Raw genomic sequence first — 223,846 nt, forward strand, 5'->3', positions numbered from 1 at the left:
AGAGTGTGAAAAGGAAAGATACAACATGGTATGTGCAAAAAGATCCCATTTTTGTTTAGAAAAAAATATATTTTATTGATTGTTTGTCACCTCCAATTCCCACCACCACTAGAATATCAGTTTTTGAGGGCAAGGATACCAGATCATACAGACCATTCTAAATTTGCTTAAAATTTTAGGATATGTATATATGGATAGACTATTGTGTTTGTTGATTATACTGTCATGTGATGCTTTACATTTTATTTTAAAATCTGTTTCTATTACACATTTTTGTTTTATTTACAGAATAGTTTAATAATAAAATTACATTATATATGAAAACATAGAGATATATATGGGAAAATAGAGAAAAATGTTTAAAAAGACATATCAAAATGACATCTGGCTGGTTTTCCTTTGAATGGTGGGATTATGTTATTCTTAAAAACATTTGTCCGTCTTTATTAGGTAATAACCTGAGAAGAATGTTTTCACAATGAGTATGTGTTAGTTTTATAATCAAGGGGAGAAACAGTTATTTTGGGGGGGACAAAAGGAGGTAATAAGGGGAAATCATATTTGAGCATCTACTGTGCCCCAGGCACTTCAACTATCTGATCATTTACTTCTCCCTATTATTATTCCCATTCCACAGATAAGGAAACTGAGGCACAAGGCACTTAACTGACTTGCCCAAAATCATAACATATGTGGTGGAGCAGAGTGTTTTAACTGTGGTAAAATATACATAACATAGAAGTTTACCAATTAACCATTTCTAAGCATACAACTCAGTGGCCTTAAGCGCATTCACAGTGTTGTACAATCATCACCCCTACCTGTTCCCAGAAATTTTTATCATCTCAAATTGCAACTCTGTTCCCATTAAACACTAATTTCCCATTCCTCCCTCCCCACCGCCTCTGGGAACCTCTGGGTTTGCCTACTGTAGGCCTCTCAGATGAGTGGAATCATACAATATTTGTCCTTTTGTGTCTGACTTATTTCACGTAGCATAATGCCTTCAAGATGTATTTGTGCTGTACCACTCCTTTTTATAGCCAAATAATATTCCATTGTATACACAGATCACATTCTGTTGATCCAGTCATCTGTTGGACATTTGGCATGTTTCCACCTAACGTGGGTGATGTTGCTATGAGCGTTATACAAGTATCTGTTTGAATCCTTGCTTTCAATTATTTGGGGGATACAGAACTAGTGTGGATTGCTGGATCATTAGGTAATTCTATATTTAACTTTTTGAGAAATTGCCAAGCTGTTTTCCACAGTATCTGCACCATTTTCCATTCCCTACCAGCAATGCACAAGGTTTCCAAATTTTCCACATCCCCATCAACATTTATTTTCTGTTTTGTTTTGTTTTATAATAGCCATTCTCACGGCTTTGATTTGCATTTCCCTAATGATAAGTGCTGTTGAGCGTCTTGCCATGTGCTTATTGGCCATTTGTAGATCTCTTTGGGAGGAATGTATTTTCCAATCCTTTGCCTCCTTTTGAATTGGATTGTTCTGTTGTCATTATTGTTGAATTTTAGGTGTCCTTTGTATGTCCTGGATATTAACCCCTTATCAGATACTATCTATGATTTACAAATATTTTTCCCCATTCTGTGGATTTTCTTTTCACTCCCTTGATCGTATCCTTGGATGACTAAAACTCTCGTTTTGATTGAATTAAATCCAATTTATCTATTCCCCCCCCCTTTTTTGGCCTATGTTCTGGTGTCATAGCCAAGAAATCAGTGTCAAAGTTGGGGATGTCCGTATAAGGCTAGCGGGTCCTATTTTTTAGGGTATGGTAAGCTAGCTAAAGCTGAGTTGGAGAATTGGGATCGATACTCGTTAGGTTTATCATTGTGACGTGGGCCAGGCCTCTGGGGCAGCCTCCTTAGATGTTGTGGGTCCCTATATAGGAACCCCTTAGTCAGAGTTCTATAGTTTTCGTTTAGGCCTTCGGTCCATTTTGAGTTAATTTTCATTGATGTGGAACACACGGGCCCGGCTTCATCCTGTAGCTGGCCCAGCACCGCCTACTGCAGACGCTGCCCCGTCCCGCTTGGGTTTGCTGGAGCGCAGTCGGGAACCAGCTGTCAGGCGCCGAGCAGGGTGCTTTCTCCGTGGCAGACTGTGTGCCCCAGTTTTCCCTAAAGCAGCCCTGCTCTCTCTCCCAACCCAGCAGGGCTGTCAGAGGCCAGGCCTGGAGCGCTCCCGACAGAGGAGGGGGGGAAGGGAGGGGGGCCTCCAGCATTGCCCCAGGGCAGCCCCTGCAGCCAGTGCCGCTCCTCCCGGGGAGCTGCGCCACACCTGACCGGCCTGGCTCCCACACTGCCCAGACCGGTTTGCAGGGTTTCTGTTCCCTGGGAGCTGGTTTCCGTCCACACTGGTCGCTCTCACTCTCTCTCTCTGGCTGTATTTCTTCTCGAATTCCCTCTCTTTCTCTCTTTCTCTCTTTTTCTCTGTTCTCTTCTCTCTCCCAGTCCCTGCCAACCCCCAGGCCAAAGGCTCTGGGCCACCAGCTTCACCTCCACTCCCAGGCCCAAAGCTTGGGGCCCCTTTCCTCCCTGGGCCCCCTGCCAGGCCAGCCAGGGTCTGATCCAGAAGGTTTTTATTTTTTTAATGGATACGAAATTATCAATAATTACACGAACAGAAATGCAAACAATTACAACTCACATTTATTAGGCACTTATCAGACATGGTTGACATACCTCCTGTTTCTTTCTCACAACAGATCTATGAGGTCACTACTGTTACTATGCCCTGGTGACAGATGAGAAATAAGGTGAGAGGGCTCAGATTCTGGGCCTGAGGTCACTCAGCAAGTAAGGGGCACAGCCAGGATTCCCAGGCCACTTCCCAGCAATGCCTCTGGACTGGACTGTCTGATGGCCACTCTCGCTTGGTGACCATGGATATTTGATGAACATCTGTGTGTGCAAGCCATTGTGTGTGTGTGTGTGTGAATGTGTGTGTGTGTGTATTAAAGAGAGCAGTTGTGAGGCAAGAGGGAGACAGAGATAGCAGCAGCAGGACATGAAGGCCCAGGGAAAAGTGACTTAACTAAGGCGGGGGGGGGGGTAGGCAGGGGTAGAGAATTAGGTATCACCGTTAATTTTCAAATTGCAGATTTTCTAGCATCCAGTGGGCACTGGCCCATCTATACTGATGGGGGAGCAGATAGCCAACAATTGAGATAACTTGCAATGAAAGTTCTGGAACACACACCCAGGACCACTCAGCAGGCACCCTTCCCTTCCTCGGGCCTGGCTCTGTTCTCTGCCTCTGTCCTCCCAGCCCCTCCTGGCTGGATTCACTGGCACTGCTCTCCCAGCAGGCTCAGGCCTGTCTGGTTCTGAACTCATCCCCCCACCAGTCTTGCAGGGGTGAAGAGCTAAACAAGATATGATTCCACCTTCAAGGAGCACTCAGTCTGGGAGGGAAGGGAGCTTATTGGCCAGAAACCCCCAACACCTGCCTCCCTTGCCCCTGCAGCCCATCCATCACCATATGTCCTTGGGTTTACCTCTTTATTACCTCTCTATTCTGCCCAATTTTTGCCCCCACTCTGGTCCAAGCTATCATCATCTACAAACTGCTAAGCACTGACAGCTCTTAGCATAGAGAGGCTGCCCAATTTATGTGGCAGAGAGGGATGCGTGTGCATATGGCATGGTAAGGGGACAGAGAAGGGAGACAACCACGTCTATCTAGAGGGGGCCAATCTGGGGTTCTGAAGTGTGAATAAGAGTTTGCAGGTGGGGCCAGGTAAAAAGACCTTTCTCTGTAGATAATAGGGAGCCAGTGAAAGATAAGGCCTCCAAGAGTGAGGGTGAGCTCTGGTTTGAAATGTCTTGTCTCCCCAGCACATGTAGACTGGCTAAAAATCTTTATGTGGGATTTGTCCAGATGTGAAACATAGCTGGCCCCAGGCCCCCTCCCAGACTCCTAGAACCTTGTCATTTTTACCAGTGTCCCTTGTCATCAGCCCTGCCGAAAGGGATTATAAATGGGGGAATGGCTCTGTTTCCTTTTGCTCTGGGGTCTGGGTAAGGGGTGGATTGGAGAGGGAGAGACTGCAGGGGAGGCCGAGGCAGTGGTCCAGGGGAATAAAGAAGTGGCTCTGGACAAGTTGGGGCTGGAGGGTTACAGACAGTGAAGGATGAGGGAGGAGGAGTTTCTGGAAATCTCTAGCTTAGACTGCTGTAATTGTCAGAGAAAGCCCTGCCCACACCAGGAAAGCCTCCTTGCTACTCCTTTCTGCTCTCCACTTTAGGACGAAATACTAATCTGATTGGTCAGATTCCAGGGCGACGGTTAGGTCGAGTTTACTTGTGCGTGGGGTCACGGAGCATTAAAAAAAATGACACGCAAGAATGTGATTCTTGCTTTCACCCACACCTAAGGACGCTTGCCCTCGCTTCTCTAGTCAGCTACTGAGCAGGAGGAAACATCCCCCAGACAAAGGAGAGCTCAGGGAGAGGGGAAGGCCCTCAGGCCTCAGGCAGGCCCTGGGCTCCTTCCCAGCTTTAGCAGGGAGCACTGGCTGCCGGGCAGGCCCTGCAAAAACAAAACAAAGCCAAGCTTGTATCTCGGACCACTTGCCCTTGATGCCCGGTTCCCTTGGGAATCTCTGGGCCGAGGGGGGAGTGTCAGGGCAGGGCAGGTCTCCAGTGACTCCCATCTTAATATCATTAAAACCCGTGCCTTTATTTCTAAGAGCTTAATCAAAAGGGAGAAGGGGCCAGGGGAGAGGGAGCTGAAGGGATGAAAGAGAGGGTGGAGCCTGGAGGGTCCGAAACTGGCTGTGGGGGAACAGAACAGGGCCCCTCCCAGTGAGTCAGGGCTGCGGGAGCTGGTGTGGCTGCAGGGAAGGGCCGGGTTTCAGTTTGGAGAGGGCACCGAGGGAGGGAAGGAGGCCCAGCCAAGCAGCTGTGGGATCCGCGGTTCCCATCCTGGCGAGCGCTGCTGCTTACCGGCCATGCCACCTGGGGCCAGCCCTACCACTCCTCCGAGCCCGGTTTCCTCAGCTGTGACCTGGGATAAGCCACTGCACAGCCGGGGTTGTCAGGCAGGGTAATTACATGTGGTCATGTCTGTGGCAGCACCTCATAAACCAGAGACCTCGGCATGGCATAAAGAAGCGTTATCCTCTCTCTTGTTCCCTTGGGAATGGAAAGCAGGTGCCTCTGAGAAGCACTTGTCAGTTCTCGGCTCCACCCGGCTTCTCTGCCCAGCCTTCCCTCCAGCTGCAGAAAATGCCATTTACTACCCCACCCCCACCCCTACCCCCACACAAATAACTCTGTGTATTTTCCCTGATACCCCTTCATCCCTTTGGTCTCTCCCTCTCCACAGGCTTCGTTTTTTCCCTCTGCATTTGGATTGGCCTCCCCAATATTAAAATAAGAACCGTGTCCCTAAACCTTTGCTTGGCTCTCTTTCCGCTTCTAACCAATGCCCTATCCCATCCTTCTTCCAGCCTTATGCTTTTACAGGATTTTGCAGTTTATAAAGCTTTGTTCCTTTTTTTGCATCAGTTACTTGTTATGTCATATCATTAATGTCATAACAAAACTTTGAGGTTAGCAGTACTCACCCATTTTACAGACGAGAAGAGTGAGTCTCAGACTAGAGTTCAGCAGAAGTTCCATGTTCTTTCTTTGGTAACTCATTGCCTCCCTTTGATGCTAAGCTTTTAAAATGAGTGGTCTGGGTCTACCATCTCCATTGTCCTGCCTGTATTTTCTTTTATCCCCATGTAATCAATGTACTCTCCTCAAGATCACCACAGCCCCTAGCTCTTCCCTAGCTAGCCCACTCCTGAGGCTCCCCCACAGGCCCCATTCCTCTCAAAACCTTCCTGGCATGATTCTGCCTCTACCCACTACCTTCCCTTTCTTCAAATTCTCACTTTCCTTGGCTAGAACTAGGACTTGAAGTCTACAACAGAGAAGGAGGTGACAGGGAGCGTTTCTTTTGTATCTGTGGCCTTGGTTTTGCCACATTAACCCAGGTGAGTCATGGGTTTCAAAAGCACCTTCCACCACCAGCAGCAGCCCAGCTGCTAAGGGCTTTACCCAAAAGAACAACTTACCTTGGTTTTGACCAACGTGGCAGAAGATGGAATTTTGCCTTGGTGGCAAATAGGATCAGAGCTGTCATACCTTGTGGCTTGACCGGGCATGGGAAAGTTAATGTCGGCAGCTTGGGACAGAATAAAAGGGGCCACTACTTGGAACTAGACCTGTCTAATAAGTGTGGAGCAGGTACCAGGGAGCTAAAGCCAGCTGTGGGTAATGAGGGTGATGTCTAGTCCTGCGTTGTCCAAGATGGTGACTGCTAAGCATAGGTAGCTATTTAAATAATTAAAATTAAATATTTAGTCTTTTAATTGCACTAGTCAATAGTCACATGTGGCTAGTGGCTGCCTTATTAGGCAGCACAGATATAGAATGCTTCCAGTCATTCCAGAAAGTTCCATTGGACAGCACTCATTTTAGACTAGTGGGTAGAAAAGACTAAAAGGTAAGCAGTTGGCTAAGGGAGAGTAAGAGACAGAAAAGCTCATCAGGAATGTCTGGTAAGAGGGGGTGACATCAGAGAGGAGGCAGGGAGGCAGCAGGGGGAGCAGTCATAAAAATGTCCCCTTCCACTCTGTGCACATCCCTGGTATAAATGTTAGGGCCTTTGCATCAGAGCCACGTGTGTTTCTCCAAAGTGGGGTGCACGTCCTTCAGGGAAGAAATGTGTCCTCAGATAGGAACCCCATGCTAGGGCTGGCATCAGGAAAGTGGGGGACACTCCTATTTCCAGATACTGATCTCTCGAGTCTAGGCAGAGGGCTGGAGAGTAGATATTTGGATCGGAGATCTAGGGATTAGACGTAGAGGAGGGGGTCAGAAACATGACCGAGAGCAGGGGAAAAGGTTAACTGAAAATATAAATTTGGGACTCAGTTGTAGTCACCACGAAGTCCTTCTGCTATTTCCACTTCTAAATCTAAAAGTTTAGGTGACTTATTAACTCTCCATTTGCTTCTGTACAATTCAGTGATGAGCATTGCTTTGCTAATTATTTGCTTGGAGAGAGTCCTTTAACCATGAATAAATGAGTGCCTATTCAAAAGGATGCTTGTGCCCTGTGCTCAGGAAATAGACCTGGAAAATCTCCATTCTAAACGGATTCACTCCTTAAACTGTAGATTCCAGAGTGTAGCTTCAGGCACGGCTGGATCCAGGTAGTCAACATGAAACTGTCGTCAGGAAAGTGATGTCTCTTTAACTCCTGGCTCCGCTTCTCTTTGTGTTGCTGTCATCCTCAGGCTTTCTCCAGGTCGTGTCAAGGTGGGCCCGCAGCAAGCAGCTCCAGGATTAACACTGCTGGTTCCCAGTATTTCCACGAGAGCTCCAGGGCTGACCTGCATTGGCCTGACGTGAGTTACTGCCCATTCTTGAGCCAGTAACAGTTCTCTGGGAAATGCGATGCTCTGAGTAGTCAGGCCTGATCACGTGCCATACCTGAAACAGCGGTGGACAGCTTCCCCTAGACCACTAGGCTTCTTTTTTATTCTTTCTTTTAAAGAATAGTTTGTTGATTTTTAGAGAGAGGAAGGGAGAGGGAGAGAAACAGAGAAACATCAATGAGAGAGAAACATCCATCGGCTCCCTCCTACATGCCCCCTATCGGGGACTGAGCCCACAACCCGAGCATGTGCCCTTGACCGGGATGGAACCAGCAACCTCCTGGTGCACAAGACAACACCCAAAAAAACTGAGCCGCATGGGCCAGGGTGACCACTAGACTTCTGAATGGGGGTGAAGCAGTTCTGCATAGTAACCCAAAGAAGGAAAACGGATGCTGGGCCGGCGGACACCACTACACGGTCTTTAACCAGTGACAGTTATTCTGAAACGAGAGCAGAAAGGTTAAGTCAACATTTTTTTTCTATTGTGGTAAAATTGGTATACAACATTATATATAGTTCAGGTGTGCATTATAATTCAATATTTGTTTACACTGCACAAGGACCATCCCTGTGCGTCTAGTTACCATCCAACACCGTACAACTGACCCTCTTCACCCAGTTTGCCTGCCTGCCCCCAGGGCCTATATTTATGGGAAGGATAGGAAGGGCTTTGTGGTACACAGTAAGGTCTCAGAAAATGTTTATGGAAGGAACAATTCACAAGAGAATAAATAGGACCGTACATTAAAGTGTAACCTTGTTCTGTGGGAAAAGAAGTCAGAATGAGGGCACACTGTTACTGAGTCCAGGAAGTGAGCCAGGAAACAAAGGATAGGGGTGAATGGCACATTTCTGAAAGGAATTCCTTAGTGACAGCAAGGGCTGTTTAATTAACATGTAAAACTACATTACTCTGGAGGAAGGGAGCATATCAGAAACTCTCTCCAAGGCTTGCTGATGCCATCAAGCTCTGGAGTAGTGATGGGAGGGACTATGGGAAAGTGCTCATGAACCTGAGGTAGTAGAGGAGCGCTGGTCGGTGTGGCTCAGCTGGTTGAGTGTCGTCCAGGCACCGAAGCATCACTGGTTCTATTCTGGTCAGGCCACAGTCAGGGCACATATCCAGGTTGCAGGTTTCATCCCTGGTTGGGGGTGTGCAAGAGGCAGCTGATCGATGTTTCTCATTGATGTCTCTCTCTCTCTCCCTTCCTCTCTCTCTAAAATCAATAAAAATATTTTTATTTTTATTAAAAAGGAAGTCCTGAGCCTCCGTTTCTCTTCAGTGTGGTGGAGAAAATAGTGCTTAAATCACTATTGTGATGACTGAAGGAGATCAGTTAGGTGACTATCTGACACAGAGGAGGTACAGGTAAGACAAAAGCAATCTGGAGTCCCCAGGTGATTCTTGAGGACTGTCAGGAGCACACGGGATATGGTGTCAGGAGACATGAGTGTGAGTCCAGGCTCCACTCCAATTTCCATCTTCCCCATCTCTAAAAGGCAACAACAATCCCTACCCCACAGGGCCATTAGGACATTGAAATGAGACCCTACCTTCACTCAACAAGCACTTATTGAATGTTTATTTCCCAGACAGCATGCTAGGTGGGGATACAATAACAACTAAGAAGTTGTCCTTAGGCTGTGCTCCTTCTGGAATATCTAGGGGATAATCTATTCCTTACCTTTTCTGGCTTCCAGGAGCGGCCCATTCCTTGGTTCTTGGATGCATCACTCTGACTCCTATTGCCATTGCCACATCACCTCTGACCCTGACCCTCCTGCCTCCCTTTTATAAGGACCCTTATGATTATATTGGGCCCACCCAGATAATCCAGGACAATCTCCCTACCTCCAACTCCTTAATTTAATCACATCTGCCAAGTTCCTTTTGCTACATAAAGTTCTGGGGATTGGGATGTGGACATCTTTGGGGGGCCATTATTTACTTGACCACAGCACTCCTGGGCTATATAGTAGGAAATGGGCTATCCTTAGACTCAGGAAGCATATTGGGCTACCCCTAAACATCAGCTTTATTCAATGATGGTATTGTGTTGTGTCAATTCTTGTGGGGAGGGGAGCAGAGAGGGATCTGAAGGCTGATTGCAGATGCCTCCTCAGAGTTAACTGTCAGACATTAGACTCCTATAGAGTCATAAAGGGAGCACTAAGCAACAAGTGAGGATATTATACTGGCTGCTGCCATTCAGGAGCTCTGAGACCTCAGGCAAGGATATTACTTCTCTAAGCTCCAAACCACACCTAAATCAATAGGGATAAATAGAACAACCTGGAAGGGTTGTAGTGAGGATTAATGAAAATATCATCCATGAACTCACCTAAAACAGTACCTGATTCTCAACAAATATCTGGTTTTGGGTGGAGGGGGGAATGTCTCCGGAATTCATCCCTCCCTCTTTCTCTGTCCCTTTTGCTGTGGCCACTGCCCCTGTCCAGGCCTCTCAGAAACCTTCACTGCTTGCCAGTCATGCCACATGCCTTAGCCTGGCACTACTCAGGAGCCACAGCTTTGAAGCCCTGCACATGAGTCCCTATTAACCATGAAATCTGGAGCAAGGCTTTTAAGCTCTTTAAGCTTCAATTTCCTCCTTTGTCCAATGGGGATAAAATCGTCTATTGAACCAGGTTGTCCTGAGGATTAAGTGAGATGATGAATGGAAAGGGCTTAGCACAGTGTCAGGCACAAAAAAGTAGTGTTTTTCATCTCAAGAGACCTGACCTCCTTTCAGGTTCCTCGTCTTCTACATTTCTTCCAGCAACACTGGACAACCCTCTTCTCCCTGAAGCAGGCCTTGAACTTGTACACCTGAAGGGCACTGCTTATCAGCACTTCCCTCCACCTCCCATATTCCCAGCGTGTCCTATACTATTCTTTCCGGAGCCTCAGTTCTACTCTGCTCCCCAGTAAGTTGTCCGGCCTTTACTAGCCTCCCCGGTTACTGCTACTTATGCAGGCCTCTGCGACAATACTGGACACGAGTTCCTTGAGGAAAGGAGTTTTTCGGTGTAGCAGGTTGCAACAGTACTCCCCCTCCTTGCCCAGCCTCAGTTTCCTTATTAGGAATGAGCACATTGAACTGGAATGGCTGGAAGGGCCCTAACAGCTCTGAGATCTTAAACTGACAGAACTTCCTTAGGCAGCAGGGATCTTGTGGATTACCTGGTCCACCTCTCTCCTTTTCCAGAAGGGGAAACTGAGGGTCCAGGAGGGCCTTCGCTTAATGCTATTCTCTCTCAGGCCTCCAGGGCCAGGCTTGCCGGAGGGCATGCAGCCCAGTTTTCCTAAGCATGCAAGGGGAGACTCTCGGGCGTCTCGAGGGCTTGGGGCGCCGGAAACACGTGTGTGCTCACCTACGTGTACACACGTGAGCACACCTACAGCAGCAGGGGGCGCTCTGGCCGGCAGGGGGCAGCAGAGACCCGATTTGCAATTGCCGGGCGCAGCCCAGAGGGAGGACGGCGTGCTGCAGAGTCGGCGGCGGCGGCGGTAGCTGGAGGTGCAGCCTCCCAGGTGGGAGGCGGGGGCTGCGGGCGCCGGAAAAGGCGCCTGGGGAGCGGGCGCTCGGCGGGGCCTCCTCCGGCCCCGGGCGCGGCACGGCGTGGGGGAGTGAGCGCGCCGGGAGCACGCAGGCGCCCTGCTCCGGCTGGCCCTCGGCCGACGCGCCGCGCCGCGCGGGAGCAGCCCGCAGCCCGCCCGCACGCCCCCCGCAGCCCCGGGCCCCCGGCTGCCGGCCGTCGGGAGCTGCCCGTCAGCAGTAAGCGCAGGCCCTCGGCGCGGGAGAGCGCGCGGCGGCGGCGGCGGCGGGACGGCTCCGGGGCCGCCTGGAGCGCGCCCTCCCTCCTGCGGCCACTCGCAGTCGGCGCTGGCCCGGCCCGCGCGCCCCGCAGGCAGCCGGAGCGCGGCCTCGGCCTCAGCGGGAGCGAGCCCGGGGCCGCAGCCCGCGGGAGGCGGCGCGGGCGGCCGCGGGCACTGACGGCGGCGCGGGGAGCTCCCGGGCGGCGGCGCGGCGGCGGCGGCGGCGGCGCAAGGGGCGGAGGCAGGGGGCGCCCCCAGCCAGGATGCTGCGGTTCTTACGCCGGACCTTTGGCCGCCGCTCCATGCAGCTCTACGCGCGGGGCGCGGCAGGGCGCGGGGCCGCCGGGCTGGGGGACGAGCGCGACGGGGGGCCGCGGGGGGGCCCGGCCGCCGCCGCCTCCTCGCCGCTGCCCGCCGCCCCCGGGGGCAGCGTGTTCCCGGCCGGCGGAGGGCCCCTGCTCACGGGCGGCGCGGCCGTGCACATCTCCGCCGCGGGCGCTGCCAAGGCCACCCTCTACTGCCGCGTCTTCCTGCTGGACGGGACCGAAGTGAGCGTGGACCTGCCGGTGAGTGACGGGACGGGGCTGGTCCGGGCGCTGGCACCCCGCGCCCCTGGAGGCAGCCCCCCTTCTCCTATGCTCTCCTCTGGGGCGCTCCCCTTGCGCCTTTCCGGGGATCCCCTCCCCCTTCTGAGAGTACTCCTTAACCCTGCTTCCCTCTCGAGCCATCCCGTCCCAGTCTTATGGGGCCCCGTGCCTGGCGCGCGCCCCCCCCCCCCCCCCGGCGCACTGTGCTGCTGGGTTACACCTTTTCTGGCTCCCACCTCGTCCTTTGGGTCTCACCCCCTCCCCAGCGCACCCACTCCCGGAGTCCCGAGTCCCCGCCCCCTGGCGCGGGTGACAGGTGTTTCCCTTCGCCCCCCAGATTCCAGCCGGGGCCTTCTTGGTGCTGGATTATTGGTTAGAAAATACCAAAGCAATGCGGGGCTGCCCTAGCGTGGGCCGCTTGCCCGGCCACCCCCCAAAGTCGCCACCAGGCCTTGGTGAGCCGACTGGGAGGAGAAGCCCTCGCTCTTGCTGCCGGGCAGGTGCCAAGTTTGGGAGGGAGTCAGCGGACCATTTCTGCTCTCTCCGGATCCCCTCTCGGTGTCCCACCCCACCCCACCCACCCACCCATCCCTCCCTCCCTCCCTCTCTCCCAAAGAGCCCCCTCAAGGCTCGCACACTCGCAGGGGGTTGGGCGATTTGGGAGCTAACTCTAGGACCGACTCGCTTGGACGTGGCCAACTTTGAGCTCGCAGAGCCCTTGCTGGGGCGCTGGGACTCGGCCCCGGGGCGCCCACGAGGCCTGGACGCGCCGGACTTTACCCGGGTCTACGTGCGCGGGGCCGCCGAGGCATCCCGGGGTGGTGGCGGCGCCCGGGCCGAGTCCCCGGCCACCCGCCCACAGGTGGTTGCACCCCGCCTCCCTCCAGAAGAGAGCCAGGCCCGCGCTGCCGTCCTCCCCCGGCGCCCGGCGCCCGACGCGTCTTTCTAGCCGAGGGGCCAGATCTGATCAAATCAAATCTGCACATTAATGGGGCGCCTACTGTGCACCGGGCGCTGCGGCAGACCGTGCCTTTGGGAATCTTTGGGTGTGACTGGGGACACAGCAGCTTTAAGATGAATGTTACAGATGACCTCAAAGGCTTCAAGGGGGGAAAGTAACATTCCCGGACTTCCAAACAAGCATTTAGGCCTTCCCGGGTGGGAGAAATTCGTTGGACTTCATGGGAACTAGGAACACGTAAGGGTTTTAGATGGGAAAATCAGAGCCTGCCTGGCCTGGGGTTTAACGCTTCCCTCTGCAGGTTTAATTTCGAGACAGTTTCAATTTATGACAATTTTATTTTTTATGGCGCCTAGTGCTCTCCATAGGATATCATTTTGTTATGATAATACCCTTTTGGGGTTTTTTTTTATTCATGGAAAAGAGCCAACATTCCAGTGCTTTAGAGCTGTTGTCTAAAATAGCATTAAAATGTTGCTGCCGCCCAAGATTGAGGCTCTCTAGTTTTTATTTAGCTGGGAGAGGAGGCCTGAAGAGCGAGAGGAGTGCAGAGGGGAGCAGGCTGCCTCTGGAGTGGGCAGCTTGTGTGTGGAGAGGATGTGGCGTATTTTGCATCTCTGATCTGGGAGAGGAATACTCTCCTTGGGAACTTCCCTGGGGATGGTTCGTTTGGAAAATGTATTGCTTCTGTCAGGTTTGTGCGACAGGCTTAAGTGGTGTTTCTGGGGTGAAAAATGCCAACTGAGTAAAGTGCATTCATGGTGAATAGACCTTTACAGGTCGGGGCAGGAATGCTGACTTATTATAGCTGGTGGAGCCCTTGGGGTGGGGGGTAATTTCCATCCTAAAAGGTTTCTTCACTTTATAAAAGGCTACTTGACAGAATAATTCGCCAGGTTTTCTTATAATGGTGGATATTTTTATGTTTTAAGATGTGATTTAGTGAACCCCAGATTTTATTTATACACACACACACACACACACACCGTCCAAAGGCGAATGAAAAGCAAATGCTGGCTTTTGTCATGTGAGCCCTCAGGGAGGAAGGAAGAAAAATCACCAGTGAGCATGGCTCACCGATTTAAAGATTTATTACATATTAGAACTGCATCGCAGTCTCCTGCACTAGTCTTCCCAGATCAGAGTTTTAGTTCTTGTCATTAGTTCTCGGAGCTGCGTGGTTAGTGCCAGGCAGCCAGCTCCCCGTGAGCTGGTAGCATGGGTGCTCCCTCCTCAGACCCTTTGCACCACGCTCCCTTATCTTTTTGGCATTTGGCCCCACTTTGTCATTTGTATTCTCTTCTGCATCCCTGGATTTCTCCCGCTTCCTGGGCTCCGGTGTTGCTTGGCTGCCTGGCTCACAGATAGGATTTACCTTTGACCGCCATACCCCTAAGCTGGATTTTCTGTCTCCAGTCACTTCCACAGGCGCTTGCCCAGCTAACTGTGGCTCCTTTGTAATTAAAACCCTCTGGTGGTGTTAGCTTCAAGAATGTCTTTGTTAAGCATGCTAAAAGTGGTTATGCATCTGCATAAGCCCATTATTTTTTTTTAGCCCTGGTCCGGACACTTGTGTTCTGAAATTGCCTGTAATACAGCACCCACCTCAGTGTGACTGTGCCAGGGCACCTATTTTCAGTTCAGTCAACATTTATGGGGCGTCTTCAATGTGCCGAGCGCTGTGCTGTGGACAGAAAGATGAATGAGAGGTGGCCTTGGGGCTCTTGGGAAACGTCTTCTTATTCTAAGTGATGCTAGGTGATACCACAGGCGCACCTAGACAGGGTGCTGGGGATGGACAGACAGCCTGGGGGAATGGGGAGGACTTCCTGGAGACTTTGCCACTTGGGATGATAGGATCTCAAATCCAGTGTCCCCTGTGCATTTTTAGAATACCTAGTGTGTCAAGTCAACTTCTGGGCCAAGCCACAGCCCAGTTGTTATGTCTGATAAGGGAAGAGGCAACTGTAATTGTCTTCTCAGGCAATCCTGTTCTGACAGGGCCTGGAGGCCCCTGGTCTGGTGGTGGGCTCCGTCCCCTAGCACACCTGTGTGCCCTTAACCTTTGCTGTGGATAGTCGGTGGTTTCTCAGTCCTTGATAAAATGTGAATTAAAGGATCTTTTTTTTTAAAATTCCATCTATGACATGCAGTCTAACGTGGGTTGGCTTTACAAACCAGCTTCCAAAAGAGTCCTTGGCTGACCCTACCAACCAGAGTGCCACTCAGAGCCATTCCTCTTTAGAAAACCTGGTCTTGCCTTGGAAGCTGCCTCCCTTTCGTTAGCCCAGCCCTCAGGTGTGGTCTGGTCAGCGGGGCAGCACTCCCTCGGCCTGCCCTAGACACTTTCCTTCTATTAATGCAGCTGAAGATCCCATTCGTGTGCTTGGCAGCGGCACCCACTGTTGACTCATATTAGCTCTCTGTTGACTAAATCCCTGGCATCGCTTTTGCTCGTGCGGCTGTTGCTCAGCCTCGTCTCTCCCCTCCCCTGCGTGCACAGTCTTCCAGCAGCTCTGTGTGGAAAGCTGTTAGGATGTGTGGCTGGCTGGTTAGCACTCCCACTATGCCTTGGGGGGCATGGCTTTGTTGGCCAGTATTGCATTTGACAAAATTGCTTTCCTTGTCTCTGGAACTCCACATTGATTCATTGTAGTTCAGTACAAACATGGAGAGTTTCAGGGTTAGCAGAGCCATGGTTGAGTCTTGCAGGCTGCCTGGGCAGCCTCCGTCAACTTAAGCTCTCTGAGCCTTGATTTTATGGTCTTTAAAATGGGGATGTTGGGAGGATTATATGACAAGAAGGATACAAACAGCCTCAGTAAACAGCAGGGTGCTGAAGGGTGACCCATAGGTTGTAATATGTCTCACGCCTTCTCTTTGGCCTAGGGAAAGGGTTAGGAAACATTTCTAGTAGTGAACATTAAAGAAAAAAAAGAAGCTGTGCCAGAAAGGTTAAACATTGCTTGGTTCTCCTTTAGTGGATATTGGAAGTTTGATGTAGTATGAGAGATGAGAAAACAGTGCCCCACCCCCCAACAGAAAAATGCAGGTTCTTAGGATTTTAGGACTGGAATTTCTAATCCAACAAAACATACATGATACAATGTAAAGATCATGTGTCTGTTTTGGAGTTGAAAGGGATCCTAGACAGCATGTACCCCACCCATTGAGTAGATGGGAAACTGAGGCCTGCGAATATAAAGTGACTTACCTTTAGTTACTCAGTGAAGCGTTGGGATGGGCTACTTTGGGAACCTGATTGTATAGCCTCTGGAGGTGAGTGTAGGGTCAGTGGTGGGAAGGCAGTCTAATCCCTAGTCCTAACACAGGATCACTGGGGGGGGCAGGTATGGTCCCAGCAATTGCAAATAGGGCACATTTGCCCCAACAATGGGAAACTCCAGCAAAATGATTCTCTAATATCAGTGACCTCAAAGTACATCTGGGATTTATTTCTCTGGTTAAAATTCCCAGAATTTCTGATTCAGTAGTTCAGAAAGCTGGACTTTCAACAAGTACTTCAGGTGATTCAGATGAAGGTGGTCCCTTCACAGCCTTTGAAAAACACCAGCTCTAGAACTGTGAGAACAGAGAGCAGCCCCACTATTCCTGTAGGCAATGGGGCAGGGCCTGCCATCTTTGAGCTGGGGGTTGAGAGTATCACACCTGAGCTTTAGGGAGCCCGTTTTGGGCACGCAGAGTGGAGGCTGGGCTGGAGGAGGGACTCAGTTATGCTGTTGCAACAGTCCAGGTGCCTGGTGATGAAGGCCTGGCCAGGACAAGGGGCAGAGTGCCAGAGCAGTTTGCAGGTGGAGTCAATTGAGTGTATGGGGGAGGGAGAGGGCGGAGGTGCATCGGAGTGTAGCTTAGAGGGCAAGGGTAGCTTCACCTCAGTTGTGGGAAGAAACGGGGGACCATATAAGATACCCCAGGAAATAGGAGAAGGCTGCTCCTCATTTCTGCCCTCTCCCAAGGTTCTGGCTGCCATCGACACCTTGCCTTATCCCAGGTTTCTGGGTAGGTGGCTTTTTCCTGTCCTTGTGGGCAAAGGTGTTGGTTCATGGTGGCCCTCCAGTGCTTACCCCACCTCTACCCTGTCCCAGATCATGAATGAGACCGTGGGGAGGGAGCTTTGGATACCTACATGGGTCATGAGTTTGTGTACTTTTAAAAATACCTTGTTTTGAAAGGAGGGTGGGGGGGTAGAGGCTGAACATCCTTCCCAGGTGGGATATAGGTGCAATCTCCAACTCCGGTTCCACGCTTGCTGAATAGTCACTATTAATATGGGGCGGGGGGTTAGGGGGGGTCTGTCCAGCCTCCCCAGTGCCAGTAACATGCCCCTACACTGGTCCAGGACTAAGCAAATACTAACTTGCTAAGCACTTTCACGTGCATAATATCAAAATCTCAGTTAATTCTGTCTCTAGCACACTGCAGTGGATGAAGGCACAGGTCTGTTTAATTTTGAAATAGCAAAAGGCGGAGGCAAGTAGAACTTCCCCTTAAATTCTTGTACCAGGACTTGGAAAAAATTCACAGCATAACCACAGAAATCCTCCACCCACAGCTGGTCGTCTCCAGGGCCTGGCTCCCCGCCTGCCTCCTCCATGCCGCCTCCTTGGAGTGTTCTCTCCCGCAGCCACCTGGTCTGTCTGCGCTCCGGCCCCCTTCTCTGGCCTCTGGCAGCTGCCTGCGGGCAGGGTCAGCAGCTGGTCCCGCTTTGTTTTATTTATTCAGTTTGGTGTGTGCTTTCCTCCCTCACTTTCATTTCACACTAAAACATGTTTCAAAGCAGAATGATTGGAAAAAGTAGAGAAGCAAGAGACATTAAAACATCATCTAAAATCTCATCAGAGATAACCACTGTTAAAACTGCGGTGTGTATCCATCTGTACCTTTTCTTTCTGCTTGTAGATGTAAAGATGCACTTAAAATGGTGAATTTATATGGGTCAGTGCACATCCCTTTCCCCCTTTCAGCACAATTGAATAGGAACCGTGCATAGACCCCAAGTTTGTGTCTCTTTAGGGTGGGGCAGGAGATTTGTGGTCTGGGAAGATCCTCAAGAGGGGGCTGTGGCTGAGCCTCCCCCCCCCCACATCCCCGAGGTGGATGGGCACCCAAGGTTCCGAGCCTCAGAATGTAGGTTTGATGGCCATAATTCTTCAACAGTGAGGTCAGAAGTTTTTAAAAAAGTGCTTAATAGAACCAGGTTAAAATTATCACAATGAAAAGCATTTTACATATTCCCTTTCTGCTGCATAGTAACTGGTTGGTTTCACTTTGTTCCCTTAAATCTTCGGGCTTTTGTATACATTTGTAAGCATGGTGTGTATCCTTTTACTCTTCCTCCGATGCAGGCCTTCCTGACACACTTCTCACCAATTTGTTGCCCTCTTTTGTGCTTTTTGTGCTTCTTCCGATCTACTTATTTTCACCCCTCATTCTGTGTGTGTGTGTGTGTGTGAGTGAGGCGTGAGTAATATTTATCTCTACTTGTCTTTTGGAGCTGGAGGCTGATACAAAGCACCTGGTATCTTACCTGTTGGCAGTTGTACCTCCAAGGCTGGCAGAATCTGGGTTACTTCTCTTAATTGCCACCATCTGGGCAGGTATTATTATCTTCTTTATTCATGGTCTCACAGGTGGCCTTGGGCCACTCAGCTAGTTAGGTTCCCTGACTCATCTTCCAGTGCTCCCCCCACCCCCCGTGCTATGCACAACCACCTTTCCTGTTTGACGTGGGTGCTCCTTGGAACTTCCCAGGAAGGTCAGAATCCTTTGTGATTCTGCAGGTCAGAATTTCATACAATAACCTTCGCCCACCTCCAATCTCTCCTGAACCTCTTTGTCTTTAAGCCTCTCGGCATTTGGGTTCTGCCTACCACTTTCTCAGCATTTTTTTTGCAGGTTCTTTTCCCCAAAGTCATAGCTGGCTGAGTGCCCAGCCTTTCCTTTTTGAAGCTAAGACCTGGAAAACGATATCTCAAGGGTCCTGGGCTACCCATGGGATCATCCAGAGCTTCCTTGTGTCCCAGCACTGAGCTCGGTCCCCAGGCTGGGATTGTGCATGCTGCAGGCAGGGAGGATGAGGGCCACCTTGTTCCACAGGTGCCTGTGGAGCCGGCATCTCTCAGCTCTGTGGGTCTCCTCAGTGCCTGGTTCGTGATTTGAATGTTGTCCCTATGTCCCTATCTACCTTACAGGTGCTCAGGCAGGTGAAGTAGGCCTGACAGTGCCTCTCCTTGATCGTACCCGCTCTCATGTTCAGCTGCACCTGTTCTGAATTATGGATTTTCTTAAAAATTGTGATAAAATATAACATAAAATTTACCGTTTTAAATGTATACAGTACAGTGACATTAAGAACATTCGTATTGTTGGGCAGCTATTACCACCATCCATCTCCAGAACATTTTCATCTCTCAGACTGAAACTCTTCTCATTAAACACTCACTCCCCATTCTTCCCTCCCCCAGCCCCTGGCAGCCACCCTTCTACTTTCTGTTTCCATGAACCTCATTATTCTTGGTACCTCATATAAGTAGAATCATACAGTACTTCTGCATTTATGTCTGGCTTCTTTCACTTAGCGTAATGTCTTCAAGTTTCATCCATGGTGTAGCATGTGTCAGAACGGCATTCCTTTTTATGGCTGAATAGTATTCCAGTGTGTGTATATACCACACTTACCCATTCATTGGAGTTATGGGTTTCTGTGCTGGTCCAGGCCTTCCTTCTGAACTCAGTTCTACCCGTTCATTAGTGGCACTGCCATTAGAGGCTTGGATATCTCTAGCCCTTCCCTTCTGTTGTTTTTTTTAAATCCTCACCTAAGAATAGTTTTTCCATTGATTTTTATAGTAGAAGGGGGGAGAGAGAGAGAGAAAGAGAGAGAGAGATCGATTGGTTGTCTCCTACATGAGCCTTGACTAGAGCCAGGGATCGAACCTGCAACCGAGGTACATGCCCTGGATCGGGAATCTAATCTGGCACCCTTGGGTCAGCAGGGCAGCTCTCTAACCATTGAGCAAAACCGGGCAGGGCTCCCTTCTGGTTTTGTTCTTGCCATTCTGGCATCTCTCCTCTGGGACTGTTCTGCTTCATGCTCATCTCCCTCCCAGGTTGTCTGGTCTTAGTTTTCCCCCTTACATTTTTGTCTGAATTGCTCAGTTTTGGCAAACCTCTGTATAGCACATTCTCTGCATTTTTAAATGATGAAATATAAATATAAAAGAGTGTCTATAACATGAATAGTTTAAAGAAAAATAATAAACATTAATGTTCCCACCATCCAGCTTAAGAACAAAGACCATCACCATGCTGTTAACCTCCCCCACACCAAGCGCCTCCCAGTTCCATTCCCCCCTCCCGATTCCTGAGTTTGTCTTTCATCTCTTCCTTTTCATGTTGGTTTGCTGCTTGTGTATGTTTCCCTAAACACTATGCGGTTAGTTTTGCATGTTTGTGAACTTTATATAAATGGAGTTTTCGCTCAGTACTGTGTCTGTGAGATTCATACACATTGAGGAGGTAGCTGTAGTTCTTACTGCTTTATAGTTACTCCATTGCAGGAATCTATTTAAATGTATCCTTTGTTGGTGGATATTTGGGATGTTTTCAGTTTGGGACTATTAGGAAAAAAATGCTGCTTTGAACCTTCTGGAAATGGTCTGCTGGTACACATATGCAAGCAAGTGCAAGCACTTCTCCTGGATGTGCTCCCTGGAGTGCAATGGTGGGAGGGTGGTGGGCAGGGCCTTTGAAGAGTGTTTGAAAGTTTTCCTGGAGTTCCAGCAGCATGTTAAAACATCTGCTGACCCATTCTTCTCCATCACTTGTTATTGTGCAGCTTTTCTGCTTTATTTTTCCAAACTGATGGGGGTTCGTGGGAATTCCTTCCGTTCTTCACTTCTCCCCAGCTATTGGTGGGGTTGTGCATCCCTCCACATGCTTACAAACCATCTGTATTTCCTCCTGGAATGCCCCAGGCTGTGATTTTTGCCTGTTTTTTTTTTTCAGTCAAGTTGTATTTTTCTCTTGTGTTTTGCTCGTTCCCTGCTGGTCTTTATAAGCTTGTCTCCCATCCCACCTTTCTCTTCCAGCATTATAACCTCAATGGAAGCAGAGAGATCACTTCTCTTTAAGTCTCCAAATCCATATGCTTGCAGGCCTTTCCTTGCTAGGTAGGAATTAATGTTTTGACTTCAGTTTTGCTATGAATGACCTGAAGTCAGTTGCTGCTGGTGGCTCTGTGGTGTTCATTTCTACAGTTGGTGCAGGAAACTGGCCTCATTTAAAGCATCTGAGAGCACACAGAACAATAAGACAGGTTCCTGTCTTCAAGAAATTTGAGTGGAGATAAGTCACTATACCTGGTATGAAAAGTTCTATAAAGAGTTTTAAATAAGCTCAAAGGACGGCCTAAGGTGAGGAGAGGGGAGGGAAAAGTGGATGACCTGGAAAATTTCAGAGAGAACAGCGGGAGAGCAGCTGTCCTGGTGGCCAGATTGTCATATGCAGGAGCACTGAGGCTTGAAATAACACCCCAAGATTCTTGCTCCTTGCTCAGCCGCTGCCAGTGGGCCATTTCCCATTGGATGTTGCTTCTTTGAAAAGGTTGAAACTCTGTGTTTAAAAGTTTTCAGTAGGTTTATTGAAAGAGTGTCTTTTCTTCTTCCGTGTCCACCTTCTGTTTCTTCATCAGCTTCTTGACAATGGTTTGGAATGTCTCCATTGACCTTGGATTCTTGACCTTGGCTTCTTCCTCTACCTTCCTCTGCACTCTCCAGGAGGTCCCCAATGAGCCCTTTGCATGTCTCGGGGCTGGAGGTGCCAGAGACACTTTAGGGAACTCAGATTCAGTGAGCACTTAAGAGAGAAGGGAGCCGGGGCAGACAGTGGGGCAGCTGGAACCACTGGGTCTTACCTCTGAAGGAGCGCTTGGAGGCCGCGTGGGCCAGAGCCTCACTCTGGGCCAGCAGCTCCTTCTGCCTGCCTCGAAACACTCGCTTCTGCGCCCCCCGTGGAGCCAGCTGCTGCTCACCTGTGGCAAATGAGCAGTAATTAGTGTGTAACAAGAGCCGTTTTCCTGCACGCAGCCCTCCAGGCTCCTACTCTCCATGGCCAAGTGGCATTCAGCAAGCCTCTTTGCCTCTCTGAGACTCCCCTACCTCTTCTGAAAGTGAATCGTGGTTTACGCCCTCACCCAGAGGAAACATTGCCTGCCCTGTCACCTGCCCGTGAGGTGGACGTGGGCTTCACCCAGGAAAGCCCAGGTAAACTGTAAAGGCTCAGGAGGGTTAGTTATTAACCCGCAGCGCACCCTGGCAGCATTTCACTGACTGCAGTCCTTTTATTGCTCCTGTTTGATGAGGCCCGAGACCCAGGGCCCACGCCACCTGCTCAGTCATTGCAGTCTGTATTGGGTGGCATCAGTGCTGAGTGGATGGTAGTGACGGTAGCGGGTCAGAGTTCAGACTGGCTTGGAACTGGCCCCAGCTTATGCCCACAAGCCGAGAGGGCAGATCCCAGGGGATCCTTGAGGGAGAAAGCTGGCAGAGGAGGCCTGGGTGGGGGATATTTTAATGGGACAGCAGGGAGCTCAAGGTTGGAGGTATCTTGTTCAGGACACCTCAGTCATCTACATAGCACTTCTTTTGCTTTGAAATCCAGAAGTCTTCAGCTTTGTTCTAAAAGTTATGGTGGATAATTCCTCTTCATTAAAGAGACTCCTGAAGAAAAATTCAAAATTTATGTGCTGCAACATGTCATGCATCTTATTAACTCATTTCAGTGAATGAGCTCTCCCACACATAGGAATTTTCTGGATGGCCACGGTCTATTCTGCTCACTGATGAGACCAGTTTTATTTCAGCTGTTCCATTTATTTATTAAAAACGACAACAACAAACATTAGGGATCATCTAGTATGTGTCAGGCCTTGTGAGGAATATGACATGGTCGAAAAATGCTTGAAAGGAGCTCATTTGGGGTGGGGTGTTCTTATTAAGTTGCATTGCACACCGCCTGGCCCTCTTAAAAAGGAGAATGAGCTGCTTTAACCATACCAGGCAGAATGACTTGGGACCGTCAGTGCTGCCTTGTGGGGGTTCCTCGGAAGTAGCGGTGGGTTTCCATGGGGGATGGCAGAGGATTGCCAGTCCAGGTGGAAGCAGAGCGTGAGCAGCCTCACTGAGGGCAATGGAATGCAGCTCATGGGGTGCCGGAGCAGGGGAGACGGGAAGGGAGGCTGAGACCACTTGGAGTTTGGCTCTGCAGGGAGGCTGAAGGTGGGCGGTCAGGCTAAGAGGCTGTTAGCTGCATTGTGGGTCTAAACTAGGATAACGTTGGCGTGGACGGGAAGGGCAGATACAGTGGAGTTTGAGGACTTGGAAACCAATGGATTTGGTGGCTGGATTTAGGAGTGGGGTGGAGAAGCTGAGATGTGACCCCCCATGTTTTGTGCATGGCAGGGTGGCAAGATCGAGAACCTAGGGGCGGCGGTAGGGAGGCGCCCAACCTAGTACCATGTTCTATTGGTCCTTGATTTTGTAAAGTTTGTAAATGTAAGATGTTTTTGGCATTTTTCTTTAAGAGGTCCTCCAAATGGTGTAAGCTTTAAGGTGCTGCACATCCTGAATTCACTCCTGGTTGTGTTTGAGACAAGGCCAGCGTGAGGCTCCCGCAGGTCAGACACCTGGAGAGCAGGCTGGAAAGGGTTTGAATGCAAGTCATGTCTGACAGGGCCAGCTGGGAGGCTGACACAGTGGCAGGAGCTAACTCCTGTATGTAGATCTGTCTAGAAGCCAGGCTCTCCGGGTTCAATAAAAAAATTGCAAGAGTAAATGATGAAAAGCCACAGGCATTTACTGAGGGCCTGCTGTATATACAGAAGCAAGCCAGGGGCCAGGTGGATACCAGACTGAGTCAAAGATGCACCCCTTTCCTTAAGCAACTGGCAGCTTAGCGAGAAGTGTCTATTGTGTTTTACAGAGAACTCTGTGGCTTTTCAGTGCATTTTCCTAGTGTTCTTGCTTAAGGAGGAAGAGCCAGGGGGCACTGCAAGTCAGCTCTTGTCAGTCAGAGCTGGGGGATGGCTGTAGCTCCATATTTTAGGTGCAGAAACCGGTATCTGGAACGTGGGACCCAGGGAAGAAAGCAGGACTTGAGTAATTCGTTGAAAATCCTGCCTCTGGATCCCAGTGTGGCTCATTTTTATCTCAGATGTTGATCTCGAAACTATAGCTGTCCACGTAAGATGGCATGAGAAGGGTGATGACGCATCTATACAGTTCGGCCCAAACCGAATTTTAAAACTTATGTTTTTGTATTCACATGCACTGTGCTGAGTGACATAAACCTTACACAGGAGTGCCTTCTGATTGATTCCGTTTACATGCAGTTCCAGGACGGGCAAAACTAACCCGTGGAGAAAACAAATGAGAAAAGCTGTTGCATCCGGAAAGTAGGGAGGGCCGGGGATTGACTGGCATTGGCACCGGGAACTTTATGGGGAGATAGGAATGTGCTGAATGGCATGGGGTGTGGGTTGCACAGACGGTTTCTCCCCCCCCATCGAAATACTTATTTCATTTTGATTATTGTTTTTTATTTTAATATTTTTAGAAATTATTTATAATTAGTGTATTTTAGAATTAAAGGCAGTGGTTTAATCATGATGTTATACAACCATTATAGCCATAAGTCATTCTAATTGGTCTCCATTAGTTCATTAGTCTCCATCCCTCAATCCTTAATAGCGATATTTCTGATACTAAAATATGATTATGTAATTCCCATGCTTAAATTACTTGAGACATTTTGAAATTTGGCAGACTCCAAATTCCTTTGCACAGAAGACAAAAATCAAATGCCTTAACATGGAAGACAAGCTCCTTTCCGATCCAGTCCTGCTTAGCCTTTTCTTCTCGCATAGCTCAATTTTCCCTGCTGACTGCTCACATATTCACCACACCTGAATTTATCTGCGCAGACGTTTTCACCTTTCAGAATGGAACAGCTCAGATTTTGTGCATTTCGATGGGAGTCAGTTTGCCACCATCCCTGAAAAAGACGTGAAAAACTGAATGGAAGGCCAGGGAGGAACGAATGGAGGAAAAGAGAGTACAGAGTGTCGGTAGTTGTTAAGGCTGTGGCAGGTGTTTACTATTCTGTCTGCTTTGGATTTGTTTGAAATGGTCCATAATAAAGAGATTTTTAAAGAAAGAGCATACCAGAAAAATATTTGTTAATTCTTCTGGAATCTTCTCCTGTCCTGGGAAAAAACAGACTCTCTGGACAGTGGGGATGGTCCCAGCACCCTGGCCGTGGTCTGGGTTTGCTTACTTTCTGCTGCTGGGTGGCCATGAATTTTGCACTTTGACTTCTTCATATTGGAACCTGCCACCACCCCTGTCCTTTTGTCCCCTGTCATTTTGCTGTCCCTATGATCCGGGAATAGCCCTCCCCTTCTGTGGGACTTTGACCATCCCACTCCACCCATGACTTGTGCCTTCTTATCTCTGACTCCTCCAGGCCTCTGTGATTCCAAGTCGTTCTTGGCTGGGAGTGAATCCACAAAAGGTGAATTCACTTCCTTTCCACCAGCTGTGTGCCTTTGCTCAGAGATACAAAGTCTGTGAACTGGAGGGGCACTGTCCCCGTGTCCCCACACCGCTGCAAAAGAGTATGTGCTGTGCGAATCCATTTATATGAGCTTCCAAACAGGCAAAACAAACCTGCGGTACCAGTGGGAAGGAAGGAAAGGGTAGAGATTGGAAAGAGGCACACAGGGCCATCCGGGAGGCAGGTGATGTTCTGTTTTTTCACCTGGTTGGAGATTGCACAGATATGTTCACTTCTGATAATTTCTTGAGGTGTACACGTGTGACCTGTGCACTTTTATTATGTATGTCACATTTTAATTAAAAAGTAAACTAGAGGCCTGTAAAAGGCTTTTAAAAAAGTCACATTTCACATTAAAAAATTCAAATTTGTAGGCTTTCTTAAAAAATTGGAAGATCTGATTGCACAGTCTGAATTCCCATGGAGTGGCAGTTGGTGGGTCAGTGTGGGGACTGTCCCCTATTCCTGATGATCCCCTTCACTCATGTGATGTCCCATCTGTGCACCTTTCAGCATGAGTTCCTCAAAGTGCCTGGCATGTGGCTGATACCTGTAATCCCGTACAGATTTTCCTCCCACTGACATACTGTAGATCTTTTAGACGATATTGGGGCTGGGGGATTCAATGTCTGGCTCATTAGCAGCCTTGCGGGACTCATGGATTTGAATTCCTGGGGCACCTGGGTCTTACGTAAGAAACCATTCCAGTTGAGTCAGTTCTGCTTGAACTGGGGGAAATGGGTGCTAACTTCTGATCCATCCATAGCAGTTCAGGTTATACCTAGGCATTTAGTTCTATACGTAATTTGCTACTTGTGTGTTCTGTTTTGAAGAACTGTACCTTAACAATACTACTTACTACTTAATGCTTGGTACTCAGTTGTTGCTTTTATAAATGCACATATGATTGGAAACATTTTTTCGTAGTTAATGAGTGAGGAAAGGCTAACTTTTTGTGTGGTGAACAGTCAGCATTCTTCTCTCACAGCTCACACTAACACAAACCACATGCCCCGGGGGAATTATCCTGGGAAGGCCATCTTGACAAGGCCAAGCCCACAGAGGGACTGTGAGCCTCACACCCTCCTTCCTCCATCTGAATGTGTCATTCTCTGCCTCCTGGAAGGAGACTTTTTAAAAAAGACTATTGACTCTCTCACACATACACCAAAAAAGAAAGAAAGGAAAGAAAACAAAAAATAAAAAGAGAGAAGAAAACCCAAAGGGCAGCCATAAAAAGACAGCTTTGTTTGTATATCCCTCATCAGATGAATGGATGGGGTGCCTTAGTTACAGCTTTATGACCTTAACTGCCAAGCTCACCATAGACAAGGTTAAAAGGTTTATGTGCTTTTCCACTCATTAACCTTTTTGAAAATCGTATGTGCACACAGAGCCAAGTAAATAGCCCTAAACTTCTGTGCCTTAGCAGTTGGTGTGATCACTGAAAGTACTAAAATTCAGGCACATTTGCTCACTGGGTTCATTGTCCATACTTAAGGAATACCAGCTATGGGTGGGACTCCAGGAACTTGGGCTCCAAGACTACTGTGGCCCAGGCAGCGTCCAGGCTGTTGGGGACAGGTCTCACCATCAGTTCAGTCCCAGGAGGAGCACTGTGCAAAGTGTCCCCGGGCTGCCTGCCACCCAGCGAAGGCTCTGGATCTCCAGGGGAATGTGGTGGAAAGTTCCTGGAGCTTAGAGTTAGAGGCGTTGGCACAGCCCTGGCCCTGCTGGTAGCTAGTTGTGACCATGCCGGATGAGGCCCCCCTGCAGATGTTTTCATCGCACTCTCACCATCGCTTGCTGGAATGGGTGCTGTGTTATCTCCACTTTACAGGCAGGAAACAGGCTCCGAAAGGTCCTGGGGCTTAGTTGGGATCATGTTTGTGAGTGATGGAGCCCAGATTCACACCTGGTCCTAACTCGAAGCTGTGTTCTTCACTGTGTTAGTCTGCTCGGGCTTCCATAACAAAATACCTCAGACCGGGAACAGAAATTTATTTTCTCACAGTTCTGGAGGCTGGAAATCCAAGATCAAGGTGCTGGCAAGGTTGGTTTCCTCTGAGGCCTCTCTCATTGGCTCATAGATGGCTCCCCTCTCCCTGTGTTTTCACACCGTCTCTTCCCTGTGCATGGGCTTCCCTAATGTCTCTGCCTGTCACCGTTCTCTTTCTCTCCTATTGATTAGACAGAGGAAGGGAGAGGGAGGGAGAGAGAAAGAGAGAAACATCAGTCGCCTGCCTCCTGCATGCCTGGGCATGTGCCTCTACCGGAAATCAAATCCGCAACCTTTCAGAGCATGGGAGGACACTCAGCCAGTTGAGCCACACTGGCCAGGATGACCTTTCTCTCTTTATCAGGACATAGATAGGGTTGGGGCCCACCCTAATTAACTCATTTAACTTAATTACCTCTTCAAAGGCTCTATCTCCAAACACAGCTCCATTCTAAGGCCCTGGAGCTTAGGGTTCCAACTTACGAATTTTGGGGGCACACAGTTCAGCCCATAACACTCCCCTGTCACTTAACCCCCATAAAGCTCGTCTTCCTCTGTGAAGGAGCTTGCTACCAAAACGAGGCCACCTCAGTCACCCCGCGTGTTTTGTGGGTGAGTCTTGGGGCTGAGCCCTGTGAAATCTGTCATTTCCCTTCATCCTCAAACATTCTTACCAGGTGAGAAACTTCCTGACATGGAGCTTGACCTGAGCTGAGTCACGGAGGTGGGACTCAGACCCCCTGGAGCCCACGCCTTCAGCCACTGCCTCTCGGGGTGTGTCGCGACTTCCAGATTGTCCTTTCTGAGCTGGAAAGGGCTCCACAGAGAAAAAAGCCCAGTCCTTACAGAACTGGTTGTTAGGGAAGCTTCAGGTGTGCCAGGTAGCCTTGACCTGCCTGACTTTGCAAATTTAGTCACATACCTAAGTTGCAGGATGGGTGGGGGCAGTTGTCCACTCCAAGTTGGTTCTTTCTCTTCAGGTCTCTTGGCCGGGTTTGCTGGGCATGTGTTGCATGTTTACTCATGTGGAGTTACTTCCCTTCAGAATTGCATGGAGGGGGAATCAGAAATCTGGCTGCAAAAAGTAATTTGGCAATTTATTTTCAGGACTGCCCTTCTCCCAGCAGCTTGTTTCAAACTCAACCCCTGGCACCAAGACATCCATCATTTTAATTGCATGCGACTGTTTAGTCAGGCACAAATTTGTTTCTTTTTCTTTTTGCTTTCTCCCATGGTTTGGGGTGTTTTTTGTTTTTTGTTTTCCCCCTGGTCCACCATTTAAAAAAGCCAGAAATACTTCCCCAAACCAAGCACTTTTTGTAGTCAGAGTTTTTAACACTGAGGTTTCTGTGGGTTGTGGCTTTTTTTTGTTTGGTTTTTTTGATGCTGCATATTTGGTTCTTTGCCTTTCCAAAGCAGAAACAGTAGGCAAGGCTTACCTTTCCCTCCATCATGACCATCAGATAACAGTCATCTGGAGATAATCCTAAGAAAGAAAATGGTGTTGATCTCAGGGTCAGAAGGCTCATGTTCTAGTCTTGGCTTTGCCATGGCTTCCAGGCAATGTGACCTGCTTCTGGCTTGTTTTACCCATCTGTAAAATGAGGCACTTGAATGTGCTGATTTCTAGAACTTTCTTGTGTTCTCGCTGGTAACTTGGTGGCTGAGTAGGGCTCCGGACCAAGCTGTGGTCACTGTGGCTGCCTGAGGATGTCCATTGAGGAGCTTGTCCTGTTCTCCATCAAATGTTTCTATTCTGCTGGGTCACAGATTATGGTACTTTAGTTCAAGGCTAAAAATCAATCCTGCCCTGGCCGGTGTGACTCAGTTGGTTGGAGCATCGTCCTGTGCACCGGAAGGTTGCAGGTTCGATCCCCAGTTGGGGCACAATGGGAGGCAACCGATCTGTTTCTCTCTCAAATCAATGTTTCCCTCTCTCAAATCAATAAAAACATATCTTCAGGTGAGGATTTTTAAAAAAAATCAATCCTGTGTTCCTCAAAAACATACTCAGAGATAAAAATCATTGTATTCAAAAATCAGATAGGGTAGAATATTAACTTTGGTAACCAAAGCTTAAAATTCTTTAGCTTTCATTGCTACATATCCTTTCTTGCTTGCTGTGAAAGTATGTTATTTGTGTCTGTGAAGTTGGGTGCAAAGTACGGTGCAGCCCCTTTGTAAGCTGCACCAAGGACGGGGGGAAGGGACGAAATGTGACTGAAGGTGCATAGGTAAGTCCTGAGTAGACAGATGGTAGTCATTTCCCCCTTCTGCACTGTCGCCTTCACTGTGGATGTAGATGCCTCTTCCCAGCCAGTGGCTTGGATTCTCCAGATTCAAGGGAGAAGTGCAGAGACCCTATAGCCATGTTTGTGAGCACCACAGTTTAAAAGCATAACACTAAAACTAACACTTTAAGTACTTGCTACCTGGGACCATTTCTTAAAAATTTAGTATTATTTTGTATTAATTTTGGCATGTAGCCTAGTGGTCAGACATTTATATAATTTACGAAGTGATCCCCCTGATAAGTCTAGTACCGGGGTCCCTGGCACCACACATAATTATTCCAGTATTATTGACTGTATTCCCTATGCTGTACTTTACATCCCCGTGACTGTTTTATAACTACCAGTTCGTATAACACCTGGGACCTTTTAAGTCCCCATGCACTTGCCTGTCTTTTGATGTAGGGTGGAGGCCATGGGGGGAGCACAGCGACACACCTACCTTCAGAGGTCATTCAGGGCAGTCCCCTGCCCCCTGTTCCCATTCTCTAGGGGTTGGAATGGACTCAGTGGGTAGAGAGCAGAATGACAGGTTACATGACTCACACTGCCTAATAAGGTAACAGGGAGGGGCTCCCAGTCAAACTCTGAGAGGAATTTGTCCAGCGGACCTTTGTGTTGGGGCATTGTTGGATACTCTGTTAATGTCCCTGTCAGTAGGGGTCGCATATTAAAATGTGCCTGATAGTAGTATCTCCAAAAACACTGAGTATTCAACATGTGCTGTTTGGAGTTTCATGTTGAGAGCAGGAGGCATAACATTTGAAGTGTTGGGTGAAACCAGTTTTCAGGGCAGCCAGGATCAAGAGGAGCTAGGTATCTGGCCTTCACTCAGCATCTTGGGGAATAAATGGGAAACCCTCCTGTTGAATCCCTTGTGTTAGGCATGTTTGGAAGGAGCTAGATGGAGACAGAAATTGAGATCCTAGGAGATGTTAGGTATTCCATGTTGACTGAAAGAAGTTTCATAGGATCATTGCCAGTGGGGTCAATTAATTCTCACAGCAGCCCTGTGAGGGAGGTGTTTTTAAAGGAACAGATGAGAGCTTTGAATCTCTGCTGAGACGTAACTACAGCTTCACCCAAATACGGTGTATCAGGCTGGAACCAAGGCTGATCAATAGTCAATCGATAATGCAACAGAAAGTACTGGTGTTGTAAAGTGCTCTCTCTTCTAGTTGAAGGCAGTGTGGCTGTGTTCTGTGGTGCTGTGGTTAAACCTAAAACGTGCCTGCCTGGACCTCTTGCAGGACATCGAAAGCCCCCTGCCCATGGTGGACAGAGAACTCTGATTGTCGGTGGACCTGACCACCAAGTGCCTCCTTTCACTGCCCCACACACCACGAGGACAGTCACTTTCTTTTAAGATTGTTCTTATTTCCTTGTTGATCAGAATTAAGGATGGTTGTTTTTGTTGCTTCCTCTGATTGCCAAGAGATTGTTAGCTAGGCAAGTCAGGAAATTAATAACATGTGCTCTGTTTTACTAGAATTGAATTTCCAGGAGCCGCTCAGACTGTTGATGTCCCCCTCGCTACAGTGTCTTGGCTTCTGTGTTAGTTTGTGAGCAAATAATTTACTTTCCATTCTGCCGAAACTCTCCTGCCCTCCAAACAAAACGGAAATTGCCTCCCCACCGTGAGCTCTGTTTCGGTTGGGCCACGTGGCCTTGTATCCCAGCTGTAGCTTAGACCATGCATGAAGCCAGGACCTGTGTGTTGGATTGAGCTTAAGAAACTTTTCTCTTGTCCGCAGGACACTCTGCATGTGCTTGGAGCCAAAGAAGGCAGATGAGTTGACTAGAGAAGCGGTGGGATGAGAGGTAGAAAGAACCCTGTTCTAAAGAATCAGAAAACCTGGGCCCTGGTTCTAGTTCTGCCACATATAAGTAATCGGAACTTGGTCACGTGCGTTTTCTGAAGCTAAGTCCCCTTCTCTGCAAATTGGGGTCATGGAACCTAGATAAACATTGGAATGCTCTTCAATTGGAAGGTGGGATGTAAAAGCTGGACAGCCTGGCCTTACATGCAGCAGATTATGGGTAATTCTGCAGGGTCTTGGCATCGTTCCATTCCTGTTTTGAGTCACCAAATCTTGCTGATGGCTGAGATGGTACAACAGTCCCCCCTTCTCCACGGGAAATATATTCCAAGACCCCCAGTGGGTGCTGAAACTGCAGATAGTACCAAACCCTAAAATAGAACAATTATAACAATACAGTGTAATACAAGTTACGCGAATGTGGTCACTTAGTCCTGGGGGTCCCTTGCTGAAGTCTGTGTTGGTTGTAGGTTCAGTGCTGTCTGGTACAACACATTGCTGACAATCAGAGCACCTTTTGTTTATCTTCCATCCACAAATTTAATACCTTTTCCACCTTAACACTTATCACGTACTGAGGCTGTAACTTTTGCAGTTTAAGGTGCGACAGCAAAACCAACACAAATTTATTATTATTTTTTTTATCATTCATGGATAGAAGGTTCATTCTCACTGTAGATCTTAGCAACCTCAGCATATGATTTTTTTTTCTTAAGTCAAGAACTTTCACCTTTTCACGTAAAGGAAGCACTTTATGGCTTCTCTTTGGTGTATCTGAATTGCCAGCATCACTACTATTGCGCTTTGGGTCCATTATGAAGTATAATAAGGGTGACTTGAACACAAGCCCCGCGACACTGACAGACCATCTGATTATTGAAATGGCTACCACGGAACTAACAAGCGGGGAGCATGTACATTGTGGAGTTGCTGGACAAAGAGATGAGTCATGTCCCAGGAGGGATGGAGCAGGACAACTCGAGATTTCAATACGGTACTCAGAACAGCATGCAATTTAAAACTTACAGATTACTTCTGGGATTTTCCATGTAATATATTCATGTAGTCAGGCTGCAGTGGACGGTGGGTAACTGAAACCATAGGACATGAAACCGCAGATAAGGGAGGCTTACTGTATTTCTCACAATGAAATTTTAAGGTAACTTTATTCTGTCATTTCTGATATTTGTGTTCATGACATCGTGGAGTAAACAGTTTACATTTGTTTATGATGACTTAGTAGCGGTGGCAGTGGGGACAGGGACCCCTGGGTCACTTTGTGTGTGTAATAGAGAGCTGGTTTCCTACTAAGGCTCATAGGAAACTAGCCAGTTACCACATTATGAGGGTGGGGGTGGGGAGCTGGTAACTAACCATGAAAATCAGCAGCACTTCCTAGAAGCAGATGAAACCAGCCTGAGGCAGGGGAAGCCCGCCGATGATCCCTGGAATGGAGCTCTGAGGTTATTAAACTAGGGGTGTTGAGAACTTACAAAGGAAGGAATTGATCTCTAGGGACTAAAATGTGTTATAAAAAAAACCCAACTACATTAGCTTCAGTTTTCTGTTAGATGGGATTATTAGACTGCTATGGACCATGGACTTTGTGCACTTTGATTTTTGTTGAGCATTTGGCAAAGAGCACATTTTGTCATTCCTGTGGACAAGTGAGAGTAGTAAATGAAATGAATGTGAATTCCTTTGTGTATATAGGACACCACAGTTTACAGCACATGCTCATTTGCTTTCTAGCTTTTTTAAATTTTATTTTAATCCTCACCTGAGGATATGCTTAGAGAGACGGAGGGAGAGAGAAAGAGAGAGAGAGGCATTGATGTGAGAGAGACATCGATTGGTTGACTTCCGTACGTGCCCTGACAGGTGATTGAACTGGCAACCTTTCGGTGCATGGGATGATGCTCACCCCTCTGGCGGGACTTTGCTTTTTTATTAATACAGTGACCTAGCAAGGTTGACAGGACAAATGAGAGCATCCCATTTTTCAGATGAAGAATCTGAGTCAGGGGGAGTTACCACAGATCCTGGTGATTTTGCTAGAGAGGAGGCAGAGCTGGGTTTCCAACCCAACATTTGTCTCTAAGAGCCCCATGGCATGGCACCATGGTGGTACAATTGTGAGTTTTCATAGCCAGGTTGAGGCCACCACCAGATGGGCGGCTTTGGGACTGTAGAACCAAAGAAAGATGCCACCCCCATCCCCATCCCTCTGCCTGCCCCTGCATATTGAAGTTCCCACATGTTGTATTATTGATCCCATAGACGATAAATGACTGATATATGGGTAACAGTCTGGGACTCATAATGTACCTAATAGGATAAATCATGGGTCAGTTTAAATGAAATGAAATGTCATTGAAACAAATGCAAAAGCCTACACTTCGGTTTAGAAACCATCACACAAACATTTTGGTTATTTTGTACCCTACAAATAAACACCCAGAATTTGATAGTATTTTGTGTGTATAAGGCGTGGCATTTTCATTAGTCATAAGGGTAGGCCACAGTGTAGTATGGTTTCCACAACACCAGCGCTCTAGTCTGCATTAGCTCAGACGGGATCCAAGAGGGGAGATGGTGGTAGCAGGGTTCTGCACCCAGGTCCCAGCTTTCTCTGTAGAGAATTCCTGGTGGAGATCAACCAGATCAGATTCCTGAAAAGTGGGTTGTTTGAAGACTGTTGTGGGAACTGAGGATTCTCCTTAATCCATATCAGGGTTATGTTTATTGAGATTCAGAGTATCAGACAGCACAGAAGTAAAAATGAACGTGAAGAGGTGCCGCCAATGAGAAGTTTAATAATGACGTTGTTACTTGACATTGACCATAGGGATTGGCTTGCTGCAGGTGGGGATAGGAATTGGGGGTGTAGACACAGGAACAACCCAGGCAGAGCCATAGGGGTGTGGCGTGACATTGGAGAGTGCGGTCCAGCATTTGCCTGAAGCCAGGGCGCGTGTGGGAAGTGAGACGAGTGTTGCTGGGTTGGCCACTGCTGGTTGTGCAGAGTCCCTGACGCCAGGCTGCGGAGCCTGCACTGCCTCTTTCAGTGGATGTTCTTGTGCAGAAAGGGACCGGGATGAGGGCTGTATTGTGTGAATACCGTCTGGCAAACGGGGAAGATGGTTTTAGGGGGAGACACTAGGGGAAGGGAGACATGGGGCCGCTCAGGGCTGTTGCTATGGTCCATGTGGGGTGATGTGGGCTGAGCCATGATAGAGACAGAAGGGAGAGCCTTTCCCAAGACGGGTGCAGAGGGACACGCTGTCGGATGGATGTGGAGCGGGTGGCCACGGGAGAGCCTCGTGTGCCTGCAGAGAGATGGCTCCTAAAACCCTTCCACTGCCCAGATGTCACGCTTTCCATTCCAGTTCCCAACGAGGATGTCTTCTCTCGACTGGCACACTCACGCGCAGCCTGTTTCCTCCTGTCAAACCTGCCTGTGTTGCCTGGCATCTTAGCTGTTGAGACTAATGAGGCTTGGATGGATTGGCTTCTGTCTTCTTTGTTCTTCCAGGACCTGTGACATTGCAGTAAGACATTGCCAGTTGCCTCTTATCTAAGAGGGTCAGGACAGTTAATTTATTTGGGGGGACAGTTAAGACATCAGCTGTCCAGCAGTCTTCCTTATCAGAAGCGTGGCTGGGAACCTGTCACTGACCGCTCAGCAGAGGTATCACAGTGTCCATACCTTTCCCTGCTGGCTGCCTGCCTGACCCAGTCTTTAGCTGGCAACTCAGTACTTATATTTTACACATGATTTTAATGGGTTTGGTTATTTATAGCTGCTCTCAGATCAGAAGGAGCTGCTGCAGACAGACATGTTGACTCAAAACCACTGGTTGTTGGTCCTCGTGAAAAGTGATGTGTTGCGATGGGAGGAAGAAAAAGTAGGTGTTGTGTTACTGCTGTCTGCCCTGCTGTCCCCGGGGCCACTCGCGCCGTGGGTCTTAAAGGAGATGGAGCGTCATGGGATTCCAGAGGGGTGGTCTGGACCTAGTAAGGTTTTACATTTTCAATGTTCTGCTTAGGAAGGCAGGGAGATAGTGGTATTGCTGCCTCTGATTTGGATGACTTTGCTTTCTGGGAAGGACTTATTTGGTGAGGGCTTCCTGTAGCTACTCCCTTCCACACTTCGTGACCCCAGTATACGCCAACACCTAGAATAATGGCTGGCATTTGATGAGCAATCGGTAAATATTTGTTGAATGAATGGATTTGTCACAGAGGGGGAGACCTAGTTGACAATGAGCTGACAAGGAGTGGCTTCCAGTCTTGTCACATTGACAGATCTCCTATTGTAACCACAAGACAGCACTTCACAGAACAGCCACACAAATGTGTTGAGGCAAATAGCCTTGGAAGTGCAGCCTGGTTCCCTAGGTGCTTGTTCCTGGAATACTTAATTTGAAAAGGTTTTAATGAGGGTATTCTCATTTTTCAGGCCTGCCACTTGTGAAATAACAGTCTGTTGTCTGCACGGACCATCCGGAAGGCTTGTTTCTTGGCACCAGACACCCCCCCCTTCACTCCCTCCCTCCCATTCATCCTTCCATTCTTCCATCCATGCAGCATATAGACATTTATCGAGCGCCTGCTGTGTGCCAACCTGACACTGTCCTTTGGGATGGAGGAGGTGGTGCTCAGATTAACACATAGTTGGTTCTGCTCTCAGGGAGTATTCAGTCTGAAGTCAGTGTCAGGAGCACAGGCAACTGCAGTGCAGTGTGGTAAGTGTGTATATACCTGCTTGTGGGAACACAGAGGAGGGGCACCTATTTCCTGGGGCAGGGGGAGCTGCTGAAGGAGGGAATGTTTGGGCTAAGCCTGAGATGATAGTTTGTGGACTTCTAGGGGCTGCCCCAGGTGGGCTGTCCTAGCTGGCAGCGCAGGCGAGTTATCTGGAGCCTTCTCTGTGTTGAGAGCGGCCACTCTGCAGGCTGGGAGGAATGAGAGAGAGATGGTGGGTTCAAGGGCTGTGGCCTTGACCCTCCCATCTTCGTCCCACCCCTGACCCACTGAGACCTCTGTTCTGAGGACCCCTCTATTCCAGCCCTCATAATTTTACCAGCTTCTTTTGAGAGCTGGAAAGGGACATTAGGAATTCTCTTTTCCAGCAGGAGACCAAAGAGCATACTTGGTGAACAGAGCTAAGTGGGGGGAAATGTTTCTGAGTGAGTAAAAGTGGTATTTCCTATCCAGCAGACCCACTGTCTGCCACCTCTAAGTCCAGCTGGGGGTCTGCCAGGAGAGGAGCCGATCTGGCTTGGCAGAAGCACTCACCACCCCTAGAAGGGTTCTTGTTCCAACCTTCACCATGCGCGCTTTCTAAATTAAGAGCCATTTTAGAAACACATGAGAAAAGTAAGATTTGGAATGCCCTAGACACAAACTTGGGCTAGCCTCCCTCATTTGCCATGTGCGGAACCGTGTTTTTTCAGTTCATACTCTGTGTATATTAAAATTACATTTCTCAGTGGTGGGCCCTGAGCCAAAATAGAGAGACCCAGGTGAGGCGAGGAGGTGGCTTTGGGGCCAGTTGCGTTTGGGTGGCCCTGTATATTCAGGGTGCCATGTCCAATTTGCAGCTGCAAGAGAAGCCCCAGATGGCCACATGGATTTGGGGGAATTATGAGTGGTTTCAGGTCGCTGTTAGTGGTGCATCTGGGACTAGAGCACAGGTCTCTTGCTCCCTCCCAGCCCAATTCTTTAATCATTGGCACCGTGATACTAAATGCTGCATAGGGCCGATAGCACCGGATCCTAATAGGAAAAAATAGAAGGTGGATTGTTACGGGCAAGGAGGAAGAGTGCCAGAATGGTGATTTTAAAAACAAAACAAAATACTTGCATTTGCTGTCCGACAACTGCCAAAGGATCAGTGTGAAAACTTGGGAAGGAAACCAGCCATAGTTTCCCCATCCGAGCGCAGCTATTTTAGTTTTTGCAGATTTCCCGTCTTTATCGAGCAATGCACGAACAACGCATGCATATTTTTATATGTTGGAATCACAGCTTCTTCTTCCTGTCTAGCCTGTGTATCGAATGTTGTCAAAGAAGTTTCCTAATTTCTATCTCATCTTTATAATTTTCTATAATTTTATAATGGCTGAACAGTATCCTGGCTGGGGTTTTGGTGGCCCCAGTTCTGTGTGCTTGTGATTGGAGTTCGGTTGTTTCCCCTTTTTTGCCCCCCACTCCCTTATTTCTCCGAGAACCCTGTAGGTTAGAATGTCTTTGTGCATCGAGCCATCCGCCTCTGTTATGTTGTTGCCTGCAGAGGAGTGTTTCCAGGAAGGAAAGAGGCTGAAATCTAGTGACTTTGTTTGGATTTTTGTTCTTTTTGTTGTTGTTTTGTATACCACAGTTACAGATGTACAAATAAAACAGAAGTATAGTTTAATGAATTACTAGAAGGCAGATGGCCTGGTACCCCCACCCACGTCAAGAGCTGGAACCCTGCCGGACAGCTGGAAGTCCACCCTGTGCCCATCTCAGTCACATCCCCTCCCAGTCACATCCCCTCCTGTCCCCAAGAGTAACAACTACCCTGACTGTATTGTAATCACTTCTTTACTCTTTTTCCAAGTTTCGTCACCCAAGTGTTCATCCCTGAACATTGCAGTTCAGTTTTGCCTTTAAAAAAATGTCTTTTGCCCTGGCCTGTGTGGCTTAGATGGTTGAGTGTGGCCCCTTGTACCAAAAGGTCACTGGTTCAATTTCCGGTCAGGGCACATGCCCAGGTTTCAGGTTTGGTCCCCAAGGTGCATACAGGAGGCAACCGATCGATGTGTTTCACTCACATTGATGTTTCTCTCCCTCCCTCTCCCTTCCTCTCTCTCAAATCAATAAAAACTTATGCTTTAAAAAATATATCTTTTAGGTCTTTTAATCTGTAGGTGTCCCCGTCGTCTCTTTTTTCTATATTTGTTGAAGAAACTGGGCTGTGTGTCCTGAGAGTTCTAGAATTTCCCACAGTCCGGGTGTTGCTGATCGCAACCCCAGGTCATTTAGAACATTGCTCTGTGTTTCCTGCCATTGGCAGTTGCATCTGGTGCTGTGGAAAGAGAGGCGAGGGGAGCGAGGTCATGTTGGGTGGTGGGGTGTTTGTCACCAGGAGGTACTCAATGGCTGGTTGTCTGCCTTTGGGACGCTAGCGGCCACTGGTGCCCAATGCGTAGCACCTACCATTCGGCAGAAGTTGCAGAGTTGTGATTTTGCAATTGTTTTTTCCTTCTTCATTTATTTGTTGGAAATCAATGAAAAACTCTGCCCATCTACCATTTTCCATAGTTTCATTGAGAATCACATGCGATACAGTTCACCTGTCTGGAGTGTACAATCCAGTGACTTTTTAGTATATTCTTAGAGTTGTGCATCTGTTAACACCATCAATCTTAGAACATGCCATTAACCCATGCCCTCCCCCCCAAAAAAAAAACACCACTCTATGCACCTTAGCAGTCACCTTACAAACCCTGCAGCGCTAAGCAACCACTACTCTAATTTCTCTCTCTAGATTGACCTATTCTGGACATTTCATGGACTGTGTGGTCCTTTGTAACTGGCTTCTTTCACTTAGTTTTCCATTTTCAAGGTCCATTCATGTTGCACGTGTGAGAACTTCACTCCTTTCCATGGTGAAATACTATTCCTGTTTTATGGAGAAGACTGCAGTTTATCCACTCGTCAATTAATAGACATTTGGGTTGCTTCCACTTTGGGGCTGTTATGCATAGTGCTGCTATGAAGGGCTTTGTACAGGTTTCTGTGTAAACATCATGTTCTCATGTTTTTTGAATATATACCTAAGGAGCGGAATTGCTGAGTCAGATGGAAACTATGTTTTACCGTTTGAGGACCTGTTAGGCTGTTTCCCAAAGTGGCTGCACAGTTTTTCATTCCCATCAGCAGTACGTGAGGGTTCCAATGTCTCCAACACTGTTATCTGTCCTTTTTGTTACAGCTTTCCTAGTGGGTGTGAAGTGGTGTCTGATTTGCATTTCCCTAATGACTAGTGATGCTGAGCACCTTTTCATGTGCTTATTGGGCTTATGGAGAACTATCTATCTCTGTCCTCTGCTCATTCTTTAATTGAATGTTTGCTTTTTCATGATTGAGTTGTAATAGTTCTTTATTCTAGAAAGAAGTCCCTTATCAGACATGTGATTTGCAAAACTCTCTCATTCTGGGTTGTCTTGGTACTTTCTTGATGGCTTCGTGTCCTTTGAAGCACAACATTTTTTACATTTTGATGATGTCCAGTTTATTTTTTCTTTTGTTGCTTGTGCTTTTAGTTTCACATCTAAGAAACCATTGCCTAATCCAAGGTCATGAAGATTCGTGCCTCTGTTTTATTCTGAGAGTTTCATACTTTCAGCTCTTACAGTCAGGTCTTTGATCCACTTTGAGTTAATTCTTGGATATGCTGTCTCTTTGATTACCCAGGGCTACAGTAAAGGCAGGATCAGTGCTTGATCCCCACTCCCCTACTTACCAGTTTTCACGATAAGGTGTTGGTTCCCTGTCATCCTATGAAGTAGTTGTTTGGTGGTGGTTGTTTTTTGGTCATTGGGAATGCTTAGATTTAATCATGACTTTGTATTATATTAAAGCCAATTAAAATTTTTAAATTTTTGCATACTGTGACACGTACCTGTATGCAATATACAGAGAAAAGTGATTTTTAAAAATCTTTTCGTTTCTTACCTAGCTGTCACGTCCTAAATTTTCATTTACCCATTTGCCTTCCAGAAACACGCCAAAGGCCAGGACCTGTTTGATCAGATCGTGTACCACTTGGACCTCGTGGAGACAGACTACTTCGGCCTCCAGTTCCTCGACTCTGCCCAGGTCGCGGTATGTATCCCTCTGATTTCCTTTCAGGACAGGTTAGCTTTCCATCACTAATCGCAGATCCACAGTTGCTAGAAATTGGTAGAGAAGCATAGGAGTGAAACTGTGATATTGTTGCCATGACGAACACCGGGATGGTGGTAACAATGCCTAAGTGAAATGCTTCCACGATGCCCCACCCTGTGGCCAACAACTGGGAGAGGAAGAGAGAAAGGGGATGCGCGTGGGGATGCATTAGGGAGGCATTTCCAAGCATAGGGATACAGTGAGGCACACTTCTGGAGTAGGTAGAAATCATCATAGGAATTCTCTCAGTGGGGCTGCTTTTATTTTTAACCAGCAGAAGAAACTGCACCACCATCCTCTGGTGAAGTCTGGCTGGGTGTGGAGAGCAGGTGCTGTGAACACTCTGAGTCCCAGCCAGACTCAGGGCCGGGCAGCCGGAGCAGGTCTTGGCATTGCCTGGAACCATCTTGCAGGCTCCAGGAGGTTGTGTTAGCTCAGCAAAGACTTCCCTTGCTTTGCCTGAGACAGAAGTGTTCACAGAGGAGATGCTGGAGTGAGTCAACTCGACGCAGCTCAGAGTCCCTCATTTAGAAAGCAAGAATGACATCAGGGTCTCCCTCCCCAACAAAATCTAGCTTTGGGTTTCGAAGGTAATTTATTCAGCAACCTTAAAAATATTTAGTGAGTTCCTCTTATGCAAGGCGCCATTCTAAGCACTATGGATAAAGCAGTGAACACAAATATTATATGACAGGGAGTAGCAAGTGTTAAGAAATATAAAGCAGAGTAAGGGGACAGGCGGAGTAAGGGGGGCGGTGTTATCTTACTTAGACAGTGTGGGAAAAGGTGGGTTCCCTGACAGGAGATGTTTAAGCTAGAGACCAGGAGCTCCTCATACTTGGTGAAACCTTTCTATCTGAAAGATGCTTTTTAGATACTTCCTGGGCGCCCCACGCGACAGTTGTAAAGTGGAGATGCCCAAAATCGATGCCTGGGAGTTGAGTCCGCTTGTGACTGTTAGTGAGATGCTGAGGCCGCAGATAATACGTCCTGTTCCAGTGCCTCCTGGTCAGACCCTCCCCCCTGCTCCCACTGGATGGCCCCTCTGCACCTTCAGGACATCCAGCCCTTCGCCTCACCCCCGACTGTTGCTGTGAACACTCCAGCCACCTCTTTGAGTTAATGGTCCCGATTCTTCTCCGTTTCCCAGCTGCAGACACTCACTCCGGCCCACCCGGCCCTGGGGAGGGGCAGACTAGCCCTTCTCTTTCCATCTCCCTGTCCAATTCTGTTTTTTTTGAGGTTGGGCTACCCAGTGCCTTGCCCTCTGACCTCAGCACTGTCTTCCCCACCCCTCAAGGCCTTTGGCAACCTCAGAATTCAAATTGTTGATCCTTCTAAATATTCTGGGCACTGTTTCCTCTCATGGAACCTTCATCTGATCAAAACTCCCCCGGATGTACTCCGGGTTTCGTCACCACTCCAAGATTCGGAATTCTGTTATTCCCCATTCCATGATAACGTCCCTTGATTCCACCTATCCAGTCCCTCTGCATTTGCCCTTGGCTCTTGACGATCCCCTCCTGCCTCCTCCTGCCCTTGCCTTCTTCCCGGCTTGGCAAAGTCTCAGCCATCTCACCTGTGTCATCACTTCCTTTTGATTCTCCTGCCCCCATGACTGTCCCTGGGCTTCCCCTTGACATTCAGGCCCATCTGTTTCCTCGGCTGCTTCTCCTGGGCTGCCAAGCATTGCTGGAGAGTCACGGGCTGTGCCTGTTGGCACCTGTTGGCACCAGCACAGATCACAGGTTCGGAGAAGTCCAACCCCCCAAGCTGCTTCTGGAGCCTCGTTAGCCCCTAATGGACTCTTCTTTTTCCCTCTAAATATGTTTTTATTGATTTGGGGTTTTTTTTTTGTTTTTTTAAGGAAGAGCGAGGAAGGGGTGGAGGGAAGAGAAAGGGAGAGCGAGAGAGATGTGAGAGAGAAACATCCACTGGTTGCCTCCTGCACGCGCCCCAACCAGGGACCGAACCCACAACTAGGGCGTGTGCCTTGCCCGGGAATTGAACCGGCAACCTTTTGGTGCAGGGCCGATGCGCCAACCAACTGAGCCACACCGGCCAGGGCCCTAATGGACTCTTACGTGCCCCACAGTTCCCTTCTGCATCTTGACCACAGACATGTAATCTGGCCCCACAAAGACTGTCCTCGAAGTTGGCCTTACCTCCTGCTGAGAAGACTAAGCTCATTTAGCAAAAACTCCTTGTTTTTTCTTTCCCTTAAGACACACCAGTTCTTCTTGCCATTTTGTCTTAGGGGAGTATACCTTTCTCCAGCATTTACTCCCCACACCTGCGTGGACAGTTTCATCTCCAGTTGCTCCCCTGAGCGCCAGATTTAGAGTTCTCCTTTCTGTCCCCAGCATCTGACACTCGTCAGCCCCCCTCTTCCCTGAAGCTCATCTCCATTCTGCCTTCTCTTTGTGGTCTTCACCTGTGTAATATCTATGTGCTCATTTTGACTTCAGCATATCTGTGGCCCTGGACTAGCAGTCACATCTGGACCTTGTTTCTGGCTCTGCCCCCCACTCATTTGGTGGGTTTTAGACAAGTCACCTTTTCTTCCTTGGTCTCAGTTTCCTCATCTGTAAAATGGGTTCTTAAACCTATTCTCCCAGAAGCTCTTCTAGTTTAATGTTCAGTGATTCTGAATCTAAAGAGGAGGCAGGCATGTCTGCCCTACACATCTTTTCTAGTTAGAAGGGAAACGATCTCTGCCATTTCTGCCACTAGAGCCAAGTGCCTGTTGCCATGTCCACATCCCCAGATGACCCCTCTCCAGCCACTTGGATTCCCAGAAATCCAAGGATATGACTCCATTACTGTGGACATCTGCTCACTTGGCTGCCTGCTGTCCGGTCCACCGGTGCCCTGTCACTGTGCGGCAGGAGGTGTGTTCACAGCAGGATACAGGCTTCCTTCCCAGGCCAGACACCTGCAGATGCTAATACTCCGCAGGCCCTAAGGCCTTTCCAGGACCCGGCTCTGTGAACAGGATGTGCTTTTCTTCCCCACAGTGGCAGGTGCAGGGTCTTCATCTGCCCAACTCCAGGACCGAGGAGAGTTACAGCCCCTCCCACCCGCTGGCCCCCATCAGTATTATTTCTAAGCTGGGCTCCTTACAGTCCTGGTGGCTGTCATGTCTGCGTGCACCTCTGTGCCTTCGTTGGTACTGGTTCCCCTCCTGGATTGCCCTTTCTCACCTTGTTTCACCTTCTGGTCATCCTTCAAGACCGTCGTAGGTGACACCTGTCACAGAGCACGTCCCAAGCTCTCAGAGCATTTTCCTCCTCTGTGTACACACCACTGAGCTTATTTTGCCTTCTACGGCAGCTTGCTCTTTGGCCTTGGGTTCATTATTTGTGTATATAAACAAAACTTTTCTGATTAGACCCTAAGACTTAGGACTTCCTCTTAACTTGGTGGCTCTTGGTACCAAGACAGACACCCGAGAACCTTAGTCACTGCCCCAGAAGAGACCTTAGGAGCCTTCGGTCAAGTATTGCCATCTTCTGGATGGTGAACCCAAAGCCGTAGACCTGGGCAGGTCAAGAAGCACAGCTCGGCTCAAGCCCAGTTTTTACGATTTCAGTTTCAAGTGCTCTTCCCGGTACACTGTGCTCTTTGAGCCTCTTGTCTTCGTCACTGTGCAGTGGAGGTGGTGACATCTGTTTCACAGGGAAGTTGAGGGGCTTAGTGAGTTAAGGGAGCAGAAGGGGTTTTGCAGTTTGACGTGGGTGTGGGTCTCCTCTTCTTAGCTGGTTATCCTGAAGGGGACCAGAAGTCAGTACAGCCCCAGAGGGCACATGCTGAGGTTAGCTGGAACCTGCAAGGCTGTCTCGCCGGTGGAAGAAACCATAGCAATTTAGATAAGGACCCTTTGGCTTCTAGAGTATCACTGATTTTTCTGAGGACCTGGGACAGTGTGGTTGGTGGCAGGTGACTGGATGTTGTGGCAGGTGTGTTTCTGGGGACAGTGGGGTAATAGATGGGGGCCTGGAGGGAACGAATGGTCCAATTGGCCATTGGCTTATTTATTATTCCATAATTGAGGCTCCTGCAAAGACTGACACCCCTGTCCAGCCCTAACATGCAAATCAGAGGGCTGGCTGAGGCAGGGCTCTTGGCACAGCTCTCTGAGTAAGTAACCAGCTTCTAGCCCAGCTCCCTGCAGAGCCAAGCCTGGTTTCCATAGTACCCTGCCCATCCCTGAAGCAAGGTCAGAGTCTATTGACATCTCCAGTTTTTAGCTATTGGGCTGGGACCTCCTGTTTCCTTTTCCATATCAAGGTGGGAAGTCTACCTGGGAACCCTCACTGTAGATTTCACTTTTAAACAGGTCCAAGCGGGGGCAAGGGTTCTAATTTTGCATATCAAAGCTTTCTTGCAAGAGCCTAGGCTCTGGCCTGCACCTCACAGCCTGGTGAGATAACTGCTGGTTCCTGAGTTCCCCTGGCTCTGAGTGAGGCATCTTAACTAAAGGCTTTCATCACTCATCTGTAAAGCCGACCAAGGGACAGACCCATTTTACAAACGGTGAAGCTGAGGCTCAGAGACACTAGGAACCTTGTAAAAGTTAAAGTAAGGGACAGAGGTACCATTTAGAACCTGGCCTCATTCCAAAGCCCAGCACTTTCCACTGGGCTCCATGCACCTGGTAACATCACGCACACGCACACGCTCACGCACGCACATGTGCTGAAAGAGAACATTCAGTTAGGAGCTGTTTGGCAAACTTTAACTTGGAGCTTACTCAGTGCCCGGCTCTGTGGTGCAGAAGCAGGCTGGGCACTGTCCCCCTGCCACATCCTGGTGAGGGAGCCAGACAAGTAGTCCTTGGAATAGAGTGGCTTCAGTCCTCCAGTTTGGGAGCCTGGAGGACGGCTGCCTAAGTATCATGGATGAGAGGAACGAGGTGTCACGGGGAGGGGCGCATAGGGTAGGCCGCAGAGGATGAGAGGACCGCCAGGCTGAGAGGAGCAGCGGGGTGTGGGGCAGGGGTAATAACCTCATCAAACTGGAGTGGCCCTCTCCATCACTGGGGCAGGTGTGCCAGGGGTAGGTGTGGCCATCGTAAGTCCATTCCTCAGCCCCTCCCAGCATGAAAAGGGAACATTGTATGGTAATATGTTTTACAGCAGGAAATGTAGAAAAGGTGATTTGGGCCTTTCAAGCCTCCCGAGATGTTTTTCTTCTGGCCTTTGTGATGTGGAATTGGGGAGATGGGTGATAAGAGGCCCAGGGCTGCGAGATAATGGTGACACACACGTGGTGTCTGCTGGAACAGCTGAGGGGATGCCTTGGGGACTATTACCACTTCCTGCTGATGAGATTGCCTGGAGTGTCCCTGGAGTGCCATCGAATTTGGAATTGGCCACTTTTGTGGACACTACTGAGCATTCCTACCACTTGCGATGTACCTGGGGGGGAAGAGGGAGGGTATAAACATTAATAGCGGGATAAGTCACTGTCCCTCCATTTGAATGGTTCATTATAGTTTCCACGGACACTCCACTGATTCTTCAGACAGTGTGCCAGGGGTGAGCTCAGTGCACAGATGAGGAAACTGAGTCTTGGGGGTTCTTGCTCCTAGCCACACACTAGGTGAGTGGCAGAGCTAGGACCTGAAACCTGATCTGCCTCCTTCCATTTTAGTACAAATAAGTGTGAAACAGTTCAAGAAATGTTGCGGGCCTCCCAGCAGCCTGTTCCTGAATGCCAGCAGGGCGAGCTTTTTCCTGCCTGTGTGCAATTACTGGTACTGAATGGGAAGCTGTTGATAAAGGGGTCTCTGCAGTTGATGTAGGCGAATCCCCAAGGAAACCTCAGGTAGCTGGTGTGAATGGTGTGGAGGAGGAGAGATCCCTCCCATGGGCGGAGAAGGCACTTCAGCCAGTGTGTGATGTGGAGACCCAGGGCACTGGCTGCCAACATAGCCAGAGTTAGACTCCTGCCTCCTCCTCATTAGCACCGTGATCCTGGGCACCTCAGGCGCCCTCTCCACGGCCTCCTTCATCTGCTCTGAGGCCTAAGGAATAATTAATTCTGACACTGTCTGCCTGAAGATAGCTTCAGATCCCACAGGTTAAGGGTTCAGTCTCACAAGACATCTTCCCGCCCCAAGCCCACACACGTTTCAAGGTGCCAGTCACACGATCTTAGGCAGTGACATTCTACAGCCAGCCTCATGGGTGTCATAGTCCAGAACAGTTGTACTCTTAGAAGAGATGGGCTCTGCCAGGTCATCTCACATCATGATTCATGGGAAGGGTTTTGCCCAGTGGACTTGGATGAGAAATTCAGATCAGAAACCCCCTTTCTAACACAAGTTAGAGTATTTGAGTTAATATCTTGCCCTTTGAACTCAGAAGCACACCTGTCTGTTTCCAGTGATTGCTTTAATGGTCTGTTAGGAGGGCTGGAGCCGTTTGCCGGGGCCTTTGCTGACAGGCCGCCTGGCTATATTTAGCCAGGATGCAGGTGAACATCTGAGACAGGTCCTGCTGCTACAGGCCTCCCACCCAAACCCAGGATACCATTTACTAAAGGCCACGTAGGGCCTTAGTGCCTGGCTGTTCATCACGAGGGATAAAATACGAGTGATCAGAGTCTGGTCAGCTCCCACAGCTAAGAAGAAAGTTAGGTCATTTTGAACTGGTTGGATACAAGATATGTTTTATCATCTCTCATTTTAGGATGGTGGCTGGGTTTCTAATCGCCTCTGATGCAGGCAGGCAAACCTGATCTGAACGCCACAGGGTCAAGGAGCTTTAAAAATGGAGCTGTTTCTGATTCCTTTCCCAGCTTAGCAAGCCCCAGACTTTTCACAGGCCTCCATCCTGACAGGTCCTGCTCTGGGCAGGGCTCCAGGCAGTTGCTGGGCAGGAAGGATGGAGCCAGCCTGCATGGGTAAGGGAGGGAGCTCCTTAAGCAGTATGTCCAGAGGGAAAAGCAGCCTGCTGTCCAGTTGAAGCATCTAGCCATGATCTGTCTGAGTTAACACTGGCCATAGACATTTGGCCGGTAAACTGTGAAATTGAGATTTTACAGAGCTCAGAGCAGTTTTCAGAAGGGGTCGTGGATATTTCAAGATTCCCAAGATCATTAGGACTCATTCATTCCTGGGTGGGAGAGGATGTGGGAGAACTTTAGCACTAAATATTTAATGGGCACACTGGACATCTTTAAAAAAACACTCATGCTCTGAGGTTCTGTTTAATGGACCTTGGGTGGGACCTGAGTGTAATGCTCAGCCAGGGTTGAAAACCACACCTAAGGAAACAGCACAGGTTGGACTTGCATCAAGATTAGAGTTTGATAATAGAGGAAGAGGAATAGTGGGCTTAAACTTGTTCTGTCCAAAATGTGACAAGACTTGAGATAAGAAAGAAATAGGACAAGCTCCTTTAAGCTCTGAGCCTCTGGGCTAATAAGCTTAGAAAGCCATTTGCAGGGAGAACTTTCTTTGTCTGGTAATGTGAATTCATTTGAAAGTGAGAAGAACAGGTTTAGTCATAGCCATTAGCTTGATACTTACTTTGGCAGGAAAGTAAATATGATAATACTTTCATCAAGTCTGTATCTGTTCTCCTCCCAGGGGGCTGAGGTCCAGGGTTTTCAGGCTGGTTGAGGGCTGCAGCGAGACCTAATTCTAATGAGGCAAACTAATCATCAAAAACTGCTTGATAGGCAAATAAATGAATGAGCACTGGAAGTGCCAACCCAGCCTACCCCTATGAAAATAATATTCTCAGTAAAAGTGAAAACAGAAAAGAGTAAACAGTATTCACAGCCCTGTATCCAAAAAGAACCCCTTGAAACCTTTCTGGACATATCTGGATAGAAAATACTAATTTTTGTATAAATGGGATCCTACCCAAGTGTTGTCATCTGGCATTTTGCTCTGGGTCTCTCGCCTCATCAATAACTGTAGGCCCACATCAGTTTCAGAGGCAGAATAGTATTTCATTGTATGGATGAGCCATTTTTCAGTCCGCCTTTGTTGGTGGGCATTTAGGACATTTCCAATTCAAAGCCGGTCACAGTGAGAGAAAGCACCCTGCACGTGTGCCTGTGAGATAGGCATCCGGCCACGGTGACCTGCTGCTGCTGTGCCTCGGTCGCTCAGCGGGGGAGTGGCGAGGGGAGTGGAGCCGGCCGAGCCCACGTCCTCCCACGGCACTGCTCACAGCGTATTGTGTTGTAAGTCATCTGCTCCTTGCTTCTGTGTGTCCTTTCCCGCTCCTCCCGCACAGCCCTGATGGGCTCTTTGGCGAGGGGCAGGGCACGTACCAACTGAGCCCCGTCCGTGCTCATCCGACAGGCAGCAGGATGACCTCTGCAGCTGGCGAGAGACCCACTGTGGCCGGGTCGTTCCAGCTGTGGCTCTAACAGTGATGTTCCAGCGAGTATCCAGTTTACGGAAAGTGATGGGAAACGTTTGCCTCATTTAAAATAAGTGATGTTGGACATTTATTGATGTCTCAAGAATCTGATAAGGGCCTGCTGGGCGCCACGCTCTACGCCCGGCACAGGAACCATGGAAATAAAGGGTGACATGAACCGAGGACCCCGCCTGCCGCGGCTTAGTTCACATCTGCTCTTAGTGTTAGGTTCCCAGTGTCTTCTCCCTGGAAGTTAAGCTCTTGAGGCTCATCGGGACCATGGTCTCAACAACCTTGACATTAGAGAAAACTCCTATGAGGGGAATGGCTTTGTGATCGCCTTTGATGAATAGGCTGAAGTTGTTGTCCTGGTGAAAACCAGAGGAAGTCGAATTGCCTTCAGTCACCAGAGCAAAGAGCAAAAGTTTCTCAGGCACGTCCCTGCCTGTCTTTCCAGCTCCAGTGTGGGTCATTTTCATGGCAAAAGAATAAAGGGGCCGTGAATTCTGGCTTTATCATTTTAGAGTTTAGGGTGTCAGCGACAAGACCAGCGTGTGATCAGGGACTCTCGGCGGTGCTGTTTGTAGTCTTCACTAGATTCATCGCGACTCGGAATAATTGGGGAAGATTGATCGTAACTTGAGGAACTCGGAAGGAAGAGGCAGTAGCTCCACTGACGAGAAGGGACTTTACAGATCAGTTAGTTAAAGGGTTTTACGTTCTTTCAGGCTCCTGTTTGAAAAGCTTCTGGAAGCTATGGTTCTTTCCCCAGAAAAAAATGCACTGTGTGCATAAGCACAGATTTTTGTATACCTTCCCAAGCAGTTTGCAGATCCCCAGCTTAAGAACCTGTGATCCGGTCCAGCCTCTGGTTTTTACGGGTGGAATTACTACGGTTTGTGGAGGGAGGGTAACTTGGGTCTGTGTACTCCTGCTGATGCACTATTCCTAAAGAAATCTTTCCTTTCTTTCAGCACTGGCTGGATCATTCCAAACCCATAAAAAAGCAGATGAAAAGTAAGTAAGCGGCATTTAGCCTGCTCGTCTCTTTCTTTTATCGGAAAGTAAACTCCTTGGCCAGTGTTTTGAGGTGTCCTGTTTCCTTTAGAACTTGGGAGCATTATTTAAATAGATTCCATTTTAAGCAGATGATTTTTAATTTCTTAAAAGCTGGTCATGTGTTTGAGTTTAAAATTTGAACAAGAGTTTTTATTAGATATTAAAAAACAGACTATGCTCTCGATTTGAAATCAGACACCCCTGCCAATGAGAACGGATTAATCTGCGGTTCAGAAACGGGACTTTACGCATCTCACAGTCCTTTCTGATGAGTCGTAGAGCAGACTCAGGGAATGGGGGCACAGGAGAGCTCTGTGAGTCAGGTCCAGCTCTGATGTTCCAAGTATGGTACCGCGTTTCTTCAGTGTTGTGCATGCCTGGGTCATTCTTTAAGAATTTAATAGGGTATTTTTACTGTGTATTTAGGTTACAGAACACTTGGCTGTTTATGTGTCACTTTCCTTTAGCACAGTAGTATTTTGTAAAAAGTTAGTATTGGTTCAGAGCATCGTGGCAATCGGGTGAGAGTAAAATGTCAGCTGTTTGTAATTCACCGAGATGATCACGGTTTCCCTCCAGAATGAGGTGCCCAGCTAAGCCATCTTTGCTGACACAATTCCTTTTAGTTTTCCAAACTAGGGTTGAAAAGAATTTACTGGCTTTGTGTGCCCTCCTGGTGTAGGGGTGAATGTGTTAATAGACTTAATGTGTCTTTCCTTTTGTCTATTCCGTGATCTTCAAAATTGGGGGAAAACCTCTTCAACCTGCCATCTCCAAATGTTTAGTTGGACCTGCTTATGCTTTGCACTTTCGAGTTAAATATTATTCTTCAGAACCGAACAACCTTCGTGAAGAGTTTACAAGGTAGGACAAAATGCAGAATGAGATGCCCCCTGCCCCATAGCACTTGCCTCACGTATAATTTATGGGTCTTCTAAACTGTGGGTTTGCCTCCCCCTCACTCTGCTGTCTTGATATTCCGAGCAAGAGTTATTAGCACCTTGCCAGGGCTTATCTCTGTATTCTGTCGAAAATCCACACTTTGCTTAATTTGACCTTTTTCTTAGTGAATCAAAGTGAAAAGATTTATTTTCTTGTCACATTTCTGTTTGGTTGGACCTTGGGTAATTTGGTTAGTTGTTCTATGGCACTTTATTTTTGTGTCCGGTAAGAAAAGGGAAGACAGGGATTGGAAGAGCGTTTTTTTTCAGTCCAAAATTGCCATCTTATTTTTTTAAGGGACTGCAAAATATTCCCTTGATTGTCACAGTATCAGAGTTGTTAGAATCTCTTTATGTTATCTTTCAGCCCCACTGAATTTCTTTTATAGTGAGCCTTCCTATGTCTACCAGACTTCAGAAACAGTGTAGAAGCAAAAGAGACCTAAAAACATTTTAAGTGTGGGGTTTCCCTTCAGCTACCCTTTTATCAGTGAGATTCTCTACCTAGTCATACCTGAGGTCCCCAGAACCTCCCTGTCATTGTCTGTAATGGACAGGAGTGGTGACATGTAAGCTATTGAGTAGCCCACAGTTGACCACTAGCTTGGAGGTGACCACCTGAGCAACACATTAAAGACTGCTTATCACCCTTCACCCCCCCTCCTCATTGGAGAAACCATGGAGCTCCTGTAGTTAGGTTTTCCTGTAGGAGTTGGGAGTTTGCGCATGTCACTTTGTGTCCTTTTTGATGGGGAGTACTTAGTTCACTGGTGGTTAAGCACCGGTCTCGGGTAGGAACATTCTGGAATAGAACCTTCAGGCTCCCCGTTGATTTTTGGGTCACCCACATTGTCCTAGATCCATTCCACGGAGGGTGACTTATCTGCATTGTTTTCAAAGTTCAAACTAAATTAATCTAGTATTTTCCTTCAATCCTTTATGAAACACACTGCTTCTAGCTGTCATCAAAGCCAGTGATTCTTAACCAGAGTGTGTGAATCAGAAACACCTGGCAAGTTTTTGAGCAAATCAGATTCCTGGGGACCAGTCCTTGTGTGTGAGACTGACTCCCTCCGTGTGGAGTGGGGAGCGTGGGCAGCCTTTTTGTTTTTACAAAGCACTGTAAAGTGGTTTCGATGCCCACGTGCATCTGGCAAGAAACTGCTTGTTTAGACCAAGACACTTCATTTTTTTACTTAAGTGAACCTCACTTGTGTTATGTGCCCCATTTTTTGTTACCCGTGTAACCAGCAGCTGCAGTCTAGCTCCAGGATTTGTGTGTGTGTCTGTGTGCGTGTGCTCACATGTGCAGTTTTTTTAAAAGACGGAGTCTGCAGTTAAACTGCATCAGGAAAAAAGGCGTAAGCAGTTGCTAACTGCAATCAGCTGTAAACTCTTTGATACAGGCAGGAGCAGCCTTTCTGGACTCCCCTGCGGGGCGGGCCGAGGGCCACGTGCGGTGGCTGCACCTGCCCATTTGGTTGGCCGAGTCGCATGCCTGCTGCGTGAGCGCTCGTGCAGTGTTTGGCTCTCTCCCGGTCCCAGAGGGGGTGCGGAGGCCTCACTGGACCGTGCCGCGTTCCATGTCCATCCTCCAAGTATCTTGCAAGTTCGCACATGCACTCGCCTTCCCAGCTAGGTCCCGGGCTGCCTTCCTGGAGACTCAGGAGGAGCTGCTTCCACCGCAGTTCTCATTTGAGTTGGACTCCCTTCTTACAATGCAGAAATCGGGGCGTGCGGGGCGGGGTTCATGCTGGGCAGTCGGGATCGGAAGCGGCTGGGGAAGAGTGACCCTCTGTTGACTTTTATATATGTTTGTCAGGTACCTGTTTGTTTTACAACTCAGGCATGACATTCTTTCAGGAAAGTAAGTACGTTTTTGTTCTAATTCTTAAACCCAGGATAGAACATAGTATATTTCTAAATAATTCACTGTTTTGTTTTTTTTAACTCTCTTACCCTTGTTCCTTTTCAAAATTCAAAAAAAGTACACCAGGCATTGTAAAGTGAGTCTAATACTTGTATCACTGTCATCATCTTATTTTAAATGATTACTCTATGGCTTGAAGCATTTCCAAGAGCATTTAATATCTTAAGTGATGTGTATTTGGGAATAATTCTCTCCCTGATCACATCACTGCCCCATTCATAATGGCTTTTGTCGTATTTGCAAGCAAGATACGTTATTAGTATGTATACACTTACAAGTATTTGGACAGTCCAAAAGTCTCATTCATCACCATCTGCATTAAATAATGTAAAGAAGTTATGTTCTGATTCTGATAGAGGTTTAAACATCTCATCTCATTTCCTTTGCCCCTCTTAAAAGTGGTTTTTAAATACTAGGCCTCTGGCTACATAGTGATTGTTGAGGAAAAGGAGCATCGGCACTCATGTGGTTGATTTTACATGCGATATTAATCTATTTTAAAGATACAAGATTTACAGTCATAGCTTTTACAGTTGCATCATTTTTCAGCATACATATTGACTATTTTTTTTGTACATGAAAAAGTTAAGACTACTGAATCTAAAATGCAGGACCCGATATTGACAAGAATACATTTTGATTTTTAATACAGTCTGAAGGAAATTGAAAATGCGATTTCCGAATTCGCAAACTCTCCATAGAATATGTGCTGTGAAAATCTTAGTGGAACGTACGCTATAGAACAAGTAGATTGTACAGTGTATACATTTGCCTTACTCAGCCATGCAATACAGATCTTTGATTGATGTGTGTATTATGAGTGTGTGTGTACTTTTATCCCCCCCTCCCTTTCTCCATACTGTGCTCCTCATACTGAAGGCCTCTTGACTCTAATATATGTCCTCAGTTTGGAAAAATATTAATGGTGACATCCTGCATTTGTATAGTACTTTGCAGTTTACATGTACTTCAGCCTCATGTACTGTACTTGAAAGCTGAATGGCATCCTGGTCCCAGCGCTGCCCCCTACCTGCTGGATGACCTTGGGCAAGGCGCTCCAACAGTCCGTTCCTCATCTCCCAATGGGGGATAGGAGCCCTGGCAACACCCGATCTAGGGGTTTACAAACTCCATGCGTTCACCAAATTGGATAATGTAGATGAAAAGGCTTTGAAAACTATGAAGTGCTATACCAATGTACGTCATTATTATTTTTCTAACTAAATTTGTAATATGAAATACGAATGAGATCCTGGTTTGTAATAATACACGTCTGTGGCTCAGCCTCAGTTACACTTATTAGAATGCTTGAGTCTGTCCAGCCGTCCTGGCACTGTCAGATAACTGTGTCTGTCTGCTTATTTTTAATATTATGACCTCGTTTCCAGAAATGTTTAAGGCAGTTTGGAAAGGCGCATGTACTATGTGAAAATAAAATAAGTTTAAAAATAATAGGGCACAGGGAGGGCTTTCCATTCTACTTCCCAAACTTCCCCATTTTTTGAAATTCGCTAAAATTGCCGACAGGGTTGATAGAACCTATACCTCGATTGGGTGGTTTCACCATATGGTGGGAACTGACTTTGGGAAGTATGTAATGTAAGTCTGGTTGTCTGCATTGTTTAATGTGGACAGCAGAATAGAAACCACAGAGAACAAAAATCATCACCCAAAGATTACCACCTTTTGACTAATGACTTTAATGACATTTTATATGCTTGTGAGTATTAAAGTTCATTTGTAGAATTAATTTCTTTTCTTTTTTTCAAGATTGAAATGCCCATATGAGACGGCTGTGGAATTAGCTGCTCTCTGTCTACAAGGTACATTGTTCTTTTCGTGGTCATTAGGATTTTAATGTTACTGCTTTCATTTCAGCAAATGAGGGTAGACTGTACCAGGCACAGTGCTCTACTTTGGGGGTGCGGTGGGGAGGAGTTGCTGTGATAAAAAGAAACTGATTAGGGCGCGCACCCCCCTCCCCCCCCAAACAAACAGCAGCATTGGCCATACAAGGAGAAGGACTTGGTCATTAGACTTAGGAGTGGGGAAAGGAGTCAGGGATGATTCAGAGGCTGCTACTGAGGATAGGTGATGGAATGGTTAGAAGAAGAGGAGACATTAGCGTAGGGTCTCTTGGCTGCGAGGTGCCAGTGGGGCCTCCGGTAGCTTCTTGAGTATGCAAATCTGACTCGGTGAGAAGCTCTGACGGGAGTCATCAGCATGTGGGTGGGAACTGGATGGTAAGAGGTTTGCCTGCATCCACTGTTCCGTCCGTATGATGCACTGGTGGATCTTCCAAGTGCACAAGAAACACTCGCCAGCATCTCCTGCACTAATTAAGTGGATACTAATGTGTAACTAACTGCACATAAGGAATTTCATCCGTGCGTCAGGTAGACATATGCTGTGGACTCGCTTACCGGTGTGTTCATTGGCTCCCACGGAGGAATGAATTATTCATTCATAATCACTAATTATTTTTGAACACCATAATAAGATTTGGCTTCTCACTTTTATATTTACCAGTTTCTAAAAGTTGATCTAAGTCTTTTCAAATTACAAAATCAGTACATGCTAATTATAGAAAATCAGGACAACAGGACAACAGACAAGCGGAAGGAAGGAAGGAACCCTTCGTCCTGCCAGCCACAGGCAACCAGAGATTCTGTCTATGGGTTTTGAGTGGAGTTTTTAAAATGTAATTCTGTTCAGAGACATGTATAAATTTTTTATATGATTTTCGACTTGGCAGTTTTAGTACATGTATTTTGTCATGTTTGTGCTGATAAAGATGGTTTTTAATGACTTCAGCTTATTCCCATTCTCTGATACTCCCATTCCTTAGTCAACTTTCTTATTCTCTAATGGGGACGGGGCCTGTAGTAGGTGCTCAGTAAGTGCAGAGTGAATTGAATGAAATTGAAGAGGCCCCCAGGGACTTTGGTGGAAGGGGGAGCCTTCCCCTGAGATCTGAAGGCCTTGGTGATAGAGGTGACCATGTTGGCATCTGTAACTGTCTTTGCCAAGTACAAAGCTGAGTGCTTTACATCCATATATTCCTGATACAACAGTCCTTATGGGAAGTGCATGGGATGTGTAATGGCTTGGGGAACTTGGAAATGGACTGTCCACTGTGACCAGGTATAGATTTCCCTAGCTTGCCAAGTAGCCTCCACCCTAGAGTTTCTGAGCTGCCAGGTGTCACACCGTCAGGCTTGATGGCCCAGCAGTAGATGTCAGGGTGTAGTTAATGGGATGAAAGCATCCCTGTCAGACCTGGGGGTCCCCAATCCACTGGGGAGGTTTCTTCCTAAGGCCAGAGGTGCAATGTGTAAACCTATCTATTGTCTTGAATGATTAGAAGATGAGGCACACGTGTTACCCTCCACCACCCAATGTGATGAAGCCGTCATCATCTTCACAAAGTCCAGGCCTAGAAGAACTACATACCTTGCCCCAGAACCCATGCAGACAAGAATATCAGCTGTCTGTGAGCCCTTCTTGAAGAAATTACCCATTCGAGTTGGAACCACATTAGTGTGATTTAAGATGCAGTCATTATGTGAAGTACAAATAAAGACTGAAGACCGAGACACACAAATGTCTACAAGAAGTTCATGGTGCATTGTCCCTCCGTGCCCCCTTCTCCCCATCCCATCAGTTAACGCTGCAGCCTGCTTTTCAGCTCAGTCACAGCTGAGCCAGCTTGCCTCGGACTGTAAAGATCACTAGAGCGTCTGTGTGGGTTTGAATAACATAAAAGACTGTGTTTCTTCCCGTGCTCGAGCCTTGCAGATATGTCTCACTGTGGTTGTCCTTGAATTAATGGTGCTTTCGGAGTTAGGATGCAGTGGCCTTGCATGGCAGCTGTGCTCTTTGGGGAACTAAATTCCTGGTAGATTTGAAATTCAATTCCAGCTAAAAGAAAAACAAGGGAGGAAGAAGGAGATAATTGGTTGTGTGCCCATGATCTCATTTCATCCTGTAACAGGTCCCATTTTACAAGTAAAGCATCGAAGACCCAGAGAGGTTAAGTGACTTGCCCAGGTCACACAGATAGTATACAGTGGAGGTGGGATTCATGCCCTCCTGTGTCTGAGCTGTTCCCGCCACCCTGCACAGCTAGGGCCCTGGCTGCAGTCAGCAGACTGAGTGAAGTGTCATTTTTGCCAGCAGATTCTTGGAAGGCAGGCATGCTCTCTCAAACGGGTCTCCCTCAGGCCTGTTTTAATCCAGCCATGGTGAGGAGGGACACCAGTCCCCTCGCAGGGTCCCAGGGAAGCGTTGTCATTGCCTGGCTTCCCCCTTCTGTGCTTGATGGTGTCAGTGGACTTGTCCAGACACACCACTAAGTGCAGGGCCCCATTGCCTCACTTTGGCCCATGTGTGCAAGGGAAGAGTGGTTCATATCAGGGTGATCTCTTCCTAGACTGCCCCTCTGTGCTTGCCAGGTCACTAGTTTCAGGGTGTTATCCCTTGGTCAAGGGTCAAAGGTGGCCTCCCACCTCGGAAGCCTGGACCTCACCTTCTCTGGGCAAATATTTCCAGGGCAGTCTTCATGAGTGACTTTGCTCACCTGACCCCATCCACCTGGTGGTTGTAGGGGGTGCTGTCCACTTCAGAGTTGCAGATGAGGGGCTGCAGTCAGGTGAGGAAACATTCACCCAGCCCCTGCCTGTGTCAGGCATGGTCTCGTACAATCTTCCCATCACCCCTTCAAGTCTGTGTTAATGCTTCCTCTGTGTGATCAGGGACGTTCTGTTGAATCCTGTAAGCCAGCTGGAGTCCTTAGCAGCCCATGCCAGGCCTGGTGCAGCTCACCTGGGGTTGAGAGAAAGGGCTTCTGGGTACATAGCGAGTTGCTGTCGCTGGAAGGACTCAGGCATATGCTGGCTGGTCAGTTGATGAGACATGTTGTGTTAAGCAGTGGTTCTCAAAGTATGTTCCCTGGGTCAGCCACATCTGCATCACCTAGGAACTTGCTGGAAATGCAGATTCTCAGGCCTTTTCCAGACCCACAAAATCAGAATCCCTGGGGGTGGGGTCCATCGATGTGTATTGTAATGAGCTCTCCAGGTGACCCTAATGCATGCTCGCATTTGAAACCCTTTATTGTAGATCAGTGCTTTTCACAGTAATGTGTGCATCACTCCCTCGGCATCTTAAGAAAAGGCAGGTTTTGCTTCGATAGGTGTGAGGTGGGGTCTGAGATTCGGCATTGTGAGAAGGCTCCCAGGTGATGCTGATGCTGCCGGTGTGAGGTCGACCCTTTATGTAGCAGGGTATTAGAGGAGCCTCTGGAGGATGCCCTTTCATTCTGGGGTCTGCTTCCTGAGCTGCAGAGGTGCACTGGGTGGGGCTGGGGGGGAGTGGATTTTCCCATTCGTGTCCTGGAGGAATTGGGCCCCTGTGTCCTCAGGCCCTCAGTTCTGTGGGGTACTTAGTGAGAGCAGGGACCCTCAGCAGGGATTACCCACATGGCAGCTCCTCCTCTCTGCCTGACTGGCTCCCTCCCTGGTTCTGCCTGAGTTGCGGCAGTTGCTCCTGCAGCCCTCACACCCCCTCCTCCATCACTCCTTCCCTCTCCCTCCCAACATATTTTCCCCTGGATTCTGCATGTGCTGAATTCTTGATTGGTCCTCTCCAGCACTGCAGCCCCTGGAGTGCTGCTCAGACCCACCTGCTTCACAAAAGCTTTTGTTAAGTGGATGTTTCTGGGCAGGTCTTTATTCCCCGCAGTTGCCTTTTATTGCACATTCAGGCTCTACCACTTCTCCAGGGAAATATAATCGGGGCCTCCCCTGGTAGGAGAAATAGTCAGGAGAAAGACAGTAATCACTAAGACAATGGTGTTGTACCTGAGGGGTGGGTGCTCGAGTGACTCTTGGGGATTCTGAATGTGCGTGTGGGTACTGAGTGGGAGTCAGGTCCTCCTGAAAGGAGACTTACACATTTGGGGTACCTGTGCTTTCTCACCGTGTGCCAAATGCCTTTGGACCTTGTTGCAGCAGTAGTGAAAAGCATTCAATGTCTCCTGTTTTTCTCCCTCTTGACGATTGCAGCAGAGCTTGGGGAATGCGAGCTTCCAGAGCACACACCAGAGCTTGTGTCTGAGTTTCGGTTCATTCCAAATCAGACAGAAGCGATGGAATTTGATATCTTCCAGAGATGGAAAGAGTGCAGGTACCTTGACGCATTTATCTTGTAATATGTAAGCATTTGTAAGATTGTTTTATCTACTGTAAAACTGCAGCCCCAACTCTTCACCTCTCTCCTGTGCCCCGTTCAGTGCTATTTTTCCAAAGGCCCACACAACGTCTCTCTTTGCAGAGATGTACTGTAAGAACCAAAGCATATTCCTGTTTCTCTCCGAGTTATAGAGCCTGGGCCTGGTTTGTTCATTGCTACAGGCCATGCCCCTGCTCGCCTGGCCTCAAGAAATCAAGAGGAGGTGCTGCCTTGAAACATTCCACACACCTGGGTCTCTGTCCCTGGTCTGAACTTCTAGAGTGAACTCTTCAGAAATAGGCCATGTTCTCCCTTACAGGGACAGTCATATTTGAGTCCATGTGCTGTGCAACATTATATTTCAGGACATGTGGTCACTGCAGCTAAAACCAGCCCTGCCTTTTATCTTTGGGCTTTTTCTCCTTTCCCCCATAGGCACTTTTATGCCTGGGCTACCAGTAGTGCACTCACAAGTTTCTCAGACTTTAGCATCTCTTCCTTCCCAGCCCATCTTCCCCAAACTCTGCCCATTCCAAGTCACTCTTGGACTCAGAAACTTAGCCTGATTTCCTGTTGTCCGTCAGTCATTGTGAAGGACGTACGGCTTTTTTGAAAATGAAGAGTGAGAGTGAACGTTAGCACATTCTTGTTTCACGTAGAAATGTGTGGTTGCTGCGTTATCTGCACCCCTACCTACCCCTCACCCCCCTGCAGGCAGCTGTTGTGTTCTCGGCCTTTTATTTGCGTATACATACCCGTATTTACACACCAAAAAATTGTTGCCTTCTGTGTTCACATTATAAACACTGCTCTGTCATCTTCCTGTTCAACTGACGGTCTGTCTGGGAGGTGTGTTAGTATAAATGGGTGTCCCTCACTCCTTTAATTGCTACATAAAATCCCTTAGTGTATGGCTGTGCCCTTCAGAATTTTGTGGGTGTACAAATTGCAGTTTACATGTATTTCCATTGGTTTCTCTAAGGGGAAAGAGCCCTGCCCAGGCGGAACTGTCCTATCTGAATAAAGCGAAGTGGCTGGAAATGTATGGGGTAGACATGCACGTTGTCAGGGTAAGAACTGGGTGCGTTTAAGTCCTTGGGTCTCGCTGTGCCCGAGCAGCGTGTAAACGGTGGGCAAATAAAGTAACGTGGTGAGCGAACTGTTTTGCATTCTGCTCTGTGACCACCTGTTAGAACCTTCTACCGATTGTCACTTCATTTATTTGTAGGGAAGAGATGGCTGTGAATATTCTCTTGGACTGACCCCGACAGGCATATTAATCTTTGAAGGAGCTAACAAAATAGGCTTATTCTTTTGGTAATTTAGTTTTGTCTAATATTAAAAATGTCTTTTCCTATTTTGTGGTGGAATTATATGTGATGGATGATTATTGAGGGGTATTTGCAACCCCTCCTGATTCATTTTAAAGACACACCATTCTCTTGTATCTGTGGGTGTGTGGCAATGGCAATGAAACCGGGATAATCACGCTTAAATGAACGAATGATTTCGTAGCAATATCCAAGCTTTAAAAGTAGAGCGGAAACTGCTGTTCGATGCGTAGTTTTCCTGCAGATTGTATTTTTACAATGTCTTCTCTCTGACCAGGCCTAAAATTACCAAAATGGATTTTAAAAAGAGCAAACTGACGCTGGTCGTGGTGGAGGACGACGACCAGGTACGCCTCGCCCCTTGTCCCGCCTCGCGTGAGCGCCCCGCGCTCCCCCGCGCCCACTCACGCGAGGACCCTGTGCTCCCCCGAAGGGCCGCGAGCAGGAGCACACGTTCGTGTTCCGCCTGGACAGCGCCAGGACCTGCAAGCACCTCTGGAAGTGCGCCGTCGAGCACCACGCCTTCTTCCGACTGCGGGCGCCGGGGCACAGCAAGTCCAACGGGTCAGACTTCATCAGGCTGGGGTCCCGCTTCCGATTCAGGTAGGCGCCATCTGTGCAGCACGATCGCGGGCTCGGAAGGAGGGCAGGGGCGGCGTTTTCTGTGCCTGGAGCCACGGATCTTCATCCGGAGGCTCCCGTTGGGCGCTCTGTCCCTGCTTCTTTAAGATCTGCCCTTCCCGTCAAGTCCCTGACGCTTTCAGCCGCCGTTCTCATTGGTGAAATGGGGATAACAACAAAGTTATTAATAGCTGACATTTAGCTTGAATGAGATGGTCTGATACAGGAAACACTAGCCACATGTGGCTATTCAGAGTCATTAATATAGAAGGAATTTTAAAATGTAGTTTCTCAAGTCTCACTAAGCATGTTTCAGGCGCCCAGGGCATGAGGCAGGTGGCTACCACACTGGGCAGTACAGCCACAGGATGGACGGAGACATCCCTGTGGAAAGCTCTGTGCCCTGCACTGCACCAGGCTCTTCATGGTACAGCTCACAGTCCTCCCAGCAGCCTTAAGAAGATAGGTCCTCTGGTTGTCCCCATTTTACAGATAAGGAAACTAGGGCCGGGCATTATGTAATCTGCCCAAAGTCACAGACAGTGAATGGTAGAGCCACGATTCAACCCCACACAGTCTGGATCTTACATTTTATCCATCCATCACTCTATTGCTTTTCACATGCCAGTGTCAGGAAATTCGGTGACATTTAAGAATGAGAGCCGATGTCAGCATATGTGTGAGTGACCAGAGTAGGCTCAGTAAATAGTTGAATCTGAAAAGACCCTGAAAAAATAGACAGTTTATTCTGATATATTTTTTACTTATGATTCTGAGACTGTCTCTCTCAAAGTGCATGGAAACTCCCTGGGTATTTATTAAAAATGAGAATTTATGACCTCATCTAAGACCTTTGTAATCAGAATCTGGGGGTGGCCACATGTGCATGTATGAATAAGGCCTGGGCATGTACATTTTAAACCCGCTCTCAAGGTTGATTGCTGAGGCACGTTTACAGATCTGAGAATAGCTCCTACAAGATCTAAGACTTCACATGTTTCATAACCTCTACCCACACATGGCATGTCCTTGAACTCTGCTTAAAGTGCAAAAAGATCTTCTCAGTTCAAATTTATCTCCTGTGCACGGGAATGGCTGTGCACTTGAGTTTAAAGAATTACTTTGAATGTATTTTTAAATGCTGCGCGCAGGGCGGGGGGGAAAAACAACTGGTCCTTTCTGAGAATCGACTCCCAGGGTTCTGTGGGGGATGGAGAATGTCGGAACTACAAAGGTCAATGGGAACATTGCACGGGATGCTGATGTCTGCTCCAGGGGGAGTGAGGAGGGAAGGCCTATGGGGGTGCTTGCCAAGGCAGGATTTTCCACACTGGGAGGCAGCTCCCCTAGGATTTGGCCCAGACCAGGCTCCCTTCCGCTCGTTGAGAAGTTTAGAAGGAAAGGGGAGTTTAGAGATGAGGTTGCCCGTTGGAGGCTCTCATAGCAGGTGGCAAGTGGCTCCTTCCCTGTGATGAATCCCAGCCCGAGAGTGACTGGAATGAAGCCACGACAGATGAGACAAAAACAGCACGCCCCCTGGAGGCTGGGCCACTCCTCGGCTGAACCCAGAAAGCCTGGGTGAGAGAGCCAATGTTTCCCTTGGCGCGTAGCAGGCGAAGCCAAGGTTTAGATAAGTGGTCGTCGATAGCAGCCTTTTAAAAGATTTAAATGTCTGTGTAATTTGTTTTATGAAAGGTTATTTATATGTGCAAATCAGTGTTCTCTTAGTCAAATGTTCCAGGTACTCGAGCCTGCTTGGTTTGTGCAGCCAAGTAGCTGGTACCTAAATTGTGGGTTTTGTTCTTTGTTGGAAATACCAGCCTCAATCACACAGCCCGGATTTGGCAAAGCTGATTTTATTTCCAAACAGAAGGTGAAATTGAGTGTGTTCTTTACCACACGCGTCACGATAAGTTGAAATTGACATTGGAACTCATGGAAATAAAAATTTGCTTTCAAATATGTGTAATGTACTGATATCCTGATATTGGTAACATGCAGTAAAATATTTACCTTCCAGTGGGCGGACGGAATATCAGGCTACACACGGGGCCCGGTTACGAAGAACCAGCACCTTTGAGAGGAAGCCTAGTAAACGCTACCCATCCCGGAGACATTCAACATTCAAAGGTTGTGCGCTTTTCCTTCTGTGTGGGAATTTCACAGTGTGGGTTAGCTGGTTAGTGCCCGAGGAGCATGGTGAAGCAGATTTTGAAGGAACTTCCCACTGGTCTGCTCTGTCATTCTGAAGCTTTTTGGTTTTTATTTTTAAATTTATTTTTAATTGTAGTGACATACAATGCTATATTAGTTTCAGGTGCACAGCCTAGCACTTCAACATTTAGGTATCTTACGAAGTGATCCCCACTGTAGGTCCAGGAGCCATCTCCCCCTGGACATAGTTTTGACAAGACCATTGACTGTCTTCCCTGTGATGTGTAACTGGAAGTCTGTACTTCTTAATCCTGTTCCCCATGTCTGCCCATCCACCCACTTCCTCCCCTCTGGCAGCCTTCATCAGTTTGTTCTCTGTATCTGTGAGTTTGCCAAAGCTTTGGAAGAAAACAGCCCAGGGGGATTCTCTTGACGGTAATCAGGCCCCTCCTGCCATCTTGTCTTTAGTCTTTCCCATTGGATGTGTATTCCCCCTTTCTCACACTTGTTTCCTTGCGCCCACTCCTAAACGTGTTCTTGCCTAGGGAAGATGATCTTGTGTTTTAGAGGGAAAAACAGCCCCTTCTCTCCTCCAACTTGAATTTCAAGTGAGGACATTAGCCTCATGTCCCAAGGGCTGTGTTACCTCCCTGACAAGCATCTTGCTTGTGCATGTAGTCCACTGGGTCAGAGTTGTGCAGAAATACCTCAGTATAAGAAAGAACTTTCTAACGGGGCTGTCCAAAGGTCCTGCTATCTCAAGATGCTAGTGAGCTCCCAGGCCTGGGGATGCGCACAGGCACAAAGGGGAAGACCCCTTGGCGTGGCTGCCGCAGAGGGGAGGGGACATCCCAGTGCCTGAGCCGTGCGATGGCCTTAGAGCACTGCCAGGCTCCAGGTTCTGTGTTTCGCTGCCACGTTTCATCCTGGTCTCCATTCTCTTTCCCTCCTTTGTTTTACTGACATCTTCTCCAGCCAGGGTTCTGGCATCTTTGTGAAGCTTCTAATGGTTCTCTGTGGTGCATCCTTTTAAAAATGAAACGGAGTCCAGGTAAATAAGCTCTACCTCTTCATGTGGCCCCTTCCACAGACTCACACCCTGCCCCAGTCAGCAGTGGCTGCCATGAGCTCCCCAGCAGGTTCCTACTTGTATGTTAGCCTCTCTGTCTGTGTCAGTGCTGGGAGCTCCCTGAGAGCAAGGACTGTGTGTGTCCTCTCTGCCTCCCAGAGAGCCTGGCCCTGGGAACGCGCTTCATGAGCTCGCACCGAGTGAATCGCAGGGCAGGGCACAGAGGAAAAGCCGTTTACATTCCCTCCAGAAAGGAGAAGCAGCCACGGTGGAGACTCTGCCTCCTGGCCTCGAGGCTGCTCCTAGATTGCAGCAACCTCTTTCCCCAACATTGTCACCATGCGTGGTAAAAGTGATAAAGCTCTCTAAAATGTCTTGCTCTCTGTTTTTTTTTAAAGCAAGCAACCCGGTGATAGCAGCTCAGCTCTGGTAAGTGCCCCCTGGCTCTGGGATGCAGCTCTTTTCTCTATTATATTTACTTTCAATATTGACTTTTTCCTTGATACAATTAAATCACCGAGTGAGTCTGCTCTTTTTTTCCCCCTGTTTCTGCTGCCTGGCTATATACCATCCCCCTGGCTTTCAATGAGTACACAGAAGAATGTTTCAAGACAGTTTGTTGTTTTAGAAAACACAGCTGCCTTGTTTGAGTAGCTCTGTGCTTTGTTTGTTATAACCGTGGGTGACAAAGGTGAAAGGAATGTGTGTGGCACACGGTGCTCGTGGCATTGCAGGCAGCTATGTTGGAAAGGCAGGCCGTGCTCATGAGCAAAAGCAACGCCAGAGCAGATGCAGGATTCGCTCTGTGACGGGCAGGTTTCCTAGCCATACAATGTAGAAAGCCTTTATTAAGCACCTTTATTGAAATTCCTGCGGGAAAAGGAACTTGTCGTAAGACCGAAACTCTAGCCCGGGAGTCAGCCAACTTTTTCTGTAAAGGGCCAGATAGTAAACATTTTAGACTTTGCAGGCTGGGCTGTTTCTTTCACAAGTACTCAGCTCTGTCGCTGGAGCACAAAAGCCACCATAGACAGTATGTAAATGAAGGGATATGTCCGTATGCCCATCACACTTCACTCGCAATCACAGGTAGGCCAGGGAGTGGTTTGCTGGCCACTTCCCTAGCACAGGTGTTCTGGATCTTTCCTGTAAGTCAGAATTGCTTGGTCAGCTTTGACAGGTCCCCATCAGCCAGGCCACACACCCCAGGCTGAGGGACGATCTCTGAGGGTGGGGCCCAGGCATCTGTGGTTTTGAAAGCCTCCAGGTGATTCTAGTGTACAGCCCAGGTGAGAACCACTGTCCTACCTTGCATGTGCCTTTTTTTCTCCCTCTGAAACAACTGTTTTCTTAGGGGAGTTTTGACTTATTAGGTGGACAAGCTGGTAGAGAATCACAGAATGAGGTTGTTTCTTGCATCTAAGCTGTACAGCTGACCAATAGCCCAGTTCATTTAGCCTCTCAGTTGTCAGAGGCACAGGCCTCTGGCTACTAGGGAGGATGGTGTTTGAGATCAGCACAGTTCGGCTGTGCCATACTCTCTGGACATTTGGCAGAGCACATGGTGGAGCAGGTAGCTGATGCCCTGATTGGTGGTGAGATCCCTGGCCGAGGGATCAAGAGGCTCCTGCCTGGCCCTGGCTTGGCTCTACCCCAGCTCTGGGGCGCTGGCCTTCCCTTTTCTGGGCCTCTTCTTTCTCATTTGAAAACGAGGAGGTTGGGCTGGCTCAGTGTTGTTGTTGTTGTTTTTAATCCCCACCTGAGGATATTTTTTCCCTTTGCTTTTCAGAGAGAGTGGAAAGGGGGGAGAGAGAGAGAAACATCAGTGTGAGAGAGACACATCGATTGGTTGCCTCTTGCACACACCCCAACCAGGGCTGGGGATTGAGCCTGCAACCGAGGTACATGCCCTTGACTGGGAATCAAACTGAGACCCTTCAGTCCTTGGGCTGACCTCTAACCACTGAGCCAAACTGGCTAGGGCTGGACCAGTGTTTCATTCAAACTTTTTTAGCCTCTGATTTTCACCCCCTGCCCCCAGAAGAAACCTGACAGAGAACAGAGGAAAGTGGAGCCCCTGGGGATGAAGCTGAGTGGGGAGGAAGCGGCCAGTGCCTGCTGCTTATACGCCCCTCCCTCCCAAGGCAGCCCCAAGGCCCTTGATTCCCAAGGTTCTAGAGAACGTAACTGGCCCTTTATATCACACGACCGGAAGCTCGCTCAACCTCAAGTCTCTGATTTCAAACTACCTGCAGTGCCATTCTGCTGGGGTCCAGCCTCCAGACGCTGTGTCTAGGCTCAGATCTCCGCAAGCGAGGAAGGGGCTCAAGAGTCCTTTAAACCGCAGCGCATCACGCCCTGCCCCACCCCAACCCCAGGGTGGGAGGAGGTTGCCCAGTCCCTGCCTGGGCTGGCATTAGGCCTTCGGGCTGGCCCTGTTTCCAGCAGCCCCGGCAGGTAGTATGCTGATAGGATTGGCTCCTTTCCCGCCTGTCAGCTGCCTTGCTGTTACTCCTCGGGTTTGTGAGTTACAACTTTTCTTTCCTTCGCTGTCTAAGGAAGTGATTGTTTTGTGTGTTTGCTACTCCCTAATAAAATTACACTTTCCACTTAGCGTCTAGTGGAGATTATATATATTGGGAACCAAAACAAACTAAAAAAATAAATAAATTTAAAAACACCCCAAGTAAATATACCCTTTAGGAACAAATGAGCTAATAACCACTGTTCGCAGCTGTTGGATTGTTCCGCGCAGCCTGTGGGATCCAGGGTGAGGAGGATTGCCGTGGGAGCCAGGGATGAAATTGTGCTCCGGGCTGCAGAACCTTGCAGAACACTTACCCTTCCTGGTGCAGTCCAGCCAGAGGTGAACCTGGCCTGGAGCCTGGCTCTGAGCACTGGCCCCCTCTGAAAACTGGAACGCGGCCCCGTTTAGACCCCAAGCAGGGCTCGTAGCAACGACACATTTCCCTCTCATTGTTGGAGAAGCGGTAAACCTTGATGTCAGGCACACCGTAGCAACACAGCCTGATGCTACTGCCGTTTGTTTGAGTTTTCTCTGGCAGATTCCACACTTGCATATTAAATAACATGTTATATTTTACACCAGCCTTCACCATCCATCTTTTTTACGAGGGTAGTGCGTGAGGAACCCCAGAACCTTCTTGGCTTAGTGGAAACAATGTAGGCTTTGGGATCAAGCAGATGTCCACTCCAGTCCTGGCTCTGCCAGTGATCATTAGCCGGCTGACCCTGAGCAGGTTTCCTAACTTCTCTGTTAGGCGATCATTCCTTTATCTATAAAATATGGTAGTAACATTTATTGACCTCATAGCCTTGCTGCATGGATTAAATAACAGCAGATGTAAAGTTCCCAGTACAAAGCCTTATATGGAATGAACATTCCAGAGTGGTGGCCAGCTCATGGCTTCATTGTTGTTGGCAGTGGGGCCCATAGTAGCAGGTGCTCAGAAATGGCTGGTGGCTTTCCCTCCAACTGTGGGCATCACTGGAGCTGCCTGGTGCTATGCATCACCCAGCAGTGCCAGGGCAGATCTGAAGGGGGAGCTTAAATTACTTGGTTTACCTAATTGGAAAGACCTCCTTTTTGCCACCAAAACACCCCATCACAACCAGGATTCTGGAATGTTACCCGCTTGCTTCTGTTTGTGAGCTCTAATGTGACAAATGAAAGTTGATGTTTGGTTTCTCCGGTTACATGTTCATTTAAGCAACTAATAATAAAAAAAGAGTATTCATGAAAGTTCCTAACAAAGTAATAGGGCTTAGGATTAGTTTATGGTGTTTAAATACAGGCATACCTCATTTTATGTGCGCTTCACAGATGTTGCGGTCTTTTTTTTTTTTTTTTAAAACAAATTGAAGGCAAGACCCTCTACCAGCAAGAAGGCTAGGACTCACTTTATTGTGAGACTCGCTGTATTGCCGTGGTCTGGAACCGAACCCGCAATATCTCCGAGGTATGCCTGTAAGTTAGTAATGATGCCACTTTACAACCTATTACATATATTTTTCTTTTCTTTCCTTTAGCTCTAAAACAAACCCTGAAGTCCATAATTACCAGGTAAGATATTGCTTTTAAAGGTTTTCATGTAATAATTCTTAAAGTTTCTCAACTTTCCACATTGAGCAATCATTATGTTTATAGTCAGGTTTTAAAGAAATAATGTTTTTTGAGAAAACAGTAAGAGGAGCGCCTTCCCCCCTAACTCTGGCTTCCTCTTGGTCCTCAGGCCTGCCTATTTTTCTTCACCTTGTCAACTAGCAGCAGCAGGGACATTGTTTAGTTTCTGGGTGGTCAAACAGCCTCTTAGGGGCATTCAAGTGAGGCCCCTTCTTGTCCAGGTGTGTTGTAGGCCCAGGGAATATGAGCCCTTGAGGAGTGCCTCCAGGAAAGAATGTCTTGGTCACAGGTTTGGGAGATGTTGTGTCCTTCATGTCCCTTTTTGGATCTTACAGTGCCCGTTGGGGTATCCAACATACTGAGAAAACCCTGCAAGAAAGACAAATTTTATTTTTTTAAAATCCAATGTTTCCCAAGATCATTTGATTATTGGACACCTCCCCCCAACAAAAAGCTAGCCTCTCTCCTTACCCGTCAACCCCCCCTTTTTTTGGTGGTACACCCATTAACATCAGTGCAGTAGTGGTTCCTAGAACCACCTTTGTAAAGCATTGTGCTAGAGCTGTCACCTGCAGCAGGGGCACAGAACCGGTCCCAGGGCTGGTGTTCTGCTCTTTCATGGGATGGACTGTCAGCAGGGCCCAAATCCCATGCCTTCCCCACCCACCACTCCCAGTGGGTAGCTCTCACTGGCCGTTCAGTCTTCTACAGCCTGGCTGAGACTTCCTTTTCTACATTTATTTCAAATTGCTACTCATCACAAAACATATGTTCAGCTCTCGGAGAATTGCATCATCGTTGTCCCATAATTTATTCCCACCGTTCCTTTGCCTGTAGTCATCTGCCTGGAATTCCTTTGCCTCCTGTCTGTTTAGAGCAGGGATGGGGAGCCTTTTTTCTGCCAAGGGCCATTTGGATATTTATAACATTATTTGAGGGCCATACAAAATTATCAACTTAAAAATTAGCTATGAAAAAAGCTCCCAGATTTATTGAATTTCAAATCCCTTCTGCAGTTGCAGTGGCAGGACCAAACCAAATGATTGTGCGGGCCGTATACAGTCCGGGGGCCGGACATTCCCCACCCCTGGTATAGAGCCTGCCTCGGAAGCCATCTCCTCCCCAGAGCCTCTCTGACCCCCTTCACTGGAGGTCACCAGCACCAGTGGTTCTCAGCCCTGCTGTACCATCTGGCAAGTTTTAAACAAATAACCAGAGCTTGGGCCTCACCCTGGACTGATTGAATCAGGAACTCTGAGGGTGCAATCTGACTGTTAGAGAGCTTCACAGCCCCAAAGGGGTTTCTCATGAGCAGCCAAATGGGGGAACTCTGGTGAATGAGGCGCCCCTCGCTTCCTGGGCTGTCATTTGTTTGCGCTTGGGGCCAGCATCCACATCTGGTGACCTCCCAACTGGGATCAGCTTTCTTGTCCTGGGTGGTGTGAATGTCTAAGGGACATGACCCTCCCAGGTTTCTGTGCCCTGTCACCAGTCTCATTTTGAGTGTCACAAGGAACGAAGCTCCTTCATTATGAGTCCGCCCTGGACCCTTGGTTACTGTAGGTATTATTTCCTTAGGTTGGGGGGGATCCCATGCACATTATCTTTACGCGGTCTCCAAAGTATGTTTCAAGAGAAATTTGTAGTTTCGCCTTCCGTACGTGAAATCGTTCCCGAAGTGCAGAACCTGGACGAGACTTCCAGGTCTAGGGAAGAACAGCTGAAAGTGCTTTGCACCTGCTGGGGGAGGCGGGGCCCGGTTTCCCCACCTCCTTGCCGCCTTTATGTTCTCGGATCTTCTTACTCAGATTGGTTTTTTGTTGGTGTTTGAGGGATTTTCAGGGGTGAGTAGCCTGGATGTTGTGGAGGAAGGGACAACTTGTCAATGGGTGATTATTGTTTGAAGAACATCAAAAGATAAATGAAGCAAAGCAGTCCCAGCTCAGCGCTGCCCCGGTCCTCTCCCCACCAGCCCCGTGGGTGAGCGCACTCTGCTCGCTCTGCTCATGGTGAACAGCGAGGCGATTGTTGAACTCAGATCTGCAAAATCTGTTTCCTACATGTTGCTCTCAACATCTCTGGGAACCACAGGTCCTCTGTGCCTTGCCCGTCTTAGAGGTCCTGTGTGGCTCTCTCAGGGTTTGGGAGTCAGTCACCCGGGAAGAGAACATGCTGAGAAGTGGCCCGATAAGCATCTGAGTGCGGGGGGGAAAAGGCTTCAGGGGGATGGGGTGGGATTGCAGCGCTATCTCAGTCTGAGCTCAGCAAGGTTAGCCACCTGCGAAGGATGGATTGCTGTGTTCCCGACCAGGACACTGTTGGCATTTGGGGAGGGACAGTTCTTCCTTGTTTGGTACTTTCCTAGAGTTACAGGATATTTAGCTTCCCGCTTCTCTGCCCAGTAATTAAAGGTAACCCTCCAGTTGTTGTGACAAGCAAAAATGCACATATATTTGCAGTTGTCCCAAGGGAAACAACAGCTGCCCAGATTGAGAACCTTCGGGGTTAATATTAAAAAATATGCTTGGATGGCTTTCAGGGGCCCATAAATTAAAGACAGGGAAAAGAAGATCCATTTCTAATCTGTTACTCCCTTTTGTTGAAGACCCAATTGGTGGAGCCTCACTTGGGGCCAAAACAGTTGGGCTTTGGGCAAATGCTGTAAACTCTCTGGGCTTCTGTATCCCTAAGAGAGCGAAGAGACTGTATGGGGAGATTCTAAAGCCCCAGTCAGCTCTCAAATATGCTACTGAGGGATTTTCTCCAGATCCCCTGTCCTGCAGCATGTCCTTTTGGGGGCTGCAGACTTAGCTTGCTGACAGGCATCTCCGAAAGAGAGGCCTCTGGAATACTGAGTAGGCGGGGAGGGCATCTCGGGTCCCTGAAAACTGAATGAACAGAATTGCTGGGAATTTTCCATAACAGAGAGCAGCCTTGTGCTTATTAACCAAAGCAGCAGGGAAGGGAGACGAAGGGAGGGAAATAATTAAAAGAGTGATGGTGGCAAGACTGTAGTGGCTTAAATGTCAGGAGGGCCTAATTTGCCAGGTAGAAAGTTTAGCCTTGAGAAGTGCAGTGGCTTCTGGCTACGTCTGGGGCTGCTGCCCTCTGCAGGCCAGAAGTGGATAGGCACCCACCACCCAGCCCGCCCCATCCTGTCTCCTCCCTGGGTCATTTTGTGGGTCACTAGTCTGGATCTATTTTCTCATCTTAAAATGGACAAGTTTCTTCCTTCCGTTTTACCAAGATAATAAGTGCTCCGGATGGTTTGGGGGGGGTATTTTGGATCATGCTTTAGAAAATTATTTGTACTGCTCCAAAGAGAAAGGATGAGCGCTCCCGCAGCCCTTGGTGTCCAGGCCTTGTCTTTGTGTGCGCAGACGTAACTGTTACCCATGCTATTCGTCATTTTCAACAATGACAAAAATTGTTTCCGAACATTGCCGGAACATCCTCCCTGTCTTTCTGGCACCTTCCGTCTGTTCCCTTGTTCCCTTGGGGGAGATGATTGTTGCCTGTCCTGGACTCTCCAGGGGACCCTTTCAAGGCAGATGCCTCCTCCTTTCTTCCTGGGCAGCTTCCCAGCCCCCAGCTTTTGTCTGGGGGAAACATGATCATCCTGGGAAACATTCACAGCCCCTCATGTGGATGCCAGTAAAAGAGAAAGTGAATGAAGAACATTGAAATCAAGAAGGTCATCGAATAATCACGCTTGGTATTTTCTTTCTAGCCTCAGTACCATCCCAGTATCCACCCCAGCCAGCCCCGGTGGCACCCTCACTCTCCAAACGTAAGGTAAGTGCCTGAGCTCACAGAGCCCTCCGTTCACAAGTTCTTTTCTCCGGAAAAGTTCAGATTCCACTGAGTCATGAATTAAAGCTCTGCATCAGCAGCAACTGTTAAGAGTGGCCTTGTCACGGCAGAGATTAATTCTGTGCAAAGCAGAAGCAGCCAGCGGAGACTCTGGATTTGCTAAACTTACGCTTTATGACATCAAAATGAATTGGGTTTTTTAAAAAAGTCATTCTAACCTCAGATATTTTTGGTTTGGTTTTGTGTTAGAAATGTTACTTAAGATGTCTAAGTAACATTTTCCTGTCCTAAGAATTCATTTACTAAAAATGTGACTAAAGCTTGGGGATTTTTGTTGTGGGTTTCTGGACAGGGGTGTTATTTTTCAAGGGTGGGGTTTGCTTTTTGTGGCAATAGATCTTTTTTCTAAACCCAGGGGTCAGCAAACTTTTTTCCATAAAGGGCCAGGTAGTCAGTATTTTCAGCTTTGTGGTCTCTGTCACAACTACTCAACTCTGCCACCATAGCTTGAAAGCAGCCACAGACAGTAGGGAAGCGAATGGGTGTGGCTGTGCTCCACTAGCTTATTTACGAAAACAAGCCGGTGAGTGGGCTGTGTTTGCTCACCTCTGCCCTAACCTACCACAACCCTTCCGAACTAAACTGGCACCTGCCCTGTGTTTATAGTCAGGCTCAAGAGTGTTTTAATGCCGGCTTTGTCAAGGCCAGCGTTCCTTTTAAGATCAGCTTTAATTGGTGTTTATTTGTGAAGCTGTTTCAGAAACATAGTTGGTGAATTCCATTTGCATAGTTATTTCTTGGTGAGGCAGCCTTGCTGTCCGAGAAAACACAGGGGACGGAGTAATGGAACTAAATCTGGTTAGAGCAGGGCAAACAGGAGCCCTTGGTTCTTGACAGTTCCGACCATGTTTGTGGGGGACAACAGTGCAGTTTTAGCATAAACACTCTATACTTATGTAACTTTTTAAAATCAAATCAAACTAGTAGAGTAATGATTCTCAATGTTTCTGTATTGCAAAGGCAGTTTATTTTCCAGACATGAGCAACCAATGATTTATAGAAATGATATTTTTAATAACCTTGTTTTGACAGAATTTTACGCTTCTTATTGCTTAGTTTATCATATTAGTTTCCTTCTGAGGCGTGACCTAGCCCAGCGTTTTCCAGTAAGAATTCTGAGGAAGGCTGGAACAGGGCTCCCCTCGGTGGCCCGACTGCCTGGCAGCAGTAGCACCTATCCTCTCCCTGGGAGCTTGCGAATGCAGATTCTCAGGTCCCCCAGACCCAAGAATCTCTGGCATTGGGGCCTAGCGTGTTGTGTTTTATCAGGCTCTCTAGAGTTAGAGAAGCGCTGCCTGAGATACCTACCTCAGGAAAAGGGAGGTCATCAGTCCAGCGCTTTGGGCAAATTCTGCATAAGACAGTCGCAGGGCACATTCACATAACGGCCCTGAGACGTCCCCTAGCAAAGGCCCCTTTTCCACCTTGACCTAGCTTTCCCCAGACCACCTTTGCAGGGACGATGGCACAGTCACAGACAGAGCTCTTCTCTACTCAGAAGTTGCCACCTGACCCGCATCTGAACGTTTAAAACACAGTAGAAAATCCATCCATTTCGGTGTGTAAGCCACTCCCATTCACAGCGTTCATGGTGTTCCCTCCCATTTCCTTTGTGCTCATGTTTCATTCTTTTCTGAATTTTCTTCCATTCCCCCACTAACCATTCACTCTGCAAACAAAACAGGCCATCCATTGAGGATGACAGGCCACTTTGGAAAGCGTCGGCCAGTGGAGATGACAGCCATTTCGATTATGTCCACAACCAGAACCAGAAGAACTTAGGAGGAGTGCAGAGTGTGGTGTGTCGCGATAAACTCATGACTGCGCTTTGAGACACCGAGCATCTCACTTCCACTCACCACCCCAGTTCCATTCCATTCCATGAAAGGTGTCTTGGCGTCGTGTGGCTGCTTCTGTAAAGGTGTCTGAGGAATAGTTCTAAAAGGTGTTTTCAGTGTCTGTGTAAATATTGGAAAGTAATCATGATAGCTAGTCATAATTTACTATTGACTGCATTCCCAATAAAGTGAAGGTAGGTAAAGGCTCAGGAATCACGTTGATATTCTGATTTTTAAATTGGAGTAAATGTCTTTGTGTATTATATTGCTATGTACCTAATATTTTCTTTGTTATTTAATGAATGGGACCAAATAAAACCAGAGAAACGGGGGAAGATAGTTCTGCAGAGAGTACCAGTAATAGGGTGGAGATGGAGACAGCTGGGTCCAGCCTCTGCCATTGTGTGACCTTAGACAAGCCGTCGTTGCCCCGTCCAAGGCCCCATCTTCCTCATCGGAAAAGACTGGGTTGGACTAATGAATTGTTAAGGTCCATCCCAACCCTAAAATCCTGTGATCCATTAAAATTTAATATTTTTAGGCTCAGGCTAGAACCTTCAAACCATCTCATAAGAAAACGGCAGTATCCCCTTCTCTCACAGAGGTTACCCCATCCAGGAGCTAAATAAAGTGCCTTAACTGGTTAGGTGTTATATAATGCAGAGAGACTCTGAGTTTCAGATCTTAAGGCAGTTTAGCCACTTTGAATTTTAGAGGTTTGACTAATCATAAATTGCATAGCATCTGTTTTGATAGGGTTTGCTGCTCAAGTACAAGAATAATTTTTTAATGTCTTAATGATTGGTGCTGCTCACCGGCGTGATTCAGAAGTCATGATTATGGATGTACACTGTCGGAATTTGTAGAACTCGAGGGTCGGTTTGTACCCTAGACTTGACTCTTTTAAAAAGCAACGTGCAATCGGAGACGCATAGGGCTTAGATTAAAGCAGACAAGATTTTAACGAAGTTGTGCCAAAGCATTCTGTAGACAAGGGTAGGAGGGGTGTTGCACAGTCCTTTTGTAGAACCAGAAATTAATTTGTTGTCTTTTAGGGTAGAACTCGGACCAAAATATTTATTCCCCCCTCCCCCCATTTCAAGCCACGGGTCAAACATTGTTTCTCTTAATAGATAGGCCGGAGATCTTTTTCGTTACTATTTTTGTGAAGTCAATTCCCATGCCATTTTTATAAATGTAATTGTAATTTGGCCCATTTCAAGCCTTTAAAAAAATGTATTGACTCTGATCTTTTTTTGGTTACCACAAAAATCTCTCCAGAAGGAGGGAGTCAGCTGTGTGCCCTACACAGTTGAATCTGTGTCTTATAAACTCCCCTGAAGATGTTTGTTTACAGGTAGATGCCATTTTAGCAGCTGTCCTGACGCTGCTCCGTGTATGTGCTGCGTCCAAATAAATGTGTTCTGAAGCTCTTAATCTTATTGATACATTTTTACAAGTGTGTTTCCAAGGAATAAAGACTATTCTTGCTTGTTTTGACTCCACCTTCATCGCGTGCTGCGCAGGGGTGACAGCTTTGGGAAGTCTGCGGTCGCGCGTTCAGCTAGGTGGCCCCGAGCGAGCTGGAGCTGGCGCGAGGCTGCCCTGGGGGGGCTCGTCTTGCAGGCAGTGGCTGAGGAATTTCGTCATCGGGAGCAGCTCTGGGGAAGGTTCCGTACCCGGTCCCAGGTGACTGGCAGTGGGCTTTGTCCTGTACCAGCCCTCCCGTGAGGGTGGGTGTTTGTCCTGGATACCGCTGCTGTTCCTGGCGGAATGACCTCCAGCCCTGTGTCTCTGGCCCCCTGGGGATTGTATGCCCCATCTAATGCCGTGGAATAAATATCTTGTGCTCAAAGCAACCGGAGAGGCTTCAGCTGTCTGCAGCCGAGGGCGTCTAACCGGCCTGCATACGTGCGGCCTCCTCGTTGTTCGATCACACGGACGTTGTTTATTCCCCGCTTCGTGGGCCTCTGTCTGCCACCTTCGGCCGCGGTGAGGACTCCTCGCGGCTTCTGGGGACTCCGCTCCCTTGGCTCCTAGGGTGTCTGACTCTCTAGCCCTCTGACTTTTTCATCGGTCTTTGTAACGGCCGAGCCTCCCATCATCCTGTGAAATACTGCTCTTTTCCAGAAGCCCTTCTCTGCCCTCCGCTCTCCTCACTTTCGCCGTCTGCCTGGGTCCTCTCGTCCCCTCGTGCTCGGCGGCGCTGCTGACACTGATGCTTTTCTCTCATTCAGACCCCTGTGCGATCTAGACTGACATTTCAACGTGTATACTCCGTGTACGCCCCAAACTCCACGTGTCAGAGATTAAAATTTCTCCTCCCTCACCAAAAGGGAAAAAAACACTTTACCCGAATTCCCTCTGTTCACCATGGTAAGAATTTACACATCGCCGGCTCTGTCCTCCCCATGGCCACCCATGCCCAGGCGTCCCCAGGCCTGTTCCGCTCTCCCGCCTTAGTTTTTATTCGGCCCAGCCTCCTTGCCGCTGACCTTGATCTTTTCTGTGGCTGCGAGGTGCTCTTGCTGATCTCGCGGACTCCAGTCCCTCCTGACAAGCTCGTCCGCCTCACGGCCCTCAGTGATCTTTCTAAAACACCACCCGAGTGTGTCATTTCGTTGCTTGACACCTGCCGGGCTTCTCCGTCACCCTCGGGAGGAAGCCCAAGGCCTTCCCTGGAATTCCCCTGCGCCCTGCCTCTGTCTGTTGCTCTCGCTGGCACACTTTCCCATTTCTCACCCTCCTGTTTAAACTTCGACCGCACCGCACTGCTGGTAGTTCCTGACGTTCACCAAACCCTGCCGTCACTCCCATCTGTGCCTTTGGAAATACTGATTCTTCTGCCGAGAATGCTCCCCCCCCCCCCCCGCCTTTGCCCGACTCCTGTCCATCACTTACATTCCCTCTCAGCCTCAGTCTCCCCGGGGATTCTCACTGCCCCGCCTCTGCAAATGGAGTTCGCGCCTGTGCTCCGCTCCTTGCACCCCAGCTCCCGTGTAGATCAGTGGTGCGCTTTGTATTAGAACTGCCTCTCCGTCTCATCCTGGGCCTGTGTGCTCTCGAGTATGAGCTTTGTGCCGTGTCCACCTTTGTTCCCCAGGGCCTGATGGATAACAGGTGCTCAATGAGTGTCTGTTCAGCAAAGGAGTTATTCCACATTCATTCTAAAGGAAGCTTCCAACCAGGTAACAGTTAATATGTCACCTCTGAGCTGGCCCAAAGGTATATGAACAACGGTATCCAGTCTGGGCATCGCATTTTGAGTAGGACATTGACCGCCACGTAGGTTCTGGCTTCAGCTTCATCATCCGAGTATCATCCGGTGTGTCTGCGGTGTTGTCCTTTGAGGCATTGGCGTGATGTTGAGTGTTACCGCGCTGCAGAGAGCAGCCGTGGTATACCAGAAACCCAGGTAGATTGACACTGGTCCACAGTAACACACGGATGCTAACAACTACACGTGTGTTTCGTACTCTACGTATGTCACTTCACTTGATCCCCTGACCACTCTGTGAGGTCGGCGGTGTCCTTTTCACACATGGGAAGCTCAGGCTTAGGTTTTAACCAAGCAACTTGCATGTGGTCATGCAGCTAGTAGGTGGTCAGAATTCTGACTCCAAAGCCTGTGTCCTCTAACTCTGTGCTCTGATGCCTCTGACTGCTAAGCATCCTGCCATTTGGGACCCTGTGCATCCACCCCCATCTCCACGAGACTGTTAGATGACGTTGAATTCACTACACTGAAGTCTAGTCTAACTAGCAAGCCACCCACCACCGCCAGCAGTCTAGCCCACACCCCTTGTACACCACACCAGTGGCCTCCTAACATCCATCACTTTTGCTAGTGAGCTAATTACCGCGTCACCACCCTCTCCCAGCAGTCTGGTAGCCCTGTCCCTGCAGGCATTCATTCAACAACAGTCCCCTTTCACAGGAGCGGAGATGGAGCATTCTTTTCTCAGTGAACCACTCATTTGAGATGATCCGCTGCTTCCTTCTGGAGAGCTCACAAACTTGTCATTTCCTCTGGAGTATTACTTGTCACCAAAACCAAGCTCAGTATTCCATAACTAACTGTTCTCTTTTTGCATTTTAGAAACTCGGGTACTTACTGGTCTTGCATCACCCATTATTTTTCTGAGATCCCTCAGAATATCTAACAGTGAACTGACGGTGTCGTCAGATGGATGTAGCTCATATGGACAGGAAGTATTGAAATCATGCCAAGTAATTACCTTGGCCTTTGAAACCCTCTTGCGCATTTTCTTGGTCTGCCATTTCCACTGAAAATGATTCTCATTAACGAAGGAATAAGGACATTGCAGTAGTCCTTTGTGGGTTTTTTTTTGCCTGGTACTATCACACCATCTTTCCAGGTCAATGACTCCAGCCTCCTGGGTCCTACTCTGAACACAGCTAATAGATCGTTTTTGTTGCCTTTGACTTTTCCAGCTTTTAAAGGGCCCTTTAAGATCTGAGCTCATCAAAGAACTCCCTGAGCCGCTGTATTGATCCCTTTGGATCAATGTTTCCCAAACTTAGCTCTGAGTTAATTCCTCGAATCTTCCAAAATTACCAGGTGAATACTTTAAACAGACCTAGGATGATTTGGCTTCTGCCATTTTGTTACAGAAGGCAAGAGACAAATGCCAAGACAAAGCACAAGGGGGCAGAGATAGAAAAGCAAACTGCTGTTAAAGATAGGAGAGACCCTCTGTGAAAGATGACACAGTTTAAGAATCCCCAGGGGCACCTAAAAGGTGAAGCAAACATGAAATTGGCGTTCAGCTGAGTCTCAGCAAAAGAAGAAATTTTCAGTATTTCCGCAAATAGGTCCATTTCCCCCACAAATTAGGGAACCAAAGAATTGTTTGGACAGCTTATTAGAAATTGAGATCATTAGGCTCTTTTAAGTGGTCAGAGGTGAGACCTAAGAGCCTCCATGGTAACAGTCATCCCAGGAGAGTCAGGTGGGCAGGAGCAGGACCTCACCTTGGAAGAGCCCAGTTTCCTACCTGGTTGTTTGCCCTTGTTCAATGGCTCAATTTTAACCCTAGGTAGAGGCTAACTTTTTTAAGGAGGCGTGATGTTACAAAGTAAGTGGATGGACATCACAATTCTGCAAATGTTTGTGGTGGAGTTGAAATGAGAGATCCGGTACTTCCAAGTCCCATCCCAGGAATGTGTTAATGGAGTCCTTAGATGGCTTTGCATTTCTGAAGCAAATTAGGTTTGCTTCCACTTTGTAATTTTCCTACAAAAATGCGTGATGGTTCCTGCCACAGTACCCCCTTCCCCTCTTCCCTTCACTTGTTGCACCTACCTGGACTGCATGGAGCTTTCAGCCCTAATCCCTGATCAAATCTTCCACTATTATCCTGCCACATGACACCATTTGAAAAGAAACACACATTTTAACAAGGTAGAAAAGTTTATATCATCAATTTTGAAGTGTAAGCCTCATAGGACATCAATGTGACGTGAAAGCATACTTTTTCATTTAAATTACAGTTTTTTGTATAGAAGGTAAGATTCATCTGGGGTTCTGAATGAAATAAATTTTAAAAGTAAATGGATGGATACGTCATAACAAGCAGCTAGATCTTTCTGCTTGGCATGGTTTGCAGAGGAATGTGAGGATTCTAGCAGTTGTGTTATGGCTTTAATTTCATTATAACCTCCCTCCCCAAGTCTATCTAACCGAGTCCTTGTCATTGTTCTGCTCTCCTCTGGAAGCAAGGAGCCAGGGAACCCCAAACGATGGAGAAGGCTCGGGCAGGGGCGCACCTCGTTCTGACAACCCAGGCCAAGATTCGGACAGCGCGGGGAAGCAGGTGGAAGTTTGCAGGAGCTAAATGACACAATGTTAGGGGCTGATGAGAGGGCTATGGAATTGGTGTCGAGGGCTGGTTTTGTTCTCTGACCAGGTGAAATGCGGACCCTTTGGAATCTCCATGGTTTGAGTCCCAGCTTTGCTATTCACTAGTCATGTGACCCTCAGCCAGTTTCTCCTTCGCCTGATTTTCTCATTTAAAAGGGAATTTAACAATATGTTTCTGTTTAGGAGAATTAAATGACATGTATGTGCGGTGCTTTGTGCAATGCTTGATGCTAGCTGGTAGCAATTTTTAGTGCTGTTTTGTTTTTCATTTTTGAGATTTAAGGCCTTATCGGTCCATGTGGTAAGAAACAGAACAAGGAGATTCAAAGTTTAGCACAAGGAATGGTCCCTCCTAGGTGGACGGGTTGAGATGGACTAAGTTTAGCAATGGGCAGAGGTGCTTGGTTCCAAAGGAAAGATCAGATGGAAGAGAGTCAACACAATACATAAAAACACGTCTCTGAAACTCTAACAAGCTAAGAGCAGAAACACCAGGGGGTCTTTTCAGAGGGGATAAAAAGAAACAGAAGTGATATTTCTGTCTGAGAAATAACTGTTCAGGCAGAATGCGGACAATGCCTTCCCCTCTGCACATGGCGCAGTCGGCAGAGAGGAAGGCGTTGCCGACACCCCCGAGAATCCCCTCTGCTGGTACAATGGGACTCAGAAGTTTGGAGAATTGAAACGGAGCGTCTGCTGGGCTCCTAACTCGCCCCAACTTGGGATTTCATCTTACACAAAGCAGAGGCGCCAGTTAGCTATTTGGAGACTAAATAGACAATAATAATGGGAACTGCTGGGCTTTTAACTTTTTTTTTGGAGGTAATACAGACAGTGGTAAAAATTCAAGCAAACATACCCGAAAGTTACTTTTCCTTTCCACCCTCTTATGCCCTAGTTCTTCCCAGGGGCGGACATTGTTAGCCTTTCTTCTTGTCAGTCTAGAGCTGTTCTGTGTATAAACAAGCACATGTATTCATTGGACCAGTAGGCATTTAGGCTGCCTCCAATCTCTAAAATTACGACGTTGCTGCCATCCTTGTACATCCTGCGTTATGCACTTGAACAAATCTATCTGTAGACTAAATTTCCTACAAATAGAGAGACTTGGGTCAAAAGGTATGTGCATCTATTTAATTTGGATATTGCCTCATGAAATTTCCCTCCGAAGACATTCTACCTGATTATGCCGCCCCCCCCCCCAGCGATTTGACAGGGCCTCCGTGATCCCGCTGCAAGCAAGCTCCTAGCCTTAGCTAACTTTTTGAACCTTTGTTAGTCTGATGGGTAAAAACCAGAATTTCCGTGTTAATTGCATTTCTCTGTAATCAAGTTTGCACACCTTTTCAACTTTTTGAAGGCCATTTGTTGCCTGTTTTCTGTGAACTGTCTAGAACCCCTATTCCTGAGTCATGCTCTTTAATAAAGATCAGGCTGGTGAAGTAAAATTATGTCATCTTAGCCTTTTTAATAGTGAAGAAAGGGAAGGCTGGGAAAAGGTGATATTTACCAGACATTTTTTGAAAGCAGCTTTCCAGAAGTTTAGGCGACCATCAGCAAGATACTGTGCCCTGGAGATAGAATATGGGCAATGTAAAACTAGCCAGGATATGCGTAGCTGGTTTGGCTCAGTGGTTAAGAGTGTCAGTCCGTGGGCTGAAGGATCCCGGGTTTGATTCCAGCCGAGGGCATGTACTTTGGTTGTTTTCTCTCTCGCTCTCCCTTCCACTCTCTCTGAAAAGCAATGGGGAAAAATATCCTCGGGTAAGGATTTAAAATAATAATAATAATAACAACAACTAGCTGGGATAAAGGAATTGATTTCTAACATCCAAGTTTCCGTTTCTGGTTGGGGATTTGTTGAGAACTTTCCACTTAGACTTCTTAAATACCCACTCAGACATTGTGAATTTCCCTGGTGCATTTGATCAGGAAAGGATGAATATACTTTTAGGTACAATTAAAATTCTAATATGTCTAATCTAAAATCACAGCCACATCCCAAGACTCAGCAGTGGCATTATTGGAGGAAAGGCTGCAGAATTTAAAACAGAATGGTTGTAGTCTCAGCAATCCACTAAAACGGGGGTTAGAATCATTAGAGGAGCATCCCCGTAGGCTCATGTTATAAGAAACCCGCAGAAACCTACCTAATCATCCCCAACTGAATGGTGAATGGCTTCGACATCCACTTTCTGCAGCTGAGGCCTCCGAAGCAAGAGGTGATGCTGTGCTAACAGCTCCACCAGCATCATCCGGGGCTGAATAATGGACCTTGTACCTATATTAAAGGCAATTAGACAAGCCCTTAAAATACGGCTTCAGAGAGGCTCACAGGATGGTTATAACAGAAGCTTCTGAAAAACTTACCAGAATTGGGGAACAGAGAGAGGATCATTTGAGGAGATTTTTAAACACTCATGAAAACCAAAATAGATTAATCCCATCTGTATCACCTCAAAAACACAAAGCCTGCGTTCAGCTCCAGCTCCTGAGCGTCTTTCTGGAATGAACGATAATTGCATTCATTCGGGGGAGTTGAGTGGTGTCTGCAGGGCAGGAGAATAACTCTCAGCTCCTGCCGATCTGCCTTGGCTCTTTCGGAGTGCAAGGGATGATGGACTGGCTCTCAGCGTTATTTTACACACTAGCAGCTGCGTTTTCATGGCAGTGATTACTTTGTCTCACTGTTCTTGAGGGCTCTGTCTGATACTGTGTGGGGAGGCATTTAAAGCAGTGGGTGGGGGCAAGTTAATGCTGTTAACTTGGGGGGAAAAAGAATCTTCATTTAAGGCACAGAGTGGGCACTGGAGTGCAGAAATAGGAGCCCCCCTTCTTCCCAAATCTGTAAGAAACCAAGAAGGGAAAGCACTGTTAGAGTGATTGGAAGTGAATGCTGTAAAGCAAAACAACTATATTTGTGTCTGTATATTTTTAAGGCAGGAAAGAGATTGAATAAACTCTTAGTCATGAGCCTCAGGGCAAAAACGAACTCATGAAATATTTATTCTTTGGGCTCGGATCCTGCAATTGATCTGGAATGGTAAAAACCGTGGATCTCACCATGAAGTTGTAGAGCCCTTCCTCGTGGCTTCTCGGTGCCTTGTGCCCAATTAGGAAGCTGCTGTAAAAATGAGCGAGAATAATATCAGGGAAGAATGAGATGGGGTTTCTGGCAGGAAATTTTCAAGGCCTGCGATCTGCTGACAGCCATTCGTTGAAACCATTTGACAGCAGCTTCTCCGAAGGAAAATTCCAAACTCAAAAGATGGAGGGGCACATCCTGCTCCGGCTCACACAGGACGGAGACTCAGTTACCACTGAACCTCGGAGGCTCTCATCGCTCCTGAAGATGCGGAATATTTCACTCTGCAGTTTTGCAGAGACTAGGATGTAACGGGAGGGAAACCTGGGGGATTCATGAGCAGAGTGAAGCTTTTATGAATAGACGCTTAATGAATTACTCAGAGAGAGTTAAAATTTAATGCACTGGCACATTCATTCAGCAGATACTTACTCTGCCTCTGCACTGTGCCAGGTACTGTAACAGGCCCAGGTATCGATGCTGAGAAGAGGCCGTCTTGGGCTCCAGGTAGCTAACAAACTAATCAAAAGAAGAGTTCCCAGTCTGTAAGGATTCAGATGTCACCAGTGTGAAGACTAGACTTAGTTCCAAGATAAATGCTAGGAAAATGTCTTCAAAGAAGTACAAATTGGGAAAATTCTCTTCTGCCAATTAGTATTCTATATAACGACATCTAAACCATGCCCCCCAAAATGAAATTTTGACCTTTTCAGACAAGAGGGAAATGAAGTAGAGCATCTTTTCTCTCTAGTTGCTCTTTAAAAAAAATGAAACCAAGTTACTGTAAGAAATCATCCCTAATTAATAGACCTAACATTTGTAATGTGTCATATTTCTAAGGTGCTTACACAATTTTCTTCTCAAACCCATTAGGAAAAAGGTATAGTTCTTCAAATAAACTTTCTATTTACTGCCACTGAATTCAATAAGAGCTTGTAGCAACATGTTGGCCTGATGGTCCGCTATGTTTAGTCTCCACTAAATAAAAATTGAAATAAATGACAGGTATTCTGGAAACCATAATGAATAAATGTACCTTGTCCTATCAGCTGTACATGGCCGAGATCAAATTATTTCATTGAGCTATAGTGCCTGGCATATAAATGCTTAATAAATGTTTGTCCAAATATGTAGTGTCTGGGGCCCAGATGAGTGAAATGAGTTACCTCGGGTCACATAGCTGAGTGGCAGTAAAACCAAAGCTAAATGCCAACCAGCGTTCTTTTAACATCATTTTACTGCTTTTGTCCACGTGGCAACATGTCTCCTAGCACTTGAGAGAGCACAGGGCTCTCGAGTCAGGTTGCTTGGGTTCAAATCCCGGCTCTGCCATTTACTGGCTCTGTGGCTTTGGGAAAATTAATTAGTTTCTCTGTTCCTTTTTTAAAAATTCTCACCCAAGGATATGTTTATTGATTTTTTAAATTTTTTTTGAGAGAGGAGGGGGGGAGAGAGAGAGAGAGACATCAATGTGAGAGACATCAATTGGTTTCCTCCTAAACAGGCCCCGACCAGGGATCAAACCTGCAACCTAGGTATGTGTCCTGGATGGAAATTGAACCCTCAACCTTTTGGTGTTTGGGACAATGCTCCAACCAACTGAGCCGCCTGGCCAGGGTTCTCTGTTCCTTTTTTGTTACCTATAAAATAAAGATAATAATACTTGTCCCTTTTTCAAATAGTTGTTGGAAGATGAAATAAATTAATAGATGGCATTGTGCTGGGCACTCAAAAACATGAGCGTTGGTTTTCCTCTGAGTGTTTGGAGAGCATGATCCCTGCACAAGCGCTCAGCAGGAGGTTCTGGCTGACCGTCTGCTGTGAAAACGCGGTGCTGCGTCGATCCTGTCACGGTCCCCCCCGGAGAACCACATTCCAGGCTAATGCGCTGGGTGTGGACAAGTGACGGTGCTTCTGAACGTTCTCCCCTCGCACAACAGAAAATGCTGTATCGGCGCAGCCTGAGGTACGCAGGCAAGGCTGCTTGAGGCGCCCGCGCCCAGGCTCGGCCTTGCTTAGCGACCGAGAGAATTAATGGTTCAACCCACCTGCCACCCTCCGGAGGCCTATCCACTGGGAAGCAGCTCCCCTGAGAGATTTGTCAGCATCCCCCTGATGCTTTCATTCTGATTAGGAATATGGAGTTGTCCCCACCTGGGGCTCAAAGTAACAAGGAGCCAGCTTCCCGCAACCAGGCTCCCCTGGGAGGCATTTGGAGACTGTGGGCCGCACAGAAGCTGCTTCTGCCTCCAGGACCCCTGCTATGAAGATGCCATGTGCCATGGACAGGTAACAGTCACTGTGTACAAGCAGCCCCTGAGTGTGCGGGGAGCCGTCCCGAGAAGATGCCAGCGATCGCCTGACCGAGGGAGGCCCAGAGTGACCGAGGTTCCTCCCACGGTTGGCGTAGAACTAAAACCGAGGAACCCAGGCGTTTCAACCGCAACTCAGTGTGCTTTTTGCTGCCCCTTTGCCGCCTCCATGGGAAGGGTGGATGTCCTCGGTGATACTCAGTTGTAGAGGCTGGACTGGGACCCACCCCCCACCAGGAGCCAAAGCCACACCCTCCGCTTTCTTACACAGGCACACGATGTGAAACTCCTGAGCAAGGCTCCAGGAGGCAGCCGGGGTGGGCCAGAGACCCAGCTCCTGGGTCAGCGTGGGGGACAACCAGCATTTCTTCTGGAATACATCCTGCCTTGGCAGCAGAGGCCTTCTCCATCCCTTACCCCCCGTGCCCTCAGCACCAGGCCTGCAAGCCCTGTTCACATCCCTTTAGAAATGTCCCATTTCACCCCAAAGCTGCAGAATATATATTCTCCTCAAGTGCACATGGGACATTCTCAAAGACAGACCACATGTTAGGGCACAAAACAAGTCTCTACAAGTTCAAGAAGACTGAAATATCAAGCATCTTCTTGGACATTTACACCATGGAATACTATGCAGCTGGAAAAATGAAGGATCCCTTACCCTTAGAGACGGCATGGTGGGACCTGGAGAGGATTATGCCAAGTGAATTAAGCCAGTCAGAGAAAGACAAGTGTCATGTGATATCACTCATATGTGGAATCTAATGAGCAAAATAAACTGATGAACAAAAAAGACCCAGAGGCATGGATGTGTGGAACAGACACAAATCTCAGAGGGAAGGCAGGGGTGGGGGGTGGGGAGAGATTAACCTAAGAATTTATATGCATATATGCACAACCCATGGACACAGACAGTAGTGGGGTGACGGCCTGGAGGGGAGGGTGCAGGGTGGGGGGGATCAATGGGGGGAAAAGGAGACATATGTAATACTTTCAACAATAAAGATAAGTTAAAACAAAAAATAAAAATAAAATCAACAAACATTAAAATGTTGAAAAAAGGACGAAGAAATGTGCCAGAGGTTCCTCACCACACTCAGTCCACTGACTTACCCAGGCCCCGCCCGTGGCAGTCTCCTAAGGGAGGGGATTGGAGTCTATCTCTACACAGCACGCAAAGTGAACCTCCTAAACTGTAACTTCAGTCGTGCCATGCCCTTGCTTAAGCCCCTTCCCGGGCCTCATTGCCCTCCAGCCAACCCAGCACACCTAACCCTTCCTACCTGGCATCGGCTTGGCGTCTTAGCCTCATCTCTGCTACCTTGGAGCTCCTCACTGCCTCTCCTCCAGCATCTTGCTCTTTCAACCACCATTCCTTTGCTCACACGATTTCTTAGGCTTGCAGTAGCCATTTCTACCCTTTCACTTGTAAGAAATTCCACAAAACAAAAACCAACAAAATAACACACCTCCACTAATTCCGAGCAGACAAGTTATAAATGCGAGATGACTAAATAACAGAAAAGAATGTACTGGACCATGTCATTGAAAAGTTGAGTGGTAGATACAGCTTCAGGTGTGGCTGGAACCAGCGGTCCAAATGATACCATAAGGGATTTTTCTCTCTTTCCATCTACCTGTAACCTCTGCTCACCTTGTAACCTCTCTTTTTCTTGTCTCCCTTTGTGCACTGGCCTCATTCTCACAGATACTTCTTTGTGTCCAGGGAGTATGGTCATAAGTCGCCTCAGCTTATATCATCCTTATAGCCAGCTCCAAATTATTCATTAGGCACAGTAGGTGCAGTGCCTTCGGCACACAGTACTTTAGGGGCCCATGAAAATGTTTAAATTTCTTTTAAACTCAGAAGTAAAAATGGACCTTTAAAGAAAATGGTTTAATATGTGGTATTAACTTTTATATAAATGCGGTCATAAAGTATAATTTTTAATTTTTTTTTATAGCAAAGAGATAAAGGCAAAAGTGCTCACTTAGGGCATACAAAAGGCACAGTAAGGCCCTGCTTGACTCTTAAAAGGGAAGAGAGCCCCTTTCAGTTTCCATGTGTGACACCTTAGGGTAAACTCTGATTGGATCATATCCCAGAACAAATCACTCTACCTGGGTGGATGGAGACCTTTGAATGGCCAGGCTCCTGTCTCAGGCCCATCCTGAGGGGATATATCAACCTCACACAAACATAGGAATAGGGTTTCCCGGAAGAAAGAGGATTCTGTTTCAGGAATGTCCACCAAAGTGTAACTGTCTCCCCTGAATGCCCCTCTCCTTATGATGCTTTCTCCAACACCATCACCAAGCCCTGGAGAATTAGTGACCTGCACCTCTGTGCTCTCAGCACCTTGTTCTCAAGTGGTTGTAACTGGCCAAATCCAGGGTTTCCTACACTGAGGTATGAGCTCCTTGAAGACAGAGTGAAGGAGTGCGCAGGAGAAATCTGGTCTCTGGGAATGAGCAGAGAGAGGGGTTAGCTCTGCCTGGGGGTGTCAGGAGGAGACTTTCCATCTGGGTCTTAAAGACCGGAAGTCTTCCTGGAGGAAGGGGTGTTTTAGCTGGGTAGAGGCATGAATGAGAAAGGACTCCAAGGGACAGAAAGAGGTGAAAGGTACCAGGATGGGAAGGACGTAGGGTACAGAGAATAATGTGGCAGGAGATGAGACGAAAAGAGAATGGGACAAGATCACAGGGGACAGTGAGCGACACATAAATGAATTAGGATTTTGTCCTGCAGCCCAGGGCTCTTAATCTCGGTCCATGGAAGGGCCTTAGGGAGCCTGAAATTGACTGTGAAATGTTGCACCTTGGTGCCTTTTCTGCCAAACCATGGTTTGGTTTGGTTTTTATCAGATTTTCAAAAGGGATCTCTGTCTCCAATGCTTAAGGCTCACTAGTGATGGACAGGTGTGCAAGCTCCTGGAGGGAGGAATGCCAGGAACATAATCAGAATGTAATACTCTCAACAGGGGTAGGGAACCTTTTTTCTGCATTTGGATATCTATAACATCATTTGCGGGCCATACAAAATTATCAATTTAAAAATTAGCCTGCCCTATTTGGTCACACATTTCATTAACTCACCCCTAATGTGATGACTGGAACTCCTTCTCTTTGGTGAGGCCTTGGCAGGGCCAGACCAAGTGATTTTGCAGGCCATACACGGCCCACGGGCCGGATGTTTTCCACCCCTGCTCTAGAACATAATGCTCTAGAACACGCTCAGAACAGCACTCTGGCTGCTGCTCTGTGGCAGGTGGGCTGCAGGAAAGAGCAGAAACAAGGAGAGCTGTTAGGAATCTGTGTTTGAGGCAGTCTGAGTGGGAGATGACATGGGCTTCAAATAAAGCAATAGCGGTAAAAAACGAGGAACAATTGGAATAAAGAGATGTCATGGCAGTCACATCACAGGTGCTTCCTGCACAGTGAGGTTGATGGGGAGGAAGGGAAAGTGATTCTAAGACTTCTAGTTTGTTTTTACGATCTTGTCACATTATGGTTAACAAATTGTTTTTTATTATTGCTTTCCATTTCCTCCTTCCCTTTTCGAAAACATCTTTTTGAACAGAAATTATTTCATTTCAAAGCTGAGAATTTTGTAAGGTCGAAGGTCTCCGATGTATACAAATTCCCGCTTTCTGCTATTTCTTTGAGGACAGTGCTGCCCTTCTGTTCTGCGATAACCCTGTGGATCTGTTTGTTGAACTGATTTCTCTTGGTTTTTCATGCTCTGAGAACATCTTTTAAAGTACACACAGGAATACTAAGGTATTTTGCTTCTCTAAATACTGACTTTGACACCCTCCACAGCTACCCGCTCCCTTCCCCAGGGCTCAGCAGCTCGGACCGGCTGCCTTTCGGCATCGAGGAGAACGGGGGCATGCCATTCACTACCAAAGCTTCGGGGAGGCACCACCACCACCACCACCAGCACCAGCACCAGCATCAGCACCAGCACCAGCACCACTCCAACTATGGCCTCTCGCTGACGCTGGAGAACAAGGAGGGGCCTTTGAGGTCCCCAAACTCCAGCAGTAAATCCCTTACAAGTGAGTAGGGGTTGGGGGCCGGGCCAGGGTAGTGGGAGGGATGCTGCAGGGGTGGCCGGCTTCCCTGCGTCCTCAAGACAGGCCCTTCGGGTGCAGCGTGGATCGGTGGGAATGGCAGGGCCGGGCTACCAGGGCTGGGCAAGGGCACACCAGAGCCTTGAGCATTCAGGCAGGAGCAACTCAGGGAGCGTGGTTTGCCAGTAAGCTCCGATTGCGTTCCAACGTAGCAGGCCTCCCTCGACCGCTCATCCAGTAGATCTCTGCTTCAGTGTCCAGCACTGGCTCAAAGCAATGGAAAGAGACGGAAGGGATCGAGGCAGCTAGGTTCTCTGCTTCCCTAGTTTCAGGAGAGCCCATTCTGTTCCCTCTCTGGCATCCCTCTTCTGAGAGCAAGGTGACCTCGGATGCAGAGCACAGTTACAGGTCCCAGTGAGAGAAGCTATGGACATGGAGAGTGAGCCATTAGAAACATGTTGAGCAGTATGACAGTGATTTCCATAAAAAAATGTGGGCTTCGATTTTGTATGCCTGTTATTTTATTTTTCTAGAAACTCACTTTTATCATATTTTACCCAAGAATTGGTCTGTGACAGCCAGGGGGGAAGGACCCATTCTTTATCATACACAGTTTGAAAAAGCACTGACGTGGAGGCAAGAGACAAGAGGCTGCGATTTTCATTCTCACAATTGAGCCAAATCCCCTCTTGGATCCTTGGTTTTCTCATCTGTAAAATGGGGTAGAGGGTGCCCATGCGGATGGCCAAGGAACCTTCCAGCGCCGACATTCTAGAAGCCTGTGAGCTGGTGAAAAGAGTTATTGTACCTTCACCCATTGACCACAGGGGACAATTCTGTGTTGGCTGGGCTGGGAGTGGGAACTCTTCATCCCCTTGGTGTTGAAGAATCAGAGCTCTGTCCCCTCGTCACTGTCCACACCACCCTCGCCTTAGGCTGTGGCTCAGCGTTTTGTATCTGGATAACTGACAGCCCCCTAAAGGGCTCCTCCTCCAGTGCAGTCTCTGTATTGTAGCTGCCAAAGTGAGAGCTCTCACAGGCAGCTCTGACCAAATGTCTTAAGACCTTCCCATGATTCTTCGCTGTCCCAGGGGAAAGCCCACCCTTCTAAGCATGGCCACACACAGACCTTCACAGCCTGGCCCCTGCCAAGGTCTCCAGCTTTCCCCCCACCCTCACTATGGTCACCAAACACTAGTGTGTCCCAGCTCTGTTCTTTGCACCTGCTGTTCCCTCTGCCTGAAGTGCTTTTCTCTGCCCTAGTGAACTCCTACACATCCTTCAGGAACCAGTTCAAATGTTGTCAGTGAAACCATCTCTAACACCCTTCTCTGATTCCTAGCTTTGGAGTACTTGCCTTCTCACTCCTAGAGCAATTTAAAAAGCCTTTTATCCGTCTCATTTGGAGTGGTCTGTACATGGATCTGTCTTATTTATCTCTTTATTCCAGCTCCCCAGATCTCAGTGGCAAACAATGCTTGGCATGAGTTTTAGTATGCAGTGAATATTGAATATTTAATGTTTTAATGGGTAAATACTAGCTAGTGGGAGGAGTGGTGGTGAAGTAATCTGAAGTAGTACAGAAATCAAAATCAATGAATTTTACTTTAGAATTATAATCTAGTTTTTAAGGGCACATTCATATGCCTGCTGACCTGACCACTAATCTTTCCAATTTGCATAGTGCTATACCATTAATAAAACATTGGTATAGGAAGGATCCCATTTAATATTTGCGACAGTTCTGAAAGGTAAATATTTTATTTTTAATTAAAATTGGCTCAGAGACTCAGAGAGGTAATGCAATTCACCCCAGGCCACCTGGCTCATATATGAGGAAGTTGGGCCTTGAACTCTTGGCCTTAGATGTTCTCACACCCCATCAACTAGTGTACATTCAGGGGATTCGGCCGCCAGAGGAAGAGGCGGGCAGAAAGGGTACTGGCGGTCAGGCTCTGGGAAGCTGGTCGGGCTCTTGCACCATCTAAACTTGCCTCGTTCATTCCCTTTGTCTCTTCTAGAACTGACTCCAGGAGCACCTGCCCTGTTCACCGAGGCGGCCACCCATCTAAAGAAGCTGGAACTGGACACTGTGAAGGCTGCTGGACCCTGGCCTGCTCTGCACATCAACATCAATAAGGTGCCCAGGACTGGAGCTGGGTGATGAGTGGGGACCCGGGGCTCACATTAAACCTCTGTCACCGTGGCCTGCCTCCTAAGCCCTGTGCCTTTGTCTTAGAGGGGTTTCTACTCACGCTTTCTTGATGTTTCTGCTCACATGTCCTAGGAGCAAATATTCACTTGCATTCTTTTTGGGTGAGGCATTGCCCTCAGTGCTGAGGCCAGCAGACTGGATCCATCAGTGGTCTCTCCCTTCTTCTAATGGAAAGCTCCACAAGAGAAGCAGCCTCACTTAGCTCTCTCCATGTTTATCCCTCTGTATTAGTCTGCTCATGCTGCTATAACAAAATCCCATAGACCAAGTGGCTTAAACAACAGACATGTATTTCTCACAATTCTGGAGGCTGGGAAGTCCAAGATCAAGGTGCTGGCAGATGTGGTTCCCTAGGGAGGGCTCTCTTCCTGGTTTGCAGAAGGTCATCTTCTTGCTGTGTCTGCACTCGCCAGGAGACACATATTTTTCTCTGATATTTTTCTCTTCCTCTTCTTATAAAGCCACTCATCCCATCATGAGGCCCCCAATTCATGACCTCATCTGAATCTAATTACTTCCCAAAGGCCTTGTCTCCAAATATCACATTGAGGGGGCAGGGCTTTCACAAACGAATTTTTTTTGGAGGAGGGAGAGGCACAGTCCAGTCCGTGGCGCTTCCTATCTCTCTCTGACTGTGCCGCGCACATAGTAGATGTTCACTAACTATTTGCTGATGGAAGGAAGGGGAGGACTGAAGGCAGGAGGGAGGGGCAGGGCCGAAGCCAAGCTCTCTTTTGGCTAGATCTGTTCTTGCCCAAATGGACAGCCTTATAGAAGTCAAATTTTACCTTAGAGCTGTAGATCGTCAGTGCTGGATGTGATCTATCATTTAGTTCAAACTTCTCAACATCAGACCAGAGGAAGGGAAATTACTTTCTCAAGGTCACACAGTGGGGGCTGAATCCGTGCACCCGTGACTCCTGGTCCTGTGCCCTTTGTACTCCAACAGGGTTCTTCATTTTCTATCCCAGGTCTTTCCATTTCAGTCCTAGTGGCATGTGGGGCTGATAATTCTTTGTTGTGGGCGGGGGGGGGTGGGGGGGGTGGTCTGTCCTGTGTGTTGTATGATGTTTGCAGCATCCCTGGCCTTGATCCACCAGATGCCAGTACCATACCCATCCAGGCATTAAAACTAAATTGTCTTCAGACATTGCCAGATGTCCCCTGAAAGGCAAAATTGTCCCTGGTTGAGAGCTGCTGTTGTAAGCATATTTTAATTTTTAAAGTCCCCAAAGGAATAGTCTTTGTCACTTCTGGATCATTTCTTCCACTCTAATGCTTAGCTCTGCTCTTTCATAAGAGGGAATAGGAAAAATTTGGAAGACCTGGCCTGGGAAGCTCCCTCTCCTTACCTTTGCTGGTGGCCATGGGAAGGTTATATCTCCTACCTGGCCAGCCTAGCCAGCCCTCTAGTCTACAGTAGACTTCCAGAGCTTCTCAGAAGCCCCTCACTCCCTGGCACTCCTCCTTTCTCCCTTAGGGCAGCCTAAAGTCCTTTTCATCCTTAATGGGACCCCAACCTCAAGGCCCCCCTCACCCACTTTACTTTTATACTACCCTCCCTGATTTAAATCTCATCAGCTGGAAGGAATTCCTCCTGCAGGCTGGCACTTACTCATTTAAGCAGCAACTCTGTATTGAGCAGGCCTGTAACAGGTGCCACGGAGTCAATCCAATGCATCATGTGCCCCCTGGACTTACCTTTCTCTGTCTCTTGGTTTTCAACTTTTCTAATTCAATATATACAATAAATGTTTTAACGGGGGTTTCCCCAGAGTTTGACAGAATCCAAACATATTTTGCGAGGAAGTATAGCAATAGTATATCAGAGAACTCAGAAGCTATATGTAGTTTGTAGTCTTCATGAGTATTGGTGAGAAATGGACAACAGTGGCCTGCTCTGGGTTAAGGCAAAGCTGAGACAGCTGTGGGTTATTCAACATTTCCCTGGAGCTCAAACTATATCTGACTCCCCTCTTTTCTCTTCCACTTGAAGAAATGCATCAGTAAGCAGGCAGGCTAGTGATGTCAGATAACCTTAAGTTTGTCCTGTCACATAAGCAAAGTATATTACTTTGCACTATGATTCTTTTTCATTAATAAAACATTCCTTGCAACAGACCTTACAACTTATATGATACCACAATTGGGACCAATGGCTTCAATGACTCTTAAGGGTTTTCCAGCCTCAAGGATCAAGAATCTACTGAATTTTCTAAGGTTTGGAAAAGTACCTATTCTTGATTTAATGGTGAGAAGACATTTTCATGGCTCAGTTCCAAAGTAGTAGCCAAAATTATCGCAAGAATTTAAATCTCATCAGATTTCAAATGTGTAAACAATTTGTATCAACAATTTAAAATGCATCTGATCATTTCTTTATCCCCACGGACATCCCGAAACAGACCATTTCCAAAGATAAGTCCAAGTGTCATCTGTGTGTATGTTTTGAAATCTGTATTTCCATAGTGAACAAGAAAGCGCCTTTCCACAATTCAAACTGAATGTAAAATACAAACTATGATCATGTAAAAGAAAGCACAACACTCTCGGAGCCATCCTCCAGGTGGGAATTGTGGTCTCATTGTAATCCAGATGCTTATCTCCCCTGAAGATGCCTTTTATGCAAACATGTTCACACAATGTTACTCAACTTTTCCAGAATTTGTATTGGCCTCTACCTGAGTCAAATCAGAGAGCTGAATGATAGATCTTGCTTTGTCCAGATCAAACAGGAACAAGCCAGCTTGAATTTTATGTCTACAAAGCAGTTTAGAATTACTAAATTCAAGAGGAAAAAAAAAAATCAATGGTAAATTCTCATTCTTTTCTTATTTTAGCAGCAGTTAATTTTTTTTTAAAGTAGGTCTTCGGTCATGACTGTGAGTATAACTATGTCCCCTTAAGCAATTGTCAAAACCTCAAATAGGCTTTGGAACCAATTTAATTCCTGTATCCCAGCATATCATTCCCCCAATGTAAATCTAATTTAAAAATTAACTCTTCACACACCAGGGAAGACACCCATTCTGGTAGTAAACAGTGAATCTAACAGGATTTAAAACACATGATATATTATCCGAAAGGTGTACTGTAAACCCCATCCTTCAAAATACATAAAATTACTTATTTGCTTTTTGGAAACTGCTAAGTCACTTGGATGATGATTCCCATCCAATGAGTCAGTTTCTTTTAAACCCAACTTGATGGCTTAAGATCATTAGTGTCCTGACGTCTGATGTTGTTTTTTAGTTATATGTTATTTCCTAACCAAATAATCTAACATGCAAATGCCATTCATTCGTATTTTCTCATTTGGTAGTCATCATAATCTTATGAAGAAAGAAACTGAGACTCAGAAACGTTAAGGGGAGCCAGTGCGGCTGAGTGGTCAGGGCTCCAGCTTTGGAGTCATGCAGTTCTGAGTGTGAATCTTTGCTTTTCTTCAAACTTCCTGTGTGACCTTGGACCAGTGACTTACCATCTCTGTGCTTTGTTCTTCTCATCTGTAAAATGGGGATAGTGATCGTATCTACCTCCAGATGGAATGATTAAATGGGAAGAGTTGATAAGATGTACAAAGGAAATGCTTGGCCAGTTTCTTGCCCAAAATGAGCTCTCAGTAATTATGAGCTGCGGGCATTAATTTTCTTTTTTGTCATCATCATCGTCATCACCATCATCCTCTTCATTTATGATGCTGGTAAGGGAAAGGGCTGAGATTCAAATCCAGGCCTTCTGTCTCTGCTTATCTTGCCGTTCCATGAAATCGCTGAGTTCTGCTCAGTCTGCCAAGTGCTCCTCTGTATGTGCGGCGGCCCCACGGAGGCACTGTATTCTATACCCTTTTCTTATTAAACGGCGTCAGCCAGCCAATTTCCCGATAATTCCTCCAGAGCTTCCATAACGCTCCTGCTATGTAGACCAGTGCGCTCCGTAGGGCTTTGGAATTTGTGAATGAGACTCGTTTTGGGACTTGCAGAATTTGAGGCCTTTAGAACATTTTGCTCTTACCCTGGCCCGCTGTGGCTAACATGCCACATTAAGTCCTGATACCACTAAATTGACTTTTAGCAATCATAATGGCCTTCTGTCTTTCTTATTAAATACATGTCTTCTACTGATAACTATATGCCATTATAATCTTCTTCAGGAGGTGGTTATTGAGCACGTGCTATGTGTTCAGTGGACTACGCGATGACCACAGTAGGCTTGGTTAACAATAAAACATTATTTCCCTGGTGTGATATATATACCATCCAAGATGATTTCAGGTTATAGACATAGATGAGTATTTTTAATAGTTAAGTGACTATCATAGTGTATATTATAATAAATACAGTAGTCACCAAGACTATGACTTCAGATATTATTGCTTAGGACATACTTAAAATAGGTAACTCCAGGATAATCTACCTTAACTGGATCATATGAATTATAGGTGCATGTTCAGTTAGTACATGGGAAATGGCAGAAATAGGAAGTTGTGGAAGTCTGAGACACTCTACGTAGATAGCATAGATACAGATTCCTCACTGAGAGTCATGTCTTTCATCAAGATTTATTTGTAAACTTAGCAATGAATATTGTGTATTCTTTCCCTTGACCCAACAAGTCACAGAATTGAATCTTTATATGTAAGAGGTAGCAGTTATAGAGAAATAGCACTGTACTTGGGTGTGGGAAACTCAAAGCTTGAGTCCTGGATCTGCCTCCTGATATAGCTACAGGACCTTGAAAGAGCCTCTTTCCTATCTTTGAACCTTCACCCGTCTTCCTTTTTAAAAAAAATTTTATTGATTGATTTTAGAAAGAGGAAGGTGTGTGTGGGGGAGAGAGAGAGAGAGAGAGAGAGATCGATTTGTTGTGCCACTTATTTATGCATTTACTGATCGATTCTTGTATGTGCCATGACCTGGGATCAAACCTGCAACCTTGGCGTTTTGGGATGATGCTCTAACCAACTGAGCTACCCAGCCAGGGCTCACCCTATCTTCTGGCTCATGGGCTCCCTAATGCTTCCTCTCCCTACTTTTCATAAGAATGAGAGGAGGTGCTCGTGAATCCTTTGCAAGTAGTAAAAGCACTGATACAAATATAAGAGTTTGGCAATACAGTTCTCTATATGTTTAAGTCCATGTCATTTGCAATTATGATTCACAGGAAAGGTTATTAAATATGTTTTCCCTTTCCTTTGCATCCAATCTGTTGTATTTTGGTTCATCACAGGTTGAGGAGAAAAAAGTGTCTGAGAAGACTCTTCAGACCCCACTCCTGCCTTCCCCGGTGGCCGATCATGTGAAGTGTAACATTTTGAAAGCTCAGTTGGAGAACGCCTCCCGGGTGAGTGCAGGCCCCCCTCTGATTTCACGCCTCAGGATGTCCTCGGGGCCAGAGAGGAGAAAGAGGCCCCCTGGGAAGGACCCCGATGCTGGGTGGGGCCGGGCCCGCCGGGAGCCAGGCAGCGCAGCGGGATGCGAAGAGGGATTTTAAAACGGAGAGTTACTCACAGGCGCGCGGTTACTGGTCACTCACAGGCTGAGCGGAGGGCCAGCTCCGCACATCACCCGGGGTGGCTGCATCTCCCACTGCGGGCTGAGTGGCCGACTTGCCTCCCCCGCAGTTCTTTGTGGGACTCGCCAGGGGGAGGAGGGCAAGGCCTCTACCAGGATCATGTGGCACAGTTCCCCCCAGGCTGCCACCCTTATGGAAAGGACCGATTCCAAAATCCTTCACAAGCTGTTAGGTGCTGTGAGAGCCCAGAGCTGATTGCTATTCCTGCTGGAGAATGCGAGGCGGGGCTCGAACCCTGGGCTGGGGTGGCCCGCCCCGCCCCTTCTCACTGGAGCAGGAGCGCTCGGTGACCGTGACCCTGGGAAGGCCAGCGTCGATTGCCTTTGAATGATGAAGCGCTCGTCCCGTCATGGGGAAGGGCTCAGGAAAACACTTTTTTTTGTCGTTAACTTACATAAACACCCGAGAAGATTTGTTATTGACGGAGAGCTTGATGAAGTCCCTCCTGCCCCCCCCTTCCGTTTCTATAACCCTCTGCGTGCGGGAGGCGGGAGCAGTTTCGCCTGCCCGGGTACTCGGTTTTGATGCACCTGCCTGTTTTCTTCCACAGGCTGGAAAAGAGGAATCAGCGTTTGTAAATAAGAAATCGAGCCTTCAGGACACGAGCGTAAGGTCTGTTGCCCCTCGTTTGAGTGGGAAGCAGCACTCTCTGTGTCATCAACATGCTCCTGAAAACATTGCTGATGAGATCAGAGAGGAGACGAGAGCTGGGGCAGAGAACAGGGCCGACTGACACAGCTCCCTCCGGGCCTCAGAAATGCTGCTTAGTCCCAGGGTTAATATTGCTCCCTGCCGCGCCGGCAGAGGCCACTTCGAGTTACTTCTCCAGTGTGTGGGTCTGACTTGGTCATTCCCCTGCTTAGAGCCCCTTAAAGACTCCCCTTTGCTCTCAGGGTGCAGTCCAGACTCAAGATCGCTACAAAAATGAGTGAACGCTTTTTGTTAAAATTACTGTTTTTGGTAGGGCCCATTGGCTGTCTGGCATATTTTCTTGAGCAAATGTAAAAGGGGAATTTAACTTTTACCATTTTTACATATGCACTGAATGAAATTGTTTTAGAGCAAGTCTTAAAGGTCTTCTGATTACGCATTTTTCACATTAACTACCCTGCGGTTCTTTATCTTTAAATATATATATTCCGGGGTATGTTTAAAATAACATAGCTAGAAGATTACCTGGAAGTAAAAATCAGTTATCCACAGGCTTCTCTGTACTCATTGCACTAGTAAAACCTGGTAATGAATCAAACCCTGATATCGAGGATGGGTGTTTTTGGCAGGGAAATTTTATGTGATACCCCAATTATATTCAGTTCCTGCTTGCTATATTTTCTTTCTTTCTTATGATATATTTGGTTTTTGTTTGGGGATGTTCTATGGTATTTAAAAATATATACGTTTAATAAGTAGAGCGGAGAGGAGAAAAAAAATGAATATCTTGACTATTGTTTTTATTAAGATATAAATTAACAGAAAGCAGTCCCCCTATAGCCAAAGCAAGGCCATAAACATTTTTGTTGGAGTTGTTCTGTTTTGCTTTAGTGTATTTATTTATTTAAAAATTATAGTTGACATGCAAGACCGTATTAGTTTCAGGTGTGCAGCATAGTGATTTGACATTTATATACCTTATGAAGTGGTCACCACGCTTGGTCTAGTAACCATCTATCACTGTACAAAGTTATTATGATATTGGGAAGTTATTATTGACTCTGTTACCTGTGGTGTACATACAGCCCCGTGGCTTATTTTATGACTGGAAGTTTGTACCTCTAATCCCATCACCTTTTTGCCCATCCCCCCCCCGCCCCCTCTTCTCTGGCAACCACATGGTTCTGTTTTTGCTATGTCTCCAGAAGTCCTGTTCCTACACGTGTGGAACCGACCCAGCCAGCAGTGGAAAAGCCGGAGATCAAGCCCCCCCGAGTGAGGAAGTTAACCAGACAATACAGTTTGTGAGTTCTTATGGCAAGTTTTTCAATGATAACAACAAAGATGATGATAAATGTTGTTATGAATGCTTCTTAGCCTTTCCCAAAGAGCTGTCTCAGAAATACAATCTATTTCCAGTTTAGGTCATAGCAAGACTAGACCTTCCTCCCTGAAAACACTATATAGTTGACACCTACATTCATTATAAAATGCTGTGAACAAATGACTACAAAATGTAGTGGCTTAATTAAAACAATCCACATTTATGATCTCCCGGTTTCCGTGGGTTGGGAGGCCAGGCAGGGCTTAGCTGGGTCTCGTGGCTCAGGGTCTCTCACAAGGCTGCATTCAAGGTGTTGGCCAGGGCTGCCGTCTCCTGAAGACTCACTCGTGTGGCCTGGGACAGGATTCATCTCCTTGAAGGCGGGTGGACTGAGGGCCTCAGTTGCTCGCTGGCTGTTGGCTGGAGGTTGCCCTCCGTTCCTGAGAGATGTGGGCCGCTCTAGCATTCTCCATCAGAGAAAGCACACTGGAAGAGCCAAGGAGAGTGCCAGCCAGCAAGGCAAAAGTCACAGTCTTCTGTTGCCTAACCACAGAAGTGACGTCCCATCATTAGTTATTAGAAGCAACTCAGGAGGGCCAGCCCACCCTCCAAGGGAGGGAATTCTACAGGGGCGCAAGTACCAGGAGCCGGTATCATTTGGAGTCTTACCAGAAGCCACCTTTGTGGCATATCCCCGAGATGTTAGAGCGGTCTGTCAATAGAGCCAAAGCTGATGAGACCTGTGGGAGGAGCTATCTCCCAAAGTGTCCCTAGACCGCCAAGGCCTGCCCAGTTCTGTTCAGCTTAACAAAAGTTTCTTGGTTATCTCTCGTGTGAGCAGGGTTGTTCGAGGTACCGTGGGGGAAGAACAGAATGACTTTGATAAGTCCTGTCTGAGGACCCACAATTTACTAGAGTAAAAGACCGATTGCAAATAATTGTAACCCAAAGAAGATAGGTACATGCTGTAGTGAGGGTGTATTCGTAATAGTAGCAGTACTGGTCACAATGGCATTTTTCGTTTCTTGACCTTGGCCGTGGCACCAGGCCTGGATGTTTGATTGGTCAGTGAGCTGGAGGAGGGTCTTTGGGTGCAATGGGAAGCTCATGGGGTGCTGGAGTTAGAAAGGGTCCTGGTGGACCCTGGCTGGTTTACTGCTGGAAGCTCTTGGGGAAATTAGTCTATGAACTTCTCTTTCTTCATCTGTAAAATGGGTGAGATAACACCTACCTCTGAGGAATTTTCTGAGGGTTGTGAACATGAGCCAGTGTGCGTAAAGCTCCTAGCCAGTGACTTGGCCATAGGATAAATTAGTTTCCCTTTCTTTCTTCTCAAGGAACTGAAAGCTTCTGAGAAGAGGTCAAGTTTAAGGGTACCCAGAGTGCAAAGTGTAGGACCTCCAGCGTAACCCCGGATCCAACCCTCAACCGGCTGTCTCAGGCCTGCTGCCTGTGAAAAGGAGAAGAGAGTTTTTTAAGGGCAGACACGTCCTACCTTATTAACCTTAATAGAAATTTCTGGATAGTATGAGCAACTGTATTTCCCAAGAAAGCCCAAATGAGTAAGATTCAGATAATTAACAGTCCTAATGGTCTCTGGGGGACAAATTAAACCTTGAAAAATCTGCTCCCCCGGGGATAAAGCTGGCAGGATTAGCCTTTCCTTTTACATTTTGAAATTCAAAATGTTACTATCACCCACCAGGGATATGTAATCATGTTGCAAACAATGACTGATACATGGCCTGGAAGGAAAGAAAATTTAACCAACTCACCAAATTGCCTCCTTTAACAAAACCCTTTGTAAACCTAGTATGTTTAGAAAGTGACAAGCTGCTTTATATTTTCCAGGAATATGACTTTATTTAAACATAGTGTAAATGTCTAAAAAAAATCCAAGCAAGACAGGAAAGTCCAAAGAGAGAAGTAACCAATTCCCTAGAATCACACTATCGGAAATAAGCAATGTCCCCATTTGATGACTTACTGTAGACATTTCTCTATGCGTACATATTGTTAAAATATAGAGTGTCCCCCCAAAACATATACACACACCTTGAATAATTATAAAAGCAGTGTTTATTAAAATACATTTCATTTTCAAAATTGAGCTATCAGTTGTTAAAGCGTGTATACATTTTTGGGGAGGGGACACCCTGTAGAAAGAAATCATTTTGAAGAAAATAATAGTGCTACACATAAAATTTTACATTAAAGCGTTGTTTCATGAATTTAACATGAATTTACCTCGAAGGACTTGATGAACTTTAGATACATGTTTCTTTGCCATAAGATCTAGGTTAAGACAAAAGGTTATTTTTTTAAATTAAGAATTTGGAGTCTTCTCCCATTGTAAACAGTATCCATTGACTTCCTGCTCTGAAAGATGAGCTATGTTTTTTTTAAATGTCTTTTTATGGAAAACTAAATAATTATGCTTTTTAGGTTACAATTTTTTTAATTATAAGAAGAAATTTTAATCCCACTCTTCCACTTAAGTAGCTGTGTGACCTTGGGCAAGTAATTTCAATCATAATACAGGTTGTTGTGAAAATTAAATGGGTTAATAATGTAACTGATCTGACTTAGTTCATCGGCCAGAATCCAAATTCATGGTGTCTTATTAATTTTTCCACTTAATTGGTCAAACCCTACCTGCCCTCCTTTTTCCTAAAAAGTCCTAAACCCTTGTCCTGAGGCTTCTCCATTCACAGAATGCTCTCAGGTCCCCCAGGGCCCTCCTCAGTCTGTCCCACCCCCACTGCAGCTGTGTCCCACGGCCACGTTTCCCAGGAGGCCCACTGCTGTGGTGAGGCCATTAAGCAGGTCCCTGCAAAGGCCACACTGGGGCCCACTGCTCATGGGTCCTGTATCCACCCTCTTTGGCTCAACCTCGTTTCTAAAACACAACCCTGTGCCTGGGTGGCTCCAGGAGCGGAAAGCTTTAGGGGAAGTGCGTCAGGGTCCCCAAGACTCCTCTCACACTTCATGATTCGCTGGTGGACTCACAGAATTCAGAAAAGCTGTTCTCCTCACAGTTAGGATCTATTCAAGTGAGAGGATGCAGATTAAAACAGCAAAGGAAAAAGGCGCATAGAGTGGAGCCCGGGAGACGGGCACAAGCTGCCAGCTGTCCGCTCCTGGAGGAGGCACATGGGCAGAGCTTCCTTCCCCCAGCGACAACCTGAGACAACTTACGTGAAGCACTGCCAACCGGAGACGCTTGCTTGAGGCTTGGCATCCAGAGTTTGTACTGGGCGTCAGTCATGTAGGCATGGAGCACTCATGTGACCGACCTTAGCTACTCAGTCTCCAGCCCCCCCAGAGATCAAACCGATACAGTGTGACCCCAACCCCCAGGTGTTCATACAGAAACAGGCGTTCACCGTGAATCACACCGATGGCGACTGTCTGGAATGGCTTAAGGTCTCGGGTGCACAAAGGGACTGTTACCAGGCAGGAGATGCTAAGGGCCCAGAGGTTCTCCCAGGAGCTTAGCAGTGATCAGTGGTTCATTTGGAATGTGCAGGGTTTGTTCCGAGCACCCCAGGCCTACTGAGTTAGCCATTTACGGCTCAGGCAGCAATTCGGTTAGCATTAGGGGTTTGGGGATTTGTATTAATTTCTGTAAGTTTGAGAAAATCCTGTGCATACTAAGAATGGGGGGGAGGGGTTGGTGGCACTGCTCTGGTCCCGTGCCAGGAAGATCAGATCAGAAGGACTTCCAGGCCAAGCCTTCCCCATGAATCCAAGCCCTGGAGCTGAGCCCAGGGTGCAGCTTGGATTTCTCCGCCCTCACGGTCACTTCCCCTCTATTTTCCTTTTCTGCCTGCATCACCCCTTTCCTTCAGGGAGGCTCTAAGACCAGAGCTACTTGGCCCCAAAACAAACGTGCCCAACTCCTCTCCTGTGGCCAGTTTATCACACTAAAAGGGACAGTTGCTCTTAGACCATGAAAGGGCTTTTACATCTTTCACCCGGAGCAGTGGGTCCGACAAGCCTGGCATTGACCGTCCTAAGGGAGGCCACTTAACATGATATCCTTTGGTTTGGTGGTTCCTCAGAAAGTTACACATAGGACTACCATGTGGCCCAGCAATTCCACTTCTAGGTGGAATTCCAGTCCAAAAGAATTAAAAGCAGGGGCTGGAACAGATATTTATACACCAGTATTCGTAGCAACACTATTCATAATCGCCAAAAGGTGGAAACAGCCCAAGTCCACCACCAGATGAATGGATGAACAAAATGCTGTCTATCCTAACAATGGGATATTATTTGGCCATAAAAAGAATGAATTTTGTTGTGTGCTACAACATGGGTGGACCTTGAAAACATTATGGTAAGTAAAATAAGCCACATACAGAAGGACACATAGAGTACGGTTTCGTTTACCTGAGTACCTAGAGTCGTCCAATTCATCCAGACAGAACGCAGAACAGATGTTAGCCGGGGCTGCAGGCAGAGAGCAATGGGGAGTCGTTGCTCTTCGGGTGCAGTTACTGTTGGGGGTGATGAAAAGTTTTGAGCATAGATAGTGGTGGTGATTACACAACATTGTGAGTGTATTTATGCCACAGGATTCTACACTTACAAATAGATAAAATGATATTCTTATGTACACCCTTCCATTAAAAAAAAATTCTTCTAATCCCTTGGCAAATGACAGAAATTCCAGTCCAAGTTTGCTTTGGCAGAAATGTCAATGTATTGGGTCCTGTAAGCGGCATCTCTGGTAGACATCTGTTTGGGGGGATCCCCCACGCCCCACCCTGGCTGCCTGCTCCTCCCGGCCCTCCCTCTCCTCCCACAGTCTGTTAATTATTGTAATGAGCAGAGCTTCATGTGCTTTTAGCAACCGCAGTGATGAAGACGACCTCCCTCCCGAGCTGGCCGAGGCAGTCGGCGTGACCGCCACCACAGCCACCGCCACCGCCACCACCACGGCCGCCCCCACGCAGGTCTCGGCACCACTGGCGTCCCCCAAGGTCCACAAAGTCAGCTCGCCTCAGAATTCAGAAGGCAACAGCCAGCTGTCCCCAGGGGCCAAGGTATGGGAAAAAGCCCCCAGGAGTAGCCGCACTTGCTGGGGACCCAGTAGAAATGAAGTGTGTGGCATCCGTGTGCGTTTCAGTTTTCCACCCTCAATGCTTGTAAAAGAATTGCACTTGTAAAACAGTATAACCACCAAAGCATGGTTTTTATATAACTGTCCCCGAAAGATAGGCTAACCCTTGATGAGAGACAAGTCGTATACTATAAAACCGTGCACAATGAACTTTAGGGACGTTAAAGAGATTTTTGGGGGCAATTTTGAATTCAGAATGTCATCGCCATGTAGACTGTTCACTGGAAAGATCGAGTGCAAGAAATAGGTTTTCCTCCCACAGTGGAAAATTTGGGGAAGTAAAATGTAGAAGTAGAAGTACCCCCATCCCGATCCTTATATCAGGTAGCCTGTGTAAATGGTTTCACAGTGGGAAACAGTATTCTATTTGATAGTATGAAATTTCAGGGAATTGCCAGCAACATGAATGGGCTGTGACAAAGGCCTCACACAAGACATTTCTCTTGGTTTCCTTTGAGTGACCCTTAGCTGTGGTCACCCGTCAGCCTCTGGTCCAAATACAGTCGAACCTGTTGCTCTCCAAGTAGATGCTGAGATACAGGGGGCTTGGTCGGTGGACCCCACTGAGGAAGGGTGTGTGCGTGGCCTGGGGGCCTGAAGGCAAGACCAGATCCCCCGGCTTATGGCTGCTTGAAGTGAGCTGTCACTCTGCAGCCCTTGTTTCTCCAAGCCTCAGTTTCCTCCTCCTGAGAATGGAAACAATATCTGCCACCCTGCCCAGCTCATGGACTAGCTTCGGGTCCAGTGAAGGTTCAAGTGCAAACTAGGTCCCCGAGGCTCCTGGAGCTTCAGGATCCCAACTCCTGGTAACGTCTAGGCCCCAAGGTCCAGGCCCACATCCTGCGTGACCAACACTCTTCTTTCACTGGGTCCCTTCCCAGGGTCTCTGGGATACATCTGTATCCCTCAATGGGAGCTTGGCTGGACCCCTCAGCCAGTGACCGCCCGGATCACAGCTCCTGCTTTTCTGTAGATCACCTCCTGGTGTCTTGAGTTGGTTTCCCCTCTGCTGTGTGGGGCCCCTTGTGCTGCTTTGTCCCAAGTGTGGACACAGGCTCCTCTGGTGTATCCCACACCACGGTCAAAACCAAGTGAAAACATTTGCCAAACAGGAGGAGTTCAGTGGGGATGTAGGCGACATCCTTCTGGAGGTCACAGGGCTCCCTCTCTTGGCAGTCCCTGTCCTGAGGGTCCTGCTTGTGCCAAGTTGATGAGGCTTATTTCCCCCCCCCAAAAAGGCCTCAAGGTCCCCCATGCTGCTGAGACCCCAGGACAAGAGAAAAAAAGTTTTCTCCGAAGCTCCCGAGGCCTTGGCCCGCTTGATCCAGGACTGGTCTTTGCTCCCTCTACTCAAAGGACTCTCTGAAGTATTTTCCCCAAAAAAGACCAGTCAAAGAGCACGCAGAGCCTTTCAGAAACATTGTTTGCAGCTTTTTTTAAAAAAAAAGGCAATTTTCTATCGTTCACCCTGCTTCTACTCATTAAGGTTTCAGAAAAAATTGGGGTTTGGTCCTAACATTTTGTGCATTGCTGAGCGAGAGAATGGGATGGGAGGTTGGCATGATCGTAAGGTCAGTATTAGACAGTGGGGAGAAGAGAGGAGGGAAACCTCTGTGCTTTCTGGTGAAATTCGATGTCAGTCCCAAACTGTCACTAACCAGAATGTTTTTTGTCTGCCTTTGTAGAGCCCCTCTGACCGAGGAGGTGCCTTCACCTTGGAGCCGGGCGATCTCCTGATGGATTTCACAGAAGCCACTCCTCTGGTAAACTTCCCCTTTTGCTAAAACCAGAAAAACCACAGTCCGTAGAAACACCTTGGCAGTGGGACAGACGGACGGAGGTGGGCATCGCTGCTGGGAAGGCTCTTCCTCTTGTCCAGATCGTAGCCTGGATGCTCAGGGGTCAGCTTTCTCTGAGGGTTCAGGCACCACGGGTCCCTCCCAGAGTCCTCAAGGGAGGGCCATGCTCCTTTTCCTCTGAAGGTGGCCGCAGGGGTCCTGCCCCCACCTGTCTGCTGCTCCCCAAGCATTGCAGGGCTCCTTGGTGCTTGGGCCTTGGCTTCTTGGCTTCCTGGGCTGCGCCCTGCATGCCCATCCATGGGGCATCACTTGTGGCTTCCAATAACATGCGCTGGTCTGCAGCACCTGCTCAGGTCCTCACCCCGCTTTCCAGGCCCCTCTGCCTCCCTGCCATCCTCCACCCTCTGCATACAGGTCCCCCCTTAGCCAGGGCAGCCCTCGTGGGACTCGTGCAGGTGAGAGGGAGAGAGAGCACTGAACCAGGAGTCATGCGGGCCCCACCTGGCTCCAGTCTCTGCTCCCTCCCTAAGAGTCTTATCATTGGATAATCACTGCCTCATCTGTCAAATAAGGATGTCATTGTTTGCCCTGTCTGCCTAAGAGAGAGAGAGAGAGAGAGAGAGAGAGTGTGTGTGTGTGTGTGTGTGTGTGACAGAGAGAGAGAGAGAGAGAGAGGCAGAGAAACAGAATGCAAAGCACCATAAGTGTGTGTAAGATATTACTACTAATATTATTAGAGGACACAGGCAAGCTTGGATGTGTCTTTGGCTCAGCGTAATATCCAAGTGTACCTGAGCGTAAGTCACGGCCCACACATTTGGAATGTGAGTCGTCAAAACATGAGTCAAATTAAAAACTGCCCCCTGAGAGCTTACTGTGCACCCGGCCACGCAGAGGCCCTGGGAGCGGACAGGGCAGCCAGAGGCTGGAGGGGAGCAGGTCGGCAAAGGGCCACGGAGGACAGGAGAGCCATGCGCACGATGCGCAGGGCGAGGCCAGAAGCGGGGGTCACGGGGGCCTGGCTGGCTGGAGGAGGTGTCTTGGCTAGGGGGGATTTCCGGAAGGCTTCCAAATGAGGCGAGATGCCACCAGTCCCGCCCCAGCTGGCACAAGGCAATCGTCTGTGATGTATACGAGTTTACTTCTCACCTGGAGAGCGGTGCTGTCTCAGAGCTTCGAGGCAGCGCCTTTGGATAAACAGCTGAGCCAACAGTTCTGGGAACCTTCAAGTTATTTCCCTTGTGCAAGGAAATGGAACCAAGTTATTCATGGTCTTTTCATTAGACCAGTTGCCAAGACAGGGTAACTCAGAAGCAGAGGGCCTTTCCTCATCGCCCCTTTGCACAGATGAGAAAATTGAGTCCCAGAGTGGGGTAATCACACAGGGACCAAGCTAGAGCTGGAACCTGTGTCTTGACTCCTCCTCTGGTGCTCTTTGCATCAGACTGGGCTACATTCAGCCTCTTCTTTGGGGAACTTGCTACTTTAGAGAAGAGCCTGGGAGAAGGGCTGCGTTTGAAGCACTCCCCAGACTGGGAAAGTTAGACAAAGGGCATGGAGGAAAGAACAGCAAGGCAGGCGACCTAGGCCTGGTGCTACATCAGCATCCCAATGAGTATACCAGTTATATCCTGGAGAGGCTGTGATGTGGGAGATGGGAGCCTCAGCAGCAAGGTGAGGACGTCCAGCCTGGCTAGCGGGCAGCATTCCCCCCAAAGGACCAGAACACCCCTAGGGTACAACTTGAAAGCCTATGAAAGCAAAAGAGGAGAAAGCTAAGTTCCTAGGCTTCATGGTACCAGGGTTTTAAAGTATGAGTAGGAGTTTGCCACGTGGAGAAAGTGGACCAAAGCATTCTATGCAGAAGGCACAGCATGAGCAAAATACTGAGTATTTATTAAACAGGCCCGATAGATCTGAGAACTAGGATTAGTTTACTACACACACACACACACACACACATATGTGTATATATATATATATATATATATATATAGGCTTTGATAGGAGTCATGGGATTCTCTTAAAGACCATCAGGCTACAGATCTGGCTTGTAGATTAAATTGCTCATCTTTTCTTTGAATACAACAGGCTGAGATTAGAAAAGAAGCAGCACCTGGCAGGGGCCCAGAGGTTCCATGATATGAGATGCAAATGCCTAGCAAGTGACTGTCCAGACTCTGTTTGTACCCCTCCAGCCACAGGGAGCTCATTCCTTCTCCCCAGGACACCCTGCTTGCACCCCTGGTGACTCTTACTTAGCTCTAAAACAGGGGCTAGGGAGCTGCATTGCCTGGGCACAGGACAGCTGAGGGCCTGGTCCTGCACCGAGACACGGCTGCCCATCTCGCAGCTGACATTTGCAGTGAGTACGTGTTCTCAGGGTGAAGCGTCCTTCGTCTTGCTTGCGTGGATTTGAGGGGTGAGTGCACATTCACACGGAAGGTAGGCTGGAGGGCTGGTGTTTTGGTGGGAGCCCACTCCATCTGGGCTTTCCTCAGCATCATTGGCTTTGCCTTACTTTGCTCCAGAGTCCCGCCTTCCATGGGTACCTAAGGGTCCTGGAGAGGAAGAGGGGCTCTGGCAGCCTGCTCCTCCTTTGTCTGGTCTTCTTCCCACCATCTCCTCCACCTGCTCCTCCCAGTGTCAGAGAAATGCAAGCAGCAGCCCTCTCTGCCCTCGTTGTCAGGATGACGGGGGGTCGTGTGTGTGTGTGTGTGTGTGTGTGTGTGTGTGTGTGGTGACAGCAGACGAGAGACTGGATTGAAGGTCTGGGGCTGAAGGGGACACTAGATCCACATTATTGCCCTGGTTCCAAGGAGAATGGAGGAAAGAAGAGAGAACAGAGCTGGATGGACAGGGCGGTGGAGAGATGAGGGGGACAGATTATCTTGCCTTCATTCAACAGCATTCCACCGACACACTATCAGAGCTGGTGTATCCCTGGTAACTCTCCACCCTTATGAACCAGACTGTGTGGGTGGCTTCCAAAGGAGCATAGTCCAAACAGCCAAGAATAATAAAAAGGTTCAGCCTCTACCTGGTATCTCTAAAAAAAAAAAAAAATCGAGATTAAGGTCACACCTGGTAACACTTCTTGAACCTCTTTTCGCTGCCCTCTTAATTCTCTTGCCCCTGCACCCCGCCAAGGACTTTTCCTCCTTGAGCTCTGCACAAGAACATTCTCTCCGCTTCACTCTTGCAGCAGTGTTCCCTCCTTTCCCCAGATCTTTTCCTCTCTAATTCCCAGCTCTTGGATTATGCAGCTCAATTTAGCAATCCAAGTCCCACCACCTGTGCCGCTCGCTGTCCGCCCAGGCCCGGAATCGGCGCCACAGACTTCATAACCAGATCGGTGTCTGCCTGGGATGGGAGAGGTGGGGGTGGGGGTGGGGAGAGAAGGCAAGTGAGTGAAGACAGCACCCACTCTTCATCTGCTGTTCTCTGCAGGGGTGTGAGCGTGAGCAGTGCACCGAGGGTGTTGGTGTTAACAGACTGAGGGAAGCTGGAAGGAGAATGGATGCTTTCTCTTTGGGGCTTGTCCCTCTCTGATCCCTGTGCTTCATACACCACTCACCCACCTGCAAAGCAGAGGCAGTCAGAACCCAGGTCTCTTCTGGGTCAGGGTTGTTTGGTCAAGTTCATGTGTCAGGGAGGAGGTTGGTCTAGCCAGAGGAAGGCTGCGAAGGGCACAGAATGGGCCCTGCGTTGGCTGTCGGGACAATGGGGTTTCCATTTGTCTCAATAACTTAGTTTTGATTTTAAATCTCACTCTATCACAGGGGCTAAAGCTTCATCTCAAGTCAAGTCAGGACACCTCTTCTGTCTCCCATGTTCTCCAGGGCACAGGGAGAGGAAGGGAAGTCATCTAGTTTGTGATGTCATCTGCTTGCCCATACATCAGGGCCCTCTGCTTCCCTCGTGAAGGGAGTGGAATGGAAATCACTGTCCTGCTAGGATGTGAGTCCCTATCTGCTGGACACACCCCAGTGCCCTTCTGCTCTGGGACCTGCCTCCTCCCAGCTCCACCTGAGCCCAGGGACGCAGGTCCTCTCTTGGGATGTGAGTCCCTATCTGCTGGACACACCCCACTGCCCTTCTGCTCTGGGACCTGCCTCCTCCCAGCTCCACCTGAGCCCAGGGACACAGGTCCTCTCTGGCTTCAATCTCCAATCCCCAGCCTCAGCCCACGGAGTGGGGCACAGGGCCCCTTTGCTCAGTACTCCCTATTGTCTCCCCCTATTGTCTCCCTCTCCCTCTGATTTTTCTCCCCTGTCCTCAAACTGGCCATCTCTTTCCTTATCTGGATGATTAAGCCTCATGAGTTTTCATCATTATTTGTCCAGGCCAAAATCTTCGCCAGAGTCGGATTTTGAAACTCATAAGCCAAGTAGGACCTAGCTGCCCGAATGTGGGAAAGACCCAAAGAGCAAAGGAAATACCAGGCAAAAAAATAAAATGGTCTTTCAGAACAGTATCCTGCTACATGTAATCTTACTTCCTGCTCATTTACTAAAGAGTCTAGAATGCAGGAGCCAGGAATGCTCTTTTGTTTAAGTCCACTCAGATGGGTATTTGGAAAGGTCAGAGATGCTTTGGGGATCAACATTTCTTGACCATAAAAGTCCAAGGCTGGGCAAAGCCTTAAGTCATTCATTATAATCTTCAGTTCAGACATTCTTGGGCTGTACACATTTTGGCTTATAGGCAGTATGGCCATGGTTCTTGCTCATTTATGCCAACTTTTATTTTCTTCAAAAAGCACACACTGAGTGTCTGCTTTTATCTGTAGAGGCAAAGGCCCCGTGATCTGGGGTCCCAGGTGTGGTGGTTGTGGCTGGGGCAGTGGGGGAAACCCAGCCTGAGGGCAGAGAGGAGTCAGCTTCATGTAGGCCACAGACACTGTCTTATGGGGTGCAGGATTTACCCGGAGGACCAGAGAGAGCAGTGGGGGATTTTAAGCAGCTGGTAAAACAACTGCAGGTAACTAATGTGGACTCACTTATTTCTGAAGAACAGATTTAGAACCAGTCATAAAGGAGTCTAGACCCATGGATTTAGACTCTGCAAATGCCATTCCTACACATCCCAGATTTGAAACAAGGCTGTTTTAAAATGAAGGCCATTGTGAGATAATGGTTGTAAAAGCCCCTTGGAAGCCGTCCAGAGCCTCACAGTGGTAAAGAGGAAAGAGTTAGATCAGTTTGGGGACAGGAAAAAGGCCTGCAATTTTCTTGATCAGTTTTCAATGAAACTTACCCAGAGGCTGTACTTTATTCATTATAGGATCATACCAACTACTTAAGGAAACTCTCCTGGGCTAAAAATGCATGTTTTTATTCTCTGGAGTGAATGGCCCCTTTCTGAAACCTAAACTAACCGTGTCAGTGGTGCCCTCTCCTGACATCAGAGCATTCTCTCTTCACCATACTCATGTTCACCAGTACAGCTGCTGGACCTCTGCCGGGTGCATGGCACAATCCAGGGCTGGGGCAGGGAACCTGGTATCCCAAGTGACGCGGCATTTTCTCACAACGCTTGGCATCTACCAGCTAAGCAGCAGAGTACCCCAGTGCCAATGCGAGATGCCAAGGCCTGGGCCCATGGGTGTGGGAGGGGGGGTCAGGGCCAGTATGTTTTCTGAACACAGATGAAGAGATATGACAGATTCAATCCTAAACCCTGTGTTCCTCCTCGCTGATATACCTCTTTCCTGGAGCGCTCTGCTGGACACCTGCTCACCGATTCGCCGTAATGTGGACCCTTAGTTAGCAGTGTGCAGGAGGCCACCCTCCTCATAGTGCCGATACCATTCACTCATCACAGCTTTCTTTCTGGCTTGGCCTGGGCGATGCTTCAGAGTCCTTAACAGAGTGCCAGGAAGCCACTGCCACACCTGGAATGGGGTTTTGATGTGGCTTTCTGCTCAGATGGTGAAGACAGCTGAGGGCCGGAGAGGTGGAGAGAAGGTGGAGAGAGGAGGGAGGGGGAGGGACTAGCCTCCAGCTGGCCAGAGGCTGGAAGCAGGCTGTGGGAGACGCTGGCTTGAGAGCAGGAGTTGACAGATCCGTCTTGCACTGTGCTATCTTTCTCTCCTTCCCCCTCCCTTACCCCCTCCTCTTCCCCCCTTCTCTCCTCTCCTCGTGAGCAGGCAGAGCCCGCCAGCGCCCCCCACTGTGCCCACTCTCGCTGCTCTCCTCCACTCTCTCTCCCCATGAAGGAAGAGACCACTGGAGTTTGCATGCACCCTCCAATCAAAACGAGGCTGGTAGGTACCCTGGCAGGGAGAGGGGCCTGGCCAGGAGAGGCGAGGCGGGCAGGAGCCACCAGGCGGCCGCAGGGGTGTGCAGGAGCCTCCAGAAGAGGCCGGCTGACAGGTGCTTTTGCTCCAGGATAGAAGCAGAGTTGGGAGACCCGCTGGCACTGGTCAAACTGGGACACAGGGCTGTGGTCCCGCCCCTTCATCTCCAGGTCTCAAGACCCAGGAAGACTTTGTTTCCCTAGAGCTTCAATGACCATAGAAGCTTCTCCCACAAGAGAAAATTCTCAATTACATTTCTATTGTAAATAAAACCTTTAAAAGTTGCTCTTTCTTGCTACTTACCAAGGTAATATGAGTACTATTACTTAATGACTTGAAAGGAAACACCCATAACCCCAACCTAGCACATTGATTTTTCATTTTTGCATGTTTCCTGCTAATACGTATTCCTATCTGTGCATAATTTTACATAGTTAAGTCATAGTATCCGTGCCATCTCCTGTTTTTCACTCAATGTTGTGTTCTTTCGATCATGTTCTCGTTACCACATTCTCTGTGACCGTTTATGTTCCATTAAGTGAGTGGCCCTCCGTTTACCTAACCAATTCTTTACTGCAGGACACGAGCTTGGTTTCCAGTTTGTCACTTTTCCAGGGAACACCTTTGGTGTCAGACATTTCATATTCTCAGGCTAGACCCTGCCAGGTTCAGTGTTGTGACTTTGACTTTGCTCCCTTGCTATAGTGGTTATACCAAGTGACAGCACCCTCGGGAGAGTGGATATGCTTGGCCACAACCGAACAACACAGAGTACAACTGTTGGAATATATTTGTCTTAATTAGAGCAGTTACAACATAATTCTTTGGAGGTGCAACTTTCACATTTCTTTGATAGTAATAATAAACCTCTTTCCCCTTCCACTTCATGCTGGTCTGAGAGTCTTATCTGTATGCTACTTTTTATTTGGCACTTGGTTTCAGAACACCATGTGGAACCCCTAGGCCACGTGGGGAGAGTGCAGCACGTGGCTTTGCCCAGTCTTAACCTTGCTGTCTTGCAGGCAGCCACCACCAGCAATCTCAGTTGACGCCTGAGTCTTAAAGCAGTGTGGGGTCCATTCTGAGAATTTGGAGATGCTTAAAGAGGCAGAAGAGAATTTGGGGAAGGAGGGCAGGCTTGGACTGGACCTCTCAGAGCATATGGCAAGGACATTGTCATTCCCAGATCAGTTCGATTGAGACCTGTCCTGCCCATTCAGAAACCTTAGCTAATCTGTGTCTGGCCTAATGTGTTCTTGCTTAGTCCCACCTTACTCCCCATTAAAGTGGCTCAGGAGCATCAAAGAGCTGTCCCAGCGTCCATAGGCAAGACCCTGAGGGACACAAAGTCTGCTGCCAGTGGGCAGTGGCTGCTTTGGTGTCTCGGCCGCAACCCTCCGGTGGCGGGTGGCAGAGTGTGCGTCCCCCAGCAGGTGTGCAGGCAGTTTCTGTGCCCTGGGGGCTGCAGACAAAGCTAGTGCCAGAATCAGCAGGTCCCTGGGCCTGATGGCAGTTCTCTAGTTCCCCCATTCCCCCAAGGACTCCAGGGGGCCAAAGATGAAATGACCAGACAAAGAAATGAAAGCAAAGGTTCTTTTTGGCCACCGACCACTACCTGATCAGACTGGGGCGTCCACCCTCCTCCAGGCCGGCCCTGTGCTGCAGTCATCCCTGGAGCTGGGCACTTCTGATCCCCATGCCTTCTGTCCCCAGAGGCCACAGTGGTGGGATTCTCACATGCTTGTGTGGGCTCCTCCTCTTGCCCAGAGTTTACAACAACTAAGGGAACAGATAGGGAACGCTTTCTGGCCTCGTTGGTCCACGTCTGGACTAATGGTGTGAGCTTAGGTAAGTCACTCCTCTGCCCACCCTGATAGACGGTGTCCTAGGATGCCACCTCTCATCAGTCTCTATTCCTTTCTTTTCGGCCATGGAGAAGCTGTCAGCAGCCACCCCAGGCAGCCCTGGCCTGCCTCACTGTACACCCTGACCAGTGCATCAGGCCACGTACAGGGCCCAGCATGCCTGGGAGGCCCAAGCAGACCCCAGTGAAGGGGGTTCCAGGGCAAGGTGAACATGAGGTGTCCCCCAAATGTGAGACTGCAGCCTGTCATCCCTGCTGAGTCCTGGCCCATAGTACAACGACAGCACAGATACAACCACTGGCCACACTCCTGAGGGACCTCCCCGGTGTTTCCTTACACAGCAATGAAGGCTCTGCGTGTGTTCCCCCGAATCCTTCAGCTCGATTTTAAAAGTACACTGCCAAAGATCGCGAAGCTTTGTCTCCTAATCTGAAAGTAACACTCTTGTCTTCTTTCTTTTTTGAAGATTAAAACATTCCCAGTTGATACAGTGACCCCGTTTCCCGAGCCTTTCATTGCAGGGCCACAGTTTACCGTAAGTAGCTTAATCCAGAAAACTGGTCTGCATTTAAGGGCATTGTTCCCAGGTGTCATGCTCTGCTGGAATGCAGGCAGCCATGCCCACAGCTTCTTTCTATCACTGTCAACTCTGTGAGTTCAGAAGGAGATGGGGTTTGGGGGGGTGTCTCCATCTGTTATTTTATTGAGGTGAGCTTTACAGACATAAAAGTAACCATTTTATTTATTTATTTATTTATTTATTTATTTATTTATTTATTTATTTTTCCATTGATTTTTAGAGAGAGTGGAGGGGGGAGAGAGAGAAAGAGAGAGAGAGAGAAGAGCATGGATGTGAGAGACACATTGATTGGTTGCCTCTTGCACGCGCCCCGACTGGGTCAGCAGAGCGAATCTGCAACCTAGGTACGATCCCTTGACAGGGAATTGAACTGGGGACCCTTCGGCTCACAGGTTGGTGTTCTAACAACAGAGCCACACTGGCCAGGGCAAAATTAACCATTTTAAAATGACAACTCAGTGACGTTTAGTACATTTAGAGTCATGCAGCTATCACCATTATCTAGTTCCAAAATATTTTATCACCCCCAAAGGAAACCTCATACCCACTAAGCAGTCACTCCCCATTTCCTGCCTCCCTCTGGCCCCTGGCAGCCACCAATCTACATTCCGTCTCTGGATTTACCTTGTTTGGATATTTCGTATAAATGGAGTAATACAATATGTGACCTTTGTGCTGGCTTCTTTCACTCTGTATAACGTTTCTGAGACTCATGCACATAGCAGCATGTATCAGTACTTCATTTCTGTGTATGGCGGAATAATATTCCATTGTATGTATATATTGCAATTTATTGACCCATTCATTCATTGATGGGTATTTGGGCTGTTTTGGCTATTATAAATAGTGATGCTTTGAACATGCGTAGCCATGGTATTTGTTTGAGTCCTGGGTTTTTGTTCTTTCGGGTTGAATCTGCGTCTTGATAATGGTGTGATTTTAGGTCAGTCGCTTGACCACTCTGAACACCAGTCTCCTCTTATTGAAAGTGGACACAGTAATAAGAATATCCTTGTATCCAGTTGAGGCAAGAAACAAAAAGAATGAAGAACTCGAAAGTACCTTACTGGCCACAGACCCTCACACAAATGTCAAGCATGATTGTTGCCTCTCAAGGCTGGACAGGCAGGCGGGGTAATGACAAGAGCGCTAGTCCTGACAACAGGCTTCTCCTCTCTCTGTGTTGCTGGGCAGCTTATTGAAACTCGCTGCAAACAGTTCAAATGTTTTGGTTTTTTTTTAATATTTAAGTGTTGTAGTTTCCTCATCTGCCGAACGAGAGTGTGCGATGCTTTTCAGGCATCTTTTCGGCTGCTCGATTCTTTTGCTTAAATGAACACTTCTGCAGGAGCTCACTATATCATGGGCTGTCTGGGGCTCAAGCGGAGAGTCCAGGGTCCCTCCTCTTTTCCCCTCACCCTCTCTTCCTCCCAGGGATCACAGTTGGTAATTCCCTGAACCAAATGATTCCTCAGGCTCCTTCCGAAGGGTTTCTGGCCAATCTGGAGGATCTGTGAAGTGAGTGAGCCTCGTGAGCTGGAAGATGGTCACCACCTGAGGTGGTTTGAGTCCCATGGAGAGGGAGGGGCTGTGCAGTGGCTGATTCAGGTTTCAGAGCTTAGGCAGAGGTAAAAACAGGCTCCCAGAACATCCATCTCTAGGATCATGAGCTCCTTCTAACACCTGCCTTTTAAGAACCAGAGCGCTGAGACACAGGGCCGGGGCCAGGCTGTTAAATGCTGCAGCTCCAATGTTCATCCCACCCCTGCAGTTTTGCTAGGCACAGTTCCCCAGCTGGAAACTCTGGCTCCTCTGCTCTCAGCTGGCCCTAATGGGCACTCTGGCCTCCCGCCCAGCCTTGGCAGTGATGTGAGACACCCAGGGAAGCCCTTCCTGAAAAGCCGGGGGCCAAGATGGAGCAGGAAACCAATGTCAGAAACCACACTGGAACTTTTAAGAACTGGGCAAGAGTGGCTCGAAGGCAGCTGGAGGAGGCAGAGGGAACAGCATGATTGTGGGGCAGGAGGGATCATGCCATGTTCAAGGGGCTGAAATGAAAGCCAGAGGGGCTAAAATGCAGAGCAAAGGAGTGGGGCATGAGAAGAGGAAGGGGAGGAAGGAACAAACACTGAAGGGGCAAAAACGATACTTGGCCTTGCAGGCCACAGTGGGGATTCTGATGTTTATCCTAAGAGCAATGGGAAGCCTTTGAAGGACTTTAACAGGACAGCGACAGGGCAGATGCACCTGGAAATGTTCCCTGTGACAGGGAGAATGGATTCAGAACAGTAGTTTAAAAATTTAGGATAGTAGTTCAAGGGCAGAGAGCTTGACCGAAAGCAGTTTTGTTTATTTATTTTTTGGTTAAATCTCACTCGATATTTTTCCATTGATTTCAGATAGAGTGGGAGGGAGGGAGGGGCAGAGAGAAAGAGAGAAGCATCGATGTGAGAGAGTCACATCGATTGGTTGCTTCCCGCATGTCCCACAAGCAATGAATCTGCAACCCAGGTACGTGCCCTTGACCAGGAGTCAAACCCCAGATGCTTTGGTGTGCAGACTTATGCTCTAACCACTGAGCCACACAGGCTAGGGTTTCATTTGTTTGCTTTTGTATACTAAGTTTTCTACATAAAAGTAATGAGCATATCATGCTTTGTAATGCAAACAACAATAGTTATTTTCTCCAAATGAGGCAGTGTCCTCTAGACCAGTAGTTCTCAAGCTTTATCTTGTTTCAGAATCATCTAGAGGTCTTGTAAAAAGGCAGATTGCTGGACTTCCCAGACATTCTGTTTCCAAAGGTGTTTGGTGGGGCCTGAGAATTTGCATTTTTACCAAGTTTCAAGATCATACTGATGCTGCTAGTCTGGGGACCATGCTTTGGAAACCATTGCTATAGTGGTGAAAATACCAGTTTCCGAGTCAGCTAATCCTGATTCTAAATACTGGCTCTTAATGTACCCTGTGTGACCTTGGGAAGATTCTTAACCTCTCCGAGCCTCACTCTCACTTTCCTTTTCCATAAAATAAATTCTAAGATGCACTTTTTTCCCCCACCTTTTAACATCTCTGAAATCAGAAACTTATTACAATAGTGGGTGTGACAAGGTTTGAATGGCCACATTTTTCTTTCTCTGTGGCACATGCAAAAATGGTGCATCTTTTAATGATGGGGTCAAAGATGTGATAAAATATGATCTGTGCCTTAAAGTATTGTCAGGAGGTAATGTATGTAAGGTACTTTGCATAGTGTCTGGCACAAAGTAAAATCATTTACTAAATGCCAATTGAGTTTAGCTATTATTGAAAAGTAACAGGAATTGTATGGTAAGGCTTAGGGAGCAGCTGACAGTGTGAAAACGGAGCCCAAATTGAAATCGATTTCCTCTTTTCTGTTTCCTCTCCAGGCAGACTTTAGAGACAGTAAATTACAGTGCTGCCCTGGCCAGTCTTCCCCGCTGATCCCAGCAGTGACCCTGAGGCCTTTGACAGAGACCATCTCCACAGTGCAGACCATCTACACCACTCGGAAGCCTGTTTCTCTGGCAGCCAGGTAGGTCAAGGAAAGCAGGCACAGGCTTTAGGGTCGTTGTGGTTGTGATGTCTGCAGCTCTCTCATTCATTCATTCATTCATTCATTCATTCATTCATTCTGTATTTATTGAAATGTCTTCAAAGGCTAACCAGTACTCTAGGTGCTAGGGATGTGCAGTGAGCAAAACATAAAAGTCCTACCTTTACTAAATTTAGTGTTGAATGAGTGTGTGTGTGTGTGTGTGTGTGTGTGTGTGTAAACAGTGGAGGCAGGTTCCATAGATAGGCAACTGGTCCTGAGGGCCAGGAAGCAATCTCTTAAAGCAGCCAATTTTAATTCAATTGTGTTTATTAAAACATAGGAGGGAATTCTAGGAGAAAGTGCATACGAGACCAATTGAAAACATGATTTAAAGAAATCTAACCTCCGGATATCTTCCCAATCACTCAAAAGACCTTTGCTGAGAGGCTGCTATGTACCAGCTCCTGTGCTAGGCTCTGGGGGGTCAGAGGTGAATGACACATACACAGTCAGTCCCCTGAGGAGCAGTGCCTGGAGGAGGTCCAAGTCTGGTGGGGGAAGCCAGTAAGTAGCAGGACAATTTCAGGTCACTGTCATGCTGACAAATGTAGGGGTTCCTGAAGGAGCCTGCCAGAGAAAGTCAAGAACTGCAACCAAGAAAGAATCTGGGAGGCAGCTTCAGCTGAGTCTGCTCTTGTGATTTTCGAGGGGTTATCTCACTACTTGGTCGCCTACTCCTTTTCAGTGCAGAGACGCTCCGGCAGGAACTGGAGAGAGAGAAAATGATGAAAAGACTGTTGATGACCGAACTGTGAACTCTCCCCCTGTTGCCTGGAGGACGGCGTGGTGCCTTCTGTCATTCTCCTTCTTCGGGCTTGTGTGCTCGCTCCAGCACAACATGCAAATGTGTGCTCTGTTCGCCCAGGTCCCCAGGGTTAGGTCAAGCCAACATCTGGCTTGACTTTTATCGGGAAAGTTCTTTTATGTCTCTTGAGTATTAGAGTGTTTCTGCTACTCCATGTAGTCGAGACAGGATTTGTAAGCCTTGGAGAAGAAAAGCGGAAAACTGGGGATTCCTTTTCAGAAGTACCTGTGTGTACAAATTGATAACCACAGGGGTTACTAAGGCGCAGAATCCTTTGCTATCAGTCTCAACCATGTGATTTTGTATGATTGAAACTTACACCAAGCTTTGACTGTTTGTTAAAGAGTCATTTTTAACGAGAGAATAATTCTTTATTGCTGGTTTTTTCATTTACACTGGTAAATACACAGATCTTTTAAAGTCTTTAACATTCATTTTTATTCAGACACGAGTAGATGAACTAGAAAGGGAAGTTGCAATCACCAGGACGTAAGGTACTTCAGCTTAATCTGAAACATAAGTTCACGTGTGACTTTGTTAGAGATGATATGGATGCATATAATTTATCATTGAACCCAAAGTAGGAAATTATAGCTTGAATTCTAAAAACATCTGACAAAGTTAAGATGATTCAATGTCGGGATTCATTTGGGTGTTCCATAAAGGAAAATTATTTCTAAAGTTGATCAATTCCTATCCTGTTGCTAGAACCTCGACCAGAAGAAACTCTGCTCTCTTTTTATAAGTTTCAAGAAATGTGTTTTTAAATTTTTATTATGCACTTGAACAACTTTGCAGGAATAAAGGAACCCCCTAACCACAAACTAGCCCTCCAAATTGTTTCCCACGCTTTCTCAATGAACACGCACGCCTTTTTTACACAGGTATGATCGGTGTGTATGTACTCTTTGGTTGTACTTCTCTACCTACCACATATCTTCTCTTTTCAACAAAGATCCTGCTCTCTACCCATTTAAATGTCTTTATATCCATATAACATGGTTAACCTCACTTCTCCCCATTATTAGATATTTGAGTTATATCCAAGTTTTCACTCTTATAAATAGTGCTGCTATGAATGTCTTTGTAAAAAATTATCCTTCTCTTGGATTCTTCCCTTGGGAATATCTCCAAAGAGGGATTGCAAGGTCAAAGAGCATGAAGTATTGTATAACTCTTGCTTTATTGCCAGATTGCTTTCTAGAAAGATCCAATTTCTGGGTTGGAAGGACCTTAAAGGTCATCTAATTCAACCCCCCCTATTCCCTCTGAATGCTTGAATTCCTTCTACAATTTATGATGCCACCAGCAATGTATAAGCATTTCTATTTACCAATAGCTCTGCCAGTATTGGGTTTTGCCATTTTTATTTATTTTTGCTAGTGAAATAGGTGTGTATAATTGTTCTTGAAAGGTTGTTTTATTTCATTAATTGCTAGCAAGGCCGAGCACTTTTCCATGTGATGATTTACTAGCTGTACTTCCTTGTGTGTAAATTGTCCGTTCATTTCTTAAGACCACTTATTAAGTGGAATTGATCGCATATATTTGTATCAGAACTGTATTTTTATGTTGTATTGTATAGTCTGCTCTCCTGTCCCTATACTTAACACTGAATGGTGCCAATAATTTGATACTAATGATTATTTAAAAAGAGCAATGCCTCATTTACTAGCGTTGTTGCAAAATGAGGCATGTAAGCAAATATTCAGATAACAGAGGATTAACCCCTGAAGTGCTGAATCTTTAAAATATTAATATTTTTTTGAGGGAAATCTTTCTAAAATGTATTACACACTTCCCTGCCTTAGTACACAGAGTACACCGGAGAGTATTTAACCTTTTCTTGAAGAGTCATGGTCATCATTATAAACAACAGCCCCTTTTGTACCTGACATGGTGCGGTAATGTTGTCAGAAGCTACCAAATGTGTGGGATTTGGCTTTGCCTTTCCCAGGCTATTGTGTTCTTCTTACTGATGGCTTCTACTGCTGGGGGCAATTGGGGTATTTGGGACCTTTTAACCCCCGTACTACATGACCCCTGGCTGTACTTTTAAAAACAGCTTTTGCAGTTCTTTATCTCGTGCACACGGTGATGCAAAATGTGTTCCTGTGCCATATGGGGGAGCCTCTGTGTCTGAGCTTGTGGGCTCTCGCCAACCCAGCTCCCTCCTCCTCTCCTCCCCGCTTTCTGAGTCTTCTGCTCTCTGCCTCCTGCTCTCTGATGGAAACCTCCCTGCAAAAAGGAAGTTTTCTGGGGGAGGCAGGAGCCCCAGCGTTACACGGTGTCAGGTCAGCTCTGCTTCTTGAGGAGGGATGCATGGGCTTTTTGGCCGCTGTTTTCAGGAGGCTCCGCGTCTCCTGCTTCTTCCCCGCGTCCCCCTGGGTTCACAGATGTTTCAGAAGGTGGATGTCACTGGAAGTCTGATCACAAACTAGTTGGCTAATACTGTGTATGAAAACCCAGTACCTTTGGCAGCTCAACTCTAACCAGTAAAATCAAGAGGATTCCATTGTTTCAGCAGTTGTCCTGGTTATTTGCCTACGTAAATGTATGATGGGTGCCTGGATGCTTGGCATTGTCAGCTGAGCAGATGACATTGGGACGGGTGGATTCACAGGGATAAAAGTGAATGGGTACAATTGCTTCAGCTTTTTTATATACTTAAAAGCAAAACAACAGCACCATATGGTCACACAACACACATGTTATGTCTGGGTGGTGGCAGGGGAGATCAGCTTGCTGACGTAATCACTCCAGGGCTCCAAACTGTGGGCCAAAGACTCCTGGTGGGCATGGAGTGCAGAGGGCCTGGGAAGCTGGCAACCCACAAGGCGTGTGGAATGTTGTCTAGGTAGGAGATTCTCATGTTTGAAGAGTTTTAAAACTAGCTCCTGAAGATTTCAGAAGATCCCACCTGAATGCACCCCAAATTTCATATTCCCCGAATAGCACAGAAATATTCTAATACCTTTATCTTTCTTTTACCATCTCAAAGATCACTGGGCTACTTTCTAAAAACTAGAAATTCACCATTACCATTTTAAAGTGTATAGTTCAGTGGTTTTTAGTATATTGGCAATGTTCTGCCAACATCACCACTAAATCCAGAACATTTCCATGATTCCAAAAAGAAACTCCATATCTAGAGTCACTACCAATTCTCCCATCTCCCATCCCCTTGAAACAACAAATTTACTTTCTGTTTCTGATTTCTGCCTAAGGATTTGCCTATTCTGCACTCTTCATATAAATGGAATCATACACTATGTCGCCCCTTGTGTTTGGCTTCTTTCACTTACCACGGTGTTTTCAAGGTTCATCTGTGTTGTAGCGCGGATCATTCCTTTTTATGCCTGAATAATATACCACTGTATGGATATACCACCTTTTGTTTATCCATTTATCAGTTGATATACATTTGGGTTGCTCAACTTTTGGGCCATTATGAATGATATAAACATTTGTGTACAAGTTTTTGGGTGAACATATGTTTTCAGTTCTCTTGGGTATATAACTGAGATTGGAATAGTTTGGTCACATGGCAAGCTTTTGTTTAACTTTTTGAGAAACTGCCAAGATCACAGCTTTTATTTCTTAAGTAATCAAAAGTGAAAAAAATCACAGATATTGCCAGACAGTGAGAGCATGGGCAAATTCATCACTGGTCAGATACCAAGATGCAGCACTGATTTGGAGGAGTTTTTATAACAGAAAAAAAGAGTTGTTTTAGAGAAATGGCTTTGATGAGAAGAGAAAATAAAGGTGGTTTCTTTTAAAAATGAAATCGAACTCAGGTTCATCTTTAAGTCCTTGTTTGACCAGCTGGTTCTTGCTCAGCCAGTGGTCTCAGAATATTTGGGGAACATTTCTCCCCAGAAAATGTGCACAAAAGAGAAAAAACCCATACACTTTCTTGGCCACGCAGTAGGTTTACATCACTGGGGAGCAGAGGTTCTCTGCAAAACCTATGATGTAACTAAAAGGGAACACAAGCTGAGGGTGGGAACAGAGCCTCCAGAGCTCAAATCTTGTAAGAAAACACAAAGAATAAGAAAATCCCCAAGGGCAGTTTAAGTGGATGGGAGAACCTCGTGAAAGGAAGCCGCCAACTCAGTAGGGAACTGGAAACCAGAGTAGGTTCTAAGGCCTGGAGAGGCATGAAGACATAAAGACTTTGAGGGACCCATGAAAGCCATGGGGGTTCTCCCTAGGAAAAAATCCATACACTACAACATTATTCCAGCACTTTCCAAGGTCCTCACATCACCCCCGAAGCCCATTTTTTGCTCCCTTTGAATCTATGGACTCCAGGTCCCTCAACATGAGTAAATCACTGAGTCCACAGATTACCTGCAAGCCTTATTTTAGCCTGGGGGTGCAAATCCTCCCCCAACCCCATCCCCCAACATCCCCTGCAAAAAAAAAAAAAAAAAGCCTGCATGGTGTTATCAGACCAGTTTACCAGAAGAATGACCTGGTTGTCATTTACCTTCTATCTGGTGCCATCACTGTTAATTGTAGTAACTGAAATCGGGGGAGTAAAAGAGTAACAACAGCTCAGATTCCCAAACCAGAGAATCAACACTGAAATCAGGGGGATATATATATATATATATATATATATATATAATCTCTTTATTGATTTCAGAGAGAGGGAAAGAGAAACACCAATGATGAGAGTCATTGATCGGTTGCTTCCTGCTTGCCCCCTACTGGGGATGTGCCCTAACCGGGAATCAAACCTTGATCTCCTGGATCATAGGTCAATGCTCAACCGCTGAGCCACGAGTCTAGGTTCCTTTCTAAGCTCTTTGTTTTTGTTTTGTTTTTAGGATTACATGTTTATAGATTTTCAATAGATTGACATTTTTGTATTTTAGAATTTTATACACTGGAAAGCTGTTTTTTGGGAGAAGTCTCTTTGTTTTGACTAAGTAGATGTATTTCATCTTACCTTTTTCAAGCAATAAATCTGACTTCTTGCAACAACAGGTACATTGGGAGACCTCGTGAAGCCTAAGGTTTTCATGAATTACACCTGCTTCACCTGTCAGGACAGACACGTTTAAACTCTAAACTGAACAACCCACTGTCCATGTCAGCTGATACCCAACAGCAAACACTTGATGTCTGGGTCACACAGCACTTTCCACTATTTCTGCAACAGTACTGTCCCCCATCCCCCCCTGGGCCAAAAAAGGCTGAGATCGCATTTCTTTTTAAATGTTCGTATATCATGGTTTTATGTATTCATTCATGCCACTCGTAGCCTTGAGCCCTATTGATTCTTACCTATATCATCTTATTTAATCTTCATGGTCATCGTGCAGGTCACTGATCACCACTTCCCACAGACGGACTTCTGGGTCTGCATTTGGGACCTCTTGCTTTTCTGCCTCTATAATTATCTTCTTTGTTTATGCCAGAAAATGTAACAAAATTAAAAAAAAAAAAAAAATCAGGCAAAAGTGCTGACTCTGCAATACCAGCCTAACAGGACTTGTGTCCATAGTTTCTAAGGGAAAATAGCTTAGCAGTTTGAATGTGTCATCCCTCCAAAACCACCATGAGAGAAGAGCTCCGGCCCTGGCACGCAGCTAAGCGCTTGGTGTGAATAAAGGGATGGCTGAGTAAACAACCAAAGCGAACCGCTAGCGGCAGGAGTAGATTTGAGAAAGTGGAGAATTCCGCGTGGCCATCAGGCATGGCGTAAACCTGCCAGGGCCTGCGCGGGCTTACTGCGGGGAGGGGAGACAGAGCAAGCCAGCCGCCTGGTATTGAAGGGGGCAGGCTATGCGGAGGCACCAGCGGCCTCTGCTGATGACAGGCTGCCAAGAGTCTGGAGGGGAAGCAGGTGGATGCAGCCCAAGGAGCTGGGCTCTGGCTTCCCTCTGGCTCTAAGCACCCCCAGTTTACTTATAGTGGGGAATCTTCCTATTTCAGCTTCCTTCTGTGATGATTCCCAGGACATAATGAGCGTAGTTAAGTGCTTTATATAAACCCCCAAAGCGCCTGAACAAGGTGTGTCCAAGGTAGACCTTGCCCGGGAGCACCTCTTAAACCTGAGCGTGCATTGGGGTGTTCGGGGATCTTGGTAAAATGCAGACCCCGATTCAGGTGCCTGCAGTGGGGTGAGATTAGTGATGCTAACAAGCTCTCGGGGTGCTGACGCTGGGGATCTGAGGACCGCATTCGGCGTGGCAATCTAGAAGGGCCAGATGCGTGCCCGTGGGGGCCACGGGGAGGGAGGAGAAACGGGGAGGCCGGGAGGGAGGCCGGAGGAAGCTAAGAAGGGCAGCGCGCGAGGAAGAGAGGACGCGGCGGGAAGGGGGAGGCTCGGGCCGAGCGAGGATGCGCAGACCGAGGCCGGAACGCGCGCGGGCGGCTGCGCGGCTGCGCGGGGCGCGGGCTGGGGACGGGTCGGCGCGCGCGGGCGGCGGCGGCGGAGTCCCGGCCCTGCGCCCGCGGCGGGATCCGTGCGCGGCGATGGCGCGGCCGCCCGGGCAGAGCCCCGGGGCCTGGGTGCCGCTGCTCCTGCTCCTGCTGGCCGGGCCCGCCGCCTGCGCCGCCAGCCCCGCGGACGACGGTGCGGGCCCGGGGGGCCGGGGACCCCGGGGCCGCGCGCGGGGCGACGCGGGCACCGACGAGACGGTGCAGCGCCACGACTCCTCCTACGGCACCTTCGCCGGGGAGTTCTACGACCTGCGCTACCTGTCCGAGGAGGGTGAGGCTGCGGGGGGTGAGGGGTTGCGGGATGGGAGGGCGGGAGCGGGAGCGTGGGTGGGGAATTGGTAAGGATGCGAATGGAGGCAGCTCTGGCACAGCCCAGGCCCCCATCCGCCCGGAAAAGGGGCCCGAAGAGCTGTCTGCGCCTTCCCCCAGCTGCCCGCTTTACAGGTGGGGAGACTGAGGCCGGGAGAGGGAGGGGGCAGCCAGGTCCTGGCAACCTGCGGCCAGGTGGCGCGCCCCCAGTGTGCAGCATCTGGCCTCCACCTCTGTCAGGGGTTGGGGCTGGGGGTGGTAGGGAGAGCAGGCTGCCATCTGGCCTGGAGCGTGTGAGATCAGAGCAGCCGGTGGAAAGCAGAAACCCCGACTGGAAGACGTCGCCTTCTTTCCCCCCTGTCCCCCTGTGCGTATTGACCTAGATTTGCAGTGGTAAGAGCCCGAGCCGCTCCGCGTTCTGTTCGCGCTCACTGCCCTGCCGCCAGAGCTGGGTCACATCTCCTTCCCCGCCTCCACCCCACTTCTTTTCTGTCATTCATGTTCTGGGCCCCTGGTGCAAGCCACCGTCGTTGGGGCCTGCTGGGCCCAGAGACTGGGGGTTTGTCAGCCACAGAGCTCCCCGTGGAGATGCTCCAGTGAGCACAAAGGCCAAGCTCATTCTGCTCAGAAGGAATGGAAACTGTCCTCTTTTCCCCTGCAATTTGGAAAGTAGTGATTTTTTTCCTTTTGCTAACAGGAATAGCAAAAAAAGGAGACAAAAAAGTTAGGGCTTGAAATGTGTGTCCCAGCAACTAATACGATGCTGGGTGTAGCTGTTACTTAGGATTAGGTTTAGCTACTTACAACAAACAAACATTAATAGATTAAATAAGATAGAGGTTTCTCTGTCATGTGAAGAAATCTAGGAGTAGGCAGTCCAGAACTGGTCATCAGAGGCACTGGGTCCTGGTCTTCTGCTTCTACACAATTCTTAGCACGTAACTTCATGGCCCCCAATGGCTGCTGGATCTCCAGCTCTTACATTCCCTTTCCAGACAGGAGGAAAGAGGAAAGAGGAAGAAGAAGGTCACTGACTATAAGGAGATTACTCAGAAGTCCCATATAACAACCCTACTTACACTTCATTAGCCACAACTTAGTCCTGTGGTCACTGGTAGGTGCAAAGGAGGCTGGGAAATGTAGCCTTTTAGCTGGGAGGTAATATGCCCAATTCAACAGTGGGAATTATTGTATGAAGGAAGGTGGAGAGAATGGATTTGGGAAAATATGTTAGTTGGGTAGAGGCTTAACTGCTGAAACAGAGTCCTCAGTATACAGTGGCTTGAACAAGATCGTTTGTTTTTCTCTCACATGAATGAGTCTGGCTGGTCTGGGCTGGTGGGACAGCTCTGATCCACAAGGTCATTCAAGGACTTAGGTTTCTTCCATCTTGTTGCTCCATCATCTCCTAAGGCTTTGTGCTCATCTGTGTGGAATTTGAGTTGCTTGCACACCCTTGTTCAAGCTTGAGGAAAGGAGAAAGAAAGGAAGTTCATGACAAGCAGTGTCCTCTTAGGCTGGTTGCACGGAGCACTACCGCTCAAAGTCCTTTGGCAAGAACATAATTAGAGGACCTAGCTGCAAGGGAGGCTGGGAAATGTAGGCTTCTACTTGGGCAGCCACGTGGCCAGGGAGAAGGAAGGAGAGAATGGGTGGGGGTGGCTGGGAGTGGGGTGGGGGGAGGAAGAAAACAGGCAGAAGCAGAATCTGTCACTCTGGTGAAGAATAAATATTCCAAAGTCCATCTGCTTCTGAAAGCATCTAATACGTATTTATTCTGTTCATAGTCAAGCTCGCACACTGCCAGGTAACTCAGATGTGGCCCATTCTCACTGGGCACATGTACTGACTGAATAAAGAACAAAGCCAGGTGCTCTATGTCAGTTTGGAGCTACAGAGAGAGTGAAGTTAGTTGTGTCGTCCAGACCTTTTTATGAACATGGACATCAGGCAGGTTGCAGCCACAGGAAGGCTTTATAGAGTAGCTAGGAAGTATGAAAGACTTTGGTGCACCAGAAGACGGAGAACATTTAGGTGAGGCAACTGCACAGGAGCAGTAGGACGTGGAATGTGGGTACAGATCCCCAGTTTGCTTGCCCGTCCTACCCATTCTGCACGTACAGCCTGAAGCCCAGTTCTGACCTTCAAAAATCTGTGATGGTTCCCACCTGCTCCCTGGTTGGAGTTTCAACTCCTTCATCTGGAATTCTCTCTCCAGGCCCAACTTCCTTTTACAGCCCTCTCTCACGCCACCGTTTCCCTCACCCTGAGCTTTCACTGTCTCTTCTCCTGCTCTTCTCTCTGACCAGCTCACTTATCTTCATATGCCAATCCCACTATCATTGGGTGGGTGGTAGTGAGGTGTTTGTGGTGTGAGCCTCTGAGGGGCAGGACTCCACTGAATTACTCTGGACCTGGGCTTTAACCCTGTGGGTCTTGAACAGAGACTTTCCCAAGATCCTTAGAAATAATCAGCGACACTGCCTTCAAAGGGTACTGCCAGGAAGGGAGAAGAAAAACCAGGTAATGTCCCAGAGGCAATCCCAGCCAAAAGGTGAAGGGAAAGAGGGTGGCAGGAAGCAGTGTCCCATGCCATGTGGAGGCCCAATAGCATGAAGACTCGAAATAGTTGGTGGATTCAGGGAATGAGAGGAAATGGGTAGGATTTTCAGGGAATGAGAGAACATGGGATGAATTCAGTGGAGAAGGAGGGAGCCTGAGTGATTTTGCAGAAATGGCAAGTGAAGAGGTGGAAATAGTACCTTTAAGCTATTTTTTCCATCAGTATGGGTGGAAGATAGCTTATGATCTCTGAATTTTTTACTGAAACTGAGATAGGAAAATAAAACTGAAATCACCAAAAAATGTAAATAACTTAAAGGTAAATAATTTATAAAAAATGATCTATATCTTTAAAGGTAAATAATCTACATTTAATTTTATCTTTATATCCCCCATGAATCTAGCCCAATAATAACACTAATTGGAGCTAATTGTTATTAAGTGTTTACTACGTGACAGTCACTGTTCTAAGTACTTTATACATATTAACTTGAATCTTTATAGCAATACTCCTACTTAGATACTACTATCTCCACTTCAGAGTTAAGAAAACCAACCTACAGAAAATTTAAATGTCTTAACTAAAGCCACACAGCCAAAAAGTAGCAGAGAGCTGTATGGGTTTGTTGATTGACTTTATGAAAAACGTGTACAAGCTGTCCAGCCAGCCTGGGATGGAGGGTCCCTGTTGACATGGGAAATGCAGTGGGACAGACGGGCTGGGGTATTTTCATGAGTGAACATGAGAAGAGGGGTTTGGAACTGGCAGGTAGGTGGTTGAGAATCACAGGTTCCTGAGGGTGGAGTGCCATGGCGAAAGCTTTGCTAAACAGGCTCCACGTGTGTGTGTGGAGCTTTCCATTTTCCAGGACATTTTTACTTCACTATATGACTTTGATGAGCAGAAACAACAGTTCAGGCAATCCAGAAAGAGAGAGAGGATGATGCAGTAGTGCTCAGAGATTTGAACAGATAATTTCTGGTTAAAATATCAAGGACTCAAGGACTAAATTAATACCTGAGGACTGTGATCCAAGCAATTAATTAGAGGCAATAAATAGCAAACCAGAAGCCATTAACCACTCAGTGGAGTATGGCAAAGTGGGCTCAAGGGATTGCAAAAAAGGAACAGATAGTGTCCACGAGTAAGGCACGAATGGAACCACAAAGCCATATTGAGAACCTGAAGAGAATCAGCCACAAAAATAAGTGCCTCTTGCATTACAGAAATGCATGAAGGGGGATAAAGTGACTTAATTGCTCTCCACAGCAGGATAGTCACTGGGAGGGTTACAGGGCATGTGTGAGAAGGAAAGGGAAGGAAGGAGGGAGAAAAATTTTTTTTGCTCTAAACCAATATTATTTGGTCTCAATCCATGTTTTTATTTTAGAGAAAAAGAAAAAAACACCAAGATGGAGAGAAAGGACCAAGCAAAAACAAACAAAAACCAGTAATGAAAATGGGGGGATGGACCAGGTAAGGGGAGAAGGTGGAGCTGGGGGTTCTAACCCATATACCTCAAGGCCAGGGGTGACAAGTAAGTGTTGGAGAGAGAGAACAGTGGGGACAGGGGGAGGCCAGTGAAGGCCTTGAAGCAGTGTTGTCACAAGCTCAGAGTCCTGTTTCAGAAAAAAGGCACCTGGTGGAAGAAGTAGGAGGGAGGTGGGGGACCTGACAGGAGATGGTACAGTAGGGAAAGGGCAGACGTGGGGTTCTAAGGTGGGAATAAAGGGAGCGATGGGTGAGGAAATACACCAGGTGGAGAAACCTAGGGCTGCAGTGTCAGGGCTGGGAGACTGGGTGGCAGTGGCATTCCCTGCGATAGGAAGGGGGGAGGGGGAGCTTTTGGGAGGTGGGGAGCTCAGTGTTGGACATATGGAATTGATATGCTTGTGAAATATCCAGGTAGAATATTGTCTGACGGAATATTGTCTGTAATGGCCACCCTGATGAGAAGGTGTCTTTAGACCAACAGACAAAGCAGGCGACTCCGTAGAATGTAACAGAATTTACTGTAGGGTCATTTCCTTCTGGGAAGATTGAGCTGGAGCGGACAGACGGCCCAGCATTGTGCACAAACTATTCTCTGCTACCAGATACCTTTAAAATATATATATATATTTTAAAGACATATATATATATATGTCTTTATTGATTTCAGAAAGAGGAAGAGAGAGAGATAGAAACATCAATGATGAGAGTCACTGATCGGCTGCCTCCTGCACGCCCCCTGCTGGGGACCGAGCTTGCAACCCGGGCATGTGCCCTGACAGGGAATCGAACCTCCATCTCCTGGATCCTAGGTTGATGCTCAACCGCTGAGCCACTCCAGCCGGGCTTACAGTACTTTTTTGTACAGTATAACTCAGGTACTAATGATTGACAAGACAAAGGGACAAAGAATACAATAGCTCCAGGGTCCATACCTCCTGGTGGTCTTGTGATAGATGATTGCTTGTAATTGACACTACTGTATTACCATTAGTATGTTTATTTCAATTGTCATGCCATCTCAGCTGTTATTAACAAAAATATGTATGGCTACATTTTAAGAAACACAGATAATCATCAACTAGAGGGCTTTGATATGCTGGCTAAAGACAGGGAGGTTAGTCAAAGGTCACAGCATGAAACTTGAAATGAAATCTGAAACACAGATGGATTTAGTTTTGTTCACATAAACATCTATACACCCTGGAGACAGTACATTGTTGGGCTTAAATGCTGATATAAGAAAAGAAGAATTTAAATGTAAAAATAAGTAAATGCATAAAAGAAGCAGAGCCCAGTGAGATTACTAGAGTGCTCCCAGAGGGTCTCAGGCTGGCCTCTGGATTGGTGGGGGGACAGTTGTTCACCAGTGACAGTTTCATCAGAAACAAGAAGGGCCTCCAGACCAGAGGATGTGTCAGAGATGGAGCTTCTGCTGGGAACCCTGCCCAGAAGTTTAAAAAAAGAAAAGAAAAGAAGAAATGCTGAAAATTATGAAGTAAGAAAGGATAAATCTAAAGAAAGTAGAAAGAAACAATATAAAATGATAAAAATGTAGCAGAATTTAATGAAATAGAAACCAAATATTTAGTAAAGTTCAAAAAAGCTGAAAGTAATTATTTGAAAATATGAATAAAGTGGTTAAGTCCTTGAATGACCTTGTGGATCAGAGCTGTCCCACCAGCCCAGACCAGCCAGACTCATTCATGTGAGAGAAAAACAAACGATCTTGTTCAAGCCACTGTATACTGAGGACTCTGTTTCAGCAGTTAAGCCTCTACCCAACTAACATATTTTCCCAAATCCATTCTCTCCACCTTCCTTCATACAATAATTCCCATTTTTGAATTGGGCGTATTACCTCCCAGCTAAAAGGTTTCATTTCCCAGCCTCCTCTGCACCTACCAGTGACCACAGGACTAAGTTGTGGCTAATGAAGTGTAAGTAGGGTTGTTATATGGGACTTCTGAGTAATCTCCTTATAGTCAGTGACCTTCTTCCTCTTTCCTCTTTCCTACTGTCTGGAAAGGGAATGTAAGAGCTGGAGATCCAGCAGCCATTGGGGGCCATGAAGTTACGTGCTAAGAATTGTGTAGAAGCAGAAGACCAGGACCCAGTGCCTCTGGTGACCAGTTCTGGACTGCCTACTCCTAGATTTCTTCACATGACAGAGAAACCTCTATCTTATTTAATCTATTAATGTTTGTTTGTTGTAAGTAGCTAAACCTAATCCTAAGTAACAGCTACATCCAGCATCGTATTAGTTGCTGGGACACACATTTCAAACCCTAACTTTTTTTTTTTGCTATTCCTGTTTTAAAAAAAGAAAAACAGACATATGACAGTCATTTATTCAGTGGCCAGTGCCAGGCACGATGCTGGGCAGAAAATACAAGATGAATCACACTTGATTCCTTTGTACATGGAGGAAACAATCTAGGAGAAAATGATTTTTGTTACAAACTGGAAGCATAATGCAGGCTTGCACTTCAGAGTATGGTGCACCGCATTATGATGTAAGTAGCATTATAAGAAAAATACACAGCTGTTAGAAACCATGTGTTTAAAGAATTTAGTGAGACATGAAAATGTAGTATGTAGCTTAATGAAAAGCAGAAGTTCACAGTGATGGAAAGATACTATAATCACATATATGTATAAATGGAAAACCTCTGCTATTGAATATGTAAGTGGATCATTTTTAATTTTTTAAAATATGTTTTTATTGATTTTAGAGTGAGAGGAAGAGAGGGAGAAACAGAGAGAGAAACATCAATGGGTTGCCTCCTGTACGCACCCTGACTAGGGATAGAACCGTAACTGTTGACCTTTCGGTGCATGGGACGACACCCAACCAACTGGGCCACACTGGCCCGGGCTAACTTTTTTTCTCTTAGAGCATGTGTATTGTATTAAAACTGTGATCTTTAAACCCCTAGGACATAGTCATGAGCCAGTGTTTATGTGACATTATGCCCCCTCTCAGTGCCTCAGTTTCCTTGCCTGTAAAATGAGCAAAGCTTCACTTATTAGCAGTTAACATGTAAGGCTCAGTTCAAAGATGTGTGCCCTGCACTGTCTTCTCATGAAGAGGGTGATTGGGCTTAAACAGAGCCCCTTTCTGAGGCCTTATATCTATATTTAGATGCATGTGATACAAAATGGTAAATGTATTTTTTTTTTAATATATCTTTTTTGATTTCAGAGAGAGGAAAGGAGAGGAAGAGAGACAGAGAGAAACATCAATGATGAGAGAGTCATTGATGGGCTGCCTCCCCAACTGGGGATCGAGCCCACAACCCGGGCATGTGCCCTGACTGGGAATAAAACCTCGATCCCCTGGATCCTAGGTCCACGCTCAACCACTGAGCCACGCCCAGCCGGGCGGTAAATGTATTTTTTAAAGTTCTCATTGGGAAAGTTGTTACTAGACTTTCTAACCATTGTTTATTCTCACTGCCCAGGTTACCCTTTCCCTACTGCTCCTCCTGTGGACCCATTTGCCAAAATCAAAGTGGATGACTGTGGAAAAACAAAGGGATGCTTTAGGTTGGTAGACCTGTCATTGGATAACTTTAAGACGAGGACGTTGATTTCCTTCTCAGGAGAGTATTGAAATTGCATGCAGTCCATTGAAACCAGGGGCTGGTACCCCTTCATAACTTGGGCAGGGATGGGGCCTGTGTCTGATGGCCACCCCAGTTTTCAGTCTTAAAGGCCTTGAGCTCTAACTCGCAGCTTGGCCCTGGAACAGTCTTCACTTTTGACCGTACTGCCATTGGCACAGGTGTCTATTCCTAACCAATTGGCTGTATGAAGAGGAGTTGTCTGTGACACAGGATATGTCTGGGTTTATTAGGAGGGGGCATGACCGAGACAGGCAACGACAGACATGTCTAATAGCCAATTCCGTTTCAAAAAATGTCATGACTTATTGAGATCTGTATGATACTAACTCATCTTTACGCATTAATTACTGTGGCTAGCTTGTTATCTCGGGTGGAGCGGGTCCTTCCCTGATTATTAGTAGTAATCTATTGTATGAGGGACTGGAGCTAGAAAACAGTGGTGTGCACAGTGGGCTCCCACAGAGAGAGCTCTGGTTTGTCAGCAAAGCCTCCTTCTCTTTGAATTCTTTATTTTCTGAAACAGATTGTCCTTAGGTAAAGATCTTGTTGATCACTGTACTAAAGTTCTGATTTTTATTTTTTTGGTTCAGTGCTCAAGATCTAAGGGGAGAAAACTGAATTATAGGGGTTTTGAGCTTTCTTTGGATTACTAGGACATTTCTTTTTTTTTTTTTAATATATCTTTATTGATTTCAGAGAGAGGAAAGCAGAAAGAGAGATAGAAACATCAATGATGAGAGAGTCATTGATTGAGCCCGCAACCCGGGCATGTGCCCTGACCAGGAATCGAACCCCGATCACCTGGATTCCAGGTCGACGCTCAACTGCTGAGCCACGCCCAGCCGGATGGATTACTAGGACATTTCTAAGGAATGAAAAAAAATCCATTAGTACTAGTATTAAGGAAGATGGCCAGTAATGTATAATTCTGGTGATTGGGGGATATTTTTGAGAAGGGAAAGGATTGTAGTACCCTGCTGGCTTCAGGGTGACCTCTTTTCTGGCCTGTTCACTCCTCCTTAGCTTTTCTTAACCTTTTCACCCAGTTCCGTGTTGTCTGTGACCTATATCTCATCCTGGCTGCTCAGAGCATCTGCCGGCATAGTGGCCCAGTCCTTGCCTCCCTCCTCAATCAACACCTAGCTGTTTTGTGTCTGGTTCCTTCAGATGCTACCTTCCATCTGAGGGCGACATTGCTACAGTTTTCTGTCATTCTGATAATGGGGTAAAACAATGTTCTTCAAACTAGGGCTTGTCAATTCTTAAAAGATCCACAGGTTCTCTGCAAGAACATTTAGATTTATGTTTTCAAAACAGAAACAGATTCATAGATACAAAGAACAGACTTATGGTTGCCAAATGGGAGGGGGGGCGTGGAAAAGGTGAAGGGATTAAGAAGTACAAATTGGCAGCTACCAAACAGTCATGAGGATTTAAAGAACAGCATGGGGAACATAATCAATACTATTGTAATAACTATGTATGGTGCCAGGTGGGTACTAGATTTATCAGGAAGATCACCTTGGAAGTTATATAAATGCCTAACCACTATGCTGTATACTTGAAACTAATATAATAGTGAATGTCAGCTATAATTGAAAATTTTAAAAAAATTTTTAGCCCGGCCGGGCGTGGCTCAGCGGTTGAGCGTTGACCTAGGATCCAGGCGATCGGGGTTCGATTCCTGGTCAGGGCAGTTAAAAAAAAAAAAATTTTTTTTAATTAAAAAATTATTGCTCGGGTAAATTAAAAATAAATAAATAAAATGAACTTGTGTCTTTATTTCAATGATGCTTCTTTAAAAGATTAATGCATATATAATCTGATTATGGGGAGAACCACCTTATACTGCTGTATGCTTTAGTGTCTGAATTTATAATTGTATTACTACCCATACAACAGAGGCAAATTTTATAAATAGATGATGCATTCACACTCAGTGAATACCAGATGAGGTATTCATTTGGTGCATTGTACATGCAAGGGTTTTGCAGTGGTTCAGATAAAAGTGGAGGAGAGTGAGTCAGGTTTAATAGTAAGAACATGCTCAGTCAAAAGACCCTGCACAGTACAGTGAGATGCTCTATATGCATGTAAGCAGAATTTTACTTTAAGTAAAACTGCATCATCCATTACATGAACGCTGCAAGTTTAAATGTTCCTGGTTTTGTAGTTTATATTTAATTTGCAATTAGGTGTTCGTTTAATTGCAAATTTTAAAGTAAAAAGAATTGGTATATATTTAATTAACCAAAGTAATTTAAATTATTAACTCTGAGAATTTTTCCCACTAAAAGGGATTCAGAAATAATTCAGTAATAACTGATATTTGGGAGACACTAATATAGTGTAGAGAACGCTGGCTGGGAGTTTGGAGGCGCAGGTTCAAGTCCTGTTGCAGCTACAACTCCCTGTGCAAGCTCAGGAAAGTCCCGTCCTGTCTCTGGCTCCCTGTTTATATGTAGATAAAGTAGAGCAGATCATCTCCAAGGTCCCTCCTAACTGAGTGAAACTGTTTTTGACACTAGGGAGCAAAGATCTAATTTATTTAATAATGTTGCTTAGTATCCTGCCTTATACATAGATGCCCTCTTAATGTATTTTTAATAAGAAGATAAAGGAGTAATGTCTGTTTTTTATTAAATGTATTGGTTAGTATTATATGTTACGGTGTACAATTCTATAATACACCATCTGTATATTCCATTGTGTGCTCACCACACAAAGTCTAGTCTCCTTCCATCACCATATATCTCACCCCCTTTACCCTCTCCAGTAATGTCTGTTTTGACATCTCCTGTAGATATGGCAAACCAGGCTGTAATGCTGAGACCTGTGACTACTTCCTTAGCTACCGGATGATAGGGGCCGATGTGGAATTTGAGCTGAGTGCAGACACAGACGGCTGGGTGGCAGTTGGATTCTCTTCGGACAGGAAAATGGTGAGACACACATCGTGGTAGAAGCTTATTTTTCTCTTTAGTTAGCTGTGTGACTTTAGGGTGTAGAGAATGGCCATGGTTATATTTCTCTAAGCCACCATGCTATGTTTGAATACGAGAAGCTAATTTCTGGCACTTGATTGTCTTTGCATCATAAAGCAAAGAAATTCATCAACGCAGTATAATGGTTATACGAGTATGGCTCTCTGGTCGCAAGTTAAAATAAATTCGAGCTAGCTTGAACAGAGAAGGAAGGGTTGGTTATGAGAACTCAAGATATTTCATGGTACCTGCATTCATCAGCTATTCCCACAGAAATGCTGCAAGGAAAGCCTCCCAAGCTACACGGTTTTTAATAGTAAGCATCTATTTCTTGCTCACATGTGTGTGGATTGGCTGGGGCTCAGCTGGACTTGGCTGCAGTCCATGGGTTTGATTCAGGTTTATTTTTCTAATCATTTTGCAACCAGCAGCTACCAAGGCATGTCATTTTCATGGCAGAGGCAGGAGTGCAAGGGAAATCCAAACTTATTTCAAACCTCTGCTCGTGTCACAGCTGCTAACACTCCATTGCCCAGAGCAAGCCACACAGCCAAGCTGAGAATGAAGGGGCAGGATGTACACCCTCCCTACCAAGAGGCCCTGCGAAGGTATGGGTATATAATACTACTATAGGGGGCTGAAGAATTGGGTCTAACAGTTCAGTCTTCCACAGTACCCCCGGGCGAGAACACATCTGGGCCTCAGAAAGGACTGTGGCCGGGAACAGGCAGAGCATCGGAACCCAGGCACCTGTCCATCTCCTGCCTCTGCTGTGGTCTCCCCTCTTTTCTCTGAAGCCCTATCTGCCACTTCACTGTGCCTGGGTGCTTCCCAAACAGCCAGCCTGCCTTAGGCCTCTGTACCCTTGCACACGCTGCTGCTCTGCCTAGAGGACCCTCCCTCTCCTCTTTACCTGGCCTGTTTTGGGATTCGGGCAATGAGAAGAGGGCAGCTCAGACCAGGGTTACAGCAGCGGTGGTGGTGAGATGTGCTCAGGTTTTGGATATGCTTTGAAGGTCAAACAGATACAGGCTTTGCTAATGGATCGGACACGTGTTGTAGGTGGGTGGTAGGAAGAAACTGAGAGAGCAGTCCGTGCAGTCAGAGCTCCAGGGCTTTGTCCTTGGAGAGGTCGCCAGGAGAAGGAGCCTCCTCCATCAATTCCCAGTCCAGGCAGTAAGACAGTGGGTCCAACTGGTAAGACTGTGTAAGTATGAATCTACATCACTCATCTTTTACTGGAGTGTCAGTAGGAGAAACAGCAGGTGTGTGTTGTACCCAGGGGCTGGCTTGGGTTGCAGCTGACCATTTCCTGGCCTGGAATGCATTTGCACTCACGTGCAGCTGCTAAGATTATGGGGCTCAGAGCAGGGAGGTTGAGTGAGGAGCATTCAAATTTTATGTTTGACATTTTGCTGCCTAAAGGTGTTTAAAATATACATCTCACTTTTCTCCTATTATTTCAAGAAGAAGCACAGATTAATTTTTTCCCCCAAAACCTGATACATTGGAAAAGCAAAATGGAAACCCTTTTAACGGCCTTTAACTTTTTTGAAATGGTGCGTTTTTTTGTTGGACTTTATTTTTTTAGAGCAGTTTTAGGTTCACAGTAAAATTGAAGAGCGGGTACAGAAAATTTCCGTATACCTTCTACCCCCCGACGGACATAGCCTCCCCCATGATCAATGTCCCCTGCAGAGGACATTTATTAGAATTGATGAACACCTTTAGCATTTTTCACTTATTTGGAAAAAATTTTAAACCCACAGACAAGCTACAAGGATAGTACAATATAATATACTTCACCTAGAGTCACCAAATGATAAGCTTTTTATTGTGGTAAAATGTACATAACATAAAATCTACCATTTTAAAGTGTACAATTCAGTGGCATCAATTACATCCACAGGGTGCAAGCATCACCACTCTCTAGTTCCAGAATGTTTTTGTAAATGAAACCATTTTGTCACACATGCTTTATCTCTCTACTGCTTCTACTGCTACTACTTTTATTTTTTATTTTTATTTTCTGGAGACTTTGGAGATTAAATCAATTTACTTATTAAATTCAGGAAGTTTAACATTGACCTGATGGTATTATCTAATATCCTGTCCATTTTCAAATGTCACCAGTTGTCCCAATACTGTTCTTTATAGAAATTTTTATTTTTATTTTTATTATTTTTTAATCCTCACCTGAGGATATTTTTTCCATTGCTTTTAGAGAGCTTGGAAGGGAGGGATGGAAGGAGGGAGGGGGAGAGAGAAAAATTTTCATGCAAGGGAGACACATTGACTGGTTGCCTGTCATACACAGCCGACCTGGGGCGGGGAGCGAACCGGCAACACAGGCACATGCCCCTGACCAGGAATTGAGCCCACGACCCTTCGGCGTGTGGGTGGACACTAACCATTGAGCACACCGGGCAGGGATAGAAAGTTTTATTTTTTGACTCAGGACTCTTTCTAGGAACACCGCACCATTAGTTGTCATGTATCTTTTTTCATCTTCATTTTGAAATAGTTTCTTTGCCTTTTTTTTTTTTTTTGGTCTTTTATGACATTGACCTTTTGATGATCATAGAATCATTTTCTTTTTGGGGTAGAATGACCCTCAATTTGGATGTGACTGACTGTTTTTCGCAATGAGTTTAGTTCATGTGTTTTTGGCAAGAATACTGGACAGCTGGTGACCTATCCCTCTCCGAGCACCACATCAGGGGGGCGCCTGGGCCTGGTGTCAGCCGTTGTGATGCTAACTGGTCACTGGGTGAAAGCTTTTTAATGGCATTTAAGATCATTTTGGGGGTGAGGCTTCAAATTACAGAGGTAACAGAATATATATTCCTCAGCGAAATGTCTTTTTAGCAGAAGAGCTTGCAGGAGACGCAGCTGTGACTTTCTTCCATCCCTGTCCCGCAGGGCGGCGACGACGTGATGGCCTGCGTGCACGACGACAACGGCAGGGTCCGCATTCAGCACTTCTACAACGTGGGCCAGTGGGCCAAGGAGATTCAGAGGAACCCTGCCAGGGACGAGGAAGGCGTGTACGAGAACAACCGGGTCACCTGCCGGTTTAAGCGCCCCGTGAACGTGCCCCGGGACGAGACGATCGTGGACCTGCACCTGAGCTGGTATTACCTGTTTGCGTGGGGCCCGGCCATTCAGGGTAAGCCCGGGGCTGGCGCCTGCCGCCTGCCGCCACACCAGGCACTGCCCTGCTGGGTGTCCGCTCTTGACTGGGCAGGATGGTGATAAGCACCGGGGATAATATTTTTAAAAAGGAGACTCGCTTCTGCCTTCAGAAGGTTATAACGGACTTATCACACACACGGACATACAGGTGGACAAGTCATGCACGTGCGTAGCTAGAACAGGGCGGGGTCACACCTGGTGAGCCAGGCGCTGAATGAAGCAGATCACCCGCCTGCTGCTGGTGGCGTGTGGGCTGTATTTCATTCTCGCCACGCTCCCATTCATTCCTCACCGCACCCTTGACAGGTGTAGGCACTCTAGCCTCATTTTAGGGAGACTAAGGAACGTGCTCAAGGCTCTACCACTAATTAAGGCGAGAACTAATATTCACTCGTAGGTGTGTCTGACTCCAAAGTCAGTGATCACTCTTAGCCTCGATGCTCTAAATATTTAAAAAATACCGAGCACGGAAGAGCTTCTGGAGACTTCTCTAGAGACTGACAAGCGTTTCAGTAGCGCTCACTTTATGGCTATCCTGATGGTCACAAATCCACCAAATTATCCTATCGTTTAGCCCAGTACTCTTCAAATTTTAACATGTATAGAAATTGCCTGGCTTTATTGTTAAAGTAAAATTCAGTAGGTCTGGGGGTGAGGCCTGAGATTCTGCATTTCTAACAAGCTTCCTGCTGATGTTGGTCCATTGATGTCCTCCCTTTGGGTGGCAAGGCTCTTCCAGCATCTCCCCAGCAAAGACCCAAGGCTATCATGCAACCTTTTAGAGGCTGCAAAAATCAAGTCACACTGTGTCTTCAGCATTCCCCAGCTTGATCAGCCTAATGGCCTGACCAAGAATGGACGTGAGTTGTTTGCAGTCCTTGTGTGAGAACTCTCTAGCTCCTGGGAGTTGCATCTTCCTTAATTGTGTGCTCATCAACTATGTATTGTCCAGTCTGATCTGCTTTTTTCCCCCTCTTCAAATTGTTACCATTGGTCAGTCTGGAGATTTCATAAACCGTTTTTTCTGTTTCTAATCGGGAAAGCATTCGGATGCCTTCAGATTTGTGACGTCTTTGCCATTTGCTTATTTCCCAGATTACCAACAGTGGATCTGCAATTATGTCTTTGAGTACTTTCAGTACCCTGGGAAATTAATGATATCTTAGCCTGGAGAAATGAGCTAATTTAAAATGATGGGATCTGGCATCTAAAACTTTGGATTTGTGCATTGGTTTTGCCCCTTGGTAACTGTATCTAGCCTTTATCTAAATTCTGAACTCCAATTTTTTGTATCTAAAGTGGGGATAAAAATTCTGATTTTATAGGACTATTATAAGGGTTAGATGAAAACAAGTATTTTAAATTGCTTTACAAATTGGAAAGTGCTGCACTTCAGGAGGTCATCTTCTTACATATTTGGCATAAGAGCTAACTTTTCAGGCCTTCCTGCCTTGCCTGATAAGATCACTTGAGACTTTTGTTCTTCTTACTGTCTCCAAACAAAACAAGCACATTCCTACCCCATAGACAGGCTTGTGCTTTTCCTGTCTCTTGGATACTCTTCTAGCACCTCTCTATTGATCCAAACTTCTCATTCTCTTAAGAGGTGATAACTTTGAGCTAAGGCTTGAAGGGGGCTGCGGATTAGATTTCCCTAAGGAAGGCATGAACTAGAAGTGCTTGGTTAAGCCTGGGAGTCCATGTAGGTGATCAACGAGTGAGGTTAGGTATTAGAGGTGAGAGGGATCTGTTGAGAGAGAAATCTCGTGCCAACCCAAGGAGTCTGATTTGTGCTGACAGGAGCCAGCAGGGACACTGGAGCAGGGAAGCGACATGTCAAGTTCAGCATGACTTCCCTAGCAGATAGGACCTTAAAAACCCTCACTCTGAGGCCTGTTTCCAAGGAGACCTTTGCTCTGAACTCATCTGAACTGTCTTAGTCTCCCTAACCCAAGTTTCACATTGATTATTCATAGAGTTTATACCCATATGGATATTCATATGGATTAGATCAGGCACTTCTAGTCAACATCAGTTTATGAAGTAGCCTTTACACACAGCCCTTTCCTTTTTCTACTTCTAACCAGGCCTAAAACAAGTTTTCTGTCTAAGTATTTGTTTGGTATTTTAATCCTCCTACTTCGTGTATCGTCCCATCCCACTCTGCCAGGAAGACACACGCACACAGCACACAGCACACAGCACACAGCACACCACACCACACCCTCTCTGGTCTGTCCTGGCCAGGCTACCATTTTATGTCCCACAGGCAATGTGAGAGAGGCTCCCATCTGTAAGGGAGTTCAGTGTGTTCAGGAGTTGTTAATAATTCATCCATAAAATATATATTTGAGGAAAACAATTAGTAGCTCTTGCTCTTTGAAATCAAAATATAACTTCCCATTTGGCATTAATGAGGTAAAACTCATTAGAGACCTTAAGAGTAGGCATTCATACAATACTAAGTAGCAGTCTTAAAACTGGGGAGCCATGGAGAGACCAATAGCACTGTTCTGGTAGGGGGGGTGTGTGGATTTATGAGAACCAGTATTTTTGGATAAATTTAACTAATTTCTATGTTCTTCATTATATGTGCAATTATAGAGAATTCTCATAGTACCTGATTCCAGATCTTTATAATCACCGCTTATGTATTCAACACGAAAGATTTGTGTTTCGTTTTTCTGTTGTTAATATATACCATTTTAACTCTGTGCTTTTTTGATTGCCCCTTCCTTTTTATTTCTTTCCTAAAGGCTCTATCACCCGACACGATATAGACTCACCACCAACTTCAGAGCGTGTTGTTAGTATTTACAAGTATGAAGACATTTTTATGCCGTCAGCTGCCTACCAGACCTTCTCCTCTCCATTTTGTTTGCTTCTCATTGTTGCCCTGACTTTCTACTTATTGATGGGAACCCCTTAACCACAGCTGCAAATCCAACACAGGAAATGGATTAGAAAGTCTTTAGTATACATATATATTTTTAAAGAGTATACAGTATAATTTTAGCTTCTATTATTTAAAAAAAAAGAGACTCATATGATTTCAGCTTTTTGGAAGAAAAAACAAGCTTCTTTTCTAATCAAAGAGGATTGTTTAATAATGACCCCATACTTTTGGAAAGTACTTGAAACTTTTCTAAGTTTTCTTATTTGAGCTTCACAGCATCTCTGAGTTGGCTTGATGAAAATTATTATTGCCATCTTACTGAATGGGTTTGGAGACCCAGGAAGGCTGCCTTTTTGTGACCCATATGCCATGTAGTCTTGGCCACTTGGTCAGGTAACACGTAGCAAGGCCGACAAAGAGCAAGGCATAGGAATCATGCCCCTGAACAATGTTTCCTCTCCCAGCTATAGCTCAGGAGACTTGGAGTATTACTAACGAGAGCTTTACTGGTCGGACATAGTTCACAGTAAGCCTTTTAGGCAGAAGGACTTTCAAATTTCCATAAAGCTTAAGTGCTTTTGGATAATTACACAGCCGATGGGGAGAATGGGGGAGATTACAATATGAAAATGGTTCATATGTCTTTGAAATTTCTTCTCAAGGAGTGAGCAGTTCCGAGAAAACATTTTTTTTATTGCTGTTAGAAGGGTTAGAAATAGAGTTGAGTGCTCCCAAAGATGTAAAATTATGTTAATGATAGGAAATATGGGCATTCTTAGCAGTTAGAATTGGGACTCTTCTACCAGTGTGTTTTATAAATTAAGGTATCTGTGTTTGCAGCTAATTCAGTTGTCAGAGTCAGCATACACTGAGAATGATTAAATAGTAATATAATAGACAAATCATCTACATAAAAATGTAAAGCATTTTAACAATAAACCAACATTTTGCAGATTGTGGAATTCGGCCTAGAAACTTTTTAAAGATGATATGTTTTAAAAAATTAGAAAATGGGAAATGACCTGTAAAGTGAATTCACCTAGATTACCCATTCAAGACTTGTTCAGACTTGTAAATTGGATTGGCAGTCAGCATAATTTATAATAATGCTTTGACTGAATGTAGTTCCTTTTTTCAAAGGAACCCAGAGGTTCCTTTGCCCCCAGTGTCTGTGTTAGCAGCCCATTTAGAAGAAAAGAATCTCTGGAAGTGGTTCTGTGGCTGAGGCATTTCCACTGTAGAGTTCTGGAGGCCTCTGGCTTGCCCCGGTTGCTTTGAAGCTGGCTCCAACTTTGTGGGTGTTTTGATTGAACAACACTGGAGACTGATTTCTAATGCCATCCTTGGAATTCATGTCAGAGGCGAAAGTCCTCCTTTGGGGTGAGCTTTCACATTCTTCTGGAACTGAACAAAAAGAAAAACATCAAGATTCCGCGACGTAGCACAGTTCACCGGGCTCATCTGAGGGACTTTGGAAAAGTAATCCTCATTGCAGGTGGGGAGAGGTCCAATCACCTCAGGTGAGCAAAGGAACAGGGTAGGATTCATTTGGTTCAAGTCCCTGGTTCCACCTGGCTACCGTCGCCTCACAACCAAGCCCTCTGGTCAAGGCTGAGGATGGGCTGTGCATCACCTTCCCCGCTGTCGTGCTTGCTGAGCAGTGAGGATACTGAGGATGCAGGCGCCCACACTGTAAATAAGAGGGCAAATATTTTTATATTTCATTTTCTCATGTGTATTATATCTCAGCTATAAATAGGTTAAAACTAAAGAGAGACTTCAGCTCGTCTCTGTAGCTGGCAGGGAAGAAATTAATGGATTTCCCTTCTGCTTACATTTCAAGTCAAGCTCTCTATTTCACCAGTTGGTTCTACTGTGACTACCAGTATATTTGTGCTTAGAGCTTTCCCTGATTTCTCACTGCCATTAGTGTAAAAGGTGAGCCACTTTGATTACCCCTCGTATATACTGTCCCCACTCCTCACCTGCTATGACCCAGCAAGGCTGAACTGCTCTGAGTTCTTCAGACCCGCTTTCTTACCACATGTTCCCTGTGCCCAGACATTCTGCATCCATTTCCTGTGCTTGCTGAACTCCTACTCATCTTTCAGGCCACAGCTTAAATATTTCTTCCTCCAACCCCCTAGACTAGGTAGGTTTTGGTCTCTGCCAAGTGCTACTATAGCACCCTGGGCTTCCCCATCACACTTGACTGTAATTGCTGGCTCCTCCTGCTAACTCCTTAATGCAGGGAGTAACCATTTTTGTTGTTTATCATTGCAACACACACTACTACACTGTAGGTATCCAGCAAACATTTGTTGAATGAATAAATAATGAAACTGTACTTCTATGGCAAGTTTCTTCGGTTCAGAAGACTTGTATTTCATAGACATTGTCAAACTGGCTAACATTTTTATATTTTTTCCACCTGTGATCAAACCATAAACCATCCCTTTAGCAAACAGTGAACTCTGTCTTTTGAAACAGAAATAGAAAGATGGTTAGTAACAATGCTGTTTTGCCCTGCAAAACATAGTCGACATTCTTTTTTTTTTTTTAAATTGATTTTAGAAAGAGGGGAAGGGGGGTGGGGAGAGAGAGAGGAGGAAAGAGAAACATCAATTGGTTGCCTCCTGTACGTGCCCCAACTGGGGTTCGAACTGGCAACCTGGGTATATGCCTTGACCAGGAACCGAACCAGTGACCCTTTGGTGCAACGGATGATGCTTAACCAACTGAGCCACACTGGCAGGGCCATAGTTGACGTTCTTAATAATAATCATTGTTCAGATATAAGAATTCACAGAGCTGGGATGCAGAATAGCATTTAACTATCATCTCAGAGAGTCATCAATTTATAGATTCACTGGAGTTAAAACTCTGTGGATTCCAATTTCATTCATTCTTACCTAATATAAGAGAATCAACTTCTATTTTATCTCTTCATTCCACTTTCTAACAAGTACTTGTTACAGGGGATTTACCCACCTGTGTTTTTGTAGAACAATAATGCTAGCCATATGTATTTAGTGCTGTTCTAAGCACTCTGCGTGGATTAACACATTTAATCCTCACAACAACCATAGGAAATAGATTCTATTAATCCGATTTTACAGATGAAAAAACTGAGGCTAGCCATTTGGCACAATTTACTAGTGCTGGCAAGGACTTTAGAGACCATTTAATCCAATGCACTTATTTTACAAAGGGGCAGCTGAGGCCTAGGGAGGTGATATGATTTCCTACCCATTCATGCTTCATGCACATTTATTAAAACTTTTATTAAACAGAACCCGCTATCCACATTCAAGTTAGCTAGGTGCTTTTCCCCCCCTTTTAGTAATTTACAATGAAAAGGATTTTTTATAGTTATATTTGGAGAAAGGGGTACATTTTACTTTCTACCAGCTTTTTTCTTCTTAAAAATATTTTGATTATTTTACCAGTCATTTTTAGAGCTTTTAATAGTTTTTTATTTATACACAGATTGGACAAGACTAGACTGTATTTGTCTTAGTTAAGTTTTAAAAGTGGCTTTCCTAAAGCCTGGGTCTCCTCACTTGGAGTCCAGTGCCCTTTCATTGCTCCCCAGTGGTCTCAAAGATGAATTGGTAAATGTGACTTCAGACAAAATGCAGAAGCCATGTTTAATTGTCTGAAGTTGGCTTTTGTCATGAAGGCAATCAGGAAGTTTGGACAACTCAGGGATGGATTTCCATCCCCAGTGGTTTTTACTCCTATTTCTGTATTTAAGTTTACTGTCTACATATTGGATCCTGTGCTTGAGAGATATGACCACTGAGGTTGTGTATCATTCTTAGCGCTAGCCTAGGGGTCAGCAAACTTCTTCTATCAAGGGCTAGATGGTAAAGACTTTAGGCTTTGTGGTCTCTGTTTCAACTGTTCAACTCTGTCATAGACCATACATCGACCAATGAGCATGGCTATGTTCAGTTGACACTGAAATTGGAATTTCACCTAATTTTTACACGTCACAAATATTCTTCTTTAGATTAAAAAAAAAACAAAAACATTTAAAAAGTAAAAACCATTCTTAGCTTGCAGGCCGTACGAAAATAGGCAGCAGGTTGGTTTGGCCTGTGGACTATAGGTGTCCCTTGCTCTCAGCCCGGAGACACACCTGTGTGTCACGACCAATTGTAAAGGACACTGCTGGTAATACATTACTGGTTAATGGCAAAAATATTGAAGTTGAGTAATTTGTTTATAAAATATAGTTAATTGTTTTCTCGAAAATGGTATCCCTGGGCACTTACATTCCAATAGATTTTCCAGAGTTGATGGGAAAGTGGTGGCAGTTAAGTCAGAGCCGGGTAAGCAACCATTTTATTTTACCTAAACTGAGGCAGCTGTGAGTGACTCTTATTGATGAATTGCTTTTCATGGTGGGGATTACTGTGTTGTGGAGTAATTTATTTCGCTGCAGACATTTTTAAGTTTTATCAAAATCTGCTACAGCCACCGGACTGTTTTACGCATGTGACAATGTCATCTGCCTTGTGTATCATAAGGGGAAATATTTGAGGACCACTGCAATAGGCCAAAGGCTGAGAGGCGGATACTTTGCTGTATAGAATTGTATTGTACGTCTTTGTTCTCTAAACAGAATTGGTTATGCTTAGTGAACAGTTTGCTTTTTCTCGGTGTTTGTATATAGATATGTACATACATGATGAGGTCTGTGTGTGTTTACACATAAATGCCTATGTATACATACCATGACCATTTGAAGGTCTTTGCCAGATTGTTTCTGTTTCTGATCTCTTGAATACTTTAAAATCCAAGAGGCAAAACATTGTGTGTATTGAAGGCAAAATGACCCTGGAGTTTATCGTACTTTAGTTTGTAGAAAGGACTCCTAGATCCTTTATTAAGCCTTGCCTCCTGCAATCAGCATTACACGAATTGTTAAGAACGTATAAAGTATCATTGTTGAGTTTGATGTTTCTATACTGTTAGTTAAGAACCTGAGACTAGTTAGTATTAATTGAGACACGGCATGTTGATAACCCATACTCATTTGGTGTTGAATTCGACTCTTTATTTAGTTATTCAGTTATTTAGTTTCAAGTTGGACTTCTTTGTTTTTACATTTAACAGATGACTTGGGTATAAATTCCTTTCCATGAAAATAGTGGCTATGCTAATGTGATTTTAAATATGGCTGTAAATTTAAGTGAATCATTTATCTCCGGAATTTTTCACTTAAAATATGCAGATTTTTGTCTAACATTTTCAGTGCCCCCCCCCCTTATTTGCTGTTAGGCAAGTAGCTGTTCAGTTCCATTCTTCTGGAGAATAGGTGATTCTCTTGGGTCACGGGGTGCTGCAGGTTGTGGCATTCACCCAGGTCACTAGAGCAGTTACATTTCATCACATAGCAAGTCCTGGCTACCTGGAAGAGTAAATGCAGCTTCTCCACATGCCTTATTCCCACAGCTGCGCCCATATGCTGGAACAGCCTGGCTCCAGGAGTATTAATATACTTTTTTGAGATTGTCTATAAAATACTATTTTGTAAAAATGATGCCTTTACATAGACATTGATGGGTTATATTTGTTTTATAATAATTATGTACCTAATGTTCAATTGTGATTGATTTTGAGATTTATGTATATTTATAAGCCTGTCCCATGTGAATTTTTACTCTAAGACATGTGATACCTTACTAATAAAGACATGGATTTCTATTTATGTAAAGTAACTGTAGCAATATTCCTAAATGCTACCTAAATGATTGTACTGTCCATTTGCCATCACAAATACTTTTATCCTTAGGGGATTATGTCATAGTTAGGATATATGAACTAGATTTAAACTTTAAAATATAAATTCTCAACATGGTTTGAAATTCATCCTGTTGATGTAATTAAAGGTAGTTTCTAATTCTTATTGCTCTGCTCTGGTGCATTTTTGGTTTTCTGTTTGTTTGCTTTACATCCTTTCATCACTAAAGTCTCCCCAAAGTTAGAGACCTTGAAGAAGATGACAGCCTGTTTTGTCGGACAAAGAGGAAAATCATGCTGCAGTAGTCAGGTGACAATCCTTGTAGAGAAACAATTTGCAAAATAAATCTATATTTATAGCTTCAGCTTAATACCTTTATCAAATAGTAAGTGGAGGCCTATCATAATCCCATTTAAAGTGTGTTACTTGTGCATAACTAGTTCTACAAATTTCAATAATGGGCCTTATTGGTAACTAAATCATATTATACATTAAGAATAGTTAGTTTGGTTGTAGAATCTTATGAATCATCAAAGAGGTATTGAGATTGCAGGATGTAGTAGTTGGCCTGCTGGTACTACCAGGACTGGGTTGAGAAACTCAAGGAATGTTAGGAAAGAATTAGGCATTACCACATTCTGCATTAGAGTCTCTAATCCTCAGACCCCCAAAAGACACAAATATTTTGGGGGTTTGGGGGTTTTTTTGTATCTTAGGTGTTCCCTGTGGTATTTATTTTGCAGTATTCTCAGTGGGTGGCCCGGATGTCAGTCCTGACCCTGGTTGATGTTTGATTTGGAAATTTCTTCAGGCTTAGTCCCAGGTGCAAGGGCCAGAGGATACGCTGTAAGAAGAGACAGCTGAAGTGGAGTGGATGGAAAAGTCACCTGTATCCAGGAAGTCAAGAAGCTTTAATCACTTGCTGTTCATTCATTGAATACATATTTACTGAGAACTCTTACATGCCAATCCCCATGGAGGACTCCAGGAAGAACAGCTCTTGATTTCTGCCCCTAAGAGGCTCACAGCCTAGTTAGAGAGACACATATACACCACGATACCTTTTGGTGACTGCAGCGGTAAGGAAATGCTCAGGTGTGGTGCAAACCTGGACTAGGGACCCTCACCTAGTCTGGGGCAGCCAGGGAAGCCGGAGGTGGTAGTGATGCTGATTTTAAGGAAGGGGCAGGAAAGCAGACAAAGGGTGTGAAGAGACATTTCCCAGAAAGGAGAGAGAGAGCAGCCCCAGGAGAAAGACCAGCAGGATGTGTTTGGGAACCACTGTCATTTGACAAGGTTTGTCTTAGTTTCCTAGTGCTGCTGTAAAAAAAAAAAAAAAATACCATAAATTTAGTGGCTTAGAACAACAGAGATGTATTCTCTTGCTATTCTGGAGACCAGAAGTCAGAACTGAATCTTACGGAGCTAAAATCACGGTGTTGGCAGGGCTGCTTTCTTTTGGGAACTGCAGGGAAGAGAGTGGATCCTTCCTTGCCCCTTCCAGCTTCTGGTAGCTGTGGGTGTTCCTTCATGCCAATGTCCGCCTCTGGTCAGATCACTTCTCTTCTGTAGTCTAATCTCCCTCCTGCCCTCTGATAAAGATAGTTGTGATTACATTTAGGCCCCACCTGTATAATCCAGAATAATCTCCCCACCTCAAAATCTTACTTTTCTCTGCAAAGTGCCTGTTACCATGTAAGGTGACACACTTCACAGGCTCTAGGGATTATGCCCTGGATATCTTTGGGGGCCTCCACATTGCTGTGGGATAAATGACGAAGCAGGGAGTGGGGAGAAGTGAGGCAGGTCCCTTACCTTGGACCTTGGATGTTGTAGTAAAGAGTTTGGACACCTATCCACAGGGTAAGGAGGCTGTGAAGGGATCAGATTATATTTTAGAAAGATCATGCTGGATGCAATGTAGAGAACTGATTGGAGCGAGTGAAAGGGCAGTGTGGTGCCAAGAGTGTACAAATAAGTGACCCTTAGGATTTAAAGTTAGCAGAACTTGGTTCTCAAGTGAACATAGTTCATTTATAAATAAAGAGAGATAGTCTGGCCAGTTTGAAATGCATCCACCATCTTCTGGTTTTCCGTCTTGCTCTGATTTGCAGTGGAAGGTTGGCTGTTTATAGACAACCTCAGCCTTGGTAGAAGTATATTGTTGTGAGCAGAGCCAAGGAAGGGACGGACAGGCTAAGAACTCCAAATCCTCATTCCTAACTCTTAAATTTCAACCATGCCAGATAAAATGTTCCAGATAAAAATCACCCCAGTGAAAACGAGGAGCCACCAGTAAAGGACAGTTAAGGCCAGCCACTTTCCAGACCGGCAATCCTGGCTTTTAGCAATAACTATTAATCATAAAATTTACCTTGCAAATGCCCTTCTCCCTGCCAGCCTTCCTCCCACCTTAGAAGAGGAAGGGGGAGTTACTTCAGTTGCAGACTTTTTTAAAAAGTATTTTCCCTCCAAAAGAACTTCCCAAGCTCCTTTTTATTCATCTGGCCCTTTTCTGGGTACTTGGGTCTCAACTGGATTGGTTGAACCAATCTGATCATGTTTTCTCCGACCCGTTTACAAACTGATAACGTTGTCTTTGTGGACCTGGCACGGAAGGTTAGCTGCAGCTGGATGGCACAGACCAGGACAGGAACCTGGAGGCAGGGGATATTTCAAATGTCCTACACTGTGTCATTTGCTGGGACACAGAAATGCAGCAAGTCCATGTAAACTGCTGACTCTGACTGCAGCGTGGTAAGTGCAGTCACAGGGTGATAAATCCTGCGGGAACACAGCCTCCTTGTGTGAGGCCATGTAAACGTCAGTCCGTTTCTAGTGCTTCAGTCCTCCTTTCTGATACAGTTCCATTCTCAACTAGAAATTCCGTCAGAGGCCTGCCAGTTCTAGTGCTTTGGCCATTGGGACAGGTGAAATGTTCAGCAATTTTGCCTTTCATTGAGACTTGGAAGCACAGCACCATGACAGGGCATTTTTAATTTGCCGAGCTGGGTCCCCAATACAGTTTAGGCAACATTCCCCGTCCCCTCAGGCCCAATGCATATGTCGGTTTCCGTTTGCAGCCACTGATAGATGTTTTTATGTAACACAGGATCTTTCATTTTGTAGTTAGAGGAAGAGAGCAGAGTCTTTGGTTGGAGGAGGAGGGGGATGGTTTAGTCTTTGTTGTTTCACTAACCCTTCGGATGGGGTTTGAGACTCCGTGGTTAGAGGACTGGTCAGACGTGGAAGGAACACTTCATGAGAGGAGATATGATACATTGGGCACAAGTGACCTGGTTTAGGGCTCGGATGACAAAAGAGCAAAGAGTATGCAAGTCAGGGAGAAGGACCTCCTCCCCATCTCTGAGGAGCCCAGCTCTGCTTTGGCACCCTGAGGATTAGAAACTGGGAAGTGTCCAGGATCTGGGAATAATGACACAGGCTCTGACAATCTTATGACGGTCACTGAACCCAGTGAGCTGTGCAGGCGGCAGGGCAGACATAGGGTAGTTGGTGGTTGACTCATGTCTCTGGGTGTAGGTGAGGCGCTCCTTTGAAACTCCCTAGAAATTACTGAGGAGTTTTTTGGGAGGGATGCTGAGGCACTGTTGTTATATAAGTGAGAATCTGAGTCAGTGTAAAATGGATACTGAAAGCAAATGTGGCTAGAATTTGTAACCATCATCCCAGCAGCTCTAGACAAAGTAGTTAAGAAGCAAAGCAAAATGTAGGACAACTGAAGCAAAATATTTACAGAATGAATCAGAGTCCAAAGACCACTTGAAAAACAAGGACTGTGACCTGAAACCCAAAAATAAGATGGAAAGGAATTACTTTTTTTTTACTTTGAAACTTATTGAAAACAGGAAAGGGTAACTCGCAGGGTTTCAAAGCACTCACACATTGGGTACTGGGTAAAGGCTTCCTTCTTTGCTTTCCCTCCCTCCCTCCCTCCCTCCCTCCCTCCCTCCCTCCCTCCCTCCCTCCCTCCCTCCCTCCCTCCTTCCCTCCCTCTCCTTTTTAAGTAAAAATGTTGTTTGAGATACAGCTAGTAGACTTGGATTCTAGGCCCTTCCCAACAGAACAGAAGCACCTTGTACTGCCCCAGAGCTGCTTTTCTCTCTTCTGAGACTAGTGCTTCTATTACTATCGTTTCCATGTGACAAAAGGGAAATGGGGGTTGTGGGCTTAATTGACCTGACCTCAGGTCGCAAAAAGAAATAGTGGCAGTAAGAGGCTCTGACCCAGAGCACTTTTAGGAGTCGAGATTGCTCCCACACTGACATCTGCACCAATGGTTGTCAACCGTAGTTGCACAGTGCACTCCTCTGAAGAGCTTTAAAAAATATCCCAAAGGATCCCTGGCAGACCAATTAGCAAAGCAGTTAGCCTAGACATAAAAGCCACACTCTGAGTTCAAGTCCTTCCTCTGTCACCTCCTAGCTGTGTGACCTTGGCAAGGCACTCAACTTCTCTGTGCTTCAGTGTTCCTCTTTGTAAAGTGGCGATAATAACACCACCTTCTTTGTGGGGTTGTTCTAAGAATTAAGTAATTTCACAGGAATAAGGCACTCAGAACAGGGCCTGCCATATGGTAATCGCTGTTTAAAATCCTGACAGACAGAATCTGGGGGTCAGGGTTTTGTTGTCGTTGTTGTGTTGTTAATCCTCACCTGAGGATATTTTTTCCATTGATTTTTTTTTTTAATTTTTACAAATACCTTTTTTTTTTTTGCCAACTTTTATTATATTTTATTTTAATTTTATTTTTTAAAATTTTTATTTTTGTTTAAAATATCACAGATGTCCCATTGATTTTTAGAGAGAATGTAAGGGAGGGAGGCAGGGAGGGAGGAGGAGAGAGAGAGAGAGAGAAAAAAAAAAAAAATCGACGTATATCTTGGTTGCCTCCCCCACGCGCCCTTGACCAGAGGAATCGAATTCCGTCCGCCGGTGGACGCTCTAACCACTTCGCCGCCCGGCCAGGTCCGGAGAGCGTTTCATAATTAGTCCTCCTCGGGATTCTAACGTGCAGCCTGGGTTTGCAGCTTGCGGACGTAGCGCCTCTTTTGGGATTCCGCTTCCCCGAAAAGTTAACATTAACCAATCGGTGAAGGGCGCTTTTTTTTTTTCTTTTCTTTTCTTTCCTTTTCCTCCTGTAAAATTTTGAGTTCAGAAACTTGTTACCTGGACCCTGCGGAGCAAAGGGATTCGCCCTATACTCTCTGGGAGTTGTAGTTTGCTAAAGGTTCTGTAGGCGCTCGGTGGCCAGCTCGGAACTACAACTCCCACAATGCCGCGCGCCACCCGCCCTGCCTCTCGCCGGTGGCTCTCTCCGGCTACCCAGCACCGCCTCTCGGCGGCGGCTTCAGAGGCACTATGGCCGACGGCGCCGGCGGTCCTGCTGAGGCGACCGACCCGCGGGACTCCCCGGGCCTGACGCCGCGGGTACCGCGCGCGGTCGAGCCGGGAGGCGGCGGCGGCGGCGGCGGCTGCTGCGGGGAGACCCCGCGGACGGCGGCGCTGGCGCTCCGCTTCGACAAGCCCATCAAGCAGGCCTTCTACAACACCGGGGCCGTGCTGTTCGTGTGCCTGTGCTGCGGCGCCGCCGTGCTCGTCTACTTCATCCTGGAGGCCTTCCTGCGGCCGCTGCTCTGGGCCGTGCTGTGCGGCACTTTCCTGCACCCCTTCAAGAGCTCGCTGACGCGCCTGGGCCGCCACTGGCTGCAGCGCCTGCACCGCGCGCACACGCCCATCGTGCTGGCCGCGCTGCTGCTGCCGCTCTGCTTCGCCGACTACGGCGTGGAGGCCCTGGGCGAGCAGGCGCTGCGTCGCCGCCGCCTGCTGCTGCTGCTGGGCGCCGGCGGCCCGCTCCTCTACGGCCTCTACAGCCTGGGCAGCTACCTGGGCGTGCAGGTGCTGCTGGCGCACGCCGGCGCGCTCATTTGCCGCGGCCTCGACTACTTCAGCAGCCTGTGGGTGAGTGAGCCTCCGCCGGGTGCCTCCGGGGTCCCGGCGGGCACACAGCACCCTCCTCCGCCGCCCCGGTGCGCTGGGCTGCGATTCTGCACCTCCTCCTCAGTGTGCAAGGGCGACCGGAGGTCCACGCCTGTGCGGCAGTGTCAGCCTCCTTCCTTCCTTCCCATGCATCTGAGGATTTGGGCGCACTTGCTTCCAACGAGAGGGCGGGCGTGGTTTGAAACAATCTTCCTGTCCCCCTCCTCCCTCCCCCATCCTAATAGATCCTCTTAGGGGGACGGGCCCCCTCTTGGGAATCACTGTTCCGCTTTACAGGTTGGGGATCCAGAGCATCGGCAGGTGGATTTGAATTTACTCCTGGTCACGAGGCTTGGGGGTGCTCTGGCCATCTTCGTTTCTGCTCAAGTGGGACTTTCCTGGATGTCTGAGCTGGAAGGGACCTTAGAGGTCCTAGTTTAACCTGTCATGATAGGCGAGGTGACTTCTAACCCGGCTAGGGCTAGTTAGGGACAGGCAGGGGACTGGTTGACTCAGGTTTCTCAAGTCCTAAAACAAAGCTTTCTCAGTAGTCCGGGGCTCCTCTCAGTTCGTCAGATTTCAGTGTACTTTGTGCAAGGCTGAGCCACCTTGGCCTCTTCCTGGCCACACTCTACTTCTTGGGAGCTACTTATGTCCCCACCGGGATTGCTTAAGCAGACTGGGTGGAAGAGAGGTAGATTCCTGATTCTTGGGTGACCAGGGGCTTTAGAATTGGAAGGGGTTTCAAAGATAATCCAGTGACACATTTCCTAACTCAGGCCAGTTAATTATTCAAATACTTAACTGGGACTGTTAAAGACAAGTGGATAGTTAATGCATAAGAATGCTAATTGATCAGTAAACAGTACCATTTAAAAATAATTTTATTCTCTTTTGTCAGTGTTCAGTGCACCTTGACATCAAGTTGCAAAATAATTCTCATCTGTCCAGCAGGGTTTTGACTTGCTTGAAGTTGTTGGTAGAGTAATGATTGATCCCAGAGCCGCTGTCTTCTCTTGCTCTATCAATACCTCCTCTCAGGTCAAGGTAAAAGTTGATTGAGTATGTTAAATACTGGGCATTGTGAAGTATTTAAAAGGAGTAAGATGTAGGCTCTGACTTCAAGGTGCATATAGTCATATGTGAACATATTCTGGAGATGACAGACACACAGATATACAGGGTGCAGCAAAAGTAGGTTTACAGTTCATAAGGCAAATAATACAATTCGTAAATAATAATACAAGAATAAACTCTGTTTCATGTGCTCATAACTGTAAACCTACTTTTGCCCCACCCTGTATGTTCATTACTCACCAGTTACAGGCCACTGAGGCCTTGCAAGTTATTGGGAAGCACCTCATCCGTAATTTTGTGATGCTGCCTGTGTGTGCAGCAGCGAAGCGATCAGACAGAAGTCTTAGCCTCTAAGAGGACTGGGCTATTTCAGTTGTATGAAGGAGGGATGTGCCACAACCCCTTTTCATCTCTGGGGCCTTGCTGGCTTGTCAGGTAGAAGTGATCCTAGAGTTACACTTTACTTCCTGATGCCTGCCTCTCTTCAGGAGAGGTTTCTGAGGTCCAGAGAATGTGATTGTCCCAAAGTCACTCATATTGTGAACAAATCCACGGTTCACATTTATGGAGTCCCAGTTCAGTGTTCTTTCTTCTTTACCTTGTTTTGCAGTTCAGTTAAGTTCATTGAATGACTCTTGTTGGAAAGCAGAATACTCTTGTTGGAAAGAAGAAATGTAAAGACTGCTATGACCTGATTCCTATTCTCAGGAAATTCAGTCTTCAAAGTCAAACACGTTTATAGAGTCTGCTAACCTTTTTTGACTGTTGATATTGCAATTTACTGTAAATTACTGTAGCCAAGACCAAGTAGCTTATCCACTGCACTGTAGGAAATTAGAAATGAAAGGCCTAACTAATGTATACGGTATATTTTCATATATATAATGAGAAGTTGAATAGATGGGTAAATTGGCATGATTAGTGGAAAATGAAGCATTCCTGCTAGTCACTCTTAGATAGTGGAAATTAGATACTTGTAAAGGGACTTGCAGCTCAGTGTATATAGTTTTGAATATTGTTTTACTGAACATAAATCTTCATCTTTGTATTCTACGTAAATACCCTTGTATGGTTTGTGGATGAGCAGAAGAGAAATAAGGGCCAAGATTGATTAGGCTAAAAGTAGGGAGGAAGGTCAAGCCAATTAATGATTTTTAAAAAGGCTTGAAACTCAGCTATTTGGCTAAAGTGGTCAGGGTAAGGGAGAGGAGGTGGGATTAAAAAAACACATTACAAAAGAGACAATATGAGATGGTTAGAAGTGAGTAGGGAGTGATAGAGGGACTAAATTGGAAATAGAGCCTGGAGGTTGATTTGAGTTTGAGAGAAACAGGCTTGCAGTTGTGTTTCGGCACTGGGGTGGGTGACTGGATGGGGGTAAGGTGTACCTGGGAAGCAGAGACCAGTTTTCAGCTCTCAGGCAGAAGTGTTGATTAAGTCCTGGCATGACCGGAAAATAGGTTATGTTACTGGGCAGGGGGCCCAGTCTGTAACTTTTCTGTCTCATAGTTCACGGCCAGTTTGATTTTGTAATCCCAAGCAGGGCTGCCTGTTATAGAGAAAGAGTCTTTATGCTTTCTGGACAGCTTGTAAATTTGAGCCTGCTGCCGTATAGATGGTAGAGGCAGAGGGAAAAGTTACATTTAAGCATATCTACGTTTTGGAGAGCTGACAGTACATACATTTAAGATGCAGCTTTTGAGCCATGAACTAGGCATTGGATTAGGTGCTTTCATTCTCACAACAATCCTGTGCAGTAGGAGGGATTTCACAGGTGAGAAGATTGACTAGAGATCGAACTATTCTTTTTGTTAGTAAATAGTATTCAACAGACCTGTCAGCAGTTGAAGTCCCTTTGTCATCAGGACCTTCAATAAGGATTTTAAAAAGTTTTCTCCCAATACGTTGTGTTTAAATTTTTAGTTTAATTTTTTTAGTTTGACTTTAGTTATTAGGAAAAAAAATGGAAGAATATCAGGATTGGACTAACCACAAGTGTTCCCTGAAATACCCCTGGATTCCAGTCATCTAGAAACCTTAGCCATCTCTCTTCTTTGCTTTTATCCTTGTATCTGTTCAGTTATTTACAAGTCCTGTCCAGTTTTCCTTTGTAGTATCTTCAGTGCCTTTATTTTTCTTTGTTCCCAGTTTATCTTGCTAGTTCAGTTCCCCTTCCCCTTGCTTGTGCGCCTTGACTCTCGTCTCCTAACACTCCATCCTACTTACAAGTGAAGACTAATCACTTATGGTATGAGTAGTTCTTTTTAAACAGTTTCAAATATATTAGAATAATGTACTGACTTAGTGATTTCTTAACAGTTAAAAAAATCATTCGTTGCACCAAGCTCACCTGTGACTCAGTCCTTAGGGTTATTGGGATCTCCTCATGGAGTAGACTTGTTAAGCTGAAAAGCTAACAGCCTTCCCCACTCCACCAGTTTTCTTTGCTGGGTGTGTTTTGCTTTCCCTCTCTCCATTAGTTCAGATGTGTTGGAAAATTTCAAGACCATTTACAGTTTTTGCAGTAGTAATAGATTTGTTTTCTCTGTGGTCTCTAATCGCATTGTTTTCATTTTACTTTATAAAGAAGCATGAGGTGGAAAAGAATAGTGGCTGAAAGATGAGATTCTAAACTGATCTCTGCCAACAACTTGCTACGTGACCTTGAACAGACCAGGGCTCTTCTCTGGGCTACTTTACTTAACCCCAGTGAAGTGTGGGATTAACTTGAACGGTTTCTAGGGCTCCTTGGTGTTAAGTTTTACAGCTTTGAAGAGTTTGGCAGTCTTGCCAGTGAGGCTCTTAGGAAGTGTACCTTAGCCATCCAGGCCTACTTAGCTCCACTTCTGAGCCCTTTTCTAGGTGTGTTTTTGCTTGCCTAGCAACACTAAGGAGGAAGATTTCCAGTGCTTAGATTCTTTCTCAGTTGAACATTTTGATTTCAAATGAGCATTAAGCTTTCTTAAAGCAGAATGAAGTGCCTGAAGCTGCAATTGATTGGGGCTATGTTTAGTGCTGTTGGCTCCATAACTTGGGAAGAATTCTGTTGGTTTTTTCTCTCTTGTACAAGACTTAGGAAAGTGTTTTTCAAAAACATGCAATAGAAGCAAGCCAAGTTGTTTTCCAGTTAATGCCCAGATTACAATAAAAAAAAACAATGACATAGTTTAAAAGGCAAATTCTTCTTACAATTTATGCATTTACTATTTTTCAATCGGAAAAGTGTATCTGGATAATAAGTCAAATGAAAGAAAAATGTGATTATAGTTTGCTTTACTTGTAAGCACATTGCCAAGTTTTATGCAGAGTCTTATATAGTGTTTTAAAATAAGTACTGAATGTATATTTTGAAAAGGACACATTGTTTTAAAGAACGTAAATTTGGGAAAGTATGACCTCTTGTGTATGAACTATTGTTCATTGACTTATTCTGGGAAGAGAATTCATAGTTGAATAAGTTTCCTCAGAAGCTCAGCATATCTCTCTGAGAGACAGAGAGAAATAAAAAACTCTCTTAAAGTCACACTTTTAGCAATCCATACTGGAAATTATGTAAAATTTGAATGTCCAAATCCTTGTTTTCAGTTTAGGTTATTTTAAAGAATATTTATTAATTTTAAAAGTTGGCTCAAGTAAAACATGCTTGTTATATAAAAACAGCTTAAGCAGTGTAGAAATTGTAGGTAAAAGTTCGTTTCTCTGCCACCATTTCCTGTTACTGATGAATGGTCTTCTAAATTTATTTCTCTGCCTTTGTGGACCAATAAAGTATAGGATTTTCATTTTTTAAGACAAAAATGGGAGCCTGCTCGGGTGTGGCTCAGCGGTTGAGAGTTGACCTAGGATCCAGGCAATCGGGGTTCGATTCCCGGTCAGGACACATGCCCGGGTTACGGGCTTGATTCCCGGTCAGGGGCCTGCAGGAGGCAGCCGATCAATGACTCTCTCATCATTGATGATTCTCTCTCTCTCTCCCTCTCCTTTCCTCTCTGAAATCAATAAAGATATATATAAAAAAAACACACACACAAAAAACCAAAAAACCCCCACAAAAATGGGATAACATATATATAAAACTGCACCTTGGTCTTTAATTTATCATTGTATTTTGGACATCTTTCCTTGTTAGCACTTATAGATATACTTTTTAAAAATAGTACTATAGTATAAAAACTTTTTTTTTCTAGATGCTTTTTAGAAAGTGCTCCGACCAGATTATCTTCACTCTGAATTTGTATTAGGATAACCTGATAAACATTTTTAAGCATTGATAATTGTATAATCATAATGGTTTAGTGGGAACTCTAAAGTGTTTTTTACAAATGGCCATGCTTTTTGAGCTAATAATATTCTGTGACTTTTCTGAAGAAATATTTCAAAATATTGGGGAAAAAATCCAAAATAAGCCAGAAGTCTTGTTTTTTTTAAAGTAAAAACATTTACTATTTATAAAAATAATAATACTCTTAGGAGGAAATTCAGTATTTGAAGGAAAGCATAAAGAAGCAAATTAACCCCTGAAATCCAACCATCCAGCATAATATCTTTTTTAACATTTCTGAGAGTATATTTTCACCATTATAAATTTGCACTTGCATGATGTATACTGTGTCATTGAATATAGATATTCACACCTTTGAAAGTCTGTTTTTGGAGATACCATTATTTAAATAGTACTCTATAAAATGACATTTAGCTTATAAATTTTTCAGTATTTTAAACTGCCACAATGAACATTTTTATATCTGTCTGCACAGTGTATAGTGCTTCTGTAAACCAAATTCCCAGAAGTGGGACTGATAACCAATTTCAGTGGTTATTTTAAACTGGAATGAGATTATCTGTGAGTTTCAGGTTTACTAGGTGAAAAACACATGCTTCATTTTGGACCATGAATTTCCCTTAAAAAATGTGAAGTATGCAGTCTTGTTATTTTTTTTCTCTCCCTGATAGTGATACTGCTTCCTAAGTACAGATAAGAAACAAAAACTTCTTGGAGGTTGGCTTTAAAGTATCATAGACGTAAAATCTGAAAGCTTGTACCTTTTGTGATCCTCCAGCTCAGCTTCTCACTGAGGGCAGACTCTCCGTTGTCATCCGTGACTTATGGTCAGCTTTTGCTCAGATGCTTTTAGTGGTGGTAGCTTATTCCATTTTTAGCCCATTGTTCTAACTTCAGGACATCTTTTTGTTTATTTTTTTAAAATATATCTTTATTGATTACAGAGAGGAAGGGAGAGGTGGGAGGGAGAGAGAGGGAGAGGGAGAGGGAGAGAGAGAGAGAGAGAAAGAGAGAGAGAGGGAGAGGGAGAAAAACATCAATGATGAGAGAGTCATTGATCGCCTGCCTCCTGCATGCCCCCAACGGGGGCTCGAGCCCACAACCCGGGCATGTGCCCTGACCGGGAATCGAACCACGATCTGCTGGATCCTAGGTCGATCGATGTTCAACCGCTGAGCCCCGCCCGGCCGGGCAGGACATCTTTTTGAATCATTATCGTCATCTCGGTTTTTATTGACTATGCCCTATTTTGTGTAAACTATGAGTTGATTAATATGCTTTCTCATCTTTCACCTAAATTACTGACTTCATGTTTAATAGGGTGGGGCTGATTACCCCTGTGTAACATGCCACCTAGGACCATCCGTTTGCTAAGGATCATTTTTTATTTCATCAATTTGTAGTTGCTAAAATCGACTGTTTTTATTTTCCCTTGTGAATATTGGAGATGCTTTTCCTTTTTTAAATTTTTTTAGTACCACTCTTCTTTCTCCTTCTCGTTAAGAAAGCAGACTCAGGAGCCAGATTTCTGGGTTCTGATGCCCACTCTGTCACTTTTTAGCTCTGTGACCCTGGGCAAGTCACTTCCCTGAAGTCTCAGTTTCTTTATTCTGTAAAATGGGAATAACTATACTTATTTCCTGCAGTTATGAGAATTAAATGAGTTCATACAGATAAAACATTAGAACAGGGCCCGGCCCTTAGTAAGTGTTATGTAAGTGTACTATTATTACACTCACATTTTGTGTTGAACTCCACAGTCATAGCTCAGAATCTCTGAATTCCCAGAGTTAAGTTTGTGTGGTCCTGCAAGCTTGAACTTTTTTGAAGCAGCAATAGTCTCACTTCCCATGTACTCATAAGATCTCTGTAATATTTAATCTAATAGAATTGCTTGAAGAAGAATATTTTAATATCCTTTTTCAGTATAAAAAAATTAGTGATCATTAAAGACAATTTGGAAAATACATAAAAAAGAAAAAGAAAAACAACGATTACCATCCCAAAACAACCATTAATTTCTTAGTACCTTTCTTTTTCCTCACCATGCAGTAGATGTAATCATGTCATATGTGTTTTTGTATTTTGCTTTTCCTTAATAGTCTTAGGAGTATTTTTAAATATATAGCCTTTGCTTACAAAAACCTCTTTTAATAGTTGTGTAACATTTTCCTAAGTGAATTATCCATAGTTAACCACTTCCCAGTTTTTGAACTTTTAGGCTATCAACTTTTTAGTATTCTAAATTACATTCTCTTGGGCTTCTTTGTATACAGTTTTTCATTATTTAGTAAGGTTCCAAAGCTGAATTCTCAGGTCAGAAGTTATAAACATTTTTAAGACCTGAAGACTATTTTTATTGACAGTTATGACCAAAATAAAGTAGGAGGTAGTGTGTTTTTTTTTTTTCTTTTCTAGTAATCATATCAGTTCCTTTTTCTTTATTCTCTGAATTATGGCTTAAAGTTCTTTTGTTTTAATTTGCCTTTTCAAGGTTTAGGTCATATTAATATGTTTCTGGTGTTCACATTTGTTCTGGATTATATATTCCTTCCATCTTTTGTAAATGTTCTGTTAAAATATGAGTTTGTTAGAGAGTCTCTGCGTAGGCTATGCTGATGCTTCTTCAAGTGCTAGAGTCATTTAATTTTAGTGTAGGGAAAACTAAGGAGGGGACGGACCCTGGCTGGTTTTTCTGTTTTAAATCTTGCTGTTTCTTCTAGTAATGTTTTTTTAGCTACACTTCTTCAAATGTGCATATAACTCTGGTATAGGTTCTAACCATCTATTGCCTAGATTATTTCATCAGGGTCACACTTCAGCTGTCTGCCTTACTTTAGCTTTTAAAAAATTAATTTTCGCCCTGGCCAGTGTGGCTCAGTTGGTTGAAGATTGTCCCATGCACCCAGAGGTCTCTGGTTCGATTCCTGGTCAGAGCACATGCCCAGGTTGTGGACTTGATCCCCAGTAGGAGGCAATTGATTGATGTTTTTCTCACTGTGTTTCTCTCTCTATCTCTAAAAAAATAAATAAAACATTAAAAAAAATATTTAAAAAATTACTTTCACTGTAAGAAGCGTATTTCATAGGCTGTAATGGAATCTTAGCCTGATTATTTTAACCTTTTCTTGTTGTGTTTTTTTCCTTTTCTTTTATAAACAATCTATAGAGAAAACTTTAAGAATTCTGTAATATTAAACTCTTACGTCCATGGCTTAAAATGTGAATATTTTGTCTTAAGTATCTTTATGCATATAGTAGTTTTTGAACTTTAATATATCTTAAATTAAAACTATATGTATTTTTGTTTAAAAATATTTAAATAGTATCACTATATGGGATTTTAAATGCCTATTTACTTCAAAACTTGATTTACCTAAACAGGAGGAAAGCCTGCACCTGCTCCTTTTAGTAGCACCTGCCTTTGTCGTATCTGTCTTATCTCATGCAATATAGATGCTTGCACATTTTGTACAATTGTATGTTTATTTTCATGTGTTTATATTTTACAGCTGTGTCTATATTTCATTTATTTAAGATCTGGACGTTGGTAGTTGGCTATGTGTTGACTGTTTCATTCAAGTGGAATGCAAGCACTGAGCGCTACTTGAGAGCAGTATCAATTCCTGTCTGGATTATATTGCTTTTTCATTTAGGTGGGTCACTTTTTCTAAGAAAGTTTAGCTTTAAGGGCAGCAACGGCAGACCGTGCAAATCAAAGTGTTTTTTTTTGTAGTGTTACATATTGCATTTAAAATTCTTTAAAATAATCTTTAGAAAATATTCTGCTTTAATATTTTATTAATCTTTAATGGAAATATTATGCTTTAAAATATCTGTCTTTTAATGATATTGAATATTCATTTTCCAAAAGGTTCTTTAAAAAGAAGTACATCTTAAAAAGTAGAGCACGCTTGGACTGTCATCAGCATTCTTGTGTGTCATACCGAAGGAGGGTATGGATAAGCAGCCAGTGTGATAAGTGCTCAGAATCAGTGTGAGAAACAATGAAAGGAACCAGAGATGTTGACTTACTCAGGATAAGGGAAGGGAACTGGGCTGCAGGGGTGGGGAGAGGTGGAAGTGAGGAGCGCATCAAATATGGAAGCCACTGTCCTGTGAGAGTGCTTTAAACAAATCTTGGGAACCATGAGGGAGAGATGTTAGAGCAGTGATTAGCTTCAGAGAGAAAAATCTCTGTCCAACAGGAAAATGGTCAGTGTCAGAGCTGCTCAGAATAATTCCCTGTTACTTGGGACTGAACTTTTAGCTGAGTGACTGCTAGGTTGTAGAGTGATTTTTCAGGGGCTCTTATTTCCAAATGTCAGTCTATGGAAACACTTAGTTCTAATTTAAAAACAAAATTCAGTAACCAAGAGCAGTAGATATCCTGTTTACAGTAGTTTTTAGAACTACTTATTGTTAAAAATTAAAAAAAAAATAAAGTAAAAGAGTTGATTGAAAATATGTCTCTGCTTAGAGTCTGATGTTGAGTAAAGCATTACTCTCTAGTTTTGCTGGCTTGCAATGCTTAGAGGAGTTTATCAGCAAGATCCCCTAATACATGATTTGACTTATTTTGAATATGAGAAAGGCAGAGGAGGAGGCAGGCAGTAAATGTCCATGAGGCTCTAGATAAATTCAAGGAACTACAAATGGCTAATGGGTAGCCAGCTACTCGTTAGCATTTTTGCATTATGCACTCAGGAGGATACATGGAAGCTTTTTGCAGTGCTCTTTTGGGCTGTTCCCCCCTTTCTTGAGAGAGTTCACATCCAGTGGTATTTTCAGGAAGTCAAGTCAGGCTTCACGACTTTAGGATCTATGCCTGATGCAGGCCATTCTTGGATTACATGGGGGTTTTGAGTTCGGGATAGTCTTAAACCCTGGACATGCTTCAGAATGGACTTGGTTCCTCAGGTGATACAAGCCCTTTAAAGGTAGGCTGGCACATGCCAAGTCCTTTCGACCAGGGGCCTCTGACAGCAGGACTGGACTGAAAAGTCCTAAATTTAGGTTTCATCTGTCTGATGGCCGTTTTTTTCAAATCTTCCCTGTGAAACAATTTTGTTAACATATATGCTAAATTGTTTTGTCAATCTACTAAACTGATTCTTTTAAAGACAAGTGCTGGGGTCTGTTTCACTAAAAATGTTAACTCTTAATCATTTGCAGCATCTCTGGCTGGCTCATGGAGAATTCCAGTATTCCTGGTTATTGTTTTCCTGATGTCTGTGGGTACCCTCTATGAAAAACAGAATGGAAAAGAGTGTTCTGGTAAGAAAGAAGGCATTCTGTTAATGTTACTCTTAAGAAATATTGGAGAGAGTACCTTTATTTTAAAAACATGCTGTGATGAAACCACTTTAAATGTATGTAAAAACCTGTTGTTTTCTGAACAATTAATTTATTTAAAATATTTTAGGTTAGACTATACCTCATGCCCTTCCCCCCTTTTTTGCATTTTTTTATTGAGGTATAATTCATAGAATATAAAATTAACCATTCACTATTTTATTTTTTATTGATTTTAGGGAGAGGAAGGGAGGGGGGAGAGAGAGAGATAGAAACATCAATGATGAGAAAGTCTTCATTGATCAGCTCTTGCATGCCCCTGACTGGGGATCAGCCCGCAACCTGAGCATGTGCCCTGACCCAGAGAGTTGAACTGCAATCTCCTGGATCCTAGGTTGATGCTCAACCGCTGAGCCGTGCCTAGCCAGGCAACCATTCACTATTTTAGAGTAGCATTTTCGTTACAATCACAGTGTATGCAACCGTCATTTCTATCTTGTTCCAAGAAATTTTGATCATCCCAAAAAGAAACCCTGTACCCATTAGACAGTAACTAACTGTAGTTAGGTTTGAGATCTTTCTGTTTTCTTAATGTAGGCTTTTATAGCTGTAAATTGCCCTCTTAGAACTCCTTTTGCATCCCATAAATTTTGATATGTTGTGTTTCCATCTTACATCTTGGTTAATTTCCTGTGTGCTCTTCTTTTTATTCCTTTGTGAAGTTCAGGCTCTCTAAAAACTTATTGACTCACTTATGTGGTAACGTGGATGATACTGCATAGTTTCCATTGATCTAGCTATGATTCACTGAATATTTACTGTGTCTTTTAGTGATATCAGCAGTCATAGAAAGAGTTAGTATTTGTGAAGGTTTAATTTATTGGATATGTGTAGTTCCTTTGGAGCTGAAATTCGTTGGCTTGGCAGAATTCTGTGTTAATCACATTGATTGTTGGCCTACTAAAAGTAAGGCCCCAGCTGTGTGAGTGGGGAGTATAATTTAATAAGTAGGAACAGCCAGGATTCTTAGTTGTGAACAGTGGAATCCATGCTAGTCTAAATAGAAAGAGATACTGATTAGCATATAGAATTTTTGCATATAGAATTTTTGGAAAGACCAGACAAGATTGGATCCTGCACAGGCAGAAATAATGCAACCAGTAAAATGCTTAATGATACCCAAGGACTGTTTGAACAGAAGTGTCATAGCTGCTGCTGCCTGCCACAAATCAGACAGCAGAACCTCTGGAACTTCTGTTCAGTTCCTGCTGAAAAGCCATATGCCTCCGTGACTGTGTTTGACATGTACGTGACTTCCAAATTACAGTGAGTCGCTTTGATCTTCAGAGTCTTGCACAGGTGTGCCTGCGTGGTAGAAATTGCATCACATGTGGGACCTTAGCTACAAGGGAGTCCAAGAAATAGTCTTTAGCTTTCCAGTCTCTAGGGTGCAGGAAAGCATGTTAGAACCTGGTATTGTGTAAGCTAGTCTGTGTTGTCTGTCATAACAGGTTAAAGGCTGACAATTACAGGGAGACCTCATTGGCCAGTAAAGTTTTTGAGTCTAGTGCAGATGTTAATCTTGGTGTACTGCCTATTAGGAACTTAACATGGGAGCATATAACATGAAACAGGGTAATGATATTCTTTTAAAATTTTAAGTGGTGAATTTTGCCTATGCTGAATTATGTACTTTATAGATGTATATGGTTTTGCATAATACTCATATGTTTGCGTATTCGTTTGTGGAATGTTATAATTGAGAGCACCAAGAATGGGCTAGTAATACAAAGGAGAGTGAAACAGTTTGTATTCAGGAAGCTCACAGACTTCGTGTGGCAGTGTTTTTTAACAGAAATGTGTGTTAAAAATTACCTGTGAAGTTAAAAAATATAAATGTGGCACTCCAGGCTTATATATCCACTATCTGCCACATGTGTCAATCAGCATGAAGCTCCTAAATGAGGAAGATAGGGTCCAGGAACCTGCATTTTTAGCAGACTTTCCTGTCGATTCTTAAGCATTTTCCCTTGGCAAGTAAGCACTGGTTGGGTGGGTCATTAATAACCATTTTGTTTTATTGTTAGTAAAAGTTTAGGACTCTATTTCAATTTGCAAGTTATTTCCCACTTTGTTCATTTGCTTTAAAAAGTTTTAAAAATGCATGCTTGTTTTACAGGGGCAGAGTTACCAGGTCAAGTTATCTCCATGGCCGCTTCTACTCTGGCAACCTTGGCCATCTCTATCACAGGGTATGAATCGAGCACTGAAGATCCGCCCTCGACTCAGCCGGCAGGTGACTGACGTTATGAAGGAATGCCTTCAAAATCATTCTGGAAAATGAAATATACATAGAATATAAAATTAAGAAAGACACTAGCATTACAAAGTGCTACTTACTGATCCTTCGTTTTCCTCTAATTCCTATTTTTCCATTTTTTCCCTCTCATCTTTGTTCTTACATATCACTTTTTTCATACATTAAAGTATTTACTTTTTTTTTTTTTTAAATATATCTTTATTGATTTCAGAGTGAGGAAGGGAGAGGGAAAGAGATAGAGAGAGATAGAAATATCAATGATGAGAGAGTCGTTGGTCAAGCCCGCAACCCGGGCATGTGCCCTGACCGGGACTCGAACCCTGATCGCCTGGATCCTAGGTCGATGCTCAACCGCTGAGCCACGCCTGGCCGGGCTAAAGTATTTACTTTCTTAGGTTTCTTACCTTGCTTCTTCATTCTGTCCCTTTAAAAAAAAAAATATATATATATATATATATATAAATTCATTTAATATAGTTATATTAAAAGAAGAGAATTTTATTTTATTAAAATATATCTTTATTGATTTCAGAGAGAGGAAAGGAGAGGGAGAGAGAGCTAGAAACATCAATGATGAGAGAGTCGTTGATCAATCCTGCAACCCGGGCATGTGCCCTGACCGGGAATCGAACCCCAATCGCCTGGATCCTAGGTTGACGCTCAACCGCTGAGCCACGCCTGGCTGGGCTAAAAGAAGAGAATTTTAAATATAGGCATTCTACTATATGTTAATGTTTGTTGCTTTATATGGTTTGAATAATTTTCATGGACTAATTATAATTCTCAGCTATTTTGTTACATATATATTTGAAGTTTTTTGTTTAAGTTATGTCTATATTAATAGATATATGTCATAAAAAGCTTGAACAGTATAAAGTATATAGAGTAAAAAGTAAAATATTCCCCATACCCCAGCCATACCTCCCCCCCCAAATTTAGCTAACTTCCACAGATTTAAACACTGTCAGCATATTCAAACATACATTCAAATCTTTTTTTTTGTTTTTAACCCAATGTAGTCATACTGTCAGTACATTTTGAAGGCTTAAAATAGAGGCGCTTAGATAATTTCTCTGTATTACTGTTCACTGATGTGGACTAAGATGCTGGGCTTTTTTTTTTTCTTTCCCCCTTCAGAAACCATAGACAGAGAACCCCCTCCAACACTGTCCTCATCTTCTTCGCCCCCCTCCCCGTCGCCCACGCTGGGCAGGCAAAGGCCTGAAGTCGGAACGTTCCTTAGAAAGAAGAAAACCAGCGATACCTACTTTGTGGCTCTCGTCTGGGCCATCATTGCAGTCCAGCTCTGGTTGAACCTGTGGATCGTACAGCTGCTGCCAGTGCCGATTGCAGGTAACAGTTAATTAACATCACTGAAAATGTTTTTCTTTTACTTTTGGGTTTTAATGCTTGGGATAATTTCACTCTCTTTTTAAATTAAATGATTGTATGTTTGTATTTAAATAATAAACGTTATTTTGGGTGTTTATTACTTGATTCTTCTTTAATATTTCTCTTTTAAGCTAAAAAATGTATTTAGCCTCTTACAGTTTTGTATGGCATTACAGCCCGATAGTGCCATGTGGGGAGTTGACTGTTTGGCCATCATGATTCTGTGGAGGAGAGCGTTAGCAGCCTGGGTTTTGGAGTTTATGATTGAGTTTTGTTTAGTTAATCCTCAGCCAAGGATATTTTTAGAGAGAGTGGAAGGGAAGGAGGAGGGGGGAGAAAGAGAGAGAGAAACATCGATGTGAAGAGGCACATCGATCAGTTGCCTCCCGTACATGCCCTGACCTGGGATCGAACTCACCAAATATCAAACCCACAGCCTTTTGGTGAATGGGATGACACTCCAACCAAATGAGCCACCAGGGCTGTCCTAGTCACTTCTTAACCCTCAGGCCATCATAGGAACTTGACACCATGGAGAGCAGGCCGTAAACAGGGTCTCCCCAAAAAGGTTTTTTACGGCCTATAAATACCCTGGCCTTATTCTAGAGACTGTGGGAGCTTTCCTAGGACCTCTCTAGAGATTTAAAAATGCTAATGAAGGAATTGTTGAACTAGTATGTAATACTGAGCTCATGGTTCAAAGTAGTAAACTGTAAAGCATTAGAAACCCCTGGGTTAAGGAAATTATAGTGGTTGGATCAGTTATCCAAACTTCAAGGCAACCCTCACAGGTAAGTAACACTTCCTTCTAGTCCCAGCACCTTTTTAGTTGGCCTTTAGCTGGAAGCTAACCCCAGCTTGAGGGGCCACCGCACTGCCTAACTATGGAGGGTTATATTATATCGTGGTCTGTGAATGGTCCCCGCTGAAGGTGTGCAGTGCTAGCCTCAGGGGCCATTTGTAACAGCCCTGCCTGTGCCCAGCCTGCTTCTCTACTGAACCATGGTAAAAGATTCAGGTGTGTAGCGCAACATGAAGTAAAGTAATAGGAACATAAATGAAAATGTTACCTGCGGTGATATGAAATCATGATGTGTGTGGAATACCTTTATTCTTCTGGTCACTAAACAAAACTAAAGAAAACAACAAGATTTGACACTAGCAGTTATAATAGCCAAGGAGATTAGGACATGTCAGGGGTTAGTATTCTTTACCCCAGAAAGGGTAAGGTATGAAGGACCAAGGTTGTAGTCTGAAATCTTCATGATCAGAGTACCTTGTGTTTATATAGACTGTAAAATAATCCCTGACTCCGTCAGGGATTCAGCCTCCACAAAAAAGGTAGTAAGTATATGGGTAAGTGTAAAAAGTTGTTTGTCGCAATACCATCAATTTGGAATACCTTGGACTTTCTCTTCTCTCCTTTTTAAAAAATTGATCTTTAACTTTAATACTAGCTTTACTGTTTTAAAACGGTCACATGAAACCAAGAGACCTTTTCCTGTTTTAACTTTGTAATCTATATTTTGTTCATACATATTTCTTATCTTCTTTATAGTCTGGATACTCAAAAAGCTTATTATTCACTTTGGAGTTGTGAACTTCCTGGAGAAACGCTGCTGCGTGTGGTGGCAGGTGGTAGAGCACTTCCTGAAGGAGCGGAAGGAAGCTCTAGCTCCGTGGCCAATTATCGGGCTTGGGAAATTCTTGTTAAAAGTTGATAGCAAGGTATTGTATTTTAAGAACTTGGGCTGTTTTAATGGAATTTATATACTTCATTGTCTGAAATATTCCATTTTACGGTATTTAGTATTTATACTAGAATCGAAATCTAATTCTATGATGAAATTTGAAGTTTAGAACTATGGTTTATGTAAGGATAGGATAGATTTAGTTTAAATAATTATAAGGACCAAATTGGAATCCAGAGGGGTTAAGTGACTTGCCTAGAAATTAGATAGCCAGGTAGTCGCTCAGTTTAGTGGATAGTTTTGGAATAATTCCCATGTGTCAAATATTGTGCTAAGTCCTAGGGAAAAACAGATGAATCACAGAAAACTAGATGCAGAAGCTCTGTTTAGGGAGAGAGAGCAACCCATTAAAATTCAGAGGCAGTGGTTAGCTTCAGAGGCTTAATGGTTTAGAGCATGCACTCTGAATCCAAATTCTGGTTTCAGATCTGAGTTCAGCTACTTATTAGCTATGTGACCTTGGATGAGTTTCTTAACCTTTCTGTGCCTTTGTTTCCTTATCAGTACAATGAATGTGAGAGCATGCACCTTATAGATTGGTTTGTGAGTGTTAAATGAGATAATGTACAGTTCCTAGATCAAGGCCTGGTACACAGTAAGCTTTATACAAGTGTTAGCCATTATAATTCGTGGAGGAAAAGTAGGTACAGGATATAGTGGTAGTACTGAGCAAAAAACGACTCACTGTTGGTGAGGCAATGGGAGAGGGGCTGTTTCCTAAAGGAGGTGGTGCTGGGGCACATTTTGAAGCCCAAGTAGGAGCAGACATGGCAGGAGCTGCACCTGGATGGAGCAGTGCAAAGGCACAGAGACTTCCACAATGTGAATTCTTGGGAATGCCAAGAAACTGGTCATGGCTGGGATATGTGAAATGATGGTAAGCCTGGAGGGTCAAGTGAGACTGGATCAAGAAGGTCTTTTGTGTGCCATGCTGTGCAAGCTGGACTTTATCACAGAGGCTAGTAACTATTTCCTTTAACAAGTCTATTCATGACTTAAGGTTGAGAAATACTGTTGGGTGAAACCAATGTAGATAGAGATGAGAATAATAACTGAAATGCATGAAGTGGGAGGAAGTAAATCTTTTCATTGCTTAATGAAATATCCTGGGTCAGAGGAGAAGCAGGGGATACATTTTCTTGCATATTGCCTGGCTGTCTTCCAGAAAGTTTGCCAGTTTTAATTCCCACCAGTGCAACATACGAGAATATGTACTTCCTTGAGCCCTTGCCAAGGAATATTACAGCATAACAAAAAGGCCTTTTTAATTTCCTAAAAAGAAATATCTCAATGTTGTTTTAATCTGAAATTTTTAAAATAAAAATGAGGCTGACAATCCTTTGACATGCTTACTGGCTATTTATATATTTTTTTGTAATTTGCCTATTTGTGTTCTTACTAATTTTTTCAACTTTTTAAGTAAAAAAGAATCTAAGACTTAGCATACATTTCAACATATTTATCACATCTCCCTTGTATTGGGGTGAAGGTTTATCTTACTAAAGCAGATTTAGCACTTCAAATGGTTTAAAGAGAGTAACTCTTTTTTTCAGTTCATGCCTTTGTCTTTCCACTGTCTGAATAGAGACTAAATCCCATTTTCAGCATTCTCATGTACTCGTATTTGGAGCCCTTCCTTTAGGAAAACTGTACAGTTGTGTCAGTTAAAAAGTTCTGGGGCATCCAAAAGTATTTGTTACGGGGTAGCCTTGTGAAAATTTGTCAATGTTATTCTAATTTGTTTGCTAATCTGTTCTTGGGGAAGAGAGACAGTAAAATGAATAAAACTAGCATTTTCTGCCATATATAACAATCAGAATAAATGGCTATCGCAAACTGAATATTTGTTTAATTTAATTGATGCCAAAATTATGTTCTGTCTAATATATAGTAATATATTTGGGCTGTTGCTTTGGGAAATAAATCCATTTTGATTCATTGATTTTGAAATGATCCATCTACAGGAGATTGTTTGAAGTATGTACCTAAACGTGCTTTGGGTGTACTTTAGGGAAAACTCTGCAAAGAGCATTTACAGTCACTGATGGAATTACGCTTTTTATTAACCTTTATACTTTTTATAGCACTAACAATGCCCTGAATCCTATGTTTACCGATTTTTAGATTGTTATGTGTCCACTAACTAGCATTAGTTATTATAGTGCTAAATATTGTGAAGTTTAGATGAGATAACATTTATGTATTATCTTTTTTGTAGAAAAATGTGTGCCTAAAAAACGGGGGTGGAAGGAAATACATCAAATATTAACCAAATCTTAGCTGTGCCTGCTTTTGGTCAGGTGTCCTCTGTTCCCAGTGAGCACTGAAATGTTTTACTATTTAAAAAATGTGAAATAACTAATACTATAAAGCTGCAACTACAAAGTTCAATGAAAATGTAATAATAGGAACATAAATTGGTTTATACAGGGACTAAAAGTCCTTTTGGTGCATGAAATGTGAAAGGGTATTATTACTTTGATCTTTGGAATTTGGTGTGGCTCTTTAAGGCTGCAAGCTTTCAGGTTATTTTATGTATTTTTAATTGAATTGCCAGCAAAGCTTGTGGTTATCATCACTGTAATCATTGTATATCTTAAAGGACTACTGCATTCACTCGATTTTATAACTTTGTTAATGTACTACAGTTTTTTTTTTTTTTCTAGTTTTTCTTTTGTCTGGGATAATTTCCTTCTCATGCTCTCAGTGACTGTCTTTTTTTTTTTCTTTTCATACTGTTATTGCATTCTCTAATGATATTCCACTGTTCTTATCTTTTCTTTCTCACCTTACCCCCCATCCCCAAGCTCTGGCACTGGCTAAATAAGAAGGTAAATGAACACATGGATGTTGGTTTTTGCTGTTCAATTCTGTAACTTCTCCATTCCCACTCTGTTTCTATCCGTATGTAAAACTAAGTTTTTGTTTTTAAAGTTCTGATTATAAGCTATGGAAGGTCATGAAGCATTGATACTGTCCCAGTACAATTTGCTAAAAACCCAAAGCTCTTTTATTCAGGATATTGGTGATATCTCCCTGCTCAAGTATGTGTAAGAAGTTCTGTCTGGTGGTCCTTTTGTCCTCTGTGATTTCCATTCCTTTTTGGCTCTCTAATGTGGCTTAGCCTGACACTCTGGTCTCCTTTGATATGTGGAGAGCACATAGGCAGTAGTTACTGAAAAGGAAAGAGAATTTTTTATTGCTAATTTTTCTGTAAGTGATACAGGAAGTTTTCAGAAGATAAATCTGTGAAGTAATTCCCTAGACTGGTATATTTATGTATGGTCTTTTTTTTATGACTGGTATTCCAATGTTAGTCATGACCTGTGACATCTAATTTCATGTGTTTCCCAAAATATAGGTTGTGTCCATGGTAAATGATTCACATGATTGGCTTGGAATTGTAAAGGTGCATTTTGGGTAACTTCAATAAAAGAATCCAGATGCATTAGGAGTACTGTACCTCTAATATATAGTCTGCATATAGTAGTTCTAGATTTAATTTCATTAAATCCCTAGGACAGAGAGCAGGAGGTGACATCATTTACATGTATTGTGTTTAAACACAATAAGACGAAAAGTTTCCCATGGAAATATCACAGGCTTTAAGAAAGATGTGGTACTTGGAAATAGATCAAAATGACACTTTTATGTGTAGAGATTAGGATTTCATTCCATTGAAACAGGAAAGGGGAGACTTGACAATGCCTAAAGTTTTAAACTTTCGATTGAAAATAAACAGTGTGTAAAATATAGTCACACACCATCACCACCACCACCATACATACATTCATACACACGCACACATACACTCGTGCGCACAGGCTCATGTTTGTATATACCTCTCTTTCCTACAAAACTGGTGTAAGTAAAGGAGTTTAATCCTTGGCAGATGATAATGCTGCAACCATAAGTCACATTTTCTTATTTTGATCTAAACCAGGTGGTTTAATGTATTTTCCTAATTTGTATATATATGTATGGATACATATATATATTGAAGTGAAATTTTCCTCAAGAGATGAAAGGAGCCCTGAAGTCATTAGGTTGATTTCGAGCTAAATGAGTTAGATTACCTAATTTATGAGCCCAGTTTACAGCTGACAGTGAGTTTTAAGATTCCTAAGAGATCAAGTAGCTTTTTTTTTTCCTTGCTGATTCCATGTAGCATAGGTAAAGCATTGGTGTAGAGTTGGAGTAACTGCTTGAAGTTCTGAGAGTGTGTGCTTTAGGAAAGCACATAAATAAGTTCAAGATCATTTTATTATTGCATTACATCCAAGATCAGAAAATTGCAGCATTGGGTATTTAGTATTCCAAGCTCAAGTGGAGTGAATTAGGAAACCAAGAGAAGAAGTGAGGGTGAGAGAGAAAACATCTTATGGTTAATTAAATTGCAACCTATTTCTCAAGCCTTAATTGTTTTATTAATATTGATTATATGCACTAAGACTCACCTAGAATTTAGTTAAAAAAACAGCAAAATAAGGACCTACATTCATGATAGAACAGAAAACAAATTAGTGGCACTTTTTAATAGCTTGATAAACAAGGCCAGTGAGTTTAGAAATTTGAGTGTCTTTTGATAGAACTATAAATCTAACAACATCTCTAAATTTTAAACTTGAAATGTTCAAAATGTTATCTTAAAATTTCTCCTCTCCCCCTTTTAGAAAATAAAGTTTAAAAATTAAAATAATTTCTCAAAGCATGGAAGACAGTTAATTTCTGGGGACTATGGGATTTCCATGAGCAAGACAGTGGTGCCAGGTGGTTTGGTTTCCTTTGCCCAGAGCAGCACAGCACAGGGCCAGCCTTGTGGAGCGGAGCAGCACCCCTGGTGTTCCTCCAGGATTCCCCTCGGCTCCTCCCCTCCATTGCTTCCTCGGAGCCCGTTTTTCTTTCTGCGTCTGTCTGAGTTTCTGGTTCCTCATGAGTCGCGTTCCCATCCACTCTTTCAGGGAATACATTTCCTCCATATAAGTTTTCTATCCATTTTGTCTTTTCTCCTCTTTTGGTTCTCAGTTTTACATACCAACTCTCCCCTCTCCACATTTTTTTCTTTTATCTGGACTTTTTCTGTCTCCCTTTATTTATTTTTTAATCCTCACCTGAGGATATTTTTTTTATTGATTTTAGAGAGAGAGGGAGAAACATCCATTGGTTGCCTCCCATATGTGCCGTGACTGGGGATTGAACCCACAACCTGGGTGTGTGTCCCAATTGGAAATCAAACCCACAACCTTTTGGTGTACCAGACGACGCTGCCACCCACTGAGCCATCTGGGGGGGCCTCCTCCCTCCCTCTCTCCCCCCTCCTCTCCCCCTTCTCTTTCTCTCTCTCTCTTTTGCTATCTCTTTTTGTCATGTTTTTTGCTTTGTTTTTGTTTTTAATTTAATCTTAGGCAGCCACAATGTGAATAGAAACCCCTTTGACTTTTTTAGCTTATGTATTAAGCATCCTAAATGACTTTATTTATTTTAAATTTTGAGTGAAGCAACTAACCCTTACTGTTATCCCTTGAATATAAATTTTTATTTAGGTGACTCTTCGTATGCCTTTTTCCAACCCTTAGTTGTATGGCTTGTGATAGGAAAAGTCTACCCTTGTTGAAAAACATAACATTTGATTTTGTAATGTTGGTATACATAATGTGTTTGTGAATATTCCATGTTTTATATGTTAAAAATACCCAGACATAAATTTAGATATTTATACTATGTAAATAGAACATAATTTATATTTAAAAATACTTTTCTTAAAAAAAAAATTTGAGGCTCCCAAGTTATTTTTAGAAACTGTATACAAATGGTCTTAATTCTGAAATTATTTTACTTATTCCTACCTATTCAGATGCATATTAACTGAGCCTTTTCTGTGTGCCATGCACTGCTAGGTTTGGGAGAAAAGGGAGGAGCGATACAACACTGGTCCTTTCTTCAGGAAGTGGTCTTCAGAACTAGGTGTAGAGTTGGTTTCTGATTGTGAAACTCTTCAGTTTCATTGATTTTAGAACTAACATTCAAAATATGACATCTGACCTTCCATATCTTAGAAACCTGTTATTTTTTTTTTTTAAATCTCTGCATTGTCTGCAATGCTTTGGTAGCATGCACTGAAAATTAACTCTTCTGTTTGAAGCTGTAATTGTCAAAATAGAAGATGAACTTTTTATGTTTGCATTTACCTATAGTATTGCTCTCTTAGCAACAGTATCCTTCGTGAAAGATAAGGGGAGTGCAAGCTTGTAAGCCTTGAGTGAAAAATAAATTTTTAAGAAGTCATGTTGTGTGTTTTTTAAACCACCTTCTTTGCTTTTGGATGTTTAACTCACTGTTTGGATAACATATGTCAGATTTAAGTTAATAACTTATTCAGCAATACTGTAGCTCATGTTGGAGTTGAAGGGTGCAATGTGGTGTTTCAGCATCATAAGTATAATTGATAGTATTTTTGAAGTGTTAAATGGTAGCTTTGCATAGCAGAAATTCTAGAAGTCTATCAGAATGATATATTCTGAAAATAAAAATTTTTTGTATGTAGGATTATTTGTGATTGTGAAAAAAGAGAGAAGTTATACTCAAAATAGAATGTCAAAATAGAGTGTCAGATAGCATTTAGGGAGCATAATTTTAATTATTAAGGAATAACCACTGCATTAATGATTATTTTTTATTTGCAGTTACTTATAATTTGTCATAAAGCTCGTGTTTTAAAAAAGAATAGGAATTTCCAGTAGAATATCAGGTTTTTAAAAGTATTTTATTATGAATTATTTTAAATATTAAAAGATGTAAAGAATACCTGTGTGCCTACCCTCCAGCATGATAAAACATTACTTATATAATTGAAGCCCATTTTGTATTTCTCCCAGCCAGAGTAACTACTATTCTGAAATTGGTATTAATCATTACCTTAACATTTAGATTTTTGTTATTACTGTTTTGGTAACCCTAATGGCATCAAAGGGAAAACATATATTGAAAATATTGATAATTTTTATTTTAATTTGCTCCTATTTTATCTATATATAATTTAGGGCATACCTGTTTTATAAAAGGCATATTTTCCTAAAGTCATCTATATTTGCTAATTGACAGTAACACTTAATAAGATTTGAGGTCAGCTAATGGATTGTCATTATTTGCTTTAGAATATTTACCATATTTTTAAAATTTTATTTATTTATTTTTTTAAAATATCTTTATTGACTTCAGGGAGAGGAAAGGAGAGGGAGAGAGAGAGAGATAGAAACATCAGTGATGAGAGAGTCATTGATCAGCTGCTGCCTGCAACCCGGGCATGTGCCCTGACCAGGAATCAAACCTTGATCACCTGGATCCTAGGTCGACGCTCAACCGCTGAGCCACGCCCGGCTGGACAAGAATATTTACCATATTTTAAATTATGGTTTGAAATGTAAATATACCACAGTATCAGCATTCAGACATAAAGGTTATGTTCAAATTGACTGTTTTTCTTAGATATGACAAAAATGAACTCTTTATATTAGCAGCAGTAATTAATACTGTTAGTTAATATTATAAAGTTGCTTATAGCTTTCACTGCTTTAGTCATTCTATAGTTTGCTTTGCAAAGCTGAATACCCTATTTTGTCTTTATTATATCGGAATGCATATGTCTTTTTATTAAGCTGTACTTTACAGCTAAGCAATTCTCTTTTTCATTTCTGTGCAGATGATCATCTGGCTGGAGAAGATGTTAGACAAAATAATTAGCATTTTCATCATATTTTTGTTAGTGATAGGAACCCTTCTTTTAGCCCTGCTCCTGACTGCAAAGGTAAGGTACAATACTTACTATTACTATTAATAAACTCTTTAATTGTTATAATTCTAGTATGGATAAGAAGTTGGTAGGAATAATATGGAGAATGTTACTTTGCTTGTAAATATGTATAATAGCTAAAACATTTATAATTTTTATACTACTAGTTTTGCCATAAGTTTGCCTAGTATGTTTTTACACACATTTTTATTTTATTATCTTAAAAATCCTCAGGTAAATGCAGATGAAAAAATTGAGCTACGGAGGAACAAGTGGCTTCTTCTGTCAATAGGAAAACTATAATCTGGTCTTTCGACTCCTAATCTAGCTAGTACCCTGTTTACTAGATCAGAATTTTTTTTTACTAGTTCCTTCCTTTCTTGTCTCATTGGTCTTTCTGCTGATACACCATAGGACTTTTATTTCCCCCTTTCCAGGTCCTTCCAGCTTACATTTCCTCTCCCTCTTTTGGTTCAGATTGCTGTAACAGAGTTCCATAAACTAGGTGGCTTGGACAACAAATATTTCTCTCAGTTCTGGAGGTGGAAGTCCAGATCAGGTGCCAGCATGGTTGAGTTTTTGGTGAAGGCCCTCTTCCTGGTTTACATTTAGCTGTCTTCTCTTTGTATCCTTACATGGCAGAGAGAAAGGTCATCTCTCTCTTGTGCTCTTATAAGGGCACTAACCCCATTCATGAAGCCTCCATCCTCATGACCTAATTACTTCCCTGCCTCGTAACCATCACATTGGAGGTTAGGATTTCAGCAAATGAATTTGGGGGAAAGCAAACATTCAGTTCTTAACACTCTCATCTCATCAAAGAAAATTATTCTCCCAAGTGCAGCTGAACGTTTCTCTCCAGTTATGTCTCTTACTTACTTTTGTTTTTCTGATTTGTATAGTGTATTTTGATCTTTAGTTTATCTGACTTTGCTGAACTCCAAATTCCAGATTTTTTTTTTTAAACATATCTTTGTTGATTTCAGAGAGAGGAAAGGAGGGGGAGAGAGAGAGATAGAAACATCAATGATGAGAGAGTCATTGATTGGCTGGCTGCCTAGCCCGCAACCTGGGCATGTGCCCTGACCGGTAATCAAACCCGTCTTCTGGATCCTAGGTTGATGCTCAACAGCTGAGCCACGCCCGGCTGGGCTCCAGATTTTGATAAGCTGTTTTCAAGGAATCATGAAGCTTACAGGCAGTCATGGATATGAAAAATTTTAATGTAGTACTATAGAGATATAGTAGCAATTATTACTGATCAGTAACCTATCATGCAGCCTTTTGCTAAAGTATTGCATTGTTTTTTGCTACATGACGTCTCTACTTGGGCGTCCTATTCTCTGTTATTCTCAGCCTCAGTATGCCCCCAGTCTTACATTTGCTCCTAAAAACCTGCTCTCTTCCCCTAGTTGGTTTGGCTCAGTGGTTAGAGTGTTGGCCTGTGGACTGAAGGGTCTTGGTTTCGATTACAGCCAAAGGCACATATCTTGGTTGCGGGCTTGATCCCTGGCCCCAGTTGGGGTGTGTGCGGGAAGCAACCAATCGATCTCTCTCTCTCCTCCTCCTCCCCCTACCCCCTTCCAGTCTCTCTGAAAAGTAGTGGGAAAAATATCCTTGGGTGAGAATTTTAAAAGAACCCCAAAACCTGCCCTCTCAGTACCTGTATTTCCATCTCTATATACTTCCTATCTGTTCTTTGGGTATTAATCATGTGTAGTCACTTAATATAAACTGTACAGACTTGGTTAGAGACTTTGCTTTGTTTTTGTCCTATTTCACCTACCCCTACCACTCTACAGTCGTATCTTCCATTCTTACTCTTAGAGAAACCTTCCACCAGGATGGTCTTCCGTTTTTCCTTTGTTCCCTTTCTCCTCTCTCTCCTGCTTGTCTTCTATTCCACTTTTTCTTCTTTGTCCCTTTTCATTGGGCCTTCTTGCCTCCCATCTCAATTAGTTTCTCTTTCTAGTTTTTTTTTCTTTGCTCATTCTGTTTGGTGAGCTTTTGTTTCCCTGAACTTTCATAACATACGTTACTGAACCACTTCTTTGTCATCTGGAACTCATGCAAACTGAGCTTTTGAAGGAAACTTGCTGGTTATCTAGTTTATTCTCCCAGCCAATAAAGGGCTCATTCTCTAAAACACCATGACAATACCCATGTGAATGTCTAATGGACATCTGGAATGTAACTGAATTTCAGACCTTCCCTCGCTGGTCTGTTCTCATTTTAGCAAATGACAGCTTCATTCTACTTGCTCAGGTGAAAAGCCTCAGGGTCATCCTTGATTGCTCTCTTTCGTATCCATATCCAGTTTGTTAGAGGATCCTTTTTGCTTCCATCTTCTTAATATACCATAGGGTAATAGCAGAGTGAGGATATCAGGTAATTGCTCACAGAAAACAAGAATAAAATGGTATAAAATTTTTTTAAAACACCGTATCAGGACATTGGAAAATGGCCAGTTAGGCAACAGCTTGAGGAGTATTTGCTCATGAAAAACTGCTACTGCACCTGGTAAAACGTAGTTTGTGTCTATTTTGCATGGAGTTACTCTCATTGGATTCGGTTTGGGGCTGACAATAGAGCAGCTGTAAATTAAAGGGGGAGATTCTGGAAGCAAGAAAGCCATAGAAGGGCTGAAATTAATAAATCACATATCTTAGACTGATTGTTAAACTGTGCATGTGTATGGGAGACCCCAAGAAGCCTGTTCCCTGACATTGGCTTGCTCTTTTTTTTTTTTTATCTCCCTCATTTTGCTGATTATTGGGCAAGGTACATTTGGAGCAGTTTCAGTTGGTTTTTTTTTTTTACTCAGAAACCTTACTCGGTTGCTTATATTTGCCTGTGTTATCTTGTATCGCGTTATAATTCTTTAAGCTTATGTAGTATTGATACTGTTTACATATATACACACACATATTATATGTATATAAATATATATACTTGCGCTATACACATATATGTGAACTAAATATATATTATTGTGTATATGTGTATTTGTGTGTATCTATTTACATATTTTTCCTTAAGTAAATTGTTGAGATTTTTGAAGGCAGGGCCTATTATGTACATTTTATTTCCCATAGTGTATGTCATAGAATATTATGTATAGCAGCTGTTCAATGCAGGTTTCTAAATTAATTATAATTAAGATGTATAATTATTTGACTCTAAAATATTGCTCCAATAATAGTATAGAAAAATAAATGTTAGGTTGGGTTTATTTTTTATTGAGATCTCTTCTCTCTTCCTCTGTGATGCAGGTACATCAAGAGAGCGTGCACATGATTGAAGTCACAAGCAGTTTGATTAATGAAACTCTGGCAAATCACCCTGAGTGGGCAAAGTAAGAATATTGCTTTACGACAAAAATAGAGTCGGATGACCTAGGTTCAGCATGTGTTTGCATGAAATGATCGTTGATGCAGCTGCCTTGGAAGAGAAAAGATGGGGTTTGCCAAAGCTTTGATGAGGGTTGTCATTTTTGCATAAGAATTGCATATAATATGGGAGAGGGGGTGGTGGGGTTGTGCTTAAGGTTTTGGAAACCATTATAGTAAATGATAGCTTAGATTTGAATTGAGATTTACAGTTTACAGTATGTTTATAATTTACAAAGCACTTCCACCTACGTTTCGACCTTTCTTTCTTATAATGACTGTACAGTAGGTTGAAGAGATTATCCCCATTTTACAGATGAGGAAACAGGGTCAAAGCTTAAGGAACTTGAAATAATAGTCCACCAGTTGCAGGGGCAGCACTCATACCCAGAGTTTCTGATCAAGTACCCTTCTGTGTAGGAGGGTTTTAAAAGCTGTTTAGACTTTCGTGATTCATGGAAGGTCTGATTCTTTTGCAGCAAATTAGTGGGGATGGATATGAATTAATAGTAATGATTTCTTGCAAATATCAGTATTCAGTAGATTCCTGTCCTGAAGAAGGCAGTTGACCTTGTAAGAAATTCTGTGGATTTTCCTGGAGGGGATCGATCAGATATATTATCTTCCAATATGGTGCACATTTTATGTGCCCTGTGTAGGTACCTTGACTTCCTGTGGATATGCTTGGTGAGCTGGTGGATAAATTAGAAAGACTTAGGGTAGGGACGTCCTAGCAGAGCTTCAAAGAAAATGCAGTCAGAGCACATCTTAATTGTTGTCTTGGACAATTCTTTTAGTCCGGAACCCACTTTCTACTCTCTACTGACTAGAAAGTATATAGAAACTTGATAGGCCACATGCTATGTTGGGAACTTCCTTTTACTTCTATATAATTCTTGGGGCTGTTCTCTTGGAAGGTCATATTGTGATAGAGATTAACCTTTTCCCAGTAAGGTGAGGGTAGGCCAGTTCAAATTGTAGGAACTTGATTTCTACTAAGAGTAAGAGAATTAGTGATTGGCTGAGGTAGTGAGTATCCTAAGGAAGGAGCTCAATATAGAGGCTGTGGTTGGTGTACGATCAAGGCTCATCCCAGTTGGTCCCTCCCTGCCAAGTCTGCTCAGGTATTTTTGGCCCCATATCTCCTAGAGGGCATTTGTTACAAGGAGGTCTAGGCTGAATGAAGGCCTTTGACTTGACCTCAGGACAGCTCCTCTTATCTGTTGCTGTGATACATTTTATTTTCCATAGTGTGTGTCATAGAATATTATGTATAGCAGCATTTCAGTGCAGGTGCACGAGGATGTTGGTGAAGTGTTTTCACTGAAGCCAGAAAGACTTGTTATCAGGCCTAATAGGTGTTTGTTAGTCATTAAGGATCTATCCAGATGCCTCTGTGAATCCTCACACTTTCGAATATCTCTATAGGATATCATTTTCTGCATAAAAATGTAGTACCATATAATTGAAAATATTCAGCAGTCCCTTCAAACCACTGTTGAATCTATAAATACTAGGGTAATTTAAAAGCTACTTAAATTAATTTCTCCCAGATCACATCTCATTAGATATCCAAATTTCCTTTTCATATCCTTATACTGTAAGATTATTACATTTATAAGTATCTCTAAAGTTTTGTCTTCCTTGCTGAGAAACACTTGAACTGAGAATTTGCAAAAAGTTTCAAAAATATTTTGTTTATGTGAAGGGTATGATGAACTGGTTAATACTAAAAGCTCAGACCAGTTTGTGAATGTCAATATTTCTAGTATACAACATTGGGAGGAGCAGTGAAGAGAATATATGAAAATATTTTCTCCTTTGGAAAACATTGGGCATATGTCACGTATTATTAAGTCAAATGCCTGTTTAGTTGACAAGAAAATAGGGAGGCCACCTCGCAGTACCACACAGGAGGGAAGTTTGTAGACCGCAGTTCTTTGTACCAAAGGAACTCTGCTCAGGAGTTCCTCGTATCTTTTAAAGAAAAAGATCTTCAATGAACAGAAAATTGAAAACAGTTATTTACCCTCTCATTTTTTTTATATTCTTCCTCAGTTCTCCAGTTCCTTAGATCAGTGGTTCTCAAATGTTAGTGTACACCAGAATCACCTTCAGGGCTTGTTAAGGTACAGATTGCTAGGCTCTAGCCCCAGAGTTTCTTTATCAGTAGGTCTGGGTTTGGGCCAGGTTTCTAAGCAGTTCTGATGCTGCAGGTCCATGGACCACAGTTTGAGAACCACCATTGTGCGTCCCAGATTCTGACCATCAGTGTCCCAGAACCACCTCTGGTGCTGTGTGCATAAGGCAGGTGACTCAGGACTTGAGGGACAGAGAAACCCATCGCAGCAGAATGACAGAGAGGTTGTGGGGAAAGTGGATCTAAAAGATAAGGAAGGCTTGAAAAGAGATCCTAAATACTAGAATTAGGCCTAGAGGTCAAGGATTCCTGTGTGTGATTTCATCTGTGTTTCTGCGTTGATGACTGATCAACATTTCAGCAGTTACTGATTGTTTAAGTACATTGAGTTTAAAAAGTTATTGGTGCAATACACTAGAAGTGTACTAGTTTTTCATTTTTTTTTTTTTTCTTTCTTTCTTTTAAATTAGTTGGCTTCCTGAGGCTCAGGTAGTCCAAAGAGCCCTCAATTCTGCTGCTAACAATGTATATCAGTATGGTCGAGAATGGATAACCCACAAGGTAAGGAGGAGCCTCTCTTTGTGGCTTTCTCTTTGCAAGGTCTTTATTAGTATTGATTTCTTGTTTCGAGAAAGACTTGGTCAGCTAAGACTTCACACTAGTTAAGTACTGACTTACCATCCCCATTTCATAGATGAGGTTATGTGCCTTACGTTAATCAGTTCGCAAATGGCATTTTGACTGCCCTTAATGCTTTATTGTTTTTCATATGCAAAAAGCATGTCACATATCATCAACAGTGTGTATGCTTTAGTGATTTAACAGCAGTGATCTATGACTCTATGCTGTGGCCCAGTCTTCCCAGTTTTATAACATGCTGTAGAATTATTCTGGACTCCCCTTTACTGGTATAGTTGTGGTATTTTAGCTATTAGCTGTTCTGTTAGGAGTGAGACTGCTAAAGGAGATGTCAATTTGAAATGGTGCCTTATTGCAATAAAGGCCACTGTGCAGACAGTCTAGAAAAGAGGCTATCAGTAACGTAAATTCTAGGCCTCTTCTGGTTAAAGGGAGATTTCAGAAGCTGATAGGAAAATGACAGAAAAAATTGGTAATAGGAAGTCTGTATTTGACAGTCATAATATATAAAAGACAAATTTAAAGAAACTAAAGGAAGTTAGACTAGGGGTAATTGTGATTTTTAATTATTTGGGGTAATTTGCTCTACTAGGTGTTATAAAAGACAAATTTAAAGAAACTAAAGGAAGGTAGACTAGGAGTAATTGTGGTTTTTAATTATTTTGGGTAATTTGCTCTATTAGGTGTTCTTTGTTCAGCGGTTATATAGGCTCGAGTTGAAAGAACATTAGAGAACTTTTAATTCTGATTCTGCCCCTTGTCTCCAAGACCCTGGGCCAGTCATAGATCATTTCTAAATCTGTTTTCTCAAAAGAACAAAGGTGATGACAAAACTATTTTCTGTCTAGCTCTTAGAGTTGTAAAGATCACATAATGTAGGTGAAAGCCATTTGTGAATTGTAAAATGTGATAAAAAGATAAATGGCTTTGATATTCACTGATTTCTGTTTGATTTATGAATAAATAAACCTAAAGGAAAACATTGGGCAAGTATATTTGCATCAAATATGTCTAAGAGCTGGTTTAACTATTTGTAAGGCCAACATCAAGTGGGAGAAAGGTATGACTACGCCACACAAAGGGAAATACACATTGAAAACCAAAATGGAAAATGGTCACTCTCATCACTAAAGAAGAAAAGTATAAATAATTAGTTACTATTTCACACCTATTAAATTATCTAAAAATTTATCAGTTATCCATGGTGGAAAGTAATAATTGGTAGGATTCTTATAGAAGACAATTTAACAATTCATAGCAAGAATCATTAAAAATGCTCACTTCCTTTGATACCTGCACATATATCTTATTGTTAGAAATGAGAAAAATAATGTGTATAAGGATGCTCATTGCAGTGTTACCGTGACAGGAAAAATTGGGAACCATCTATATATCCTATGATTTGATGCTTAAATAATATAACAACTTAATGAACTAATATGAAACTATTAAAAGTAAAGGTGAAGGTTAGTGATGAAGGCTAAATATGAAATGCTTATGATGTAAAAGACAGAATTCTAAATTACGTCAGTGTAAACAGGCAGAAAGTTGCAAAGGAAATGAAGAAGTAGCCAGTTTTATGAAGGAAAGTGAGACTACAAATCTGTGTGTCCTTTTAAAAGTATCTTTAATATTACCATATGGTATTAATAACATAAAATGTGGGATGAGATATAATGCATAACCTTTCTCTAAGTTACCTCAAGCGTACTTGATTCTCACTCATCCCGAAGCCAGTCTGCTCAGTCACAACTCAGAGACCCAATATCTCTCAGCAAACTAACAGAAGTATTTGCGTTTCTAGCTAAGGTTCGGAAATGTCACTTAAAGTTCTATGGCGGTTCTTAGTAATAGTGATATATGTAACATGAGAATCCTGTATAATGGGTGGGCACTGGGGTCACATGGAAAGATTTTTCTCCGGGCAGATATGCTCAGAGAAGTCTGTAATCATGGCTTTATTTCTACTGTTCTCTTACAGCCTCAAGTAGCTCTCCTTGAGACCTAAGGATAGAGGAAAGAAAAAAGAAGCAAAAGATGAGAGAGAGGAAATTACTGGGAATGTTGAGGAGCAAAGTTTATGGAAAGAACATAATGTGGCTAGAGGCAATTAAATAGTCTGGAACATTTCAGTTTGATTTGGAGCAAATGTAAAGACCCAGCATGTATTCATTTACTGGATTATTGCCTGAAATATTAAACTAGATTATATCTGTATTTCTCCCAGCTTCATAAAATTCTCGGAGATAAGGTGAACAATACTGCTGTGATTGAAAAGCAGGTCCTAGAACTTTGGGACAGACTGTATCATTCTTGGTTTGTAAAGGTAAGTTATTTTAGCTAGAGAATTTCAATTGTAAACTAATGAAGTCCTTTTATTTTAAAGACCTAATGACTGTAGATAGGATTGTATTAATACTGGGATTTCATTTATTGACATTTTTAAGCTGTAAGGTCTTAAACCTTAGGTCACTAAAAGTCAGAGTGATTGATGGTTAATCTCCATGGCAGAATCCACCAGTCCCTCTGGTGTTTCGGTGTTGCATCTGCTGTTCGTTATCATCGATGGCATCTCATTGTCTAGACTAGCTCTGTGCAACAGAAACATAATGTAAGCCACCTAATATTAATTTTTCTAGTGGCTGCATTAAAAAAACAAAGGTGAAGTTGTTTATGCATTGCTCTTTTAAATCTGGTTATTCCTGCCAATGTAATTCTCTCCCAGAGAGACAAGTTAGATCCCCCTTGTTTCTTTTCATATTCGTTCCCCCCGTTTTATTGAGATGTATTTGACACATAAGTTGTATTAGTTTTAGGTGAACTTTCCCACATTTTTCTCTCCCCTCTGCTCTCTTTATCTTGTACGAAAGGTTAATAAGGGAGGTGAGGAAAGGAGGAAAAAAGCACAAATGAGAGACCAAGAAAAAGGTAGATGAAAAAGGAGGGGGAAAATGAAAGTAATTGCCATATTTGTGTACAGTTGAATACACTGAGGAATAAAGTGTGTTCACAGATGTACTTAGGAGGGAAACCCTTGAGCTTGGCTGAGACTCAGGAACTAGCGTGTAAACTGAAAAATACTACCTTTTAGGTCTTTAGGTGGAGTTTTGTGTGTTTTTTTAAAATATATTTTTATTGATTTTTAGAGGGAGAGGAAGGGAATGGGATAGAGAGATAGAAACATTGGTGAGAGAGAAACATCACTGATTGGCTGCCTCCTGCACGTCCCCCTACTGGGGATTGAGCTGAAACCTGGGCATGTGCCCTGATTGGGAATCGAACTGGTGACCTCTTGATTCATGGGTTGACGCTTAACCACTGAGCCACACCGGCCGGGGTAGGTGAAGATCTTAATTTATTTCTTAAATAATGCAAAGTTTTTCACTTATTTGTATTTACTAAAGTGCTCAAGTAGACCTTAAACAACATAGGTTATTTATACTTTCTGTTCTTTAGATTAAGATGGAGATTTCATGTCTGAACTGTTTTATTCTATAGAACGTAACACATTCTGGACGGCATAAAGGACACAAGATGCATATAAGTCGTCAGAATAGCTGGCTGGGAGACATTTTGGACTGGCAAGACATCGCTTCCTTCGTCCACGAGAACATTGAGACGTTTCTTTCCGTAAGAAATCGTGTTTATAGTTAAACTGGACTTAGAAGTAAAAACAGAAACACCAATTTTCAGTCTCCTTTACACACTTAAAGGCCTTTAGTTACCCTGTTTGTAATACCACAATGTGCAGTTTTCAAAATTGTAAATGCACTAGAAAGATGTCCCAAAGCCATAGATCTCAGGTGTAGCTGCCCAGATGCCGCCTCTCTGGCTGAAGAGTGATCTAGAGATGCTGAATCAGGAAGCATATGCATGGTGCTGTGGCTCTTGGATTCTGGGCTAGGGACCCTTGTCCCTGGTGGCTGACCAGAATGTCCCCAGCTAGACCACTAGAGACGGAGCTGCCTTTCTGATGGATGAAGCCCGTTGGCAGATGGAAATACGGTTTTCTCCCCCATGCGCCATCCACCTCTGCCTTTTTAAATTTTATTTTATTTTTTATTACAAAGGATAGAGGCAGCAAGGAACAGTTAGCAGTGTTGCCAAGTTTCGACAACCGCTCTTCATTCTGTAGTGTACTTTGTGGGGTGTCTCATCCTGTGGCTTTTCACAGAGATGAGAAGAATGTTATTGTGAATAAACTTGGGACTTGCATCAGGTTAACAGAAGTCAAAGTTTGCAATGCTAGATTTGATTTGATTTTTAAAATTTATTTATTGAATTCATTGGGGTGACGTTGCTTAATAAAATTATATAGGTTTCAGGTGTATACTTGTATAACACATCATCTGTATATTGTATTTTGTGTTCATCACCCCAAGTGTAGCTTTTTCTGGATATTTACCTCTGAATTTCTAAAGTACTGTTTACGCTGTTCTTTCTTGGTTTTGCAATTTTAGATATTATCTTTTGGCTTTTCAATATGGAAGATGAAGGTAAAGACGTGACTGACTTACCAGTCCCTCGGTGCTCTCCTACTCTTCCTTTGGGGTTTTCTTACAACTCTTTTGGTTCCTACCCCCATTCCTGCACTCACACTTTCCCTTCCTCCCATTTACCTAATAGAGCTATTGCAGTTCGAAATTAAGTATTTATTTTTACCATCATAGTTGTAATGTGCAACAGCTCTTTCTTATATTCTAAACCTTCCTTCCCAATCCCCTTGAGTACACAGAAAGGTTACTTGATCTTGGCGACTACCAGTCTCCAATTAATGAATTCAGTTAATTTCTTAAGAATTAATTACCACAGGGCATTTCCTATCAGTATGAACCCAGAAAGTATTCCAGACTTTTTTTTGATAAAAATTCCAAAATGGCTGAGGCCCCCAAAAGAATGCTTGTCAAAATCACAAGTAAGGGCATTGTTGGTTTGTGTTTTGGAATCAGTGCCATTATTCATTCATTCCTTTACCCCACAGGGTCAAACAGTCAATCATGCATATTTTTGTAGGTATTGTGAAACATTTTCAAGATTTTATGTAAGGAGTTTTTGTAAATGAAACCAGCCTGCCAAAGTTCTCTTAGGAAGACTGAGCTGAGGTTTGCAAGAAATGCCGAGGACAACAAAATGTGCCTTTATAAATGGTACATTCGAGGTAGGGAAGGAATGGATGGGCCTTTCATAGCACAGATGGTGTAACTTGAACATATGACAGAAAACAGAACTGCTATTTTGGAAAAGGCACCAAAATAAAATCAGACGTTACGAGTTCTTGTCCCGGCTCTAGTTCCACATATTAGCTCTCTACCCTTGGGCAAGTTTTTAAAAAACTCTGAGCTTCAGTTTGCATATCTATAAAATAAAGATGATATCATCTGCATTTCTTCCCTTACAGTGTTGCGAGGTTTATGGGATGAAAACTAAGGGAAAGTGTTTCTGATCATTTTTCTCCCATGTTTTTCATTACTTTGGGAGAATAGAACGGACATTATCATAAGGGAATTTAAGTTTGTGAAGAACCAGGAAATGAAAACATGTAGGTGTGCTATAGATAGTATATATCTTCCTCTAGTAATATATCTTCCTCTAGTAATTTAATGTATATTAATAACCTTTATTTTAGTATCTGGTTCTAATAAATTTGCAGGTGATGGATCAACTGAACTCAGTAGGTCTTAATATAAGGGTCCTGGTCCATGTGAGGAACGATTTTCAGCTGCAGAGCTCTGCCTCTGACCCTGTTTGTTCATTTCTTTTATTGTGATTTTAGTGAACATGCTTTGGTAGTTGTGGATGAAGCTAAGTTGAAGGTGGCAAGGGGGAAGGAAGGTAGTAAGACAAATGCTAGAGTTTCAGACCTCCACTTGTGAGGCAACAAGTTAAGTATGACCTCAGGCTGCATTTTGACATTCTCCTATAGGTATTTTTTCTGTGCATACTATTTTTACATAGTTGTAATCACGCTATCTATACAATTTTTCTATCTTGCTTTTTAAACTTAGCATTATATCATAAAATATTTTCCCATGTTATAATAGAGATGATTTTAATGGCTGCCTAAAATTACCTGGAGTAGATTCACCATAATTTACGTAATCATTTTCTTTACTAATCAATATTCAAATGTTTTCAGATGATTTTTTTTTCCCCACTTAAAATAATAATCAGTTCTTGTCTTTTCAGTTTATGGCACTATATTAAAAGCACATTAGATGCCTGTAGAAACTTCTTTCCTGAGGATTATTCTGAGATTTAGCTTTTCCTCTCTCAGATCTTGGAGTCTCTGTGGATTGTTATGAGCCGGAATGTGAGCCTGCTTTTCACCACTGTCACGACGCTGCTGACCATCCTCTTCTACAGCGGGACGGCCCTGCTCAATTTCGTGCTGTCTCTGGTATGTACATCTAGATAAGAACACAGCACTTTTCCTTCCGCAGTTAAGCATATTCTTGGTGCCATTTGTGTTTGCTTCCTGTAGTTTCCAAATGTGATTTTTTAGGAGATACTGTCCTTTGTTTTGCAGATAATTTTCCTGACCACACTATTTTATCTATTAAGTTCCAGTGATGAGTACTACAAGCCAGTGAAGTGGGTGATAAGCCTGACACCACTATCTCAGCCAGGTCCTTCTTCTAATATTATTGGCCAGTCTGTGGAAGAAGCTATCAGGTAGGGATAAGATTTATGCTGTTCTCATTTCCTTCAGAAACTTCTTTCCATGAGAAGCTTGTTTTCTGTCTTGAGCCTTCCTAGTAATGTTCAGTGGTCACCTAGTGAGGGAACTGGTATCTTCAACACTCTATCTCCTTTGGAGAGGATAATCTAAGCAGCGAGAATGTTGATAAAAAATTCAAAACAGTTTCAATATCGTACCCTGAAGCCTGTGGTTTACAAAGATTTAATGGCCTGTCCCCATCAGCTTTTCTTCAGTAGGCTCTTGCTGTAGCTGCTAATCATCATGTCACTTGCTCACACATACACCTCGCCTTCTCTCAGGACTCTCCACTTCTCAGGAATTCCAGCTTTGCCCAGGGAGGGAGTAGGTGACTTCCCTGGTCCTCCCTCTTCCTCTCTTCCTCTGCAGCCAGGCTGTGCCTTTTGTAGGGGGTAGGTTGGATATGTTATCTTTAAGTCATAGCCTCTGTGTGTGTTGCAGGTTCTGGCCAGATACTTCCATCATGTTTCCTGGGATGCCGGTATTGCAGGCTTGGTTTCTGATTGAAATGGTTCTTCAACATTTATTCTTCATATGCTCTTTCCAGGTCACAGTCTCCTGCCCCCTTTTCTTTTTTCTTTTCATCATTTCCAGTAGGGAGAGGCCTTTTAACTCATTAACACTTTACTATATTTTTACTTTAAAAAAAAAAATTACTTTGTTTTGACAGTATTACAGATGTCTCTCATTTTCTCCCTTTTTGCCCCCTTCCACCCAACCTCCACCCCATCTCAGACCTTCCCCTACATTTTTACTTTTTATGAATAACTACTCATGTTAAATTCTCGTGTTATCTATTAGAGCTCCTTTTTCTAATAAGTTAGCCAGGTGGTTATATGTTTCTCTTGAATCGTGAATCTTTGGCTGGCATTTCTGTTTCCACATACTTGTAAAAAATATCATTGCTTGGAATTGTAACAGGTCTTTTGCAGAAATCTTGATTTAACCCGACAATCCTGTCTGACTGAGCTTGGCTTATTTTTTCACTGTATTCATGTTACAGCTGGTTACATGATCTTTGGAAAACCCTCTTACATTTAAGTAGGATGATTGCTCCTCAAATACCTTCTCTCTGGAAACTGGTAGGTTTTCTCCCGTTTTCCTACTAGCAAGGCCTGGATAATGTCTTCGTCAGTATCTTGCTTCCTTGATTAGAAATCAGTTTTTTTTATTTTGAATTTTTTAAAAAACTTCTTATTTACTGTGGTGTCCTTGGGTATCCATGTGGACCCATCTATGCAGAGATTCCAAGTTGGGAGCTTCCAGGGTGAAGCTCTTTGTCAGAGAGAACTTACTGGCTTTAGCGCACCTGAGCCCATACTACTGTTGCTTGTCATCTGTATTGAGTGAGTGAGTGATGAAAACTCCAGCAATAGATTAACTTTAATTGATCTAAGTGACATCTGACTCAAAATTACCAAAAAGGAAAGCAACTGTCTATCTTCCCTGTAGAATAAAGCTATCGAATCAACCATCTCAAAGCCTGTCAGAGTCCTCTAGTCAATGTGACTTAAGCCAAGCTTTACAGAAAAATATCTACCTTGTCCATAAAGAACTTCAAGAAATATACTTTATTTTCCTAAAGTAATCTTTATTAGCACTGACTCGTATTCTCACAAAAGCTTTTCTATCTTCAACTCTGTTTTCGAATTTTCTCTGGTTCTACTTTTTTTAGAGTGAATCACTCGCTGACCATCCTATGAATATTGGTCATTGAGCCACCTTTATTTTTTTCATGAAAACTAAGTTATCCTTTGTTTTAACCTTAATTCTTTAATGTCATGGTTGCTTGAAGTTGGTAAGCAGAGCTGTGATTTGCACCTGGGTCCAGCTGATTGAAAGCCATTATCTCTTGTATACCACGATACCTTCTTCCAGGAGAAGCCGGCTGGGGAGAAGATCATGAGTTAAATTTGTGGCTCTCTTAAGACTATTCAGATGGATACATGAAACTGATGGCTAACAATTCAGGTCTTGGGCTCAGGAGGGAATCTGAGATGAGAAGTATGTGGTCATCGACAGAGATATGAGGAAATCAGTGTCTTTCCACACATTAGATTTGCCTTATTGCCTTGGGTTTGCACACACTAATCATGCACTATAACAGTAGCCCATCTCTTGGTTCCAAAACCCATTCATTTTATCATCTTATTTCTAATACATAAAAAGAATTTTAACAATCCTTAGTATCAGAACTATAATCCTAATGGTTCTCAAAACTCAGGTTTTTGTGAGTCTGAAAATAATGGTACAGACTAGAGAGCTTATTATAGATAGCTTGGGCCATTTTTCTAACCACAGCTATATCAAGTTCTATAAATTAAAGGTTGTAGTTCAAGATGATTTTTAGCAGTCTAAGTGTTTTTTTGTCTATTTTTTTTCCCCAAGACTTCATAAAAATGTACAGGTTTTACAAAATGCCTCTGAAGAACATTCTTATATATGAGAACAGTGGGTTCTAGTTCTAAGAGCTCTTGTCAGACTTTTCATTCTAAAGGAATGTGTTCATGATGAAACATATCTCTTCATGGAGAAACATTTTAAGAGGAAAAGTATTATATAAATGATTATGAAAATACTATTTTAGTGTCTTGAGAGTATAGTTTAGCTTGCAAATTATCAGTGATATCAGGTTTTATAATAGAAGCATCAATCATTAGTCATCAATGATGTTGCAGTTAAACTGATCATTAAACTCACTTTATATGGTCCATTAATAAGTTAAAGGTAGAATTGGAATTGGGTGTTAACTGCATGACCAGACAATGAAAATGTCTTTGTTCTTCAAGCTTTGCCTTTTGAAAATGTGGTTACTTTATAATCACCGTCTCATTGAATTTTGGAACCTTAATTGTTATTTGTGATTCTGGATAAGTATCCTAAATTAAATACATTTGTGGTTGGGTTTTCATTTCATGAATTTTTGAGTCAGTGGCATGCATCCTTCATTCCCAAACCATGTTCCTCCCCTTAGAGCATGTTGTGTCCTGAATGTTTGCATCACACCCTTCTTCCCTGATGCTCCCATTCTGCTTGCTCTGGTGGAGATATTGCACATTACTAAGTTGCATGTTTCACGGCCTCAGTGCAATTTAGTGTGTGTGATATTTTCACATGAGTGCATGCACACGGGTATGGCTCTTGCTTGTGGGATCACAGCTTTTCAGTGCCAGTGGGTGGGAGTCCTGCTGATTAATTTGATGGGAGAATGAATGTCTGTATTGTGAGATTTTCATTTGGAAAGTGAACATGCTTCCCACCTCAATCCCCCAATTTTGGAGGATTAAAAGTATTTGGGTTTAAAAAAAGTCAGCATTGATCATTTAGTAAATTAGTATTTCCATTTTTTACTTGGAGCAAGTTAAATGTTCATTGGAAAGAAAGTCTCATGGATTTAAGGTTATATACAATATTTATTTAAATTAAAATGTATAAGGAAGTGTAACACTGTTAGAAAATGTATTTTCATTTATTTGAAGAGATATCTCTCCTAACACTGGAATAGAGAGACAGAATCTCTTATGAATAATTGGGAAATTAAATTAGGTAGAGTTCTTAAATAATAAATCAGTAAATATAATGCCTATTTAACCTACTTGGTTAATGGTCGGTTTAATAAACCTAGCCTTTTACTTCTTTAAGTTTCCAAGGAAAATGACCTTAAAAAACTTTGTCTTGTATTTAGTTTCTCATTGTGTTGCTTTAAAAATTGCTAAATTTGGAGACACATTGACTGGTTGCCTCCTGCGTGTGCCCCTACCAGGGCTGGGGATCGAGCCCGAAACCGAGGTCAGCCTGATCACCACTTGGAGCAAGAAAACCTGAATCACAGCCTAATGCTGGAGCTAGGGGATGGGTGACATCCAAGTGGAAGGAGAGCCCAGCGGGTATGGGAGAACAGTTTGCAACAGGTCCTGGCTACCACCTGAGGGAAGTGAAAACCTCGTGACATGAGCTCACAGAGAAACATAATGAATATTCAGAGTTTAGCTGGAAAACCAACACAAGGTGAAGCACAATTAATTTAAAGTCAACAAAAGAAATTTGAAGCAGGAACAAAGGGTTACAAGGAAGAGGGTTGCAAGTTGTCGTTACAGTAAGAAACTCGAAGATGGAGTGAATGAATATAGCCCAAAAATGAGTGAGTAAGCTGGAGAAATATAACGGAATCCCCCCAGAAGACATCAAGTGTACTGAAAAAGAGCAAAATAAAAAAGAGACATTAAGAGAGAAGGAGGGAGGATGGGAGGAGCTTCAGAGGAAGAGGGTATAATAAATGGAGGAAAGAAAATATCTGAAGAAATAATGACTGAGAATGTCCTGTAATTAGAGAAAGCAGGAAGACCATAGAATGGAAGGAGTTAGAAAATATCAGTAGACTAGATAAAAATCCACGCTTCATAATCTAGTACACTTGCAGACCATCGATGCCGAAGAGAAGATTGCTGGGGCAAAGGAACAAAAATCAAATTGATATTAGCTTTTCAGCACTCATATTATGTGAGACCAGACTAATACTTTCAACATGCTGAAGAAAAAATAAACAAATTTGAACCTAGAATGTTAAAAAAATAAATAATAAAAATTGCTAAATTTATTTTAATAGGCTTGTAATAGAACTAGTGTTGAGATACAAATGTTTGCTATTTGCTTATATAATTGAAACGACCCCTTGTTAATTTTTTAGTTAGCATTCAAGTAAGCATCCATGATAGCTAGGCATTGTCAAAGACACAAAACCATGTGTTAATGAGATAAAAATACAGAGTTAATGTTCCTGCTGCCAAGGTCTCCAGGTAATCTAGTGTGACACCACTGTTGTATGCTTCTGTGTGTGACTTATTTCCAGTGGGGACGGAAAGCTTCCATGTCAGTGCCTGCTCCCCATGCCCTTCAGCAGTGCTGTGAGTCTGTACGCGCACACAGGTCACCATTCCTCTCTGGAATGGGAAATCTAGTGTTCACCAGGTTTCTGTGCATTTTACTGGGCAGCTGGGTCTCTGGGTGGATGAACCAGGAAAGGGAAGGAGGTGTGACTTCTCAAGAGAGGTTAGGTAGAATCAAGGGAGCTGGGGGATACTTCTCCTAATTGGTAATGGCAGTCCTCCACTTATCCTAATTTTCGCTTTCAGTGGTTTCAGTTACCTGTGATCAACTGTGGTCTGAAAATATTAAATAGAAAATTCTAGAAATAATCAATTCATAGGTTTTAAATTGTGTCGTTTTGTGGAGTGTGATGAAATCTCATGCTGTCTTGATTTGTCCTTCCTGGGATGTGAATCCTCTCTTTGTCCATCGTATCCATGCCGTATGTGCTCCTGCCATTAGTCACTTAGTAGCCTTAATGGTTTTCAGATTGGCTTTCGGGGTATGGCGGTGCTTGTGTTCAAGTCACCCTTAATTTACTTAATAATGGCCCCAACGCACAAGAGTAGTGATGCTGGCATTTTGGATATGCCAAAGGGAAGCGTTCCTTTAAGTGAAAGGGTTAGAGGGTTAGGATATAGGGGGGAGAAACCAGTATATGTAGAGTTCAGTACTATCCATGGTTTCAGGCAGCCACTGAGGGGCTTGGACACCCTGCGGATAAGGGGGCCTGCTGTAGGCTGTGACTCTGGAAGTTGGCCTGCCCTCCTCCCCCCACCAGTTCACCTCTTAAGGTGCAGCGTATTGCAGGGAGGGTCTAGTACTGATAGATGATTCATAGCTATTGTTTCCTGGGGGAATGGCAGTCTGGTAGTCTTCCTATTTGACCTTTAGAAAGAAAAGAGGGCAGACCCCATGTAAGAAGAAAGTGTTAGGAGTGGGCAGAACTTTACTTTGGACTCTTCACCCCCCTTTTCTGTTGCCCCTCTTCCTGAGACGGGGGCTTCCTACTTGTCTGTCGTCGAGGGCCCTGTGTGTTCTGAGCGCAGAGAGCTTCCTGACTGGTTTACCCTCCTCCCCACTCCCGTTTTTACTTCAAATCTCATTCCCTTACAAGCAGGTTATGTGATCAGATCCTGAGTTGTGTGGCTGGTTTTCTCTCATTCAGTTTAGAAAAGTAACAAGAACAATCTTTTGGTCAGAAATGAGAGAGGGGGTAACTGAAGTGAAGCATTAGGAAACCTGTGAAACAGATCTCGTGTCAGCTTAGAGTTTATGAAGAATGAAGACGGGTTATAGAGGTTGAGAAGAATACAATTCTAACTAATCATTTGAAATCAGTTCAGGCCTCTGGTGCAGAGGACTTAGAGATGTAGCTGTGTATATGAGCATGGACACGCACACCTCTGCTTCAGAGCAGTGTCAATACACAATAGCACTTATTAGGGAAAAGCTTAGAAGCAGACAGAGCTGATTGTGTATGAAGCTGGAACTTCTCTTCACAGAGAGAGGTGTAAGCTTAGCTGGGGCCTAACTGGGCTGGATGCACTATGGCTTGCCTTCCAGGAGGGGGAACCCTGCCCAGAACAGTCTGCCTATGGCACAGGGTGGGGAACATCTACATGCCCCTCTAACAGTGGAAGGTCTCTGAGGGAGGGTGTGGCCTGTAGAAAGGGTGAGCCTCCCGCTCTGGCTGGTATCAGTCTCTTCTTCCATTGAGCTCAGTCAGACCTGCCGAGTCAGCATAGCTGAGCTACCGAAGGAGGGAAGGAAAGGAGCCTCTGGAGTCTTCTGAATTTAATTCTTTCTCTTCAAAACCCTGGAGGTGTAGTTAGAGAACAACTGTTAATGTTTGAGAATCACTGAAGGGAGAGGTCCTGAGGACTGAGCACAGGTACTATTCAAAACAGAGGACTGAAGTAGAGGGTGGAGGAACACTATGTTACATACATATTTGACTGGTGAACTCGATGTAGGTTTTCTGTAAATTTTACAGTAGGTGCCTGATACATGGCTGTGAGCATTTACAAAGGGAAGGGTAATGCCCGATGGTACCATGCATTCTCCTAACAGTCATACATAACCACTTTTAGAAAAATACCACAGTCCTAGTTATTGTGAGTTTTCAAGGGATTTGATGAAGGGTATCATAATGTCTGTCTTGATGGCAAGAGGGGAAAATGCTCCCTGAATCTGATTTTCCAAAAAGTGTTGATTAATGGGTTGGTATCAGTGAGAAAATGACTTTTCATCTGTGTGATTGTAAGAATGCTCTTGCATTGATTAAACTAATGCTTTCTGGTAACTCGTTCAAACTGTACATTGTGCATGTCATTAGTTATATGCCACATAACGTTTTGATTATGAGAGTAAATTATTCCTAGCAAATTTTGAATTTTAGATTCCTAAGAGATGAGTGATTGAATACTTGCTATTTTGGGTTATTGCTCATGTAGGCTAATGAGTACTTTTGCAGTTTAAAATAACTGATCCAAAACCTTGTGGTATGCCACTTGAATTTTCAGCATTGTCATACCCTGTACCTCTTTAGCATAAAGCAAAATTACTTCCAAAACCTGGAAGGAGAAAGAGAAACTCTGTGCATTGTTTTTAGCCTTATTATAATGCTAATTGGTAATAATGGCACAATTTTATAACAGCCCCAACTTAATCGAGTGCTTACTATGTACCAGGCACTAAGCTTAGCACTTTAATTGCATTGTTAATCTTCATAATAACACTATGAGGTGACTGCTGTTATTTCTGTTTTACAATCAAGGAAAATGAGACTCAGAATTCATATGGTTTTCAACATCATGCCACAAACAAGTGACAGAACTGGAACTCCAGAGCAGTTGAAGGAGCCAGAGCTGTTCCAGGCCTCATGCCTCCCACTCCTTGTTGTTCCTGAACCCGTCTTGTCAGTTCTCGTTCCTTGGCGCCTCTCATTCGCTTACCTCGTGCCTTTCCAGTCCCCCTCGCTGCCCCTTTACTCCCCCCTGCTGTCTCTCCGTGTCCCGTAGGCGCTTGCCCTTGACCTCCAGGCTCGTCCCTTTTCCAGTCCACCCTCTGCCTTAACGTTTGTGCCAAGCTCTGGGTTACCTGCTGCCCATGTGACTTCACTGATTCCTGTTGGGTCCCCTCCGTCACCCAGGAAAGAGACCTCTGGTCAGAAAGCAAGCCAATCTGTTAAACTGGGAATGTAGTTCAGTTTTAAAAAAAGAAACGTTTGAGATGAGGGCGCGAGCTGTTTCAGGTGAAAAGGAAGGAATGGCCCGCTCAGAAGTGTTGGATTTGTGAGCTAGGTCACTCTGGTGGGCGGCCTCCCAAACCAGGCGCCCATGGTGAGTTGATGAGAGCACCACTGCTGTATCTTCTGTGCTGTGACTCCCAGTTCTCGTAAAATCCTGTGTGGCTTTTCCTAGCGTTTGTCCTCAATCTCTGTGGTACTGGGTCTGTGGTTACTCCCTCCTCAGAGCTGCTTTCTCCCTTTGCCCCCGGGAGTGCTGCGCTCTCATGATTTTCTTCTTACTCCAGAAGGGATTTCATTATTGCTTTGGCTGGTGTATCTTTGCCTGTGGGTCCCTTATGAGAACAGCCCATTGCCCATTGTCTCCAGGCTTTCCCCTGGGGATAGCTTATCCTTCCCTATGTCTAATCCCTTATAGTGCATCTCAGATCTCTCCTCTGTAAAGCCTTGTCTCTTATTTCCAGCTGCCTCACAGTACTTTCATCAGCCTCCTTTCTGTTGCCTGAACTAAACGTTTTCCCTTTTCTTCGTGTCCCCTCCCTTTCTGGGCTTCTCCGTGTCGCCGAGACACTGCCATTCTCCCCCCCTGCCATTTTCCTTTTCCTCTGTCTCCTCTATTCAGTGACTGTTCAGCTCTTTTATGTTTCCTGTGGGCCATCTCCCTTCCTTTCCTTCTTTTTGATAGCACTTTAATCTCTGTCCTTATTGTCAGAAGTCACATGGCACCTTTGAGACATTCTTGACTGAAAGCTGCTGGTCAGGGAGACGAAGAAGGTTTCACGATTTGGGGCACCACTGTCACCAAATCCATGCCTCCAAACCCTATTTAATGGCTGAATCACTAGGTTCCAGAGTATGACGGTGCCCTTAGAGTCAACTTCTTGGGATACTTTGGGAAAGCTTGGTGTTTCCTTTTGTGTGTTCAGTGCCACCTTTGCTGCCACAGCCTTTGCTTTTTCCATCGCAGCTAGCTTTTCTCTCTTATGAGTATGTGAGCGCCTCTCCTGTGCCCTCCAGAATCCTGATTTTTATAACCTTGTGATACCTTGTGATAACTTGAGGTTTGCTGCCTTCGTGCTCTCTCTGAGCAGTGTCTTATTTCTCCTCCTGACACAGTACTATTTTAATAATTTTCCAGTTGCAAAGCACAAATGAAGTGCCTAAGATTGCAGATTTTTATGGCGTTCATTCCTTTAATCACCGAGCATGTGTGTCTGTTTTTACCCCTCTTGTATTTTCGTTTCTGATTTTATGTTGGAGTTAACACGTTCATTTGTTTTTTTCATAAATTCACTCCCAATGACCTGCATTCTTTGATAGTTAGCATTTGTGGAAGTTACTTTGTAGGCTTGGTTGACTAGTTGAAGAAATGTGGGGAAATTTTGTTAACAGGAGAAGACAGAGTGATAAGTACCAGTTATGTTATCCCTCACTGGCTCTTCCCAAAGGGGAGGGCTGGCCACAGCCTGGGTCTTAGAGTTTAACCGTATCCTCAGAGATATGATATTCACACTTAACTTTCTTTTCATCTGTTTTGGTGGTAAAAGTTCTCTAGAAGTGAAAGTTGATTAATTATTTCAGTGACGAGGTTATTTAAAGGTGTTTTATTCAACTTACTTTTTCCATTGGAAATTTTGAAGCCATTATCAGATTTGTAATGAAGTAGCCAGAAGCCTAGAGATAGTGATTTTTCTGAATCACAGTGCACGGTGTTTACTTACTTTCCCTTCTATCTTTGGGCATTCTAGAGGGGTGTTTGATGCTTCCCTCAAAATGGCTGGCTTCTATGGATTGTACACTTGGCTGACTCATACTATATTTGGCATCAATATTGTCTTCATACCATCAGGTAACAACTGTGTCATAACTTCCACTGTCTTCTATTTAATGAAAGTTAAGCCATTTTACATACATTGGGAAATGCTATCTTCCCCAAATTTAAAATGCTAAATTTTAAGATCTAATCTAGTCCAAATTAGGAGCAGAAGTATAATTTGTAATGTTTGTTTATTGCTGTATCCCCAGTAGCTAGAACAATACCCAGCACATAGAAAGCACTGCATAATATTTGTTGGATGAATGGATGTCCTATCACTAAGCACAACACCTAGTAGCACAGAATTGGCATTCAATAAACGTTTGAATCCAACTGTTTGTCAGGGAACAATAGTTGGTCAAGTAGCTTTGTCCCATGAAGGAGACTGTCCCATGGGCAAGATGAATGCTTCTGAGGGCCTATCAACTGTCCCCACACCTCTTGAGGTCTGTTCTGATAATACCCGCATTCCATAAGCCCCAGGATGGCTTATTCACCATTTTTACTTTTCCTCTGAGTTATCTCTGCTCCTCTCCTTCCACTCTTTCTGCCTGTTTCTGTGGCTGCTTGTCTTCCTAAATATCTCTGCCTTCCACATTTACCTCTACCACCATTTTTCCCTCTTTGGTCTGTGCTCCCTTCCTTCTTTACATTCCTAGGCTCATTCAAGTTGTTTCCTACTTTGTTGTCCACGAAGCCACCTCTGACATGCGAGCACCTTGAGAAGCACAGGGAGGTTGTTTTGTGACAGCCCTGTGAGGCAGGCAGGGTAGGTGATGGTTGTATAGATGAGAAACCAACGTTTTAAGGTCACAGACCTGGTGAATGGTTAGGACCAGAATGGAATCCATGTCTGCTTGACTCTTAGCCAGGAGAGCCCAGATCTCTGTCAAATGCTTTAACGTTCTAGAAGGGGAGAAGCTTGAGTAAGGTCTTTCGGCAAGCTGGGTTTTTTGTTATTTTTAAATTACATTTCATTTTTTCTTAGAAAGAATTACAGGAAAAGATATATACTCATATCTGAGCTGTAGGAAACTAATTTCTGATTTGGCTTTGGACTCAGTACAAATTTTGACCAATGTTCTATAGTTACATTATAGGACTGTATATTAACTAACCAACAAAAGTTTAGTTGCTGAAGAATAGATTCATAAAGTAGACACACGCTTTAGAAAGATTTTCAATATCACGTTTTAAGATATTGGACCTTCATTTGACTAGCAAAGCCAGTTAATCAAGGGCATAACATTCCCTGAAAATGTGAGTTGGTATTTAACTTGTTTTGGTGGAAATTTTTAAGTAGGAGGAGCTAGTGCTTAGGTTCTGCTGTTTTGTTACTGTTTTGGTGGTGACGTTCAGTTGTATTTCTTAATTAATCTTTTACTAGCTTTAGCAGCAATCCTTGGAGCAGTGCCATTTCTGGGGACGTACTGGGCAGCAGTACCTGCAGTTCTAGACCTGTGGCTCACACAAGGCTTAGGATGCAAAGCCGTTTTACTGTTGGTTTTTCATCTCCTGCCAACATACTTTGTAGACACTGCCATCTATTCTGATATCTCAGGGTAAGTATCCATAGAACTTCCAGTGAATCATGTCCAGGGATTTTTAAAGGAGAGTGTTTTTTTTTTCAGAGATGGGAAAAAGGATAGGTGGTAGGAGTTTTCAGTGAAGTAGCCTTCTGTGATCCCACTGATATAATAAAAATTTAATTTACTATAATTAATATTGTTTGCAAGGTGTTTTGGTACTATATAAGTATAATTTATAATATATGAGACCCTGGGTTAAAACAAAATTGTGAATAATCATGATTTAGTGACATTTCACCTAGGAAAGAAATATTACTAGATGTATGTAAAATATTCAAAGTAACTAGTTGGCGATTATTTTCAGAATCTTTTTGCTTTTAGAGAAAAACATTATTAGCTTGTATGTCTGGCGGTTTCCATGTAAAACCAAATCTCATCAAGCTAATATCTGACAAACAGAGCTCTTTTACTTAAGATATTACATAGTTTGGTTCCTCGATGAGTACAGGTTAAATTTAAGGCAGAAGCCAAACTTTGGCCATATAATAACAACAGCAAGGTTTTGATACTTCTTTTAGAAATTGCAATAAATAAATCAAGCCAGTTCTCACTTACTTACACATATTCAGATTCACATGCTTATTAAAATCTAGGACGTAACCAGATGTTGAATTTTGATCAGCTGATTCTCAAATTCAGGATATGACCTATTGAAGTTGTCATAATAGTGAATGTATAAGTTTTCTTTCAGTAAATCCATCACAATAAGGGTAGATGGAGTCCAAATTTATAGAAAGAGTACACTTAAATTATATAAGGACAAATTATATGCCACATGTTTTTTCTCTGGTAAGTTAAAGTAGAAAACAAATGATGCAGAACTAACTACTCTGAAGTCCCAGAGGTCAGGAGCAACAAGAAACTCCATAAGCCTTATAGGAGCTCTTATGCCTAAAACTTGAGGGAGAAGATCAAAGATAAGAGAACATCAGAGTGTGGTTTCCTAGTGCTTAACAGTTGAAATTTAAACAGTAGGAATAGGTACACAGTTTATAGCTAAGTGCTTTCATTTTTTTAAATTTGACTGCACATTTTATATTAAGGTAAAATTTAAGATTTATATGCAATTTTTTTCTTAATAATAAAATAATACCTTATTTAACCAGCATCATTAGAACATGAAAGTTTTTGCATAAATTGTTTCATTTTTTAATAAATTAAGCTTTTTCTTTTTTTTTAAAGCTCTCGACATTTTTTAAGCAGTAAGCATTTTTGACAGAAACTTTATTTAAATGTATCATTTATTGACATAGCACACATGGGGCACTGTCCTGTATCCATTTTTGGAATAAGGAAGACAAATAAATTATGAATATAATGTACTGGTTTTCTGAAGACTGGCTTACCTTAAATGTTACTTATTGAACTATAATATAATATAAAACATCCTTAAGGGTATATAGTTATTTCCCCCTCACTAAATTGTTGTAGTCATGTGTTTTTAAAAACTAGAAACAAATAGAACATACCTTTTTTTCCAGTTCCCCTTAGGTCAGTGGCCCTTGTTATCATTATCATTGTGGTGCTATAATCTATCTTATTTCTTTCCAGTTATGTAAGTGATACTGTGATAAGATGGAGGGCAATTATGACTCCTGTGAAATAAAAATCTTGGGTTTTGTGGTAGATATTTTCCTCATGAAGCCTTTTATCACTACCTACTTTAAAAATTATATTTTGGGGGATTGCCGGAAGTCTAACCTGTGAGTAACAGGGATGCTATTGTATTGTCATCTTTTAAAAAGCATAATTAATTAATTATATGTGAAATTGGGCTCACTTAATTATTCTTGATGGTGGTAAACCTAACAGGTGACTGATATAATTAATCCTAAATTGATATTAATCCACTTCAGGCAGCCACGTAATGGGTGCAAGGTACCTGTTAACATTACTGACATCACTCCTTCAGTTGCTGAATCTATATAAAAGGCAAATGTCAGACATGCTATGCAGGCAAGAAAATTCTTGCATCTCAATATATAATGTTCAGTTATCTACATTGAGATAATCTGAAGGGAGCTGATAATCTAGTCAAAAGCCTGGTGTATTGGAGAATGAACATTGTGTTAGAGAATGTATTTCAGATTTACCCCAGGGTTTGTGTTTGCTAAAAGTCATGAGCTAATCTGTGTGTTCTTTATTCCAGAGGTGGCCATCCTTACTTGACAGGCTTGGCTGTGGCTGGTGGAGCATACTACCTGGGCCTGGAAGGAGCAATCATTGGGCCCATACTTCTCTGCATACTTGTGGTCGCTTCCAACATCTATAGTGCCATGCTAGTGAGTCCCACGAATTCAGTGCCCATGGCCAACCAGACCCCATGGCCTGCTCAGAATCAGCGGTGAGTTAAAGCAGAGTGATCTCTGCCTTCTTGACATGAGTGGTCTATCAAAATACAGGTGTTGCCCGGCTGGGCATGGCTCAGAGGTTGAGTGTCGACCTAGGATCCAGGTGATCGGGGTTCGATTCCCAGTCAGGGCACATGCCCGGGTTGCGGGCTAGGCAGCCAATCAGCGACTCTCTCATCATTGATGTTTCTATCTCTCTCTCTCCCTTCCTCTCTCTGAAATCAATAAAGATATATTAAAAAAATAAAAAATAAATAAATAAATAAAATGTCTTTGGAAAAAAAAAAATACAGGTGTTTCAGCACCTACACTCTGCTAAAGATTGTAGTAGACACTGGGTAAAGAGAAATCATTGGGTTTTGTATACCAGGAACATTTGAAAACTAAGTTGGGTCAGAATTGTTAATGTCATGAATGACCAAAAATAAATGAAAAATATAGACTGTTTTGAAACATGGTATACCAGATTAGAGACTCAAAACATAGGATCATCAAATGCAATATATGAATATGTGATAGGAAAGCATGCATGGGGGGTCAACTTGGGGGGCCATGCATGTCTGAAGAGGCTTTTCCTGAAGTCATAATTGATAGCTTGTGTGAGTAGAGAATTCTGTGTTTAAAATTTTTTCACTTTAGGTTTTTATTTCTTCATTGTCTTCTAGCTCCCACAGTTGTTAAAAGTCTGAAGCCATTCTGATTCCTGATTCTTTGTAATTTAACTGTTTGAAAACCCACGGGACCTTCTTCTTTTGTTATTTTATCTATTTTTTGTTGTTCTGCTTGGCACTTTTATGCAGTGCCTTTGTGACCATTAAAACTGGGAATTTATGTTCTGCAGTTCTGAACTTGTTCTTGAATTATTTCATTGATGATTTTTGTTTTCCCCCTATCAAAGACTTCTTTTATTTTAATTCTGACTCTCATACATTGGTCATGTCATTTTCTTTGCTCTTCTTCTATGTCTATCTTTTTAGCCCCATTTTCTGGGTGATTTCTCCTACTTTATCTTCTAAAACCTCCATAGAGGTTTCCATATCTGCTGTCATATTTTTTTCAGTCTGGTTTATTGAGGTATTATTTATATAAGTAAAGTTTACCTACTTTAGTATACAAGTCTATATCAGTTTTCTATAATCCATAGCAAATTACCACTTAGTGGCTTAAAGCAATATGCATTTATTTTATTAATCTCCATGGGTCAGGAGTCCAGGCACAATTCAGCTGGGTCTTCTGCTCTGGATCTGACAAGGCCGTGGTCAAGGTATCAGCTGAAGCGGGGGATTTTATGTGTGGATTGGGGTCCTCTCCCAAGCTTGCATATTATTGGCAGAATTCATTTCCTTGCAGTTGTACAACTGAGGCTTGTAGCTCCTGGAGGCCATCGTAGGCTCTTCATACACATCTGTTTGCTTCTTTAAGGCCAGCTGGCGAGTATTTTTCTGACTTCTCTCTGCTAAAACTCTTTATTAAACGGCTCACCTTATTAAGCCTGGCCCACCCAGCATACTTTAATCATATCTGTAAAATCCCTTCATTTTTATAATATTAACACAACATAATCATGATTTCAGAGATCAGATATTTTTGGCTCATGTTAAGAGTGAGACACTCAGGGGCTGTAGATGAGTTATGTGTGTTACCACAATATAATCTGGCAGGCTCATTGTCTTGTGAAACTTTCGATGTCAGTGCTTTTTGGTTCCCCTTTTGGGCTAACAAATTCCTCAGAGAAAGATCTTCTAATCTCCTGCCTAGAGGTTGATGGTGTGGTTGCCAACATTCTGGAAGCGGAGATGGGGAAAGGGACTGGACAGTGTTCAAAACATAAACATTCACTAAATTACCCACTGTCAGTATGTATTCCCAACCCCATCTCTGCCTGGTATTCCCTAGTCCAGAGACTTTTTTTTTACCTTCTCCAGTGGGGAAAGAACTCTAGTTTTCTGCCAATGATAGGAGCAGTTGCTTGGCTGGAGGGAGGGAGGTGAGGATATTGGAGCCATGGCTCTTACTGCTTTATAAGCAGATTTTAAAGTGATCCTTTTGCGTTTAGCCCCACCTTCAACCACACTTCCTGAGTTACTTGTTGTCACCAATTCCTAAGCCTCACCAGGGATTTTGCTGAATAAATCAGGTTATTTCTTGGCTTTTTCCACTACTAGCTTAGGATTCTGCCTTTTAGGGTACACTGGGACATTGCAGTTGTCCATCTACTTTCCACCTTCTAAAAGTTTGTTGCTCTTACCTCTTATCTTCTCTTGTGTTTTCCTTTTCTTAGGTAGATTTATACCTTTTTAAAAATTCGTTTAATGGCATTCTAATGGGTTTTCGAGAGGGTCTGAAAGAAGTATGTGTTCAGTACACCCCTCTTTAGTGGAAAGTCTAAATGACATATTAAATAGTAATAAACACAACCACTGGTGACATTTATTGGGAATGTGTGCCAAGCTCTGTGATAAAACTTTACACGCATTATCTTATTTTACTTAATCTGTCCAGTATTTTCATGAGATTAGAAACAGTTGTTTTCCATGTATTTTTTTAAAAATGTTTTCATTGATTTTTTTAGAGAGAGGAAGAGGGAGAGAAAGAGAGAAACACTGATGTGAGAGAGAAGTATTGATCATCTGCCTCCTGCACGCCCCCTTCTGGGGTCTACCCCACAAACCTGGCATGTGCCCTGATGGGGAATCTAACAGGTGACCTTTTGGTGCATGGGATGACCCTCAACCAACTGTGCCAAACCAGCCACGGTGTTTTCCATGTTTTATAGATGAAGAAATGAAGGCTTAGAGAGGATAATTTTCTGGTAGTCACATAGCCTGAAAAACAGGTGAGCTGGTCTGGCGTGTTTCAGCTAAAGATCTTTCTTTTCCGTCATGAACCATCTCTTCCCTTCCACAAGAAAAAACATTCTTCTCTCCTTCCTTCATCAGTAAACGTTACCCTCCATTTACATGTGCCATGTGTAGTAATCCTTATTACTTCCCATCTTCTCATTCACCATCTTCACCTCAAATCTGCCCTTGCCTCTGTCTCAGTGCCACCCCCTGGTCTAAGCCAGGCCCACCTACTAGGTTTCTCACCTGGACTGCCCTGGTCATCTTAGTCTCCTACCTACTCTCTGAACCTCCACTCTTTCTGTTCTCCAGTCCACCCTCCATACCGCTGATGTGTTCTTTTCAAACTAGAGTTGTTATTGGCGAGGTGCCCTCTGTATCCCCACCTGTTGCTGGTGGAAGTGGAGTTCCTAGGTTGCCATGGGGAAGAGAATTTACTGAGGCCCCCACCGGAGAATGGGTGATATTTATTTGTGTGGAATTAAACCCCTGGGTTTCTAAGGTCCCATTTCCCTCCATCCCGCCCTGGAAAAAGTTTAATTTTGTTTTCAGCAAGGCTAAGATTAAATCCACTACCCAGAGTTTCTGCTTCATATCAAAGCACAGTCCAGTCTAGCATCTGGCTAGCTTAGCTTGTGTTCCCAGCTGCATGTGGGATTTGCATGGCCACGGGCCGTGTGGCTGCCAAGGCCACATGGCGAGTTAGCCCCTGGGTGAGTGCAGGTCACGGAGCAAGTGAATGCAAGGGAGCTAGGAGCAGAGCAAGAGAGTGAGAACTGTTTGTCTTGGGGTTATAACCAGAAGCTTAACCAGTTAACCCTTTTGGATTTTATGCAATTGCAGTGGCTCTGCCCCTGTAGCCAGTTATCTTTCCCTAGGCTAGACCGACAGTCAGGCACCTTCCCTGTGTCACCCTGACTTCACTACGCATGCGCCCGTCTCCCCCTTTGGTCCCTTTCCCCCAGGATCTGCAGGGAATGGACCGGTGGCTCCCAGGGGAGCGTGAAGTTGCAGCTTCCTGGTGAAGCTGCCCAGGTGACCATATATATGATGTCTGGCCTCCCCTTTGCTATTATTAACTAACTAGTTACGATGGTAACAGAGGTACATACGATTGTGATACTTTTACCAAAATGGCCTCCCATTGGTTTTAGGAGGATGATGAAAATCCTTGACATGGCTAATAAGGCCCTACATGATCTGACCTCTGCCTGTCTCACTAAAGCTGAAACATTTTCCCCATGCTTTCTGAGCTGCAGCCATACTGGCTTCCCATCAGGCCTCAGATACCCCAGGATCCACTCAAACTCTGTGCCTTTATACATGCTGCTTTCTCTATTTGGGCAGACTCTTCCCCTCCACCCAGTTCTCCTTGCATAATTAACTCTTAGTCAGTCTTTAGATCTCAACTCAAATGTCAGTTCATCAGAGAAGCCTTCCCTACTCCTAAGATTAGGTTACATCTTTCCTGCTAGTTTAATGCTCTTACAGATAGCACCTTTTAGATTTCCTTTATAATACAATTTTCATTTATACTCTTGATTACACATCTGTCTTTTCTTTTCCCACTTGACTGGTTGCTGTTACTGCAGAGGCCATGTCAACTTTAGTTACTGATGTATCCACAGCACCTGTAAACAGTGTTTTGTATCTGGAATATGTTCAATTCCTAGTTGAAGGAACGAATGGGCTGTGAGGGAATAGTCTCTGCAGAGGCATGAGCTATGGTTCGGCTTATCTTGGGAACTCTGATGTTGTTACAGTGTGATAATACAGGGTGGTTGGTTGCGTTTCATTAGGCAGACTTACCTTCTGATTGCAGATGCAGGCACTGGTGGCTGGAAAGACCCATTTGCAAGACTGTTTCTGTGTATTACCATCTACAGATAAGCTATCCACCTAAGGAAAGATGGAGGAGGGAGAGCCCCCATCCATATTGGTGAATGCAGTATTTGATGGTGGTGAACGTCGTGGGCACAACACGTCGTTTGGCTCCCCACAATTTTGGGCTGATTCAGTAATCAGAACCTATCATCAGAACCTATCACTTTCGCTTTTCTCTGTTAACATTGGGGCTGTTTGAAGAGTGAGGAAGGACAAAAACACTCCTGCAGTTATGCGACTTAGAGTACTTGCTTGATATTTGGACAGGGTGGTCAGACTTGATTTGATGTACTTACTTCACACCTACCAAAAACTGAGCAGCAACCTGAATATCAAAGTTCAGAAAAACCTGTGAGGAGGAAGTAGGAGAATATCCAGGAACTCCTCCAGGAACGCTGTTCTCTGCATTAGTTTTCTTTTGCCCTCTTTCACAACCTGACACCCCCAAAGGTGACCATCAAATGTGGTCCTTTAGAAACTCAGCTTTATCTTTCTCTAGAGAACAGTTAGAAACTCATTGCTGTTTCAAAAAGCTCTTTTTCTTTTCTGTCTTTGCAAAATGAGATACAGAGTAGTTCTCCAGAAACATTAGCAACCCTGCAGACCTTTACATTCACCCTCAGAGTTTCAGCAGGGAGTGTCCTTCCCATCAACCCAGTTTGGAACAATGAGGGGAAAAGAGAGAAATCTGGAGTTGGGAAGGGAGCTGCTGGACTCGCCCTCTGTTGACCGTTGCCTCACCTTTGACTCTGTCACTTCCAGATTTCCCGAATCTGTTCGCTCCTGTGTTCCCAGTGGAGTGCCCCAGTGCTAGGATCACTTCAGTGGCCTCTCTGGCCCCTGCCTCTCTAGTCCGGCTCCCTCCAGTCTGCTCTTCATGATGCAGTTGACGCAGACAAAAGCTTTGCCCGTCCGAAGTATGCCTCTTGGGATATTGATTTTAAGCTGGTTATTAAGAAACAAAAGACTCAGAAAGAACGTTGGCCTTTCCCCCTTACCTGCCTAAAGGAATTCAGATAGAAAAACCTGCTTAAGGGAAAGGAACATCCCCTTAGCCTTTTCCTATGAAGTAAGTGCGCAGACTGGGAGAAGCCCAGCACAGCCTGTTTGCTGAGCTGCCTTCTGTGTCCACTGTCGCCGGGGGCCCGGCAGGAATTTGTTTACCACAGGTTTGCTCTTTCTCGCTACTTGCCTACTTTTCCTTTGAAACCCCAAACCCCTGTCTCCCCGGCCTTTGTCCAGACTGGCTTATGCACCTCAGTGCCCAGTGTGTCTTTGGGTCTCATGTCTTATGATACCCCAAAAGTACATCTGTAATAAATTTTGGACATCTCTCCTGCTCATCTTTCTCATGTTAACTTGATTGTTAGTGCAGCTAGGAGAATTCAGAAGGCAGCAGTGTTGCCGGTGGAAAAGGGCCCTTCCTGGCGTCACGGGAAAGCGTTCGGGGCGCGCCCGGGCGGGAGCGCCTGTCTCTGCTCGGCTGGTTCGGTGTCTTGGACTCGGGCAGGACCCGGCGCACTTTCAAAATGACCAATCAACTCCCCAGCCTTTCCTGCGCGGCATTGGGCCCTCCCCCGAACCAATCCATTTCCTAGACCTTCTGCGGTTCTGTGTCCCTTATCCAATCCTATCCTTTTCCCAGGCTAGGCTCCGCCCCCTATGGACACCATCTTGGTGTCTACTGCGCATGCCTCGAAGTGGAAGCGCCTCCCCCGTGCGTGCGGGCTGCTGGGCAAGGGCCCAGCGGAGGGCTTTCTCCTGCTGGTCTTGTTCCTCGCGTGGTAATGACCAGCGAGGATCCTTCGGACCGTCCTGCCTGCCTGGGGTTAGGATGCAGAGGTTCCCTGGGAGCCTGTGAGTACTGCAGGCCCTAGTGAAGCAGGCTTGTTATCCCAGTCAGCTCCCCAGTTTATTATGCTTAATAATGTCTGTTCCCTTTGCTCCCTTTCTTTATTAATATCTAGCTACCTACGCTAACATGGGGAAAGTTATTTTTGCACCCCCACACAGCCTCTGTGTTTTTTTGAAGCATAAATGTTTTGTGCCTCCATACTTAAAATTCCTGCAGTGGCTTTACATGGCCTTCAAGATAAACTTTCCATGCCTTCCGTCTGCCTGCCTCTGCAGACTCATGTTTCTGCTGCCTGCCTTTGTGTTTTATTTTCTAGCCATATTGAACTTTAGTTCCCTGAAGTCAGTATCATCTTTGCACATTTCCCCCTCTGTAAAGAATACCACCCCCTTTCTAGCCAAATCCAGCCTCATGGTCTATACTTAAGTACTTTTCCTGTGAAAAGCATTGCTGGAACTCTGTAGACTAGGAAGGATGTCCCTGCTGTGTGTCCCCATAACATGTACTTCTCCTATTTGAACTTAATATTATATAAGTGTGTGTTTCATTAATTATCTTTCTCACTAGTTGGTAGCTGTCTGAAGGTAGAAACTATGTCTGACTTGTTTGCCACTCTTTTACCATTCCTAGCATGGTGTTTGGCACATAGAAAGAGCTCAGTGAAAATCTGATGAATTAATAGGTTAGTGAAACCAAGAGAAGATTTGATAAAAAGATTATTGCAATATAAACTTGAGGTTGATAAAAACAGATGGAACATAGTAAACCCAGCCTTAGAAATTTACTCCATATTTGTTGGAAGGGAAGGGATGTGCATAATAGTGATGACATGATATAAGAGTGATCGCAGGTTTTGTACCTGTGTGCTGGTGAGGGTTTAAGAAATACACACTTAGCTATGCCCAGCCAACGGAAGTTAAATTCATCATCACTTAAAGCTTTTTATTTTTAAACATTCATTCAAAGTTTATTCCACATCTCTGGGAGACCAAGAGTCAATAGCTCTTGAGTTGTTAAATCAGAAAAGATTTAAAGATTTACAGAAATGAATTTTTTAAAAATTGCATTGAAACTTTAGGGGAGCAGATCTCCGAACATTTTCAATGAGCAAAGTACTGTGAATGAGAAACCACATTGCACAATCCCCTTTGCTATTAAAGGAACTAAAATGCTAGCAGCTGTCCTCTGTCCCCTGGTCACATGTGGTCCCATTCTGCATTGCTTTTTCTGCCACTGTGGTTCTTAGGAGCATAATAATCCTCATGGTTTGGGACGGAAGACTGTAATTTGGTAGTTTAGATAAGACATTTACCATTTTTAGAAATCCTGTCAGTGTAGTCTTTATTTCTTTTTTTCTTCATAATCTAGAGAGTTGCAGTTTTATGAGCTCTGTTAATTAGTTAGCTCTGTGCCTCTTGATGAGGCCAGAAAGAAATCAGAGAAAGACAAATACTTTTGATTTTGCTTACATGTGGAATCTAAAAAATAATTAAACCACCCAGCTGGAGTGGCTCAGTTGGTTGAGCGTCGTCCTGCACAGCAAAGAGTTGCCAGTTCAGTTTCCGGGCACATACAGTACCTGGGTTGCAGTTTGATCCCTGGTTGGGGCAGGTACAGAAGGCAGCTGATTAGTGTTTCTCACAGGGATGTTTCCCTCCCTTTCTTCCTCTCTCCCTCTCCCTCCCTCTCCCTTCCTCTCCCTCTTTCTCTCTAAGCATGTCCTCAGGTGAGGATTAAGGAAAAAAAAAGTCTTAAAAAAATAAATAAACCAAGCTTATAGAAACAGAACAGATTGGTGGCTGCAAGGGGAGAGGAGTGGGCAGATGGGTTTGAATGAACTGTTTTTGTTTTGTATTTTTAGTTTAAATAAATTCAGTTAAAATTTTTTTTTTAAAGAAATGATTTCTGCACCTCTAGGTTATGGGGCTTGTTTTCCAGGAGATAATTGGAAGTTGGTTTAAGGTCAGTGTTACGTCTAGAGGATTTTACACACACACCACCATCACCACCCAGATACGCTGTTGAGATGGAAAACTCTTAGTGACTGTTTTCTCGGCTTGCTTAATTTTGTTTTCTTTCTTCTGAGTCCATTTGGAGGCTTTCTTGGCCTGGAGGCAGAATTGAATAGTAGGTATGAATTTCAAGGTTACAGCTAAGCTTACTTGTCAACAGAAGGCAGTCACCAGGCCAACCACAGCCTTAATCTTATTTCATGCATCTTTGCCCTGAGGCATAACTTTTCATTCATAGTTTGACTCGTTAGAGATTCACACTTGCAGGTATCGTAGAAATTTGAACAGATGTCAAAGGATGAATTTAGAAACCTGTGGGGTGTTGGAAATATTTTGCAGATTGGCCAGGTTTTGGTTATTGGTCATAAAGCTTTTCTAGGACTTCCCAGAATTGAGTGCTGCCTGAGATTCTTGTCATCTGAGACAGTTGGTAGTCAGCTTTGCCTCTATACAGATGTTAAAATACAAATTTTGGTGAGACTATAAAAAATTGGTATAGAAATAAGTAGATATCTAGAGCAATGGTTCAGCGAGGGGGAGTGATTTTGCTCCTCTCAAGGGATATTTGGTGATGTCTGGAGATATTTTGATTGTCACAACTTTAGTGGGTAAAGGCAGGGATGCTGCTAAACATAGTGCACGAAAATGTCAATAGTGATGCTATTGAGAATATCTGATTGACAGTTAGAAATTAATACGTATAAAGTGTGTGTGTATAAATCGTAGTTTGGGGGACTTTTTCTCAGAGTATAAAATCATTTAAGGAAACAGTTCATTTTGATTCCTATCACTATGGTGGTTTTGGCCATGTCACACATAAACCCTTTCAAAGCCACTGGAGCCATGGCCGGGAAGCTCTGACCTCTTCCTCAGAGTTGTTCCTTTGGAAGTAGAGCTGTGCTAGTTGGAAGCGTGCTTCAGAGGCTTAGAGCACCCACCATCCATTGAAAGAGCCTTGAGATAGTTGAGCACCCTTGATGTAATCTCTTTTCTGTAACATTTTACCTGTGCCCTGCTTGATATTGAAGTACTCCTGGCATTGTACAAAAGGGTTAGTCTTTAATTTACCTGTGCCTTCTCTAGCTAACCCTCCTAAATATTTATATGAACTGAAAATAGGGAAGACAAAAGATGTAAGAGGTGGCATGGGTGTGGAATTGCACCTGAAATTCAGAATTATTTGCTTTGCGGATTTTTCAGTGATTTGTACCTAATGACAACTTCAAAAAATTTTTTATTTTATTAAAATTTTTTTTTAACTCTTACCCCAGGATATTTTTTTCCATTGCTTTTCAGAGCGAGTGGAAGGTCGGTGGGGAGAGAGAGTAACAACAATGTGAATGAGACATTGATTGGTTGCCCCCTCACACATGCCTGAGAGGCTGGGGATTGAGCCTGCAACCGAGGTACCTGCCCTTGGCCGGAATCGAATCTGGTACCCTTTTAGTCCGAGGGCGGATGCTCTAACCACTGAGCCAAATCAGCTAGGGCCCTAATGACAGCTTTCTGTCATCTTTTGTTTCCACAACTGTGAGTGGTTCCCTGAAATTTTGGAACACTTTTCTTAGATTCTATTTTAGGTCTATTTCTAATGAAATAGTGAAGTAATCTTTTTAATAGTTGCTTATAGGTATGAAAATAAAATGGGCTTTTTTTGGTAAATAATCTAAGAAGGAACAATATGGTGTAGTGATGTGACTACAAATTAGTATAACTTATAGACTTTAAAATTGTTTTGAAAACAAGCTTTTTGAGCTCAGATGTTTTTCTGTGTTCCTAATTGGTGATATTGCTGCAAAGGAGCCAGGAAACTTTTGTCTAAAAGGATGGTAATGAACTTCTGCGTCAGACTTGTACCCTTTAAGATAGATTTGGCGTCGTATAACCCAAAATGAACAAACTCAAAAAACCCACCATCAGTAGAACTCAAAGGACTTAAATAAGCTAGAAGTTGATTTCTCTCTCGTGTGAAAGCAGTCCAGAGGTAGGCAGTCCAGGGCTGGAATAACTTCCACAAACGTCCATGCCGAGCCTCCCCTCTTCTTGATGTTCTGCCAGCCTTGGTGTGAGGTCTCTTCACCTAACATGGGTGCTGGAGCTGATGTTCACTGATAAACCCTGACCTGGCCAGGTGGCTGCCAGCACTGATGCAGACCTGACTGGGTGACATGATCCCAGCCTGGGCATATAAATTATGTAGTAAAGGCAAACTGGCTACTACAGTCCCGAGGCAGGCTCCTCATAAATGCAGCACACCACTTCAATGCAGCCCAGATGTGACCTGCCAGTTAGTAATGTTCACTCAGCTTGCCTATGTGGGTCAGACCGTTCAGTACAGGTAGTTTGATGAAAAGGCCTAACCCCATTTCTCCTGCCCTGAACCACGTCCCTCAGAGCTTGGACTCTGCTGGGTCAGGTTTCCTGTCTTGTAATAAAACTTCCTCACTTAGCTTTTGATCTTTGATCTTCTAGTGTTTTTCTCTAACAGCACTGTGTATACTTTGCAGCCAGCAAGAAGGGGGGAAGGGAAGAAGATCCCCTTTCTCTTTTAAGGACACTGCTCAGAAGTTGTGCTACACTCACACTTACATTTCATTGGCTAGAACTTAGTCACATGATTCTTCATTTCAAGGGAAATAGTCTTTTGTGTGGGAGACAGTGAACTCAGCAAATAAAATTTTAACAAACAAAAAAACAACCCCAAAACTGGAGTTCTTGTTACTAAAGAATGAGAGACAACTAGCAAACTTCGAAATAATACTCAAAATATTAACTGTGAAAATATTAAGAAAAATGACTATATAACCTCATCAAGGCTCTCAGATTATAAAAATAATGTATTATTCTATGGCAGTTAATTAGTGGTAAGATGCTGTTTTTCCTTTCTTTTTTACATTTCACATGTGAAATTCAACCACGTACATATTGGCAGGGAACTCATATTCTCAATATATCACAGTACATTTATAAATCTTAGTTTCTCTGTGGTTTTCTTCCTCCCACCTCCCTCATTTCCAAAAGCAAAACGAATTTTATTTTTTCTTCTTATAGGACTTTCCGTGACATTTCTGAAGATCTGAAATCTTCAGTAGATTGACATGGCTTCCACTTCAGTGGGTATCTAGGAAGTTCAGCCTTGACCGTGAGTTCAGCTCAGCTGTGGCCTCCTGTCCTTTTGCTGTGCCTAGCAAGCAGAGCCTAGGGAAAGAAGCAGAAGTCTCCTGGCCCTCCATACAGAATGCGTGGACAAGTGCGAACTTGCTGTGGCTGCTTGGCATTTTAAAGCACAGCTTTAGAGCTCCGAAATGTGTGGTTTGCTCACCTAACTGTTGCTCAGATGGCTTGAAAAGTTTCATTTTATACACTGGTACCATGGCTTGAAAATTTCCCCCTTTGCTTATCTATATTATTATAATATGTATTTATAAAGTTATTTTTGAGAGCCCTAAACTAAGTGCATATGATGTAATTTTTCTCCTGTTTTAAGAAATCTGTTCATAAACTTTTCTACGACAGTCACTTTTCAATGCAAAGGGCTTTCACTCTTGAGTACGTAGTTGTTTGGGTAGGAAGAAGGTGCATTCTACCCTCTTCCCACCATGTATGGTCCTCTCTAAGAAAGAACCAATCTTCCCTCTAGGGCGGGTGGCTCATTTCAAGTTCAGTTAGTTGTGTGTTGTAACCATAGGAGAGACAGACAGACTGAAAACCTTTCTCCCCTGCCTTCTGCATCCCCCATTACAATGTTGCCAAATTTCTAAAACTTGGCAGACTGACCACATTGAAGTGAAATAAGTGTAAGCTGCTATTAATGGTAACAATATGATAGAATTCATGTTGTGATTTTTTTTCTTTCCAAATGTTTTAAGTGAAAATCTCAGGTGCAGCAGTACTCTGACTTGTTAAATGTATCCCTGGTTCACCATTTGGAATTCTGCCACTTAGTTACTTATGAATTTTATATATATATAGTATTTCCCCATCACTTAGCACAGTGCCTTGCACATAAGACTCTAGATGAATGCTTGTTGAATTACATCTTGACTTTTAAAATTCGTCAGATATCATAGTAACCAGCATAGTGCTTTACATTTTATAAAGTCTCTATGCGTATAATTATTTCACAACAACTTCACGTAACTTTTCATACAACTTTGTGCTGTTTTATAACAGTTTCACACAGATGGGGAAGCTAAGGTTCAGAAGAGTGACCAACTCGAAGTCATCAAGTTTAGTAAGATTTGACCTCAAGTCTGACTCCATAAGCCTGTGAACTCTCCTATCCTGTAGTGTTTCTCCCACTATCTTATAGTTTTCTCAGTGCTGTGAGATAGAATAGGTGTCCTTGGACTTGTCCTACAGTTAATGACAGGGCTGGGACCAGAACCCAACTCTTAGCTTTGTGCCCTTTCCACTGTATAAAACAATCCTCAGGCTTTTTCTCTGCCCCTAGGGTGATATGGAGGAGAAAGAGCTCTTAAGTGTCAGAGATCACCTTTTTGGAAAACACTTAAAAGTAGAAATCATTTTTTCTAAAACACCTTCTCACTAAGACGCATAGTGATAATTAGCTTAAATATATCCTGATATTAAGAAAAACTCCATCTAGAAGAGAGGCTACCCTGAGGTCTTTATATAGTAGACTATGTGCAGATCTCTTATTTTTTTACTATGAATCCTTCCTTCAACAATAATAATATGATATAATACCAAGTGTTACATTTGGCCACTAAATAACTCATTATTTTCTTTAGTTGTTTAATCAGTTATTCAGTAAAACATTTGCAGAGAGTTTGCCAAACTTGAGGTTTCATGCCAGGTGCTGTACAGGGTGCTGTGGGGGATAACTCATAAGAGGGTCTCCTCTCATGTTAAATCTTAGCCAGATCATATGTATTGCTAAAATAAAAATTTTTCATTAAAGGGATTAAAAAAGAAATCAGGTTTGTTTTTGTTAATAGTACACTGGTAAGTTTATAGCTGTAATTAGCACATATTCACAAGAGGTAGGTATTATACACAATGAGTTAGGGTGCATATACAGATTATGTTCTTTCAAAGTGCTTTTAGCTGTACAAAGTGATAGTGCAAAAAACTAAACTTGAGCTAATGTGTGGCTGTAGCTGGTCATAATTATTCATAGGAATACCGGGTTGTTAGAGGGGGAACTCCGAGCTCTAAGAGAATAGGTTTGAACTGCGAAAATGATGTAGTATCACCCTGCAGTGTCAGGAACAGAGGTGCCTCACAGTGCTACACGGTCCTGATCAGGAAACTTGAAGTGGCCCAGAGCTGCAGCAACTGCCTCGGGATTGGGAAGGCTGACCGGCTAGGGGAGGCCTTCCTGGAACCTTCGAAAACAGAAGCATGCCCCTCATAGAAAGAATGAGGCTGTGCAGGACTTTCACAGGGCAAGGAGATCAGGTGGTATGAAAAGGCAGGAGTCTCGAGCTCAAGTCTCAAAGATGACCAGCCCTCAGATCCCCAGTTAGGATCTGACCCAGAAAAGAGAAAACACATTGATAACTAGAAGTAGTTTCATTTGAAACGGAGAACAGAGTTCCTATCGCAATGTCTTCCATTTTACAGCTTGATTTAAGATTAAAGTTCACATTCCCCGTTCAGTTGCAAACACAGACGTGCCCCTCTCTTCCTCAGAACGGGCAGCTGGCATTCAGCAAAAACTCCATATATAAGTCCTGCCTCAGTGCCAAAATTCTTACCACGCTCTGCTCCTGGAAGTGATGTCGGTCGGACTGCCTTAGATACCAGTCTTACTTATTTTTAAATCTGCAAGGAATCCTGACACCCTCCTCCAGTAGAGGCAGTTAGCTGGCAGAGCGTTCCCGGGACTTCTGAGACTGCTGCGCATCTACTCGACAGTGGGAGGACACCCAGGAATTGTTGTGGAGATGCTGTATTTAAACAAACTCAGTAGCCCTTGGAAATGGCAGCTGTTTATTCCAGTTAAAAAAGGCTGCTCAAGGCCTTGCAGATAAGTTCCTTGGCTAACCTTGGTCTTCACATGAACCCACCGTGACCCCTCCTTCAGGATTCCCTCGTACCACCATCTCTCACTTTCATTGTATTTAGTGCTTCAGGATGTGTCACTGTCGGGCAAGGAATACTCAGAAATTCAGGCCACGAGGGTTAGATCAGAGCAAAGCAATTTCAGGTGAGCTATCCAGAGCTTTCAACCTCAGGTTTATAGAAAAAAACCCTGCGGAACTTCCCATACTCCGGTCCTGACCTGTAGCCTCCTCTAAGGGTCTTCCAGGGCCCTCACAAGAGTATGAGAGTGGGCATTTCACAGTGGAAATAGCCTCTGACAGCAAACTTCCAAATGCCGGTTCCAGCTAAGAACAGGTACTTTTGTTTTTATTAACTTGTTGCCTTTACATAATTTGCCATAAAATATATTCAGTTCATTAGCTTGCTGAGGACTTGCAAAAAATGTGCGTACTCTCTGAAACTACTGAGCAGTTATTTTTTGATACACTTGATTACAGTTCTCTTATTTTTAAACTGTCTACTAGTGCCATAGACACTCTGTGCTAGAATGGGCCTTATGTAATAATTGGGTGATTCATCGTTTTCTAGAGAAGGAAGCAAATCCATAGGTTCAAGTGGCTTTTCTAACACACAGAGCCAGTTAGGAACAGAATTCAGAGTAGAATACAGTTCTTTTCCCCCCTCAGATCATTGTTCTACTTCTCTCCCCTTTTCCTCATAGTTGAGTAGCTTTTGGAGAAACATGTTTCTTATAGCAGTAGGTCAAAGGGATGTTATAAGAGAAGGAAGTGTGTATGGGAGGAGGGGACTCCAAGGTCAATTAAAATTGAGAAGTGGCCCTAGCCGGTTTGGCTCAATGGTTAGAGCATCAGCCTGCAGACTGAAGGGTCTCGGGTTCAATTTCAGTCAAGGGCATGTACCTCGGTTGCAGGCTTGATCCCCGGGTCTGTCAGGGCACGTGGGGGAGGCAACAAATTGATGTGTCTCTTTTGTATCGTCGTTTCTCTCTCTCTCTCTCTCCCTCACCCCTTCCACTCTCTCTGCAAAACAATGGAAAAAATATCCTTGGGTCAGGATTTAAAAAAAATTTTTTTTTTTAAACTCAGAAAATGTAACTCCTATTATAGCTATCCCAAAGAAAACCCTCCTTTTGTCCCTTGCACTGCCATTTGCTCAGTTGACTGGAGTGTATTACAAATACCATTTGATTTTGAAACCAAGATTGGATATGTAATTGTGGGACTTCTGAGTTTTTAATGTGCTATTATATATTGTGAGTTTATAAGAGGGGACAAAGACTGTGCTTAGACTTACTGAACCTTAGACTTTGCCCCCACCCTCCTTTCCTCAGAGCATCTCAAAGTACTACTGGTCCTTTGGGAAACATGGCTCTACAGTAAGTTTACAGCTCCTGTAGAAGACGCCCTTAAAGGGAATGCTGAAAGGTAAATCTGTTACCATGGTACCCTGTAATGTAATAAATCTCAAAGTTTACTGCGATACTAGAAAGAAAACATTTGCCCTTCAGAGCTATACGTATAGAGTCTTTCTACCTAAGGTGTGTAAAATCAGTATTTGTGTTTAGTTTTGCAAGTTTTTCAAGGATCCATTAATGTGCAAATCCAGTGGTGATATATTGATACTACATTTTAATAATGCTTTTGTATGGCACTTTATAGTTTTCAGACTGCTTTCATAACACGCCTGTGAGGTACGCAGGTGTTAAGTATTATCAGATGAGGCCCTGGAGGCTCAGAAAGGTTTTTGTGATTTTTTTTTTTTCCATTTAAGTTTATACCACAAAATGATGGAGCCAGAATTCAGTTTCAGAATTTCTGACTCCAAGTCCACAGTTACTCATACCTGGTTTCTTATTTTTCTTCTAGCTTTATATTTTACAATGAAAGGTGCAGAAGCAGTTCTTAAAGTAACATCGTTTTGGCTTATTATCAAACACTGTTTCTTCTTTATTGCAGTGACTCAGAAAATGTAACTGCTACTGTAGCTATCCCAAAGAAAACCCTTCATTTGTCCCTTGCGCTGCCATTCATTTAGGTGACTGGAGTGTATTACAAGTACCATTTGATTTTGAAACCAAGATTGGATATGTAATTGTGATTGCTTATGTAATTTTGGAAACTGTATCATCTCTGCATTCTCAGGCAAAGTAGAGATGGTGTGGAAGTAAAAAAGAGCATTCAAATACAGTACACCTTTGTTCTCTCACAAATGCTGTTTCTTAGCTTTAACTTGCTTAGACAACCTACTGATGTAACTTCTTTGTAAATGTAAAATATTTATATTTTGAAATAAAATTACTAGTGTTGAATGAATCAGGTCGTAAACTTAGTCTCATTTCCTTTGAGAAATTTGATCTTTAGTGAAGTCAGACTTTCACAAATACATCCGTCTCTTAGGTCTTACATCTTTTCCTTTGGCACCAGTGCTTACACTGGATTTTTATGAACTGTGGGCAACTGACATAAAGGAACATGTGTCTGGGGAGTGGATACTGGGCACCTTAAAGAGGTCAAAGGGTCCAAGGCTGAAGTTGGGTAAGGTGGCCTTAAGATGAGTAGATAAGGAAATGGTGAGGTGGGTGGCTGGGGAGAAAGAAATCGGGGCGGGGGGTAAGTTGTAGAAAGGAACTGTACATTTTGAATGAACAAAATAAGCCTAAGTTATGGCTGTATTCAATACCAGAGATACGGGTGCAACACTGGCGGATGGAGCTGAACACACAGTGAAGCACGTTTCAGTGACGCTTGGGAAAGAGCTTGCTGACATGACACCCCGAGTTGGTGGTCTTCAGCTCATCGACCTGACATGGTTGGAGAAATGACCCTGGCCAAACTGTAAGGGTAGACTAGCCAGCCACATAGTCTCTTCTCCTCTGGTTTCTCATTAGCAAAGAATGCTAGTTCACAAAGTGTTTCTTCATGCTTCTCAGGCTGTTGCTTAATCCTAGACCTCTTCTGAGGGAGTGTACTGACAACCTCCTTTGGGCTTTGCCCTGGAATCCTGAGGGTCCGGGGTGTTCAGCTCTCCCATTCCAATCACGCAGGGGCTCTGTGCTGCTTGGCCTTGCCCTTAAGTGATTTTAATCAGAAGTAAACACTAATGATCTTTTCAGTCCATGAACAGCTGTTCAGAAACTATTCTGTGCTAGGCACCAGGGGGAAAGTAATTTTGAAAAGTAGTTTTAAGAAGTAATAGTACTGAACAGTAGGTGAAGCTTTTCTATATGCTCTATCTAATTTCCTTTTCAAGAGTAATTCTGAACAGCCTGAAAGGTACCCAAACTGCCACCTTCTCGCCAAGTACCTAGACACCCCTTAATTGCATGATCAAATATTTCCTCTGAAATCCAGCTCAAAGTATTGTGAGAAAGATACAGTCGAAAAAGGAGCAGTGTGGAGGGGAAATGGGACCTCAGGAGCTCTGTTCCCGGTGGAATTCTGTCGAAGGGTAAAAGCCCTTCCCGACAGACTTGACTGGTTCTGCTCTACTAGTTCGTTTCACCTCCAGCGCAGCTTCTATAAATTTGTCACTGAATGGGAGGTAGGCCGGGTCATCTATCCGCTGGACAGGACGCTTTGCTGGAGACGGTTGTCCTTGGGTGGGAGGCCACGTGGCCGTGGGAGGCCCTCAGGTGCCTTGTGTTTTTCCAGTGGGACGAGACGTGCGTGGAACCCACTGAAGAGTGGTCTCGGGAGACAGACGGGGCAAGGCCAGGAGGCGGGGCCGTGCCGGGGCGGGGTTTCTGGGCGAACCTCAGACAAAAGCGCGGGGGGCCGCTCCGGGGGCGGGGCTCGGCGGCGGCGGAGCGGGGCGGGGGCGGGGCCGTCCCAGGGGCCGGCCGGGGCGGGGGCGGGGCTCGGCGGCGGCGGAGCGGGGCGGGGGCGGGGCCGTCCCAGGGGCCGGCCGGGGCGGGGGCGGGGCTCGGCGGCGGCGGAGCGGGGCGGGGGCGGGGCCGTCCCAGG

At 44.6% G+C, this 223,846-nt stretch overlaps 3 protein-coding genes across 7 annotated transcripts; all 3 read left to right on the plus strand.

Moving 5' to 3' along the window:
* Nucleotides 1-11,554: 11,554 nt before the first annotated feature.
* Nucleotides 11,555-121,838, plus strand: EPB41L4B (erythrocyte membrane protein band 4.1 like 4B; the record flags this gene model as incomplete). Of its 2 annotated transcripts, XM_081150970.1 has the most annotated exons (26): nucleotides 11,555-11,857; nucleotides 40,355-40,459; nucleotides 49,881-49,923; nucleotides 50,751-50,829; nucleotides 52,729-52,773; nucleotides 54,607-54,659; nucleotides 58,902-59,022; nucleotides 60,050-60,137; nucleotides 60,296-60,384; nucleotides 60,676-60,745; nucleotides 60,832-61,001; nucleotides 63,040-63,149; nucleotides 64,641-64,671; nucleotides 68,293-68,326; nucleotides 72,117-72,181; nucleotides 89,201-89,439; nucleotides 91,476-91,594; nucleotides 96,899-97,012; nucleotides 97,794-97,855; nucleotides 99,100-99,198; nucleotides 104,083-104,269; nucleotides 106,032-106,109; nucleotides 112,297-112,413; nucleotides 114,778-114,846; nucleotides 118,302-118,447; nucleotides 119,196-121,838. In XM_081150970.1, the coding sequence occupies 26 exons, from the start codon at nucleotides 11,555-11,557 to the stop codon at nucleotides 119,263-119,265; spliced, it is 2,706 nt and encodes a 901-aa protein (XP_081007096.1). In that variant the 3' UTR covers nucleotides 119,266-121,838. The 2 variants fall into 2 exon arrangements, with proteins under 2 accessions (XP_081007096.1, XP_081007095.1); XM_081150969.1 differs by lacking the exons at nucleotides 89,201-89,439; nucleotides 91,476-91,594; nucleotides 96,899-97,012; ... (6 more) ...; nucleotides 118,302-118,447; nucleotides 119,196-121,838 and adding an exon at nucleotides 73,944-75,591.
* Nucleotides 121,839-125,792: 3,954 nt separating this feature from the next.
* FRRS1L (ferric chelate reductase 1 like) lies at nucleotides 125,793-149,911 on the plus strand. Its single transcript, XM_081150566.1, has 5 exons — nucleotides 125,793-126,045; nucleotides 133,602-133,686; nucleotides 136,570-136,708; nucleotides 139,673-139,919; nucleotides 142,702-149,911. Exons 1-5 carry the CDS (start codon nucleotides 125,808-125,810, stop codon nucleotides 142,872-142,874), a joined length of 882 nt encoding a protein of 293 aa, XP_081006692.1. The 5' UTR covers nucleotides 125,793-125,807; the 3' UTR covers nucleotides 142,875-149,911.
* Nucleotides 149,912-153,957: 4,046 nt separating this feature from the next.
* Nucleotides 153,958-218,780, plus strand: TMEM245 (transmembrane protein 245). Of its 4 annotated transcripts, none has more exons than XM_081152064.1 (18): nucleotides 153,958-154,575; nucleotides 163,491-163,608; nucleotides 165,128-165,229; nucleotides 167,427-167,543; nucleotides 168,705-168,920; nucleotides 170,518-170,687; nucleotides 178,410-178,514; nucleotides 181,772-181,854; nucleotides 184,499-184,589; nucleotides 186,895-186,993; nucleotides 188,166-188,297; nucleotides 189,128-189,163; nucleotides 190,942-191,064; nucleotides 191,194-191,339; nucleotides 201,250-201,350; nucleotides 202,705-202,879; nucleotides 205,056-205,250; nucleotides 216,903-218,780. In XM_081152064.1, the coding sequence occupies exons 1-18, from the start codon at nucleotides 153,976-153,978 to the stop codon at nucleotides 216,946-216,948; spliced, it is 2,655 nt and encodes an 884-aa protein (XP_081008190.1). In that variant the 5' UTR covers nucleotides 153,958-153,975; the 3' UTR covers nucleotides 216,949-218,780. The 4 variants fall into 4 exon arrangements, with proteins under 4 accessions (XP_081008190.1, XP_081008191.1, XP_081008192.1 ...); XM_081152065.1 differs by lacking the exon at nucleotides 216,903-218,780 and adding an exon at nucleotides 205,923-206,096; XM_081152066.1 differs by lacking the exon at nucleotides 189,128-189,163.
* The last annotated feature ends 5,066 nt before the right edge of the window (nucleotides 218,781-223,846 follow it).

Source organism: Miniopterus schreibersii (assembly GCF_964146895.1).
Source record: "Miniopterus schreibersii genome assembly, chromosome: 11".
In the NCBI taxonomy this organism is placed as follows: domain Eukaryota; kingdom Metazoa; phylum Chordata; class Mammalia; order Chiroptera; family Miniopteridae; genus Miniopterus; species Miniopterus schreibersii.

Bases quoted from the DNA above. Each gene is read 5' to 3' on its own strand.
- FRRS1L (XM_081150566.1), top strand. From the start codon at position 125,808: ATGGCGCGGCCGCCCGGGCAGAGCCCCGGGGCCTGGGTGCCGCTGCTC. The intron at 133,687-136,569 runs GTTGGTAGACCT...CATCTCCTGTAG, and splicing joins AAAACAAAGGGATGCTTTAG to ATATGGCAAACCAGGCTGTA. The intron at 139,920-142,701 runs GTAAGCCCGGGG...TCTTTCCTAAAG, and splicing joins GTGGGGCCCGGCCATTCAGG to GCTCTATCACCCGACACGAT.
- TMEM245 (XM_081152064.1), top strand. From the start codon at position 153,976: ATGGCCGACGGCGCCGGCGGTCCTGCTGAGGCGACCGACCCGCGGGAC. The intron at 188,298-189,127 runs GTAAGAAATCGT...TTGCAATTTTAG, and splicing joins ACATTGAGACGTTTCTTTCC to ATATTATCTTTTGGCTTTTC. The intron at 202,880-205,055 runs GTAAGTATCCAT...TCTTTATTCCAG, and splicing joins ATCTATTCTGATATCTCAGG to AGGTGGCCATCCTTACTTGA.